Below are 288358 nucleotides of genomic sequence, written 5' to 3' on the forward strand. Positions count from 1 at the left end.
CCACTGGAAAATGGCAGAAGATTTTGCCCAAATTTTAATTACAGCATGTCAGCTGATTTTATGGCAAGTATACATATACTTGTATCAAAGATTTACTCGTAAAATCTCTTTTTATAAGTCTTGTTAATATTAAAATAATTGAAATAAATGATTACTACACTTCGTCTCAAAGAACTTGCAAGAAATTGGTTAAAGTAAATACATTTATGACTATATTTCAATGTTTGTTTTAATGTACCAAGTACCACGATTAATCACGTTTAATCACTGAAAACTGTGCGATTTAATTAGTTACATTTGTTTTAATCAATTCACAGCCCTACTGGGTAATGATTTTTTTAAATCATGTTGTAATACAGATAACACTCATAATATGATGGCATTTAAGTGCCAGATTAAAAAATAAATAAATTGTATAATAAAGTCAACATTATGAAAATAAAGTTGTTGCATTACAAGATTAAAGTCTTCATATTATGAGAGTAAAGTTGTAAAAAAGTAACATCAATGTGGTGAGGTGGAAACAAGCAAAGTGGAGCAGATGTAGATGCAGATGTACAGTAGTAGTGGTTGCCATTTCAAAATGGACAAAAGTTTTGCTACTTTAATCTCGTAATGTTACGACTTTATTCTCGAAACTTTGACTTGAGCAATTTTTAGTTGTGGTGTATAACAATAAACATGTATAGTAGTTATAGAAACTTCAAACTTTCCATTTTTACCACTTTTTAATACTTTATCAATTTCCATTTTTGCAGGTCTGGAAACTGAAAAAATTCCCTGATATTTCCAGGTTTTCCATGATTCTGTGGGAATCATGCATTTAGCTACAGTTTGTGTGTAAGTGCATGTTACCTGGCTGCAGACTCCTGTCTCAAACCCATCCCACAGACTCATGCACTGGGCCTTCATGATGGCAGTGGCTTCATGGTCCATACTGGAATGGTTCCCCAGGAACAAGTCTGAATTTAGAAACAGATTTACGTGTAGAATGTACACAAGCTGAGCACTGTCACCTACTTATTCATGCGATTATCTAATAAGCCAATCATATGGCAGCAGTGCAATCCATAAAATCATAAAAATATGGGTCAGGAGCTTCAGTTAATGTTCACATCAATCATCAGAATGGGGGAAAATTTGATCTCAGTAATTTGGACCGTGGCATGACTGTTGGTGCCAGATGGGCTGGTTTGAGTATTTCTGTAACTGCTGATCTCCTGGCATTTTCACGCACAACAGTCTCTAGAGTTTTCTCAGGATGGTGCCAAAAACAAAACACATCAACTGAGCGGCAGTTCTGCAAATGGAAACACCTTGTTGATGAGAGAGGTCAACAGAGAATGGCCAGACTTGTTCGAGCTGACAGAAAGGCTATGGTAACTAAGATAACCACTCTGTACAATGTAGTGAGTAGCATCTCAGAATGCACAACACGTCGAACCTTGAGGCGGATGGGCTACAACAGCAGAACACCACGTAGGGTACTTTATTAGGACCATAGCATTCCTAAGAATTTTTTCAAATTCTGTGTCTTTCTTTTGTACCTTTGAGCCTATTAAGCAACAGTTTGCAAAATTATAGTAACTATTTTGCAGTCTTTGGTTGTTAATATTTTAACATCTTCAATTTAAATTGTGGTAGAGCTTTTAAAAGTAACATAACTAATTATCATAATAACTTTCACTGCAGTTTTAGCTAGTATACTGATAATTAAATGCCTGAGAGTCTATGTGCATTTCTGGCATTCTTCAGTGTCACAGTGCACTATTATTCAAATTCCATCAGCATTGAAAATACTCTGCTTAGCCAGAGCAATGAAAACATTGCAGTCATTATGCAAATGTACCACATTTTCCCTAACAACCCATGAATATAAAACACCTGCATGTCCATTGTGATTATAGACAAGTTTACCATTGCAGTGGGGGCAACATGTTGTATTCAGCATCTTCAAACAGGTATTGTAATATTTCTCTCATATGTCTCAAATCTGTAAATATCGGTCTCATTTTTTCAGAGCCTATTCAGTAGTTACCAATTTCATCAATGAAAATGATGCAGAGCTGAATTTTGACAGTCAATGAGAATACAGCAGCAGTCAGTTTCTGTGGTTCCCCATACCACTTGTCTGTCAAAGTGGAGGCCTGGAAATTGATAAAGCGTCATCCAGATGCTTTTGCCATTGCCTTGGCGATTAAAGTCTTTCCGCATCCTGATGGTCCATACAATAGAACACCTGTAAATAAATAAATCTACTTTTATAGATAACAATAGTATAACAACCTTTTGTGTGTGTGTGTGTGTGTGTGTGTGTGTGTGTGTAAATAATCCTTGTGTCTAAGAAAATGTCAAAAATTAACTTGCCACAGAATGCAGCGGCCAGTTCTGTGCTTTCTTGTGTCATTGTCTCACCTCTAAAGGGCTGAAAGAGTATAGAGCCATGGAAGAGGTGGCATTTCTGGAAAGGCAAGATGACAGTGTCCTGCAGATCAGTGATGACCTCATCTAAACCAGCAACATCTCTCCAGGTCACCTTTTAACAGCGAAATATTTCAAAAAACCCAACAAAGCCAATGTTATTTCAGCTGAACTGCCCCTAATATCAGTGTCTATACAAAGTCATTCTGAAAAAAAAAAAAAACAACTGCTAGGATGACAAGTAATTGTCCAAGTGCAACAAACAAGTTAATGGTAAATGAAAAGTGAATTGGTAATCTTCATGCCTTACTTTTTCATAGCATTTTCTTCTTTCAAGATCAGAAGGGACAGTATGACTGTGGATAAAATGAAGTCTTTAGCATGACTACAACAGCATTTATTCAGTATATACCTTAATGCTGAGAGGATCTGTTAGGTGAGTGGCAATGTTCATCTCGTACTCGGTCAATCTGACTCCCTCTACACCTAAACCGCTCTGCCTGGAGAGGAGAAAGAAAGCATAATAAATGCTGGACTATTAATGGAAAACAATCAGAGGCCACAAACTATAAAAAAAATAAAAATAAAAAAAAATAATAAAAAAAATAAAAAAAAAACATTTACAAGAAATAATAGTGAAATAATGGTGCAAATGTGTAACCATGAAATAACCACTTTCATTACTAACATTAACAAACATTATTTCACAATGTTTTTTTAATCCTGACATTTAGTTAATGCACACTCAATTTGTTAGAAATGAAATACAAATATGATTCCTACATTTTTATATTTGAATATAAATGACTGCTGATCTGATTATATTATATGCTTATATTAAAAGTGTATTTGAGGTTACAGACAAAGTTATACTTTATTAATTCACACATGGACAAACTGTTAATCTGCCTTTATTTTATTTATTTATTTATTTAGGTAACCTTCAACACTTAAACGCATATTTAATGACCCAGGACCCCATTCCACCCACTGTAAAAACTGTCACAATCCGTCACGAGTGCTTTTGTAAGGTGGTAAATGTAAAATTTTTATGAAACATTTTCTACAGATGGTGTATGCATTTTCAAATTAGCTTTCAACGAAATTAAAAATTACTAATTATTGTAAAGTTTATTGTTTATTTTAATTATTATATCAGCACACGTCCAGTGGCAGAGATATCTTTACCCTTTTCTTGGATTGTGATTTTTGTTTTTGAGTCTAAAGATGGTAAGTCTCACGAGCATCCCCACCACCTCATTTCGGTTGAGTGGACTGAGGAGGGCGTCCCGAGGAATGTGACTAATCATCTTGCTCCGCCCCTGCTGTCAGCCCTTTGGGCTAGAAGAATAAAATGGGCGTGTCACTCTAAAAGAGATCAGGGGAAATTTGTTACAGCACATCCTGGTTAAATGTAACATGCACACTTTGGCTGTGTCTCGTTTGGAAGGCTGCATCCTCCGGAGGTCGCATTTGTCGGCCGCATACTTTATCGAGGCTGTTTCGTTTAATTTTTTTATTGGGAATGCAAAAAAATTAACAATTGTACAAATATAAGTGCATATACATAAAAGGCATTGACAATAGATAAAAAATAAGAAAAAGAAAGACAAGAAAAAATAAAAATAAATAAATAATAATAAAAAAAAGAACATGATACAAGACAGCCTCGATGACGTATGCGGCCGACAAATGCGACCTCCGGAGGACGCAGCCTTCCAAACGAGACACAGCAATTGTACCTGGAGTTCTAATCTTGAACTTCAGATCAGCATCTGCATCAACATTAATTATGAGAGGTGAAATGACAATACATATCAATTCAAAGTTGGGGATTCATACTCATATGTAAAATAATATAATTTCTATAGTAGAAAAAGAAAATAATTTTGTTACGACCTAATACTGTAATACAATTCCACTGGCAAAATACCATCAATATTGACGTATTTAAATATATTTATTTATTTGCAATGAATTTATCATAGAAGTGTCATGTCTTCCAAATAGACTTAAAGGACAGCTGCGATTTGCGGATTTATAATTACATAAACCACAGTCCAGTCCTAAGGGTAAATTCACAAGACATAAGCATCTTGTCAAAGGAATAGTTTATAAAATCTTCTCGCATTTCACAGCATCGTCAGCTATAGACTTGTGTAACCGCAGTACGCGTGCCGGCCGGAAACAATGTATATATACTTTGATTCCTATGTGAGGCCTGTATAACAGCGTTTTGCTGTTATTCAAAGGCTACACATCCCCTGTTGGTTTGGACACAATAAGCTAAATTAATTTTGTTTTGTGGTTTGTCCATGTTAATATCTGTCTGTCTGTCTGACTGACTGACTGACTGACTGAATGACTGTCTGTCTGTCTGACTGTCTGTCAGTTTGTCCATCCATCCAACCATACCTATCTATCCTGTCTCTCTGTCTGTCTATCTGTATGTCTGTCTGTCTATCCTTCTGTCTGTCTGTCTGTCTGTTCGTCTGTCCATCCGTCTGTCTGTCTATCTATCATCTGTCTGTCTGTCTATCTATCTGTCTGACTGTCTGTCAGTTTGTCCATCCGTCCATACCTACTGTATATATCCTTCTGTCTGTCTATACTTCTGTCTGTCTATCTATCCTTCTGTCTGTCTGTCTGTCTGTCTGTCTATCTCTCTATCTATCTATGCATCTGTCTGTCTGTTTGGCTGTCTGTCCATCTGTCTGTCTGTCTGCCTGTCTGTCTATCTATCTACCAACTGTCTGTCTCTCTATATGTCTGTCTGTCTGTCTGTCAGTTTGTCCATCTGTCCATACCTACTGTATCTATCCTTCTGTCTGTCTGTCTGTCTATCTGTCATTCTATCTATCTATCTATCTATCTATCTATCTATCTATCTATCTATCTATCTATCTATCAACTGTCTGTCTATCTATCTGTCTGACTGTCTGTCTGTCTGTAAGTTTGTCCATCCATCCATACCTACTGTATCTAACCTTCTGTCTGTCTGCCTGCCTGCCTGTCTGTCTGTCTGTCTTTTTGTACAGACAAGCAGTAGGTAGCTGATGAAGTAGTTTATAATTGTAAAACTACAGATGTTGTTTTGCAACAAAAAAATGGTTCATTAAAGACACACATCTGGTCATGTAAAATGTGTAGAATACAACTTTGCATTACTGCAGTTCAATTTACTTATCTGACGTCCCAAATGCACACAACATTTAGGATCTATAAGATGTAGGCTAGACACTTCTTGAACAAGGTACGTTCCACCCAATTATAGTGGCTGCTTCTTAAAAAAAAAAAAGCTCATCAGGAGGGTTGTATAATCATTCTGTACCCTCCCATTGTCATTGATGGATAGTAATTAACTTCATATTTTCATCACCAGTTTGCCAGTCCAGTCCTCAGTTCCTTTTTTAGACCACTTGAGGGCAGACATGGTATATTAAAAATGAAGCCAGATGACACAGAAAAAGACAGAACACTTGTGATTGTACAGCCTCCAAAAATTAGCAATGGGCATGGCTGTATTAAATATAGAAGGTTAATTGAACTGAAGAATGGATGTTTGCTTGCATTAAGGGCTCATTATCTCAGAGAATAGGATCTGGTTTTGGCACCAAGCCAGTGGCTAAACTAAGAATTGATGTGTTTGATTAGTTGCCATGGTGCTTGCATCATCTTGTGATGGATGTAAACTGAGAAATGCATTCATCTAATTTCTTCAATCTTTCAATTAGTAGAGGAGACAATGTGAACTTTGATAACGTGACAAATGTTTTTTTATTTAATTCTTTATTTTTATTAAACTGTTTGTCTTTAGAAATGATTGGTTTGAAGTTTCTTTCAGAGTCAAACTGAAACCTGCATTCGCAATGCATTTGACTTGCATAATGTGTGAAATGGTACATTTTTAGAAAACTTTATCTATCTGTCTGTGTCAGTTTATCCATCTGTCCATACCTACTGTATCTATCCTTCTGTCTGTCTGTCTGTCTTTCATTCTGTCTGTCTGTCTGTCTGTCTGTCTGTCTATCTATTCTTTTTGCATACATCTTACTGCACAATTTTAAGTCATTGCATTACTATACACATAAAACAAAAGCATTAAAACGGTTAAAATAAACTAGTATGCATCATAATGTCCAGACTTTTCTTGACGTTTCAAGCCAGTTCAGAAACCTAGCAACCGTCACATCCCATAATAATGTGTCTGGCAGTGTAGAGCACAGTGGACTGTGCAGTACAACTAAAAGTGCAGCAAGAGACCTGTTCAGCAACCTCTATCATCTCAGCTCAACACCCCCCTCTCCTCCGGGACCGAAAGTCTCTCTCTTTCCACGACTCCAAGCCACCATTGTGTTGTACGTGATTTAAAAAGATCAAGCAGTTCCTGGGGGAAATTTTTATGGTGATTGTTCTTGCCACCTCTCTTCCCTCTGTTGATAGTGACACAAAATATGATGCAGTGTACACTTTGGATGAAACTGGATTCCTAGAGCTCACAAAATGTAATATTTTATTATGATGAGAAAAGAGGCCAACTCTGTTCTTTTTTGCCGCTGTAATTAAAAAGCTAATCAAACTGCATGGTGAGAAATGTAGCACAGAGGTCTTCATTTTGATCTGAAGGCAAACAGATTAAAGGCAGGATTCTTCTGTCACAGATTTACATTTATTTCTCATGCAAACTGAAGCCACCTGAGTCAGCTAACATAAATAACTGAAGTAAATATTAAATATTTCTCAGCCAGCTCTGTTTAACCCCATTTAACCTAAAATATTTAGTTCAAACAAGTCTGTAAACATGTTTCAGTCATCCAAAAATAATTATCTTTTAAACATCTCCTTTTGTGTTCCATAAAAGAAAGAAAGTCATACGGGTTTGGAACAACATGGAACATTAGTGTTTTATTATTAGTGAATTACAATCCTTGGTCAGTTATATTTGTTCTGAAGAGTCACATTTCATACAACATTAGGCAGGCAAAATGTTTTGACTAGAAACAATTGTTGGTAAAAACAAAACAAAAAACAAGGATTTAATAAAGGTGGAAACTGCCTATGACAAATGAGGAACCAGCGTATGTTTATTGTTAGTGCAAATTAAGTGCCCGGTTGTCAGTGACAACCCTGTTCACAGAGCCCTTCGCATGATGCAACTTTGAAACTTCTCTTTCTCAGGGTCTGCACAATTTCTTTGACAGTATATCTCAAGGCTTGAGTGTGGGGAGGCCTGGCTAGTTCTGTCTTTGCCCATAGAGAAAAATGAAATCTTCTTGACCATATGCTGCTGACCACAGCATAAAAAGACAGTAGTCTAATTACATTCCCAGTCAAGCTGGAAAAAGCAAATGTATTTGTCATAATGAGGGTAGTATTTAAGTGGAAGAATACGTCACATGGTCTTTCCAACCATGTGGAGAGCCTTCAAGGTAGATCCTGCCCAATGGGGGAGGAGTTACTACAAACATGGAGACTGGGGCAGAGGGGCTCCGCCCAAGGAAGACGCAGTTTGCCAGCAGGGAAATGAACTAGCAGAAGATATATATCGCATGGGGTTAGCCTTACAGGGAACTGCCACATGCGGAGCACCTACCCCAGAACAGGGCTCTTAGTTAGCGCGTGTACTGGGCCGGCAGCGAGTCTCTCCGAAAACTCGACTGTCACAGGGCTCGGAGGAAGTCAACCAGGGAACAAAGTTTGTGAACACTACTGGGAATTAATGGCGCACGTCTTCAGCTCCAAGGGAGGTGGAAGGCGCTATGTACAAGCGATACACCCAGCCGGCTATCCCAGGCTTATCCGCTTGTGTTGCGTGCCACTACCTGGGACGAAGAAGCTTGGAGACAGCGCTTCCATTCCGCTGTGCACCAAAGCAGACAAAGAGCTGCTCAGAGGTTCTAAAGCTCTGCATGCAATCCAAATAGATGCATAAAGGGTGCACCAGACACAGCAACGACAGGGCTGGGTCTGCCTCCTCCTGGGGCAGTGCTTGCAGGTTCACCACCTGGTCCCTAAAAGGGGTGGTGGGAACCTTGGGCACATAGCCCGGTCGGGGTCTCAGGATCACATGAGAGTAACCCGGACCAAACTCCAGGCACGTTTCACTGACAGAGAATGCTTGCAGGTCACCTGCGAACGTGACCTTGAACGTGAGCTCCACGTGAGTGGGTTCCCTCGTCCCTGGGTTGCCCGTCTCAGGGGCGCTTCGAGGACCTCTGTGGGTTCTTCGGCGCCGGCTGTGAGACGGGTGGCGTCGGCTTCCTGCGGTGGGCTCCATGCTGGGGCTGGGCCGAAGGGGCGGGCTGCGGCGGAGCCGGTGCAGTCACCGCAGGGGGACGCCCTTGGTGACGAGCAGATGGGGTGCGGGATCTTGAGCCGCGCCGGGGCAGGATGTGCCGGATTGCCTCTGTCTGCTGCTTCACCGTCGAGAACTGCTGGGCAAAGTCCTCGACGGTGTCGCCGAATAGGCCCGCCTGGGAAATGTGTCTTGTCGGCCTCGCCCATCTCGACCAGGTTGAGCCAAAGGTGGCACTCCTGGACCACTAATGTGGCCATTGACCACCCGAGAGTCGCGAGGTCGGTCACCGAGCGTAGTTCTTGCATCAAATCTGGGGTGGAACTACCCTCGTGCAGTTCTTTCAGCGCCTTGGCTTGGTGGACCTGCATGAGAGCCATGGCGTGCAGGGCAGAGGCGGCTTGTCCAGCAGCACTGTAGGCTTTAGCCGTCAGGGACGACGTGAGCCTACAGGGCTTGGATGGGAGCTTAGGGCGTCCATGCCAGGTGGCGGTGCTCTGCGGGCATAGGTGCACCGCGAGCATCTTATCAACACAACCCAAGATTAACAAATGCTTGAAAAAAGTATTCAGTGTTAATGTAATATGTTATACATAAGTATATGATAACATATACAACCTTACTGTAAAGTGTTTACAATCATAAAATCATAACATCTTGTGACAACTAAACCCAATCTCCCATAAAAGAAAAAACTACTTTGCAAACTACATACAGTATGTATACATTACCTCAACGCTAACTCTTATGTATATAACTCTTAGGTTAACTGTAATGCAAATATAAATGGCATGCATACATACATTTGTATGCACTCTGAAAATAAAAAATAAAAAGAATCAAGGTACAATTTCCACAACACTAATGCTAACTTTTAATATAAAAAATATATTTGTTAGTGCTGTCAGTTGATTAAACAGTTTAGTCGTGATTAATTGCATATTTTATTGTAGTTAATCATGATTAATCACTGATTTTGACAGTGCTTAGATCTGACTAAATATTCTTCTTTTCCTGTCAAAATGCATTTATTTCCTTCTGAGGAAAGAAGACAAAACCATATGTAACAATGCTTTACAAGCATTTTCTAAACAAAGATTTCCACAGTATAAAGATAAAAATGCACTAAAATAGCACCAATTCAAGTGACATTACACATTTCCCAAAGTCTAATTGGAAGTTTGACTAATTGAAAGAACTAGTCTCCCCATAGGTTGCATATTAATTGAAATAGGGCATTAAACCTCTTAAAATCCCATCCTCCACAATATTAATTAGCCAGTAGACTGTGCCTATCCTCTTTGATACAACAATCGTGAAGCAGCGTTCATGATTCGAACTCCACATAAAAATCGCTTGCAGACAAAAACGTCTCATTCTGCATTTTGGTGATAGTTTAGACTCTGTGTGCTTCTGTGGTAATTAAAATGCACCTTACTAGGCTGAAAAATACTTGATTTCTGTCACAAGTTCCATCTAGGCTTGTTTTGAACAACAAATAGCATTAAGAGCTCTTTCCCCATATCACTGACACTGAATCACTGCTGTGTGCTTTTGTGGTGGTTCTGCCCTTCCAACCAGTGTTTATGCTGGTTTATGCTGTATTAACAGTAAATGCGTTTATTGCGATTAAGAAAAATTAACATGATAACAGCTCTAATAAGTATATGTAAAAAAATAACATAAAGATTAGAAATACTCTGAAAGTATTGTTCACTGTTAGTTCATGTTAACTGTTAACTGCACGTGCCTCCTTGTAAAGAGGAGGATATTGCGTCTCCGCCGCAAAAGGTCTAGTTTACTCTGATTTACTGACCCTGCTTACAGTCACACACTTATCTGTTTATCACTTATTCACTATTATGGCGTCATGGTTGTCATGGAATTTGGAGCTGGCTTTTTGTGACATCATAGGTCTTGAAATTTGTGATTGAATGTCTTTCTGCTATATAAATGCTTGTGTTTATCAAGATTTTGTCTTCAGGTGAGGACTTGCTCGAGACCACTCTGGGGTAAAAGTTCTGTGAGGAACTTGGGGCGGAGGGTAGGGTAGGGTGTGGTAGTGTGTTAAATACAATTTTATTTAGATAACAGATTGTCTGGAAAACCTGCTTGATTACAGTCATTATTTTTTACAATTCAATTTGGTGTCACAGGCACAGAAATGACACATTTGATTTCACCTTTAAGGTATGCACAAATAAAGAAATTGACTTTCAAAAATAAACCCACCCGGAGAAATACTGTATTGACTGGAGTAAAATGTCTCGGTTACTGTCGTAACCTCCGTTCCCTTCTGTCACTCACTCGACGTTGTGTCGATGTAGTGACACTAGGGGTCCCTATATGAAATGCCACAACTAGCTGAACCATGTTACGTGGACTGCCGGTGCAGGTGCAAGCAAGCTGATGCGTGCATAGTAGCAGGTGCACCGGTCTGCATGTAGCCTCCCCCAATGCCCCAAAAAACATTGTATAGTTCCCCACATCCCTGGGGGGGGGGAAGAGACGTATCTAGGATGGGAGCAGGCCGCGCCAGCCACGGCCTTTTCTCTCTATGTTTTCTCTCTACAGAGTATTCAGTTATTCGGCTGGGGCCATTTAAACGCTCAATATATGAGCCGGGGAAGGTGTTCTTTTCCTATCCTATTCTTTCAGGGGGAAAAGACCCCGCAGAGACCACATCCTGCCTGGAGGGAAGGTAACATGTGGCAAGCACGTCATGTGGACTCAGAGCCGCACATGGAAGAGGCGTGGTGCTAGGGGAGGAGCTCTACAAACATGACGACCGGGACAGAGAGGACTCTGTTGAAGGGAGACGCAGGTCTGCTGACAGGGAGACCGTTCTGCGGAAAATACTGCCAGCAACTCGAGGCAGTTGATGTGCCAACACAGTCGCGGCCCTGTCCCCAGCCTCGCTTGGAGGCGTCTGTCGTAATGATGACGTGCCTGGACACTTGCTGTAGGGGAACTCCTGCCCTTAGAAATGCAAGGTCTGTCCAAGGGCTGAACAAGTGGTGGCAGATTGGCGTGATGGCCACGCAATGTGTGCCATGGTGCCATGCCTCCTCGGGTCTCAAGTCTGAAGCCAGTGCTGAAGTGGTCTCATATGCATCAACCCTAGTGGCATGACTGGCGCAGAGGATGCCATATGCCCCAGGAGCCTCTGAAAGTGTTTCAGTGGAACCGCTGTTCTCTGCTTGAACGACTTCAGGCAGTTCAGCACCGACCGCGCGCGCTCGCTCATGAGGCGCACTATCATCGAGACTGAGTCTAACTCCATGCCGAGAAAAGAGATGCTCTGAACCGGGGAGAGCTTGCTCTTTTTCCAGTTGACCCGAAGCCCTAGCCGGCTGAGGTGCCTGAGCACGAGGTCCCTGTGTGCGCACAGCAACTCTCGAGAGTGAGCTAGAATCAGCCAGTCGTCGAAGTAGTTGAGTATGCGGACGCCCACTTCCCTTAACGGGGCAAGAGCTGCCTCTGCGACTTTTGTGAAGACGCAAGGGGACAGGGACAGGCCGAAGGGGAGGACCTTGTACTGATACGCCCGGCCGTCGAAAGCAAACCGTAGGAAGAGTCTGTGTCGAGGTAGAACCGAGACGTGAAAGTATGCGTCCTTCAGGTCTACTGCCAGGACCCAATCTTGATGCCGGACATGCCAAAATGTGCTTTGGCATCAGCATCTTGTACAGGTGTCTGTGCAATGCCTGGTTCAGAACTCGCAGGTCCAAGATTGGCTGCAACCCACCGCCTTTCTTCGGTATGATGAAGTAAGGACTGTAAAACCCTTTCTTCATCTCGGCTGGAGGGACAGGCTCTATCGCGCCCTTGCGCAGTAGGGTCGCGATCTCCGCATGCAAGGTGGCGGCGTTCTCGCCCGTCACCGAAGTGAAGCGGATGCCGCTGAACCAGGGGTGGGCGCCTGGCGAACTGAATCACGTAGCCAAATCGGATGGTCCTGGCCAACCACTGTGACGGGTTGGAAAGCGCTAGCCATACGTCCAAGCTCTGGGCGAGGGGCACTAAGGGGACGATCGTGTTTAACGTACTTGTGGGTGGGGCCTCGCGGCGGGAGGGAGCAGGGGATACCACATCGAGGAGCCTCGCTTCGTCTCGAACTTGTGGCTGTGCTGAGGGGACGCTCGAAGCACTTACCTTGCTCCATGTATCCGGTGTCAGGGGGGTCGGCGATGGGGGAAGAAGGACTTTTTGACCGTCCTCATAGTCCGTCACAACCACCTGGCCGTGGGTGTGAGTGTGGTGCGACCGGACGCGCGAAGGCAGGGGGCCCGCGTTCGCGGCGTCTAAGTCGCAGGTGCTCAGTGCCTGGTTGCCGTGATAATGGCGGTCGTAAAAACTGGCTATGTGACCCAGGGAGTGAGGAAACTGCTCTTTTATTGAGAATGTGGGTACTGCAGCCCGTTCGGGGTGCGGCGAACATAAAAGAAAAGGAAACCAAGGATTTACCTCCCGGCCCTCCACCGGGGGATGGAGTGGTCTAGATACCAGCTCCGGGTTTGCAGCAGACATCTCGCTCCCTGGGTCGTCCGACTCAGGGGCGCTTAGGAGCCTTCCGGGTCCTCGTGCCGGCCTGTGAGGCAGGGGGCATCAGCTTCCTGCGGGGGGTTCTACGCTGGGGCCAAGAACTGGGCTCGGGCTGAGGCAGAGCCACCTGGGCTTTCACCGCCAAAGGGGGACACCCTCGGCGAGCAGACAGGACTCATCCCACTCCGGAGCTCCGAAAGGGACACCAAGCTGGCCCTGGGTGAGCTGGTCTCCTCTCGGAACTCGCCAGGGGCAAACGAGCTTGCTAGGGAATGGGAGGTCTGCGGGGATTTACCCGGTGGAGCCGAGCCCATTGAAGCCCCCAAATCGCCTCCAGCGCAAGCCGGGCCGGCCTCATACCCAGAGGTAGAAGGCACGGTGCGGGGGGCAGCTAGAGTGGCTTTCCCCCAGAAGAAGGAAAGCCGCGACCGCAACGTTGCCATGGTCATATTCTCACAATGAGATCATGAACCATCCACGAATGCTGCCTCAGTGTGATTACGACCCAGACACGTGAGGCAGCGCCCGTGGCCATTGGAAGCGGAGAGATAGCGACCGCATCCAGGAATCACACAAAGACTGAAAGGCATCTTGAAAAAGACACATCTTTAAAAAGATGTTCACGTCAATGTGTTTGCTCTAATAGAGAAAATATACTCTTTGCAGGAATATAAACTCTCTTAGCGTTGTCAAAGCACCCAGGGGCGTAATCTGCACAGATCTGTGCAGGAGAGAAAAGCCGCTGGAATGCACCGTATATCCAACAGCAAACGCTTCTTGGGAGGTGAATGGACCGGTAGTGTAAGACAGCTTGCCGACACACAACTGCTCGGCTCCGAAGAAAAAATCTGAATGAGTGGTTGCGAGCCAGCTCATTTTATACCCGTATGTCCGGGGGAGTGGCATGCAAATTCCACTCGCCAATTCTCATTGGCCTTTTCTCAAAGATCTGAGGTGTTTGGGGCTCCCAAGGGCGACCCCTAGTGTCACTACATCGACACAACGTCGAGTGAGTGACAGAAGGGGAACCCAAACTACATCTAAATCACTCCAACCATTTTTGACTGTACAGAGGGTAGTAATAAGCAAGTAGCGAAAAAAAAAAGGAAGACAAAAAATTTTACAATAGTAAAAAATAATAATGTAAAAGCCCAGAATCAAACTTACACATGTTTTCATTTTGGATTTTTGTAAATGTCAATTACTATATATGCAATGTCACAAACTCTTGTTCCAGTTTTCTTGCTGGAATTCTATTTTCTCATGGGTGATGACTCTAGTTGCATTAATTAACCTTGATATTAATACTTGATATGTATAAGCATGCCACCTGCCTCCTTTTTTATTCAGATAACTTATGAAAACTAATTTAAGAATGATAGAGATATATAATTAATATAATATAATCTATTTGTGCAACTGGAAACAAATTTGCAGAATAATGTTCTTGCCAGACAGATGTGCACAAAGCAAATGAGCAAGGGAGCAGCCCAATTTAAGAACATAATGGCATAGCTGAATTGACTCCTCATGCAAGCATCCGGTAATAAACATCTGATTTCCCAGATGAGTTTCTTTAGAGACTTATGGTAATGCTGGGAGAGGGTTATCACTTTTTTTTGTAGGAACATTTGGGTTTCAAGGGACTGAAAGCCCTTTACTGAACAAATACAACTAGCTCTCTCTAGCTCTCATTCTGAATGGATAAATAAAGAGAACACATTTAGTTTGCAGATTATTCCTGGCATATGGAGGCAACTCTGCAGCCAAGGTGACAGAACACTTTTTGTGGACTTTCCTTTGCAATGTATCAACTTTGATTCTTTTGATTTAAGTCATAAAAGGAAAGCAATTGAGGAATAATTAATAATTTAGTGATCATACAGCAAACAATGACATCATTTTCCAATTATTGTCCATATTCTGGTTAAGCCTTTATTCCAAAAAATATTTACATGCTTTATTGGAATATTCCATAAATGTAATTAGCATATTCAAAATAAATAAAAACATGCACATACTCTCTGGTGGAGATAAAATGCTCACTCTTCCCTTTTATTTCAGTTCATTTTTAGTAATTCTGCACAGTATTAATATTAATAAACTTACTAATTTCCATTAATATCCTAGACAAAAACACATAAGAGTGCAATACATTGCAAGCTCTCATGAGATTTTTATGTTTTCAATTTGTATATAGATTTATGTCAATTTCATTACATGTTTGTTATAAAGCATGTGTTTGTTCATTGCTTCAAAAATGTGTTTCTTCGATAGCTTGACATTTCACAATTGCCTGTGTCTCGCAAAACACTCATAATTGCTTTAATTTGAATGTACGCAAATAGAAACTAATATTCTGTTAAAGTGGATATTACGAATAAGGTGTTTCCATGAAACAGAATTCAGAAAAATACAGACCAATTCAGATTTCTAGATACCATAATATTTGTGGCAATCAGGTTGAACCATTTACATGATGTATATATAATTGGAATATGACCAGATTCTTTTATTAATTGGAATTTAGTTTAAGTAATTGGTTTCAGTCTTGACTTTCCCAAAATACCTTTTTACGCTCTACTGGTTTGCTCTTGAGCTCTGACATCTATCTAGTGATGTCATAAAATATAGATATATCGATTGCTGATTGGCACGTTATTTTATCTATATATTTTTGAGGCATCGATATATCACCATTAACCGACATCTAAATTAGAAGCCTAATTTGTGTGCTTTCCAATGGCGTAATAGCTATTAAGCTAAATAGAGGTGGGAAAAAATATCGAAATATCGATATACCTTGATATTTTCCCTTGTGATATTGTATCGATATTTGCAGACCAAGTATCTATATTATTATTTACATTTTTCACATTATGGTGATGTGAATTTTTTTTTTTCTCTTTGCCAAATTGATCTAGGAAATCAACAACAGTCCCTTAGAAGGTGCAGTTATCATGTTTTACACATAATCACCCACCGTTATTAAAATGTATTACAATTTTACATAACAGAGGTTTTTTGACAAAAATGTTAGTATCACATTGCTAATCTTTTAGGTGAAATCTAGTATACTTTGTGTATTGGAACTGTGTTGTCATAAATAATGGTTTTAAAGTGTTTAGAATACTATTGTATTCATAAATACAATAATTAATTTTTAGGAAGACTAGCTACATTGACTTAACCACAGAAATAAGGACCCATTATGGTCTTATATGCTTATGGCTTTGCATTGTACATGGATATTAGGAAATAAACAGGCCTTGTTTCGTAAACTGGCACTTTTATTTTAATTTAACAATGCATTTGGTGATTTGGTAACAGTTCTCTGAAGTCCAATAAAGATGAATGAGAAACATTGAGTGAAATATTACAATATATCTTAGTTCTGAATCGCAATACACCAAAAATAAAGAATTGCAAAAAAACTGCAATAATATCGTGACCTAAATATTGATGTAATATCGTATCGTCAGTTACCTTATGATTCCCACCCCTAATACACAATGTCTACTCGATGGCTAGAGTAAATAATCTTTGTCCATTGATAATAATTTGGGTCAAATTTAATGGAAAACTAAGCTAGTTGTGTTTAGTAGCACTGCAGATTGTGTAGCCTCCGGAGTCGTAGTTCGTCATTTGTCAGTGGCGGCGCGTGTACTGTGATAAAACATAATTGTTTTGAATTTAAAAATGCACCATGTCGTCTGCCAGACACGTCCAGTGTGCTAACCCCTTTAATTTACCCTGACGCTCACTTTACCGAGGTTGTGTTGAAAAATATGTTTGAAAAGACTGTTGTGCAACGAGCAGCCTTATTTATATCTGAAAAAAATCCTGATATAAATCGATAATCATCAGGAAAATCTTCTGATTATCGATGAGTGAAAAAGGCATCGATCCCAAGACTGCATCCATCCATCCTTATTTTATTGATTATCACAAACCCCTTTGCCACCCAGAATTCTGTAACCATGGTAACCCATATAAATATTGTATTTATTACAAATAAGGGTTTGCTCCACATCCTCTTTGTACATACTAATAACAAATGTATTTGCTGATAAGTGGTCTATATTGACTGGTGTTCTTATTTTGATAGCCAAAAGTCTATGTATAGTATATTCTGTATAAGGGTGCATTGCAAAAAAAAAACAAAAAAAAAAAAAACAGATAGTCCCTTTCCAATCTCACGCCATTGGTTGAACCAATGTTGCTGTGTCGAGCTGTTTGGGTCACTTAACACTAAATAAATAAATAAAATAAAATAAAATGTTTTGATCACTTTGACACTTTTAGGCAAAACCAACCTACAAATGGTTTACTTATAGCTGACACACCATATTAAGATGGGATAAGAGAAAATGTTTTAAAACATATTTTTTCTTACAAACTTCACCTTTAATATTAGAACTTGTTCTGTCTTGGGATTTAGATGAGAACAGGTTTGCTAGGCAAAAAGCATCTGTAAAATTGATTCCTCAAAATGTTGACCACTTGATTTGAATTTCACATCATACTACATGCATTTTCATCTCAGATTGCTCTCTCTTTGATCCAGCTCCTGCTGTGAGTTTTTTTCATTATTTCATGGGATCCTTCATCCGAGCAGCATCACTCTAAGGGTGACACTCCCATCATAAATTACACGCTTGGAGCTTCATGTTGACTGCTTTCCTCCCAGAATCCACCAGGTTGCTGAACTAACAGTAATAAGTGTCTCTCTCCAGTGAACAAGCCGCCATATTGATCACTGCTCATGTTTTTTCTGAATCAATCTCCATCACCCAGTGGCTATTTCCCACATCATCATTTTTTTTTATTTTTATTTATTTGTAAGACTTCATTTGAGGCTTTCAGAGGGGGCAGGGTCTCATACAAGGAGATTCCATCAAAGTAAAGGTCCCTCGATCCCCTTCAAGGCACCACTGCTAATGCAACCCAACATATCACTGTCATACCTCCAGGTCTCTCAGGTGCACAAAGACAACAGTATCTGTAATGGATTTAAAAGATGTCAAAGTAACTCATGTACCTTTGGCAAGGGTCACCGATATGTTCTTATTCCTTTGGAAAACTTTCACAGTCTTAGAAACCTTTGTGCATGAACCATGAGAGTTTTTGAAAGTAATATAGTGAAAGTTGTCAACATTCAGTAGTTTCTGTTAGTGGAAAGCTGTGAGCATATGTGTAAATTTTAAGGCAATATTTATTTTAATTCTTGCCCTTCTTGCCCTGAATGGTACGCATTATGTTCTAATGATGGAACATTTTTCCCTTTTAATTTTATGAAATAAAATAGCTCTAATAACCAAAATATGTATTTATTTACTTATTGGTCAAATAAAATATGGAAATGTTTCCATATGGCAACAGAAGGAAAATGGTCAAAAAAAAAAAAAAAAATATTCCTGAAAAATCATCAATTTCTTCTTTAATTAAATTAGTATTTATTTAATTATTTGATATATTTGTATACTTTGAACTCCTACAAACAAAACTGAGTGAATCATTATCAGGCATTCTTCAATATTGTCGATTATTTTCACTGTCACTAAAGCCTAGCTCATCCTCACTGTTGTCATTCAGGAGAGCTAATTGTGCACTCTTCTTGCCCTTTCCATTAAGCATTGCTGTGTCCATTTTTGTCTGAAAAAAAGAAATACAAATCATGAATGCATTATTTATTCATAAATCCAAATAAATGAATAAATGCAATAATATAATAGATACCACTCTCTATAAAAATTCCTAATGAGAAACAGCATATTATTGGCTACTTTGAAGACTGCTCTTATATTTTCAACTCTTATATTTCAGCTTTTTCTGAAATGTGAGACAGTAAAAGAACATAAATTGCTGCCATATGGCTACACCATACCATACAGACTTAAAGGGATATATTTCCCCAAAATGGAAATTCTTTCATCATTTACTCATCCTTGTGCCATCCCAGATACTGTATGTATGACTTTCTTTCTTCTGATAAACACAAACATTTTTAGAAAAATATTTCAGCTCTGTAGGTCCTCATAATGCAAGTGAAATGGTACCAACAGTTTGAAGCTCCAAAAAACACATAAAGGTAGCTTAAAGGTAATCTATAAGACTCCAGTGGTTGAATCTATATCTTCAGAAGCGATATGGTGTGGGTGAGAAACAGATCAATATTTAAGTCTTTTTTTACTTTAAATTCTCCTCCCTGCCCAATAGGTGGTGATATGCATGAAGAATGTGAATCAGCAAAAACAAAAGAAGAAGAATGTGGAAGTGAAAGTGAAAGTGGAGATTTATAGTAAAAAAGGTCCACACCTATCATATCGCTTCTGAAGATATGGATTTAAACACTGGAGTATAAATTACTTTTATGCTGCCATTATATGCATTTGGAGCTTCAAAATGTTGATACCCATTCACTTGCATTGTGAGGACAAACAGAGTTGAAATATTCTTCTAAAAATCTTTGTTTGTTTTCAGAAGAAGAAATAAAGTCATATACATTCTGGGTGGCATGAAGGTGAGTAACAGATGAGAGAATTTTCATTTTGGGGTGAACTATTCTTTTAAGGCAACAAGATTTGGATGTTTTCTGTAGAAAATGTGTGGTGCTTGCCCATGCAAAGCTCACTACCACAATGTTAAGGTGTTGTGGGTTGTTATATGTGTTTTTAGCATATTGCTATACGGTTGCTAGGGTATTCTGAGGGATTGCTTACTGGCATGGCTTGGGCCCCTCCTTCAGTGTATGCTGTGGGATTTGTTTATTTATTTATTTTTTTGCCAGTTTGATTGGCCACCAGGTGAAAATCACATGCCTGATCATTTAAAAAAAAAAATAATATCAGTACCTCTCCCCAGCAAGCCTCATAATTTGAGGCAGCATGATGTCTGTAGCACAAACAAAGTTTAAAACTGACATTACACACAACAGCTATATAGGTGCTTCAGGTCACTTGTTTACTCTTGTAATAATTTTTAAACCTGGATACTTAGTAAGGTTGCTTGTTTGACTCACCATATTGACTACAAACTGTAATATAGGGTTGAGTTTCTATTACTTTCCTGGTCCCCCTCAAGAGCACCTAAATGGGTTTCTGGCCCAGAGAAAATTAATACTGACTTTCAGTTGACACTAGACCATTGCTGCATGTCTTTTGTATTACACTCAAATGCATTGTTCATTGCCCAGCCAGGTTGATTCAAATTTGTGGCCCTGCTCTTCAGAGTGTGCAGTGAACAAAGTGAATTGTGACAATGACGACTGTGCGTTCTGATCCCACACAGATTATTTTTCCTGTTCACTGAATCCACGTTAGAGTGGGTCCATGAATTTGAACTTTGTAGACAATTTTTATTATGTTTTCACACATTATAATTTAAGCTAAGTTAAGCCATAAAAAGGTCACTCGTTTAATGTAAATCACAAAGATTTATTGTGCGCGAACAAATACGTGATATACGACATGAAAAAGTAATTGTTCATTCTTGGCATGACATTAGTGTCAAATAGCTACATGCATCAAGCATGACAACATGTTAAACTATGTCACAATCAAGTCCTGCATTTTGCTGGTGTCATGTTATAAATAACAAACTGACAATGTGTTTGTTTTTTGCAGGCTGTTATTCTGAAAAAAAAAATAAAAAAATAAAAATAAGTAAAAACACTTTGCTTTATGAAGTGGGATTTTATGAACTGCTGTGACAAATGAGAGTTAGCGTCGTGGTTTTAAGTTATGTTGGGCTGGATAACAGGACTTTAAATCATGTAGTGGAATTCTGTGACACAATTCTGCCATAGAATGATCTGCCATATATGTATTGTAATGTCTGAATTCATTACATAGATTTGTTACAGACCTTACAAGAGCAAGACAGATTAAAAACTAAATACTATGACGTCTTAGCTTGTTATCACCATTTACTAGTGTCAAACAAGTTTGCACTGTCACTCATTTACTTTAGACAGTGTTATGCTTTTTTGTTGGCCTTCTGTTTATTGTGTGCATCACAAGTTCACTATTCAGCATATTGTGAATCCAACCCAGTCTCATGAATATGCCTACATATTTTAGGAGTTGGCTATTTCGTATGATTTCGTAAGAGTTCGTTCGTATAAATTTGTACGATTTCATCACATGCAAATGCCCGGATGTCTAATGCAGAAGTAAACATGAGTTTCGCGCACGAGGCATTAAGGACATGCTTATTAATATTATGCCCTTACCCAAACCCCTTATCTAAACCTAACCGATCAGTAGCGTGTGTAAACATGATAGGAAGCTGTTTTATCAACCGACAGCCTGAATGTCAATACAGTACAATACAACCTACTGTATATTTTATATATACTATATATACTATTTTTATTGTATAATGTGTATTCTATATTGTGTGTATTGTATACTGTATATTGTATATTATTATTTGTATATTGTGTTGTGTGTAATTATGTGTATATTAGATATGTAAATTGTGTTGTGTAAATCTGATGTTTATTGTAAATTGGTATATGTCTCATCACTGTCATGACTGCTATGTTGCTCGGAACTGCACCCAAGACTTTCACCCACTATTGCACTTGTGTATATGGTTGTGTGACAATAAAAGTGATTTGATTTGATTTTGATTGTGTGTGACAGAAGCAAGTAATTGTTGCATATTAGATGGAAACGATGTCCAGCAACATCACTGGCTTTAGTGAAAGTCGTACAATATCATATGAATTAGACAAATTTAGAAAAGTTGTATGAATCCTTACAATTTCGCCGTGAGAGTGTGTATTGTGAATCAACTTGACAGTAAAATTGTAGGAGAACTTAAAGGGATAATTCACCCAAAAATGAAAATTCTCTAATCATTTACTCACCCTCATGCCATCCCAGATGTGTATGACTTTCTTTCTTCTGCTGAACACAAACAAAGATTTAGAGAAGAATATCTCAGCTCTGTATGTCCTCACAATGCAAGTAACTGGTGCCCAGAAATTTAACCTGTTGATGTGCATGCCCCCCCCCCCCCCACCCCCCAAAGACTGATGTCACTTTGCTTAAATTAGTTCACATATACTATATAGTCTAGTCAAAAAAGAGTTAATAATGTTGACATATTATTAAGATGTATAATTCGTCAACATTATGAACAATTTTGAACAGCACACTATATGATAAATGTGAACTAATTTAAGCAAAGTAAAGTCAAACCCATGGGTGGGGTCAATGAGCATCAACAGGTTAAAGGTCCAAAAAGCACATAAAGGCAGTATAAAAGTAACTCATATGACTCCTGTGGTTAAATCCATATCTTCAGAAGCAATATGATAGGCATGGTTGAGAAACAAATAAATATGTAAGTCCTTTTTTACGATCAATCCCCACACAACACACTTTTCTTCTTCTTTTGTTTTTAGCAATTTGCGTTCATAGTGCATATCGCCACCTACTGGGCAGGGAAGACAATTTATAGTAAAAAATAACTTATATATTTATCTTTTTCTAACCCACAACTATCATATCTCTTCTGAAGACATGGATTAAACCTCTGGAGTTTTATGGATTACTTCTACACTGCCTTTATGTGCTTTTTGGAGCTTCAATATTTTGGTACCCATTCACTTGATTTTTGGGTGAACTATCCCTTTAAGAAAACAAAATTAAACATAGATGTAGCAATAGCATGGTGTGCATGTTTTAGAATGCACCAAAAAAATAGACACAATAAGATGACTCAAACAGGGGAGATAGTTACATCTTTTCATGTATTTCAATGTATTTTTTAGGTTAGGTTTATTTTTGCAAGTAATTTAATGCATTGGCACATACCTTAAAGACTTGGCTACATAAAAAGTTACATTTCTACTGTTATTGCCTAAGAAAAAGATATAGTTTATTGAACATACCTTTTGTGGCAGGGCATGTTGTCACAGTAAATAGGGTAAGTTGTCACAATGAGATCTACATTAAATATAATATTATTGGCTTTTCAGCCAACTTAAAAAGTCAAACAATTGCATCATACAAAACAATTCATGAAACAGATTTTTTTTTTAACTTGGGTTAAAACTTCCAAAAATATCAAACCATTTTAGCCAACATAAACTGTAATTAATATATGGTATAAAATCGCAACATATAAATCACATGTGACCACTTATACCCTAACATTAATGAAAAATAACAATGTCCTGAGAACACAATTCAACCTTTCTGTTAAAATCTACTTAAATTAATTGTGTTTCCTTGTTTCACCTAAAAGCTACAGTATAACAAAAATTGTGATGGAATTGTACATTTGGTTTTGAGCATAGAATTCACAAATATTAAGACACCAACAAGTTTTGAAACCAACATAGATAACCATTGTTAGAGAAAACTAGCATTTGTGCAATTGAACTTTTATCTCAAAACCTTTTAGTCTCTAAATAGTTACTGAGATGTGACAACTTCCCTGTGTGACAACTAGCCCCAGTCTCTCTTATACAATTTCAAAAGTAATACAGGAGGTCAAATGTGTTCATATGTGTGGTGGTATGCTAATATATTTCTATCAAGCAATTCATGGCACTATCTCCATCTCAATGCACTTTGGGACCTCTAGGCCCATGGCAACTGCTCTGCTCTGATGCAAGAGTTGCACGTACCACAGAAATGATTTCTGCACTGTAGCTCAAAGAGATATTGTGAAGACATTTCCTGATATGAATGAGGGTTGGACTGAACACCAACCCTGCAGTGCTTCTTTTCTTTCCTTGATTTTTCCTCCTATTCATCTCTCTCCCTTGGACATTGCCTCTTCAACACTTCTCCACTCTCTCTCTATCTCTTTCATCAAAAGCCTCATCTCAAATCCTCTTCCTCCCATCTCTGACCCTCTTCCTCCTCTCTCTCAACCTCAGCATCCTTTTTCTTCTCCTCCTGAATACACTTCATTGCCTCCTGTCCCATTTTTCTCTCTCCTATTCTGTACCCAGTAAACAAAATTAACACCCGCCAAGCACCAAATCAGAGTAAAAATTTACTTTGCAGAGAAATATATATAAAAAAAATAATTACCTGCCAGTTTGCCGGTAACATTATTTAGGACTGAAACATTATAATGTTTAAGAATTATATCACTTGCGTAAGCAATGCAAAAAACAAACAAAAAACAAATGGTAAAACATCTGTTGCAACTTGCACATTTACCTCAATGGAAAATTTACCATCAAAAGTTTATATATCATAATGGAATATTATTCGCATTAAGCCACAAAAACAAAATTATTTAGAATAAAATAACAATAGAGCTGTTCAGTTTGTAATCCTAAAAGCCAGAAAGCAAATTAGCACTTTCGAGCCATACATTCCCTCAGGAATTTCCAATAGTTTTCAAATTATCAGTAAATATGGTCTGTAGTTAACATGACTTGCAAAGACTTTCATGTTTTGTTCTACAATATAAATTACATATCATCAAACATCAAAGTAAAATACCGAAGCCACTGTTTTTTGTTTTTTTTGTTTTTTTTTACATATGTTGTGAATGAGGGAACCCACGGTGAATAAGCCTCTTGGGTTGGTCTACAAATTGATGTCACAACATTAGGTGTAGTTTCACCAATGGAGATTGTGGTGCTGCGTGGGATACAATGACCTGCAATGTTTGTCACAAATATGCAGCTAAATAAAACAGCTAAATAATGTAATTGTCATAGGGACAAAATATTATTATTATTATTATTTTTTTTTAAATAATGCAAAATACAGTTTCACCCGCCATTGCCAACCAGTCCCTCTACCCCCATTTTCTTCATCATCATATCCCTGATCTGTTCTTCTCTGCCTCACTTCCTACCTTGACCAAACACATCCTCTGATTTCTCTTTTCTTCTTTTGTCAGGAAAGAATGAGGTTTGTTACCCTTACAACGTTTATTTACACAAGGTTATGCAACCACATACCGGCCTAGCTCAACTCAGTGGTTCAGTGGAAGAATATCAGTAACACTGATGAATAATACATTCCAACTGCTGTCACATTTATGGGCTATGATGTACCACAAACACTGGGTTCATGGTCAGGGAAAGCAAGTTGCTCAGTCCAATAGACATTAATCATCCTGCTTCCTGAGATATCACTGACTATGATGCTACAGAAGCCATTTTGATTGAGAACATCCTTTTGTGAAAAGGCCTTAGAGATGGCAATATGGTCTGGTTTTACGTTATGGAGAAAAAATCAACCAGCCAACCAAATAATCATGACAAACAAGCATGCAAAACATGTAAAGCTGAAGTGTATACATTCAGCCCCACTAGTGTCACCAAACAAAATGGCAAAAATAATGATTGCTTTCAAACAGGTTTACAGAGCACTCCCTATGTCTTACATGGTTGGACAAACCGATAGTAAGGCCCCAAACTCATGCTATTGGTGTCAGTAGAGTAGAGATGTGAGAACTCAAGCTCAGAGTAAAGTAAAATGGCTTTATTTACTACAAAAACAAACAAAAATGAAAAACCACACTGAAGGGGAAAATCCCAGTCCAGGGCGACAAACTCGGTGACTGGCTGGGCTGGAGAGGGGAGCGTCAGATTGCAGGAACCCACTCAGTGCTTCCAGGAGATCAGCATTTCTCAGCTCCTTTGTGTCCAAGGCTGTTAAAATGGAATCCAGCTCCTTCCCCACTGTAACGTGGCCCTGAGCCCCAGTGGAAGAGGTCGCCGTCACTGAACTCATCAATCGATCAAGAAGAACATAAATATCACTACTAAACCTCTTTCCAGACACCTTGGCATTTGTGTATACTATCAGTTTATGATTTTCTAATGTTCTTTAGATAGCATAACCTGTGTATCAAATGTCTTGCAAATAATCTATAAGTTATATGTTTAATTAGGAATAAGGTTTTCACCTTATTAATTAATGGAGAAACAGCAATTTATCTTTCATAAGACAATAGTCATACTTTGCCATTGCTTCATCCAATTCAACTACTTACATCTTTCCATCCTATGCACCATTATTTATTTACATTATTTACTTCATCTTTTCACATATTAGTACCATTTTGTAGTTTTTGTTAGTAATTCTTGTTTATATTTTTGTAAATATAACTCATTTTATTACAACGGTGTGTTCCTTGCGTTGATGATACAGAAGAGCTCTAAAGGTTAGGCCGAATTTTACGAATCCTTCAGATTAATAAAATGACCGACTCCCTCCAATTTACATATTTCTTTTACTGTTAAGGTGAAACTCCTTAGCTGGTGTCCCGAGGATGGAGGGAGGGGCCATCTGATATTAATAATCACACACACACATACACCTTAAGTGAAGTGTGATAAAAATCACCACATACTTTGGTGTCTTGTGTGTGGCACAGTTCATTTCAATTGGTGCCAGGGTGATTCTCATTCCACCAAACACTTAAACACAGGGGAAAGACAGCAACTGGGTGAGTGGAATACAACTACATAGTTGCATTCCTCTTCTCTTGGGGATGACGTAATACCAGGAGTAAAAACCCTGACAGCTGTCACACACGTTTTTGTGCAAACTTTCCTCCTCTCTCTTTTCTGACCCTGTGGCTGGAGAGGGGAGATGCAAACTGAGAGGCACTGGGGGAACTGGTGACAACACTCTCATTAAATTGTTTGTGCATGAACCGTATAACACAAAACTTACGGTCTGATTCACCTTCCGAGTCCTCTTGGCTGGAGGGGCAGAAAACAAACTCGCTTCTTGAGGGAGGAGTGGAACAGAGACTCTGCGAGTACTGTTCACCCACTTCATGTCCCGAACCAGAACACTGGTTAAGTTGCCCGTCTCTTTTTGGCTGTGCTCCTCCATGCACTGACTGCTGGGGCAGTGGGGTAGGCCTGGTCTGGGTTCTTAAACCAGATTGTCCACCTCTAAAATGGTTTGTGAACCTGGAATGTAATGGCTGCGGAGGGCAAGCAGTGGATTTTCAGGACGCTTCCCCATCCTTTTTCCTTAAATCAAACTGCTGCTGCATTGTGGACACCGTAGCCCCAAAAAGGGCTTTTGGATCCACTGGGGCATCGAGGAAATCTGTATTCTCCCTCTCAGACAGGTCAGACAGACCGAGCCATATAGCCCGTTCGGCCACAACGGTGAGTCCCGCAGTTGCCATGACAACGGATGGCTCCTCTTGATGTACGCAGGTTGAGATCCGTAATAACACAGATCTCTTCCCACAATGCTGCATCCGGCACACCGCAGCCACTTGTTGGCCCATCTCCTCCATCAACTCAGTCTGATATGCTGTGAGGAGTGAGGTGGCGTTAGGAGCCCTTACAGCTAAGGCTGAAGATCGGTAGATCTTCTGGTAAATGGAGGCTGACAATCTCTCAGTCCATCCCGGCAATGAAGTGGGAGCAGATGAAAAAAATGCCAGACAATTGGGGGTGAAGGTGATTCGCCACCGATGCCTCGACTGGAGGTGGGCTGGACATCCCCAGATCCTCTATTTGTGAACATCCAGCCAAAAGAAACATTTAACAGGCACTCTGTGTGAAAAAGGCTTGTCCTAAAAACAACGCATCTCTGTGACACATGCTGGATGGCTAGAATACATTGTTTGACTGGGGTAGCAAAAGACAGCAGCCGTTTGCCATTGTACAGATCCCTCTCTGTACCCTGGCCAGTCTGCTGTGATGGCCAGTCGATGGAGAGCTTGGCTGCCGCCCTCCTACACATTTCAATAAGGTCCAGCTCTCCTTGGACAGGAGAGGGGGACGCGTTCATCATGCTACCCCACCGGGAAAGAGGAAGAGCGGGGATAATGGCATCGTCTTCATCCTCCTCGCCATCGTCCTCCAAAAGACGATCATCAGCGTCATCCTCCTCCTCTTCCCTGTCCCCCGCCAAAGGGGCTGATTCAAAGAGGGGAGGAAGACTGGGGAAGACTTCGTCCATGAGAACGCCCCAGCTGCGCTGTGCTTGCAGCTGGGGTGAAGGGTCTTTCTCCGCTGGCGGTGGGGAAAAAAGGGATCATCATTATTCGATGCTGCGACCCACACCCTTCTTTCCTAAACTCTCCATTCGAAACCGGAACAATTGAGTGTGGCCTGTGCATGCCTGACCCCCAGACAGGTGATACATAGCAGGTGGGAATCCTTTGGTGAGATCATAGATCCACAAGTGCATGGACGGGAGGGATTCTTCCCCTTCGCTCCATCGCTTGATGAGCTCACAGTTGCCATGACAGAACCCGAACTCAAAAACACAGAAGCAGTTCACCACAATATGCCACTTGATTCTGTGTCAATCCTCTAAATGTGACAAGACCAGCCGATCTGCCACACCACCACAATGTGCTGTAGAGGTAGAAACTATAACAGCTTGAAACTCCACAGAAAAAATGCAAACCCGCCACCCGGAGAAAACAATATAAATACAGCCGAAAACATATTAACTTTGACAGTGAATATACTCGCAAAAAGAACAGCCGTGTTCTGCGACATACCTAAACGGCTCACCTGATGAACTGTTAAGCGACCACTTCTTAGATGTCCTGCTGAAGATAGCTTTAAAAAATCTTCATGGGGAAGAGAACGAGAATGAAGTTGGCACCTATGACAGTGATTTAAATAGGGAGGTGGGACTCCCTTATCACTGCTGTGATTGGTCTGTCAAGTGACAAACTGGGTGTTATTGGTGCTTCCAGGATCAGCCACGCCCGAGCAGGGGCGGGTATATGATTTCTGAGGTCCCAAGCAACCGACCAACCCGGGGCCCCATTTTGAACATTTTTGCTTAAAAATTACATAAAATTTATTTTAAATCATAATTTTTTAGTTCATCCTATCAGCCACTGTAGCCAAGTACATGTGACAGATGTTTATATTCACAGTGTATATTCCCAATGTAAATGAATGTTTCACTAATAATCCTTCCTGTCAGTTTTTATTTGTTTACTTTATATTAATTTGTCTAAGAAAATGTTATAATTTTGTTTTGAACTTTATTAGTCATTTTTTGGAAAAAGACTTTTATGATTAATTGTATTGGCGTTGTGACGTCATTTCTGTTCATCCCGCGCTGCGTCCTCAGTCTGCTTTGAGCGCGCAGAAGAGAGGTAAGCAGCTAGGAGTGATCTTTCAATATAAAGTGTAAAAGTTTACAGAAGTTGGATTGAGTACATAATATTCAATTATATTTCTGTAAAGAGTGTTAGAAATGTGCTAAGAAGTGTTTTATGCATGCATGGATGGACTGGATTTAATAGTTTTATTGTCGAGAACAGCGGTTTGGGTGTATGTGTGTGCGTCGGTTAAATGCGGTGATTTTGGCCAATTAATTAATTGGCCTTTGATCTGTGCAGGTGATAAAATCACAGAAGCAACATTTCTCATGCTGTACTCTGTTTATTCCATGCAGGTATGGTTCATATTTGTTCTATCTTTCAGTGTATTCATCTTGTATCAATTTGTTGAATCTCTAATTCATGATGGATTCAAACTAGCTGCTAGATGATAAACTATGTTTAGATGAATGTTTGTTACAATTTATTCTGCCTAAATATTGTTTGGAACATGTTTTCATCCATTTTATTTTTGATTCTAATATTACTATCATTATGATGTTTACCAAGTCTGCTTTGAGCTTGCTGAGGAGAGGTGATAAAGTAACAGAAGCAACATTTTTCATGCTGCACTCATGTTTATTCCATGCAGCGCCATCTACATGCTTCCCAAACATCCACCAAAAATAAACTCTCCAAATGAGCAGCAGTTCCAGTTGTTCCGTGTCTTCTCTCAGTTACATAACACAACGCAGATTGTAACAGTGGTCAGAAGCTGGCCGGTTACAAAAAAAATGTTTAATGAAATAAAAATGTTAAAATGATTAGTGCATATCTTCCAGTTTTTCCACAATACAGTGATAAAAAAAAAAAAAAAAAGCAATGTTTACCTACATATCTTTTTACAAAACACTTTTTTTTAATGAACAGTGTGTGCAAAACCTACTACTAAACTCACTAACATTTTGCAATTAGGTTGTTCTTTAATATTATTTTAACCCAACAATTTTTTTATTGTCCAGTTTGTCATTATAATATGATACAGTATTATGTTATTATTTTAAGGATTTGATGTATACAATAGTAATATATTTACTAGTATTTAATAGTATTTAATTTAACAGTATTTAGTCTTATTTACTTTCACCTGGAGCTCATATTGTGACGCTGCAATGTATTGTTCACCATGTTGCAAAAGGCTGTATTTTATGTAGGCATAGTGGCAACATTTTTAACAGTAATAGTAAACATACAAGGCATGGCAGCCCCTCAACACTAGAGCAGAAGAGGGAAAAAAATAATTGCCGTTTATTAAGCGCTGAAACTTAACTTTGTTCAGAACAATCTGGAATAATGTTAAACATTTTAACAATCGCCTCTTTGCAACCTGAACTTGTTCAGAACGTTAAATATGGAGTGGGCGAAACAAGTTTGGAAGGTCTGGATATTTTTTCATAAATTACAAACCAAACTCCTACTTGACCCGAACCCGGTGGACCTCTAACGTGAAGCACTCTGAGAGTGCTGACAACCACATATTCACGTGTGTTCCCAGAACAACATGTGACATGTCACCCCTCAACTATTTTTTTGCGGAGCTTTCCTACCAAGGTGGGGTGCCCCCCGACGTCTGGGGCTCCACGCAATTGCGTGGTTTGCGTGGTGGTTAAAATTGCTACTGTGAGATTCCAAACAAATGTTAGAGAACCAAACAAAGCCATGTGTTCACACAACATGTCACAAAACATGAGTGTCAGAATTTGGCCATAAAATGTATAAACAAAACCAACAGAAGTGGCTGAACCCTGACAAATGGTTGAGCATGCTTTGTCAGGCTGATCAGGATAAAGGAGGTCTAATATACCTGGAAAGCTAGAATGGCCATTTTTTCTTGATCCAAAATAAAGTTAACAATTGCTTCCTTTGAACATATCTGAAACCCAAGATAAAAGTATCTATAGAAAACTTAAAAGTAAAAAAACTAAAAATGCTTTTTTAAAATCATAAATAAAGGTTTCATTTCAATAAGACAATGCATAAAGGCATGAAAAACAGTTTCTCTTTCAATACAAAATGTATCAGGAGCAAGATAGATAGCTAGATCCTTTTTTGCCAATAAATTCAAGAAGAATGCTAGTTGTATTTCTGTCATAAATTGGAGCCAACGCTAATGGTATCACATACTGTATGATTCCTCTTAGAATCTCTAGGAATTCCAGTTTATCCAGTTGGATCTTATTTGATTCTTAAAGGATATTTGTTTGATCCCATTATGATAAGTTCCAAATGAATGCAGAAATTCCATTAAGATTCCTTTAGGATTTTTTATTTTTTTTTACCAGTATATTGAAAAGTGAATCATCAAACAAACAGCTTAGAGTCTCTCCAGACTATCAAGGTCACTTTGAACAGAAGTTGGATCAAGGCATCCCTGATGGGAAGGAGAGTGCAGTTTTGTTTGTTTGGTTTTACTATGAATACATCCGTAAGCTCAGTTCTCATTCTGTGAGAATTTAGGATCTGATATTGTTCTGGAACAACAGGAGGTCTCCTTCCAACAAAAGTCAATGTTCTTAGCTTTAGTTCTTAGGAAAAATAGTAAAACAGTAAAAGAGTTTCCTCTTAAATTTAATCTTTGGGGCTTCTGTTGTGAAATATATTGATGCAGTTGATTTAAAATGCCTATTCATACAGGTTTTTAAATGCAGAATGCAGTAAATGGGTTTAAGAATTGGAATGTTGTGCTGCAAGAAGCTCAAGATTAATGAGCATATGTTGGCATATGACTTAAAAAGTTGTTGTAGTACAAAATCATTTGACAAGAGATAATTAATTACAAGAGTCTGGCATCAGGTACAGAATATTGCTTTTTTCTCTGAATGCAAATTGTCTGATTATGATTAATGGCCTCTGGCCCCAGGAGTTTTGACTTTTGCTTATTCTGCATCTGGGGAAAGCATGAAAATTATGTTGCAATTGGAAACTGAGCAGCTTTAAAAAACAAAACATGGCCCTTGTGTCATTCTACCATCAGTAAGTCTATCACTGCAACACAGAGGGTACAACAAAGGCAATTTAATAAGAAGGCCGTCAGCATGACTGCAATGGTTTAAAAGCTGAATTAAAAAATAAAATCAGTTTTAAAACTATGATGAAAAAGCCACGATGAAAGGCTATTTCAAGAGATTATAGAACTGAGTCGAAAAGGGCTAGAATTTCGAAACAAGCCAATTTTTTTATGCATTATCCATAGTGATAAACACCAGTGATGCACGGATCTCCAGAGCTCTTCAGAACAAAGAGACAGCAAATATCAGACAGAATTTTATTACATTTTATATATTTAGATATAGCACAATACTTTTAATAAAATAGTTGATCAAAAATTGATAATACTGTCAGAATGTATTCACCCTCATGTTCTTTCCAAAGAGACTTTCTTTTTTCTGTGAAACAGAAAAGAAGTTCTGAAGACTTCTTTTTTTATTTATTTTTTTATGCTTCTTTACATGCATTTACAATAAACGTGGATGAAGCCTTCATGTTTCAAAAAGGATGCAAATTTAAGTTGTTATTCACTGAAAAGCTTGACTTCTGTCCAAGTTCTTCTTGGTGAGTTCATGAGTGAAGTAGATGTTGATTCGTGAGTTAATCATTCTTTTGAATGATGAATCGGTTAATCCGTTTCACAAAACTGGTCCTGAAAGATTCGTTCATTCATCAGACTGATCCAGTTCATTGACTCAATGATCCGGTTGCATAGGTTAACAGCTGACTGGAGGGAAAGATTATTAGTGAATTATGACTTCCATTTCAGTCTGGCACGCAAAGCTACAATATGGCTTCAGAAGACTTGGAATTTTGTGCACAAGTTGCACCTTTATGATGCTTTTTTGCATCCTCTTTTGAAGCTTTTGAAAAATTCAGTCCATATTTATTATGATTACATAGACAAGATCATTACAATCTTTAGAATTTTTCCTTTTGTGTTCTACAGAAGAAAGAGAGCCAAAGAGATTTGCCCACTGTTTCTTTAAAAGCTTTGATTAAAAAAACAAACAAACAAAAAAACAGCTTTCAACTCTGCAATGAAAAAGCCATGATTAAAAAATAAAATAAGATAAAAAGTTGAGAAGAACTATAATTTCTAAACGACCCATGTTCCCTATGCATTATCCATAACACCAGTGCTAGTGTATACACACAGAAATCCAGAGCTTGTGTATAGAAAAACAAACAACAAAATTGAGATGGAATTTTATAAACTGACAGAATACATTTTAAACTTTTAGTAGAGGAAAAAACAATAAAAGAAGCAATGACAGAAGACAATTCAGAGCTTTGATGTTCACTCAATGCAAGACAGAGGAAATATGACCTCAATAATGCTGGTGGGAGGAGCACTTTATCCTGTCATCTATCAAACTCAGAAAACAATTTAATGCCTGTCAATAGCTAATGCTGGATGGCGTTCAGCACAGACGCCTAGAAGACATGACTAGCCAACTGATGCTTTCTCCAAATAACCTTTTCAAGAGAGATCACAACTCACAACTGAAATTATTTTCGCTTTCATCCGGATACGTTTAACCCTCGTGTTCTGTTGAGATGGACTTTGATTTCTTAATTTTTTGGTGTCCTAGAGAGCTCGATGCTGTACATGTAAACATAATAATAGTAATTTTGAGATTAACCTCTTATTTCCCCTAATCAAAACACTTAATTATCCAGAATAGTAATGTTGTTTATATTTGGGCTCAGTATTTACAGTGTGTTTATCAATCACAAAATCTTAGCACCTGAAAATGTTTTGCAATTATTTATGTTGCATCTGAGGGTTCTCTGAGAACCCAAACAGAAGTAGCTTAATATTTTTCATAGAGGATGTCTTAAAGGTGCACTCAGTAACTTTTGTCTTTGTGTTAACTTGGACTTACATTGACACCAAGCTGCTTGGATGCAGCATAATTTAAAATCAATAGTTTTCAGTTTCAGATGCCATTGAAGAAATTTAGTATCCACAGTCAGCCATGATTACTTTAATCAATAAGTGAAAGTGTCAAATAACAGGACGGTTACTGAGATTAAGCGAGTAGTATTCGGCTGGTCATGTGATTCTAACAAGGCAGTCCCCATGTGCGGACCCTCTCCATATAGAATAAAACAGCTTTTATAAGGATACTGATATGATTTGAGTCTTCATTTTAATGAGAGTGGTCATGTTTCCTACATATATTGCAAAATTACAATTCTTGTTTTTAGGAGTTAAACTTTTTTAATGAGGAAAAAATTACAGAGTGCACCTTTAACCCTTAAACACATACCTCAGGTCTTTAGTGACCCAGGACCTCATTCCACCCCATGTACCTCATCCAGTTGTGTCCACACCTCTTTAGGATTCTTAAATCTCTCTCTTATAAATATTGTAACATAAAAAATCCAAAATTATAAATAAATAAATAAAATAAAATTATAATGGTTTAAGTGCCAATAGTGTATACATTAGAGACCCTAGGTATGTAAGAGTGTCTGTTTTTTTTTTTTTGTGCACTTCTAGAAATTCTATTTTTATGATTATTTTATATCTATATAAGTTTATTAACACAGGACCCCTAACAGAACATGCAGGTAAACACACACAAAGAGAGAGAGAGAGAGAGAGAGAGAGAGAGAGAGAGAGAGAGAGTTTTCCCAAAGTCTTAGACAACCCATTCTTGTGTTAAAAGAACCCAAAACATTTTCTCATTCATGTTTTCTAAGGACAAAAGTGCTTTGATCTTTAGAGACAATAGGGCTTCTTAGACTAGATTGAAAAGAATGAATTCGATGCCTCACTATTTCACAGGTTCTTTTATTAAAGCAAACTGGCTATTTTGAGAACAGAAGTATTGCACTGCTGTTCTCTCCACTACTGGCCTTGTTAAAGAAAATAGAGAATGAATTTCAGCTTCTTTCTTCCTTCTTTCTTTCTTTCTTTAAGCACCCGCGCTCATCCGTGTTCCAGATGAAAAGCTAATTTAGCGCTTATAAAATGGCAAAAGCATGATGAATTTGAATATCATAAAATTTGCTTCGGCTGCTGAAATTTTGCTTCGGCGGCCGCCCCAACATTTTCAATGCAGGAAAACCCCTATTCTCACAAAAGCAGAGGATTTAACAGTGGATTTAATACTTTAAAATGTACAACAAGAAAACAAACTGGCATGGCAGCCATCTCTCTTCACCGAGAGTCTCTGTCCTCTACAGACTCAACAGTCCAGCTGAAATATATCAATCAATTGCACAATTGGCACTCAATTGGTTTGGAAGCATGCTTGAAAAGTTTATGCTTAATAATAATAATAATAATAATAATATCATTATTATATACCTATATTTTTTTTTATGGACTTATCCTATCCCACCATCTCCCTGCGCCTCCCCTGCAGTGACCTCACACTTTAGGAACCACTGGATTACTTTTTAAACTAGTCCTAGGCCGTTTGCCCGATCGAAACCAAAACAGTGAAGAGAGATTCTCTGGATTCCCAATACCAATATTTATTTATTTTTTTTTATTTGAATTTTCGATTCATCGTTGCAACGGTATGCCAAAATTTTCAAAGTGGGCGTGGCCACATTTACTTAAATGGTCATAACTCTTGAACAGAATGAGATATTATCACCAAAATTTGGACATTTATGAAGGATGCCAATCTGATGACACATGAAAACATTTACACACCTCTGCCTCTTGGTGGCACTATAAAAGTCATGAATGTTAAAAAACGCCATATGTTTTGCTACCTAACGTGATGGTTCTAAAAAATTAAGGCACTTTATCATTGTTTTAGGTGTTAATGGTTGCATGTGTATTTAAAGGACCTTAATTGCTTGAACCCCGTTAATTGCTGCTTGCAGCTATATTTATTCTATAGCTGTATTTTATTCTTCCACCCCAATGGGAGTCTATGGCAGCCCATTGAACTGTACATAGGAAAATGATGAAATTTGGCACACTGATAGTAGTAGTCAAGAATAGCCCAATTTTAACCAAATTTGGAGTCTCTAGGACATACTCTATAGCGCCACAACCATGTCAAAAATTCACTTTTTTTTTTTTTTTTGCATATCTTTTTAACCATTTGTCCTAGAGACACAATTATTTTTCCCTCCATCAGGGAACAGAGGTTACGACAGTAACCGAGACATTCCCCTTCTGTCACTCACTCGACGTTGTGTCAATTTAGTGACACTAGGGGTCCCTATACGAAACGCCACAAATTGCTAAAACGTGTTACGTGGACTGCCGGTGCAGGTTCAAGCAAGCTGCTGCGTGCATAGTAGCAGGTGCACCAGTTTGCACGTAGCCTCCACCAACGCCCCAAAAAACGTATAGTTCCTCACATCCCTGGGAGGGGGAGAGACGTATCTAGTATGGGAGCAGGCCGCGCCAGCCACGCCCTTTTCTCTCTATGTTTTCTCTCCACAGAGTATTCAGTTATTTGGCTGGGGTCATTTTAATGCTCGATATATGCGCCGGGGAAGGTGTTCTTTTCCTATCCTGTTCTTTCAGGGAGAAAAGACCCCGCAGAGACCACATCCTGCCCGGAGGGAAGGTAACGTGGCAAGCACGTCATGTGGGCTCAGAGCCGCACATGGAAGAGGCACAGTGATAGGTCCTGCCTGAAAGGGGAGGAGCTCTACAAACATGGCGACCGGGACGGAGAGGGCTCTGTTGAAGGGAGATGCAGGTCTGCCGACAGGGAGACCATACTGCAGAAAATACATCACGGGGTTACCGGAATAACCGGCACCTGTGGATCACCTACCTCAGTAAGGGCATATTAGCACACGTACTGGTTCAGGCTGTGAATTCCTTCGCTGAATTCGTGAGCCACAGGACTAGGGAGGAAGGACATCCAGGGTTCACGGGTTCGTGAACTCGCATGGGAAAAGAAGTGCACATCTTTGCCACTTTGGAGGGGAAAGGTGCTATATGCAAGCGATATACCTGGCCAGCTGTCCGTATTCCCGAACTTACCTGTTCGTACCTGACAGAACACGGGACAAAACCGGCTCAACCCGGAGATTGTAAAACCTTGCAAAGGTATTGGGTGTCGCCCAGCCCGCTGCCCTGCAGATGTCTGCTAGAGAGGTGCCATGGGCCAGTGCCCACGAGGATGCCAGACTCCTTGTGGAGTGTGCTCGTATTCCCGAAGGGGCGGGCACGGCCTGGGCCTGGTATGCCATAGCGATGGCATCCATGATCCAGTGGGCAAGCCTCTGTTTGGAGACAGCGTTCCCTTTCCGCTGTCCGCCAAAGCAGACAAAGAGCTGCTCAGAGCGTCTAAAGCTCTGCGTGCGATCCAAGTAGATGCGTAAAGCACGCACCGGACACAGCAACGACAGAGCTGGGTCTGCCTCCTCCTGGGGCAGCACTTGCAGGTTCACCACCTGATCCCTGAAGGTGGTTGTGGGAACCTTGGGCACATAGCCCTGCCAGGGTCTCAGGATTACGTGAGAGTCACCCGGACTGAACTCCAGGCAGGTATCGCTGACAGAGAACGCTCGCAGGTCCCCGACCCTCTTGATGGAGGTGAGAGCAATCAGGAGGGCCATCTTCAAGGAGAGGGCTTTCAACTCGACTGACACTAGCGGCACAAAGGGGGCTACGCAAAGGCCCAGGAGGACCACGGAGAGATCCCATGAGGGAAACAGGCATGACCTAGGAGGATTCAGCTTCCGGGCGCCTCTTAGGAATCTGATGATCAGGTCGTGTTTCCCTAAGGACTTACCGTCCACTATATCATGGTGTGCTGCTATGGTGGCCACATACACCTTCAAGGTGGAGGGGGACGGCCTTTCCTCCAGCTTCTCCTGCAGGAAGGAAAGCACTGACCTGACTGCGCATCTCTGAAGGTCTTCAGCACGGGAAGAACACCAATTCATGAACCGACGCCACTTCAGGGTATAAAGCTGCCTCATGGAGGAAGCTTTGGTCTGAGTGATCGTGTCTTCCACTGCCAGTTGTAGGCCACTTAGGTCTTCCACATCCCATCCAAGGGCCAGACATGGAAGTTCCAGAGATCTGGGCGTGGGTGCCAGATGGTGCCCCGTCCCTGAGAAAGAAGGTCCTTCCGCAGGGGAATTCACCAGGGAGGGGCTGTCGCGAGGAGCGTGAGGTCTGAGAACCAAGTCTCGGTGGGCCAATACGAGGCCACGAGGGTGACCTTCTCCTCATCCTCCCTGACCTTGCACAGGGTCTGTGCAAGTAGGCTCACTGGGGGGAACGCATACTTGCTTAGCCCCCGGGGCCAGCTGTGTGCCAGCACGTCTGGGCTGAGGGGGGCCCCGTCGGAGAATACCAGAGCGGGCAGTGGGAGGTTTCTCGGGAGGCAAATAGGTCTACTTTTTTGACTCCAAATCAGCTGGACCACCTGGGGGTGGAGTCTCCACTCTCCCCTGAGCGTCACCTGCCGCGACAGCGCGTCTGCTGTGGCATTGACCTCGGTCGCCGCTGACTCCATAGGAGGAGACGGCGGGTAAGTTGCAACATGTGACGTGAGTGCAAACCGCCTTGGTGATTTATATACACTACTATCGCTGTGTTGTCTGTCTGGACCAACACATGCTTTCCCTGGATCAATGGCAAAAGCCTCCACAGGGCGAGCAATACTGCCAGCATCTCGAGGCAGTTGATGTGCCAACACAGTTGCAGTTCTGTCCGGGAGCAAATGGCTGCGTGCCCATTGCACATGGTGCCCCAGCCTCGCTTGGAGGTGTCTGTCGTAATGACGATGCACCTGCCCATAGAAATGCAAGGTCTGTCCAAGGGCTGAACAAGTGGCAGCAGATCGGTGTGATGGCCACGCGATGTGTGCCACGGCGCCATGCCCATCTAGGGACTCGAGTCTGAAGGCAGTGCTGAAGCGGTCTCATATTCATCAACCCTAGTGGCGTGACCAGCGCCAAGGATGCCATATGCCCCAGGAGCCTCTGAAAGTGTTTCAGTGGAACCGCTGTTCTCTGCTTGAATGACTTCAGTCAGTTCAGCACCGACCATGCGTGCTCGCTCGTGAGGCATGCTATCATCAAGACTGAGTCTAACTCCATGCCAAGAAAAGAGATGCTCTTAACCGGGGAGAGCTTGCTCTTTTCCCAGTTGACCTGAAGCCCTAGCCAGCTGAGGTGCCTGAGCACGAGGTCCCTGTGCACACAGCAACTCTTGAGAGTGAGCTAGAATCAGCCAGTCTTCAAGGTAGTTGAGTATGCGGACGGCCACTTCCCTTAACGGGGTAAGAGCTGCCTCTGCGATTTTCGTGAAGACACAAGGGGACAGGGGCAGGCTGAAGGGGAGGACCTTGTACTGATACGCCCAGCCGTCGAAAGCAAACTGTAGGAAGGGTCTGTGTCGAGGTAGAACCGAGACGTGAAAGTACGCGTCCTTCAGGTCTACCGCCACAAACCAATCTTAATGCCAGACACACGCCAAAATGTGCTTTGGCATCTTGAACGGGAGTCTGTGCTAGGCCCAGTTCAGAACTCGCAGGTCCAAGATTGGCAGCAACCCACGCCTTTCTTCGGTGCGATGAAGTAAGGGCTGTAAAACCCTTTCTTCATTTCGGCTGGAGGGACAGGCTCTATCGCACCCTTGTGTAGAAGGGTTGCGATCTCCGCATGCAAGGTGGTGGCATTCTCGTCCTTCACCGAAGTGAAGCGGACACCGCTGAACCGGGGCGGGCGCCTGGTGAACTGAATCGTGTAGCTGAGTCGGATGGTCCTGGCCAACCACCGCGACAGGTTGGAAAGCGCTAGCCACGCGTCCAAGCTCAGGGCAAGGAAGGGACAATTGCGTTTAATGTACCTGTGGGTGGGAGCAGGGGATGCCACGTCTAGGAGCCTCGCTTCATCTCGAACTCGTGGCTGCTCTGAGGAGACCCTCGAAGCACTTACCATGCTCCATGTACCCGACATCAGGGGGGTCGGCGACAGGGGAGGAGGGACTTTTTGACCATCCTCATAGTCCGTCATAACACCTGGCCATGGGTGTGTGGTGAGACAAGACGTGCGAAGGCGGGGGGCCCGCCTTTGCCGCGTCTAAGTTGCAGGTGCTCAGTGCCTGGTTGTCGTGATAACGGCGGTCGTAAACACTGGCTATGTTACCCAGGGAGTGAGGAAACTGCTCATTTATTGAGAATGTGGGTACCGCAGCCCGTTCGGTGGGCATCAGCTTCCTGCGGGGTGTTCTACGCTGGGGCCGAGAGGGGGGATGCCCTCGGCGAGCAGACAGGATACGGGATCTTGAGCCGCGCCGGGGCAAGATGTGTTGTATAGCCTCCATCTGCTTCCTCACCACCGAGAACTGCTGGGCGAAGTCCTCGATGGTGTCGCCGAATAGGCCGATCTGGGAGATGGGGGCGTTGAGAAAGTGAACCTTGTCTGCGTCCCTCATCTCGACCAGATTCAGCCACAGGTGCCGTTCCTGGACCATGAGGGTGGACATCACCTGTCCGAGTGCTTGCGCCATGACCTTCGTCGCCCAGAGGGCGAGGTCAGTCGCTGAGCGCAGCTCCTGCATCACATCGGGATCAGGACTACACAAGTGCAGTTCCTTTAGTGCCTTGGTCTGGTGTACTTGCAGGAGGGCCATGGCATGCAGGGCAGAGGCGGCCTGACCAGCGGCGCTGTAGGCTTTGGCCGTCAGAGATGACGTCGTCCTACAGGCCTATGAAGGGAGTGCCGGGCGATCCCGCAGGCGGCTACGCTTTGCGGGCACAGGTGCACCGAAACCACCTTATCCACCTGAGGGACCTCCGTATAATTGTGGGCCGCCCCGCCATCGAGGGTAGTGAGAGCGGACGAGCTGGGAGGTTGGTTTCGGGCAGAAAATGGTGCTTTCCATGACCTCATCAGCTCGTCGTGCACTTCCGGAACTTATCATCTAGCCGCGAGGGCTCAGGGGAGAGTGGAAGTTTCCACTCCAACCCAACACACGCGGCAGCCCGGGCAAGCATGGCGGTCATCTCACCGTCAGCCTCAGACTGGGCGGGCCGACCCAAAGGTGGCAGCCCAGTCGAGTCCTCGCCGTCTGACATCGCCAGTACACTCTCCGATGCAGCGATCAAGCACTCATCCCGCTCCAGAGCTCCGAAAGGGACACTAAGCTGGCCCTGGGGCGAGCTGGTCTCCTCTTGGAACTCACCGGGGGCAAACAAGCATGCTGGGGAATGGGAGGTCCATGGGGATTTACCCGGTGGAGCCGCACCCATTGAAGCCCCCAAATCGCCTCCAGTGCCAGCCGGGCTGGCCTCGTTCCCCCGGAAGAAGGAAAGCCATGACCACAACGTTGCCATGGTCATATTCTTACAATGAGAACATGAACCATCTTTGAACGCTGCCTCAGTGTGATTACAACCCAGACACGTGAGGCAGCGCCCGTGGCCGTCGGAAGCGGAGAGATAGCGACCGCATCCAGGAATCACACAAAGACAGAAAGACATCTTGAAAAAGACGTTCACGTCAATGTGTTTGCTCTAATAGAGAAAATATACTCTTTGCAGGAATATAAACTCTCTTAGCGCTGTCGAAGTGCTCAGGGGTGTAATCTGCACAGATCTGTGCAGGAGAGAAAAGCCGCTGGAATGCACCATATATCCAACAGCAAACGTTTCTTGGGAGGTGAATGGACTGGTATTGGAAGACAGCTTGCTGACACACAACCACTCGGCTCCGAAGAAAAAATCTGAATGAGTGGTTGCGAGCCAGCTCCTTTTATACCCGTATGTCCGGGGGAGTGGCATGCAAATTCCACTCGCCAATTCTCATTGGCCTTTTCTCAAAGATCTGAGGTGTTTGGGGCTCCCAAGGGCGACCCCTAGTGTCACTACATCGACAAAACGTTGAGTGAGTGACAGAAGGGGAGCCTTATTTGAGTTTCCACGTGAAAATAAAAAATAAAATAAAAGCCAAAATATAGCCATTGAGTAGCTTATTGGTATGTTTGAAATACCATACTAAGACACGACTCTATTTCTAACTATTTCTGCAAAAAATAGCAGCTGTTCTTAATCCTGGTCCTGACATACACCAGTACTGCATATTTTGGATATCTCCTTTGCTTGACACCCAATTAAGGACTCTTTCTTAATGTGCTTTCTTGTATTCTTACATTCGCATGGACTCGTTCGACGTCATTGTCCACTGCAGAAGTTAAATTCCATTACTCAAGAATGCAAATACAGAGAATACATAAAATTACACGGATGTGTTCTTGATCAGGCCGAATATTGAGGATGCATCAGATGGTGACTTGTGCGCAAGAACGCATTTGGAGTCCCAGAAGTTATAGCGGCACTACAGTTGCAGACGAAGAACATTTATTGTTTTTTCCCTCAAGGGTTTCCTGCTGTAAGCTCATGAGTGTCATCAACATTTTTTTTTTTTTTTTGAGCATCATTTTAATAAAGTATTAAACACATGGAGGAAATGAGTGTCAACAGACTTTATTCTTTCAACATGTCACTAGTCCTGCAAAACCTCACCAATGTGATGATAATATTGCTGTCACTGGTGTATGATAATGCAGGTAGTTCTCTCACTGAGTACAAATGTGCTGGGATGGGCAATTGCGCAACATGAAAATCTCTTCACATTTCAACGCTTGCAATAGATGCGCTCTTTGTTCTCCTGTCTTTCTGAGTTTGTTCTTCCAAGGTAGCTTGGCAAGACTGGTCTTCATAAGAATGCAAGTCTGTTATCTGCATTCCAAAACTGGACCAAAATCGCTAACCACTGATTGCATTTACATGCACGTTCCGACAACTTGAAAGGCCATGTAAACACCTTAAACAGTATTCCTCTATCGGTATAAACTGATTAAGAAGAGGTATATTTCTGTCTCTTTTTTTATTACTTTTTCTTTTTACATTGTCAGATTTAAGCTAATTTTTGGTAGTTATCAGCGTATTTGTGTACATGTAAACATGCTTACTGATTTTATACTGAACAATATATATGGTGTGCATAGGATGCATGGAATACAGATGACCTACTACATTCCAAAATGTGCAGTGTACAACAAAGCACACTGCAGTGTACACATTACTCTATTCCACAATGTAATGCACTCAGCTTGACCTTGAGTTGACACTGATTTTCAGTGTGACAAATGAAATGAAAGTAATTATAGAAACAATTTTGTTTGTTTAAAAAAGAAAATAATTAAACATGCAAAATAATTTCCAAGAAGAAAAGTGGTGTAACATTCTACTGTTTGAAACATTGTGTTGCATAATACTTACTCACTTATCTCACTACAGTAGCAGGCAATATGCAGTGTATACTGTGCAGTATTCGGTAATAGCAAGCATTCCATTCCAAACACAGCCATTTTCACCTTTCCATCATACAACAGAGTCCTTTACGATTGGATGATACAGCCACATCCTGAACCAATGGAAACTCAAAAACTCTACATTCTGTACCTCAGTGTGAGGATCCTTGCGAAGGCGTCCTTGTGACCTGTTTCTCTCCTCTCTACTTTCTCTCATTCCCATTCTGCCTTTCTCTTCAAAGCTCCTTATTACTTTGTCCTGCCATCCATCCTGGGTGTCAGTGGAAAGAATAGGATGGATAATGTGAGTCATGCATCAGTTTCCACTCTCCTGTGTTGTGAGGGAGGGCTGCCCTTGTCAAGGTTTGAACCTGTAACTGTCCTCTTTGGGCAAATTGAATGCTGTCTCTCTCGTTTTGTGTCCTCTAGGTGTTTAACAACTCTGGGAGCAAAAAACATGAAAATTGTACAACTTGTGCTTTCATCCCATCAAGGCCAGACTACACATCACATTTGCTTTTCCTCTGCCTTTTACATGAAAGGGATGCTCTCCTGGAGACACTATGGTGTTTGAAGAGATATACAATCAGAATTTGCAAATATCTTTTATGACAGAGTGTTTATGAAAGCAGAGGCTTGTTTTGCTTTGTTTCAGACACAACAAGACTTAAAATTGCAACTTTTCCAGAGTTTGTTTAATGAATAATGGTTTTTGTCCCTTTTGTGAACTTTTGACCAGAACAGCGTAGTTAAAGGTGAAGTGTGTATTTTTTCTATGTAAAGGCCAAAACATACTTTATACAAGTACTGTACATGAATGCAGACTCTTCTAGCTACCCATGCTTGATTTCGTGCTGTGTTACGTTCCAAAATGTGTCGGACCACAATTTGTAAAACAATATATAACATAACTGTCCACTTCTATGGTGAGTTTTCTCTTTCAAGTCAATTACTGTAATGGCAGAACAACAGTTTGAAGGAAATATTGCTCAGGAAGTAACTTAAAGTTAATATTTTTATAGCAACTTACCTGAATAATAACATCTAGTTTAATGAAATAGGTTTTTGGAGGTAACTCCATCGCCCCCTTGAGTACTGAGGTTTGTTACTGAAATGCATGAATTCACATTAAGCATATTCAGCTGCTTATGCATACTTGTGTAGTATGTTTCTGGCCTTAAAGGTGCTGTAAGCAATTTTAGCGGCAACTCTCAAACCATTCGTAGGTTGATTGCAACCTGGTCTCATAGTGAAAACGTGAATATGCATTTTTGCAAAACTTGTTATGTGTATCTCCAGGTACAATTCCCTGCAATTTCCTGGTGAAATGAACACTAGAGGCGCTACAACAACTGTGTGTTTTATTCACTTTCACTCATATCCTGACTTCAATGGCTGATTATGACTTTATAAACAATTATTTTCTCTCTGTTACTCAGACCCTGCTATGTTATGATATCGAGACACTTTTACTCTAATGCATCTTTTGAAAAATTATAAATTTTAATGCTTGTATTACAGACACAGTTACAGATATACACTTATTCCTATATGACTAGCTTGCATGATAGCACACCTCACAGAGTGTTGGACTTTGGACTCAGAGGACCATGGTTCAAAACCAGACAAGAACTCAAGCTGACATGTGACACGACAGAGACACAGAAACAAATCAAATTGACTTGGTTGCTTCAGAAAATGTGCTTTTCATTTTGCTTCTGCATTTTAAAACACTATCAGTTAAGGTTAGGTGTTGGCTAAGGGTAAAGCCTGATTTATACTTTGGAAGAAGCCAAACTTTTTTCTCCTGGATGAACTAAAGCACTCTAGATGAACGAAGCAGCCGTTTATACTACACGCAATGTCGTTTTTAAAATTAGTTCATTTAGGGTGATGTCACGGTGTTTAACGTTAAAACCCAAGCAGATCTCCACTGCCATGAGGCTTCCCTTTTCTCTTTTGAGATGGTTGTTGTCGTCGAAAGTAACTGTTGTTGAAATTAACCTCAGTCATTTAAATATTGTTGACCACTATTGAGTTTTTGTTGTAAATAATGTAAATAGTAAACTAATACTATTTAAATGTGTAGGGAGGTGGGTGCCATTTTGTTTTAACTTGTCTTTTCTCTTGTTTTTGACCAGTGAAAGAGTTAATGTAAGTCTGTGTTGTTTGTTTTGTTTTTCTTTTCACAGTGTAGTTACATTTTACTCCCCATTAGGCAGAGGGTTTATGTTTGTTATTTTGGCCTTTGCCCTCTCCAGAAGCCTTTTAAACTTCCATTTAAATTGTTTTTTTTATTTTTTTTAATTTAAATAAAAATTTCTTTTGTTGACTCTTACATTTGACTGATCCTTGAGTGCTGGGATGGGAGAAGGGAACCCCAAACCTTTTTTTGTTACTCCTCTCCAACCCTAGACTGGGGAGGATGTAACAATTGGGGGCTCGTCCATCTGCCTAAGCATAACATTTAGAGGCATGACCTTCAGTTTGTCCAATCTTAACAGTTGGGGGCTCGTCTGCCTACTCACTCTCTTCCCTGGTGAGTATTTACATTTCTTGTTTGGCTGTTTATTTTGTGTAGGGAGGAGTAAGTGTAGTGTCGACCATGGAATCTGATATTGAATAATTCCTCAATCCGACCACAGAACAATTTGATAAATTACACAAAAATATTTACCGCAAATTGCTGAAATTTTGAGAATTTCTGTTCAATCTTCATCTGCGAAACAAATAATTAAATTGAAATTGTTTACCAAATTGGTGGAGTTGATAAAGGCGAGGCTTTGGAGGGTGGAACGTCTGAAAAAAGGGTCCAGCTGCCAGCCATCCAATGCCTGAACCTGACCCCATGTTGGCACTGAAATTGAAAGAGCTAGAATTGCAAATCAAACGGCAAGAGCATGATACATGTTTGTGGCATATGTGTGAATTAGAGTTAATTAATAGTGAAAAGGAAAGGGAGCATGTAGCGTGTACCGCAGTTCCGCCTCCCTCCGCGCCTACCCACACAACATGTATCATGCTTTTGCCGTTTGATTTGCAATTCTATCTCTTTCAATTTCAGTGCCAACGTGGGTTCTCTACTTCTGCCCAGTCCGTGCCTGGCCCAGACCATAGACCTGACTGTGTTTCTGTTCCCTTTGACTCTAGCAGGTTTATTAAACTTGTCCCTCCATTCAGAGAGTCTGAAGTCTATGCTTTTGTTGTGTTTGAGCGAATTGTTGTGAAAATTAATTGGCCAAAAGATATGTGGGCGTTAATGTTACAGTGTAGCCTTGTTGGCAAAGCACAGGAGGTGTGTTCTGCCCTTCCTATCCCTTGATTATGACCTTGTTAAAGCTGCTCTTCTCAGAGTTTATGAGCTGGTCCCTGAGGCCTATAGACAAAAATTTCATGGTTACAGTAAAACAGCAAAACAGACATTTGTTGAGTTCGCTCGTGATGAGAGCTTTATTAGAGAAGTAGTGTGCTGCTTCCAAAACCACAACATTCGAACAACTCCTACAACTGGTCCTGTTAGAGGATTTCAAAACATGCTTGCCTGATAATCTAGTGATGCATTTGAATGAACAAAAAGTAGCCTCTCTTTTTGCTGCTGCTGTGTTGGCAGATGAATATGTCCTTATAAGACTGTGTTCTCTCCTGCTGCGCGTCAGAGCGTAGATGTTTTCCCGTGAGGCGAAAAGCCTCGTGTTTAATCGTTCGCCAAAAAGTGAGCACCATCCAACGCAGCGCAAGGATGAGTCTAAACACTCCAAGGATAAACACATTTGTTTTTACTGCCTTGATCCCAGTCACCTTATCTCTGACTGCAAGGCTTGGAAACTAAAAAATGCCACCCCTAAAACTAAAAGCATTGTGAATGCTGTTTTCAGTCCTTTGCCTAGTGTTGAGGATCATGATTTGTCTGATTCCTCTGTGTTTGATCCCTTTCTATTGAAGGGTAGTGTTTCTATTTCCCCTAACTCCGCTGCAAAACCTCTCTCAATTCTAAGAGATACAGGTGCTGCACAATTATTTATTCTTGAGAATACGGTGCCCCTTTCAAGTAAGACATACATGGGAACTGATGTGTTTGTTCGTGGCATTGAGCTGGGCTGTGTTAAGGTTCCAATCCATACAATGTTCTTAAACTCTGACCTGGTCTCTGGGCCAGTGAAAGTGGGTGTAGCTCAAAACTGCCAGAGAAGGGAGTGAGCCTCATCCTTGGAAATGACCTAGCAGGTGGTAAGGATTTTCCCTGTCCATTTGTTGTAAATGAGCCTGACGCCTGTGATCAGTCTGACATTTCCAAACAGCCTTGCTCTGCGTTCCCTGCCTGTGAACTGATGTGTGCACAATTGAAGAAGTTCAAAGATGTGGATCTCTCTGACTCATTCCTGGTTTCTGAGTCAAATTCTGTTGAGAGCAAACTGGCTGTTGAAACTGAAATTGGCTTTGAACCTGTTGAGTTGACTGTAGTGCAAGAGTCCCCCTTTAAACCAAAGTTGAAGTCCGACACCTACTGTATCAAGGTAGTGCCTTATGATACTGACCATCACATTGTCACCCCTAACTTCAAATGAAAGAATAAGGTGTGTCATGTGAATGTGTCGAAAACCTGTGTTTCACTTCTGCAGTTAATCCAGGATGGACTTCAAAGACATTAGTCATTAGTCTTACAGTTCATATAAAATCTTTGTTTAAACACTGGCCCCTAACACTTACTTAGTTTACAAATTTTAAACCATGACTTGCACTGCACACAAATAACTAATACTGGCATTATATTCATGCTTTATAGCCAGAGGGGAACTGGCCCCCACAGTGAACCTGGTTTCTCCCAAGGTTATTTTCTCTATTACCAACATATTATGGAGTTTTGTGTTTCTTGCCACAGTCGCCTTCGGCTTGCTCACTGGGGTTCTAAATACAATTATTATTTAACTAATTAATTATTTAATTTTATACACAATTTACAATTACACAATGATGACTCTATAGATATTACAGTTTCATTTTCTGTTAAAGCATGATTTTCTGTAAAGCTGCTTTGAAACGATGTGTGGTGTGAAAAGCGCTATACAATAAAAATTACTTGACTTGTTTCAGGAGATGGTGACAAATATTTGACCTCTTCTACATGTACTAGCTGTTTCCACTGCTGTCACTCCAATTGCTAATACTCCTAAGGTGGATGAACTGGTTGTAAGGACTCAAAGCTCCTGTAAGTTATGTGGTGATTTATAGTTTTACAAACCCAGGTTTGTAATTTAAGGTTGGGGGTGTTACGTCCCAGGACGCATTTAAGTGTATTCTTTTATTTGTTTATTTTTACTGTTAATTTGTTTAATTACATCTGTGGATGTATGGCCTTGGCCTTATTGCAATTGGAGATTTTTGCTGCTGTTTTTTCTGTTTTGTTGTCTTTCTGTCTCTCTCCTGCTCCTTGCAGGCTGATCAACATCAGTTGTCTGCAGCAATGATCACCAATCACTCCTTTGTCTGGATTGGTTAGTGAGAAGGGAACAGGATAAAACCCAAGCTGCTGGTGGTGGTGGTAGTAGTAGCAGTAGTAGTAGTACAACATTTAAGTATTATTAACCACTCTTGAGTTTTTGTTGTAAATAGTAAACTAATACGGAAGTGTAGGGAGGTGGGTGCCATTTTGTTTAAACTTGTCTTTTCTCTTGTTTTTGACCAGTGATAGAGTAAGTGTAAGTCTACGTTGTTTGTTTTGTTTTTCTTTTCACAGATAAGTTACATTTTACTCCCTATTAGGCAGATTATGTTTATTTTGGCTTTTGCCCTCTCCTGAAGCCTTTTAATCTTCCATTTTTTGTTTTGATTAAATACTTTTTTGTTGACTTTTAAATCTGACCAGTCATCAGCGCTCTTCGACCAGCCAAGTTCTCTTGGGTCAAGAATTTCAGAGATGTGCGTGAACAGGATAAATCTCACCAAACGAACACCTTGGCTGAACAAAAACATCTTTGCATATCGTCGTCCTTTGTAGGCAGACTACGTGAGGCCTGTTCACCCAGTAAGTATAAAATTAGTCTTAAGGATGTCTGTTTTGTTAAACTCTCATTTCTATTTTCAGACATTATTGGTTAAGTTTAGGGTAAAGTTTTAGCTTAGGGAGGTATGTTTTATTAAAACCTCCATCTAAAATTCACCTTAAAAACCTTGTCTGATTACAACCTCTTTTCACTCGGATTTGGCACCCCCTGCTGGATATTTCACTTGAAAAGTGCAGCCAAACATGTTATGAAGCAGTTTGCAAAAACGTTGCAATGCTCACATAAATTTCATGAGACCAGCCTGGTTGATTCATGCATCACCCAACTGCAAACTTTGGATTTGGATTGCAAAATCCTTTACTTTTATTACACTACATCACTTTTGGCTCAGTACTGCAGTACTCAGTAGGCCTACCTTGAAAGAAGCAGATTGCAGAATGATTCATTGGTGCTTGCTCACTGTGCATTTCCTCCTATGACTTCATCACTGAAGCATCATGTGTAAAAAGCATTTAGGCATAAGCAAAAACAGCCATTCTGGCCTGCTAATATTTGTCTCTTATTTGTATCATTGCATCACATGCCAGCTATTTACGAATTTGCAGCGACAGCATTTGTTGGGCCTTCATGTTGTTTTAAATTAGATCTTCCTCTTGTAGTTGAGAGGAGGGAAAGGATGTTTTTTCTTTATAAAATCATTTGAGCTGAAGTCCAACTAGTAAACTAGCTGGAAAGCAAATTAAAAATGCCTTGAGAACACACAGGTGGCCATATTATAAGCGCTTACAGTCAGATGCCTTCTAGCTTTTCTACCTCAGTCAGGCCTTACACTCTCTCTATGGATTACATGAGCCATAAATGTTTAAGAGGGAAAATATGGAGTGGCTTTCAGTGCAGAAAAGAGTGAATAAATCAATGAAATGCAGTAACATTAATTTTTGAAAGATGTGAGCTTTTGAAAGGAGCTGCATGCTGAGTTTTGATAGCTTTTGGAAGCTCTTAGGACTCTGGTGATGTGTGTGTGGTTTGTTACAATTAGAGTGTGCTTTTTTTTTTTTTTTTAGAAGTGTAAATGGGAGCACAACAAAGCTTAATTCTGGTTGTCCTTGTGTCACATGACATCATGCGAGGATCGGACGTGTGAACGCGCACTTTTCTAGTTTTAATTCTTTTCATGATATAAAATGGTGAGATTCGATACAGTCTGTTCCATAACTGTCTAAGAGGACAATATGTCAAAGAATTCAAAATCCTCGGGCTCTGGAGGCATTAAAAGACACTTACGTGAGGGTTCCTGAGTAGCTCAGCGAGTAAAGACACTGATTACCACACCTGGAGTCGTAAGTTCAAATTCTTGTGCGTGGACGCCGCGGAGAATAGCTTGCAGCCTCCACACACGCTACATCTCCACAGTAACGTGCTCAACAAGCCATGTGATAAGATGTGCGGATTGATGGTCTCAGACGCGGAGCCAACTGCGACCCGGACTGAGTCACTACACCACCACGAGGACTTAGAGTTAGAGCTAGGGTTCCTGCTCGGCGATCCGTGGAGGGAGACAGGCCCCGATCAATTCTGGCCAAATTTCTGAGATCATCCGATAAAGTTCTTGTGTTACGCGAGGCGAGGAGTAAAGGAAGTCAATGGAGTAAGTCATCTTGTTGTACCGGCTCACTGAACATTCGCTTGACTGTTTGAGGAATCTGCACACTTTTTTGTGCTGGTTCCGCCTAGTGGCTGGAGTTTATTTTGTAGAGTAACACACCTTCAGGACAGCTTTATAAATGAATCTACACACTCTTACATGCTCTTTGTGTTTATTCTGTCTATTAGCAGGAGTTTGTTTTATAGATTATCTTTTGCTGTGTAATTTTGTCTCACAAAATTTTTATAGAAACACCAGACTTGAGCAATCCAATGGCAAAGATGTCACGGGGGTTCTCGTAGGCGTGTGTGTACTGTTTGAGTTTGGACGGAAGTTGGCGCTGTCGTGCGCGGGGTGAATAATGTGCACGCTATTCTTTTTTCTGTTTTTTTTTTCCTAGGGGATGTTCAAGGTTTTATTGTTGCACTAATGTTCGAATGTGGTCTTTATAATCATGTTTTTGACACAATCTATTTTTTCTTATATGTTAAAATATCAAATGTTAATATGAGTGGATTGTCTCTCTCCACGTGGAATGTGAATGGGTTGGGGCACCCCATAAACGAAGGAAGGTTATTTCTCTTCTTAAGCATAAAAGGAAGCTGAAAAAATTGGGAAGATATGGGAGGGGGGGTCATGTTTTCTATAGTGCTGGCTCGAATAAGAGCAGGGGAGTCATTACACTGATAAGTAAATATCTTTAATCTGTTTGAGACGTTTGAATTGAAGATAAATTAGGAAGAGTCATTATTGTTTTAGCTGAAATTCAGGGGCAAAGTGTTATTTTGGCTAATATTTATGATCAGGGCATTTTTTTATAGATCTTAATGGGATGTTGCAAGCCACTGGCACCCCTCATGGTATAATATTGGGAGGAGACTTTAATCTTTTGATGGACTCAGTCCTTGATCATAGTGAAGCAAAAGTGTGCAAGCCCCCTAGATCAACATTGATGCTTCACAGGATGTGTAAAAATCTTGGTCTTACAGATATTTGGAGACTTTTGAACCCATCTGGGTGGGACTATACATTTTTTTCATCAGTCCATAAGATTTACTCTAGAATAGATTTTTTTGTTTTGTTATCCAAGTCCCTCATTTCATCTGTTGCTGATTGCTCAATTGGAAACATTTAGTCTCGGATCATGCCCTGGTGTGTTTTGAGGTGTTGCCATATATGGAGAAAAGGAAATCATATAGTTGGAGCTTTAATGTATCCCTTTTGAAAAATCCTGAATTCCAAAAAATGATAAAGGCTGAAATCAGTGTCTATATGGAGACCAACTGGTCCTCAGTATCCTCTGTGGGCGTGGATTGGGAGGCACTTAAGGCAGTTCTTAGGGGCCGGATCATACAGTATGCCTCATTCACTCCAAAGCACAAGAACTCGTGGAATCGGAAGGGAATATTAAAAGTGCCAAGGCAGATTTGAAGTGCAGAATGTCGTCTAAAGTCCTCAGGGAATTGACCTGATTGAAATACAGATATAATACTATTTTGTCGCGTGAGGTGGAGTTTTGGTTATTCAGGGCAAGACAGTCATACTTTGAGTTGGGGGACAAAGCAGGAAAACTTCTGGCTAGATATATAAAACAGAGAGAGTCTTTTTCTACCATTCCCTCAGTGAAATCTGCTGGTGGTGAAATATTTACCTCAGCCATTGATATTAATATGCTTTTAAAGAATTGAATTTAGTACTGGAAGATAGAGAATGGGTTAGGAGTTTAAAAAAGTCTATGTCTTGGGATGCAAGGGTACGCCTCATTCAGTTTAAGATTCTGCATCATTTTTATTGGACTCCCTTTAGATTGTATAGGCTTGGCCTTAAAGACACACCTACTTGCTGGTGATGCCAGTTGGAGGATGGGGACATAGCCCATGTTTTTTGGTTCTGTACTAAGATTCAAGAGTTTTGGTTGAGGGTTCAGAATTTTATCTGTGAGGTCTTGAGCACTCAGATTTAATTTTGCCCCAGACTTTGTATTTTGGGTGATGGGGTGGGAATTAACATAATGAACAAACATATAAAAAACTGGGTCCTTACCAGCGTGATGATCGGCAGGCAGGTAATTCTTAGGGGATGGAAGTCGGCTGGTGCGCCCTCATTTCATGAGTGGTGCACCGAGTTGGGCAGAGTGGCGGCTTTTGAAGAGATGCCACAAAGATGGCTGGGCAGTTTGGGTGCTTATGGTAAGAAATGGGGCACTCATTTGGCCTTCCTAGAAGGTTGCCAGGGAGGAGCAGTAGAGAGGGACAATTTTGATTAAATACATGTCAATTAATAAATATGTGGAACCCTTTTTCTTTTTTGTTGGTTAATTTTATATGTTTTTCTATGTCATCAAGTGGGGGCAAATAACTGATTAAAGTTGATTCTGTATTCTTGTGCTGTGTGTTTAAATCTGACTATGGAATCAATAAAAATTGTTAATGACAATAATGAAGAGGAAAAAAAAAATTCTGGTTGTCCTTTCAGTATAAAACAACAAGTTACTCAGGTCTCTAGAAATAGATAAATCTGAGTTTCTACAAGTTGCAAAAATTTAGCTTTTTGATTGACTGTATAATCCACAATGAGAAAGAAAATGAAGCCTATTTTTATGACCATCAAGATTTATTTCTGCATCAAGACATTATTTTCATGATAAACAAGACTTAAACTTAAAAACATTGTATTACAGTAGGGGCCTGGGTAGCTCAGCAAGTACCTGAGTAGCTAGTAACTACCACCCCTGGAGTCACGAGTTCGAATCCAGGGCATGCTGAGTGACTCCAGCCAGGTCTCCTAAGCAACCAAATTGGCCCAGTTGCTAGGGAGGGTAGAGTCACACAGGGTAACCTCCTCGTGGTCGCTATAATGTGTGGTCCTCACTCTCGGTGGGGCATGTGATGAGTTGTGCATGGATGCCACGGAGAATAGTGTGAAGCCTCCACACGCACTATGTCTCTGCGGTAACATGCTCAACAAGCCATGTGATAAGATGCATGGATTGACAGTCTCAGTCGCGGAGGCAACTGAGATTCGTCCTCCACCACCCGGACTGAGGCAAGTCACTACACCACCACGAGGACTTAGAGCGCATTGGGAATTGGGCATTCCAAATTGGGGAGAAAAAACAAAAAACAAAACAAAAAACATTGTATTAATAAGTAATTAGTAATGAGAATAATGATAATTACACAAATAAATAAAAATTTTGAAAGTATAACATCTGGATGCATTACGGTAATAAGAATGTCCTCAACTGTCATGAAAATAATGTCAGAATTGTATTGATTCTATTAAAAAATAGACTTGATTTTCTTTATGTAAAATGGAATTTCTTATTTTTTTCAATTTTGGGATGAAGTATGACTTGGATATGTTTTTGAGATATTTAACCTGGTATTCAAATATACTACATCACACAATATTGTATAAAAGAGAAGAAAAACTTGTGTTTATTATGTTTTGAGTATTTTACAACATGTTTCCATAATAAGAACTATTAACATTACAGTATATTCATATTTCAATTAAGTTAAAATCAAATATTTTGTACATGCTTAGGGATGAACATTCCCTGGTCTGATTGCATTAGGATGGATAAAGGCACATGAGTTCTTGTGTGAACACATGGTTTTGCTGATTATTAGCAATTAAGTCTGTAAATCAAGGAACAATCAAGGAACAAAAATACAGAATGAGCTGGATCTAGCTGTTTCAATTTTAAATCTACACTTTTTTTGTAGCACTTGGGATATACATTTGAAGTTTTAACATGGATATTAAATTATCCAAAGCAATTCTCAGCCTGAAGAAAAAAGTGTTGATATGGCATTTGATAAGAAATAAATCTTTGCTCAGAAGACTTTGAAAGTTTAGATTTCTCTCTCTTTGTTTATACACACATCTTTTGAATATTACTGTCTGCGATTCATTAAGAGAGATTATCAAAATTCTCCTCACTAACACAAGAAAGCTGTGGTATTCCGGGAGTCTATACAGTGGACTTGCTTAGTACTTTCGGTAAACATTTCAGAGAGCAAATATTTCTCCTGTAAAGATGGCCTTCTGTTGTAGCCCCTTGGCTCAGCAGTAAAGCTGTCTAAAGCCAACATTTCACCTCTAGACATCTCTGTTGAAAGTGTTTTACCCTGAAAGAGGCAACTGGAGCTGTTTACATCCCTAATGTGAGATCTTCGGCTCAGTCTCTTTTCTAAACCCCAGACTCAGGGTTTGTGTCTATGGCTGCTCTCCAATGCAGGAAGTTTATTTTTCAGGTCAGATGTTCCTCAGTGTTTAGGATGTTTTATCCAGTTCCGAATCATCCATTTCTGTCCTGAGCACCGCTGGACGACCAGCCGCAGGCCAAAGTTGGCATCTTTGGACATTTCAACCTCCAAACAGCGCCCTGTGTCTCGACTTATGATGGGGCCATTCTAGAAAACAAATACACAAGATCGTAAATATATTGAGCATTTATGTACAGAATATACAGTGGGGGATTCAAAGATCTGAGACTGCACAAAAGGTTGGATTTCCTTGCTTTCGTTGAAGCACACAAGTTGCTCTTTGGAAAATTCTCAAATAATGCCTGGATAACATATTTTTTGTTTTGGAACAAACTTATGGAGTCCATGCCAAATCAAGCACGTTGTCATTAAGGCATACAAAATACAAAGAAATTCTGCAATTCATGTACTTTTTTTCAGTTCAGCCTTTTGTTTTGTAATGAAAAATCTTGTATTAAAAATGTTCACAAGTGGTCTCAGACTTTTAAATGCTACGGTATCTTGAGGGTGCTTTTAAGAAAAAAAAAAAAAGGTAATCGTTTTGAACTAACAAAAGACAGCATGCTCATTCAAGCCATTTACTTATTTAAATGTTTATTTTAAAAGGAGTGTGTTGCTTTGATATCAGCGATCTCCATTAAGGGAAATCAAATCAATTGAGTCTCAAATAGAAAATAAAATATTAATCTGAAGCCTTTAGTAAGCTAATAAATAAAGTGCTTTGTGAGTGGTCAGGTGAGTGCACTCTCTTACCTGAGTAAAATCCCAAAGTCTCTGTGAGGACCTGGAAACAGTGTTACACTTTTTTAAACTTGGTGTTCTTCCCTTCCCATCATCCATCAGGCATTTTGTGTCAGGTAGAAATGTGGTCGACCCCAGGGGTCCTAACTGGAGTAAGCCTTCGGTAGTGTACCTAGCCAGCTGAAAAGAAACATTGAGGAATGTGTAAAAAATATAAAATCGGCAGATGTGAAGTATATGTACAAAATCATCTCATTTATTGTATACCACACTTACACTGGTGGCCAAAATTTGGAATAATGTACAGATTTTGCTGTTTTGGAAGGAAATTGGTACTTTAATTCACCAAAGTGTCATTCAACTGATCACAAAGTATAGTCAGCACATTACTGATGTAAAAACAGCACCATCACTATTTGAAAAAAGTCATTTTTGATCAAATCTAGACAGGCCCCATTTCCAGCAGCCATCACTCCAACACCTTATCCTTGAGTAATCATGCTAAATTGCTAATTTGTTACTAGAAAATCACTTGCCTTTATATCAAACACAGTTGAAAGATATTTGGTTCGTTAAATGAAGCTTACCATTGTCTTTGTGTTTTGCCACAGTACCCAATAGACTGGCATGTCTTAAGGTCAATATTGGGTCAAAAATGGCAAAAAATAAAATAAAAAAATAAACAGCTTTCAGTCAATCATTGTTTTGAGGAATGAAGGCAATACAATGCTTGAAATTGCCAAAAAAACTGAAGATTTCACACAAAGGTGCACACTACAGTCTTCAAAGACAATGGACAACTGGCTCTAACAAGGACAGAATGAGATGTGGAAGACCAGATGTACAACTAAACAAGAGGATATGTACATCAGAGTCTCTAGTTTGACAGCTTCAGTCTTAGCTGACAGCTTCATTGAATTCATGTTCAACAGTAAAGAGAAGACTCAGGGGTGAAGGCCTTATGGGAAGAATTGCAAAGAAAAAGCCACTTTTTAAACAGAAAAATAAAAAGAAAAGGTTAGAGTGGGCAAAGAAACACAGACATTGGACAACAAATAATTGGAAAAGAGTGTTATAGATCTTAACCCCATTGAGCATTTGTAGGATCAGCTAGACTGTAAGGTGTGTGAGAAGTGCCCGACAAGACAACCACATCAATGGCAAGTGCTACAGGAAGCGTGGGGTGAAATGTCACCTGAATATCTGGACAAACTGACAGCTAGAATGCCAAGGATCTGCAAAGCTGTCATTGCTGCACGTGGAGGATTTTTTGAGAGAAGTCTTTTAAGTAGTTTAAGGTTATTTTTTTTTTTTTACAAATTGTAATAGTAAATTTTCACATTATTAATGTCCTTACTATACATTGTGATCAGTTAAATGCCACTTTGGTGAATAAAAGTACCAATTTCTTTCCATAAGAGCAAAATCTGTACATTATTCCAAACTTTTGGCCACCAGTGTATAACTGCAACTTAAAGGGCAATGAACCATCACCAATGCTAAAATATCAGTTGTAAAACTTGATTTAGTTTACCTGAAGGAAATAGCAGTGCTTGCATGGAAGCTTGAAGGAAGCATAGGTTTTACTTTGATTAGACTTTGATTTTGACAGCCGCTTTGAAATTTGCCATTGTAATGACACTCAGCATGTGTCTTTGTAAGTATCATCAACACAGTCTTACCAGACTAAAACTGAGATGGTTCAATAGATGCAAGAAAGGAAAGACTACAATTTGTAATGCAAATGTATGTACGAAAAAACATCAATTAATTATTCAGAAATTCAGTATGCAAATATTATGATGAAGTTGTCACTGATGGTTGCACTTTGAACATTCTATCAAACTTTTTTTTTTTTTTTTCAAACTTTGATATTAGATTTCTTATAAAGTTTAAATAATAATAATAAATAAAAAAATTAAAAAAAACGAAAGCTAAAATTATCTACAAAACAACGTTAGACTGGTATGTTAAGCCCTTTGATACTAAGGGTTAGGTGTTTAGAATTATTATTATTATTAATATTATTTTTTTTTTTTGTGATAAATATTAATACAGTGCTGCCTTATAAGCATTGTAAAACCTACTTCTCTATAGTGCTTCCACTGTTAATAATCTCTTTAAATCTGTTTGAAACTATAGTTCTACAGAAACATAACCATTAGGAGAAAATTGTGTCCCTTGTGCAGTCATTGTTAAAAGAAAGGGCTTTACAAAAAGCCCATCAGATATGGGACAGGCAGTTTACAATTATCACTACCATCACACTGTACAGGTTATATTTTAATTCTAATTCCATAATACTTACTACTCTGGCATCTAGAGAGATGGAAGTGGAGATAGCAGCTATCTATTACAGTAAGTACACAGCAATGAATAACACAGGTCAATAATTCAGCTGAAAGCCAATCTCTCAGATATCAGATCCCAAGGTCAACACATCTTAATGAAGTACAAGCTGACATTGAATGGAAATCAAGCTTGCTCTATTGTGTAAAGTTAATCTATAGCACAGAGGGTAATTGTGTGGTGACCAAGGTGAAAACAGCACTTTGACAATAGAGCGAGCTCATCTTCATGCGGTATGTAACCTGATTCCAACCCTTATAGTAGAGATGCATTCACTTAGATGATATACCACACAGAGGTTTTCACAAAGGACATAGTTGGAAAAATTTTTCATTTAAATGATGACAAATAGGAGATACTGCGCTTTTTTAAAAAGGCTTGATAATCAATGAACGAGAAAAGGTGTTTTACTTTATAAATTATTTTTAGAGATTGAACAGTACACTTAAATGCTCTATATGTTTTAGGTTTTCTAAAGAATATGTTTAGAGGATTTTTGCGATAACTCCTCCCATGATAATCTTTGGAGGCAACTACCTTATGACAGGGGCAGGGCCAGAAGGGTGGCATGAGGTGGCCATCCTAAAAATGAGCTTTGCCACCATACTTGCCACCCCAACCTGGACCCCGCTAGTGTCCTGGAGATGCGCAACAGCTTAACCCGTCCGTGGTCCATAACAACGTTCTGCCCATGTCTGGCAGGACACAGTGTTCCGCCTCAATAGACAACATATTTCCATAAATTAACCAAGATTAATAAAAGCTGGTAAAATATTGTTCAGTTTTTAGTTCATGATACCTAATGCATTTGCAAATGTTAATAAATAGAACATTATAGACCTTTTTCACAGACTGTGATGATGCTTTTCCGCTTTATTTAGCAGCGTAAATCTAGCAAATGTTTTTATATTATTTTTTTTTTAAAATATTGAGTGTAAGTTTATAACATTGTTCTTTGTGTTATATTACCCTGGAATTAGTTTTAAAAATTGAATTACCACAGTTGTGAGGGGGTTTCGATTACAGCTGCTGAGAGAGTGAAAGTAAATTTGGCATCTTCTCCCATCGGACTTGCTTAATCCACCGCTCTCTATTTTTTTTCTTCTTCTGGACAGTCATTCAAATGTAATAGTGGAATTTTTCTTCTGCACTTGGAGCAAATGGGTAAGTAAAAATAATATTTGCTGTGGTCTCCCATTCACTGCTGTCAAAGTTTACCCTGTAATCATTTACTTCCACATTCCAAAACCTGGTATGTGAAAAGGGTCTATTGTACAGTGTTACCATTTTTTTAAATCATATTTTCAATTGACTTACACAATACATAAAATCACAAAGTAAATTCTTCTCTGACACATGTTTCATTTAATTCCCTTTGATGGTGCAATTAACAAAACTTTTCATTTGCGTCTGTTTTTATTCATTTTAATAAATTTTAAAAGGACATACAGTATAACTGAACTTTATGGTTATTCGACAAACCATTTGCTACAACTATAGATTTTAAACTGGTTTCATTATTATGTGTGTTTGTAAAGTATCAACATCCTTTTAATTACATGTTTGGAACAGTAAAAACAAACAAGATGAATTGCCAATTTATCTAACAGGATACCCATAGTTGTTTACCATATACAGTACAAAATGTATGCGTGAACATTTGCGATTACACAATTAAAAACTTTAATAGAAAGCATGATCATGTAAGCTTGTAATATTTAATAAAACATAGCTATGAGCTCCATAGTGCAAGGCAATATAGCACAATTAAGACACTTCAGATTTCTTGATTAAATGATAGAAAAGCAAGGCAACAACCAATATTTGAGACCAGTGTTAAAAGTCATATGCATTTAAATAAATCAATGACTGATTTATGTAGAAAAAAAATATGTGGTTTATTACTATAACTATTAATGGGCTTTAATGGCACAGATGCCATGAATTGTTCCCGTTTTTAAATTGTCTTTGGACAGGGAGATGAAAAACATGGACAAAATGAAGCTTAACTGTATCATGTAAAACCAGCCATTATTGTAATTTGATTATACAATGGGAATACACTTCTATTGCTTTATTTCCCTTAGGCCTGGATTATAGACTATGACTGTCATTCCCTTACAAGATTTAGGAGGGAGGACAGAGGGGGAGCGAGATAGACTGAGAGAGACTGTATTTCAAATTGTTCAATGGATTATGTCTCTATTGTGCATGGATAACAATGAAAAAATCATGGTGCACTATCAAAGGTCGTAGCCTGGTAGGAGAGCTGTTTGATTATTCTATGTCTATTTAATCCAAATTAATAATAAAAACTTTAAATGTCAAAGTCACATGTAAATTGAAGACTTGAAACCACTATTTAGCAAGGGAGCGGACAGGACACAGAACTTAAGATACAATCGACAGGTAATTTATAACTAAGCTGCTATCTATCTCCAGGCAATGGTGCAATGCACCACCAACTGTGAATAATCTGTACCTATGTTAAAAGAACACTATTTCATTACAAATCTTATCTAATTCTTGCAATTCATATCAAGGCATTGGCATTGGTGAAAAAGCACAGATTTTCCTTCTAGAATACTGTTGCATGTGCCAAAGTTGAAATAGTAGTTTAGCATTGCAAGCGTCGTATATTCTTGGCTGTCTGCCATCATTATGTTGTCTGCTGAGAACTTAAAGGGACAGTTCACCAAAAAATGTAAATTCTCTCGTCAATTACTCACTTTTATGCCATCCCAGTTGTGAATGAATTTCTTTGTTCTGCTAAACACAAACAAAGATTTTTAGAACAATATCTCAGGTCTGTAGTTACATACAATTTAAGTGAATGGTGGCCAGACCTTTGAAGATCCAAAAAACCCATAAAGGCAATATAAAAGTAATCCAGATGACTCCAGAGGTTTAATATACAGTATGTCTTCTGAAGCGAAGCAATCACTTTGGGTGAGAAACAGATCAATAGTAAAGTCCTTTTTTTAACTATAAATCTCAACTTTCACTTTCTGAATGTGAAAGTGATGTAGAGATTTATAGTAAAAAAGGACTTAAATATTGATTTCCCATCCACACATTTTATATAACTTCTGAAGACAGATTTAACCACTGGAGTCATATGGATTAATTTGATGCTGCTTTAATGTGATTTTTGGAGCTTGAAAGGTCTGGTCATCATTCACTTGCATTGTATGTACCTACAGAGCTGAAATATTCTTCTAAAAATCTTACACATCTGGGATGGCATGAGGGTGAGTAAATGATGAGAGTATTTTCATTTTTGGGTGAACTATCCCTTTAAATTTAATATAAATGTGATGATGTAACCACATTTCCAGGGGAACCAAAAGTAATATTTTAAGAACTGACCATTGAAAAACCCATATTTTCCTGACTACTAATCTGAGTACCAAATAAATCCAATATCAATCCATCTGACACATTGATGTGTCTTTAGACAAGCCCTTATAATAAATCTTGGACTGATTGACAAATTCAATTGCAAAATGGATTACTGTGAATTTTAGGTCAATGATAGGCTTATGTTTAATAATATGGAAATAAACAATATATTGCATTCTAAAGCCACTTTTTGTATTGTCTTTTTTAATGCTTTACTCGTGTGCCCCAATAATGTAATGCATTTTAATTATCTTATTTATAAATATATTTTATTTTTAATTATTTAAATATACTGTAACTATTTCTAATTATTTAATCATTATATATTGAATTATTGTTATTCAAGGGGCTTTCTCAGCAAATATTTATATATACAATTAATTGTGATTAATTTGATTAATGAATCAGCATACCATGTAATTAATTTGATTACAAATTTTAATCGATTGACAGCCCAAATTTATTTATTTTAATTGAAAAAAAAAAAAAAATTAAACATAGGCTCAATTGATTTGTCTACTAAGTACAAGCCTTTAGATGGTTTTTTAAATTTATAATAAATCGTTCATAAATAAATTCAGTCAAGTGTATCCAAACTTTGACTTATAGTGTACTAAACCAAGCTTACAGTAGCTAAGACTCTTTTGTAAACAGACCAATAACTCTTAATATTAGGTTCTAAACATATGTAAACTTTCTGGTTGCATAACTGCTTAGTTGCATAAGATGGCTGCCATAAATGCCATAATTGGGTGGATTTGGGTGCTGTTCTGAATAACAGGATAAGACAGGACATTGTCAAGTTTTACACAGATTACAGTATAATAGCTTAAACCAAACCCAAAGGTAAAAGCACACTGACCTGTGATGACATGCCATGGCATGGATAGAGTATTGCCCTGTCATCTTCCTCTGACCCCTGGTCAAGACAGTACCCACTGGCTTTACTGCTTCGCACCTGAAAAATATACACACAAAAAGACATAGCTACTGGTACCTAAATCAAGCTAATTGTGTTGGTGAAAACAACATTGCTATGTCAATTTGTAGGAATTGGTTTTTAATTTTTGGTTAGAGCAGCATAGATAGGCCTACACAAACAAACACGTGGTATGAAATGACTTTCATCTACTAATGGTGGGTGTATTGAGTAAATGTAATGGCCATCATATTTCTTGTCAGCTTATATAAAAAATACACTTTTGTCCCTATGTTAATGGGATTATAATTAAGATAATTTAATCTTGGACCCTGCAAACACACACTCAAATGAACGGCCTTTAGCAGCATTAAGTAGCCCAATTCAGCCTGTAGTAATTGTGCTTCTCTGCAGCTTGAAAATAAATGCACACACACAGGCACTGCCAGTGAAAATCTATTTGTGAAATGACAACATCGAACATCCATAAAACCTAATACTGGAGAGAACATGAGATATGTGGAATCTGTGGTCTAGCATGGATATTTTCAGAGACAAGCTGTTTCAATACAGCTATAGATTTTCTGTCCTGGCTGTTGCAGAAATCAAATGCAGGTATAATTTTATTTCTCCCACGAATTGAAAGAGCAGTAAGATTTCTTCTATGGAGATTTAGGCCTGTTTAATTCCAATGCACGCACACACACACACACACACACACACACACACACACACACACACACACACACACACACACTCACACACACACCCACACACACACACTAAAGCTAATAAGGGCCTCATTAAATCTCATTTTGAGGAAATTGAAGCTAATCCCAATGCTTGCTACACTGTTGCCATGGAGACCAATAATCTTTACATTTCTGCTGTATTATTGCAATTTTGTAGCATTCCATACTAAAAATACAAATGTCTGTTCTCACACAATGAAATCATATGGATACCATAAGGAAATGGCTGCATTCGAAGGGATGAAACATTATTCTAAGTCACTCTGGAGAGAAACCATTGCATAAAATAACTATGTAAACACTGATAAAACTTGGCTTTGTACTTGACTTGTTTCTAATGCCTCAATTATAATGGTACTCTATCCTTATTAGTACTTTAAAGATTTTTCTTAGTTCTCATAATACAGGGTGATGTCATTGATATTCATAGGCATTTGTATGTAAAGTGTACAAACGCATTTATATATGTTTGGATAGACACTGGAACATACAATTTCAACATATTGACAGCATCTAAAATGTAAACCCTGTTACATATGTTCATTTTTAGAAACATACACATATTTATTAATCCTCCAAAGACTGGTCAGAACTGATATAAAAATCCCTTCTTTTTTACACTACTTGTTTCCTGAGTCCATCAATTAGCCAGCTCCATCATAAATACATTCAATGGATTAATTTTTTTATGCTGTCAGTACTTTGATATTGTTTGTTTCACTGTCTATCCAAATATATGCATTAAATTCCTATGATTCCTAATGAGCTCATGTTGCATACTTGGTGTCTTTTACAAGCTGCTGAAGCAACACTGTCACTATAAGCAACTTTGGTATGAAAGTGTCTTCTAAAACCTAAATGTGACAGATAAATTTGTCCCATTCCTCAAGGAAGCATACAGACATTAAACTAACAGTGTGTGAAAGCTCAAACTGTTCTATAAAGGTTTTACTGGCTTAAAAAGTTGTATAAAAGGTTGATTTGTCTTTATTACCTCTCCATAGGTGATGGTGTTATTGTAGACTCTCATCTCAGGATAGACATGCTCAAGGTACCAGTGAAAGCTCCTGCAGTTCATTTTCTTCCTCAGCGCTACACGCTCTGACACATCTCCAAAATCAACTCCTGGGTTCTGGCAAAACACAAAGAGACAGTTAGTTGTCATTTAGCAAGCACTGTTTTATGTAAAACTATTTAAATGCACAAAATAAATGAGCAGCCCCTCTGGGATGCTGGTAAAATACAGCAAGCCAGGAGCTTTGTTGTTTGTTGGTTGCCCTCGACGGATTTCCTTCTTCTGTGGATCCCAAAATAAACAATTTTGAAGTGTCTCCAAACTGCTTTTTACATATAATGAAAGCATATTGTGACAAGGGGCAATCAAGCTTAAAAAGCTCCATAAAAGTAGTCCGCACAACGTTTGCGCTATCAAGTCTTCTGAAGCCATATGATAGCTTTGTGTGAGAAACACACTGAAATTAAAATCTTTATTCACTGAAAATCTTGCACTCCGTTGTAGCTCTCGATTCATGCCTTTTTAAACAAAGATGCCAGATTTGACATCAATGGCACCAACTGTCATTGATTCTCACACATCTTGTAATCTAATGTGATGCGCCATGTGTATACATAAATTATATTTGAGAGTTTAGGTGGAGGGCAAGATTTTCAGTAAATAATGACCTGAATATTCCATCGGTATCTGATACAAAGCTATCGTATGCCTTCAGAAGACTTGGACTATAGTACAAGAGTCACAAAAACATTTTTTATGGTTCTTTTATGGTGCTTTTTTGTTCTTTTTGGAGTTTAACAGCCCGTGGTCACTATGTGCTTTCAATGTATGGAAAAGAGAAGATCTGAGATTATTCAAACTATCCTATTTTGTGTTTGGAAGATAAAAAGTCATTTGGGTTCAGAACAATATGAAAATGAGTAAATAGTGACCGAATTTTCATTTCTGAGTGAACCATCACTTTAACCTTTAAAGGTGGAGTAAGCGATTCCTGAGAAAGACTGTTGATATTTGAACTCAACAGCCAAACAAACACATTCCTCCCTTCAGTGCTCCTTCAGAAGCTCCACCCCCCAAATTCATGCACATGCAATAGTGTTGTGTGGATCGGTCCGATCCACTTTTTTTATTTTCTGTTAGGAAAACGCCCAATATCAGCCACCGGATGATGAGTACATTTATCAGCATTTTTTAATTTTTTTTTTATTTTTTATCTATGAATCAACTACCGCAAGAGAAGTGTTGTTGGGACTTCATGCCACACTAATAATCAAGTAATTTTTGTTTATATAACCCTTTTAACAACACACATAGTTTCAAAGCAGCTTTAAAGAAAATTAAAATGTAATAAATGGTGTAAAAATTCTTCCTTGAAAAGTGAATGCTGACTGAGGCTGTCATTCTGCTTAATATCTCATTTGTGGTCATTCATATTTGGAATAACACGAGGGTGAATAAATTATGCCAGTGAGTACTGTCAGAAACCCATTGTGGGCACTATTTTAGTAAACGTGGAATTTAACACCATGGCAATGTGAATATGTATTAATAATGTACACTTTTTATATTTGATTAAATTGTGTTCAAATATTCCGTCAATAAAACCCATTTTTTAACCACTCCACAGATTTCATATTAGCAAACTATAGTTTTGGGAAGTCATTTAGGACATCTACATTACATTTATGCATTTGGCATATGCTTTTATCCAAAGTGACTTACAGTGCACTTATTACAGGGACAATCCCCCTGGAGCAACCTGGAGTTAAGTGCCTTTCTCAAGGACACAATGGTGATGGCTTTGGGCTGTGTGTGATTACCAGTTATGTGCTTTAGCCCACTACGCCACCACCACTCCTATGACACGAGTAATTTTTTACATACACTAAGTTAACTGTGCCTTTAAGCAGCTTGGAAAATTCCAGAAAATGATGTCAAGCTTTTAGGCAATTAGCCAATTAGCTTCTGATAGGCATATTGGCTAATTGGAGTCAATTGGAGGAGTACCTGTGGATGTATTTTTAGGCCTACCTTCAAACTCTGTGCCTCTTTGCTTGACATCATGGAAAAATCAAAAGAAATCAGCCAAGACCTCAGAAAAAAAATTGTGGACCTCCACAAGTTTGGTTCATTCTTGGGAGCAATTTCCAAACACCTGAAGGCACGTTCATCTGTACAAACAATAGTACGCAAGTATAAACACCATGGGTCCACGCAGCCATCATACCGCTCAGGAAGGAGACGCGTTCTGTCTCCTAGAAATGAACGTAGTTTGGTGGGAAAAGTGAAAATCAATTCCAGAACAACAGCAAATTACCTTGTGAAGATGCTGGAGGAAACAGGTAGACAAGTATCTATCTCCACAGTAAAATGAGTCATATATCAGCATAACTTGAACGGCTGCTCAGCAAGAGAGAAGCCAATGCTCCAAAACTGCCATAAAAAGCCAGACTACAGTTTGCAAGTGCACATGGAGACAAAGATCTTACTTTTTGGAGAAATATCCTCTGGTCTGATGAAACAAAAATGTAACTGTTTGGCCATAATGACCATTGTTATTTTTGGAGGAAAAAGGGTGAGGCTTGCAAGCCGAAGAACACCATCCCAACCGTGAAGCAGGGGGGTGACAGCATCATGTTGTGGGGGTGCGTTGTTGCAGGGGGGACTGGTGCACTTCACAAAATAGATGGCATTATGAGGAAGGAAAATTATGTGGATATATTGAAGCAACATCTCAAGACATCAGCCAGGAAGTTAAAGCTTGGTCGCAAATGAGTCTTCCAAATGGACAATAACCCTTAGCATACCTCCAAAGTTGTGGCAAAATGGCTTAAGGACAACAAAGTCAAGGTATTGGAGTGGCCATCACAAAGCCCTGACCTCAATCCAATAGAACATTTGTGGGCAGAACTGAAAAAGCATGCGTGAGCAAGGAGGCCTACAAACCTGACTCAGTTACACCAGTTCTGTCTGGAGGAATGGGCCAAAATTCCAGCAACTTATTGTGAGAAGCTTGTGGAAGACTACCCAAAATGTTTGACCCAAGTTAAACAATTTAAAGGCAATGCTACCAAATACTAACAAAGTGTATGTAGACTTCTGACCCACTGGGAATATGATGAAAAAAATAAAAGCTGAAATAAATCATTCTCTCTACTGTTATTCTGACATTTCTTAAAATAAAGTAGTGATCCTAACTGACCTAGGACGGGGACTGTTTTCTACGATTAAATGTCAGGAACTGTGAAAAACTGAGTTTAAATGTATATGGCTAAGGTGTATGTAAACTTCTGACTTCAACTGTAGCTGTGAAGAGGTGAATTATCTCATTACATTTATAGTCCAAGGCCATTCCTAAAACACTACAATGTAATTAAAACTTTTTATAACGTAAGTGCTGGATCTGGTTTAATTATTCTTTCAATGCACCGCTTTTCCTTTCGGGAAGAAAAAAATGATGTTTACAGATCATGATGGGTCATAAAATTTCATTAATAACTTAAGCGTTATGTTTGATATTGCAAGTTACAAAAATGCTTTTCAAAAAGAACCTATTAAACACACACACACACACACACACACACACACACACACACGTTGGTGCAGCTATCCTTATGAGGACACTCTGTAGACATAATGATTTTTATACTGTACGAACTATAGATTCTATCCCCTAACCCTAACTCTACCCCTAAACCTAAACCTCACAAAAAACTTTCTGCATTTTTACATTTTCAAAAAAAACATTGTTTAGTATGTTTTTAAGTGATTTGAATTCTGAACACTAGAAATGTTCTCATAAACCACATTTATAACATGATACCCTTGTAATTACCAGTTTGTAACCTAAAATATATATATAAAACTTCAATATATATCAAACTCAGCATTGTTTAATGCAAAGACAATGAATCTCATACTGTGTATTGTGCCTTGCGTAGAAGACACACAAGAAAATTAATCAAGACAAAATTAAACACCACAATAATTTTCAATTAATCACTGGCTGTCTAGACTTAACAAATGAGCCTGATTGAGCATGATTGCTAAAACTCTAACTCACATTCATGGGGATATTCCAGGCCATGTAGACATGAGATTTAAACTCATCCATCCAGACCTCTGCTGCCCGCAGTGCGTTTCGCTTGGCGTAGTAGTCGATGTCATTGTTGTATGGTTTCTTTGTACGTTCAATGTGCGCAACTCTAGCACACGGAAGAACCTCCATACTGCCGCCACATTGCCACACCTGCCAGGAAAGAGAGACAGAGAGAATAACAGGAAAATATTAGGGCTCTAAATCAATTAAAAATTAAAAAAAATAAATAAATAAAAAAAAATTAATTACATGATATGCTGATTTTTCAATGTATCAATATTTGTTGAGAAAAGCCCAAATTAACATAATTCAAAGACATTACAATATTGTGGCAGAATAGTAAAGCATTGAAAGGATATTATATAAAATGGCTATAGAACTTTATTATTTGATTTATTGTATATTTTTTGGTGTAGCCATATGGCAACTCTGTAATACAATGACATTTTACTAATGCATTTTCTCACTGGGAATTTTTTATAGATAGTGCCATCTATAACATTATTGCATTTATTAATTTATTTGGAAATATAATTGCAATTATGCATAAATAACACAATCATGATTTGTATTTCTTCTTTTAAGACAAAAACGAACATGGCAATGTTTTATGGAAAGGGAAAGGGGAGTGCACTGTAAGCTCTTACGATTGACAACACTGAGGATGAGCTAAGCTTTAGTGACAGTGAAAATAATCGACAATGTTGAAGAACACCTGATAATGATTCACTCAGTTTTAATTTGTAGAAGTTTCAAGTGTATAAATACATTAAAGGTGCTGTAAGTGATTTTAGCTGTTCTACTTCCACAACACTGAGCCATTGGATTAGCCACACCCCCTCTTTTCAAAACCCCGCACTCCAAAGATACCAAATGAGCTTTATTAAGACTGACATCTTGCAGAAAAGGTTGTTAAAAACAACAGCAGCAAAATAGCACCTTCAACTGACAACCGTTATGAACAACATGGCTTAAAAATAGAGGTCTCAATAATTCGCTGCAACTACAACACTATGAGAACGTGCAAAATGATTGACAGGTCCAAAACATCATTGTCCGTGGTCTGCAGACAATTTTTTTGCTTGCTGTTTTCAGAGTCTAGAGCTGCCACAGAGACAGGCGAGATATATTTATATATCTATATAAATATAATTAATTAATTAATTATTATATTTTCTTTTTTTTCTTTTTTTTTACAATAATGCAGGAAATTAAGTTTGCGTTGCTAGATGCATCTGCGTTCACGTACCTGCATAAAGTATGTTTCTGCCTTTAGAGTTTGTCTACAAAGTACAATGAAATCTTTGAATGCGAGTTTTGGAGTATGCCCTTACACAGAATGAAGCACTGATGCAATAATTCTTCTGAATAAAAGGTGATCTTTATTGAATAGCATTGATCATCTTTAGTGGCTGTACTGAATGGCTCTAAAGTAGTGTACTCTCTCTCTTTACACTAGTTTGCTTTAAGAGCGAGCGGTACTCTGTCTTCCACTAACCGTGACATTAATGGAACTAGCTCTGCATTCACTTACTTTCATTAGCTTTGAAAATACTTTAAACTTCAGCACCACTGATCCATAGTCCAACCCGTGTGTACAAAATCAATCTTGCAGTAGTAGAGTTCTGTTATGGTCTTACTGAGAGTCGAAATGTGCTGTAGGTCTACCTCTTTGTCTCTCTCTCTCTCTCTCTCTCTCTCTCTCTCTCTCTCTCTCTACGGCGAATACTCCACTGCGTGCTTTGTTCAAGCTCAATAAAAGCCTAGTTTCACACAAGAAACAGACAAAAGACAACAAATTAACTTGTTACCCCTCATTGTTTGGATTAGAGTTGAGTAAAGATACTGCCCATTCTCTGAGAAGAATGATAAAGGGACCTGCATTAAACAACATAATGCTGGGGTTACCCAAGGCACCAGGTGAATCAGCGCTTTTGTGAATTCAATGTGTAAGCAAACCTAACATACACTTATTTCACATGATGATAAACAACAGTACTAAGTCAAAGACCCTACTAAATCAAAATAAGGGTTTTGTGCCTTTAATTTGGAATCGCATACTGCCATCCTACTCTTAATATTTCTGACGTATATTAATAATTCTGCAGGAGTGTAGCAGAAATTAAGGGCTTAAAAATGGAACGTCTCATTGCAACTTCCCATTTCAAAAGGAAAGATAACTGCGCTCATCAAACCATTTCATGGGGTCTTTAAACACACTAATGCATAGGCCACAAAGGTTACTCATCTTGTGATTGTTAATTGTTTGTCAAAGGTTAATTTTCAACCTTGCATGGATAAATGTTTAAACCCTGCTTAAAAAAAAAAAAAAAACCTTAAACCAGCCTACGATGGTCTGCTGGTCTTACCTGGGTTAGTTCATCCCAAAATGTAAATGCTCTCATCATTTACTCACCCTCATGCCATCCCAGATGTGTATGACTTTCTCTCTTCTGCTGAACCCAAACAAATATTTTTAGAAGATTATCTTAGCTCTGTAGGTCCATACAATGCAAGTGAATGGTGACCAAAACTCCTAACGCTCCAAAAAAGCAGATAAAGTCAGCATAAACATAATCCACCAGACTCCAGTTGTTTAATCAATGTCTTCTGAAGTCATCCAGTTGGTTTTGGGTGAGAACAGACCAAAAAATGACTCCTTTTTCAATGTACATCTTGACAGCAGTCTCCTTGGCGATCATGATTTCAAGCTCGATTACACTTTCTGTACTGACATCTAGCACTCTGTGCATGCATCAAGCGCTAGGAAGTGTAATTGAGCTTGCAATCATGATTGTTCCTAGAGACTGCATTAGCAATATGTACAGTGAAAAAGGAGTTATACAGTGCATCCGGAAAGTATTCACAGCGCTTCACTTTTTCCACATTTTGTTATGTTACAGCCTTATTCCAAAATGGATAAAATTCATTATTTTCCTCAAAATTTGACAAACAATACCCCATAATGACAACGTGAAAAGTTTGTTTGAAATCTTTGCAAATTTATAAAAAAAATAATAAAAAAAAATAAAAAAAAATCACATGTACATAAGTATTCACAGCCTTTGCTCAATACTTCGTTGAAGCACCTTTGGCACCAATTACAGCCTCAAGTCTTTTTGAGTATGATGCTACAAGCTTGGCACACCTATTTTTGGGCAGTTTCTCCCATTCTTCTTTGCAGGACCTCTCAAGCTCCTTCAGGTGCCTTTTGGCAAACTCTTACTGAGGAGTGGCTTCCGTCTGGCCACGCTACCATACAGGCCTGATTGGTAGAGTGCTGCAGAGATGGTTGTTCTTCTGGAAGGTTCTCCTCTCTCCACAGAGAAATGCTGGAGCGCTGTCAGAGTGACCATCGGGTTCTTGGTCACCGCCCTGACTAAGGCCCTTCTCCTCCGATCACTCTGTTTGGCCGGGCGGCCAGCTCTAGGAAGAGTCCTGGTGGTTCCAAACTTCTTCCATTTATGGATGATGGAGGGCATTGTGCTCATTGGGACCTTCAATGCTGCAGAAATTTTTCTGTACCCTTCCCCAGATCTGTGCCTCGATACAATCCTGTCTCGGAGGTCTACAGACAATTCCTTGGACTTCATGGCTTGGTTTGTGCTCTGACATACACTGTTAACTGTGATACCTTATATAGACAGGTGTGTGCCTTTCCAAATCATGTTCAATCAACTGAATTTACCAGAGGTGGACTCCAATCAAGTTGCAGAAACATCTCAAGGATGGTCAGTGGAAACAGGAGGCTGTGAATGCTTATGTTCATGTGATTTTTTTCGTTTTTTATTTTTAATAAATTTGCAAAGATTTCAAACAAACTTCTTTCACGTTGTCATTATGGGGTATTGTTTGTAGAATTTTGAGGAAAATAATGAATTTAATCCATTTTGGAATAAGGCTGTAACATCACAAAATGTGGACAAAGTGAAGCGCTGTGAATACTTTCCAGACAATTGCATTGTATGGAACTGCAGAGCTGAGATATTCTTCTAAAAATCTTAATTTGTGTTCAGCAGAAGAAAGAAAGTCATACACATCTGGGATGACGTGAGGGTGAATAAATTATCAGAGAATTTTTATGTTGGGGTAAACTACCCTTTAAGCTGATCTAGCTGGTCTCCCAGCCTGGCCAAGCTGGTGTTCAGTGGGTTTTTAATTGTAATTGTAATACAATGTTTGCTTCTGCAAGAATCTACATTTGTTTGGTCGCCAATCATCTCTAAACGACTGAATGACTATGGGTCTCATGGAATAGATCTGCATGCATTGGTGCAAGTTCTTTTTAAGATAACATTCTGAGAGAGCCTACAAGGCCCATAATAACATAAGTAGGATGTCCTCTGTTAAACTAGCTTGGCCAGCACCAAACCAGCATAAACTAGCTGGGAATTCATGCAGATCTAAGCTGGTCTTCTCAGCAGGGAAATAAGAGTGATATTCTATGATTCAAGGGACAGTAGGCCAGTGTCATGCAGGTCATGTTCTGGCATGTCTTCCAGCAAGTCTTCCAGCAGGTCTCCTTCAGAACATTAGCAACACAAATCAGACATAATGTCTCGTTCTCTCTCCCTGGACAGAGGAGCCATGTTGATTAAATGATGATTGCTGAAGAGCACAGGCAGAAACACATTTACCTCATGCCGAGAGGAAGGAATTGTCATTACTGAGTTCCTTTTCGCTCAACCTGTATTTAAGCATTCTGGAGAAGAGTCATCAAGGTCAAAAAATACTTGTGGAACAAGATAATGGCAGTCCAACTGTAAGAACTTAAGAGATGAAGTGTGTCATTTCTGCAAATGGAATTGCAAAAGGAACAACATGATAACCCCGCCCCAAACTCATTGGCTTAACTCAAAGCCATTAGTTAAGCCAATGTCGCTGTGTTTTCGGGGAAATTGATCCACAAGCGATGACTTATAGTTTATTTATTGTAAAAATGACACAGTATGACCACGAACGTGCATTAAGAAAGTAAATTGGGTCAATTTTGATTTCATGTTGATTTTAAGGGAAACAACAGCTTTTGTTACTTAATCATGGCCAATGTTTAAGCCACATTTCATTTGTTTTTAAAAAGTTACATCATCTCCTTCTAGCTCTTAGACAAAATCCTGCTCCTCATCTCTCTCTCCCAGTGCATTATAATCTCTTTCTCTAACTCTTTTTTCTCTCCCAGTCTTTCTATGACAGGGAACAGACAAAGCTCTGCCATCCATTATTATAATCACACTAATTATATCAGACAGTTTTATGCGATGTTCGGTTCCGATCAAGCTCTGGCTAATTTAATCAGACCATCTTGCCAGCCTTTGCTCTGTCAGTCATATTTCAATGATCAGCCTTTATTGATGATCCTTAAAATTATAAAAATAGCAATAAAAGAGTTAGTGCTGTCACACATGTGGATAGATAAAAGTGCCTCTGTAATTCAGACGGAGATTAAAAGGCTACAAGAAACAGATTTTGACATCATGTCTCATTCTTCAAAGAAAGACAAAGGTGTCACGGTTCCGGTGAGTTCGTCTGTTTGTTTTGTCATTTCTCTCCCTCATGTGTCTCAGGCGCTGCCAGCATGCATGATCAGGGTTTCCATGGGAACACTGATTGTTCCCAGGAGAACGCTGATCATGCCACTAATTAGCGTGCTAGCAGCACCTGGTTCTCCACTGATACACTGCCTACTTAATCCCTTCGCTGTGTCAGTATCTTTGCTAGATTGTTGTTTGGTGTGAACTAACTTACCTCGCTCTCTCTGCCTAGTTGGTCCTGTCTCGTGTATCTGTTCCGTTGCCCATCTCTGCCCATGTGTTGGAGTGTGGTTACCTTCCATTTTGCTGTACGCTTATTCTCTGGGCTCACGACTTTTCAACGGAGGATTCCTCGTATCTGCCCAGATGTCGGGAGTGTAGTTACCTTCCAGTCTGATGTGCGCTTGTTCTCTACACCCACAAATCTTCAACTGAGGATTCCTCACAGATCTGCTCCTGACTACCACGACGCATACACTTGCCTCTGAACACACTTTTCACGGAGGATTCCTCACAGATCTGCTCACTGCGTGGCCATGGTGCTCACGCATCAATGAACACCTATCTCCTGCTTACTACAGCCGGTGCCAGGTTCTCCATCTTTGCCAGCCCAGTTGAAGTTACAGTTTATTGTTAATAAATCCTTTGAACTGTTCCTCTGCTCTTGGGTCTTTTTGTCTATCTTCCTGACACAAAGGTGTCCCCATGAGGTTTCTTAACTAGCTTAACCAGCAAGATTTGCTTGGTCAATCAATTGCATCAGAAAAGACCATTTTGGTCAACCAGTCCACTGACTATGGTTTGCTGGTGAAAAGCATCAAATCAACAAAGTAACCATACTTTTCACCAAAATAGCATAATTATTACAATTAAAGTTATTACAATAAAACTGTTGAAATTGTGTATTAGCAACAATTGTTATTAAAAAATAAAAAGATAATGTCAGAAATATTCTGAATGCCTCTTAAACAGTTTGAAGGAGATCCCATATTAATTTATTATGATTTTAGCAGACAATAATTATAGTAACTGGTATTTTGGCAAAACTATGGTTACCATGGTAAATCTTTGTAAAAGTGTGCTGGTTCAGCAATAAAAATTGGTATTACCAAAGACCATGTCTAATAAGTATGGTAATACCAAGGCACACGTCCAAAAAACATGGTGTTACCATGATATAATGCCTAAACAATATTGTAATACCATGACAAATATAAAACAAAGCCATGGTATTTTCATCGAATAAAACCCAAAAAACATGGTATTACCATGATATATATATATATATATATATATATATATATATATATATAAAAACATGGTATTGTCATTGGAACATGTCTAAACAACATGGTAATACCAAGACAGACACCCAAAAAACATGGTTTCACCATGGTATAATGCCCAAAAAACATGATACATATCCAAAAATACAAGGTATTGTCATTGGACCATGTCTAAGAAAACATGGTACTACCAAGGCACATGTCCAAAAGACATGGTTTTATCATGGTATAATGTCCAAAAACATGGAAATACCGTAGTAGATATCCGGAAAAAACAAAGCAGAACAAAAAACATGACATTGTCATTGGAACATGTCTAAACAACAAGGTAATACCAAGACAGACACCCAAAAAACATGGTTTCACCATGGTATAATGCCCAAAAAACATGGTAATACCATGATACATATCCAAAAATCAAGGTATTGTCATTGGACCATGTCTAAGAAAACATGGTAATCCCAAGGCACATGTCCAAAAAACATGGTTTCACCATGATAAAATACCAAAAAACATGGTATTGGACCATGACTAAACAAACATGGTACTACCAAGGCACATGTCCAAAAGATATGTATAATGTATAATGGTATAATGTCCAAAAACATGGTAATACCATAGTAGATATCCAGGGAAAAAAACAAACAAACATGGTATTGTCATGTGACCATATCTAAAAAACATGGTAATACCATGTCCATAAACATGTTTTTTTCCATGGTACAGTATAAAGTCTAAAAAACATGGTAATTCCATAGTACATGTCCAAAAACATAGAATTACAATGTAAGATGTCCAAAAAACCTGGTAATGTTTTTACCATGGTACTATGTCAAAAAACATATGGTAATGGCATGGTACCATTTGTAAGTGGCAGGGTAGCAGTGGAGAATTATGAGAAATGCTCCTGCAGAACCATCAGTACTTTCACAGGGCGGAATGTCAACCATGACAAGACCCAAATAAGACACGAGTTTACACCGGGACAGGAAGGATACATTTGTCTAGACGGGTCTAGTTTTGACTATTGAAGCATGACAGAGCAGCCTTGAGCCTGAAAGCATCTGTCCACTGTGAGCAACTCAGTAAGGATAATCGACTTTTTCATTGTGCCCTTTGGGAACATACTAAAAAAAAAAATCAGTTTAAAATTTCCAATTACATATACATTTTTTCTCCCAGCCCTCAAAATCACGATCAGAGATGCATGGATCGCATTTCTGCCGATGAGCTTTACTAAATGAATTATCATTCCCCCTTCAGCTGTCACTAACCATGTTTGCAGAGAATCTTTAAACTATTTGGATTGAGTTGCACTGTAATAGCTTTTGCAATGACATGAACGGGCTAAAAATTTAATAAGGAGATTGGATTGTACGATGACGTACTTTTTGACTGTGTATGCTAATGTTACATATTAAAGGTGAAGTGTGTAATTTTTGGGCCTCTATTGACACCAAACAGAATTGCAAAACTAAGTTTTAGAACTGTCTTTAAAATTCTGGCTAACATTTTTTATTTATTTTTTTCTCTGAAAAAAGAAAATTACAGGGTTTAGAACATCATGTATTTTAAGATGGGGAAAAAAAAGAAACACCTCACCTATAGGAGAATTTTTTTTTTTTTTTTTTTTGATTATCACAGTCTGGGATATGTCAATGATTAGCAACAACATTGATTTTGATGCATTATCATTTTTTGTGCAGTGTCAGATAAAAAAAAAAAAAAAAAAACACTCAGGACCTCAGAGGACAAAAATGTCCGCATCAAAAAATGTTGGTGCAGCTGTCATTATGAGGACTCTCCATAGACATAATGATTTTTATACTGTATGAACTATAGATTCTATCCCCTAACTCTAACCCTCACAAAAAACTTTCTGCATTTTTACATTTTCAATAAAACATCTTTTAGTATGTTTTTTAAGTGATTTAAATTATGGGGACACTAGACATCCATACCAACACACCCACACAATTTTAGCTGCGTCGTTTATTCAATTGACCTGCAGTACTCTATAATACAGCAAACAGAAAATAAGAAAAAAACATGTATTTGCTCCATAGGCTAAACAGAGGAGAAAATGGTGCCATCTGGTGAAAAATATTTTTTTTTTTTTACATTTTGGAGCCAGGGCTCCGGAATGAAAGCATAATATCATAGAATTCATGATTATATCCTTTAATGGCACTGGGATCAAATATTGCAGTTTTAATGGGTTTCAATGGGGATATTTTTGTCCTGAAGGTCCTGAGTGAAATTATTTTGTGTACACAGTGTATTTTATTTCTATTATAGGAACTGAGGTTGAAATATCAAAATTCCCCCAAAAATACACACCTTTGGCAAAATTGAAAACAAAAACAAAAATGAAAAAGACAAAAATCTCCCAAAGGTCGCACAAGGGTTAGAGTTTAAGCTCATGGAAGTTAGATCTCTTTAATCAAAGTTCGGCTGTAATCTGTCCACCAAACTGCAAAAAAAAAAAAAAAAAAAAAAAAAAAAAAAAAAAAAAGCTTAAGGATGGTCATCATTTACTCACCCTCATGTTGTTCAAAACCCGACTTTCTTTCTTTCGGGGAACAAATTCAATAGCTGGTCTAATATGTGAATACTTGCATTTCAAACAGGCATGAACAACTAGCCTATAAATGAAAAGACCATTTCAAATTCTCCTCTTGGTGCCTTTTCTTTGCTTTACAAGCAACTACTTCAAATTCTGATGTTCTTGACATTTGCTCTTTTCCTTAAATGAGTATTTGATAAGCTGTAGTCTTTACCACCCCTGGCACTAGATTGTATAGTTGCTATAGTCAAGCTGTCCCAGCTGAGAGTGCCAAGCCGAGAGAAAACCATCATGAAAAGAAGAACATCCATCCGTTCCCTCCATTTTAATGAAATGTCAAACATTGGTGCCTCAACAGAAGCACAAAATTACTCGCTCTTGCTACATGTGGACACTGAAGTAAAGAATGTATCCTTGTGTGATACAACACAATAAGAGTTTATACCGACACACACACACACACACACACACACACGCACACACAAATGTTGGTGCGGCTATCCTTATAAGGACTCTCCATAGACATAATGATTTTTATACTGTATGAACAATAGATTCTATCCCCTAACCCTACCCCTAAACCTAAACCTCAAAAACACATTGTTTAGTATGTTTTTAAGCAATTTGAATTATGGGGACACTAGAAATGTCCTCAAACCACATTTGTAGCATTATATCCTTGTAATTACCAGTTTATTACCTAAAAAAAGTCCACGTAAACCACCCAATACACACACACACACACACACACACACACACACACACACACACAATCTCCAGAGAACCAGCCTTCTGATAGCAGGATCTGTGGGATGTATCTAAAACCTCATATTAGCCATAACAGAACCAAGCTCTGGTCCCCCATCGTGCTTGTATCTCTCATCTCCTCTCTCTTCAATAAACACAACACATGGGTGGTGAAATTAGTTTGTTTCAGATTCACAGGGTGAGCAATGCCTAATGGAAATTATAAAGCTCAATTTTGGCTTAGAGGAGAAAAGAATTCAGATTGCACCAGTGGCGAAACAAGACTCTGGGTGTGCCAAGGGAAAACTGGTTGTGCAAGAACTGAAGCACAATAAAGTGAACTTTAACAACCGTTGCATCAATTGCTTTTTAGCTTTAAGAATTGTTTAGCCCTGTGTTACGTTTTAATGACTTAACTAAAAACATTAATGACACTTTTATAAATAGAGTAGGCAGACCTGTTAACCCTTTAAGCTCAGATGGGCAGGCCCACGAGAAAACAAAATCATAATGTTAATAACTACAGTCTTGACCAACACAAAATACTGGGCTCCAGACTAAAAAAATTACTTAGGAGCCATTGGCTCCTAAACTGAAAGATTAAGGAGCCAAATGGCTGTCTATAAGTCTATCTGTCTATCTATCTATCTATCTATACAGTATATATATAATTTCAATTATTTTAAAATATTGCCAATATTTCATTCCATTGAATGAAATCCCAGATGCAGTTTATTGTGCTACTCCAATCCCAATCAATAATTACCAGGAGAAGAAAAAAAAAGTTATTATAATGTGGGACTTTTCATTATAAAGAAGCCCAAAAAAACAGACTCTTATTTAGACTGAACTCACTGACACTGACGGCTGATTCACTGAGAAAGTGACTCTGATTCAAACTGCTAACCTGATCTCAAGAGTTCAAACCCTCAGTCCTTTCCGGGTGATTCACGAAAAAGACCCGGTTCAAAAGAGTCATTTGTTCACGACTCTTGCGCTGGGTTTGTTGATACGTGTGGTTCAGCGAGCTCATCACAACAGAACGGGTGAAAAGCGGCGTGAGACACCCTGGTGCATGCTCTAAAGATGTATTCAATAACTCACAAGATGATATCTGACAAAGCCACATATGAACGCACACAACCCTACTGTCACCAATGACTACTAGATTTTAAATGATTGTCGCAATCAATTATTTTTGGTCGCATTTGCGACCATTTTATTCGCAGTCTGGAGCCATTAATTAGGCAAAATTTTAAAGCTTAGAATCTCTACTTTACAATGCATGTAGGCATTATGACCAAAACTGAACAAGTGCTTTGGAATTTGCAGACAAATCAGAAGTGTTCCATTTTTATAATTTGTTAAAAATGTTGCAATGTATATATTATTGTAATTGCTAAAAACATCAGATTCATCAAATGGCCATGTGTCATATGTTGTTGGAAAGCTCTCAAAGTGCAGAATACAACCAGCCTATTTGTTTTACTCACATACAAAAATGTGGCGAGTAATAGCTAAGTATATATTTTTGACATACATTTTTCATGTGAACAGGTGTTGCTCTTATGCCGCATTTCCGCTTATGACTTCATGAAAAATAAACAGAACATGAACTATCACACACCATTACTTAGAGGAGACAATTATCATTAGAACAAGCCCACACAAAGTAATCCAATGCATAGATCATTAGATAACCCACACGAAGCACAATGTGCACACAGCATTTGGCACACAGCGTCTGGAATCTTGTTATCTGGCTACAACCATGTTAGCTTTTCTGGATCAGATGACTTCATTAGAAATTCTGTAGCATTGTTGAATGCTAAACCAATCGGATTGGGTTCAGATTGCTCTAACCAGTAGTGATGATCCTCCATATTTGGGCAGAGAGTCATGTGATCAAACACTCTAATTACAAATGGCCACCAGGAGATGGTGCCAAGTACATGACACATACTCGATGACTCAAATAGCACAGAATGAAACTCACGCATGATTTCTTTGTTGGATCAACACAACATTTTACTCAGTTACAGGGTACATGATTTGGAACAAAACAAAAGCAGTTTATTGGAGCTATCTTATTTACACCCTGAGATACATAATGTCAAATCATAAAAATTATTATTAAAAAGTTCTTTTTTTTTTTTCAGCAGTTTCTTAGGCTGAGAATCTCAGAATGTATCATAATCTATATCATTAAATGTTTTTTAAAACGATATCAAACACTTGACCCTCCTTGTTTTGTTTTTTTTTTTCCCCCTTTTTTTTAGATCTGAGGTGACTTTTTTTTATTTTTTATTTTTTATTTTTTATTTTTTATTTTTTTTTATAATAAGCATTTAATTTCGGGTATGCCATTGAAACAGGAAATCTTAAAAACACCCTCAGAGCTTAAAGGTTTAAAGTATCAAAATATTAGGCTTAACAATTGGTCATAAAATGTGATTAAATTATTTTGGAATGATTCATAATCATTTTTTAAGACAAAAATATAAATGGTGGGACAATTTGTACTATTCAAGAAAATTGGCTAAAATATACCAGGATTTAGGTTACATTCATTGGTTTAATAACTTAACTGTGGATAAGAAATAAATGAGTAATGCATTGTGTTGAACAGAAGAATCCACAATTGTTGGAAGATTAATCTTTTCTGAACATTCTTTTAATTTATGGAGTACAAGGAGGTTTGGTTCATAATAAATACAGAACAAAGAATTCTAGAGTTAAATGAATTATTAAGCCAATACAATATTAATAAAGGATGATATCATGTCTGACATGATGCAAACTAACTCAAACAGACGTAAGTAAGAAGACGTCTTGATTATGCGTATAATAGATTTTCATTTCATCAAGGGAACAATTACTGAACCAGTAATTGAAATATAAATGAAATATGTCATCTATAAAGGCAGACAAGTCTGAGTTTAAAACAATCAGCTTCACAGAATTAACAACTTAATGGCATATTACATGGACAAATAAGGTAGGGCACAACAGGACTAAAAGCACACCAAAGGTGCACTCAGTGCACTCACACCTAGCAGCTTGGATGCAGCATCATTTAAAATCAATAGTTTTCTGTTTCACATGCCATTGTTGAAATGTAGTATTCACAGTCTGCCAGGATTACTTTAATCAATGAGTGAAAGTGTCAAATAACAGGACAGTTACTGAGATTAAGCGAGTAGTATTTGGCTGGTCGTGTGAATCTAAAATGGCAGCCCCCATGTGCGGAATCTCTATGTAGAATAAAACAGCTTTTATAAGGTTACTGGTATGACTGGAGTGTAAATGTGGATGATCATGAAAAAAGGATGATCATGTGTTAATATAGTCATCTACAGTATCTGGTGACAAAAAAGTTACAGAAGTTCAGAACAAGACATTTTTGAAGCTTAGTTTTAATAAATAGACTTTTTGGAAAATCACTGGAAAGTTACAGCATGTTTTCACAACTCTTTCATTTCAAAACATGAATAAAAAAACAAACAAATTCTCTCTCTAGATTTGACTGTTCGCTATGTTTTTTTATTTATTTTTTCTCCCAATTTGGAATGCCCAATTCCCAATGTGCTTTTTTTAAGTCCTCATGTCATGTAGTGATTCGCCTCAGTCCGGGTGGCGGAGGACGAATCCCAGTTGCCTCCGTGTCTGAGACCGTTAACCCGTGCATCTTATCACGTGGCTTGTTGAGCGCATTGCCACAGAGACATAGTGCGTGTGGAGGCTTCACGCCATCCACTGCGGCAACCATGTACAACTCACCACACACCCTACCTAGAACGAACCACATTATAGCGACCATGAGGAATTTTCCCCATGTGACTCTACCCTCCCTAGCAACCGGGCCAATTTGGTTGCTTAGGAGACCTGGCTGGAGTCACTCAGCACGCCCTGGGATTCGAACTAGCGAGCTAGCAAACTCCAGGGGTGGTAGCCAGCGTATTTTACCACTGAGCTACCCAGGCCCCCTCATGACTGTTCGGTATTAAAATATATTGTACTACCTAAATTTCTGATGCTGATTATAGCACATCTTTGTGCTTGCCTGGTTGTATCACAATGGCTGTGATTTAAACTTGAAATGTCTGCAATTCTTATTAAATTAAACACTCGTAAACACGGTCCCACTTTATATTAGGTGTCTTTAACTACTATGTACTAACATTAAAATACATACAATACAATGTATGTATTGTGTAACTACATATTGTTCTGCAAAATTCTCACAAGATTTAAATTTCTGCTTCTGAGGTTGGTGTACAGGTAGGTTTAGAGTTAGGGTTTATATTAGGGTTAACAGTGTAACTACAGGAGTAATTAATTGCAGGTACTTCACATGTAAGTACAATGCAACAACATGTATGTAGATAATAAGTATATTGCATCAAATGCTTAAGTACAAAGTAGTTAAAGACGTCTTATATAAAGTGGGTCTGCAAATGCTTTAAAGTCTTCTTGTGTAACTAAGATCCATATAGACAGGGGAATCTGTTCCCGAAGAAAGCTTTCTATCGCTTTATAAACATTGCCTCATCCAATTTTCTCCACTGTCTTATAAACATCCTTCGGTTACCCAATTAAAGCAAAATGCTGCACGGATCAATGTGGTTAGTTACTAGTTAGTTAAGCAAATAAATTCCCCGTCTACATAATGCATGCACTGAGACAGATACTCGATAATCCAGCAGCTTCCCAAACCATAGTGAATATCAAATAGAGACTACAGAAATCTATTAAGATGCATTCTATTGACCAAACGACAAAGCAATTGCAAACGTGCAATACAATCTAAAGCAAAGATGCTGCTCAGAAAGAATTTGAACACTTTCCAATTCACCAACATGATCCAAAGGTCACCTTCCTTCTCTCCCTTCACTGGTTTGTTTTGTATTTTCCATTCATGGTGCATATGTGGGTGTGTATAGAAGACTTGGAGAAGACTTGTTCTTTTCATAATGAAAACATTTTGCTCCTTTTTTGAAGGCTTACAGCAAGGACAAAAGTCAATGGAGAGCTGACATGCTGGTTAGCTTTTGTTTAGCTTAGCTTTCGCTTTACATTTCTACATGAAATCCAGCTCATTAAGTCTTTTGAATCATTACAATAGTTTATGTGAACAGACCTCAATATAGCAGCGGAAAACTATGATGTTACCCAATGAAAGATGTGATTAACTTTTTTTTTTTTTTTTTTTTTTAGAATGGCTCTAAGTTAGAAGACTGAAATATGGAAATTTAAAGATAAGCTCTCTTTAGACTGCAAATTAGGCCCTGAAGCCACACAGGAGAGTCCGGGGCTAATAGTTGCAAGGGATAGTTGTCACAAGGGCAGTATAACTATAAGGTAACCATAAGGTTTCAAGTGAAAAATCCAGTTTTACAAAGTTGGATAAATTCCCAAGTGGATACATTTGAAAACGGCATCTTCGCGTTGTACTGTGGACAGGGGAAACAGAGATTTCTGAAACCATGACGTATTTGTTGTCATGTGACGCAGTTATGTGATCCATTCAACCCAGAACAATCAAGATGGCAGCCCAAGTTGTAGCAGCATTATTGTGCCTGCTTTTACTTTTATAGCGTTGTTAAAGATAAATGTTACTTTGTACAACCTCCACATTGCATTACTTCAGAGGCGACGGAAGGTTTACTCAGAATTGCTCTTCGGCAACAGAACACAAGGACAATTGCATTTCAGACCGTACATGGAACAGGGATTTTTCGCATCTGCAGTAAGGGGATTTAAGAGTTTTCATACGCTTCAGTGTGGACAAACAACTTTTTGAAAATGCTTTAAAATGGCAGTGTGGTTGTAGAGCATTTCTAAAATGAAAATGGCATTTTCAAATGTATCCGGATTAATGTGGACCATAGCCTCTCAGTAACTTTTGTGAAACGTTGATTCTTGTGTGCAGCCAACAGAAAACAAGTGTCATGACCACAGCAAAACAGCTCTGCAGCATTTACTGTAATTTACAAAGATCTAAAGCCCAAAACATTTCTGAAGCTAGCAAACTTTGCTAAAACTACTATTCTATTAAACACTATACTATTATTATACTATACTATTCTATTGCTGCCTTGCAACCACTGATATGTCCTTCAGGAAATTTAGATCTAGCTCTACATGTATCAACAGCCCAAAAGTGTTTTTAAAAATGTACAGTCGGAAAAGTATACAAAATTATTTATAATCCTCATGTGACAAAAGACCGCTAGCAAGCTGGGATCAGTTTACTTGCCTTGATGTGAGAGCAAAATGTCACTTCAGAAAAAAATTGTACTGATTTACACTAAAATTAAATTACTTAGGCCAGTACGTGTCAATTCAGCTCTTTTGGAGCCACTTTACAGTAGTTTTAATTTCCAACGTGGGCATTTTGTGCAACTTCACACAAATTAAACTCCCACTGCACTGCTGCAGATTCTCCTAATGTTATTAAGTCTTCATATAACCAAGTTTATCAGAGCCTATATGGACCCTTTTCACAGACTTTGATGACACATGTCTGCCTTAATTTAGCAGCATAAATCTAACAAACTTTTTTATATTTGAAATTTGTTAATTAGGGGTTCAAGCGCTTAGCGCTGAAACCCTGTTGTAATTGTTACGTTTTTTTATTATTATTAGGGGTTCAAGCGCTTAGCGCCATCTTGGATTTTTCATAAAACCTACTTTTGAGAACTAGTCCTAGGTTTTTCGTCCGATCGGGACAAAACCAGTGCCAAACGATTCTATGGAGTCTCAATATCAAAAGTTATCAAAAAAAGTTTGAACTTTCGACTCGAGGTAGCTACGGTATGCAAAAACACCAGAAGTAGGAGTGGGCAATTTTACGTAAATGGCTATAACTCTTGAAGGAAACAAGATATTTTTCACCCAGAAAAGTTGCCACGGTTTTGTCACATGGTGGTGCTATAATAAAAATAAAAAAAACATGAAATTGGCTGTAACTATGGACCCGTTAATCCTATTGACTTCAAAATTTGCGTACATTGTCTGCCATCATTGTCTATATGGACATTCACATATGTTGAAAAACATGGCCGCCATCGGCCAATCAAATTTCAGCAGCTATTACATAAGGTTAACAATGACCGATCGGAACGAAACTTGTTAGACCTATTTGACTCTTGGTCTGAGAGTGTTGTGCAAAGTTTTTTAAAAATCGGCCACTAGGTGGTGCTATCACGATTTTTGTAGGTGTTAATGGCTGTATATAATGCAGTGTTGTGAAAAAACACAAGTAATATATATCACCTGATAGCTCTTCTCATTCTAAACAACTTTGCCTCAAGAAGCATTGGTGTCTGTCAAACCGTTTGGTAAATATTTCAGATGTTAAAAACCTACTTTTGCAAACTAGCCCTAGGTTTTTCACCCGATCGGAACCAAACCAGTGCCAAAATATACTCTGGAGTCTGATTATCAATAATTATCAAAACAAAAAGTTGCAATTTCAACTCATGGTCGCTAAGAGGTGCTAAAACGTTCAAAAAGGGTGGGCCATTTTTACTAAAATGGCTATAACGGCCAAACAAAATGAGATATTTTCACCAAACTCAGTACACATGCGTATGAGCTCAATCTGAGGTCACAGTAAAAAAGAAAAATGTGGAGTTTGGTCACTTGGTGGTGCTATAACAAGATAAAAACAGGAAAACAGCTCTAAATACATAACTACGCTGAGTTGAAAATCAGCATGCAGTGTCTTTGTCCAAGGTGCCATGACTGTCTATGAGGACATTGGCATATCTCAAAAAACATGGCCGCCATCGGCCAATGAAGTTTGAGCACCTATTAGACAAGGTTATCGGAGGCCGATCAATACAAAACTTGGTGGGCCTGTTCGACTCCCGGCCCTAGAGGTCTGTGAGTTTTTTGAAAGTTATATTAAACTGTCTGAAAAAAAAAACAGGGTTCACAAACTGTCTAAATATTTTCACCATGGTCCATTTCTTTTTTTGTGAACAATTGTTTTTATTGAGTGGTCAGTTCAATACAAAAAGATATAATTATTAAAGTGTAACCACCCTCACCCGCCAGGTAGACTTATAATGTGCTGAGGAATTGCAAGACATTGCAGTGGTAAAAGAGAAAAGAAAAACATCTAGATCAACAGATCAGTAGAAAATATACATAAATACAAAATGACTTTCACATCAAAAGGAAGAAATAAAAGATTTAACAATATCAAAAGTAGAACTCCAAGTTTTTAAAGTCTTTGTCCTTGCTCCATGAATGCGAGCTGTTGATAGCTCCAAAGAAATTATATCCAACAAAGATAAGGCCCATACACGCCTGCTCATGTGGAGGGATCCAACGACTGACTAACATTTTCTTTGCAGCAGTGAAAGCAGCTAAAAGTATGTTACTCTGTTGCAAAGACAATGCCAATTCAGAGAATTTATTTAGGAAGAAAAGTTCTGGAGTCAAAACCATATCTTTATCTAACAGAAATGATATGTCATGAGCAAGTTGCAACCAGAAAGGAAAAAGTGTAGGGCATTCCCAGAAAAAATTTAAATAGGTACCAAGTGCTCTCTGCGGACATAAGTTACAATTCGGGAAAGGTGACAAATGCATATAGAAACGTTTTAAAGGGGACAGGTAGAGTCTATGCAGTAGTTTCCAATGGATCATCTGATGGTTCATGTTTTTTGAAGATGATGTGATTGTCTCCCAAATTTGATCAGTAAATAAAGATTGTATATCAGCACTGATATCCTTAGACCAAATAGATGTAATGGAAAGTGGTTTGTATGAGTTTTTGAGGAGAAAAGAGTAAATAGCTGAGGCAGAAATAACCGATTTATCAGTTGGAAGAATTACCTTTCGCAAGGGGTGTAAGGGTAATTGTGCATCCCAGGGAACTCAATATGCGCGAAGTGCAGACCTATTACGAAGATACATAAAAAAGGAAGTTCCTGGTAAATTAAAAATAGTCTTAATATCTTGAAATGATTTTAAGCCTTTGTCATCATAAATGTCACCGAGACAATTTACTTTACATTTAACCCATTGTGCACAATGAAATGGGTTCTTTCCAGATAAAAATTTATTATTATGGAACAAAGGTGAATGACGATGCCAAATCAAATTTGACTCTATCTTCCTGGTCAACGTTCTCAAAGTAGAAATAAAATGTGTTATAATAGGGCCAAAACGAAGTTTACATTGTCTAAGTGAGACACCAGCAAAAACCAAATGCTTTATATCATAAGGAGAAACAAGCGATTCTTCAATAGCCCACCATGAAGTCGACACATTTGGTTTAAACCAGGATGACAGTGCACGAAGAGTAAAGGAGTCAGTGTATAACTTACAATTTGGGAAGGACCAACCCCCATCTGTTCTGCTGCGCTATAAAGTAGATAACTTAATTCAGGGACGTTTACCATTCCAGATATAATGAGAAATTACTGAATTGAGTTTTCCCAATAGCCAGCTGGTGGGGGTAAAGAAATAGAGGAATAGAAATGAACACAAGGAAGGATGTTCATTTTAACCACGGATATTCTTGCATAGAAAGAAGTAGAAAGGTGCGACCACTTTGCGAGATCTGAGGTGACTTTGGCCAAGTTGTGGTTAACATTTTTTTGAAGCAATATCTTGCAGAGAGGGATAGATATCTATCCCTAAGTATTTGAAGGAATGCACCACCGGAATAAAACCAGAAAACGTCACAGATCCAACACAGAAATTGAGAGGGAGCAGATATGACTTTGTCCAATTAATCCTATACCCAGACAGATTACTAAACTGATTGAATAAATTTAAAACATGGGGGACTGATTGAACAGGATTGTCTAAAAAAAGCAATATGTCATCTGCAAATAAAGATATGTGATGTGAGGTGTTCCTAACCGATATAGGAAGTATAAGTTCTGACTGACGTACAGCTTGAGCAAGAGGTTCTAAAGATAGAGCAAACAGTAAAGGTGAAAGAGGACCCTGATGAGTGCCTCTTCTAATCGAAAAAGATTGTGAACATACCTGGCCAGTAAGAATGGTAGCTGAGGGGTTAGCATACAAGATTTTAATCATATTTATAAGGTTAACGCTAAAACCTAGGCGAACTAGCACTGCCCACAAATAGTTTCACTCCAAATGGTCGAATACTTTCATTGCATCTAAAGAGAGTATTGCAGTGAATTATGTTCTGCTGAGTGAATTATGTGAAGCAATCTTTGCAGGTTATCTGAGGCAGAGTGAGATTTGATAAACCCTGTTTGTTCATGATGAACAAGTTTGGCCATAACGCCTTCTAAACGGCATGCTAAAACTTTTGCATAAATTTTAACATCTGTACCAATTAAAGAGAGTGGGCGATAACTAGAACAGGATGTAGAGTCTTTATCTTTTTTTTTTACAGAAGAGACATAATAGCCATGTTCATATTTTGCGGAAAGGATCCTTGATCAATTGAATAATGCATCATATCTAGCATAAGTAGACCAGTTTGGCCCAGAAGGACAAATAGAACTCAACTGGTATGCCATCTAGGCCTGGGGATTTCCCTTTGCTCATACCTGTGACCGATGATTCTAATTCAGTGAGCGATGTAGGTCTAGCTAGGAGTTCAGAATCTGATTCTGACAGATGTGGGAGGTTAAGAGTAGATAAAAAGGAAGTAAAGGAGGTAGGTTCGCATTTAGAGTTGGAGCTGTATAGTTCACAATAGAAGGAACGAAAAGTGTTGTTTATACGCTCCTGGTCAGTCAGAATCTCATTGGTTTGAGATTTCACTGCTGTAATATTAGCAAATTTTTCGCTATTACGTAGTCTTAAAGACAGTAAATGGCTAGGTCTATGTGGCAGCGGGGGCGTGGTCAAGCATCTCTCCGGAGAGAGAGAAAGCGGTAAGGGCGCTTATACCTGAGTTAAATTATGTCTAACACCTGTCTCTAATTTCAGTGAGCACGGGGAGAGCGGCATAAATAGAGCCACACCGCAGGTAGACGAGAGAGAGAGCCTGGGCACCAGAGAGCCAATTGTGAAGCCAAAAATTTATTATTGAGTTAAGAGTTTATTTTTGTGAAATAGTTTGTATATTTTAGAGTGAGTCATTGAACAGTGTAAGAGCCCTGAACAAGTGCATTTGCTGCAGTAAGGAGAATAAAACGCTTACCTGAACCAGGAAATCTGCTTCTCGCCTCCTCCTTCCACTGAGAAGTGTTACACTGGTGCCGAAACCCAGGAATAAAGGTTTGAAGATGGACGGAAGTCACCCGTAGAGTCCTCCCAGTTGGCTGAGATCCTCCAATGCCTCGCTGGCTTGCATCGGAGCCACCAGCAATCCCTGCTTGAGCTCCAGCAAGATCAAGACCGCTGGTTTGTGGAGCTCATGCGTGCTCAAGTAGAGGACCGACAGGCGATCCGGAGCCTCCTCAGCCAGGAGGCATCCCCAGCTGTGACCCCGGACACCCACACGGCGTTACCCCCGCCTGCGTTACAGAAGATGGGGCGGCGGACGACCCAGAGGCGTTCCTGGATCTCTTTGAGTGCACTGCTGAGATCTGGGGCTGGCTGCTCGGCCAGTGGGCAGCCCTACTCATACCGCTGCTGTCCAGGGAAGCCCAGCTCGCAGCTCAACAACTACCAGTGACGAGCCTCCTGGCTTACTTAAAGAAAGCCATCCTGCAACAGGTTGGTCGGAGTCTGGAAGAAAGTCATCAACTCTTCCGGAGCCTGAAGCTGGAGAACTCCGACCGCCCATTTCCCTTCGCCCAATGGCTCCGCGACGCCTGCCGAAGATGGTTGCCAGCGGGGGACCGCGGCATTGACGGGATCATCGACCAGGTGGTACTGTAGCAATTAATACATCAACTGCCAAAAGGGACGGCGGAGTGTGTCCAGTGCCACCGCCCGGCGTCGCTGGAGGAAGCCATCCAGCTTGCGGAGGACCACATGGCGGTGATCCCGAGGGCGGAAGAGCCCTCCCACTCTCTCTCTCTTCCCCCTGTCTCATTCCCCTCCCCTATCTCCTCTTGTTCTGCTCTCTCTCCAGGTTCCGTTCCTGCCTCACGCAGACGAGGAGGACTTCAGCCATTGAGACCAGTTCCCCGGGTGTGGGAGCCGACACCTTCCCCTATCCCGATGCCCTGCCGCTCTCCCCCTCAGGGAGGGGCGCCCACCGACGCAAGTGCGGGTGTAGCGCCTGGGCCAGCCTGCTGGAGGTGCGGGGACCCGGACCACTTCCGGGATCAATGCCCTCTGATGGAGCTGGGGATGGTGGTGCAGGTCTCTGACCTCCCACAGGCTGCCCCCGACCGAGCCAGAGCATACTGGATACCGGTAAGTGTCAAGGGGGGTACTCACCAAGCATTGGTGGACACCGGGTGTAATCAAACCACTATCCACCAACGCTTGGTTCAACCTGAGGCATTGGACACAACTAAAACGGTGAGGGTGAAATGTGTGCACGGGGATATTCACAAAGCATCCGGTGGTGACCTGACGATTAAATTTCGGGGGAAAAAGCATAGAGTGCAGGCCGCGGTTAGTTCCCGCCTCACCTGTCCGCTGATTTTGGGGACTGATTGGCCTGATTTTAGAGTTTTATTAAAGGGAATTTGCGCGGATGTGTCCTGTATGAAGTTAGGGAGATGTGTAATGTGCAATGCTCTGGCAGGGGAGGCAGAGCCGGGGCCGTCCTCAACAGCTCCATGTCATAATGATGAAAGCGGGGGAGAGGCTGCAGCCCCTCCCCTTCTCAGGGAATTCCCTGAGGGGGATTTCCCTTTGGAGCAGTCGCGAGACGAAACCCTCAAACACGCCTTCGACCAAGTGAGAGTCATTGATGGTCAACAACTCCAGCCGGACATCGCCCTTTCATACCCCTATTTTGCGATTATAAATGAGCGGTTGTATAGAGTGACACAGGACACTCCAAGGAGCCGTCGGGAAATGGTATTCAAGGCGGCTCATTATAATCCCATGGTGGGTCACTTGGGAGAAAGGAAAACACTGAACCGTCTAATAGCCCATTTCTATTGGCCGGGCATTGGCGGCGATGTCCGCAGGTGGTGTGCGGCATGCCGCGAATGCCAACTGGTTAACCCACCGGCCACCCCAAAAGCGCCATTGCGCCCTCTCCCTTTGATCGAGGTCCCCTTTGAAAGAATTGGAATGGACCTCGTCGGGCCATCAGAAAGGTCAGCATGCGGACATCGCTTTGTATTGGTCCTAGTGGACTATGCAATGCGATATCCGGAAGCAGTGCCTCTGCGCAACATCTCAGCATATAGTGTTGCGGAGGCACTCTTCAAAATAATATCCCGGGTGGGGATTCCAAAAGAAATCCTCACCGATCAGGGCACAACGTTTATGTCACGGACACTACGTGAACTGTACGAGTTGTTAAATATTACATCGATTCGCACCAGCGTATACCATCCTCAAACGGATGGCCTGGTGAAACGATTTAATAAAACCCTTAAAAACATTATTCGTAAGTTAGTGCACGACGATGCTAGAAATTGGGATAAATGGCTCGAACCCCTGTTATTTGCAGTACGAGAGGTCCCGCAAGCCTCCACTGGCTTCTCCCCATTCGAGCTGCTGTATGGGCGACGCCCACGCGGTGTACTTGATGTATTGTGAAAGGCCTGGGAGGAGGGACCTTCAAACAGTAAAAATGAAATTCAATACATTCTTGATCTTAGAGCAAAACTCCACACTTTGGGGCAGCTAACACAGGAGAATTTGCTCCAAGCTCAAGAGCGACAGCGCCGACTGTATGACAGGGGAACTCAGCTAAGGGAATTTGCACCGGGAGATAAAGTGCTTGTATTGCTTCCCACATCGAGCTCTAAATTACTTGCCAAGTGGCAAGGACCCTTTGAGGTCACACAACGAGTGGGAGATCTCGAATATGAGGTTAAACGAACCGATAGAGGGGGCGCACGTCAAATATACCACCTCAATCTCCTGAAATTGTGGAGGGAGGCAGTTCCCATGACGTTGACTACGGTAGTTCCCGAGAAGGCGGAGCTCGGACCGGAGGTGAGTCCAAAACATAAACGGTTCATCCCGGTCACTTGTGGAGACCACCTCTCACCGAGTCAACTCGCGGAGGTTGCTAGGTTGCAACAGGAGTTTGCGGATGTGTTCTCTCCTCTACCGGGGTGTACAAACCTCATCCATCACCACGTGGTACATAGCCACCCCTATCGATTACCCGAACACAAGAAGAAAATCGCTCGGGAAGAATTGGATGCAATGCTCGATATGGGGGTAATAGAAGAATCCCACAGCGATTGGTCCAGCCCAGTTGTTCTAGTGCCTAAGAGCGACGGGTCTGTATGGTTCTGTGTGGATTATAGGAAAGTCAACGCGGTGTCTAAATTTGACGCGTATCCAATGCCTCACGTTGATGAGTTGCTCGATCGGTTGGGCACTGCTCGATTTTATTCGACATTGGATTTGACGAAGTGTTATTGGCAGATCCCCTTGACACCAATTTCCTGTGAGAAAACCGCCTTCTCCACACCGTTTGGATTACACCAGTTTGCGACACTTCCGTTCGGTTTGTTTGGAGCCCCGGCTACGTTTCAGCGTCTCATGGACCGAATCCTCAGACCGCATTCAGCTTATGCCGCTGCCTATTTAGATGACGACATCATTTATAGCAATGATTGGCAGTGGCACGTGCAACATCTGAGGGCGGTTCTGAGATCTCTGCGCCGTGCGGGACTCACAGTGAACCCAAAGAAGTGCGCGATTGGGCGGGTGGAGGTACGGTATCTGGGGTTCCACTTGGGCCACGGGCAGGTGCGTCCCCAAATTGACAAGACAGCGGTGATTGCGACCTGCCCGAGGCCTAAGACCAAAAAGGGGGTGAGACAGTTCCTGGGGCTGGCTGGCTATTATAGAAGGTTCGTACCTAATTATTTGGACGTCACCAACCCGCTGACTGATCTCACTAAAAAGGGAGCTCCAGACCCGGTCCAGTGGACGGAGCAGTGTCAGCGGGCGTTCACACAAGTTAAAGCCGCACTTTGCAGGGGGCCGCTTTTACATTCACCTGATTTCTCTCTCCCTTTTGTTTTACAGACAGATGCTTCAGACAGAGGGCTGGGGGCCGTATTCTCGCAGGTGGTGGAGGGGGAGGAGCGCCCGGTGCTGTACATTAGCCGTAAGCTCTCGTTGAGGGAAACTAAGTACAGCACCGTGGAAAAGGAGTGTCTCGCCATCAAGTGGGCGGTCCTCACTCTCCGATACTACCTGTTGGGGTGGGCCTTCACCCTCTGTTCCGATCAAGCCCCACTCCAGTGGTTCCACCGCATGAAAGATACTAATGCCCGGATCACCCGTTGGTACCTGGCTCTTCAGCCGTTTAAGTTCAAGGTGGTCCACAGACCGGGAGCGCAGATGGCTGTCGCCGACTTCCTATCCAGGAATGGGGGGGGAGTGGTAGGCAGGCCGGATGCCGCCCCGGCCTCAGTTGGGCGGTGGGGATATGTGGCAGCGGGGGTGTGGTCAAGCATCTCTCCGGAGAGAGAGAAAGCGGTAAGGGCGCTTACACCTGAGTTAAATTATGTCTAACATCTGTCTCTAATTTCAATGAGCACGGGGAGAACGGCATAAATAGAGCCACAACGCAGGTAGACGAGAGAGAGAGCCTGGACACCAGAGAGCCAATTGTGAAGCCAAGAGTTTATTATTGAGTTGAGTTTATTTTTGTGAAATAGTTTGTGTATTTTAGAGTGAGTCATTGAACAGTGTAAGAGCCCTGAACGAGTGCATTTGCTGCAGTAAGGAGAATAAAACCTTTACCTGAACCAGGAAATCTGCTTCTCACCTCCTCCTTCCAGTGAGAAGTGTTACAGTCTACTATCATGAAAATAAGAAATTCAGCTCTGTGTCTACATAATAAATTAAGTTCTTTCCTAACAATTTCAATTTCGGCTGCAGTACTATCAGAAAAAGAATGTTGGTTTGCCTGTTCTAGTGACCGAAGTTTAGATTCCAGGTCAGAGGTTTTCTTACAATGAATTTTCTGGCGAAAATTAGCATATGAAATCGAAAAATTCCTTATAAAGCCCTTTGTCGCCTCCCATAGTATTCGTGGGTCAACTACCGAGCCTCTACTGATGTTAATGAATTCACATAGTTTAGTTTTGAATTGATGACAAAAAACCTAATCTTTTAATAAATTAGTGTTAAAACGCTACCTAGGGGCTCGCGGAGGACGCTTGGTAATTGAAAATTTCAAAAAATTACTACTACGGTCTGACAGAGATAGGAGAGAAATGTCAACTTCAAGTATCATTGAGGTTAAGGAAGAGGAAGCAAAAATGTAATCAATCCGTGAATATGACTTTTGTCTAGCTGAGAAAAATGTATACAATTTTTGGGAAGGGTTAAATAACTGCCATGTATCTACTAATGAAAAAGAAGCTATGCATTGTTTGAGTTGCTCAGTAGAAACATTCTGGGAATAAGAAAATTTGCCACCAGACCTATCGAGGCAATGGGACATTACAGCGTTCATATCTGCTCCCATTACTATCTCAAAGTCCATTAGATCAGTGAGATAAGTAGATAGTTCAGAGAAAAAAGTTGGATTTGGACTACATGGTGCATAAATGGAAAGAAAAGCTAACTTCTTATTCTCAACCACTGTTTTTATATGAGTTATTCTGCCAGCACTATCACCATTTTTGTCTAGTATGGAGATATTTAAATTTCTTCTAACAATTATTAATACACCTTTAGTTTTATCGTCAGTAGCGGTGAAAGAGGCCACCTCGTAAAATGTATTATTGCATCTATGAACTTCGTCTTTCCTCAAATGAGATTCCTGGATTAAAGCAATGTCAACCTTTCTTCGTCACAATAATTCTAAAAAACTAGTACGTTTATTAAACCATTTACATTACAACTTAGTATATTCAATTCAGTCATAGGAGTCAAACAAATAAATGATTTGAACAAATGAGTCAAAGTAATACCACTGCAAATGTATTATTTAAGTCTACCTTTAACCCATCCCTCACCCATCGAACAACCATGAAACATAAAGCAAACCTACCCCATAGAACTATTGCAGGCTGGGGTAAGAACAAACCCCAGGCTGCCACCCTCCCCTGTCATTGTCAGTGACAGCAACATGACAGCCTGTGCAACATTAGTACACTGCCATTAGCCCTATTATAAGAGAATCAAATAACTTTTTGAATTCACACAGTAAAGAAGTGGGGCAAAGAAAAAACAGAAATTATGTTTCCTATAAAGAGGAAGCAAATATAGATAACTACATCATATAAGTACGAAACTGTAAATTAGTGATACCTTGTCTCCTAGCTTACATGAAAAAAATAATAAATAAATAAATAAATAAATAAACTGCCGGTAGACGACCATCATATGTAGTTCTAGATTATCAAGTCAGGAGTTACTCAGTAATAACAATCTCTTCTGCCATGTCCATCCTTGGAGAATGAGGTCGGGGGATCGAGCTTAGGAATTGACGTGCTTCCTCCGGAGAGTACAGTAGTTTAGTCTCGCCGTGTTTCATGACAATCTTCAGCATAGCTGGATACAGAAGAACGTTCTGCAGACCTGCCTCTTTCAATTCTTTCCTTATTACAGTGAAGGAGCTCCGCTTCTTTGCCATCGCAGGAGAGAAGTCAGGGAAAAAGCTCAGCATTGCACCGTTGTTTGTTTTTACAGTACCGTGGCATCTTGCTTCGTTTAGAATCAGATTCCTGTCATTGTAGCATAACAGTTTGAAAAGAAACACTCACGGTTTGGAGTGATCAGTTGAAACTCTGGTGTAAACTCGATGCGCATGTTCGACTTCGATCTCTTTGCCTGATAGTGCTGGAATCCAGATCGGTAGAGACTGTTTCAGGAAGCCAATTGTGTCATCTTTTTCGGTCCCTTTTTGGTAAGCCGAGCAGCCGGAGATTACTGCGTCTGCTGCGGTCTTGTAGATCTGTCACTTATTGCTCGAGGGCATCCAGACGCCTAGTATGTTCGTTGACCACTTTTTTCTGCTCTCTCTGTTCCTCGAATAAAAAGTAAATTTTAGAGCACATATTCTGAATTGTGGTCATGTGAGAGGCGAATTCAGTGCGCATTGCCGCTAATTCAGTTATCAAAATGTCCTCAAATCGCTTTATAGTGGTCGCCATGCTGTCTTCCATGTCCGCTCGGCCTGCAGCGGCTGCTGATTTAGTTTTCTTCTTTATTGGAGAAGATGATGGTGAGAGATAAGCAAAACTCCGACTATGTGACATTTACAAACCGATGGCCAATGAAAAAACTACCCCAGATGTCAAAAAGAAAGTTAAAAACAGTAAAAGGTGGGCTACATATGCGGAGCTTGAATAATGTGCGTCTAGGCCCATGAAAGTGTCACGTGATCAGTCTACTATGGTCCATTTCTGTATATAATAAGGAGTATAAACTATATATAATTACATCTTAGTAAGATATAAGTCAACATTTGAACCACTTTAACCTGTTGATGCTCATTGACCCCACCCATGGGTTTGACTTTACTTTGCTTAAATGAGTTCACATTTACTATATAGTGTGTTGTTCAAAATTGTTCATAATGTTGACAAATTATACATCTTTATAACATCTTTTTTGACTAGACTATATAGTATATGTGATCCATCTGTTGTATCCTTCATTTCACGGGAAATGAAGGACGCATTTGGAGGCCGCATTTGAAGGAGCCTTCGAATTGGGACAGCCTTTGTCGTGCAGTAGTGATGCAATCGGCCTTCGAATGTGACCTTTAAAGGATGCAGCCTCTGAATTGGGACGCAGCTATAATTCATATCATTTGTTTGATCTCCTCATACTGAACAACTTTGCCTCAAGAACCACTGCTGTCAATCAAATTGTTCATTAAATATTCACGATTATGTAAAAAACCTACTTTTGTGAACTAGTCCTAGGTTTTTCACTCAACCTCAACAAAAACAATGCAGTACAATTCTCTGGACTCTCTGGGTCAATAATTATCAAAAAAAATGTTGAACTTTACCCTTTGGGTAGCTATAACAGTGTCATTTAGAAAATGGGCGTGGTCAAGTGTACAAATAAGCCCATAATTCCCCCCCAAAAAACTCAGAACTTCACGAAATTAAGTGAGCACGTGCGATATATGATTCTAAACAAGCATGCAGACTTTTATAGAGATCGGACCATAGGTGGCACTATGAGCTTTAAAAAGCTTTAAAAACCATGTATTTCTTTAGTAAATAGCCTGTATTGGCTGTATTGGATGGTCTATTCCATCTATGATCTAGGTGGTTACATGCTTGCTAAATAAAGCATAATACCTTTTTACGCTTATGCTTAAAGTCCTTAAACCACTTGAACCCCGTTAATTGCTGCTCGCAGCTATATTTATTTAATGTAATTTATAACATAAATTAGCACTGCTACGATGGGTTTAAAAAATACAGCTGCTGAGGGTGCGACAATAAATTTGGCATCTTTTTCTCTTCTGATTGTCGTAATCCACCGCTCTCTAATTATTCCCTTTTTTAAAAAAACCATGGGAACGTAATAGGTTTTTCTTTTGCTGTTGGAGCAAATGGGAACGCAAAAATAGTATTTTCTGTGGTCTCCCATTTACAGCTATAGAAATGTATTCCACAATAGTTTACATCCACGTTGCAACCCGGAAATGTGAAAAGCATCTGTAACCTGTCAGTTTGGACTCCTCAGCTTTGAGGCTCTCCTCAGTATGCACTAAGGCAGGATGTCTATTAGGTGTTGCATAAGGTTATTTATTAAATATGTAGCTGTCAGTCAAAGCTATCCCTCCAGAATGAGCTGCATCAACTTTGGAGGACTAACTGGAGGCTGTGATGCACCACATGTGCCTTCACTGTGTTCAGCATCAATAAACATTTGATTTATTTCAAAGCCGGGAATTTGATGCATTTGCAAGATTGGCAATTCTGCTTTTTGTGCAGCAAGCAATGAAGGAACAAATGGAATCCAGAATGGACACTCCACTAGGCTCAGGCTTGTCAGACATTCTCTTACGCTCTGATCACATGCTTTAAATGCTTTAATATACAGTATGTAATTTAATACCATAAATACTAACAAAACAGAACTTCTAACAACCGAGTATACATAGGTAAGAAGAGCACTATTAGTACACAGACCAATGAGACAATGTTCATCTTATTTTATTGAGATAAAAAAATGATATGTGATTTAGGAGTTTTATAAGTTATCAGCTCAACTCCTGTAACACTGCTTTAACCATTAAACGCATACCTCTGGTCTTTAGTGACCTAGGACCTCATTCCACCCCCTGTACCACATCCATTTTTGGAGTTGTGCCCACACCTCTTTAATATTCCTCAATCTCTCTCTTATAAATAGTGTAACACACACACACACACACACACAAACACACACACACACACACACACAAACTTGTTTTTATATCATTGTCTAATGATAACTTCTATCCCCTAACCCTACCCCTAAATCTAACCCTCACAGGAACCTTTTTGCATTTTTACGTTTTCAAAAAAAACATCGTTTAGTATGTTTAATAAGCCATTTCCCTCATGGGGACCGCTGGCTGGGCCCCACAAGGTAGGTGATCTCAGGTTTTACTATCCTTGTGGGGATACTTGGCCCCCACAATGTAGCATAAACATGCACACACACACACACACACACACACATACATGTTGGTGCGGCTATCCTTATGAGGGACTCTCCATAGACATAATGTTTTTTATACTTTAGGGACTATAGATTCTATCCCCTAACCCTACCCCTAAACCTAACCCTCACAAAAAACTTTCTGCATTTTTACATAAAAAAATAAAATAAAATAAAAAAACATTGTTTATTATGTTTTTTAAGTGATTTGAAATATGGGGACACTAGAAATGTCCTCATAAACCACATTTATAGCATTATACTCTTGTAATTACCAGTTTGTAACCTAAAAAAAATGTCCTCGTAAACCACCCAAACCCGCCAACACACACACACACACTCACACACACACACACACACACACACACACACACACACACACACACACACACACACAAAAGCCAAACCAAAAAAAATATATATATTACTTAACTTTTTTTATTTATTTATTTATTTATTTTTTGCATTTTCAAACATTATATTTTGATTATTTCATATCTATATAAGTTTACTTTCACAGGATATTTATTTCTTTGTATACTACAAAATTAATGAGTACTATATCCATACAAATGAATACTATATCACACTAATTTTCTGTGCAACACTAAATTAACAACATTGGTGATTTATCATATCACTATTCCATATGTGTGTACACATACATATTATACATGTTATTTCTTACTCAAGGTGGCACTGTTGTTTCAGTGATTAACTTGATTTACATTTGTCATTGCTATTTGATGAAGAAACAACATTGAAGTAAACTATAGCAAATGTAACACATGAACAGTATGATATGACTATTGTCATTTAGCTGTACTACTGAAGATATGTACGTTGTGCATCTATTTAGACCCAATAAGTGCCTGAGAAATTCCAGTGTTATAGTAATGAATCCTTTTCTAGGTCTGTCCTGATTTGTTGCATTTTCTCTTTGATATATGAAAAATAAAACATCAAAATATATCAAAATATATTTTATTATATTATTTTCAAATTGTCTTCACACTATCTGGGCATTTTGTAGATCCATTTGTGATAGATAAAAGTGCAGGGACTATAAAGACCCAAATATGTAAGAGTGTTTGGTGAAATTCCCATGCATTTAATGGTTAAATTGATGTGTATTGTGAAAAGCGCTATACAAATAAAAATGACTTGACAAGACATTATGGCTTTAGTTAATTCAATAACACGAAGATTTATAGTTGTTTTTATTTCCTATTTTAATTAAACGTGCATATAAGAGGTCACGTAACAATGCAGTAGACTACTGTTTAAAATGTTTATCAGTGAATAATTTGTACTGTTTCACATACTGTTGTTTAAAGTATGTATTGTTCAGTATGCAGTAGACAGTACACTAGTATCCCATTCTGAACACAGCCTATGCCTCTGAAGATTCAGCTAAATATGTTGCTTTTATGTTATTTTTGGGATAGGCAACTGTACATTACAATGAAGGGAAGTGTAATATTCAAAGAAACTCTAATTTACATGCAATTGAGAAATAATGTACAATGATATTTTTCATCATAGTTTTTATTAGAAGAATGATGGCACATGCTATTCTTACACAATTGAGTCTTTCTCCAATTGGACATGTTAAACAATACTATTGATCCCAATAGTTCAATCTATCATCTGGCTGGTAAGACTTTCTATCAACCAACAGAAACTAGAATGGGATTTTAAAATTAATTAAAGGATTTTATCCAAATTATGCAAATCCTCCAAGGATATTCCCAACCACACAGAAAGAACAGTTTCTGAATTTAAACAAGTTCAATTCTCCACTGGCTCTCAGGGTTGCCACAAAAGGAATCCACTTTCTTTGTACCATACTGCATGTAACGTATTCGAGCTTGTGTAATTTGGCACAGAGTACTCCCATTTCCTCCAAGCAACACATTTAGTCCGTAATGGAGTGATGAATCTGAATGCTTACCCCCCAAAAGTCTCTAGCACGATGCCTTGGGCATGAAAGCATGGAGCAATGTAATTAAATGTCTGTCAAATGCTGAAGGTTTGTAGTTAGAGTTAATTATATTGTCACCTGAGATTATACATGGAGGGTGGCCACAATGTTGAATTGTAATTTCTGAGAGGCTCTAATATGCAGCAATATGAGCAGTTCCATGCTCAATGAATTCCAATTACATGAACACATTGGACTGTGAATGTCTCAGCTGAGCAAAATTAACAAGGCACACACCTCATTGTGTTATCTTTGGAACTGGAAATTGTTTGATGAGCATTTATATCACTTTACATACATTATCCACAGCAAATAATGACATTAGCACACAGATATGGCTTGATCATGATCTTACTTACCCTCATACCAAGTTCAATGTTCTCTCCTCCGTAAACCTCCATGCCCGGATCAAGCAGTCCAATTTCTCCAAAATACTCACGATCGACCACAAAGGAGCAACCAATCATTGCAGGTGTTCTGTGACAGAAATAAACAAAACAAACAAACAAACAAAAAAAATAATAATTTAAAACCTGAACAGTGCATTCATATTCTCTTGTCATCTGAATAATATTTTAATTTGGCTCACGATCTGGATTTATGTTTCATCTATCCATCAGGGCTAGGTGATATACAGCTAAAAAAAACTGATGAAATTATTTATATATTTAATCAAATATTTATATTTTTCCACCTGTTTTTAATAAATAGCTCGATATTTATGTATTTGCTTTGAAATGGCTTAAATGGGTGATTTCAATCAGAGGAACCATCATTTCGGCCAAACAGCCATTGTAGCCAATTTGATTTAAAATAAGAAGTTAAATACAGAAAACATCTAGTTAAAAATAAACAAGGTATGTTCTCATTAAATGATCACAAGAATGATATTTAATTATTTTCATTTATATGCACCAGTATGATTATAAATAGTAATAACCAGCACTATTTACCTATATATACATACTGTGTGTGTGTGTGTGTGTGTGTGTGTGTGTGTATATATATATATATATATATTAAACATAGTATCTATCTTATCATATCTTATCGATTTAACATCCTGGTTACTTGCGTAACCTCCGTTCCCTGATGGAGGGAATAAGATGTTGTGTCGATGTAGTGACACTAGGGGTCACTCTTGGGAGCCCAAGACACCTCTGGTCTTTGGTAAAAAGCCAATGAAAATTGGCGAGTGGTATTTGCATGCCACTCCCCCTGACATATGGGTATAAAAGGAGCTGGCATGCAACCACTCATTCAGGTTTTATGCTGAGGAGCCGAGACAAGGTCCGGCCATTTCAGTGGGTAGTTCAGTGTTGTGGCAGGAGGGACACAACATCTCATTCCCTCCATAAGGGAACGGAGGTTACGCAAGTAGTAAGTAGTACACAGTTCCCTATCTGTCACTCACTCAACGTTGTGTCGATGTGGTGACACTAGGGGTCCCTATACAAAATGCCGCAACTGGCTGAACTGTGTTATGTGAACTGGCGGTGTGTGATGGGCAGACCACTGTGTGCCTTGTAGCCAGCACACCAGGCCAACACGTAACCTCCCCCAACACTGTTATGAGGGTTGAACGGGACAAGTCGACTACCCAAAAGATAGGGACAGGCTAGCCCAGTCGTGGCCTCTGTTCCCCTTCTTTTTTTCCACTCCCTAAAAAAAGGGGGATTATCCGACTGGGCCGAACAGTTCTAGTCAGGGGGTGTTCCTCCCAAGGGGAGGACACCGCGGAGACCACACCTCACCCAGAGAGAGGAGGGGTATTTAAGTGGAAATACGTCACATGGTCTTGCCGAGCTTGCCGAGCTATGTCGGAAGTATGTCATGTGGAGAAGTCTCATGGTAGGTCCTACCCAATGGGGGAGGAGTTACTACAAGCAGGGGGGGCCTCTGCCCAAGGAAGACACAGTTTGCCAACAGGGAAAAGAATTAGCGGAAGATATACATCGCATGGGGTTACCTACGGGGAACCGCCACATGCGGAGCACCTACCCCAGTACAGGGCTTTAGTTAGCACGTGTACTGGGCCGGCAGCGAGTCTCTCTGAAAACTCGACTGCCACAGGGCTCGGAGGAAGTCAACCAGGAAACACAGTTTGTGAACACTACTGGGAGTTAATGGTGCACGTCTTCAGCTCAGGAGAGGTGAAAGGCACTATGTGCAAGCGATACATCCTGGATTTACCTGCTTGTATTGCGTGCCACTACACGGGACGAAAACAGTTCCACCCGGAGGTTGTAGAACCTCGCAAAAGTGTTGGGTGTTGCCCAGCCCACTGCTCTGCAAATGTCTGTTAGAGAGGTGCCCCTGGCCAGGGCCAAGGAGGCCGCTACGCCCCAGGTAGAATGGGCTCGTAGCCCTACCGGGGGCGGCACATCCTGGGCGTGATATACCATAGTTATGGCGTCAATGTGCCAGTGGGCGATACTCTGTTTGGAGACAGCGCTTCCTTTCCGCTGTCTGCCAAAGCGGACAAAGAGCTGCTCAGAGATTCTAAAGCTCTGCATGCAATCCAAATAGATGCGTAAAGTGCACACCGGACACAGCAACGTCAGGGCTGGGTCTGCCTCCTCCTGGGGCAGCGCTCGCAGGTTCACCACCTGGTCCCTAAAAGGGGTCGTGGGAACCTTGGGTACATAGCCCGGTCAGGTTCTCAGGATCACGTGAGAGTAGCCCGGACCGAAATCTGGGCACGTTTCGCTGACAGAGAATGCTTGCAGGTCTCCTACCCTCTTGATGGAAGTGAGCGCAGTCAGGAAGGCAATCTTCAAGGAGAGTGCCTTAAGCTCAGCTGACTGCAAAGGTTCAAAGGGGGCTCTCTGTAGACCCTGAAGAACTACAGAGAGGTCCCATGAGGGAACGAGGCGCGGTCTGGAGGGTATCAGCCTCCTGGCACCTCTCAGGAACCTGATGATCTGGTCGTGCTTCCCTAAGGACTTACTGTCCACTGTGTCATGGTGTGCTGCTATAGCGGCTATGTACACCTTCAAGGTGGAAGGGGACAGCCGCCCTTCCAACCTCTCCTGCAGGAAGGAAAGCACCTATACGACTGCGCATCTCTGGGGGTCTTCCCGTCGGGAAGAGGTCTGGTCGCAGATGCCAGATGGTGCCCCGTCCCTGAGAAAGAAGGTCCTTCATCAGGGGAATTCGCCGGGGGGGGGGAGGGGGTGGCTGTCGCGAGGAGTGTGAGGTCCGAGAACCACATCTGGGTGGGCCAGTAGGGTGCTACCAGGACAACCTGCTTCTCATCTTCCTTGACCTTGCACAGGGTCTGTGCAAGTAGGATCTCTGGGGGAAACACATATTTGCGCAGTCCAGGGGGCCAGCTGTGTGCCAGCGTGTCTATACCGAGAGGTGCCTCGGTCAGGGCGTACCAGAGCAGGCAATGGGAGGATTCTTTGGAGGCAAACAGGTCTACCTGTGCCTGTCCGAATTGACTCCAGATCAGCTGGTGGAGTCTCCACTCTCCCCTGAGGGTAACCTGCTGTGACAGCGCATCCACTGCAGTATTGAGGTTGCCCGGGATGTGAGTGGCTCGCTGCTGCTGACTCCAGAGGAGGAGACAGTGGGCGAGTTGTGACATACAACGGGAGTGCAGACCGCCTTGAAGGTTGACATATGCTACCGCTGCCGTGTTGTCTGTCCGAACTAACAAGTGCTTGCCCTGGATCAATGGCCGGAACCTCTGCAGGGCGAGCAGAATTGCCAGCAACTCGAGGCAGTTGATGTCCCAAGGCAGCCGCGGTCCCATCTACAAGCCGGCGGCTGCGTGCCCACTGCAAACGGTGCCCCAGCCCATCTTGGAGGTGTCTGTCGTGACCACGACACACCTGGAGACCTGCTCTAGGGGAACCCCTGCCCGTAGAAATGCGAGGTCGGTCCAAGGGCTGAAGAGGCGGTGACAGACCTGCGTGATGACCACGCGGTATGTCCCGCAGAGCCATGCCCATCTCGGGACTCGAGTCTGAAGCCAGTGCTGAAGCGGTCTCATATGCATCAACCCGAGCGGAGTGGCCACCGCTGAGGATGCCATATGCCCCTGGAGACTCTGAAAGAGTTTCAGTGGAACCGCTGTTTTCACGCCTTCAAACAGGTCAGTGCCGACTGTTCGCGCTCGTTCATGAGGCGCGCTGTCAACGAGACTGAGTCCAACTCCAAACCAAGAAAAGAGATGCTCTGAACAGGGAGGATCTTGCTCTTTTCCCAGTTGACCCTAAGCCCTAATCGGCTGAGGTGCGAGAACACCAGGTCCCAGTGTGCACACAACATGTCCCGAGAGTGAGCTAGGATTAGCCAGTGAGATCATCGAGATAGTTGAGAATGTGAATGCCCACCTCCCTTAAGTGCAAGAGCTGCCTCTGCAACCTCCGTGAAGACGCGAGGGGACAAGGACAGACAGAAAGGGAGGACCTTGTACTGATACGCCCGACCCTCTAATGCAAACCATAGGAAGGGTCTGTGTCTAGTTAGAATCGAGACGTGAAAGTACGCATCCTTCAGGTCTACCGCCGCGAACTAATCTTGATGCCGGACGCTCACCAGTATGCGTTTTTGCGTCAGCATCTTGAACAGGAGTCTGTGTAAAGCCCGGTTCAGTACTTGCAGGTCCAAGATTGGCCGCAACCCACCGCCTTTTTTCGGTACGATGAAATAGGGGCTGTAAAACCCCTTCTTCATATTGGGTGGCGATCTCCGCGTGCAAGGCAGCAGCGTTTTCGTCCTTCACCAAGGTGAAGTGGATACCGCTGAACCTGGGTGGACATCTGGTGAACTGAATCGCGTAGCCAAGTCGGACGGTCCGGATAAGCCATCCCGACGGATTGGAAAGTGCAAGCCATGCATCCAAGCTCCGCGCTAGGGGGACCAAAGGGACAATCTCGTCTGATGTACTGACAGGTGGGGCTTCGCGGCGGGTCAGAGCTCGAGTTGCCAAACCATGTCGTGGCCGTGCTGAGTCTAGGGACATCGAAGCACTTACCTGGCTCCTTGTGATAACCCCCGGAACAGCCTGGGACAGGGTAGGAAGAGGCCTGTCCTCGCAACCTGTGGAAACTGTCACATTGGGGGCGGATCTGTGACACAGCTGGGCATGCAGGGGTGGGGAGACTGCCACTGGAGCGCCAATCCTGCAAGGATAAAAAGGTGGACGGTGGTCATGATGACAGCCATGCACACCAGTTATGTGACCCAGGGAACGAGGAAACCGCTCTTTTGCTGAACTGTTGGGGACCGCAGCCACTTTGGCATGTGGTGAAATTAAATGAGAAAGCAACAAAAGATTCTCCTCCCGGCCCTCCACCGAGGGATGGAGTGGTCTGCTTACCAGCTCCAAGGTGGGTTTCGTCGTCCCTGGGTCATCCGTCTCAGGGTCGCTTCGAAGCCTTTCGTGGGCTCTTGTCGGTCGGTCGTGAGACAGGTGGCATCTGCTTACTGCGGTGGGCTCCACTCCGGGGCCGGGTCAGAGGGGCGGGATGCGGCGGAGCTGGTGCAGTCACCACAGGGGGACGCCCTTGGCGATGAGCAGTTGGGGTGCAGGATCTTGAGCCGTGCTGGGGCAGGATATGCTGGATAGACCGTCTGCTGCTTCACCGTCGAGAACTGTTGGGCAAAGTCCTCAACGGTGTTGCCAAATAGGCCAACCTGGGAGATAGGGGCAGCAAGGAACCGTGCCTTGTCGGCCTCACCCATCTCGACCAGGTTGAGCCAAATGTGGTGCTCCTGGACCACTATGGTGGACATCGCCCGCACGAGAGACCACGCCGTGACCTTCGTCGCCCAGAGAGTGAGGTCAGTCGCTGAGCGCAGTTCCTGCATCAAATCTGGGGCGGAACTACCCTCGTGCAGTTCTTTTAGCGCCTTGGCTTGGTGGACCTGCAGGAGAGCCATGGCGTACAGGGCAGAGGCGGCTTGTCCAGCAGCACTGTAGGCTTTGGCTGTCAGTGATGATGTGAACCTACAGGCCTTGGATGGGAGCTTTGGGTGTCCGTGCCAGGTGGCGGTACTCTGCGGGCATAGGTGCACCGCAAGCGCCTTATCCACCGGGGGAATCACCGAATAGCCCCTGGCCGCCCCGCCATCGAGGGTATTGAGGGCGGGGGAGCTGAAAGATCGGGACCGGGCAGTAAAAGGTGCCTCCCACGATATTGTCAGCTCCTCATGCACTTCCGGGAAGAAAGGTACTGGAGCGGGGCGTGGCTGCTTTGAGTGGCGCCGCGAGCCCAGGAACCAATCATTGAGCCGCGAGGGTTCAGAGGAGAGTGGAGGGTTCCACTCTAGCCTGACGCTCGTGGCCGCCCGGGAAAGCATGTCTGTCATTTCCGCATCAGACTGTGACTGGGCGACCGTCACCGAGGGGAGGAGCTCAGCTGAGGCTTCTGCATCCGACTGGACGAGCTGGCTCTCCAATGCTGCGCTCGAGAGCTCATCAGCTTCGCGGGCTTGCTTACGAAAAGCAAGCCGCGACTGCAACGTTGCCATGCTCATGTTTTCGCAGAGAGTACATGATCCATCCACGAATGCTGTCTCCACATGGGTCGTGCCCATACACGAAAGACAACGATCGTGACCATCTGAAGTTGAGAGGTAATGACCGCAACCAGGAATAACACACAAACGGAAAGGCATCTTTAAAAAGACGAGTCTTTAAAAAGACTTTCCGTGTGTGCCGCTCTTTTAGAGAAATATACTCTTTTAGAAAAATATACTCTCTTTTTTCTGCCGAAGCACCCAGGGGTGTTCTTTGCAGTGCACCAGTGCAGAGGAGAGAGAAGCCGCTGAAATGCGCCGTCACATGTTTACTAAGTAAACATCGACCGTTCGGCTCCGAAGAGAAAATCTGAATGAGTGGTTGCATGCCAGCTCCTTTTATATCCGTATGTCCGGGGGAGTGGCATGCAAATACCATAAATACAATACATTTTCAATGGCCTTTTATCAAAGACCAGAGGTGTCTCGGGCTCCCAAGAGTGACCCCTAGTGTCACTACATCGACACAACGTCGAGTGAGTGACAGATAGGGAACTAATTATATATAGTATGTTCCTACTACCGGAGCAATTCAAGCTTGATGTACCACCTTGATACAGTAGGGGCAGTCGGCGCTTCAGCATGGTTTTGCGCTCAAAGACAGCTGGACCAAGTTGGGATCTTGAGACTAATTTTTCAAAGTATCAAAAGGTATCTTTGGACTAGAGGCACTGAAAACTAGTGAGACGTTACGCAACCAAAGTGAGACGCTCCAAAAGTGCCCGTCTGATGCATGAGTAGGCTACATAGACCAACAATTAAAAATAGAGCAGTGGGATGAAGGTAAGTAATAGGGGTATGTTTTTGACTTTTAAAAACACTTTTTTGTATTGTCTAAATGTCTGTTGTCACAATAAAATGTATGTTAGGTACGTGATGTATTTGAATTGTCTGAATTATAATATTTACTATATATTATATTTATATTTATAATATATATACATACATGTATATACAGTATATACAGTGCTGGGCAGATTACTTGTGAAGTGTAATCAGGTACTGATTACAAATTACGTGAAAAAAAAATCCAATCAGTAACGTAGGACCCTATTTTAAGAGTGCAAGCGATAAGCGCAACGCAATGCTTAAGTCATAAGCGTAAAGTCAAAAGTCATTTTTGTGCAAGCATGCACTAAGTCTAGGCACAAGTGGGTTTGGCGAAATCATGCGTGCAACACGCAAAAAGCTGAACCAACTGCAATTTAATTTGGAGGTGGATTATTCCAGCATCTTTGTCCTATTATATAATCCATTCCCTCAAGCACCAACGATTTAAACAAAGACAGTACATTAATAAGAAGTTGGTAGTGTAAATAGCCAGTTTTCTGTAATGTAAACCAAAAATATTTCTAAATTTAAATTACTCTTCAAACAAAACAAAAAATATAATACAAATAATGAAGTGGCGAAAAAAAATCATACTAATTCCAAACATTTTACTCTCTCCAACTTCTTCCACTGGCCCATTTTGCAGTGACTTAAAAATCACTCTACAACGACAGGTGGAAAATTACTAGTCAAATTAAATCATAAATACAATTGTAAATATACAATAATAATAATACATATAAACATAACAATAAAAATAATAATAATAAAGATAATTTAAATAATAAACCAAGACCTCTAGAAAGTTTAACACAAATCACATAATTTTTTGTTTCAACAGCGATTGAAGGGACATCATTTGATGTACTTTCAGAATTTGGACATGAACTTTATTACCACCTGCTGGTGAAATCTCCAAGCTGCAAATGCAGGAACTGAATTTGGACTTTATGCTGAGTTAAGACCTGGTATTGAAATGTCTTAGAGCAATTACATATTTCTAAGGAAAATAGCAAACTGCGTTTTGCGCCACTTCATATACATAAAATATACCCTTAGTTTGCACGCATCCACCCCAAGTAGTGCAAACACTCCCACCCACACCCATTTGCACTTTGAGCTGGCACAAAAATTACACTTAGAATTAGCGATCTCATGAAAATTGGATAAGACTTTGTGCACGGTTGTAGTGTGTGCGCTGCACTTTGCGACCTCACGAAAATAGAGCCTATAATTTCATAGATTACATTTTCTGGGTAATCTAATCTGATTACTTTTGGATACTTTCAACAATTCTATTTTATTTTAAGTCACAGGCATTTGAGTAAAAATCATTTTATTATAAAAGTACAAACAAGAAGAAAATGTTTTCCAATCTTTATTACTAACAAGAAGAGACTCACAAAAAGAGGTCCTCATGACATTTTTAAAAAGTACATTAAACATTACATGAATGAAATATATATTAAATTTAACAGCAATGAAAGTGTATGGCAAAAGTTTATAATTCAAAACACTGAGACATCAATTTAATTTTAAGTGCATAAAACAATAGCAGCATTACGTACATTAATGAAGCCTTTGAAGCAAGTTAATGTGTGAGCACACCATTGGTGAGGTAGTATGAAATCTTACTGTTTTAACATAAAAGGTTGAACATTTTTTCAACTTTTGCATTTCAGGGTAAGAATATGATGATATTGATATGAAAATGATCAATATGTTATTAACAATTTACTTCCATTGCCTTGTTAATATGTAATCATGTAATCTATAAAAAAATAACTGTAATCGGGAGACCTGTGTAGCTCAACGAGGATTGACGCTGACTACAACCCCTGGAGTCGCGAGTTCGAATCCAGGGTGTTATGTGACTCCAGTCAGGCTTCCTAAGCAACCAAATTGGCCAGTTGCTATGGAGGGTAGAGTCACATGGGGTAACCTCCTCGTGGTTTCTATAATGTGGTTCTCGCTCTCAGTGGGGCATGTGGTGAGTTGTGCGTGGATGCCGCGGAGAATAGCGTGGGCTTCCACACGTGCTACGTCTCCGCGGTAACGCGCTCAACAAGCCACGTGATAAGATGCATGGACTGACGGTCTCAGACACGGAGGCAACTGAGATTTGTCCTCCGCCATACAGATTGAGGTGAGTCACTACGCCACCACGAGGATCTAGAGCGCATTGGGAATTGGGCATGCCAAATTGGGGAGAAAAGGAGAGAAAAAAATAAAAAAATAAAAATAACTAATCAAATTATGAGTCATTTAATCCAATTACAAATACTTGATTTTTGTAATCTGATTACATAATACATTACTACCCAGCACTCTATCTATCTATCTATCTATCTATCTATCAACCCTGAGAGCCAGGATTCTGTATTAATGTTGTTTGTGCATGGTACCATGGGATTCTTTGAATTACCTTGCAAAAACCATGATACATAAATATAGTATTCATTTCCATGGGTACTGGTGCAGTATTTATTTAAAAATTTTTGTAAGGGGTGCACTGGGTTTATTCAAAACCAACAAAATATCCAAAGGGTATTGAGAGAGTCTGTTGAACCCTTTGTATCACCAAGTTTACTCTTTGTTTGCTTTTGTTCTAAAACTTTTGGGTCAGATCTGAGGTTTGTCATGAAGAAAGCAAGTCTACTCTGAGGCTGCCAAATCTCTGCAGACAAAATATCTACTATGTTTCAGAAACTCAAGATTGTTTTGTCGTTGACTGTCGTTTTTCGTTTGGTTAGTTGAATGTTTTTATTTTTTTTAAGATTTTTATTCATTTGTTTGTCAAAATGGGCCTCCTTAATAACCCAGTACATGCTAGTTGTACATTTCAACAACATTCAGCAACAACATTTTTGTTTGAACCACATTTCTTCTGTGCTTTATTATTTTGAGTACAAAGAAAAACAAATCAGATTTCTAAGAAAGTCTTTGTGTAAAGAGTGCTGTCTTAATGAATTTTTTTTACTTACACCATTATTGATTTTCATTTGTATAGTGATATTGATTTAATTGTGTTTGCAGAGTACATAGCAATGTAAACAAGTTTGAAAAGAAATATTTTCATTGTGGCAAAAAGACTGTTTTTGATAAGTGGTATGTCATTTTAAATTATGTTTTGTTATGTTTTGATGCTTCACTTAGAAAAATGCTGTTACTGTAACAAATCTTGATGACTGGGACAAAACAAGCTACAAAAATACATAAATATTAAATTTCAAGGAATTAAACATTTTCAGAGGTATTCAATTATCTCATAATTTTTATATAAAAATACACACATCTATTCTTTATTATTTTTTTTATTTCATTCTTGCATTACAGAATTCTCACAGTACAGAATCTGGAAATTGTTTTTTTTTTTTTTTTTTTTTTTTTTTGAAGATGTTTGCATGGAAAATTATAAACAGTTACTGTCTTTTGCTTCTGTATGTCACCGTTTGCCTATTTACCGGCATTTCAACTGGACTTTTCCTTCATCTAAGAGTAAACATGAATAATTTCAATACATTTTGCTGCTGTGTGCTATGAGTTCTGGGATCCTCAGTGCTGAATAGTCACAGGCTAGCTGAGCTGCAGTAGATACACAGGGAGCTTGAGAGAAGAGGCACTGGAATGACTTCCAATTGTAATGTTGGTTCAAGGAGTGGAAGAGAGGAGAAGCAACAGCAACTTTCAAGTCTTTAATAAGGAGACACTGGAGTGGAACAAAATATCATACAAGGAGTCAATCAAGGTAACATGCTGGAGTGGAACAACTATCAGACTAGGAATCAATCAAGGAAACATGCTGGAGTGGAACATAATACATAACCAACTAATGGGGCTTTTCCACCGTCTCTACCGTCGAGAGCACGGGTAGAGACTGGGGATCGACCTCCATGGTCATGAGCATGGGCAGAGATTGAGGATCGACCTCCGTGGTTGTGAACATGGGCAGAGGCTGGGGAACAACCTCCGTGGATGTGAGCACTGGCAGCGACTGGAGTGAAGGTGTCCTTTTCCTTCTCCTCCTCTTCCGGCCAGCAGGGAGTGTGATTACGTGGATGGTCGAGGCTACAGGCATTGGCTCTGGGATGGTTGAGGCTACAGGCATTGGCTCTGGCTCGTTAACCGTGGCAGGCATGGGCACTGGCTCGTTAACCGTGGCAGGCATGGGCACTGGCTCATTAACCGTGGCAGGCATGGGCACTGGCTTATTAACTGTGGCAGGCATGGGCACTGACTCATTAACCATGGCAGGTGTGGGCGCTGGTTGTGGCCCGGGGTTCCCACCATAATTCAGTGTATGGGGGAAATGTACGGAGAGTAAGGAGTTACCTTGGAGACAGGGGCCGTGGAAGGCTGGAGGACGTCCACTGTGGGAGGAGATTCAAAGTCCTCATCCTCCACACCAACAGTGAAAGGTGAGCTGCAAAGTTTCAGTGCCACATCCACAAAGTCACACAGCATCCAGTGAGGACCCGCCAGAGGCATCCGCTCCTTTAGTGCACTATTAAGACCAGCCCTGAAGAAAACCACCAGAGAGTGGTCATCATAGTCCACCAAATTCGCTAGATGGAGAAACTCACGCACGTGATCCTCAACTGGACGTTCTCCTTGTTCGAGGAGGAGGATTCTAACTGCGGGTAGATCCATTTTGTTTAGGTCAGTTCTTCTGTAACATTGTGAACTGTTTAGAACTGTAACAATCTCTAAACATAACCATATTTCAACAATATAAAAACATGTAACAAGTAGATTAATGTACAGTAGCAATAATTTTTGTTACAATATATTAATTTATATATATTTTACAGCCGCTAATCCCACACCTACTCCTAAACCTAACCATAACCATTTATTAAGCATATAAAACACATAACAGGTAGATAAAGTCACAATAATTTATTCAGAAAAATGGCAAAAATCAGTACAAAAGTAGTCCAAAGGGCAATGCACTGATCCGATGTGCTCCCTAGGAGCATACAATAGCATTGTGTGAGGTGGAGAGTAGAATTTAAATTATTAATCACTGTAAATCTTCTCCTGTTGCACTCCAGAACGGCGCTGTCATTTCTCATTCAAACATATACATTGCAGAATATGGCAGTCGCAAACGATTATGCCAATGTGTAACACTGGGTTCTTGGAGTGGAAGAGGAAGAAAGGAGACACAGGAGTAAATACTTTAAATCTTTTAATAACAATTGCTGGAGTGGGACCAACGCTGGAGTGGAACAAACAATAAAGCTAAACATCATAACATAACTCAATGTAACACTTCATAAACACAACATAACACTTCAAGGACTGACAATGGATGAACAAAACTAAAGGGTATTTATACACAAGGAACTAAATGAGGGTATGGAATACAGGTGAGGATGATGAGGAGCAAATGGAAGAGATGAAGGAAGTGAACTATCGGAGATGTAGTCCAGGGGAAAACTTCAAAATAAGAGTCCTTGAAGAACATGAGGGAGACGGACTGTGACACAATGAGCAATCGACATCTCTGCCATAAAACCGCTGGTCGTAATGCATGAGGCAGCAGTTTTTGAATTTTAAAAACGAAACCAACACGGGTTGATGGTTACAGCGGGTGACATTGTGTTTGTGTAACATTGTCAAGTCAAGTCAAATCGTTTATGTTTGTTATGTTTTGGATTCACGTTTTGGATTTCACTTATGTAAATAAACTGCACTTGGGTTCCCACTTCATCATCGTCTTCGTCTGCCTTTCATTGTTACTGCCAGCCATCGTTACAGAATACCTCACCTAACCATGAACCCAGCAGTTCAACTCCTACGTCTACGTCAGGGGAATCGTCCCCCGGAGGAATATGTAGAGGACTTCTGCACTCTGGCCTGCAAGGTCGACTTTAATGAGACTGCCCTCAAGGACTGTTTCCGTTTAGGGCTGATTGAGCCAGTCTCCTCCCTGATGTCTGATGGTTGGAGTACCTACAGCCTAACTCAGTATATCGACCTTGCCCTACTGATAAGTGGTTCACCGTTAACTGGCCACGCCAGATTCAGCTCCATGCCAAGTCACAGCTACGCCAGAGTCAGCTCCATGCCATGTCACATCCACGCCAGATTCAGCTCCATGCCAAGTCACAGCCACGCCAGAGTCAGCTCCATGCCATGTCACAGCCATGCTAGAGTCTGCTCCATGCCATGTCACAGCAATGCCTCAGCCTGCTCCATGCCATGTCACAGCAATGCCTCAGCCTGCTCCATGCCATGTCACAGCAACGCCTGAGCCTGTCACAATAACGCCTCAGTCTCCTTCACGCCATGTCACAGCCAAACCTCAGTCTGCTCCATGCCATGTCACAGCCAAGCTTCAGTCAGCTCCATGCCATGTCTCAGCCAAGCCCCAGACTGCTCCATGCCATGTCACAAGCAAGCCTTTGCTCCACGGTCCAGGCCCACCTCTGCTCCACAGTCCAGGCCCGCCTCTGCTCCACGGTCCAGCGCTCATAAGCAAGCCTACTATTTACAGCTGGAGCTCTGCTGTCTGCTCCTTGCAAACTGAATTGCTCCAGAAATTTTGCACTGTAATGAGGCATGATTAATTGCGTAATTTTTTAAAATTAAATCAATCACACTGAATTAATGTGTTAAAACAACAGCCTTAATTATTACACCTGTTCGCTCGGCTGTAAAGCAGCACATACAATACAGTAAATAAAAAATAGTGATGTTGCGCTTTGTCTAAATTAAACCACTACTTATTGAAAAACATTGCTGGTTACTGGAAAAGCTACTATGTTTTGAAAAATGCTGAGCGACTGTCATGCTACTTAAGAAATTAGGCCACATCCACACTAATCTTTTTCACACTAACACATCTTTTTCTCTACGTTTTAGCCTTCCGTCCACACTGAGATACCGTTTTTGACAGAGAAAACGTAGATTTTCGACAACACTCTCCCAGGTGGATAAATTTGAAAATGCCATCTTCATGTTGTAGTATGGACAGGGGAAACGGAGATATCTAAAAACGATGACGTATTTGTTGTCATGTCACGCAGTCATATGATTCATTCAACCCAAAACAATCAAGACAGTGGCCCATGTTGTAGCGATGTTGTTGTGCCTACTGTTCACATTGATAGTGTTGTTGAAGATAAATGTTACTTTGTACAGCCTTCACATTGCATTCCTTCAAATGCGATGGGAAGTTTACTCGGAATTGCTGTCCAGCAATGGGACACGAGGACAAGTGCGTATCAGACCGTACATGATCTTTTCCAGTAACTGACCGTGTTGATATCACTTCCAGTTGCTGCTGGTGCCTAGCTCGAGTCTGTGTTTGTAGCCTGCTAGCTTTTTTAGCATCACTTATCTATCTGTTTTCAGCTTTTAATCTTTAATATCTGCCATTTTTCAGCACACATCAGGCTTTCCCCCGCATTATTCTTTTATCTCGATTTAATTGCATGCATTTTTCCAAGTGCATCCGCTTTCTATTTTTATCATGATTAAACTGTGTATTTTACATTGCGCATGCATTTTACCATGTGCACACGTTTTCTCCTCTGGGTCACATGGATTATTGCATCGATCTCAAAGCACCGCTTATCAAGAACATCTATAACAACAAACAATTGCATGAGGGATTCACATCGATCTCAAACCCTTGCCGCTTAGGAACAATCAACAACAACAAACAATTGCGGTAAGTCAAGAAGTCAAGAAGGTTAATGAGTTAGAGACCCGCATCCAAACGCTAGTGGAGGTCAGTGAGAAAGACAAGCCGGTAGATACTGTTTTGGATGCATGTAGAACAGCGAGCAACACACACACTTTGGTTCAGGCTGAAGAGCCCCCACAGCAGGGCATTTGGGTGATGTCACGGCAGCATACTCGCTCAGCAAAGTGACAACACTCTCCCGTTCCTGTTAGAGTTTCCAATCGATTCTCCCCACTCACCCACTGAGAATCATGTTGAAAGAGCCTTGGTCACAGGTGATTCTATTGTAAGTAACATGGAAATAGAGACTCCAGCCACCATCGTTAAATGCATTTAGGGTGCCAGAGCATCTGACAACAGATCAAATTTATAAATGCTGGCTAATACTAAACGTAGATTTTCTAAAATTGTTATTCATGTTGGCACTAACGATGTCTGGTTTTGCCAGTCGGTGATCACTAGAGATAATGTTAAATAGGTATGTGAACTTGCAAAAACAATGTCAGACATTGTAATATGCTCTGGCCTCCTCCCTGCTCATCGTATTGACAAGGTTTATAGTAGATTAGTGTCACTGAATTGTTGGATGTCTGAGTGGTGTCCGGAGAATAGCATAGGATTTATAGACAATTGGAAGAGTTTTTGGGGTAGACCTGACCTGCTAAAGAGAGATGGACTCTATCCCTCTAGGGAGGTGCCACTCTCCTCTCTAGTAATTTGGCTCATAGTATTAATAATGATAGTATCTGACTAACTGGGGCCCAGGTCAGGAAGCAGACAAACTGGCTAATCCGAACATTTGCTAGCTGCCTTGAGACGTCACATAGGTCACATAAACTACAACACATATAGACTGTCTCACCTAGACATCATATAGAGACTGTGTCTGTTCCCCAAACTACCAAACACAAACCCCTCACTAAATCATTTAGAAAAAATTTGATTAAGGTCAAACTTGAAAAAAAAAAAAAAAATCCAATTTGACGATAAACATCATATAAAGATAAGGCTACTAAACATTAGATCTCTTTCAACCAAAGCACTAATTGTAAATGGAATTATTACAGATCATGATTTGGATGTGCTCTGTTTGACTGAAACCTGGCTTAAACCGGATTAATATATTAGTTTAAATGAATTTACTCCCCCAGGTTATTGTTATAAAAATGAGCCTCGTCTGAAGGGTCGAGGAGGAGGTGTTGCTACAACTTAGAGTGAAATTTTTGGTGTTACTCAGAGGACAAGATATAAGTTTAAGTCTTTTGGACTAATAATGCTTAATGTAACACCATCAGATATAAATAAAAAATCTCTGTCGTCTTTTGCCCTTGCTACAGTATATAGATCACCTGGGCCTTATTCTGATTTCCTTGGTGAATTTGCAAATTTTCTATCAGATCTACTAATTACTGTAGATAGAGCTTTAATTGTTGGTGACTTCAATATTCACATAGATAATGAAAATGACACATTGGGATCAGCATTTATTGATATTCTCAACTAGCTTGGAGTCACACAAAATGTGACAGGACCAACTCTTCACCATAATCATACGCTAAATTTAATTCTGTCATATGGAGTTGATGTTGATTCTAAAGAAATTCTACTGCAGAGCGATGACATCTCAGATCATTACCTCATCTCTTGTATGCTGCAATCAGCTAATGTTACTCAATCTACACCACGCTATCGTTCAGGTAGAACAATTCTTTTGACCACTAAAGATAGCTTCACTAATAATCTTCCAGATCTACAGTTGTGCTCAAAAGTTTGCATACCCTGGCAGAAATTGTGAAATTTTAACTGATCATGCAAAAAAAACCTGTCTTTTATTTAAGGATAGTGATCATATGAAGCCATTTATTATCACATAGTTGTCTGGCTCCTTTTTAAATCATAATGATAACAGAAATCACCCAAATGGTCCTGATCAAAAGTTTACATACCCTTGAATGTTTGGCCTTGTTACAGACACACAAAGTGACACACAGGTTTAAATGGCAATTAAAGGTTAATTTCCCACACCTGTGGCATTTTAAATTACAATTAGTGTCTGTGTATACATAGTCAATGAGTTTGTTAGCTCTCACGTGGATGCATTGAGCAGGCTAGATACTGAGCCATGGGGAGCAGAAAAGAACTGTCAAAAGACCTGCGTAACAAGGTAATGGAAATTTATAAAGATGGAAAAGGATATAAAAAGATTTCCAAAGCCTTGAAAATGCCAGTCAGTACTGTTAAATCACTTATTAAGAAGTGGAAAATTCTGGGATCTCTTGATACCAAGCCAAGGTCAGGTAGACCAAGAAAGATTTCAGCCACAACTGCCACAAGAATTGTTCGGGATACAAAGAAAAACCCACAGGTAACCTCAGGAGAAATACAGGCTGCTCTGGAAAAAGATGGTGTGATTGTTTCAGCCTGGTCAATACTTGCTGAGCTACCCAGGCCCCTTGATTAAAAATAAAGAAAGAAAAAAGCCCCACATCATGGTGCAATGATCACACTCATGCTCTCAAGAGAGCAGCTCGGAAAATGGTGCCCAAATGGAAGAATACAAAATTAGAAGTATTTCGTGGTGCATGGAAGGATAGGGTCTGTAGCTACAGACAGCCACTAAAAACTGCCAGGTCAGCATGTTTTAGCAAATTCATAAAAAATAACCACAACAATCCTATATGTTTATTCAGTACTGTGGCTAAATTGGTTAGGAATAAAGCCTCAACTGAACCAGATATTCCGTCACAGCACAACAGTAATGACTTCATGAATTTCTTTCCTGATAAAACTGAAATAATCAGAAATAAAATTAGAATTATGCAATCATCTGTCACCGTACCTAAGAAAACAGTGTCTCATAATTTTCCACAAGTGAAACTTCAATCCTTCACTGTCATAGGTCATGAAGAGCTAACAAAACATATCGAAACATCCAAAGCCACAACATGAATGTTAGACCAATACCAACTAAGCTCTTAAAAGAGGTATTCCCTGTAATCTCAGAACCTCTTAATATTATTAACTCCTCGCTATCCTTAGGACATATCCCAAGAAACTTTATAATGGCAGTTATAAAACTGCTTATTAAGAAGCCACAACTTGATCCTGGAGAATTGGCCAATTATAGACCAATTTCAAATCTCCCGTTTATGTCGAAAATACTAGAAAAGGTTGTGTCCTCCCAATTATGTTAATTTCTACAGAGAAATAGTATATATGAACAATTTCATTAGGCCACACCACAATACAGAGACTTATCAGAGTTACTAATGGCTTGCTCTTATCATCTGATCACGGCTGCATTTCTCTTCTAGTGCTTTTAGATCGTAGTGCTGCCTTCGACATGATAGATCATGATATTCTCTTGAAAAGGCTAGAGAATTATGTTGGCATTTTGTGGACTTGCATTAGCATGGTTTAGGTCCTATTTAGCAGACTGCTACCACTTTGTCTATGTAAACAAGGAATTGTCAAATCAAACAAAAGTTAAGTATGGAGTGCCACCGGGATCAGTTTTAGGGCCTTTGCTTTTCTCCTTATATGTGCTTCCCCTGGGAGATATTATCAGGAATCATGGAATACGTTTCCACTGTTATGCCGACGATACCCAACTTTATATTTCTTCGAAACCCGATGAAATTTCACATTTCTCCAAATTAGAAGAGTGCATCAATGAAATCAGATATTGGATGGCCAGAAATGTCCTTTTACTCAATTCCGACAAAACAAATGTACTAGTTATTGGATCAAAAACCTCTAAAAAAAAGCTGCTAAAATATAATTTGACTCTCGATGGATGTACTGTTACATCGTCTTCAACAGCGAAGAACATGGGTGTTATATTTTATACCAATATGTAATTTGAAAATCAAATTTCCAGTGTTTGTAGAACAGCATTCATCCACCTAAGAAATATTGCTAAGTTATGACACATGCTCTCTGTTGCTGATGCCAAAAAACTAATTCATGCATTCATGATCTCAAGACTAGATTATTGTAATGCATTACTGGGAGGATGTCCAGCAAGTTCAGTAAATAAACTTCAATTGGTTCAAAATGCAGCAGCCAGAGTGCTGACTAGAACCAAGAAATATGATCATATTAGCCCCATTTTATCATTGTTACATTGGCTACCTGTTAAATTTCGTATTAATTTTAAAATTTTGTTAACTACATACAAAGCTTTGAATGGTCTAGCTCCACAGTATTAAGTGACATTCTACCACACTATATTCCGTCACATTCATTACGATCTCAAAACCCTGGCCTGTTAATAGTGCCTAGAATATCAAAATCCACAAAAGGAGGTAGATCCTTTTCTTATTTGGCTCCTAAACTATGGAATAGTCTCCCTAACACTGTTTGGGACTCACTCAGTTTAAGTCTAGACTAAAGACTCATCTATTTAGCCAGGCATTCACCTAATTTATTCTTCAGCACACAATTAGGCTGCTTTAGTTGGGTCTGCCGGAACCTGAAACACTGATCATGATCTATAACTCAGCAAAAAATTTAAATGGCATCTACGCTAATATTATTCTATTTGTTTCCATGTCTCAACCTTGGGAATCATATCCCAAGGTCACCAGAACTGGCCGAATCCAGCTCCATTTCTGCTTGTTATTGGACTTCACCGCTATGTGTCTCTTAAATGCATCCAGTGCCAGCCAGACATCACTTCAGTCTATTACGATGGACCTCAGTGGATGAAATGACTCCAACTCCAACCATAAGACATGGGATACTTCATATGCCATTGCCTGAACCTTGGATTTAGGATAGACCGGCTGGTTGAACTGCAAAGCACGTCACTGATCTCGGCCAGCATCACCTTGGTCTAATGATGGACTACACTCTTAAAATGGAATACATAGACTATCAATAAATTGCTAACAAAAGCCTTCATCAGCCAACTAACAAAGGACAATGCATCTATATGAACTTCTGCAGTTAATCCAGGATATACTTCAAAGACATTAATCATTAATCTTACAGTTCTTAAAAAATCTTTGTTTAAACACTGGCCCTTAACACTTACTTAGTTTAATCATTTTAAATCATGACTTGCACTGCACATAAATAAGTAATATTTGCATTATATTCATGCTGTTATGCCAGAGGGGAACTGGCCCCCACAGTGAGCCTGGTTTCTTCCAAGGTTATTTTTCTCAATTAACCAACATCTTATGGAGTTTTGTATTCCTTACCACAGTCACCTTTGGCTTGCTCACTGGGTTTCTAAACACAATTACTATTTATTTACTTATTTTTATACACACTTCATAATCGTATTTAATCCAAATACACGATGACTCTAAGACTTTATAGATATTACGGTTTCATTTTCTCTTAATGCATGATTTTCTGCAAAGCTGCTTTGAAACGATGTGTGTTGTGAAAGATGCTATACAAATAAAAATTACTTGACTTGACCTGGAATGGCGATTTTTCGCATGTGCAGTGAAGGGATTTAAAAGTTTTCATCCATTTCAGTGTGGACGATCAACTTTTGGAAAACACTTGAAAATGGCAGTGTGGACGGAGAGCATTTCGAAAATGAAAACACAATTTTCAAATGTATCCCATATTAATGTGTTCGTTACTTTTAGTTAGTTAATCCCTAACACTTTTGTGGTGAGTTATTTATCTGCTTTGCACTCCAAAGCTCATACAGTGTTTAATATTACTGTAATAAAAGAAAGAAAAAAAATCACATCAGTAACTAAAATGAGGCTTTGTGGAGATCAACTCCAGAAAATTGGGCCACTGGCCTAGCTTCTCCTTCCAAATATCTATCAGTCAGGGACATGAATAATGAATGGGATTTCGGCTGTCCTGATACTCTCACACAATAGTGACCTTGACCAGATTTCGTTCGAAATGAAACAGTCCACTCTCCTCTGGCAGGTTATATCCATGACTCTTCAGGGTTTACGGCAGAGCTATAATAAAGCTCATCTCTCGAAGTCGGTTTTAGGCATAAAATGAGTTATTATAGCGTAGAGCGTTATGATATGAGAAGCTTTTTTCTGCACTTTATGAAACAATACCAACAAAACCTTCAGGTACACTGCAAAAATATGTATTTTAAAGGGATAGTTCACATTCACTAAAAATGAACATTCAGTGATCATTTACTCATCCTTGTGTTGTCCAAACCCCCTATGACTTTTTTTCATGGAACAAAGAAAGGAGATGCTAGGCAGAATGATAGGGACTGAAAATCTTAGTCACAATTCACTTTCACTATATGATGATGAGCTTAACTTTCTATCCCTTTAAATAAATCATGTTTGCAAAATAAAAATATCAAAACATCTGTAATACAAGATCATTGTATAATATTGATTTCCACAAAAAATAATTTCAAATTGTCCCTTCTTTAAAAAATGCAAACATCTGGGTTACACTGAGGTACCTTACAATGGAAGTGAATGGGGCCAATCTGTAAATGTTAAAATAAGCAAAGTTTCAGAAGTATAGCCACAAGACAAACAATATGCTTGTTAACATGATTTTAGTGTGATAAAATTGCTTACTCATTTTTTCTGTGTAAAGGTACAGCTAATTTTACAACTTCGTTGCCATGACAATGTAATGTCAACCAACCCTAAAACCCAAAAATGACTGTCAAAATGATGATTTGAACAACTTTACAGGTCAAATAATACATGACTTTTAACAGAAGAATTAATGTATGTGTTTTTATAAAATTATCAGCTTCACATTTCTGCCCTAAAACCCTACAAAAATTGGCTCCATTCACTTTCATTGTAAGTGCCTCAATTTTACTTCAATTTTTTTTTATTAATTATTTTTTTTAAGAAAAGGACAGACGAGTCTAAACTATTTCTTGTGGTAATCAACATTATACCACAAATGCTGTTGATTTATCTTTACTTCTATTGAACCCAGAATATTCCTTTAACTCAAGATATATTCTCTGATAACAATTCTTAATACATTATGCAATGTTGCTTCTTAATATGAAATTTATCTTCTTTTAAGGATGTTCAGATATTTCTATTGGAAAACAAAAAAAAATATATTTTTGCAGTGTAAATGAAAACATTAATACTGAAAATACAGAAGGCTAAAGCCACCTTATCACGTTTTAAATATTAATCTCTTATATCCCTGGTCATTTATATTTCAGAGAATGTCTTCATATATTATGAAGTAGACCATTGGCTGCCCTTACCTGATGGGGGCAGTCTCATCTCCTTTGTCCAACCAATCCTGTGGTGGGATGATGTACATGCACCAGAGGCCCCAGTTGTAGCCGTGAGCTGCATTAGCATATTGCTGCACCTCAAAGGTGTTGTACTTGATATTATCTATCGCAGGAAGGATTATCCTAGTGTGATCTTCTTTCACCCTGGTGAGGATAGGTTCAGCCCTGAATAAGTGATAAAGAGATAAAGAGTTTAGCCATATTGAGCCTTTCTTACTGCCAGTACAAACAGAGTTATGCTAAATGCCAACATGGACAGGTTGCATGACATGTCCTAATCCTTGCAAACCTTTAACAAAACTATGCAAGGTTCTCTAAAATGAGATATAATCCAGACTAAATTAAAAATGGGTTTATTTGAAACAACAAGAACAACAACAGTTTGTGCCAACCACAATGTGTTTGATGCAGTGAATTATTGACTGCCAAGAGCATGAAACCATTCAAAAGACATTTAGAAACCATTCAGAAAATGTAGGCATTTATAAAATTTATTCTGAGCATTTATTCAGCTTAGCCTATGTTTTGTTAATAATTTTCCATATTGTTGGGCCTATGCGGTTTGTGGTAATGTTAATAAATTGTAATGTTTGATTTTAAAACCAGTTTAGAACCAATGATCTAATCTTATTATTTAATTTCAAATCAAATTTCTGTCTTTGCAACAAGCATGTCATAAGGAAACTGAATTAAAACAAATAATTAATGAGATATAATTCTAGATACTTTTTTCTTTTTTTTTCTTCGATGAATAATTAAACATGTTGACAAGGTGCTGTTGCCACATTTTTTCTTAAGTTGTTTTGAATTTGTGAAAAGAAATATAAGGGTGTTGTATATTGCACTCTTCACACAGTTGATTGTAATGCACAAATGCCTCTAATAAACTGACACTGTAAATAACTACTTGCACATTTGATTCATGCATCTTGCATCCATCTTTTGTGTTTACTCTCATACCATGTGACAGTTTCCAAGAATAATCTCAGGAGGAAAATTGAATCTGTCATTTTTGGAAATAAGCTTTTATTCCATAATCAAAATTGTGTTAGTTTAAAAGGACCACAATCAAGTCTGACAGTGCAATCATCACATATTGACATTTTCAGGAGAAATAAACACGAGACTAACAAGGAAACCAATAAAAACTTTTGCCTCCAATGTCCTTTTGTGGCCTAACTTTGCAACCTCAAATACCAATTTTGTCTAATGTCTTCCTACCTTCTTTACTTTCTCTTTTTATTTCCTCTTTTAACATCTTCATAACATCCTTTTCTCTGCTGTCCTTCCTCTTTGTCTCCCCTTCTTTTTTAAGGTCATTTGCAAAAAGTGCAATCACATTAACAAGACGAGTTTTAACGGGGCTGTAAGGGGAAAAAAATAGCATGCTGAGAGGGTTCTTAATGTAAGTGTCCCATTAAAAAGAACAAGGTGTTTTAAAGGAGTTCTATATTGGTATTGTCTGGCATACCAGAGGTCTTTATTGCAGGGGACGGGGATATTTCAATGATTAGAGATTGTAGAGTATCTTAAAGGCAATTGATCTATGTTTCTTATATAAAAAGCAAAATATTTTCCAGAAACCAAAGATATTACAAAATGATTAAAACAACAGACCAAAATAATGACACGATGTACTAAAAACGGAAACATTTTTCCTTTGCATTTTTGAAAAGTTTCACATACAGACGACAACGTTGTCAAAAAGATCCCAAGTTCACAAGGATCCACGAAAACGACTAAAAAGGCTGTATTATGCATGCCAGGCCAGTAGTTGGCGATGTCACTTTGTAAAGAAACACTACGCGTCTGCGCACATAAGCATTCTTCCACAGAGCGGTGAATATAAACAATGCAGATGGAGAAAGCATCGAGCAATTTTGTCTGGACGGACGATGAGTTTGCTTTATTATTACAATTATTTGCTGGAGAAGCGTCAACAAACTCAAAATCTTGAGCAGCACAAACATAGTCCTGTAGTCCGCCATTGTAGTTTTGAATGTCTCGCGCGTTGTTTTGAAGTACTCGCGCACATGCCTATAGACTGAACTCTCAAGATTATTCAATAAACTCATTTTTACCATCTCTTCATCTCCTGCCTTGTTCTGTATTCCCCCCTGCTGACTCTTGGGCTGGTAGGAGAGTAAGTTAACATAACAAGCTGTGATGTTGACTGGTTTCGGATATCAGACAGAACTCTGATATATGGATATCTTCGGACGGAGAGAGAGGTCTTGTGTGCACTGGATCTAACATGCATTTTCACTGCCTCATGTCTTCATATTCTAAGCATATCATTGAATACTGTACATGACATAACATCTCTGTCTATAGGCTATATACATAAGCGGTGGGTGAATGAATTGCAGAGTAAAGGTACATCAAATAAAATTAAGTAAATAAATAACATTTAAAATACAAATACATTTTTCCCATCTGAATCAATACATTAATTTCAAGATTTTCAAATTGCAGGTTCTGCCTACTGTACAATGTTCACACTCCATACAAAACACTCCAAATGAATAAATTGTTGATTATTGTTATTTGCACAGACACCAGTATTCATATTGATAATTATACATCTCAAATTGATGCCTATCAATCCATCATTCTTTATATAGCACGTAATACGCATGCGCATGACGTCATCATTTTCACAAATTCGCGTTTTTGTATGTTTACACAGAGACGATAATGGCGTCGTTTTCAAAAACTTGCACTTTGAAACCTGTTTTCAAAAGTTTGAGTTTTCAAGCTCCAAAATGCCGTTGTCATGTAAACGAACAGCCAAAACACATAAAAAGTTTTCCATTTTTAGTTGAAAACGTTGTCGTGTAAACGGCCCCTAATAGTGAACTGTTATCAATTTGGAAATCTGGCCTGGTGGTATGCCAAACCAGAAGATAGATACACCAGTCAGAGAAGTTGCTGTTACCATTTGGAAACTAAATTCATAGCAAAAGAGTTCAGCAGTTATTGTCTACTCCTATGAAGCATTGGGAATGACATAATTGTGTTCTCCCTACACTTTCAAGGGCTTACATATTTGCATATCTAAATATTTTCAAAAAACTGAAAATACATTGTTTTATACTTAAAATTATTTGTTATAAATCAAGTTTTAAATTGCACGGTTGTGTTTGATTTGATTACATCATTTGCATTTCTTCATGAGTTCAGCACTTCACTTTCTCTTAAAAGAATTTTACAAAGTTCTTTGTCTTATTTCTGATTTTCACATCCTGTTTCGCTTCAAATAAAAACTTTGTAATCCAGTGATTCATCTCAGAGCTGGTTGGTTTGGTTCAACTCAAGGCTGCTTTAAAAGTGAAAATCACTAAATTACTCTATAAAAAGTCAAAAAAATGTCAAAAAACCAATATATGTAAATTATTTGATATTAGAAAATCAATGAGGTCTTTGTAAAGTTCTATCCATACAAATAAATGCCCAATCTTATGTGTAAGCCTCATCCTGAATTGGGGGGGGGGGGATGTGAGGAAGTACTGATATGCTAAACTTGCAAGAGAAACCATCCCTCTGGCGAATCTATCCATTTATCTTCCCCTGTCCTTGGGCTGCTGGCGTCATAGCTTGGACTAGTTACATGTAGATCCCCAAAGAGCCCACTCTGGGCTATATTAAACCAGAGGTGTACAGGATAAGATTCAACATATGCATATATATGCTTTCTATATTATATATATATATATATATATATATATATACACACACACACACACTGTATAGTGAAATAAAGAAGAAATTATTTAGCTATGTAAAAAATGGCTGAAAAACATAACTAAATAAATTATTTGAAACCCTACAAGTAGTTATGCAATAAACATGCTAATGTGGAAATTTATGTGACTACAATACAAATTCACCAAGAGTGATTATTAATATGACTGAACACATAAACAGTATCCATTTTTTTTTAAATAAATACAAAAATGAATACTATGTATTCAGATTTTTTATGAGCTCTTCCTTGATTTTAATATCCAATGTTATTGCTAACTTCACATATTTTATACCCACAGACCCAAATCAAGCATATATACCTGTCAAACTAGGGACGTGAAAGAACATTTTATGGCCAACACTCCAATTACTCCAGCTGATCACAAACAAAGAACAAAATCAAAGAAAAAAAATAAAGAAAAAATAACTCATCAAAATATCTTTAAGGTATCACAGAACCATGATACACTAGAGAGCTACATAAAGCTCAACTCAAAACAGACAGTATAGAGTGCCACGGGAGACTGTGTGGAGGAAGCAGAAAAAAAAGAACAACATACAGAAAATAGACAGTCAAACACAGTCTCTCAATCCACCAGGTTTCAAGCTACATTCCCTCACATGAGCTCGATGTCCAGTTTTTAAAACCTTATACTAGCGCAGTTGCCAGTAATTGGTAGGAGTAATTACAAAGGAACTCTCATTGGTATACAACAACATCGTGTGCAGAAGGGCAACAGCGATCAGTTTCTTCATTACCCACAGGATGCGGCCTCATAGGATTCACCCATATCTCTCCAGCATTTGAACAGTCGAAAATAACAGACATGTAAAAACAAATTATAAATAGGAGAGTTGTTTCTGTATTTATTACAAAGAAAAGAGTCCTTGAAAGAATCTTTCATTTTATCGCTGGAGGTTGCCAAGTGGCTGCATTGTTAGTAATACACTACTTATGTTCCCATTGCTGGATGCCCTAACATTTCTGGTGGCACAACTGAGCATAGCTTTTGAAGATCTGATCACAAATATGTATTGCAGGCAAAAAACTACTGGAGGGAAAAGCATTTGCATTTTAATTGCAACAGTGCTTAATGCATTAAGTTAATCTTTTCTCAACTTAGACAAGTCACTGGATATACCCACATCACATCACCAAGGGTCATTATTGCACATGTTCCCAGAAATCATCAACATTTTTTTTTTAAATGAATGACTTCTGGACACTTTGACACCGTAAATAACTGTTGTTGTGAACGCCACTCGACTGAGGACCATGTCTGCAACTGCATTAGCGACGCATAGAAAATGTTTGGATTGAATAATGTTAAATTAATATTTCTGTCATTACTTCATGACAATTCCATGAATGTTATATCAAGGACCAAAAAATCTGCATGGACATTGCAACATAAATCACTTCAGCTTCATTCACACAACAGCAGAATACGGTGCTAGCCCTGTTTGGTGCTCTTAATACAGTTTTGTTCATTCATACACATTTCAGTTATGAAAAGATTTATACCCACATTCTTTTACCAAAGTGACTCCCTTAAATCTTCAGGACTCGCAACCGAATTTTGAGAGCAAGTTTGGAAGGTACACTGGCGGCCAAAAGTTTGGAATAATGTACAGATTTTGCTCTTATGGGAAAAAATTCGTACTTTTATTTTTTTTTTTTTTTAAAAAGTGGGTACTTTTTACTCTCACTGAAGTAAATTTCTAATTATTTTTTTTTTTTACTTTTACTTCTTTACAATGGGTGGCGTTCCTGTCGTTACATTACTGGGTTTAATTTTAATTAATGTGTAATTTATTGAGAGATTATTGAATGGGACTTTTACGACAGAGGAAGTTCACACAGCTGTGCGTGCTGTCACAGACTGTCACTCACTCACTGCTGCAGCATCAAGCTTTTCAAAGTGAAACACTTTCTTCACTCCACACAGTGAAAAAAAAAAGAATAGTTTCATCATGCAACGCCTTCATTAAACACCAAGACAAGCTGATATTTCAAGATTAAAATCACAGCTTCAATTTAAGACAGCACTCTGAGGTAAGTTTTGGCTCTAATGCTAATACGGGCTTTTCTGTGTAATGTGGTCATTTCCAGGGTGATAATGTAACAGAGCACTTATGACATCAGTTTTTAAATGTATATTTTTAAATCAGTGCAGCAATATTTCAGTGCACTTTGTCCCGTATGTCATGAGCAGTATTTACACATTTACTGGAAACTATTGCAGCTACTTCGGGCTGATTAACTGTATAAATCCATGTAAACATCCACGCTAAGTGTAAATGCCTTTATCTTTGCCATTTGCGTGGTCGACAACTGGAGCGCTAACAGACAGCATTTCTATGCATGCACAGCGAGGGGTGTGGGGCATGCATGTGAGAGATGTGCAGGCACGAAGCGAACGTATAGCAAAGAGAGTGGCTGTGTCCAAAATAGTTCACTCATTCACTAATTCCTATACAGTGAATGGCAGTTAGTGCACTATATCTCAGCAGTGAGTGAACGAAATGAGTGATTCGGATGCTGATGTATACACCGAGTGTCGGAGCTCTGGGGCTATCGCAGAAACAACGTCACATATGAAATTTTAAAATACTTGGGCCTTACTTGTTATTCTTATTAAATAATATATTAATACAATAAATCTTCATTCTGTTTGTCATTTTTAATATATACTGTGTGTTACTATAAAGAGTAAACACATTTTATCAAATAAACAGTACATTTTAAAATGTATCTGAATGTTTTGCCTCTCTATATGTTATTATGTTATTTTAATCAAGTAATGATTTGTCAAAAAGTAATTTAATACATTCAGCATGAAATAAAACATTGCAGGAGTGAATGAAGCAGTAAACTCCCAGATCGTACGTCTTCTCCGTGGTGGATTGTGGGCAACTTTTGGATTGTTAGGGACTGACAGTCTCTGTCACCATTCACTTTCAAAATAAATATAAAAAAAAATAAATAAAAAAAAAACAGGCAAAGACTCACAATATCTTCTTATTGTGTTGCATGGAAGAAAGAAAGTCATACGGGTTTGGAACAACATGATGGTGAATGATGACAGAACTTCCATTAATAATAATAATAATTCTGTAATACATGTTCAATGTGTATTATGTAATGGAATATAGGGGAGTAAACATCTATTATGTCATTTGTGAAAGTATCGAGTTACTCACTACTTGAGAACTCTTTTAATTGGATACTTTCTTATTCTTATTCAAGTAATTATTTATGTTAGTACTTTTACTTCTACTTGAGTAATTATGTTTTTAAAGTAATTGTACTTTTACTTGAGTACAGTTTTTGGCTACTCTACCCACCTCTGCTTTTATTCATCAAAGTGGCATTCAGCTGATCACAATGTATAGTCAGGACATTAATAACGTGAAAAATTACTACAAAGAGTTCTCATCAAAAAATCCTCCATGTGTAGCAATGACAGATTTGCAGATCCTTGGCATTCCAGCTGTCAGTTTGTCCAGATACTTAGGTGACATTTCACCCCACACTTCCTGTAGCATTTGCCATAGATGTGGTTGTCTTGTCGGGCACTTCTCATGCACCTTACAGTCTAGCTAAACCCACAAAAGCTCAATGAGGTTAAGATCCATAACACTCTTTTCCAATTATCTGTTGTCCAATGTCTGTTTCTTTGCCCAGTCTAACCTTTTCTTTTTGTTGTTCTGTTTATTTGCAATTCTTCCCATAAGGCCTACACCCCTGAGTCTTCTTTTTGCTGATGTACATGAAACTAGTGTTGAGCGGGTAGAATTCAATGACGCTGACATCTGAGGACATGTGAGGCGTCTATTTCTCAAACTAGAGACTCTGATGTACTTATCCTCTTGTTTAGTTGTACAACTGGCCTTCCACATCTCTTTCTGTCCTTGTTAGAGCCAGTTGTCCTTTGTCTTTGAAGACTGTAGTGTACACCTTTGTATGAAATATTCCATTTTTTGGAAATTTCAAGCGTTGTATAGCCTTCATTCCCCAAAACAGCCTTTTTTTGCCATTTTTGACACATAGTATTGACCTTAAGACATGCCAGTCTATTACATACTGTGGCAACTCAAAAACAAACACAAAGACAATGTTAAGCTTCATTTAACGAACCAAATAGCTTTCAGCTGTGTCTGATATAATGGCAAGTGATTTCTAGTACCAAATTAGCAATTTAGCATGATTACTCAAGGATAAGGTGTTGGAGTGATGGCTGCTGAAAATGGGGCCTGTCTAGATTTGATCAAAAATGACTTTTTCCAAACAGCGATAGTGCTGTTTTTTACATCAGCAATGTCCTGACTATATTTGTGATCAGGTGAATGTCACTTTGGTGAATTAAAGTACCAATTTCCTTCCAAAACAGCAAAATCTGTACATTATTCCAAACATTTGGCCACCAGTGTATGTGCTGTAAGAACAAACTGAAGTCGACAACTACTTGTCTGTCACATAATTGCTTATTCTTTGCTTTCAATCATTAATGTTAGAGCTGTCAACCTACCTCCAATTATTAAAAATGGCATGAAATAGTCTATTGTGTAGATGGGGAGCAAGGCAAAACTTATATAAAAAAGCTGCATATGTGAGAGGATGAAAACAGCGGGACCTTGCGATATAATTTATAAAAAAAATAAAATACATAAGATGCAATATGAAGTTACAATGGTTACAGGGATTACTCAAAGATATCGTGATATTGAGTTTGTTTACCTGTTTATACAGACATTATTCAATCTGCTCCTCTCTACTCTTATATGGACAGGACAATTAGAGAGTCAAACCTGTTTGAATATATGGTTGACAATCCCAATGACTGTGTGAATATAGCCCTATATATAGTCTTAGTCAAAACAACAGTCGCAGACAATTTGCTGAGTAAACAGATCTCTCACAGTGCTTGACTTGATGTGTCATATTATGGAGGTTAGTTCTGCTATCTTCCCTGTCTTTTCCCCTTTATAGATAGCTCAGACAGGAACACAGTCCTTAGAGATTACCCCTCCATTCTCCACAACTGATGAAACTTCTGTGTGACATATCTAGAATTAGGAAACTTTCTCACATGTCCCCCTGTCAAAAAAGGAATCTTGCCTAATTCCCTATGAAACCCATGAACTGGTGTCTGCTCAGTGTACCCAGAATAGTGCCTGGTTAAAAAGGTTAGCTTTTCTAGGCTAAAGCAAAATGTTCCCTGAAGCTTTTTTTGTGCAGTAGTATGGAGGATTAAATTTTTTACATGCTGTTTTTAAGCACATTATGGATCTGTTGAGCAGCTTAGAAGCTGGGAAAGATTTATCGTCTTTGGACGTTGCAGACTGTCACGGTGAAGCTATGTTAGCCTCATCCTGTTAAATGTTTTACTTTTTTTAAATGTTTACAAAATGTTTGTGAGAGCAAAACCATAACACACACACACACACACACACACACACACTGTCTGGCTGCTCACTTTGCAGTACCACAGTCTAAAAATACATCTGCCCACTTAAGATAGTAAACAGCAATAATATTTCTGTGGAGTGGACTTGCACGTGCAAACTCAGCATTGCTATGCTAAGGTGTCATGTGGAAATGCCAGGGTGTTCTGAGTGGTTTCTAGGGCATTGCTAAGTAGCTGTCATGGGTGGTTGCTACCAGCCCAAGTTAAAAGAGCCCACCCAAAGTCTCTATTATACTCTGGTCTCTAGATATGGCTTAGGTCACTCCAATTTAAGTCTATAGGATTTTTGCACCCAGGATTGCTTAGAAAAGCAATAGCACACCTTTCCTCAAAAAGTCTAATATAATTTGAGGTGTCAACAATGTCCATACCACAAAAGTTTCTGGGTAGTTATACATCCAAGTTTAATATCAACTAGGCTAATGGCCAGCAATAAATCTATTGATGCTTGCCTTTTCATACACCACTAATTACAATTGAAGACTGACACTTTAAATTTTACCCCTATTAAATAATTTACCAACAAACACAATGATAAATCATTTACCAAATATGATTAATTTACGTTTCATTAATTCTTTTCAACAATACAACTAATCAGGCACAATTAAAGGGTTAGTTCACTTAAAAATGAAAATTCTCTCCTCCTTTACTCACCCTCATGCCATCCCAGATGTGTATGACTTACTTTCTTCTGCAGAACACAAATTAAGATTTTTAGAAGAATACCTCAGCTCTGTAGGTCCATACAATGCAAATTAATGTGATCAGGCCTTTGAAGCTCCAAAAAGCAGATAGAGTCAGCATAAACATAATCCACATGACTCCAGAGATTTAATTCTTTGTGTTCAGCAGAAGAAAGATAGTCATACACATCTGGAATGGCATGAGGATGAGTAAATGATGAAATCATTTTCATTTTTGGGTGAACTATCCCTTTAACTTCAGTGCCGAGGTATGTTCTAATTACATCTCACTAGATACAGATTATGTCTGGTTTCTAAATAAATAGTTTAAATGTGGATAAACACAACTGTGTTTTTTGAGTATAATCTAAAACAGCCCACAATCAGGAAAAATAAAATAAAAAATACTAATACTTAAGAGACAAATTAGAGGTGCACTAGACAAAGGGCTAAATTAAGAATGAAGATGATGTGAAGATAAAGTTAGGCTTTCAAATGCAGCAGAATGTCATTTACCTCAGGGTATACTGTATCTGTCTAACTCCTATCTCAAACAGAGACAGAGACAGGGTGGTCAGATCCCAGTGGAAGTCATACCAGGGCAACACTAACACATATTTTAAGTGCACTACTCGAGGCAAAGTGGCAGTGCTAAGCTTTCCAAACCAGGTTTTGAACTGCCAGTGTGCCCATTAATACTGTGGAGTACTTATTCTCTGAGCTGCCAACAACCCTTCAGCTTCAAAATTAACAAATACATTTGGTGAACACAAATATACACTGGCGGCCAAAAGTTTGGAATAATGTACAGATTTTGCTCTTATGGAATAAATTGGTACTTTTATTCACCAAAGTGGCATTCAACTGATCACAATGTATTATCAGGACATTAATAACATGAAAAATTACTATTACATCAAAAAATCCTCCACGTGCAGCAATGGCAACTTTGCAAATCCTTGGCATTCCAGCTGTCAGTTTTTCCAGATACTCAGGTGACATTTCACCCCACGCTTCCTGTAGCACTTGCCATTGATGTGGCTGTCTTGTCGGGCACTTCTCATGCACCTTACAGTCAAGCTGATCCCACAAAAGCTCAATGGGGTTAAGATCCATAACACTTTTTTCCAATTATCTGTTGTCCAATGTCTGTTTCTTTGCCCACTCTAACCTATTCTTTTTGTTTTTCTGTTTCAAAAGTGGCTTTTTCTTTGTACTTCTTCCCATAAGGCCTGTACCCCTGAGTCTTCTCTTTACTGTTGTACATGAAACTGATGTTGTCATCAAAACAATGATTGACTGATAAGTTTCTAGAGAAAGCTGTTTCTTTTTTTGCCGTTTTTGACCTAATATTGACCTAAAGACATGCCAGTCTATTGCATACTGTGGCAACTCAAAAACAAACACAAAGACAATGTTAAGCTTCATTAATAAACCAAATAGCTTTCAACTGTGTTTGATATAATGGCAAGTGATTTTCTAGTACCAAATTAGCAATTTAGCATGATTACTCAAAGATAAGGTGTTGGAGTGATGGCTGCTGGAAATGGGGCCTGTCTAGATTTGATCAAAAATGACTTTTTTCAAATAGTGATGGTGCTGTTTTCACATCAGTAATGTGCTGACTATACTTTGTGATCAGTTGAATGCCGCTTTGGTGAATTAAATTACCAATTTCCTTCCAAAACAGCAAAATCTGTACATTATTCCTTATAACTTTTGGCCGCCAGTGTATATAAAACAGAGAGTTCTGCTTCTAAGAAATTCTGGAATAATCAACATCTGAAGCAGTTGAAAACCAATGTTGAGCCAATGTTGTTGCCGTGTTGGGCTGGTCGGGATGCTTAAACAGTAGGGGTATCACTGGTTCTTTAATGGAGGCCTGGGGAGTGAACTTCACACTGTGAGCTTTTAGCTCATTTTGCAACTACTAAAGGTTGCAGCAACTTCCATTTGACTGAGTTCAGAAAAGCTTATCCCTCATACTTCATTACCTCTAATCACTTCAAATTTTCCAACTGGAGTTCTTCATCATGTTCCAGTAGATTAGTGTTGGTAAAAGGTGAATCAACAATTATGCAAAGCAGTTCAAGGAAGTATTCGATGGTGCATGCAAACAAGACAAAACTGCACAGGTCTCTAGTTCCGTGCTTACTGGCTCTATTGCATTTTAATGACCAAAATCTTTCTAAAAGGGCACAAACATACATTACTGTACTTAATACACTTTTTAACAATATCTCACACTTGCATTTCTTAATTTGTCACATACAGATGATGTAGATGCCAATATAAACTTATATGAAATTTTCTATTTGATCACGTCCCTTTGGTTTCTAAGACAAATTCTATGCAAATATGTTTCACTTACCAGACATTTACAGCTGCAAAGCCATTTTGTAAACAATCGGTTTAATGGTTTTAGCAGAGTTTAGTTAATATATGTTTAAAAAAAATATTTACAAAATCATTTAAAGCCACTTTTGGTGGTGTAGCCTAATAGTTAAAGATTTGGTCTGATAATCATTAGGTTGTAGGTTCAAACCCTGCAAGGCTTGGTCTTTGTGGTATTAACATTGTGCCCTTGATCAATACATTAAACCTCAAGTTGTTCCTTTTGAATAAAAATGCTAGCTAAATGAAACATTTAAAATCTGATTTTCTTGAGATTTATAGTTCAAAGACTGAACCGATTTAAACATTTTCTGTGAAACCATCGATTATGTTCAAGCAATCGAACGGTGATTCAGATGGTGGATGTTATGAAACACAAACTTCCTCCCAATTTTACACTTTGACAGAGGAGAGTAGGTTCTTATCCAAAATCTCCATGTATTTTGCAGCATTCATTATCCCATCAATCTTCACAAGATTGCCAGTCCGTGCTGCTGAAAAGCACCCCATAACATGATAATACCACCAGCTTTTTCACTGTAGGGATGGTATTATGTGGCTGATGTGCAGTGTTTGCTTTGCGCCACACATACCGTTTAGTGTTTTAAGCCAAAAATTTCCACTTTAGTCTCATCAGGATTCTTCCAAGACACTCTCCCGTACAGCCCCTTTTTGTGAAAAATCCAACTATACAGTTTGATCTTTTGGAGAGGGAAGGTATTTATGCTCATGAAGTAATTGAAAGCAGCTGATCCACTAATTTCCAACACTAGTGGAGACTATAGTAACAAATTGGATTATGTTTATAAGACAATATCTTGCACCAGAGCAAGGTTAACCTAATAATTATGAAGGGTATGAATACTTTTTTTACTCTCAAATTTTTTGTTTTGTTATAGGTTTTATTAATTTTTTTTAACTTAAAGATACTTGGACATTTTTTGTATTTGTCATGATATACAATACTGTGTTCAACCTGGGGGGAAAAAAAAATCATAATTTAATATAATCTAAATTTTTAATCAGACAAAAAATTTGAAAACTGCACTGGGGGCTGAGTACTTTTTCAAGGCAATATGTATATATAAAATTGCTAGTGTGTGGTGAGCGTTCTGGCACACAATGGCTGCCGTCGCATCATCCAGGTGGATGCTGCACATTGGTGGTGGTTGAGGACCCCTATACTATGTAAAGCACTTTGAGTGCCTAGAAAAGCACTATATAAATGTAAGGATATATATATATATATACAAACTACTGTTTGTAATGTAGTGCATGTAACATATAATCTAATGGAAATTACTCATGTACATACAGTACGTAGGCCTATCACTAGTAATGCTGGAGGGATGTGGTGTTCAGTTCAAGTAAATATTACACTGATAACTGACAACTTTGTCAATGCACTTTAATGCTGTTAAATCACTCTCTGCAATATCTAGATGTACAATCAAATTGATTAATCTCATAGCATAATGTCACAATACATACTATATACCTACTAGGGATGTGCGCTACGACTTAAACGGAAGTTTTATAACCGACTAGTCGACTATTCTAAAGAGAAACCAACCTTCAGAAAACAGTCAAAAAAAAATAAAATAAAAAATGTCTTAATCTATTCCAAATCCGATGCTAAATTCCACTGAAAAGGGGCATTTATCTGTGACGTGCTCGCCTTGAATTATGATCATTGTACATTAAATATAGAACATGACATGCATTCACTGAATCAACATTAGCGAATATGTAATAGACATATTTATTGAAAACAATTGAATGAATAGTGCAGGATCAATGGAACAACCATTAAAAGCCTGTTCTAAATGGAAATTACCAAGTAAAAGTTACTTAACATATTAAAACAGTCAGGACATTGTTGAAAATAATTAACAGGTAGACTAAGCCAAATCTATGAGAGAGAAAGAAAATGTGCTGAAAAGTTGCGTGTATTTCACGACGTGCAGTCGTGCATTAACCATTGATCTAATATGACAGCTGTTCGGTAAAGAACGTTAACCAAAAACAGTTAAGATGTAAAAAAAAAAAAGTAGCTATAGGATAGAAAAAATATGCCTGTGATGTAGCCTACAATAAACCTAATGTATTCTAAACATGACGTGCACACAGAATGAAAGATAGTTTAACACATTAAGCAGTTGGCACCTCGTTGAAAATAGCCTTCTTAATCAGCAGATTAAAAAAAATGCACACCTAGTCTAAAACAGTTATTTTCTAGACTACTAACTCAAAGGCATAATTTTTTTGATGAGTAAAATTAACACGTCGACATGGTCCGGTGAAAGACGGGACTTAACACACCTAAGGTGGCTGTCCTGCGCTTGAAAAAGCCTGCTCAGCGGCAAATGCATAGATGCACAGATGTAAAGAAGACTCAAATGTGAAAACATCCTTAGGGACTTTCAAACATTTGGAAAGCCGATTCCCGCACCACCGAAGTGATTTCATAACTACTTTGCTGAGTTTGCTTGTCTAGCGAGAGGACATTTGCCTGCGCACACCGCGAGTGAGAGAGGGAAGAAGCACGTGCAGACTGAGGTGAAATTAAACTCTGTATCTGCTCCAGATAACCCTCTTTTTTAAATAATATTTGTATTATTAATTCTATTTAAAATATGTAACATTAATATGACAGTAATTTAAGTGCAGCCTCTGTAAATATATAAAGCCAAACGTAAATGTGTAAAAATTATTATCAGTTTAATGGGGGGAAATATTAACCGACTAGGAATTCCAGTGTCGACTAGCAGCATCCGAACCGTTTAGTCGACTAGTCGACTAGTCTCGCACATCCCTAATACCTACAACTCAAATTGTTCCCAGATTGCATTCTATTTTTAGTGGATTTTTAAAATGTGCATCTGTGTGTACTTTTGAACTAATGTTGGCCATAACACCTTGCTCTATTGACAAAGAGTACTTTGTGATGGTTTGTAGAACTTAATTAGTTGTAGAAAAATAACAACAAATAGGAGGGCAAAGCAAAGCTGCCACATAAGTTAAATGTATGAATCTAAATTAATTAATTAATTAATTACATTTAAGGTTATGATTTTAGAGATGGTATGTGTCAACAATTAGAAATATAAAAATTGGGATTCAGCTACAGCCATTTAAGAAACCAAGTCACAAAAAGAAACCATAAAGCAACTAGATAAACCATCAACTGGCATTTTTATTCTCAGCATACACTGTTTTTCCCAGTGTCAGCCAACTCTGCAACACACAACTTACACAGAGTCAGCTAAATCTCTTAGACATACACATACTACACATACACCCAGACACACACAAAGAGCAGCTCTGTAACACACCCACTCTTCTCTTTAACCAGAGTGTGTGAGTGAACCAAGACCTGCATCTCCCCTCCAACAATGTTAGTGTCTGACCCACATCAGCCATCTCAGTTATCAGTCTCTGCCACCCTGTACAGCCATAATGTGAAGAATGGGATGTTTTGGCACCTTTGCTAATGAATATATTTATGGCTGCAGTTATCACATCCATTTCAGCAAATGTGGAGGCGCACAAGGTGGTCTGTAGTACATATTCTAGAATTCATATCTAATTCAAGAATAATCACTTTGTTGCATGGAGTTGTGGGTGCTTTTATACCAGAGATGGCTGGTATAGTACAGTATACAATGAATATGCCATTATTACAGTTTTTCACAACTGCTATTAACAATTTCTTGAAACCTTCACCCATTTTCTAACAACTTTAAGCACAAAACTAAATCTTCAAACTAGATTCACAAAACCCCAGACTCTTCTGGCAATATCAAACAATCGCCTCAAAACCATTTAATCTGTGCTCAAAATCAAACAATGCTTTCAGATCTTACACACAGCCAGTCAATATATAAACACTACAGAGCATTCATTAGAAACTACATTAAAAAAAATGGAGAACACAGCATCCAGGGCATGTAGTTACAGAAAGAATGTTTATTGTATATAGTAATCACATTTTGCAATAATGTAAAAAAAAGTATAGTAATCACAACTTAGTACAGTGAATATATTGCATTCTGTAAATACTGCAAGTAATACAGTATTGAATGTCTGTTTATTCAGCACCAGCATACTGTAAAAATACAGTAGTTCAACTGCAAAAGACCAAAGAACAAAGAAAACTCTAAATGAAAAGCACATTACAGTACACTCAAAAATTTTGTACAACTGCAAAATCAAAGTAAATGAGAGATTCATTCTGCCTCAGCATCACGTCTTCGTGATTCGTGTATTTTGTTTGATAACCTCATTAGAAACAAGTGTGAACAATTTTGACTCATTGTGTGTTAATGATGACAACTGTATGCCCATGTTTACCGTTTTGCAACACAAGCAGAGTTTTAGTGAGTGAGAATGTGTTTAGAGTTTTGCAAAAAGTGTGGATGAGATCTGCAAATGGTTCAGGTCTAGGTCTAACTACCTGAACTTGTTTAAGGTTTTGCCAAAAGAGTGATTGATTCAACAAATGAGTTTAGGCCACTGAGCATTTGGATCAGAGAATGGGGTTTAGTGTTTCAGCAATTCAGAAAAAACTGTAAATATCCACAATCCACAGAAAAACAAACAAACAATGAAGTGTGTAATTCCTTCACCACTATTGTCGCCAAACGGAATTGCAAAAAATAAAGATAATGATTAACCAGTATTCCCGCTCAAGGGCACAACAACCATTATAACATGTCTACTTTTAGAAATGTCTAAATGCGCTCCACAACCACCCTTTCTGGAAATCATTACAGGGCTCAAAAATAAGGATGCTCCTCAGGCCCTTTATATGGTAAAAATCTTTTTTAACCTATTTTTATTTTTTTTAATTTTTTTTGGTAGAGATAGCATTTAAAAAATATATATAAATAAATTGAATATTAATTATATCAATAATATAATAAATAAATTATGACTGAAACCAAGCAGAAGCCTCTGCCAACCAGTTGCTTTGGCGGTGGACTGCAAAAATGCGTAAGTGGTAAAAGGTTCAGTCCCTCCAGGATTTTGAAATCTTGCGATCACAAGAATTCTTGAAAATTCATCCAATCTCTGCATTATTTGCGGTAGCTTGCAATTTTTGCTGGATGTCTGAGTGGTGTCTGGAGAATCGCATAGGATTTACAGACAATTGGAAGAGTTTTTGGGGTAGACCTGACCTGCTAAATAGAGACAGACTCCATCCCTCCAGGGAAGGTGCCGTTCTCCTGTCTAGTAATTTGGCTCATGGTCTTAATAGTGATAGTATTTGACTAACTGGGGCCCAGGTCAGGAAGCAGACAAACTGGTTAATCCGAACGTCTGCTAGCTGCCTTGAGACATCACACAGGTCACATAAACTACAACACATAGAGACTGTATCACCTAGATATCATATAGAGACTGTGTCTGTTCCCTGAACTAACAAATACAAACCCCTCACAAAATAATTTAGAAAAAATTTGATTAAGGTCAAACTTGAAAAAAAAAAAAAAAAAAAAACATCATATAAAGGTAGACTAAACATTAGATCTCTTTCTACCAAAACACTAATTGTAAATGAAATTATTACAGATCATAGTTTGGATGTGCTATGTTTGACTGAAACCTGGCTTAATCCAGATTAAAATATTAGTTTAAATGAATCTACTCCCTCAGGTTATTTTTATAAACATGAGCCTCTTCTGAAGGGTTGAGGAGGAGGTGTTGCTACAATTTACAGTGAAGTTTGTTACTCAGAGGACAGGATATAAGTTTGTCTTTTGAACTAATAATGCTTAATGTGACACTGTCAGATATAAATAAAAAGTCATCTTTTGCACTTGCTACAGTATAAAGATCACCAGGGTCATACTCAGATTTCCTTGGTGAATTTGCAAATTTTCTATCAGATATGGTAGTTAATGTAGATAGAGCTTTAATTGTTGGTGACTTCAACATTCACACTGATAATGAAAACGAAACATTGGGATTAGCATTTATCAATATTCTCAACTCTCTTGGAGTCAGACAAAATGTGACAGCACCAACTCATCGATATAATCATATGATAGATTTAATTCTGTCATATGGAGTTGATGTTGATACTACAGAAATTCTACCACAGAGTGATTACATCTCAGATCATTACCTCGTCTCCTGTTTGCTGCAATCAGCTAATGTCACTCAATCTACACCACGCTATCGTTCAGGTAGAACTATTTTTCGACCACTAAAGATAGCTTCACTAATACTCTTCCAGAATTGTCTCACATACTCAGTAAGCCAAAAAATCTAGAAGAACTTGATGTAATAACACAAAATATAAATACAGTCTTCTCTAGCACTCTTGATAGCGTCGTCCCCATTCAATTCAAGAAAATGCAAGAAAAACGCCCTGCACCATGGTACAATGATCACATACATGCTCTCAAGAGAGCAGCTTGGAAAATGGAGCACAAGTGGAAGAATACAAAATCTTTCGTATTTCGTGGTGCATGGAAGGATAGTGTCTGTAGCTACAGACAGGCACTAAAATCTGCCAGGTCAGCATATTAAACAAACTCATAGAACATAACCACAACAATCCTAGGTGTTTATTCAGTAATGTGGCTAAAATGGTTAGGAATAAAGCATCGACTGAACCAGATATTCTGTCACAGCACAATAGTAATGACTTTTGAAGAATAGAAATTTCTTTACTGATAAAATTGAAATAATCAGAAATAAAATTGGAACTATGCAATCAACTGTCACAGCACCTCAGAAATCAGTCTCTCTTAATTTTCCATACGAGCAGTTTCATCATGCAACGCCTTCATTAAACACCAAGACAAACGGATATTTCAAGATTAAAATCACAGCTCCAACTTAAGGCAGCACACTGAGGTAAGTTTTGGCTCTAATCTTAATGCGGGCTTTTCTGTGTAATGAGATGGTCATTTTCAGGGTGATAATGTAACTGGGCTCTTATGACATCAGTTTTTAAGTGTACATTTTTAAATCAGTGCACCAATATATCAGTGCGCTTTGTCCTGCATCCTGTCATGAACAGTATTTACGCATTTACCCTGCGCCCTCGCGGGGGTACTGGAAACTATCACAGCTACTTCAGGCGGATTAACTGTATAAATCCATGTAAACATCCAAGTTGAGTGTAAATAAATTCATTTTGCTCTGCCATTTGCGTGATCGACAACTGGAGCGTGAAAAGACAGCATTTCTGCGTGTTCACAGCGAGGTGAGCGGGGCGCACGCATGTGAGATGTGCAGGCGTGCGGCGATCGTATGGTGAAGAGAGACTGGCTGTAACCGAAATCGTTCACTCATTCACTATTTCCTATATAGTGAATGGCAGTTAGTGCACTATATCTCAGCAGTGAGTGAACGAAATGAGTGAGTGATTTGGACGCTGACGTATACACCGAGTGTCGGAGCTCTGGGGCTGTTGCAGAAACGTCATTTTAAAATACTTGGGCCTTACTTGTTATTCTTATTAAATAATATATTAATACAATAAATCTTCATTCTGATTGCCATTTTTAATATATACTGTGTGTTAATATAAAGAGTAAATACATTTTATCAAATAAAGAGTACATTTTAAAATGTATCTGTATGTTTTGCCTCTCTATATGTTATTATGTTATTTTAATCAAGTAATGATTTGTCAAAAAGTAATTTATTACATTCAGCATGAAATAAAACATTGCAGGAGTGAAGGAAGCAGTAAACTCCCACCTGGTACATCTTCCCCATAGTGGATTATGGGAAATTAACTGTTGTCGAGTGTACATCAATTGTACACTTGAAATTAGACTGCATTGTGGGTAATAATGAGTGAACAAAAGTAGGGTACGAGTGGCTCACTCAGAATTCAGACAATCCTACAAAATAGCAGACACACGAAATAGTGCACTATATAGTGGATGGGGGCAGTTTCAGACACAGCGAGTGTTCCAGGACCTGGGTTGGTGCCCTACGCACTAGGCTGCGTACTCTGCATTTAGAGAGCAGCGGTACTGTTGTACAGAACTAATAATCTAAATTCTTTCAACACTGAAAACTGTAACTACTTGCTTTGGTTTATATTTCAGCATTATATAAAATGTCCTTGTGGGACATTTTCACGTTTTTACTGTAATAATTACTAGAAATGCTTCCAAACCAAATTCATCCAGATCTGACAAGAGCCCTTAAAGGGATAGTTCACCCAAAAAATTACAATTCTCATTATTTACTCACCCTCATGCCACCTCAGATGTATATGAAGAATTTCTCAGTTCTGTAGGTCCATACAAGGCAAGTGAATGGGTGGCAACCTTTTAAAGCTAAACAAACAAACAATAAGTCAGCATAAAAGTAATCCATAAGACTCCAGTGGTTAAATCAGTATCTTCAGAAGCGATTTGATAGGTGTGGATGAGAAAGAGAGAAACAGATCACTTTCATATTCTTCTTCTTGTGTTTTTGGTTATTCACATTCTTCTCTGCATATCGCCTTCTGCTGTCTAGCAAAAAATTACAAATATTGATCTGTTTCTCACTCAAACCTATCATATCACTTCTGAAGACATGGATTTAACCACTGGAGTCTTATGGATTACTTTTATACTGCCTTCATGTGCTTTTTGGAGCATCAAAATTTTGGCCTACAGAGCTAAAATATTCTTCTAAAAATCTTAATTTGTGTTCTGCAGAAGAAAGGAAGTCATACACATCTGGGATGGCATGAGGGTGAATAAATGAGAGAATTTTCATTTTTGGGTAAACTATCTCTTTAAAGTGATGGCTCAGCCATAATTTAATATTCTGTGAAAATTTCCCAACCCTCATGTTGTTCCAAACCAGTGTGACGTTTGTATTATGCGGAACACAAAATATGTTAGACAGAATGTTAGGGACTGACAGTCTCGGTCACCATTCACTTTCAAAATATGGAGAAAAAAACATTCTCTGAAAGTAAATAATGACTCATGCAAACATTCTGTCTAATATCTCCTTATTGTGTTGCACGGAAGAAAGAAATTCATATGGGTTTGGGACAACATGATGGTGAATGATGACAGAATTTCCATTAATAATAATAATAATAATAATTCTGTAATACATGTTCAATGTGTATTATGTAATGGAATATAGGGGAGTAAACGTCTATTATGTCATTTGTGAAAGTAACGAGTTACTCACTACTTGAGTACTCTTTTAATTGGATACTTTCTTACTCTTACTCAAGTAATTATTTATGCGGTCTGCGAATTGTTGATTGATCCACCATTGGTAGCATCTGTAATAATCACTCACTCGCATGCGAGCGACAGCGAGAGACAGGAGTATGAATTATCGACATGTTGAAGTCCTTCGCAAATCTTAAAGTGTGACTAAACAGCACTAGTCAGCAGAAGTGCGCAGCTCGGACAAACCCTTCACACCACCACTGCTCATCACGAGCCGCTCAAAGCATGATACACATCAGGTTCAACAGCGCTGCAGTGGAGGGTCACGTGAGTAAACGCATCTGCTTTGCGTTGGTCATGCTGTGCGGTTGAGCAGATGACAGCCTGCTTTCAGAAAGAAAGCAGATGATATAAGGCACTATCAAGATGGTATACATGGTCCTTGACATACCACACACACAAGACGGTGACTCTCAAATCAACATTATTCTTAGCCTTACCAGCTAAGATCAGCATGACCAGACTGACCAGTTAAAAAAAGGGTTCAAAACCCCTTAAAAACCAGCCTGACCAGCTATGACAAGGCTGGGCGATCAGCTAAAATCAGCCAACCAGCTTACGCTGGTTTTAGCTGGTCTTTTCAGCAGGGCAGCATTTAATGATTATTTCAATGGCTTTGCAATGTAAACATCATGAGGTATACATACAATACTATGGTAGCCTACCATCCACTTTTTTTAGGCATAAAATGCAACACTCAATTTTATTCAGTCTCTCTACCCACCAAGGTGTCCTTGGCCTGGAAATGGTTGAAGACCCCTGGTGTAACAGATAGAGATCAAGAGAGAGAGACATAGAGATGAGAGATAACAGAATCAGTGTCAAACAGAATGGTGAACAGTAAGAACAGAACGAATAGAGGACGGGGCAAAAGGTTACAGCGGTGGGAGGCTGGACAGAGATTTCAGATGAATAAACTCAACAGACAAGGCCTCGATGATATCAATTATCAGTCAACTGCCTAATGGCGCAGACACATACACTCGATGCATTTCAGAATTCAGCAGCAGCGTATGAAAGATCCAAGTAATGAATAATCAATAATATTCAAACAGAGGCTTCTCCTGTGTTCATACTGACCACTGTGCCGAGCCATTCTACAAAGGTTAAGTGTGTTTTATAAATAATGAAATTCTATTAGAGGCATAATACTGTGATACAGATGTACAATGCATTTTTAAATATGCACCAATTGTGACTAGCAAAACCCTGCTGAAAAAAGGAACTATAGAATCATTATAATAGATTCTAATGGATTCCACTTGTATTCTGGGCCATATTGCATAAGGATTTAATGGTTTATATTATTTTCCATTACAGATATGTATTGGTCTCTTATGTTATCCACTAGACAAAACATGCCACCAACAGAAGCCAACACATTACCACTAAAGGCCCACAGGGACCATTTTAGTTTCCATTAAAACCAAAACATTTCCCATATTACCATTAAATAATTAGAATTCCTGTATGGGTTTCCATTGTTTGTTTGTTTTTTAGGTGGGAAGTGCATGTTTTCCAGTTTAGACAGCTGAACTATAAGATTCCATGAAATAAAAATCAATGTTTTGTGGCTTTAAGTCAATGTCTGTTACCTTTGTGACCATGTATAGATGCAGGTGTATGACTAAAAGTTCACTAAATAAACTTTTTGCAGATATACACATTTAAAATAAAGTCATTCTCTCCTGAGAAAATGGACCAACATTATTGATGACTCATCTTGTCTGCAATGTTTTCATCCAATTAAATGCTTTCTAGAAAGAGAATGTCACCTACTCTTAATCTCTGCAACCAACTAGCAAACTAGCTGGGTTGTGATGTAAACAAAAGGCTATTGGCTATAAAAAAAAAGAAAGAAAAAAATCCATTTTAAATACTTCCTGTTTCAACAGGAAATATGTCAAAGCAGGAAAGAAAATTGCATTCATCAAACCATTTAAATGGGTTTCCAAAAGTGAGGTCAAGTGTGTGATTTCCACACCACTACCAACAGATTTTCCAAACAATCCTGCCACCCTTTTTGCCTCACCTCTGTCTGCTATTGAACGGATAAACCATGTTCCCAAACCAAAACTTGCACTATTGGTCGAGCCAGAAGTTGACAGTTCGGTTCACTTAAACAAACAGAGCAATGCTCTGAAAACGGCACAAGTAAGTCAACCTACGATTAGCTTACAGTTGTTGAAAAAAATTACACACGCTACCTTTAAATACATTTTTAAATATCATGTAAGGATTCATTAAATTATCTACAGAATTCTCTGTAGAAGCTGTGGTTAATAGTCAGTTAGCTTTTTGGTGAAAGTTGAGATGTTTTTAAAAATGTAGCCTAATGAATTACTTTGAGTCAAGAGCTGGCAAGAGCTAACTCCAAATGACTGTCAAGAGCTAACTCCAAATCATCTTTCCTTATTCTCCTTTACCTGGCTGCTGCTTTTGACACAGTGCACCACCAGATCCTCCTGTCCACCCTCTCCAACCTGGGCATCACAGGAACTGCGCTTGGATGGTTTGAGTCATACCTCAAAGGCACATCCTTCAAGGTCTCTTGGAGAGAAGAATGTAACCACTGGTGTTCCTTGGGGATCAGTGCTTGGACCCCTCCAGTTCTCAATCTACAAAAAATCACTTGGACCTATCATTAAGGCACATACCACTGCTACGCATATGATATGTAGCTGTACCTGTCATTCCAGCCTGATGACCCCAACTTCTCAGTTCGTATCTCTGCCTGCCGTTCGGAGATCTTGGCCAGGATGAAGGAACACCACCTTCAGCTCAACCTTACCAAAACAATTCTCCTTGTGATCCCAGTCAACCCATCTGTTGACCAGAACCTCATTAATGATCTTGTTTTAACTACACTTTGAATTTGGACTTCTCAAACATTATAAAAAGCAATGTAAACAACACCCACACTCTTTTTGCAACTGTAGAGAAACTAACTAACCCCCCAACACAGGTTCCCAGGGAAATGCTGTCTAACAGAAAATGCAATGAATTATTTTTTCATGAAGATCAATGATATTAAAATGGTGATCAGTTCTTCTTCATGTTGCTAAGTCAAACAGAACCCACCACAAAAACTTCGTAAATTAGTCATTATGTCTGATTTTAAGGCAATTGATGGCAAAACCCTGGAAGAAATAGTACAGCATCTTAAAACGTCAACCGGCTATCTTGACACACTCCCCACATAATGTTTCAAAAATGTGTTTAACTGTTTGGAAAAAGATCTGTTAGAAATAGTCAGTGGCTCACTCCTTTCTGGCACGTTTCCGAAGTCCCTAAAAACTGCAGTTGTCAAGCCCCTTCTAAAAAAAGAGCAATCTGTATAACTACCTGTATATATTAAACAAATACAAACCAACCTCAAATCTTCCTTTCATAGGCAAGATCATTGAAAAGGTTGTTTTCAATCATCTGAACAAATTCTTAAAATCAAATGACTTCTTGGACAATTTCCAGTCTAGTTTCCGACCACATCACAGCACAGAGACGGCACTTATAAATATACTTTTTTTTTCTCCCCAATTTTGCAAGGCCCAATTCCCACTACTACTACTTACTAGGTCCTCGTGGTGGCGCAGTTACTCACCTCAATCTGGGTGGCAGAGGACCAGTCTCAGTTGCCTCCGCTTCTGAGACAGTCAATCCATGCATCTTATCACGTGGCTTGCTGTGCATGACACCACAGAGACTCAGCATGTGGAGGCTCATGCTACTCTCCGCGATCCACCCACAACTTACCGCACGCCCCATTGAGAGCGAGAACCACTTAATCATGACCACGAGGAGGTTACCCCATGTGACTCTACCCTCCCTAGCAACCGGGCCAATTTGGTTGCTTAGGAGACCTGGCTGGAGTCACTCAGCTTATAAATATACTTAATGATATTCGGCTAAATACTGATTCAGACAAAATATCAGTGCTGGTATTGCTAGATCTCAGTGCTGCCTCTGACAATGTTGACAACAACATTCTCCTAGACAGTTTGGAATACAGGGTAGGGCTCTCTGGGATGGTCCTCAGCTGGTTCAGGTCATATCTAGATGGGAGGGGTTACTATGTGAACATAGGCAACTATGAATCTGAGTGTACATCCAAGGCGTGTGGAGTCCCACAAGGCTCAATTCTTGCACTGCTCCTGTTTAACCTATATATGCTCCCACTAGGCCAAATTATGAAAAAGAACCAAATTGCTTACCATAGTTTAGCATGCAGGCGACACCCAGATTTACCTAGCCCTATCGCCAAATGACTACAGCCCCATAGACATTTTGTGCAAGTGCATTGATGAAATCAACAGTTGGATGTGCCGAAACTTCCTTCAGTTAAACAACAACAAGACAAAGTTCATTGTATTTGGCAACAAAGGTGAAATTCCCAAGGTGAATACACCTTGACTCGAGAGGTCCGTAGACAAAAAAATCAAGTCAGGAATCTTGGTGTCATTTTGGAGTCAGACCTTAGTTTCAGTAGTCACATCAAAGCAATAACTAAATCAGCCTATTATCATCTAAAAATATATAGCTAGAATTCTATATTTTGTATCCAGTCAAGACTTAGAGAAACCTGTTCATGCATTCATTATCAGTATGGTGGACTACAGCAATGGACTTCTCACCACCCTTCCCAAAAAGACCATTAGACACTTGCAGCTTATTCAGAATGCTGCTGCTAGGATTCACACTAGAACCAAAAAATCAGAGCATATTACTCCAGTCCTCATGTCTTTACACTGGCTTCCAGTTACATTTAGAATTGATTTTAAAGTACTAATACTTGTTTATAAATCACTCAATGGCATAGGACCTAACACTGCATATATGCTTGTTGAATATAAACCTAACAGACCTTTCAGATCATTAGGATCACTTCAGTTATAAATACCAAGGGTTCACTCAAAACAAGGTGAGACAGCGTTTAGCTATTATGCCACCCACAGCTGGATCCAGCTTCCAGAAGAGGTCAGGTGTGCTCCAACAGTAGTCACATTCAAGTATAGATTTCTGTTTAGCTGTGCATTTATTCACTGAGTACTGTGCTGCACTTACTGATTGCACTGCATCATTTTATTTCTGTATTCTTTTTCTTTTTTATTATTTTTCTTTTTTATTCATTTGAATCATTTTAACTTTTTTTATTTATTTTATTACTTTTCTTCATTTTTTTTTTAATTATTTGTTATTAAATGTATTGTTAATGTTTCTTGTATTTTCTTTATAATTTTTATGTAAAGCACTTTGAATTGCCATTGTGTATGAAATGTACTATATAAATAAACTTGCCTTGCCTTGCCTTGACTTACACTAACTCCAACCAGGACAGCCTGGAAACTGGGAGTGGTGGTTGATGACCAGCTTATCTTCACCACCCACAACAACAACAACAGCACAGTCTTGCAGGTTTGCGCTTTACAACATTAGGAAAACCAGACCTTTCTGTCTGAATCTGTTGCGCAGCTCCTGGTAAAAGCTCTAGTTATTTCAAGACTGGACTTCTGCAATGCTCTGTTGGCTGGTCTCCCAGCTAGTGCAATTATGCTGCTGCAAATGGTCCAGACTGGGCAGCGTGTCTGGTCTTTAATTTACCAAAGAAGACTCACGTCATCCCCCTCTTGATTTCACACATTAAATTCAAGGCTTTGACACTGGCCTTCAGGACAGCCCATGGCTTACCACAGCACTCTCTTACTTCAACTCACTCATCCAGCTCTATGTCACTACTCGCTCTCTGCAGTTAACAAACGAGCGACGCCTGATGGTCCCATCTCAATGAGGCACAAAGTCCATTTCACAATCATTCACATTCTCTGTTCCTCTGTGTTGGAATACGCTTCCAACCTCCACCTGATCTGGTGAAACCATCTCAACATTCAAGAACAGCTGAAAACACATCTCTTCTGTGAGCACTTAACGAGTCCACACTAATGAAGAAAAAAAACATTCAGTTTCTGTCTCTTTCTTCTGTGCTAGCTTTTATAGTACTTTAGGTACTCTGAGAACTTGGCAGTTCAATACTGCAGACTAAATGTAAATGTAATGTAAACAATTAAAGATTTTGTCTTTGATCAAGGTATATGTGGTTTGACCCAATACAGTGGCCACTGTATTTTCATGCCACCACACTACACACATTCACACACACTGCATACACATCGTATGTCTTGAACCTGACAGGCTGACAAGCTCAAATTAGGGGGCAATTACTGGCTGAGGTACCTGTCCACAGGTGTCACTCACATTGAAGACTGGAACACCTTTAGAAAATTGTATAATTCACAAGATAGCGCTCTACATTCTAAAAAATAAAATTGCACATGTGCTATTTCATGTGGTGTAGAGTGTTAGGCAGTGAATGGAAAATTTGCCCATTATAAGATCTGTGAATACCAAAACTGTTTTCCCTCTCCATGTAATACAATGCAGAAAATGTTAAAATATAAATAGGCCACAATTTCTGTAGTTACAGAATTTCATATTAGTTAACTGACAAAATGATACCATGGTATTATGTTTTTTTGGACATGGTACCAAGACAATACCATGGTCTTGGAGTACCTTGGAGTAAAAACCATAGTAGATAAATATGGCAATCATACAGTACCATAGTATATGTAAAAATGCTTTGGTGTTACCATCAATCTACCATGGTATTGCAACTGTAATTTTACTACAGTTAGAGGAAAGCCATAATAAATATGGCATCTCCTTCAGACAGTGTAAGAATGTTTCAAAACTTACAACAGTTTCATTATAGTAACAATAACTGCAGTTATGGAAGTTTTCAAAGAAAATACTCACAATGGTGAATATCTGTAAGGGGATCGGCTGGGGAAAAAAAGAAAACGCTAAACATGCATTTGTTTAACAGTGTATAGGGAAATTCTGATGCTAAAATATAAAAATATAAAAAAGAACAGTCTTTACACCAGAGTGAGCACCTGTTTTTTCCATATTATGTGGCCATTGTAGTACCACACACAGCGTAACATCCATAAAAGTTAGGCCTAAAATATTATGATCTCCCTCTGTGCGTAACAGTTGGCAACAGGGATGTGGGTTGAATAGATTTGGTGAACCTGAAGTGATGAGGGAACAAGAGTGAAAGATGACTCGTCAGACCATAATACTTTTTCCAATGCTCAAGGATCCAGTTTATATGCTCCTTACACCAGGTTATGCACCTCTTTGTGCTGGCCTTGAAAACAAGGGTTTTTGAACAGCAGCACTGCCATACATTTCAGCTTGTGAAGCTCATGATTGTTAGACTGGGTCATAAAGGATTCAGTTCTGTGGTCATTTTTGAGGCGACTCTTTTGTGGCAATTAGCAACTGTCCTGTGAATTATCGGTCTGCTGCTCTTTAGAAAGACAAAAACTACCCTTGTAATTGCCTTACTAAAACCCATTTTAGGAGGTATGAGTCAAAATAATTTTTTGTTGAAAATAACATTCTGCCACAGATGCTGTTAACTGAGTTAGAATTGTATTGAACACGGAACACTCCTTTAACATTCAATAGATTTTTTTGTATCAATTTTATCTAGGGCTGTCGATTTAATGCGTTAATATAGTGCGATTAATTATATAAAAGATAACGTAAAAATATACCTGGACCGTAATAAGGACCACCTGTTTTTTCCAGGGGGCAGTAAGTGAAACTGTACAGGCAATGCGCAGCTTATACAGAGAACAAACCAACCCTTCAGCAGACAGCACAACATGAGGACGCGTTCTTGTGTACAAAACACAGCTTGATGGAGCGCAAATCCAAATTTAGGATTTATTAACTTGACACAGCGACCTGATAATTGTATGTTTATGATGTGGCGTAACCAAAGTGAGACACTACAAAAGCATCCGTCTGACGCAGGTGCACATTGACAGGTCCTTAGACAAGCCCTCATAATAAATCTCGGTCTGATTGACAAATTCATTTGCAAAACTGATTGCTGTGAACTGTAGGCCAGTGATTGGCTTATGTTCTGTAATATCCAAAAAACAATACATTGGATTCTAAAGCCACTTTTTGTATTGTATTATCAATGTTTCACTCCTCTGCCACAATAATGTAATGCATTATATTTATCTGAATATAATTGTTTTTATTTTTTATAATATATATATATATATATATATATATATATATATATATATATATATATATATATATATATATAATTAAAACCACCTGCCGAATATTGTTCAGGTCCCCCTCGTGCCGCCAAAACAGCACCAACCCGCATCTCAGAATAGTATTCTGAGATGCTATTCTTCTCACCACAATTGTACAGAGCAGTTACCTGAGTTACTGTAGACTTTGTCATTTCGAACCAGTTTGGACATTCTCTGTTGATCTCTCTTATCAACAAGGAATTTCCGTCCACAGAACTGCCACTCACTGGATGTTTTTTTGTTTTTGGCACCATTCGGAGTAAATTCTAGAGACTGTTATGTGTGAAAATCCCAGGAGATCAGCAGTTACAGAAATACTCAAACCATCCCATCTGTCACCAACAATCATGCCACAGTTCAAATCACTGAGATCACATTTTTTCCCCATTCTGATGGTTGATGTGAACATTAACTGAATCTCTTGACCTGTATCTGCATGATATAGTGTGACAGCATGCCCCACTAATTGTGTCAACATTAATTCATTGAACTTTTTCAATTCCCCTGGGCATTAACGGTGGAAATTTTCAAAATATTTTTTGTAGCCAAAAGTAATCCCATAAAGCAATTTACCTTTATGCATTTGGCAGACACTTTTATCTGAAGCAACTTACAGTGCATTCAGGGTATCCATTTGTGCATTCCCTGGGAACCAAACCCATAATCTTGATATTACTAGCACCATGCGCTACCAGTTGAGCTACAGGAACCTTTAAACATTTCTTACCTACTCTGAGAATTATTCACTGTAAAAAGATCTCCCCTATATATCTATATAGTCCATGTTTCTAAGGACACTGGGAGTCATACAGGTATACGCATTAGTGGTTTTTATTGTTATTTAATTTAATTTAATTTTGTGTAATTGAGGCAGATGCCTGCCACAGACCTGATCTGAGAACTGCTTGTGTAAGCTAACAGTATGTTAAAAAACAAAACCCATGTCATTTCCCAGTTATCTCTCCCCTGACAAATTCTGCTTTCTGAGGTAAACATTGAACTAATGGTCATTTCACACCTAGAAATGTTTGTGCTCACATAGAAGGAATCCACATTTAAATGAAATGCCAATGCAAGTTTTGCATGAGGGAAGGAATAATAAAACTAAATTAATATCTACCCAGGTTTTGGCTTAAAAAAAAAAAAAAAAAGTATGAGTTTTTCCGACCGCAGTTTCACCATCATAGTCCAAACAGAGTGGCTGGTTTTCATGCTCATCTCTCCATTAAATATTTATGTTGTGGAACAAAGAGGAAAAGCTCATTAATGGTTAATCCATAATTCCCAAATGAAGGTCATACTACTCCACTGGGAGGCCTTAACGAGCAATTATAGCTGTTGGGTTAACAAAGGTGACAGACAAAGGATGTTTTAGTTCACGTAAGGATACTGAATGCAGTCGCTGCAACATTTCTCAGCACATCTGAGCTGTTTTTTAAGAAAGCAAACAATGGATTTATACTCTAATTTGGATTTACATCATATTTTGTGTAATGGATGCTGGTCGCCATCATGGGATGCTGATTTGCTGGTGTCCCTAATAGGCTTTTTAACCATCTTATCCAGCAAGACTTACATAATCAACCAGCTTCACTACATTTGCAAAACTGAAAATGTGTAGTTGTTACCTTAACACTGGGTCCTAACCAGATGCCATGCGATAAAGCAACAAGCGCTAAATTCTATCGCTTCCATGGAAATTTTAGTTTTTGTCTTCATCAGTTGGTATCAAAAAAGCAATGAGTGATAGAGAATTTTGTCAGTCGTTTGGTTCGTATTTCTGTGGAGATGCGCTGAGTAGGCCCACTCATAGTGGTTGAAAATCCTGCTCTAAATAAAAAAGCGCAACAGTACCATCGTGGTTCCAGAAGTATTTTTTCGCATTTTTATGTAGGCTTTTCATAGAATATTTCATAAAAGAGTTGAAAACCATGAACCAAATTAACCAGCTCCGAGGTGAATCGCGTTTACAAACTTTAATTTGAAGTCTTTCACAAGGGCACAAACAATGACGTAATCCAATGAAGAATTGCGAATGACGTAATCAAATTAAAAATTATATAAATATATCAAACTATTGATTTTAGGTCATTGATTATAAGTATAGAAACTATATATTGGTAACACTTCACAATAAGGTTCCATTCGTTATGAACAAACAATTAACAATAATTAATGTTAATGTTAAATGTTAATGTTAGTTAATAAAAATAAAATGTTTCATTGTTAGTTCACTTTAGTTCCTAGTGCATTAAGTAATGTTAGCAAACAACTTTTGAATTTAAAAATGTATTAGTATATATTGAAATTAACATTAACTAAGATTAATAAATGCTGTAAAAGTATTGCTTATTGTTAGTTCATGTTAACTAATATTAATAAATGGAGCCTTACTGTAAAGTGTTACAGATATATTTTAAGTTTACTGCAAAATATTCCAATATAGACAGATATATACCGATGAGCCAAAACATTATGACCACCTGCCTAATATGCTGTTGGTCCTCCACGAGCCACCAAAACAGTGCCGACCTGCCGAGACATGGACTCTACAAGACCACTGAAGGTGTCCTTTAGTATCTGACACCAAGACATTAGCAGAAGATCCTTCAAGTCCTGTAAGTTGTGAGGCCATGGCAACACCTTGAACACTTCATTATGTTCCTCAAACCATTCCCAAACAATGTGTGCAATATGGCAGGGCACATTATTCTGGTGAAAGAGGCCACTGCCATCAGGGAATACCATTGCCATGAAGGGGTGTATGTGGTCTGCAATGATGTTAAGGTAGGTGGTATGTATCAAATTGATGTCCACATAAATGGCCTGACCCAGGGATTCCCAGCAGAACATTGCCCAGAGCATCCTCCGCTTGTCGTCTTCCCACAGTGTATCCTGGTGCCATCACTTCACCAGGTAAACGGCACACACGTACATGGCCGTCCACTTGACATGGCCGTCCACATCGGACCAGGTGACCTTCTTCCACTGCTCCAAGGTCTAGTTCTGACACTCGCTTGCCCACTGAAGGCACTTTCGTCGGTTGACAAGGGTCATCATGGGCACTCTGACCGGTCTGCGGCTACGCAGCCCCATACGCAGCAGGATGTGATGCACTGTGTGTTGTGACACATTCCTCCCGTAACCATCACTAAAATTTTCTGTGACTTGTGCCACGGTAAACCTTCTGTCAGTTCAGACCAGACGGAAATTGCCTTGGTTGCCTTAACGCATCGATGAGCCTTGCGTCCCCAACACCTTGTCGCTGGTTTGTATTTTCTCCCTCTTCGGACCACTGTCGGTAGGCACTCACCACCAGTAGCGGTTCTAGCTTGTATGGCACCCCGGGGCGAAACCCGCTTCAACATGCCCCCAAAGGTGTTGGGGGTTCTGTGTGGGTGCCTTGTGCTGCCCTGGGCAACTGCCCAAGTCACCCATGCCTATATCCGCCACTGCTCACCACTGCTGACCGGAAGCACCCCACAAGCCTTGCCGTTTCAGAGATGCTCTGACTCAGTCATCTGGCGATAACAATTTGGCCCTTGTCAAAGTCACTCAGGTCTTTACTTACCCATTTCTCCTGCATTCAACATGCAAGAACTGATTGTTTGCTTACCATCTAATCTACCCAAACCTTGACATGTGGTCTTGTTAGAAGATGATCAACGTTATTCGTTTCACCTGTGAGTGGTCATAATATTTTGGCTCATCGGTGTATATGTAGTTTGAGAGTTTAGGGAGACCAACTCGATTGCATCATTCATTGTGTGTCATGGAAGTAGGCGGTTGCTCCTGGACTTGTTTGGCAGGCTTTGTTGGCTGTGGTTCTCTGATTAGGTAATCTTTCTCTGCTGAACCATGGGTAGTGTAGTTGTTTACCAGGAATTTGGCTATTAAACACAATTTTAAAACAATGAAGTTGAAATCAAGCGGACTGAAGGCTTCAACAAAGGCTAATACCATCGACGAACAACTTCAGAGCCCACTGTAGTTCGGTCTTTAAAGTTTATAAGTTATCGTTGAAAAACTATTTGTCTATGGAAGAATGGAATTGTGCTGATGTAGCCAATCACGCCTCAAGCATCCATTCTACCTTATCTGACCCCTAGAAGTTCTTTTAAATACTTTTATTACCAAAAATCCAGGTACTACCACAGAAACATTAATTCATCCTGGGTGCATCTCAGTTCTTCTGTATCCTATTTCTGAGGTAATTGCCTTATAAATAATAAGAGAGAATCCCACTTACCAGCCTATGTTGAACTCCACATGGGCGTCGAAGAAGCCCACAACAGGAGCAGTGGCAGCGTTCCAGCCGTGAATCCTGGCCCGAATGAGTCCCTCTCGTTTACTGTTCCTCACAATCTTGACCAGGCCAGGATATCGCTTATTCACATAATGATCCAGATTGAACTTCAGCTCCACTGCAACAGAGAGGCAAAAAAAAAAAAAAAAAAAAAAATGTGATCCAAGTAAATCAAAACCTCCTACGACAATAATATGAATTTGTCTAGCAGGATTTAGCAAAATTCAACATTTAAGAATTGGAATTTGAATTGAATTGGCCATGTTCCATAGAATGTTGAATTGGAATGACAGGAAGATACATTTAATTAATTGAAATTCCTTTAGTCTCTTAGAGTTAGCTATCTCTCCTCATTCAATAAGAGCTCTAGGAGGTAAACAAATGGAGTGCACAGAGAACACACACACACACTCAGAGACACAGACACACACATACACACACTGGGGGAAGATAGATGAGTGTTTGGGTTCTTTCCTGCAGAGAGCTCTAGTTTCTATGGGGAGAGGAATAAGGAGGAACAGAGCACTCTTTAAGTCACTGATGCACACAACTCCCTCCCCTCTCATTCATCAGCTCACAAGAATGATTAACATTTCAGTGTTTCAGTGATTCAGGGCAATAAAAATGTTTTACTTTTTCAGTGGACTTGTCCACCCATGAATGTGATTTGAAACTATTATACATAAATGCTGGGATGACATGTTTTACGTCTGCTTGTGAATACTCGGGTAATGGGGCAGAGGGGCAGTGGTGGCTCAGCAGTTAAGGCTCTGGGTTACTGATCAGAAGGTTGGGGGTTCAAGCCCCAGCACTGCCAAGATGCCACTGTTAGGCCCTTGAGCAAGGTCCTTGATCCTATCTGCTCCAGGGGCACCATATCATGGCTGACCCTGCACTCTGACCCCAGCTTAGCTGGGATATGTGAAAAAAATAATTTCACTGTATGTGTGATAAATAAATATAATTATTATTAATTAATTAATTGTAATGGCAGCTCAACTGGTAGGGCATTGTGCAACACTCAAGTTATGGGTTCAATTCCCATGAAAATAACTTATTGATAGTGAGAAGGGTACACTTTAAATGAACTGAGGGTGATTAAATCACCAACTGTACCCCAAAATAAAATGAAAAAATCATAATTTAGTTTTCTTTTTTTATAATATATACAGTATATTTATGTGGTTATCTAATCAGCCAATCATGTGGCAGCAGTGCAATGCATTAAATCACACAGATATGTGTCAGGAGCTTAAGTTAATGTTCACATCATCCATCAGAATAGGGAAAAAAAATTTGATCTCAGTGATTTTTGGTGCCAGATGGGCTGGTTTGAGTATTTCTGTAACTGCTGATCTCCTGGGATTTTCAGGCACAACAGTCTCTAGAGTTTACTCAGAATGTGAAAAAAAATAAAATAAATAAAAAACATCTATTGAGCAGTGTTGAACTGTACAAACACACACACACACATACACAAAATGTTCTTGTGTTGTGAAAAGTTATAGGATTCCCTCCAGTGCATTCTGAACGCAACTGTGATAAAGAATCATGAGGCAGAAATATTTTATTAACGAATAAATAAAGGACAAATATCCATCCATCATGCCATTAATAGAAAAAAAAAGTTCTGGATCATAGTAGATACAAATTTAGGATTATGAAATTATTTAAAATGCATGCTGATCCTGAAAGATGAGCTATGGCAAAGGGATTGCTTAGCTTTATTTAATCAACATAGAGGTTTTATAATTTTATATCTGCATATCTAGAACACAAGTTTGATATACAACCATATCAATCCAATATCAATTAATGCAATTAAAGAATTTTCCTCATGGATGCACACGTATGTGTGACAGTAAAGGTTAAAACTAATCCTATGCACAGTGTTTGGCTATGTCATAAGAATTTAATTGAACCTAACTGAGTGTCATAAAAATCAAATGTGAGATAAAAAAAACAGATGAGATTTTAAGTTTAATCCTCTGTGGAATTTTAAATATTTTTTTTATAATAGTTAAATTTAGTTTAAATGCCCAGTGACAATTACAGGAAGAAAACCTTTAAGAAGAACAAAGTAATCGTAAACAACAGCACCTACTCAATCCTGAATCCCATTATAAAGAAGATACCCACACAAGAGGAGCATGTGGAGAACGGTTGACTGGCATTACCACTATCTTTCCAATTTGCTGTTATCTCTAAGACTTAGCTTCTCTGGATGCAGCCGTTTCCCTATCTGTCACTCACTCGACGTTGTGTCGATGTAGTGACACTAGGGGTCACTCTTGGGAGCCCTAAACACCTCTGCCTTTTGAAAAAAGGCCAATGGAAATTGGTGAGTGGAATTTGTATGCCGCTCCCCCGGACATACCGGTATAAAAGGAGCTGGCATGCAACCACTCATTCAGATTTTCTCTTCGGAGCCGAGCGATTGCATTCAGTGCACTGAATTCAATTCACCTCAAACTGCTGGATTTTATGGCGCATTTCAGCGGCTTCTCCCCCTCTGCACCTGTGGAGTGCAGAGAATGCCCCTGGGTGCCTCGGCAGAACAAAACAAAAGAGTATATTCTAAAAAGAGTATATTTTCAATCCTAAAACAGCGGCACACAGAACGTATTTTTAAAGATGCCTTTCCGTTTGTGTGTTATTCCTGGTTGCGGTCGTTTTCTCTCCGCTTCTGACGGCCACGATTGCTGCTTTACGTGTCAGGGCGCTGCCCACGCCGAGACATCGTTCGTGGATGGGTCTTGTCCTCATTACGAGAACATGATCATGATCTTCCTTCGTAAGAAAGCAAGCCACCCCAGCAGCTCCCCGCCTCGGTCCTTCTACCTATGGGTGTGAGGCCGTGTCAGCTAGCACTGGGGGAGATTTGGGGACTTCAATGGGAGCACCTCCACAGGGTAACCCCCCACGGACCTCCTATTCCTCAGCATGCTCGCTTGCCCCGGTCAGGCTCTCGGATGAGACTGCCGGCTTGTCTCAGGGCGAGTTCGACCTTTTATTCAGGGCCCGGGAAGACGATGAGTTATCGAGTGCAGCATCGGAGAGTGGGCTCATCCATTCTGACGAGGAGGCTTCGTATGGGCTTTCTCCTTCGGGTATGGTCACCCAGTCTCAGGACGACGTGGAAATGATGGACATGCTTTCCCGAGTGGAACCCTCCACTCTCCCCTGAACCCTCGCGGCTCGATGATTGGTTCCTGGGCCCAGAGCGCCGCTCACGGCCGCGCCCCGCCCCGGTCTCTTTCTTCCTGGAAGTTCATGAGGAGCTGACAAGATCGTGGGGCACCTTTTACTACCCGATCCTGATCTTTCAGCTCCCCCGCTCTCACTACCCTCGATGGTGGGGCAGCCAAGGGGTATTCGGTGATTCCCCAGGTAGATAAGGTGCTCACGGTGCACTTGTGCCCGCAGAGCACCGCCACCTGGCGCAGGCGCCCGAAGCTCCTGTCCAGGGCCTGTAGGTTTACGTCGTCTCTGATGGCTAAGGCCTATGGTGCCACTGGAAAAGCCGCCTCCACCCTGCACACCATGGCTCTCCTGCAGGTACACCTGGCACTAAAAGAGCTGCACGAGGGTAAATCTGACCCAGGATTGATGCAGGAACTGCGCTCAGTGACCGACCTCGCTCTCCGGGTGATGAAGGTCATGGCGCGGTCTCTTGGGCAGGCGATGTCCGCCCTGGTGGTCCAGGAGTGCCACCTTTGGCTCAACCTGGTCGAGATGAGAGAGGCTGACAAGGCACAGTTCCTTGACATCCCCATTTCCCAGGTTGGCCTGTTCGGCGACACTGTTGAGGACTTTGCCCAGCAGTTCTCGGCGGTGAAGCAGCAGACGGAGGCTATTCAACACATCTGCCCCAATGTGGCTCAAGACCCCGCACCCCGTCTGCTCATTGCCAAGGGCGTCCTCCTGCAACAACAGCACCGGCTCCGCTGCAGTCCGCCCCCGCACCCCGTCTGCTCATTGCCAAGGGCGTCCTCCTGCTACAACAGCACCGGCTCCGCAGCCTGCCCCCGCGGTCCCGGCGTGGAGCCCACTGCAGGAAGCAGACGCCACCCGTCTCACGGCCGGCCACCAAGAACCCAAGGAAGGCTTCGAAGCGCCCATGAGACGGGCGACCCAGGGATGAGGAGACCCGCTTCTATGGAGCTAGTAGACAGACCACTCCATCCCCCGGTGGAGGGCCGGGAGGAGAATCTTTTGTTTCATTTTTTGCCGCACACCCAAGAGGTTGCGGTACCCAAAACTTCAACAACAGAGAGGTTTTCTTGTTCCCTGGGTCACATGTCAGGTGCGCACAGCCATTGTCATGACCGCCATCCACCATCCAATTTCAGCAGGATTGGCGCTCCAGCGGCGGACCCCCCGCCCCTGCACGCCCAGCTGTGGCACAAACATGCCCATACCGGGTTGGTTCCGATGGACTAGAGGGACGATATTCCTCCTCCCCCCACCTCAACCAATCTTATAGTGGGCATCAGGAGCCAGGTAAGTGCTTCAATGTCTCTGGACTCAGCACGGCCACGGGGTTTGAGCCCTCCTCAACGTGGCACCTCGGGCCCCACCCGCCAGTACGTCCGACATGATTGTCCCCTTGGTCCCCCTCGCCCGGAGTTTGGATGCGTGGCTCGCACTTTCCAACCCGTCACGATGGCTGATCCGGACCGTCCTACTCGGCTACGTGATTCAGTTCGCCAGGCGCCCGCCCAGGTTAAGCGGCATTCGCTTCACCTCGATGAAGGGCAAGAATGCCGCTACCTTGCATGCAGAGATCGCTACCCTTCTAAGGAAAGGTGCGATAGAGCCTGTCCTTCCGGCCGAGATGAAGTATTGGTTTTACAGCCCCTACTTCATCGTACCGAAGAAAGGTGGTGGGTTGCGGCCAATCTTGGATCTGCAAGTACTGAACCGGGCCTTGCACAGACTCCCATTCAAGATGCTGACACAAAAATGCATTTTAGCAAGCGTACGGCATCAAGATTGGTTCGCGGCTGTAGACCTGAAGGACGCGTACTTCCACGTCTCGGTCTTACCTCGACACAGACCCTTCTGTGGTTTGCTTTCGAGGGCTGGGCGTACCAGTACAAGGTCCTCCCCTTCCTTGTCCCCTAGCGTCTTCACGAAGGTCGCGGAGGCAGCCCTTGCCCCGCTAAGGGAAGTGGGCATCCGCATCCTCAATTATCTCGTTGACTGGCTAATCCTAGCTCACTCTCGGGATGTGTTGTGTGCACACAGGGACCTGGTGCTCACGCACCTCAGCCGACTGGGGCTTCGGGTCAACTGGGAAAAGTGCAAGCTCTCCCCAGTTCAGAGCATCTCTTTTCTCGGCTTGGAGTTGGTCTCAGTCTCGATGACAGCGTGCCTCACGAACTGTCTGAAGGTGTTCAGACAGAAAACAGCGGTTTCACTGAAAATTTTTCAGAGGCTCCTGGGGCACATGGCATCCTCAGCGGTGGCCACACCACTCGGGTTGATGCATATGAGACCGCTTTAGCACTAGCCTAAGACTCGAGTCTCGAGATGGGCATGGCACCGTGGGACACATCGCATGGTCGTCACGCCGATCTGTCACTGCCTCTTCAGCCCTTGGACCGTCCTTGCATCTCTACGGGTAGGGGTTCCCCTAGAGCAGGTCTCCAGGTGTGTCGCGGTTACGACGGATGCCTCCAAGATGGGCTGGGGTGCCGTATGCAATGGGCACACAGCTGCTGGCTCCTGGACTGGCCCATGGCTGCGTTGGCACATCAACTGCTTCGAGTTGTTGGCAGTACTGCTCGCCCTGCAGAGGTTCCGGCACATCACGATGCAGTGAATGGTAAGTATTTGGGGAAGCACGACTTGATCATCAGGTTCCTGAGAGGCGCTAGGAGGTTGAATCCCTCCAGGCTGCACCTCATCCCCTCGTGGGACCTCTCTGTATTCCTTCAGGGTCTACGGGGAGCTCCCTTTGAGCCCCTGGAGTCAGCTGAGCTTAAGGCACTCTCTTTGAAGACTGCCCTCCTGACTGCGCTCACTTCCATCTAGAGGGTAGGGGACCTGCAGGTGTTCTCTGTCAGCAAATCGTGCCTGGAGTTCGGTCCAGGTTACTCTCACGTGATCCTGAGACCTCGACCGGGCTATGTGCCCAAGGTTCCCAAGACCCCTTTTAGGGATCAGGTGGTGAACCTGCAAGCACTGCCCCAGGAGGAGGCAGACCCAGATTTGGCATTGCGGTGTCCGGTGCATGCTTTACGCATCTATTTGGATCGCACGCACAGCTTTAGAAGCTCTGAGCAGCACTTTGTCTGCTTTGGTGGACAGCGGAAAGGGAGTGCTGTCTCCAAACAGAGGATCGCCCACTGGGTCATTGACACCATCGTGATGGCATGTCACGCTCAGGACGTGCCGCCCCCTGTGGGGTTACAAGCCCACTCTACTAGGAGTGTAGCGGCCTCCTGGGCCCTGACCAGTGGCACCTCTTTGGCAGACATGTGCAGAGCAGCAGGCTGGGCAACATCCAACACATTTGCGAGGTTCTATAATCTCCGGGTTGAGCCGGTTTCATCCTGTGTGTTGTCAGGTACGAGCAGGTAAGTTCCGCAACAGCTGGCCGAGTGTACCGCTTGCGCATAGTGCCTTTCCCCTCCCATGAGGTGAAGACGTGCGCTTTTGACTCCCAGTCATGTTCACAAGTGGTGATCCCTGGATGACTTTCCTCCTTAGCCCTGTGGCAGACGAGTTTGCGAAGAAACTCGCTGCCAGCCCAGTACACATGCTAACTAAGCCCTGTACTGGGGTAGGTGCTCCACATGCGCTGGTTCCCCATAGGTGACCCCGTGTGATATATCTTCCGCTAAATCGTTTCCCTGTCTGTAAACTGCGTCTTCCTTGGGCAGAGGTTCCTCTGCCCCCGGTCACCATGTTTGTAGAACTCCTCCCCCGTTGGGTAGGACCTACCATGGGACCTCTCCACATGACATATTTCCGACAAGATTCAGTAAGACCATGTGACGTATTTCCACTTGAAATGCCCATTCAATTGTCCACTCACAATTCCCATTGGCCTTTTTTCAAAAAGCAGAGGTGTGTAGGGCTCCCAAGAGTGACCCCTAGTGTCACTAAATCGACACAACTTCTCAGGGAATGGAGGTTACAAAAGTAACCAGGACGTTACCGTTTCTAATTTCATGTGCTATTTTCTTTCTGATGTTTCAGCTTCTCTCAGCTGACATTAAACTGTTAACATGCAAAGGTACTTGACCTTTTCTAAGCGCTGTAGCTTGTCGCCTCTTGTTTAGCACGCACGCTCAAAAAAAATGACAGGTACAGGCACTCTCGCCACTTGAATAATAAATTGACCTTAGCGAGCATGTCTCTGTCTCTTTAAGTCTCGTGTCCATTGTGAAGGCATTTAATAGAGTGCCATACTCGTGTAACACTATTTGCTGGAGCCAATAAGGCTTTTATCCTCATTTTCTGTCCCTCCACCATCACTGTCTGTTCAGATTAATCTCTGCTGAATCCGGTTATGCATGTTAACATTCATTCTCACCTTGTGAATATTATTAAGGGACATTGCGTCTGTATTTCTCATCTCATCAGACATTGAGGAGTATTACGTTCTTGAAATTCAATTCATTTAGGCATTGTTTGTAAACAGATCATAATGGATTTCATTCCAAATTAATAGAAATGCAGGTCCTTTAGACAAAGAGTTTAATTTTTAATGCTTTTCAAGGGTGTTTTTTGTGCAAGGATCCAGCTAGTAAATAACCTCTATCTTTGTTCCCAATGGTAAACTGTTGCTCTGTTTCATGGCAATTTAGGCCACATCCACAATTATACATTTAATTTGAAAATGCATCTTTTTCTCTATGTTTTGGCCTTCTGTCCACACTGAGACAGCAAAACAGCAAAAACAGAGCTTTTTGAAAACGCTCTCCCAAGTGGATAAATTAGAAAATGCTGTCTTCGTGTTGTTGTGTGGACAGGAGAAACGGAGATATCTGAAGTCGAAGATGTATTTTTTGTCAAGTGAGGCATTCATGTGATCCATTCAACCCAAAACAATCAAGATGGTGGCTCACGGTGTCTCACGGAAGAATAAGCAATCTCTTTTTTCTTTTGAAGGCTATTTATAAACATGTTGTATTCAACAGTACCCAAAAACAGTATTTTGCTTGAGCTGTTCGTTGCTCGATGTTTATTTTTCCTCTTTCTGTTAGTCTTTAAGTGCAGTCTGAAACCACATATTCAAAAAAATATTGGAGAAAAAAAAAAATACACCAACTGCAGCTGCATACACAAACAGCTTTAGTAGTGACTTAGACATATTTTGTCTGAGTATGACGAAGTGGACACATATCGTTTTATGTAAAAACATATTTATATATATAAAAAATGTAGTGTCTGGAGCATCAGGATCAATAGAAAGTTACTGGTACACATTGAACAGGCAAGTAAAATCTTAAGCGGAAGCATAATGTTTGTGTTCTCACCACTGTCACTGTTGTCGTCAACCAGTATGATTTCTTTAAGCAGGTGTGCTGGGGTGTGGTTGACCACGCTGTGTACAGACCGCAGGATAACAGAGAGAGCTTCATTCACAAAGATGAAGACCACAGAGATCTGAGGGAGGTCTTCTTGGTAGGTCATCTGCTTGCACCTGGAGAATGAGGAGACAACAATATATTAAGTTTTAAAGTTTTATGGCTGGAATATACAGCATATTTAGAATGAAAGGAACATTAAATTTGATTTTTATAGGAACATGAAATCAAAACTGACCCTTGATTTCACTTTAAAAAATGTGACTGAACTTATTGTAAATGAGTGCTAATTGTGCATTTATACTACACGGTATTTACAAAAAAACGTTTTGTTTTTTTCCAGGGAACATGCATATTGATAAAATGTGTATCTTGAATTCACTGTAAATACTGTTGGATAAAAATACTTGGCTATTTTTTTTTTTTTCTGTGCAAAAAATGTGTACAAAAATTATAATAAAAAAATATGTATTAAAAAAAGAAATACGGTCACATCCACACTAATAATTTTTCATTTGACAAAGCATAATTTTCTGTACATTTTGGACTTCCGTCCACATTATCCTCCTACACGTGACGTCTGCGTGCATTTTCATTTCATTTTTTGATTTGTAACTAGTAGCACCTAATAAACAATAAAAATAATCATGTTAAAATAAAATTTTGAATTATGAAATTCTGAATCTATGTACTTATCATTGTCCCATGTCTGCCAAATATGTTGAGAGGTCCAAACATCATCTGCAGCCTGAAACTGAACTTTTGGTTGGATTTTAGGAGTGAATGCACTTAGCTGCATAGGAAAGCTATGGGATGCACCCTTGCTCCCTATTTAGTGAATGACTTAACCTCCAGTATGCTGTCTGTCTGCACTGGTCTCAGAACAGTTTGAAATGCACCTTATTTTCATCCTAACTGCATATAAAAAGCCTCTGAAAGCAAAACATTTCAGCTTTTGGATGAATAAATGTATTCTCAATGTGAAAATGCAGAGTAAGTTTATAGGAATGCATTTACTTATGTTAATGAATAGCACCTTATTATACAGTGTTAACAAACAAAAACTTAGCAACATTTCGATTAAAATGAAGCGAAATGACCCACAGATTTGTTACTGTGAAAAATTTCTTTTCAGGTGTCTTACCAGAGGCACTTTTGTTGGTGCTGCACACATAGAAGCAGTTCACGGAAATCGACACCATGGTGTTTGGTCACGTGACCTCGTGCGTCAGAATTTTTAACCCTTAAATGGCTCCTTTAGAGTGTCCAGAACAATATGCAATGGGTTTAAATGATTTTAAATTATGCGTCGCGTATAGCGAATCCAAAATAGCAAATCCTCGGGGTCGCACGAGGTTATGGAAGTTAAATACATTGCAAACACTGTTTCATGCTGTTTTTTTTTTTTTATTTATTTTTTTTTTTTTAAAAGATGTTTGTAGTTGTCAATGTATTGTCCATGAGTTGCTCAAAAGTAAAACATGGATTCATCCAAAATCCACTTCAGTCTGTATTAACTGCAGTTATTTGACAGCATTTAGGATTAAAGCCTTAATCTGAAGGAGAAACAGTCTAAGGCACCATCCTTCATTAACCATGTTATCTCTAGTAGCTGCAAGCAGCAATTAATAAAATATTCAACACCAATGTGAGCTGAATTTTGCACCTAAGCTGGAAGAGAAATGGACTCATTCTGTTGCCCCGATCAGGTCAACCTGACAACAATGCCATGGTAACCAGGTTTGTATATTGTTCAGTGTTGCTGTTGCTTTATATATATATATATATATATATATATATATATATATATATATATATATATATATATATTTATGTACAACAGTATTCCTGGAATGCTGGCCTCAATTAAACTACAGCCTTACTTTATTGACCCCAGAGGTAAAATATAAAGTGAATATAACATATAAAGGGAATATAAAGAGAAAGGCTGCATCTTCCTCTAAACTTTAGGGTTTAATCCCCATTGAATTCTGAGGTCAACACCTGAATCGCTCGGTCATCACAGCTTCTGCCATAGCTGTGGGATCAAGGACACATAGCCGAATACATACACTACAAGAATTAAATGACAACGAGTATATTCAAAATAGAATTCAGAATTTCATAAAGATCATATGCTATTTAGCCTTACTTGGAATAGTCATATTTTAAGTGCCTACCTTCAAAACACTAATATATAGGCCTATACTGCATGGTGCTCAAATGTACTTATTTGGAGACTTTCTGAACACCTTGACATAACAGACCCTATTTAAGGTACCTAAATCTAAAATTATATTTCATATCTGGCCACGCACTGTATAGACCTTATTCACAGTAGCACCATCTTTGATTTTTGATGGGAATGAAACCATGAGGGATAGACTTAACGTCTCGAGATAGACTAAACAAGTTTTTTTTCTATTGAAATATCCTGGAAATAACTTTTTTCAATGTTTCATCAGCAGAACAATGCAAAAACAACAGTAAAACCCATTGTCTCTTCCTCACAACCTCGTTTTGTCATTGCCGTAAAAATATCTACAGTATACACTACCAGTCAAAAGTTTTGAAACACTTGACTGAAATGTTTCTCATAATCTTAAAAATCTTTTGATCTGAAGGTGTATGCTTAAATGTTTGAAATTAGTTTTGTAGACAAAAATATAATTGTGCCACCATATTAATTTATTTCATTACAAAACTAAAATGTAATGAATAAAGTCAAAATAAAACAAATAAAAAAAAATTATGACTTGGACCAAATAATGAAGAAAAGCAGCCAATAAGTGCCCAACATAGATGGGAACTCCTTCAATACTGTTTAAAAAGCATCCCAGGGTGAGACCTCAAGAAGTTGGTTGAGAAAATGTCAAGAGTACATTTCTGCAAATTCTAGGCAAAGGGTGACTTTTGACCGGTAGTGTATATCTTGTCCTTTTTTCATTATATTGTTATTTCTAATATTACTCTGAAAAGTTTGTGTGTTGATACTAGTACAAAATTAAGATGCAGACACATTTACCTTTGCACGGCAAAATTCCACGGGCGAAATAGTCATCTTGATGGGAATCCGCGCAATCGTAAATTTCACGAAATGGACTTCTAGTGGCAAAGGATTTCCCCTAGCATATTTCGTGTGGAGTTCAAGTTTGAACTTTGACAGGCAAATTCGCCGCGTTGACCATTAGGAAGTTGCTTGGTTTGGCAGTGACCTCTGTGTGGGCGGTGCTTCGTACACAGCTACACTGAATATTTACAATGGACAAGGATATCATTTCTTTTTAACTTCACTCTTCCAGAGTTTAGAGTGCAGCATTACAACAAAACATGTTGTTGAGTGCTGGTTGAGTTTACAATTACAGAAAAATCATGTTTGCAAAATTACTGCAAATAATTTAAGCAAAAATATTGCAGAATTTTTTTTTTTTTAAATATGAAAATTGTAAAGCAAAATTTAAAATAGCTTTTTTATTATTTACTTATTTATTTTTTGTTTATTTTTTAGTACAAAAGTTATTTATTAGAAGCAGTCTGAGATTGGTACAAACTACATCGAAATGAAAGGTCCTTATACTAGCTTCCAGTTAGATTTAGAATTGATTTCAAAGTAATATTACTAGTTTATAAATCACTCACTGGCCTAGGACCTAAATAGATTGCAGATATGCTTATTGAATATAAACCTTATAGACCACTCAGATCATTAGGATCAAGTCTGTTATAGAAATACCAAGGGTTCACTCAAAACAAGGTGAGACAGCATTTAGCTACTATGCCACTCGCAGCTAGAACCACCTTTCAAAAGAGGTCAGATCTGCTCCCACAGTAGCCCCATTCAAGTCCAGACTGAAAACACATTTGTTTATCTTTGCATTTGTTGACTGAGCACTGTGTGGTTCTTTACTGAATGCACTGTATCATTTTATTTCTATATTCTTTTTCCCTCCTTTTTATTTCTTTTAATACATTTTTTAAATGAAAATTTTATTTATTACATTTTGTTTCTTGTTCTTAAAGGAATAGTTCACCCAAAAATGAAAATTTGCTGATAATTTACTCACCCTCAGGTCATCCAAGATGTATCGGAGTTTCTTTCTTCATCAAAACAGAATTTAAGACTTTTAGGATTTCATTTCAGGCCTCCTCCTCTAAACAATGCAAGTGAATGTCCTCCATTTTTTGATGGTCCAAAATGCATATTTAGGGTGCATCAGAATAATCCACACGACTCCAGTTGACAAATAAAGTTCTTCTGAATGCAAACGATTGATTATTTTTGGAAACAAAACAATACTTACATACTTTTTAACTACAAATGTTCGCTTCCGTACATCTCTGTGATGTACGCTCATGAGAGGGATGATGTAAGCTCATTGGTAAGGTCACGCGTCACGTGGAGGAGTCAGGAAGCGCGTCATTGTTTACGTTGTTTTTTTTGTTTTTTTTTTATTATTTGGAAATTATTTTTATTTTATTTTATATTGTTTTGAAATTGTTTTGGACTGTTTTGGTTTGTGAACGGCACAAGTTTCTCTTGTAAACAATGACGCGCTTCCTGACTTTCTCAATCACCTTTTTGCCTTTGTATTTTTAATCACTTTACACTCTTAATTAATCTACAAACAAATAGAAAAAAAAAAACGAAAAGTTTATCCAGTCAGAATTTATTCCTTGATGCTTGCAAGCAAAGTGTGACAACTGTTTCACAAATCGCATGCCCGAAGCAGCGCGTGAGTCTGAGCTCCACCCTGTCAGGCCTTCAGAATTTCCACAGAATCCTTCAACAGTGCAAATGAATGCACATCTAATGTCAGACTGTCAGATTCATCAGCCAGTCAGACTGATTTATTTGTTCTTGGTGGGTTTGGTCTTTAGGATATGTCCTGGTCGAGGCCTTCTAGCTGGCCTTGATTGACACAATCACACTTTAAGTGATGTACATAATTCTAGAGCGAAGAGTGCAAGATCAAGCTGTCTGGGATGTCATCACTGCTGGTATTGCCGTTGAGAAAGATATCCTTATGGATTTAAAAACACGAGATGTTCTGCATGACCGTGTGATTGCTTAATTTATTAAACAGGAAAGGAGGACAGATTTTCACTTCAAGTAAATTGGTAAGTGCTTTTTGCATTGTTATAACAACATCAGGAGTTTTCTAAGTGTAAATTAGGCTGCTTGAGCATTTAGTGTCGGATCAAGTTTTGAAAAGTAGTGCTACGCTCCATTCAACTCGGAAAGTCGGATTTTCCAACTTTCTACTAGGATAAGTGCAAAGGAATGCATCTTTAAGTCAGAATTACAACTTGTAGGCTCGTGTGGTAATTCTCAACTCCGATTTCACCGAGATGCAGGGGCATATATTTGTTTTTTGTTTTTTTAGTAATTCAGAAATCAGTCTATCTATCTATCCATTCATCCATACTGTACATACCCTACAACCCTCTCACAGCACCACCACCACCACCTGTCAATAATATTTAATAAATTGGCCCATCTTCCATAGAAAATCCCTTTAGCCGATCTGCTGGATTGACAGCTTTCTTTGTTCCTTTTACGAATTCACATGTAGATTCACACATGTGAATGTGTCACACAGTCTTTGTGAGTAAATAATAGTGATGTTCAGTGTTTTGACTTTTGGGAGCAACAGGTGGAGAACAGTACAGCTGAAATGACTCATGACTTACAGAATATGGGATTTAGTTCAGTCTTAATGATATCAGTTAAATAATGTGTTTGTCTGAATGGTAATGTATGAAATCTTTTGATGTTAAAATAATTTATCCTATCCTAGTTTAATGTGCAGTGACATCTAGGGCTGGATTTTAATACAGATTTCCCCTTTCAATTCGATTCTAATTCACAAGCGCTCGATTTGATTTGATTTCGATTAGATTCGGTATCAATTCAAATGGGTATATTTCAGTTATAATGTCCCTTTTGCTTACATATGAAAGTAATCCTCTCCCAGCTAATGCTGTTAATTTTGTACATTTTTGTGGCAGCAGGGGTGTGGTCAAGCATCCGTCCAGAGAGAGAGAAAGCGGTAAGGGCGCTTGCACCTGAGCTAGATTATGTTTATCACCTGTCTCTAATTCTAGTGAGCATGGAGAGAGCAGCATATAAGCAGCCACGCGACCAACAGAGAGAGAGAGTTTGGCACAAGGAAGGCCACGGTGCTCCTGAAACTGAAGCTGTTACGTTTAATCTGTTATGTTTGTAAAGCTAATGCGTTTAAGTAACTATGAACCTGTGAAGCTAATGTGTTTAAGTGACTACATGCCTGTGAAGCTGATGAGTTTGTGAAGTTGTAAAGTATTGAATTGGCCAATTAAAAGTCATCGAATCTAGTGATTGATGGTCAACAACTCCAGCCGAATGTCACACTTTCATATCCCTATTTCGCAATTATAAACGAGCGGTTGTATAGAGTGATGCAGGATGCTCAAACAAAGGAAGATACAACCCAGCTCTTAATACCGCAGAGCCATCAGGAAATGGTGTTCCAGGCGGCTCATTATAATCCCTTGGTGGGTCATCTAGGGGAAAGAAAAACACTGAACCCTCTAAAAGCCCGTTTTTATTGGCCGGGCATTGGCGGCGATGTCCACAGGTGGTGTGCGGCTTTACGTTACGGACACTACGCAAGTTTTACGAATTACTGGGCATTAAGTCAATTCGCACCAGCATTTACCATCCACAAACAGATGGCCTGGTGGAGTGATTTAATAAAACCCTTAAGAACATGATTCGTAAGTTCGTGCACGAGGATGCTAGAAATTGGGACAAATGGCTCGATCCCCTGTTATTCACAGTACGAGAGGTCCCGCAAGCCTCCACTGGGTTTTCCCCATTCAAGCTGCTGTATGGGCGGTGCCCGCGTGGCATGCTTGATGTCATATGCGAAGCTTGGGAGGAGGGACCTTCAGACAGTAAGAATGAAATTCAATACGTTCTTGATCTTAGAGAAAAACTCCATACCTTGGGGCAACTTACACAGGAGAATTTGCTCCAAGCTCAAGATCGACAGAGCCGAATGTATGACAGGGGAACTCGCCTACGGGAATTTGCACCGGGAGATAAGGTACTCGTATTACTCCCCACATCGAGTTCCAAATTACTCGCCAAGTGGCAAGGTCCCTTTGAGGTCACACGACGAGTGGGGGATCTTGATTATGAGGTAAAGCAAACCGATAGAGGGGTCGCACGTCAAATATATCACCTTAACCTCCTGAAATTGTGGATTGAAATTGAGGCGGTCCCTGTGACATTGGCTATGGTAGTTCCGGAGAGGGCGGAGCTCGGGCCAGAGATGAATACAAAACACAATCATTTCACCCCGGTCACTTGCGGAGACCACCTCTTACCGTATCAGCTCGCAGAGGTTGCCAAATTGCAACAGGAGTTTGCAGACGTGTTTTCCCCTCTACCGGGTCGTACGAACCTCATCCAGCACCACATCGAGACCGAGCCAGGGGTATTGGTACGTAGCTGTCCCTACTGATTGCCCGAGCACAAAAAGAAAATTGTCCGGGAAGAATTGGATGCAATGCTCGATATGCTGGTAATAGAGGAATCCCACAGCGATTGGTCCAGCCCAGTTGTTCTAGTTCCTAAGAGCGACGGGTCTGTACAGTTCTGTGCGGATTATAGAAAAGTCAACGCGGTGTCTAAATTTGACGCATACCCAAAGCCTCGCATTGATGAGTTGCTCGATCGGTTGAGCACTGCTCGATTTTATTTGACACTGGATTTGACAATGGGTTATTCGCAGATCCCCTTGACACCAATTTCCCGTGAAAAAACAGCCTTCACCAATTAGTGACACTTCAGTTCGGTTTGTTTGAAGCCCCGGCTACCCAGTGCTATACATTAGCTGCAAGCGCTCGCTGAGGGAGACTAAGTACAGCACCATAGAAAAGGAGTGTCTTGCCATCAAGTTGGCGGTCCTCACTCTCCAGTACTACCTGTTGGGGTGGGCCTTCACCCTCTGCTCGGATCACGCTCCACTCCAATGGCTCCACCGCATGAAAGATACCAACGCGTGGATCACCCGTTGGTATCTGGCTCTTCAGCCATTTAAGTTCAAGGTGGTCCACAGACCAAGAGCACAGATGGCTGTCACCGACTTCCTTTCCAGAAATGGCGGGGGGGAGTGGTAGACAGGCCGGATTTCTTCCCGGCCTGAGTCGGGCAGTTTGACAGAACGGCCGGAAGCACAGCATCTCCCCCCAGAGATGGGGGGGGAGTTAGTCAGACCAGTGGCGCCCCATCCTGAATCGGGTGGAGGAGGAGTGTGATGAGGAGGAGGGCATGGCCAGATCGTGATGGAGCATGGCTGGTGCTGAATCAGCTAATCAGCAGGACAGTGAGATAAGGGGCAGCCGGAGATGCCAGTTCGAGAGAAAGAGAGATGCATGCGGCTGCGCTTCATGTGTGTCTGTTCGTTTATGTTTTATGTTGTTTTAAGTTCATTTATTTAATTAAACCTTTATGTTGACTGTTCAGCCGTTTCCCACCTCCTCCTTGCCCGTCCTTGAACTGTTACATAGTCCAAACTCAAATGGATTAAGTAAACTTCAGCTTTACAAATTGAATTGGATAGAACACAATCAAGTCACGTTGTGACAAAATATTCTAGAATTGTGTTGCTTTAGTTAATTTTAACTAAGTAAACTGAACAACCTGCAAAAATCGTCTACAGAGAAATAATTCCAAGCATGAATTTGTATTATTTCTTGTCTGATAATGTATTATAAAAATAAATAAATAGGATATTTACAGTGCCAGCTGAGCAAATATCATTCACAGCTATGTATAACCTTCCTCCAACACCATGTAGTTTCTGCAGGCATAGTATCATAAAGAAGGTTTGATAAGGCGATTAAAGCATTTCTTTTGCTTCCCTGCAAGTCGCTCTTTTTCCAATGCCTTAATTATTTTCCCTCAATTGTTCATGCAAAGCCCAATGAATACAAAACTCATGCTACCAGCAGTATTATTCCATAAAATGCGCATGAACACATGCATTTTTAAAATAATCTGAGTAAATCATTCTGCATATTATCAAAGCAGAGGAAAGCACCACTGCGTTAAGCTGAAATAGCAATAGTGTCAAAACAACAATGCTGTGTCAGAGTCTACACTTCAGAAAACCATTTTCTGTCATGACCGTGACCGTGATTTCCCTGCCATGCGCTCTTTGGTCTGTCTTGTTTCATGTCCGGAGCATGGTGTCTGGCTCCTGAATTCCTGTCTGGTTACATTTCGGTCTGTGTCGGGATCTGGACACTCATGCTCCATGTTTTGTCTGTCTTTGTTTGAGCACATGGCTTCGGGTTTGTATTTCTCTTCCGTGTGCTCTTTGGTCAGTCCCGTGTCTCATGTCTGGAACATGGTGTCTGGATCCTGACCCTTCAGTCTGGTTCGGTTTCGGTTTTGGTGTCGGGATCCGGACACTCGTGTTCCATGTCTTGTATTGGCGTGAGTGCATTGCGCTTGTCATCTTGGCGGCATGCACTCACGTCAATAATCTATGTCTGTCTCTCACAACCATGGACGCACGTTGCGTTCTCTTTGTGCTGTGCCCCCGGGTCACGTTGTGCTGAGGGTCGGTCACTTCGGTCTGAGGTGTCGGGTGTGTGTGTGGCCAAACTCTCGCACAGATGTCCTGTCTCATTTTGTCACCTATTGCGTGCATCGTGTGGCGCTTACCTCGCAATGTACGCTCAGGCTTTGCTTAGTGTGGGTATGCTTGGCATTGCTATGCATTCTCTCGTCTGTTCTGTTGGCTGGCATGAGCGAATATTGCCTTATTGTCTTGGCGATGTGCGCTCAGGCCATTCTGGTGTTTTTTTGTCTTGTGAGAGCACGTGGCTTTGTTTTGTTCCTGTATCGTCACGTGTCTCTCTGCCTTGCATCATACCCCGCCTCCTTTTTTGCCCGTTATTAGTTTATTAATCACACCTGCCCTGTCTCTCTAACCTGTTGATTTCTCTCCCTATTTTAGTCTTCTCATGTGTGCTGTCCAATCCCAGTTTGTCTTGTATGTTTCCAGTTGGTATTGTTGGTGGGTTCTGTTTATTATCTGTTTCAGTCCGGTTCACAATCCCTTCATTACTCGGTCAGGTCGGTCCTGGTGTACCCTGTTTCCCCTACCCCACCCTGGATTACCTTTCTTCTTCGGGGTAGTTTAGGTTTAAAACTCAATAGAGCTTATACCTTAAAATCCTCATCTGTTTGGGAGGATATTTATTTAGCTTTTAGTGCCACACAGTGGATATTTCACCTCCTAACTGCCACGATATGTGTAATGAATCAAGTGATTTCATTTAGCAAAAATGCCGCCAGTCATGTACATTTTCATGTAATCAGACTGCATTATACCTTTAGTGAATCGGGCAAATAAACAACACAGACTTATTTTTAATTTAAGTGTATTTTGTCTTTTATCTATTCACTTTAAAGCATAAACCTTATGTTCTAACACCCATTTTTTGCAGTGTAGGTTGTTTAATCATAGACTTATGGGACTGAATGAATTTATATGCAAATTTCAAACAACAAAGCTACTTTTCCCATGCAATATGAGCTGAGCTGTGTGGGTCGTTCGCTTAGATTCACAACCATAAATAATTTTACACTTTCATTGCTCTAGTTGCTACATCCAATTTAGGCCATTGCTCAAGTCTGAATTTGTACAGGTGGACAGAAGCAGGTACGCAAGCAGCTGTGGGCTGTAACAGGATGAGAGATGGACTTATCTGTGTGAAATAGAGCTAAAGCTGCCAGTCGAGTTATCATAATTTGACCTGGAAACAAGACATGACAGAAAAAGACACCTAGATTAAGACTTACTCCTACCTCTCTCTCACTCTATCCACTAACTCTCACTGAATCATTTCTCTCTATGAGGTGTCACATTAACCTCTAACCTTTCCACTCTGGAGTGTTTTTATTCAACTTGCTGATTGCGATCGTCCCTCTACTTTAAACATAATCATTTGCGTTGTCACTGCACCATGTTTTCACTGATCACATCTTATTAGCAGGAAAAGCAGTGATGAAGAAGTTGATGCATCTAAACACCTTTTTGATCTCATTGCCACAGATCCATTGGTTCTCAACTGGTTGATCATATCTAGTGGTCGATCGATATTTGGGTACCAATACCAATACAGATTCCGATACGATATCTACAATATAGGGTTGCCAATAGCTGGTATACTGTAAATGATTTAAATATAGGAAATGAGATGTAGCTAAATAAAATAGCTAAAAATGAAATAAGCACTTATTAAACACTTATTTCATATATACAGTATATAAATCGAAATAAAATTTTGGTACAGTGTTTGCTAGTCTTAGCTGATTAAAGCTGGTTTACCTGGTCGGCCAGCAACTTGTGCCAAAACCCCCTATAAAATCAAACAGACAAGCCTGACCAGGTTTGGAGGCCAGTAAAGACCGGTAAACCAGTTTAGGTTGGTTTAAGCTGTTTTTTAGCTGATATTAAATGTAAAAATTGTTTTCTGAAGCAAAACTAGTGGACAATCAAAGGCACAGGAAAAGAGGGAATTCTACCATCTATCTGTTCTTTTATAAATGTACACAGTCACTGCATGTCTGGGATCAGGTAAACACTAGAAGTCTTCATGGTTCCAAAAATCCGTGCCCGAACCCAAAGAGACCTGGAAATGTACTAATGTATGACCCGAACTGGACCCGTCTATTATTTGAAAGCTTGGACCCGTACCCATGCAGTACCGAGAAATGCCAGACCCGGCCCCGAGCCGGACCCGTCTATAATTTGAAAGCTGGGACCCTGACCCGGCTGGGAGACATAGACCCGATCAACACCAATTTCACAGCTGATTGCTATTAACAAATTAATTTACAAGTTGTGAAAACAAAACTTTGTGTCTTACCTAATGTAACATTAGTAGCCTTCACCCCTGTGCCTGGCCATGATGCATATAATCCACCCTCCTTGCCAAGAAAGTTGGTAAAATACATCCAGGTTTTCTGTGATTCCTCTCTTGCTGATTGAAACAGCATAGCTAATCTACTCATTATTTCAGCTTCAAAATCCACTTGCTGTCACGGTGACAGATGACAAACGCGACTTGTTTAGAATCAACTTTGCAGTTTGTTTGTATCTTGCATAAGATAACTTCGACTGTTTGCCCTTTTGAACTATAATAACAATTGCTCGTTAATTGCCATGGCTGCTAACGTTAGCATTGCTAATTTGCTATCGTGTGCCTTAACTCCGCTCTGCCTCTGAAGTCCATCATAATCAGTGCTGTCTTATCACGGCCGGGTCTTCTCGGATCGACTCGGGTATTACACATTATGTTAAACAGACCCAGGATCCGCAGCAATAGAATGGGACCGGACCCGACTGACCATATAAAACGTGGATCCGAACTCGTACATGTCCCGGGTCGGGTCTCAGGTCCTCGGGTTAGGGTCGACCCGTGAAGACCTCTAGTAAACACATAAACAATGTGCCAATCCATTTCATTCATTTTAGAGTGCTCAATCTCCTTGTATATGCCTTCATTGTTCATCCTTTCCCATGTTAATAATAAAATGCCTCTTTGATGTAATTATATTGATCTGTTGTCTTCAGTTAGTGGTAAATTAATTTGCGTCAAGTACTTGAAGTGAGGTCAGCCTGACATTTCTCAAGTGACTACTTTTCTTGTGCTTGCATCAAAATATGCATACTTTGTTTGGGAAAACACATCAATTGGACCTTCGACCAGAGAGACTGAAGAACTAGATATCCCAGTCATCTCAAATTAAACATACATAAAAGAGAAATGGCCATCAATTACACTGCCCCTCAGGACATCAAAGTCCTTTGGAGAGCTACTCCACAATTAGCTAAGAAACTCATCAAAAGTGGTTTGCAGGGAATGGGTGAAATAAACACATAGCACCCTGAGGCTCAATGCTATTGGCTGAATACTATTGATTGTGTCCTTTATGACGAAACACTAAAAAATAATATGTATTTTTGAAACTGTTTCTAGCAGATGTTGCAACAATTATCTAATATGACCAATCTGTGTTTGACTGTGGACTAGAACTAGATTTGATAAACTAAACCACTGTTCAAAAATAGTTACATTTATTAAAAATAATACAAATAAACAATGTTTCTGTAGAGTAATATAGCTCATTACCATGACCGTAGGTTATGCAACTTGGCTCAGAAATTTAGAATTCAACTGATGTTCAACTGTGTATCAGCTTTTTTACAAAGGCTTTTTTCATCCAATAAGAATCCAATCAGTTTTAACAAATCTGTTTTGGAAAAAAGAATGAAAGAAAGAAAAATCTAAAAATTTTATTTGGCCAATCATTGTAAATGTGTTACAGTGGTAAATGTAAAATTGTAAAAGTGCGGTAATATGTTTTCATTTTTAATTTTCATAGTTCTTAGCGAAACAAGGAGCCTGCGATTTTTTTTTTTTAATCACTTTTGACAATGTTTGTAGAAGTTATACCCATGAGTTACAGAAATAATTATGACACTTATGTTTCCACTCTCATAACAAGAACTGTAGGACTTCAAGAGGTGTGTAACAATTGGAACTTCCCCTAATGCAGTGTATTTGCAGTGGGTTGGATTGTGAAAGTCAGATGGAGATATCTTAGGTAACATGTGTTGAGGAGCGTGAATAATTGTGTTTATCAGGGATGCATCCAGCAAGCATTATTGCCAAGACACACACACACACACACACACACACACACACACACACAATGAATTCGGATTTATACACAGCTTAAATAAAAACAAGAAAAGCAGTTTTAGATTCACAACCAGAATTGCAAAGACAACCTCTATCAAAACAGTTTATATAAGACACAGACCTATCAGTATGTTAAAAAACTTCTTGAAATCATTATAGGTTTTCATGGACATAGGTTTTAAAATTTCATGCATTAGCTTTCAAGGGTATATTTTTGTTCAGTTGATTATTCAGTGTTTCAGATTAACTAAATAAAAGTAGCAACGTTACTAACTTAAAGGAGTCATGTCATGAGGAAATAATATTTTGAAATATTTTGACAATTTCAGAACTCAAAACTTAATCCCAAATGCAATAAAAGCATTTATTGAAACCAAACTGCAAAAACACCTCGTTCTCTGCTTCCACGACTTCCCTACGTCACTAAGGGACTCAATTCATGACTGCCTCTACAGCAACATCAATGCCTAATTTTACATCATCGCACCCTTGGCCCCACCCACTGGCACTCTGTTCGTACTAAGAGAGAGAAAGCAGGAAAAACAGACATTGTGTGGCCTACTAACTATTTCTGAACACCAAAGGGGACCCATCTTGACTATTTTGAATTATTTCTGTTTATAAACATGCAATAGACAGACATCTTTGACCGTTGTCATGTATCCCGTGCTGGTTTTAAAGGATGCGCTGTCAAGTTACAACTCTGAAAAGGAGACCCCATTCTGTTTAATTCAGCTGCGCTGCATCTTGCTGTTTTAAGCACAAAAGCATCCTGGACGTGTTCTTGCACCTATCTGCACTATTTTTAATTGTTGGTGTATGAACATGCACTAGATGGACATCTTTGGCCATTTTGATGCGTTTCCGGCATTGGGCGCATCAGTGCAAGATAATACTGAATGTGTGTGCGTCATGTGGATGTGTCTTCAGTGTATTTCGGCGTGGACTGTATGTTTTTTTTTGGCTCATATCAGCGTGGATTGCTTGTGAACCAGTCATAATATGATTCAAGCTTTGCAAAATAACAGTTACTGAAGGATGGGGCAGTTAAAAACACCATTGGACCCAGCTGCAAAACTGTAAGTAACTAGTTTCATTCATGAATATTTTGAATGTCATGAGTGTTTGATAGTTTATGGTGCTGCTGTGCTTGATTGTACAGTTTAATATATTTGGATGCAATGTATTGGATATGTGTTATGTGAAAACCCATAAGTTTCATTTTATAATGATGTGGAGCTGGTTCATTCACTTCCAATTGAGTTTCAAATATGGCTGTATTCGAGGGGCTGCAAGATGTTAGCCAATCATAACAGTGGCCGTTAACATTGAAGTTTCAAGGAGATGCTGGCCCTGTCCCAATACCCCCACTTGCGGTTTTGGTCTTGCCTACTTTGCCTACTCTTGTTGTGTGCCTCATCCAATAGGAGTTGAGAGTTCGATCCTTTAGTGAGCAAGGCTTCATGGGATTTGTAGTCTGTTTAGGACTCCCTTTGTTTGATTTTGGCGCGATTTTTATCAGTAAGATTTACGACTTGGTGTGTGGGGGCTGAGTTAGGTTTTATGACTGTGTAAGGCCTGCCTTTGTCTTCTATCTGAATACATGAGGCCCAACATAGGCAAGTACCAGACTTCTTTATTTTGTTCCACAGGTGGTGCTAACTCTGCATGCCCTGCATCAAAAATTCTTTGCATGAATGCGATGAAATGCTTTTGCATTTGAGGCTTCTTCTTTAGTGTCTGACAAAGTAGCAGGAGACGTTTAAAACTCTGATCTCTATTGTTGGGAAGTCGCTCACGTGGAATTCAGAAAGGAAGAGGTGCGAACCAGCTGTTGGAGCTGTTGATGAATATTTCCTTGTCCATCAGTTTTATGAATGCTCGATCTTCAATGAAAGAGGCTACCTTGTCATCATCTTGCGTCTGATCAAAGATAGCTTTACCCAGAAAGTACTCAGACCAAGTGGCTGGGTAGTAATGACAGCCATGTGAAGAAATGGCATGACCCTTGTTGTCTACCTTCTCTTTCACCTGTATCTGATTAGGACATGGATCACGTAAACTTGGACGTCCATTGAGGAGGATGTTTGTACGAAACACATTAATAGTGCTAGGTTTCTGTGCCGACCCTAAGCAGGCATTTCCAACTATCACCCAGCCAAAGTCAAGTTTTTGGGCGTATGGTGCATTGTTTGGGCAGTTGTGTTGTTTCCTCACTTTGTGAACTTGAATGATGTCTCTCCCCAAGAGCAGCAATATTTGAGCATCTAGATCAATCTCTGGTATTTCATGAGCAATAGACTTCAGATGAGGGAACTGGCATGCAATGGTGGAAGATGGGATCTTAGAATGATCATCAGGCATGTGATTACACTCGATAAGCACTGGGAGTGACACACATTTTTTTCCATCCATAGAGACTGCCTGAAATCCTGTGGCTCTTCTTCCTGAATTTCAGTCACCCCAGCACAGGTTCTACGAGTGTATGGATGCTCTGTGCCTTTTATTTTGAACAGATAAAAAAAAAAAAAAAAAAAAAAAAAAAAAAAAAAAAAACAGACCTAGCTAAAGATCTATTACTTTGCTCATCGAGCACTGCATACATCTTCACCATTTTCTATGGATGACCCTCAGGAAACACTCTTATCAGGCATACCTTTGAGCATGATTTGGGTATTTGACTGTCTCCACAAATCTCTGTAGATTGAGCTGTGATGTCAGCAGGAGGGCTTTTATCATTCTCCCTGCCATGATCTGGTGTGGGGTCCTTTAAATTCCAGGAAGGAGGACCAGGATGAAGTGCGGACACATGCTTATCGCTATCACATTCATTGCAATTGATTGCTGCTTTACATTTCTTTGCAAGGTGAATAGTTGAACCACAGCACCTATGGTGTGTGCTACACCATTCTCTTTAAAAAATGTCTGTCTTTCTTCTAGAGTCTTTGCTCTGAACCCATGACAATGTCTCAAAGGATACGGCTTGTTTTTGTGTATAGAACACTGTTTTTCTATGTCAAAAGACTCATTAATGAAATTTCTTGTAGAAAGAAACACAGGTGTTGATGCCACACCTGTCTTGTGGGTGGATACAGCAAATTTTTCTTTTGTCTTTTTACCATTGGCTCTATCTTGTTGAGTTGTGCTAAGTGTGCCGATACTGAAGCTTGGGTCATTTCAAGCATGTGCTTCCTGACAGACGAAGTCAGTAAGGAAGGAAAATGGAGGGAATGTAACATTACACTTCCTTTTGTACTCAGAACCTTGATAAATAAATTTTTCTTGCAGGTGATAAGGCAACTCCTCCACAATTGGATTGACTCCTCTGGATGTGTCCAGGTAAGAAAGTCCTGCTAGGTTGTCTTCATCTTTGGCTGACTGTATCTCACATAGCAGATCTCCGAGCTCGCTTCATTAGAGTTAGTCAAAAAGTGCTTTCTCAATCACCTCAGAGGAGCCTTACATTTCCTCTAAATGTTCCCAAGCCATCTTAAGCCCAACATCGGGATACCTTATATTCACTGACCTGATGCGTCTCACTTATTCAGATGACTGATTGCCGAGCCACTTTATTAGTAAGTCCAACTGTTCATTGGAAGTTAGTTTAAGCCCACTGGTGGCATTTAGGAAAGAAGACTTCCATGTCCAGTAATTTTCTGTGTGGTCGTTGAATTTTGTGAGCCCAGAGTTAATGAGCTCACGACGGGCAAGAAACCTTGCTAAATCACTCATTTCTACTTCACGATGTAGAGGTGGCTGAGTAGTGTATGACTCAGTAGGTGTATGGTCAGTGTATGCCTGTGCAAAGGGCCAGTAGTTATCTGAGCTTTGCACGTTAGGCTGGGAATTTCCGACTGTATCAGCGTGGAGCTTTAAGACTGAATCACTGACCTGTTTAAGACAGTCAGGAGGCATGCACCTTGGAGAGTTCTCTGTTGACTGCTTGTTTTCACTCTCTAAAAGGTTTTATGAAATCAACTTGTGACGTAGTAGGCTCAGTTAAACTTGTTTCCATTGGAAGGGCAAATATGGAGTGATATGAGTGCTGCTCCACATAATCACTAGTGCGCTGCACCTGATCTGCAGGAGCAGCAATCTGGTCATTTGAGTGATAACTGCCTTCCTCCATGTTCACAACAGTCTCCTCCAATATTCTAGCCTCAGCCATAGCAGCAGCAGCTTCCTTCTCATGTTCAAGTGCTGTAAGACTGCCTTTCTCTCCTTTCATTTCATTTTCTTTCTTGACATAATATGCACATGTACGCTCTGCCTCTAGCTCATGTTTTTGCTGCAGCCATGCTAGCTGATATCCTACTAGACCTTTTGGATGTTGTGGATGAGAATGTGACAACAGATCTAGTTTCAAATGTCTTCTGCTCTGATTTTCTCTCACTCTCCATGTTGTATCATGTATGGGTTCTACTTATGAGTGCCGTAATGATGTAAATGGGTGTGATATGTGGAGAGATTTGAGAACTGGAGAGAGCTGGCTCTGTTGCTTGTTTGGGGAGGATACCACTATTCTACCCCTGCTGCAAGTAAGTTGCACCTCGACAGATAGTTAAACAGGTTGAGGCCTGATGTAAAGTCGGACCCAAAGACTCTCTTTTGGAATTCACTAGATTCTGTTCATCACTTTTGCCACCATTTTTGTGTTTTCCAGTTGCATTAGTTGCATTTTGTGTAAATGTGTCAATTTAATGCTGTCACCCTAACTGCAATCCTAGATAAATACTGCTATGACAGTAAAAACAAACTATTTCATTTGATAATAATTTAAAAAGATTAAATTACCCCCTAAGTTGCTTCATTGTAGTTAGCTTTTTGTTAGTAGCTAGTACAGTTGCTAGCTACACTTTCAAAAGAGCAGCTTGCCTGTAGTTTAATTACTCATTAAATTACGAGCAGCTTGTGGAGTTGCAGTGTCAAAGACGCTTTAACAACACAGCTAATAACCAATAATCAAGTGGTGAGGACCAATGAGGAACCAAACCAGCAATCAAAACAAAAACTTAGAGGATAAGCCATTGACATATCTCGTGTCATCTGTCTGTTCCTTTCCTGTTTCACATTGACAGATATTAATGCCACAGATAGCATATACTATCTCCTTTCAATCAATGGATCTGTACTTTGTCACTGTGTCCTAAATATAGCTTAATATGACCATTAGTATTTCAGGACTGTTTCTAAGGCCTCTTTTCCATATAAAATACCCCTGGACTCTTATTCCATTATTAACATTCCTCGCATAAACACTATCCTGGTGGGCAGGGATAATATTCCTACACTGTTATATTTTTTTATTATTATTATTCTTCACTGCTAGCTATTGACTCTATTAATGTGAATTCTCTCCTGAAGGGTGTTGTAAAGCTAAAATGTGGGGAGTGATTCAGCCACTGGGCTATTTATAAACCCTTTTCCTTTGTATAACATGGTTTGAAAAATCTACTCAGCAGTGTAGTTGGTTTTAAAGGGCCATGGCTTTTGTAATAACACTAGCCAAAGCAGCACATAACAAAGTTGTAATTTGTTGCAGTTGCATGTTTCCAATAGTTTTCCTTTTCCTTCTCCTTTATACCAAATTACAGAGCTTTACTCTGCTGTGGAGAAACTGTTTAAACCAACCTAAGTGGTTTGCTGGTCACTCAGCCTGGTAAAGCCAGTAGGAGCTTGCCAATCAGCTAAACCGCCTAAACACCTGTTTAGCCAGGCTGAGAGAGCAGCTAAACAATCTTAAACCAGTGAAGACTAGCAAACCACCTGGTTTAAGATGTTTTTTCAGTAGGGACAGAACTGTGTGGATTTTTACATTTCATATACTGTACAAGACATCTCAAGTAAATAATGTCTTTAATGGTTGACAATATCTGTAATTTTTGACAATGTAACACATTTGACAGAAATGAATAGCAGCACTTTTAATAGGTATGTGTGTCAGACTAGAACAAATGCCTTTGCGCACACACTGCAGCTTGACTACACGTCTATTTTTTTCTCAACCTCCAAGGGCATATTCTGTGTTTAAAGTCACTGCAGCACACTCACTTTTTCGGCCTGTAGTCTGGAATATTCCTGTCCAGGGAGATGCGATCACTGAGTTGGGCATTGTAGCCATACTCCTCATATCTCCCTTCGCTCTCTCGGCTGTCCTCCCCCAGCGTGACCGGTGCTCCGCCCTGTCCGAGACCTCCAGGACCCTCGACCAGACCCATGGGCTTGGCAAGACCTGCAGGGAATTGTCTTTGGTTTAACTTTAGTTAACATGACAGTAGTCTCAGCATCAGAAGGCACAACTACAGACCGTTCACACTAAACTTAGGCCACATCCACACTATTAATTTGAAAACTCAGTATTCAGTTCCCTAAATGTCATCGTTTTCCAAAGTATATGGTAACAGAGAGCGTTTTCGAAACTCTTTATGGAGGAAAATGCCGTTTTAGTGTGGATTAGAGGTGTAATTGTAGCTAAATTAATACATTTTCAAATAAAAACACATTAGTGTGGATGTAGTAAGCGCTAATCTGACTGGCTGGTTTTACACAACTTCTGTCAGTAAGGGTACACAGGCTTTTTATATCAGTCCATCTATCAGTATTAAAGCCATGTTTACAAGGTACCGGATTGATACAACGAGCTTTTGAGGATGAAATCAACACTGTATATGCCAACGTTTGTCAGGTTATTGACATGAAGACATTGAGAGTTTTGTTTGAGGTACTTAGTAGCAATTAAACTACTTTTCTATAAACGAACCTGTAAATTCTGCTTTGTTTTCTTAATTATGGGAAATAGTCTGAACTTATTTTCTGTACTGTACTGCACTTACTGTAGTCTCTAAACATTCTCCGCCATTTATTTTCATGTGTTTTCTGCACAATTATTTGTATTATGGTGGTATAATACAGTATATCTAGGATAATCCCACCCCTTAATGGTTCATTGACTAATACAAACTGTGAATAAGTATAAAAGATAAAAAAAGATTAAAAAAAAAGATTAAAAAAAAAAAAAAAACTAGGTGTGCAACAAAGTTATCAAAAAAGTATAGCCACTGGTGCTCATTGGAAAAAGGAGTTACACAAATTCTTGAAAAAAGAGAAAAATCCAAGGCACTAAAGTGGTATGAATTAAAAAGCCTTTATTTAACTGGGCTACAACATCTAAAACGGTCAAAGCATTTCGGCTACGAAAGCCTTCATCAGGGTATAATTCCCCAGTACAAAGAGGCACAATATATAGTCTTGGCCATCAGTGAAAACATCAACAGCTGATCAACAAGAGGGAGTGGCTCACAAACTAGCTGTAAATTTCCCAAGTATTCAGATGAAGTAAAAAATTACCAACAGATAGTACACTTAAAACAACAGAAACAACAACAACAATCACACACACATACACAAATACATATATATTTAGTATACACATACACATACATACATACACATATGTTAATTCATAACAGTATTTATAAGAACCAACAAAAAAGGTGTAAAATCTATTTCTTCATTAACATCAGGTAACATAGTGGCATGGAGTGTATATATCCAAAACGTTTCTCGTTGAAGTAGACGTTTAATCTATTACCACCTCTTATTGAACATGGGATAGATTCTATTCTATTGTAAACTGTGAATGATTGATTTACATGTCAGCAGAGGTGGGTAGTAACGTGCTACATTTATTCTGTTACATTTACTTGAGTAACTTTTTGGGGAAAAAAATGTACTTTTAGAGTAGGTTTAAAAGTGGGTACTTTTTACTCTCACTCAAGTAAATTTCTAATGAAATTTTTTTTACTTTTACTTCTTTACAATGGGAGGCGTTCCTGTCGTTACATTACTGGGTTTAATTTTAGTTCATGTGCAATTTATTGAGAGATTACTGAATGGGACTTTTATGAGAATGTAAGTTCACACAGCTGTGCGCGCTGTTGACACAGACTGTCACTCAAGTCATCAATGCTGCAGCATCAAACTCTTCAAAGTGAAACACTTTCTTCGCTCCGTACAGTGAAAAAAATAATATTTTTGTCATGCAATGCCTTCATTTAACACCAAGACAAGCAGATATTTCAAGATTAAAATTTAAAGCAGCATGTCCAGGTAAGTTTTGGCTCTAATGCTAACATGGGCTTTTCTGTGTAATGTGATGGTCATTTTCAGGGTGATAATGTAACAGAGCTCTTATGACATCAGTTTTAAGGGTACATTTTTAAATCAATGAAGCAATATATCAGTGCGTTTTGTCCCATATGTCATCAGCAGTATTTACGCATTTACTGGAAACTATTGCAGTTACTTCGGGCGGATTAACTGTATAAATCCATGTAAACATCCAAGTTAAGTGTAAATGCCTTTTGCTCTGCCGATCGCATGATTGACAACTGGAGTGCGAACAGACAGCATTTCTGTGCATCAATTGTACATTCAAAATAAGAGTGAATTGTGGGTAAGAATGAGTGAACAAAAGTAGGGAACGAGTGGCTCACTTAGAATTCAGACACTCCTACAAAATGGCGGACAGTCGAAATAGTGCACTATATAGTGGATAGGGGCGGTTTCAGACACAGCAAGTGTTCCGTGACCGGGGTGGGTGCCCTACCCTGCGTTTAGGGAGCGGTAGTACTGCTGTACAGAACTAATTATCAAAATTCTTTCAACACTGAAAACTGTAACTACACTGATATAAGAATCCACACAGCACTTTAAAAGCTATGAAATAGCAAAAGCAGGCATTAATAAAGCATGATCTTGCTTTGGATTATATTTCAGCATTATATATAATGTCCGTGTGGGACATTTTCATATTTTCACTGTAATAATTACTAGAAGTGTTTCCAAACCTCTCTTCTTATTGACAAATTCATCCAGATCTGACAAGAGCCCTTAAAGGAATAGTTCACCCAAAAATTACAATTCTCATTATTTACTCACCCTCATGCCACCCCAGATGTGTATGTCTTTCTTTCATCTGCTGAACTCAAATGAAGATTTTTATAATTTATAATTATAATTTTATAATTTTTTATAATTAATTTATAATAATTAATTATAATAATTTATAATTTTGTCCCATATTTTTTTTTTGTTTTTATAATTTTATAAATTATAATTTTGTTATAATTTTGTCCCATTTTAGAAGAATTTCTCAGCTCTTTAGGTCCATACAATGCAAGTGAATGGGTGGCAATATTTTAAAGCTAAACAAAATCACATAAATCAACATAAAAGTAATCCATAAGACTCCAGTGGTTAAATCAGTGTTTTTTCCGAAGCGATGTGATAGGTGTGGATGAGAAACAGAGAAACAGATCACCTTCACATTCTTCTTCTTGTGTTTTTGGTTATTCACATTCTTCTCTGCATATCGCCCCCTGCTGGGCAGGGAGAAGAATGTCTAGCAAAAAATGACAAATATTGATCTGTTTCTCACCCACACCTATCATATCACTTCTGAAGATATGGATTTAACTAATGGAGTCTTATGGATTACTTTTATTTTACCTTTATGTGCTTTTTGGAGCATCAAAATTTTGGCCTACAGAGCTAAAATATTCTTCTAAAAATCTTAGTTTGTGTTCTGCAGAAGAAAGGAAGTCATACATATCTGGGATGGCATAAGGGTGAGTAATTGATAAGAGAATTTTCATTTTTGGGTGAACTATCCCTTTAAAGTGATAGCTCAGCCATAATTTATTATTCTGTCATCATATCTCTACCCTCTTTTAATTGGATACTTTCTTACTCTTACTCAAGTAATTATTTATGTTAGTACTTTTACTTCTACTTGAGTAATTATTTTAAGTAATTGTACTTTAACTTGAGTACAGTTTTTGGCTACTCTACCCACCTCTGCATGTTAGACAGCTCTCCCTATCTAAGTGGGTGGTTCTTGGCCAGAATAACCTACAATATGGACAAGACCTTTTTTGCTGCAAAAGGTCTGGCTATGTGACAGAGGTCAGCATTTCTCATAAGCCCGTAGTCTTCAAAACTGGGTTCATTATTGTGGGAGTTCCCAGAGGTGACACACAAATCAAAATAGGTGAACAAGAACACAGGGCGAAAATTGAATGTTGGACACCAAGACACCACCTTCGTCTTTTGACACCCCTTTCAAGCAGACCTCTCCAGAGAAAGAGGTGAAAACATTTACATTCATGCATTTGGCAGATGCTTCTATCCAAAGCAACTTGCAGTGCACTTATTACAGGGACAATTCCCCTGGAGCAACCTTGAGTTAAGTACATTGCTCAAGGACACAATGGTGGTGGCTGTGGGGATCAAACTAACAACCTTCTAATTACCAGTTATGTGCTTTAGCCCACTACACCAACTGTATTTAAAGGCTTGTCACTATGGGGTATGAATTGTTTCCTTTTAAAACACAAAACAAAAAATATGGACATTTTATTTAAATTGGCATTTTTATTTTTTGATTTGTGTAACTAAGACTCTTGTGAGGAAACATTGTTCTGACTAGGTGGTACTTGAATGTTCAGATATAATCAAAGGTGGTCTAAAAAGTTTGAGAACCTGCAATATAATCCATACTCCTTTACTAATTGGAATTGGATTGGCACATGAGTTGTTGCAGGCACAAGGCACTTTTACAGTTTAGATCGCTGTCAACTTCCTGTCCATAGTTTGACACCCAAAGAATGTTGGAAAGTATGTGAGGGGAAAAAAAAATGATAATTTCACAGAATAAATCCATTCCATCTTAGAGCTTCAATTCAATAGTGACTGCTAGGCAGTTGCTCCTAATCAGAATCATTAGTCTTGTGGGTGAATATTCCTAAACTGCTCAAGTTTTCGGCCTGAATAATTGACAAGTAATTTGAAAGACTGGATTCAAACCTTTGCAATGCTCTTTAACAGGAATAAAACAGGGGTAACAGACCCATTAAAGATGCCGTTTCATTTTGACATATAAAAGAGCAAAATGGTGTTTCGCTGAATTATTAACGAAGACATAAAAAATTCTGTCAGGTTTCGAAATAAGTGTATGATCCAAGCCTTAAATTACAAAAGCATTTATGACATACAAAGGTGTTTTATAATGAAAAGAGAGAAATAACTCTCTTTTTAACTTGCTCTTTTCATAAAATGAGCCACTGAAGTTACAAAATATCCACCTGTATTTAAAAGTTTATTATAGATAGTTCAGACTCTAAAGCCATGTCCACACTAATCCCTTTAAGTTTGAAGCCTCCATTTTCAGTTTCCTAACGTCTCAGTATTCGATGGAGGAAAACGTCATTGCAGTGTGGATGAGAGGCATAAACGTAGCTACATTTGATAAGTATGGATGTGGCCTAAGTTGGGATTGAATGAGCCGTTTTTTCCTATTTTTCTGATTTGACATTGTACCTCAGAATGTAAATAAGGTGGCTCTGAAAAACTACTTTTGTTTTGTTCCCAATGATGTCACCTGTAGATGAGTAAACTTTTGTGTTGATACAACAAAGTAATCAAAAGTTAATCTTTTCGAAAATATAATACAAAATAATGTATCCTAGTGTCCGAAAACATCTCCAAGTGTCCAAAAGCCTCTCCAAACAAATACCACATAAAAACTGTACATAAGAACGAATTACACATGCAAACACAACAATGACTAAAGGTTTGCATAGCATGCAGACACGATTTAAGTAATGAAATTTCACAGAATGAGTTTCATTTTGTGACATTTGAGTCATCGAGTCTGTGTCATGTACTTGGCGCCATCTCCTGGTGGCCATATTTAATAACAGTGATCGATCACATGACTCTCTGCCCAAATATGGAGGACTATCACCACTGATTGGAGCAATCTGAACCCAATCCGATTGGTTTAGGGTTCCATGAGGCTACAGCATTTCTGGTGCAGTCATCTGATCTGATCCAGAAGAGCTAACATGTTTGTAGCCAGATAGCAAGTTGCCTGGGGCCATTTTCATGAAATGTTCTTAAGAAGGAAATTCTTCTTAACTACCTGTGGCAGGGCAGAGGGCGGGGCTGGTTCGTGATTCCGCACACCCGGCCCCTAATTAGGCTGATTAAGCCTGAGAGAGATAAGGCCGATCGGAGACGGCAGTGTGACAGAGAGAGAGTTATGGACAGCTGTCTGACACCTGTAAGTGTCGCACTGCCGTCTCCGGACGGCCTTATCCCTCTCAGGCTTAATTAGCCTAATTAGGGGCCGGGTGTGTGGAATCAAGACCTGGCCTCGCCCTCTGCCCTGCCACACTACCATTTTCTTCTTAATTTCTAACTTAAGAAAAAAGTTAGGAATATTTTGTATTCCTCGAAAAAACTTCTTAAGAAAATTCTTATCTTTTTTCTTAAGATTGTTGTCAAGAAAAAACTTAAGAAGCATTCAAATTCGTAAAAAAATTTTTTCTTAAAAATTGGCGTAAATAACATCTTAAAGTTAGGAAAGATGTTTGATGAATGTCCTGTAGCTCAACTGGCAGAGCATGGTGCTCACATCACCAAGATCATGGGTTCAATTCCCAGAGAACGCACACACTGATAAAATGTGTACCCTAAGTGCACTGCTTTGGATAAAAGCATCTACCAAATGCATAATTTTAAATGAATTTACTGGGTTGTTTCAAATGTGATGTATTCTATCATGTTGAGTCATAATGGGCTGTTTACATAGAAATGTGATTTTAGACCAAAACACTTTTTGACTGTTTGTGTTTTGTTATTTGTTTTATCAGCTTGTAAACCGTGTAAATGTTTTCACCAAATTCAAACAATAAATGTTGTTTCGAAGCTTCTTAATGTGGTGACCAATCATTCTGATTCAAACGGATTCACTGCATAGCATGCTCTCTACGCATTCTTTAGAGTTCTTAGAAACATAATAATTATAACATTAAAAACCTGAAACTTTCTTTTTCACCCCCTTCCATATCCCTAACCGAGTTGGGCACAGTGGAGACAGCCTTTGCTACCCTTTCCCATTTACCTGCCTCTTACTTTCCGACGTGATATAATTATCAAGCTTCCCAAGGAGAACTTTTTCCTTGCAGTAATTTCCTCAACAAGAACCTCTTGTCTACAGAAATATTTGTTTCTTTTCTTTTCTTCCATGTCAAATTAAAAGTTATCAAATGGTTACTAGCAAGTAAATTCTCCTATGACGTGTAGTGTCGTTAAACTAAAACATTTATCTCTTTACTTAAAAAACAAATGATCGCGAGGTGCTTGCTGGGTAAAAAAGTTTAATAGATACATTTATAGTTACGATTTAACAGTGTTGAAGTATTGAATTTGCTGTAGGCTATTAGACAAGGCAAATCCATGAGCAGGCTAGTGTGATCAGACAATGTCAAGTCAAAGTCTTTTTATTCTGAAGAAAAAAAAATGTTCTTAAGAAAATATTTGAGAACTTCTTAAAAATGTTTCAAGGATTGCACTAAGGAACATTCTTAAGAACTTTATATAATTTATCCAAAGAACTTTCTTAATTTTTTCTTAAGAAATTTGTGTGAATCCGGCCCCGGGTAGTCAGATGCTGTGTGCATATTGTGCTTTATGTGGGTTAATTATCTTTGTGTGGGGGCTCGTTTTAAAGATAATTGCCTCCTCTAACTAATGGTATGTGATTTTTTATAGTCTGTTTATTTTTCGTGAAGTTATAAGTGAAAACGCTGCATATGAGCAATGAAATATGTATGTCAAAGACATCTACTTAGCTATTTTGTCTGAAAGTAAAACAAATAGGCTGGTTGTATTCTACTGTTTTAGAGCTTTCCAACAACATATGACACATGGTATTTAATGAGTTTTATGTTTTTACCGATTACAATAATATTGTATGTAAAGTGCAAAATTTTGTCAGAACACTTCTGATTTGTCTGCAAATTTTTTGCACAGTTTTGGTCATAATTCCTACATGCATTGTAAAGAAGAGCTTCTAAGCTTTAAAATTATACCTAATTTGTGTTGGTCAAGACTGTAGTTATTATTATTTTTATCATTATTTTTTTTCTTGCTGGCTTGCCGGCGGTCCCACCCTGCTGGAGTGGCCATCTGAGCTTAAAGGGTAAAACAGTGATGTCTTTTATCAGATTGCTTTTGTCTCTGTTTTACGAAAACAATAAGCTGACACAGTGATTTAACCATAGTAAAGGGAACTCTGCATTTTTAGATAGTAAAGGGCACTCTGCAGTTTTAGGTGTTTACTTTACTCTGCTCAGAAATTATGTTTAAACTAAACCTCATTATCTATCGCTGTCTAATTACTCCAGATGTTCAAAATATTTTTTGAGAGTACACGGAGGAAGCATTGTCCTCTTTTCATGAAATTCCATCAAGCTTTCCAGGCAAAAAGCTTCTGAGATCATAAGCTCATCCTTTCATGAACATCATTAAAATTGATATGATATCCTAATAGAATTATTTAGAGTGTGTTTCAGAAGGTCATTCTAGATGGTTTGGCTCTGGGGGGTGACTGTGCTTGGCAACAGAATGTGGATTTTGCATCTTGGAATCGAAACCGGTCCTTTCCACAAACACCAGTTGGTGCGGCATTAAACCTTAAAACCTATTCCACCCTAAATCCAATAAAGAAGGCACACGTCAGAAATGGCTTCATCCCAGCTGATCTACGTAGATAACGTATTAAAAGGCCTGGCATTCATGGCCTCCTAGCATGTTGACTTGTCTCTGAAGCCCAGTTCTTGGATTATAAGGTGTTCTCACAAAACAGAGCTGAAATGGTAATGTATCTCTCTGTAACTGTCTGTGGATTTGTGTCTCTTTTGCTGTCACTGTTACTGCCATTGTCTCGATGGCTGCTTCTGACGGCTGTTTTGAGAGAATTCTATTACACAGCAGCCCACCATTTTGACGCTAATCCCCGAGAGCCAGCTGTCTATGCCAGACGGAGACTGCATATCATAGTGACTTAATGCAGCGTTCTGCTATTAAAACACAGAATGTCGTGAAGAAACATCTATCATAAGTATAGGGGAGACTGGGGTTAGTTTTCACAAGGGCTACATCTCAGTAACTGTAAGGCTTTGAGTCAGAAGTCCAATTACAAACATGTCCATTTTACGATCAAGCACTCAACATAGGAGTGACAACTGTATTTAGCTGCAGTGTGTACAAGATGTGGCATATAAAAAACCACAACTAACCAGCTTCTTGACTTTCTTACATTATTTTAGTGGCTGCTAATAAATTTAGCAAAGTTGATTGTTATTTTTCATGCAGTTCACTTTAGACGCTAATAAATCTTACACTATGTGTGAATGTGTTTGTATACTCAGATAATAATATGCTTTGAAGGATGTAAAGAGACAGAGCTATAAGACAGCAGTGATTACAGTGAGCTGATAGAAATTACAGTAAATTACAATTACACTGCTTTCTTATCAATTTAAAATCTGAAAAAAGTGTCTGTCTTACCATTACATCATATTCCAAATGAAAAGATCACACTAAAAACTAGTGCTGTGTTCATTTCTAGTTTACAAATCTTCAGTAGTAAGATAAATGTGAAGTCTAGAAACTAATCAGCATCATCTTCAAAGAAAATGTTGATCAGCGGTGAGCTTTGTTCTAAACCATTAAAACTGTTCTGTTTTGTACTGTACACAAAGTGAATTAAATACACTACACACCAATTTGTTAAATACATTTAATTTTTAAAAAATTACACCTTTTTTATGTTATTTTTTATGATACTGTAGATTTGCACCCAACCACAAATCTGATAGTGTGTTCACTTGGGTTTACACATCAACAGATCAACACCGTGACCCCATGAACTAAAAATTGGTTTTTAGTCCATTGTCTGTTAGCTCTAAAGCCATCTACACTCACCCAGCACTTTATTAGGAACACCTGTACACCTACTTATTCATGCGATTATCTAATCAGCCAACCGTGTGGCAACAGTGCAATGCATAACATCATGCAGATACAGGTCAGGAGCTTCAGTTAATTTTCACATCACCCATCAGAATGGGGAAAAAAATGTGATCTCATTGATTTCAACTGTAGCATAATTGTTGGTGCCAGACGAGCTGGTTTGAGTATTTATGTAACTGCTGATCTCCTGGGATTTCCAAGCACAACAGTCCCTAGAGTTTACTCAGAATGGTGCCAAAAGCAAAAAGCATCCAGTGAGTGGCAGTTTTGCAGACAGAAATGCCTTGTTGTTGAGAGAGGTCAGCGGAGAATGGCCAGACTGACAGAAAGGCTACGGTAACTCAGATAACCACTCTGTACAATTGTAGTGAGCAGAATAGCATCTCAGAATGCACAACATGTCGAACCTTGAGGCGGATGGGCTACAACAGCAGAAGACCTTTAGCAGATGACCATAGTGTTCCTAATAAAGTGCTCAGTGAGTGTATATGCTAGTGTACTCCTAAAAGTTGACTAAATCAACTTTTAGCACATATATGCATTTTATTTATTTTTATTTTTTTAATATTGATCACTCATTTTATCCGCAGGCACGTATAGATTACGTTTTTCTGAAATTACAAACAAACACTCACTTCCAGGTTTTTTGGCATCCCAGAAATTAACTGTTTTCGATGGGCGCTTTTTTCAAATTGAGCTGGAAATGCCCAAAAAGTGCTGTTTGGGAAGCTTAAATACCCTGTTTCCAAAAGATCATTGAAGATTTGGGCTTCTTTAAATTTCCATCAGGATCAGTGGATCGGAACAATTCAGGATTTGACATAAATTATGATATTTCACAGATGACCATCATTGTTACCACGTCTGCTCTAATATGACCTAATTGCCCCGGAGTTGCTGTTGGTAGATTTGAACTTTTCACGAAGGAACTGCACAAGCTCTGATCACACACGGCAGTTTTTAAATTTACAAAAAGTAACCGCTATGATAGGTACGGTATGAGAGGAGGACCAATATAATCTAATATTGATCCTGTATGAATAATACAACCATGTAAGATGTAACAGGGTGAATAGGACCCCGTCTGCTCCACCGCAGCGTGCACTGGCTGCTTGTGAAAGGATTTGTGAATAAAAATAATGTACTACTTCTAAAATTTGTCTTAGCATTTCATTTTGAATTAAGTAAATAATTTAAATCTAAATCGACCGCATAGTGAATATGTCAAATGTTATTATGGACTATCCTGTATGTGGACCAATAATTAAGGCAATAAAGATGCATTTTGCATGTCTGATGATTTTCATTTTTATATGGCTAATTTCAAAACGTGGTAGGATGTGCATTCATCAACCTGTTACATGTATGACTACATCATTCAGGCCTATTAAAACAAGTTAAAACTAGTTTTCAAAATATCTAGTTAAAAAAGAACCTACATGCAGGGTACACTGCTTGGCCAAAAAAAAAAAAAAAGAAAAAAAAATCGTCTTTTGGATTTAAATACGCAGATACTTAAGAGCCTATGATTGGATCATTATTGCAGTGATTAATATGTTTCAGCTGGCAACAATTATTTTAACCCTAACTGATGCAGTTTGTAGCTTCTCATTTCTTAAACAACCATGTCGGAAGACGTATCCTGTGGTCGTGGAAAAGATGTTACTGTGTTTCAGAAGGGGCAAATTATTGGCCTGCATCAAGCAAAGAAAACAACTAAGGAGATTGCTGAAATCACTGGAACTTGGTTAAGTCCAACACATTATTAAAACCTGGAAGGATAGTGGTGAACCACCAGCTTCAGAATGGAAGAAATGTGGTCGGAAAAAAATCTTGAATGATCGAGATCACTAAAATTCTTGGTGAAGTCACATCATAAAAAATCAACAGTAGAACTCACAGGTGTGAAAGTAAGAGCATTTCCACAGGCACAATGCAACGAGAATTTACAGGATTGGGACTAAACCGCTGTGTGGCAACAAGAAAGCCACTTGTTAGTGAGGCTAATCGGAAAAAATAACTTCAATTTGCTAGGGAGCATTAAGATTGAACAGTGGAGCAATGGAAAAAGGTCATGTGGTCTGATGAATCCAGATTTACCCTATTCCAAAGCGATGGGCATGTCAGGGTAAGATCGGAAGCACATGAAGTGATGCACCCTTCATGCATAATGCCCACTGTACAAGCCTCTGGAGGCAGTGTTATGAACTGGGGTTGCTTCAGTTGGTCAGGTCTAGGCTCAGCAACGTTATGCAGCAATAAAATTAAGTTAGCTTACTACCTGAATGTACTGAATGACCAGATTATCCCATCAATGGATTTTTTTCTTCCCTGATGGTACGGGCATAGTCCAGGATGACAATACCAAGATTCATCAGGCTCAAATTGTGAAAGAGTGGTTCAGGGAGCATGAAGAATAATTTTCACACATGAATTGACCACCACAGAACCCTGCCCTTAACCCCATTGAAAGTCTTTGGGATGTGCTGGAGAAGACTTTACAGAGTGGTTCGACTTTCCCGTCATCGATACAAGATCTCGGCCAAAAATTAATGCAACTCTGGATGGAAATAAATGTTGTGACATTGCATAATGTTGTCGAAACAATGCCACAACGAATGCGAGCCATAATCAAAATTTAAGGCGGTCCAACAAAATATTACAGTATGCAACTTTTTTTTTTTTTTTTGGCCAGGCAGTGCATTTCATCACTATAAACCATACATATCATTTTATAAAAATTTGTATTAACATAAACTAACATTATTAGATTATATAATGTTTCAAAGATTATAAAAAGCATAGCTCTGCCAATATCCACCATTGAAAGCTGCTGCTCAAAAGAACCCAGAAGCGCAAATGCCTGTGGTGTCACGTCATGGTATCCTCATCAATACATTTTTTTTTTTTTTTTTATAAAATGCTCTCTACAATAACAATGTCCCTTCCCCTTAATGCCATCTGTAACTCATTAGTAATATTAAGTAAAAATGTCATGAATTTGCCCTGATGTGACATAAACTAAAAGCTATTGGCTATTTAAAAAGGACAAACCCTTTGATATGCCAATGTCCTGTTTCAATAGGAAATACATCAGCACAGAAAAAGAAACTGTGTTCGTCAAACTGATTCATTCAGAGCTGTTGATATTAATGAAGTAAAGTAATGGGAAATAATTGTAAACAGGATGATCGTTTAGGCCCAGTGTTTATGGGATTATCTTATTCTTTGAGTATTGGCAAAATACATTGAAATAATATAGGACACCGTATTGAGTTTTTTCCTGTGTGCCTCAAATTCATAATAATTTGACAATAGGAACAGAGTACCTCTCTCTCTCTCTCTCTCTCTCTCTCTCTCTCTGTGGGACATTCTTTCTCTCACTGTGATGGACTGGCCTTTCCAGACTCATAATTTTAACAGGCTTGGCAGCCTGTCTTTGAGGAACGGCTTATGAAAATGTCCTTTTAGCTAGCTTACGAAGAAAGCTTTGAAATTCCTGATAGATAGCTCTAATTCTGTAGTCTTTTAGAAGCATATTTTGTCCATGTGTGCTTACGTTGTTCAGTAACGAGAACATTTCACTTATTATAAGCTGACAGACTTCAGAATTATTGGATACAGATCACAGCTTAGCCCAAAAGGAACATTTTATTGCTTAAAGGTTACTCTTTAAGCTCAGGAGATTTTATCGTTACTATATGTTTCATCTAAGAATCAGCTTTGTCTCAGATGTTTCTCCTAAAATTCCTTGGGAAAATAAAGCATAGCATCAAATGAAACTGTGGTTGACATACATAACATACTGTAGATCAGAACTTTTGGTCCTCCAAGAATTTGTTGAGAATTGTTTGAGTTCATTTTGAAATCTCTGACTTTTGATTGTTGACTTTTTCAGTTTCACAAAATATGGAGAGTTATTTAATTTTTATAAATTCTAGTCAACAAAATAATCATGTCATATTATACCAGGTGCAAGCAAAGTATATGTGTTTTTTGGCATAATATTCAATACAATTTCTGTTTCTGTCTATATAGAATGGTGCAAAAAGTTACTACTTTTGGGAAAGTTTCCTGCAAACGTACAACTGTTATTTGAACACTATCAACAACCAGCATGTAGTTGCTAGCTTGACCTATATGGTTTCATCTGCTCGGTATACCAGTGGTATTTCAGCTATTCCAGGTTATGTCAGCTTTTCTCAATACTGGCTATATTCGTGATTCTACCAGTCAAGTTGATATTTTACTGTCTCGTAAAGTGCTCTTAGAGCATTCCAGCCTGATGCACTTTACTCAGAATTGCTTTAAATTATGTAACAAGATTTGAAAAAGAAAAAAGTGTTCTTATTTAGCCTTTATGGATTGCACACTAAAAGATACTCATTTCTGAAATTATTTAGAAGCTGAATAAATATGCATGTCAAATTTGATGCCAATGCAGCATAAATATGCATGAGGAAGGTGTGGTTTGGGGATGTGAATGGCAAAGTAAGACCTAGAGTCCATTGTGAGTGCGTTAGACACTAAAATGCGATGGTCCATAAAACATTGATAGTGGTGGAATACCTTCATAAAGGCTTGATTTACAACCAGAATTCATACAAGAAAATAAGATATGCCAAGAATCTACGCTGAAACATAAGACCTGTGGCCAGAAACACACAGTGTTTACAATCAACCTTTTGACAATTGCATTATTTCAAAATAACCCAATTGGGCGTGATACCCACGAACCTGGCAACACATAAAGAACAAGCTTCTCTCATACGCAGCAAGGACAATTTAAAAGATTTTTTGTGAAAAAGGACTTCAGTTTTGGTCTGTTTCTTATTCAGCGCTATTGTATTGCATCAGAAGACATGGAATATGCCACTCGAATCGTATGGATTACTTTATGTAAAAAGCCTTTATGTGCTTTTTTGAGCTTAAAAAATGTATCCCCATTGCATTATATTGAAAAAACACCTCATACATTCTTCAATTATCTTCGGTTTTGTGTCACTAAAGAAAGAAAGTCATACAAGTTTGGAACGGCATGAGGGAGAGAAAATTATAATTTTTGAGTTAACTATTTCTATTATGTGCGTTCTTGCATTACTTTGGTGGTAATAAAACGCAGTGCTCAAGGGGGTGATAGAGTTACCATAAAATTTCGTTGTTATTCAGGTAGCTAGTTATAAACATTAACTAACTTTAAGTTTTACTAACTTTCACTAAATTTCTCCACAAAATTCTCTTCAAACTGCCACTCTGTCATGACAGAAGTTGACTTGAAAGAGAAAACTAATTGCAGAAGACAGTTTACGTTAATAATTAATAGTGCCCCCTTGTGGTAATACTGAATTGCACATTTAAGAGCGCAACGATGTGACAATGAGCTTGCATAGCTAGAAGTGTTTAAATCATTGCAATGATGTAATATATTGGGCATCATTCACTAAATATTGCGTAGATTTTGCATACTTATACGCACAAGAAACGTTTTCACTATAAATTTCCACCTGATTCACAACAAGTGCGTACGCATAAGAATTTGTTCTTAGTTTAGTTCTAATTTTAATAAATCCAAATTATTCTAAATGAAGAACAAAGCTAGAACAAAGTCAGTAATTTGCATAAAACACACCCAAACCATCTCCATATGAGGGCTTTCAGCACCACCGCACCTATACAGTTTTGTGGAGAAAGATGCCAGTACAACATTACAATTTAGAATGATTTTATAATATGTACTACTGTAGGTGTTGGATGAACTGAAGGCGTGCTTAGAATGCTGCTTGTGCAGGACCATTTATCTGTGCCTCATCTTTCAATTCAGGCTGTGCATGTGGTCCATAAGGCAGTGCTCAATGTGGAAAGAACTCAGTGGTGGGTCTGCCCCTTTGCCAATTTCTACTAAGAATTCTGCATTAAATTAAATTGAGATTCTTACTTTTCATTTGAATTTAATTCTGATAAATAAACTTAACCCAAGTCAGGGATATAACATTATCTCAGTAGCAGCACACTGTATCTGAAGGATCTGGGGGCGGTTTTACTTTTTTATGGATGTAGTCCTCTGTGTTAATATCACTTTTCTGGTTGAAATCTGTTCTGCCTACCACATCTGTGTTTGCAGAGATAAACTGAGTTACAGCTGTAGAAATTAAGCATACTTTAGTGGTAATGCTTACGGTAGAGCTGCTGCCTAATCAAGGGGCTAATTGCACATTCTCATAGCTCTGCATTTTTAATAGCAGTCAGATAAAGGGTCTTTTCACAATAATCTAGCATTTCCAAACAACTGTGTTGGAGACGGTCTCACTGTCTGTCCCAGAATGGCCCTTTGGGCTCTGCTTATCACTGCTTAATGGATGTTAAGTTCATCCGAACAGTAAATGGCATTGCACTTACTTTCTAATTTAATCTATTGTCCTTTTGGACATGTTGTGTTTACAGCTCTAAATTAAATAAAGGGACTGCTGTGACTCTAGGTAAACAATTCCCATGAATTATTTACCAAATTAATGAGCCATTCAGGTATTATAGTGGTATTTCAGATTCACAGTTATCCCTTAAGATACCAAGGTACCATGTAGTTTTATAAAACAATCCCACATAAGAATCAAATTGCATTACACAATAAATAATGACGATAATCTTATCTACGGTAATGTAAATTATGAGCACAACTGTACATTATCTTGAGTATAGTTGTGACACTACTAACTTATTTAAATTTTTCAGTAGTGTGACGGCAGTTCAGCAATTTTCACAATAATGTAGCTTTTCCAGTAACAAGCAGTGATGGGCATTTCAGTATTTTTTTTAGTCCAGTACTCTAATTCGAATTCAAGTTCAACCTTTAACCTTTGAACCTGTTTTTCTTATGAAAAAAGAGCACTAGACTAGACTAGAGCATCAACAACATCTAGATTCAAAAATTACAAAAAAATAAAATAAAACATTGGCAATTAAACAGTCTTTTGAAGTGATACAATCACTTTAAATAATTACATTTATGGGTTAACTTTTCTTTTAACAATGTCATGTATGGACAATGCATTGAGTCGTTACGGCAAGATTTAGTGAGAGAAGAATTTAAATTGTTGCCCACAGCAGGCAAAGGCACAAAGTAAAATCAAATTACAATATTCAAGTTGTGATTTTACTAGTCAAATATTTAAAGCTGAACGGGTACTCGATTAATCGATTACTTGTGCACATCCCTAGTAACAAGCTACTTTTTCCAGCAAGTAATGGTGTAACATGAGAAAGTGCTACATCACTTTTTGTCACATTGTATAATCAGCAAAACAGCCATGCAAACCAAAGCTGTAACCAAACACGCTCACCTAATCCGTGCTCTCTTTCATGGGAACATCCTGCATTGGATTCGCTTGAATCTATAGTATTTTCTTTAGTGGAGCATAAATAAACAAAATAACTGGGCATACTGTGTCTAAAATGTCCTTTATTGAGTGTCCGGTGTGGTAAATGATGACACCTCTATCCATAACAAAACAGAAACAGTTTCTGTAATTATGTTTTAAATGTTCTATGGCAAATTATTCATCAGAATAATGGTCAGACGAATAACAAATAAATAGTAAATCTAATGGGATGCTTCAAGGGATGAAGGCACCATCAAAAGTCAAACAATTACTGTTTTCTTGTAAAACTCTATGTGTGCTGAGGTGCAATTTTTCAAAAGTCCCAGAAATGCAATTGGACTTTGGCGTAATCCTCTGGGTCTAATTGTCAGGACAATAAACGACTGAAAAATTGACAATTACATCTGGAAACAAATATAGTTACAACAATGTGAAAACCTCAAAGGCAAACCAATTCCAGTTTTAAAATCACATACAATTATTAGAAGCCTTGCACCATTTGCGCATCAGACAAGTTTTATGAGCATCATAAATATGTGTTGAAATAAAATGGATAACGGCCCTTATATCAAGAAGATTTGTGACAGATGGGTGAATTCCACAGAGTGGAAAAGCCTTTGGGGGAAATATGTGGTGGCACTTGTGTAGAACTAAAGCCATTTCAATCAGAAGGGCACATTAGAGGGCTTTTTTTTTTTTTTTTTGTGAGGCAGTGCCTCTTGGCTTTCTTCCAAATGCAAGAAGGATAATTCAAACTGACAGAGTGACCCCCTTCATATACAAATGGTGCTGGTCTTACAGAATAACAATCAGATCAAAGAAGCACTAAGAGAAAAAAAAGGCAGTGAGGACTCTTTTAACAAATGTTGAAATGTAAGACAGCACATAATGTGAACTACCTATATGACCTTTATATGTTCTCCAGGAAAAAGGCTTTAGTTCAAGGAATATGATTGTTGATGAAATATGCTCTTATATTCTAAAGAAAAGAACGTGGAAGGGGAAGCGTATGAGTGGTTATGACAAAGCAAGATTTTAGTAGTAGAGTTTTTTTTTTTACATATCTCTTTTACATAAATGTAAAAGTAGTAATGATTTCCCAACCCAAATATGACTACAGTGCATTCAGAAATTATTCAGACCCCTTCATTTTTTTCACATTTTGTTATGTTGCAGCCTTGCAAAAATGCTTTAAATTATTATTTTTTTTACATCGATCAACATTCCATACCCCATAATGACAAAGCAAAAACCAGATTTTTGATAACAGCAAATTTATTAAAAAGAAAAAAAACTGAAATATCACATTGACATAAGTATTCAGACCCTTAACTCAGTACTTAGTGCACCTTTGGCAGCGATTACAGCCTCAATTCTTTTTAGTTATGATACGATAAGCTTTGCACCTGGATTTGGGGATTTTATGCCATCCTCTCAAGTTCTGTCAGGTTGGATGGGGACCGTCGGTGGACAGACATTTTTAGGTCTCTCCAGAGATGTTCGATTGGGTTTAAGTCCGGTCTTTTGTTGGGCCACTCAAGGACATTCACAGAGTTGTCCCTAAGCCACTCTTGCATTGTCCTGGCTGTGTGCTTAGGGTCATTGTCCTGTTGGAAGTTGAACCTTCGGCCCAGTTTGAGGTCCTGAGCGCTCTGGATCAGGTTTTCATTAAGAATATCTCTGTATTTTGCTGCGTTCAGCTTTCCTTCAACCTTGACCAGTCCCTCAGTCCCTGCCGCTGAAAAACACCCCCACAGCATGATGCTACCACCACCATGCTTCACCGCTGGGATGATATTGCGCAGGTGATGAACAGTGCCTTGTTTTCTTCAGACATGACGCTTGGATTTGAGGCCAAGCAGTTCAGTCTTCCTTTCATCAAACCAGAGAATCTTGTTTCTCACAGTCTGAGAGTCCTTTAGGTGCTTTTTATGTGTCTTGCACTGAGGAGAAGCTTCTGTCTGGCCACTTGGAGTGTTGCAGTGATGGTTGTCCTTTTGCAAGTTTCTCCCATCTCCACACATGATCTCTGGAGCTCAACCAGAGTGACCATCGGGTTCTTGGTCACCTCTCCTGCCAAGGCCCTAGGAAGAGTCCCGGTTGTTTCAAACTTCTTCCATTTAAGAATTATGGAGGCCACTGTGCTCTTGGGAACCTTCAATACAGCTGAAATTTTTTGTAGCCTTCCCTAGATCAGTGCCTCGACACAATCCTGTCTCTGAGTTCTTTTTAATACATTTGCAAAGTTATCAGAAATCAGTTTTTTGCTTTGTCATTATGGGGTATGGAGTGTAAATTGATGTGAAAAAAATGTATTAAAGCATTTTAGCATAAGGCTGCAACATAACAAAATGTGAAAAAAAAAAAATGAAGGGGTCTGAATACTTTCTGAAAGCACTGTATATATAAACATTTTAATAATATTAACCTCCTAAGACCCCTGTGAGACTACTGTGTCCTTTTGCTGTAAAAAGAAAAAGAAAAAAGAAAAAGAAAAAATAATCTTAAAAATGTATGCTAGCCTATATGTAAAATCATCCTCTTTTCCTTGTACATTACATGTTATATTTAAGCAACATTTATGACTGAAGAATTTTTGTATTAGATTAGATATGATTAGACAAGGGTGTACATACTGTAGCTGTTTTGTGTGAAACAGTAGCACATATGTCAAAAGACAGATGACACATTCTGAAGATTTCTAACAAACGTTGATGTCACAGACACCCGCTTCTGCAACCCCTCACAATGCCTTCAGTAAGAGACACAGGTCAAACTTTTCCAGTGTCACACACAGGAATTGCATTCATTGGATACACAAAAAAACAAAAACAAAAAAAAAGTATTTTTGCTGCTTGTTCAAGTTCCTTAAAATAAACTAAAGCAACACAATTCTAGAAAATTGTTCTGTTATATTGGTATTCAAAAAGAGTATTATGCTGGAGTTTTGGGGGTTACCATTGTGGTGAAGAATGGTGCTAGGTTGAGGACTGACATTTTTACTTTCAGGTCATCCTTAATTTGAGTGCTGTTTATCTCTATAAGCAGTTCCTATTAAATTGATAGTGCAATTTGATAGTACACTTGTTCACCTGGCACATATTGTTAATAAAATAAATGAAGATGGACCAACATAAGAGTAAATTGAGTTTGACAAACTTAATTAAGATGAATTAAAACTACTACAATACATTAATTTGACCTAATCCAAATAAATTATGTTGGCTCAATGAAACTGACTTAATCTGAATGAAAGACATTACATATCTTGTAAAAACTTTCTTCAATTGAATTAAGTAAGGGTAATGCATTTTTGAGTGTACTTTCCCTAAAAAAAAAAAACTGTGTTTCCATTCAAGGCTTTATAATGACATTCATTAATTACATTTACAAAGATTAAATCATAAAATGCTTAACAGATCGTTTTGTTCAAATAAGAATGTTATGAAACTTTGATTGCTAAATGTGTATTCTGATATGGTGAATGAGTAGTATTCTGGTACATTGTATAAGATGGTAGCCCTATAACTAATCTCTGATGTGCATATTATGTGCTCCGTTACAAGCAAGTCTATGTTAACAATGCCAAATTCTATCTGGGTTGTCATGTGATAGTCTAATTTGTAAGACAAAAGTGTTGGGGTGACAATCAAAATAAACTGCAGAAGTCGAATTTACCTATATGTTCAAATATCAAGCCCCATTGATCTGTTAAATATTAATATTTGTGAATGCCTTATTAAAAAATAGTCTTACCAAGATTATTAAAAGCCACCTACCATTTAACTGGTTATAAACAACATCTTCCAGTCGCTCGAGCCTTTTGAGAATGGACTGTCTGTCCACGGAGTTTGTAACTTTTGCATTCCTGCCTCGCAGCCTCTGGTCCGACAGCCTCCCGATTTGGATGAGTTCCTCGGATCGGTCCTGGATCCTGCAGTACACCGAGAACAAAATGATCCCGACGAACACCAGAATGTTGACCGTCAGCAGAGTTTTGATCTTGCGTGCCACAGCCATTAAAGCCAGAGAGCGACACTGTCATACCCCTAATATTGATCCATCTAGAGGTGGGATATGACCCCGCTGTGGTGGTGGGAGCTGTCCGTTCAGCACCACACACACATACACACAAACCGTGCTCCGCAGTTTTGGAAGCCTAACAGCTGATCAAGGTGTGCGTGCTATATGATGATATATGTATACATAAAGTATAAGTAACGACAACAGATTTGAGGTTGATAGAATTTGCGATCAAAGCCCAACGCCTCGGGTTCTTTTGTTGACCCCCATTATAAATGTTTATAAATGTGTCTGACCAGCCTACGGAGATGATGCTTAAGCTGCCGTCGCCGGAAGAGAAAAAGCATGCGTTTAATCATGCCGTGCGTTGGCCATCAAAAGAAGAGTCGAAATGCATGAGATGTGCACGGTTCAAATGGTTCATTTTAAACGTCAGAGCCTGTCAAATAACGAATCCTCCGCGTGCAGCATCCCTTACTCGGCTCCGTCTCTCTCTTTGGAAAGATACATCGCGCGCGCGCATCAAATTAAGACACGATTTCGGGGCATATGCCATCAAATGCACAATCCTTATGCAACAAAAGCAGGAGGAAGTAAAAGACGCTGTCAAGCGCTTCTTGTCCTGCTCGCGCTTTGCATGGCAGCGTTCCTCTTCTTCTCTCGCGCACCCCGCATGCTACCTCTTTCACATCCCGCCCTCTATCCACGCTTTTCACGCGCTGCTCAGTGCTCTAGTGACGTCGGCAAACTCGTAAATATTCAACAGACTATTTGAGGGGATGAAAGGCTCGAATGATGAGGATAGCTGTTCGATTAGATTCTAATGTTTTCAGAGATTGGTCAATTGAATTATAACTCTGCAAATTTGAAGAGTAACCTTATTTAATGTCACGTCTAAGTAAACGTTTTTGCGTCAATCCGCGCTGTTTTTCGATTGTTTTCCTATGTAAACATGCCCTAAACTAGACTGGTGGTACCCAACCGTCAGAGGCTATTTGCACTAAGTGTAAACAGCAAAAAAAGAAGGGACAAAAAAGAAAACAAAGTGTGTGCAAATAGTGGCAGATACTATTTGCACCCCTAATTATTAAATACTAACATACAGTATCACTGTAGTGTGTTTATTGTGTTTATTAAGAGCGTTTTTAGCTCGTAGCTCGTTTGATTTGTTCCGAAACAGGGGCTAAAATTGTTACAATGTTACATTTTCCTCTTGGTTCGGTTTACTTTCACAAGGTATCATTTCAAAACATACAAAAAATATGTGGATAGAAGTCACATGTGAGCAAACTGTCCCTTATTGGTCAGAATGTTTGTGCGCTGTTCCGGGATTTGGCGCATCCATCGGTATACCGGTTAAAATTATATACAGTGGCGGCCAAAAGTTTGGAATAATGTACAGATTCTGCTGTTTCGGCAGGAAATTGGTATTTTAATTCACCAAAGTGGCATTCAGCTGATCACAAAGTATAGTCAGGACATTACTGATGTTAAAAAAAAACAGCACCATCACTATTTGAAAAAAGTAATTTTTGATCAACTCTAGACAGGCCCCATTTCCAGCAGCCATCACTCCAACACCTTATCCTTGAGTAATCATGCTAAATTGCTAATTTGGTACTAGAAAATCACTTGCCATTATATCAAACACAGCTGAAAGCTATTTAGTTCATTAAATGAAGCTTAACATTGTTTTTGTGTTTGTTTTTGAGTTGCTACAGTATGCAATAGACTGGCATGTCTTAAGGTCAATATTAGGTCAAAAATGGCAAAAAAGAAACAGCTTCCTCTAGAAACTCGTCAGTCAATCATTGTTTTGAGGAATGAAAGTATATTCAACAATACTTGAAATTGCCAAAAAAAAAAAAGATTTCATACAAAGGCATACACTGCAGTCTTGAAAGACAAAGGACAACTGGCTCTACAAGGTTACATTATTATTGTTACAATTATGGTAAAAAAAAACAAAAACAAAAAAAAAAAACAATAATCCGGCATTCCCAGAATTCCCTGCATGACCCAGTTCATTTTATTATATTTTATGGGAATAGCTAGGTTTTTCTTATTTTTAATATCAGTTATGTACATTGGGGTGTTCTGTGTTATATCTGATGTAGTTTAGTTAATGTTTATTGCATAATTTTAATTTCACATGTGTTACCCTGATAGTGTTTAGTAGGGGTGTAACGGTACACAGAAGTCACGGTCGGTAGGTATCATGGTTTTGGGGTCACGGTTCGATACGAATTCGGTACAACAGGAAAAAGCAACAAATCCCAAATGCTAGGTTTCTTTTCATTTATTTTGAACAGACAGTATTGCAAATCACAGTTTGTTCCACCTAGAGGCATTTAGTCTAGGGTGACCATATTCTGGTTTTCCAAAAAGAGGACACCTTTTTTTATCGCCAGGGTGGAATAATAGGGTTCAAAACAGTGTTACTATGATTGCAAACTTTAATACAATGAAAAAGACACTCTATTAGCATAACATAAATATATATATATATATATATATATATATATATATATATATATATATATATATATATTTATAATATATATACACAAATAAACATTTCCAACATACTTTTGAATGTTCATGTACTAAAATAAAATATTTGATGCCATGAGTGTACCTTCATTTACTATAACTATTATTTTGAATGGCCATGGACAATGAAGCAATGTGATAACAATTTTACCTGGTCGCAAAAAAGTAGTCCGTTAATTTACCTGATGAACTTTCACCTTTTGCTGACCCTTTATGCTTGGCAGAGCTAATGTGTGCTTCTAAATCACTTGCGCCTTTATTAGCAACTGACACATAAGTGCCAGCTTTACATGTCATCCATTCTGCTTCCCACGGATCTCGACCTGGACGAAAGCATGGGAATTTTTTGTGCAAATCTTCTGCAAATTTGCACTTTCGTTTGGGCATTGTTTCCACTCAGCTGTCATTTGCTGGTACTGTCAAGCAACTGTTTGATGCCAAACACAACAGCGCTTCGCGCGTTTGCGGAGAGATTGACAGGTAGGAATTTGGCCAATTGTTGCTGCAAGCCTCTTATAATCGACCAATTGGTGTGCAAGAAGGCGGGACTTAAAAAGAGGGGTTAAAGGAATGCAAATATGCGCGCACACACAATGAAGTATTAGACCAGATGCACATCATAATGCAACAAAAGCCGAATCCCGGACATTTTCGCAAATTTAGAAATCCCGGCCGGATGCTTTTTTAAGGTCCGAAAAAGATGATATTTCCAGGAAAAAGAGGACGTATGGTCACCCTACCTGTGAGTGATGTCACTCCTAATCGACCGGTCGCATCCTGCTCTCTCAGAACGGCCTGTGACTAGAAAGAGTAAGGTATGTTTTTGGAGCTCTCTGTGTCAATGATAAAAAGTGTTTTATATTAATTGAAAATTTGGTTTAATACTGATTACAGAAGTATTCTAAAGATGGATTGAGTCCATGTGCTTTTCTTACAATAGTTTAACGGATATTCCGAGTTTTATTAATGAACAGTATAAACGTTTTCGTTTCCCGCCTGCACGCCAATTTAAAGTGTGGGTTCCCTATCTGTCACTCACTCGAAGTTGTGTCGATGTAGTGACACTAGGGGCACCCTAAGGAGCCCCAAACATCTCTGATCTTTGAGAAAAGGCCAATGGGAACTGGCGAGTGGGATTTGCATGCCACTCCCCCGGACTTACGGGTATAAAAGGAGCTGGCTCACAACCACTCATTCAGATTTTTTCTTCAGAGCCGAGCGGTTGTGTTCAGCGAGCTGAATCCTCTGCCGTTCCATTCACCTCTAAAAAACTGTTGGATTTAATGGCACATTACAGTGGCTTCTCCTCCTCGAGAACCGGTGGAGTGCAGAGAACGCCCCTTGGCGCTTCGACAGTCTAAAAGAATATGTATTCTTGCGATAAAAGAGTATAATTTCCCTACTAAAAGAGTGGCACTGACAGAGAGCGTCTTTTTAAAGATTCCTTTCTGTCTGTATTTATTTCCTTGTTGCGGTCGTTACCTCTCCGTTTCCGATGGCCCTGATCGCTGTCTTATGTGCTTGGGCACTGCCCACACGGAGACAGCGTTCGTGGACGGGTCATGTTCTCACTGCGAGAGCATGACCATGGCAACTTTGCAGTCACAGCTTTCCTTCATTAGAGGGAAAGCCACCCTAGCGGCTCCCCACCTCGGTCCTTCTACCTACGGGTTTGAGCCCGTGTTGATTAGCACTGGGGGCGATTTGGGGACCCCAATGGGAGCCGCTCCACCGGGTAACTCCCCACAGACCTCCCATTCCCCAGTACACTCGTTTGCCCCGATCGAGTTCTGGGATGAGACCGCCGGCTCGTCTCAGGGCGAGTTCGCGATCTCATTCGGTGCTCGCGAAGTGGATGAGCTCTCAATTGCAGCATCAGATAGCGGGCTGGTCCAGTCTGACGCTGAGGACTCGACTCATTTCCTGGGTCACACACCCGGTGTTTATGGCCGTCGTTATTGTGATTGCCGGACACCGCACATTTATGGCAGGCACGACGCTGCGGAGGCGGGCCCTCTGCCCCTGCACGTCCAGCTGCGGCACAACACACCCACCCGGGTGGTTGTGATGGTTTATGAGGATGGTTCCCTCCTCCCCCATCGCTGACCGGTCCTATGGTGGGTACCCAGAGCCAGGTAAGTGCTTCGATGTCCCCAGACTCAGCACGGCCATGAGTTCGGGGTCTGAGTCCCCTCAACGTGGCACCTCCGGCCCCCCCAACCACAAGGCCCCACCCACAAGTATGTCCAACGCGATTGTCTCCTCAGTCCCCCTCACCCAGAGCTTGGGGGCGTGGTTTGCGCTCCCCAACCCGTCGCGATGGCTGACCGGGACTGTCCGACTTGGCTATGTGATTCAGATCACCAGGCACCCAGGCTCCCTCCCTGCGGTAGAGCCTGTCCCTCCAGCCGAGATGAAGAAGGGGTTCTACAGCCCCTACTTCATCGTACCAAGGAAAGGTGATGGGTTGTGGCCAATCCTGGACCTGCGAGTTCTGAACCGGGCCTTGCACAGACTCCCGTTCAAGATGCTGACGCGGAAACGCATTTTAGTGAGCGTCCGGCATCAGGATTGGTTTGTGGCGGTAGACCTGAAGGACGCGTACTTCATTGTCTCAGTTTCTCCTCGGCATAGGCCCTCCCCTTTGGTTGGTCCCTGTCACCTCGCGTCTTCGCAGAAGTCGCTGAGACAGCCCTTGCCCCGCTAAGGGAAGTGGGCGTCCTGGTTACTTTTGTAACCTCCGATTCCTGATGGAGGGAATGAGATGTTGTGTCCCTCCTGCCACAACTCTGAACTACCCGCTGAAATGGCCGGGACCCTGTCTCGGCTCCTCAGCACAAAACCTGAATGAGTGGTTGCGAGCCAGCTCCTTTTATACCCGTATGTCCTGTGGAGTGGCATACAAATTCCACTCGCCAATTCCCATTAGCCTTTTCTCAAAGATCAGAGGTGTTTGGGGCTCCCAAGGGTGACCCCTAGTGTCACTACATCGACACAACTTCGAGTGAGTGACAGATAGGGAATGGAGGTTACGAAAGTAACCAGGACGTTCTCTATGTTAATATGAGTTTTATACATATAAATCTGGTGGACTGAGTTCACAAAAGTGTCATGCAGTGTATTGAGCGTAGCTTTCAGTCTAACTTCAAAATGTATGTTTATAGCCATATTTGTGGCCCAGACAGTTGATGAACTTGCAGTTACTGTATTAATGGGGGGCAGGGCTTAATGTGTGTTCTCTCATACATCCTCCAGCCGAGAGACCACTGATCTGAGAGTGTGTGTGTTTCCTACCCTGTTTCTAATAAACTGCAGGTATCTTAAAAAAAAAAAAAAAAAACACTATACAATCACATAACTGAGACATATTGGCTGGAGTTTATTTTATTTCCCTTAAGTGTAATATTAGTGTAAATGAATGTGTGTTGAATTAATTTTACTTTTATCATTTGTGTTTTATGTGAATAATTGTGTATGTTTGTGAGATATATGTTAAGTGAGGCACAGAAAGAGATTGTTTACTGTAAATCAAGACTTTATTGAAGAAAATAGTCTCTTGGAGAACGGCTAGAAAGAGTCAGTGACCAAGGAGACTAGAGAGAGTCAGCCAAGAGACCACTGATCTGAGGGTGTGTGTGTGTTTCCTGCCCTGTTTCAAATAAACTGCAGACGTGATCCACCAAAGAGCTGGTGTCGGTGGTTCATTTGTGGTTCTGGGTGAAATCCGCTACAGAGAGAAGCCACGAAAAAAAGTTTTTGACGCCGTGCTACCTGTGTTCTGCCGCTATCCGAGAGAAGCGATCGTACTAAAGTTACCTCAGAAATTATAAAACAGCTCCTATTTTAAACATACAAAAGGCTATATACACGTTTTGAGAATGAATTACAGTGAAGTGCTGATCTACAGATGTCTTCTCCAAAGATCAATCAGGTAGTTAATAGTATTTATAGGGATATTGTTTGGTTCATTGGTCCGTTGGATTGGACTGCATTCTTACCACAACCTAACAGTTCTAGGATTCGTTTGCAATCGGTCTGAGACCACCGATTGTTTTAGTGCGGATCTGAGTGTGATTGCCTTGTTCATACATGCCTTAATGAACCGAACTAAGGGAGAAAACGCACCAGGTTCCGAAACAAATGCTCCAAACGAGTCAGGTGTGAAAACGCCCTTAAAGTCCCACAGACACCCTACCCCCTAAACCTAACCCTAACCTTACCTTACAAGCGTTAACCTTGGTTTTACTACAGTAACCATTGTATCACCATGGTATGTTGTAGTAAAATCATAGTAACTACAAAATTAAACATGGTTACTATATTAACACCATATAACTGAAGTAACATCATGGTTAACTGCATTAATACTATTTCGTCCACCAAAAAACATGGTTACTACAATATTACTATAGTAAACTATGGTTAATTTTACCCGGATCAAACCTGGGTCATCCACATAAAAAAAAAAAAAAAAGCACATCCGTTTTTACAAACTACAGCATTGCATTGCATTTGAGTGCAAATATCAGCGCTTTGTGGCAGGTGCTATTTACACCTAGTGCAAATAGTCATTCTTTGAAGTGAGTATATGTATATTATTATATTATATGTATTATAGATACTAGACAGACAGACAGACAGATAGATAGATAGACAGATAGTTACGTGCTTTGTGGCAAAACATATTCCGATAGGAAATCTTGATGGCGTCAGCAACAGTAACTTAGGGCAGCAGGGCTTTTAGGTCTTCTATTTTATTTAATATATATTGAGCACACTCATTCACACATGAGCATACCAGACACATGCACAAAGCAATGGGCAGCTCTTGCAACATACTGAGTTGAATGCCTGCAATGGGAACTGCCTGACCAATGATTCAATCTAAATAATGAATCTGGTAAATTGCAGCTAAACAGATGGAAATTGAAAGAAAAAAGAGAGAAAGAGAAAAACAGTGGGGTAGAGTGTTAGAGAGAGAGATATTGAAAATGAGAAAGACAGAGAGAGGAAACAGAGGAAATGACTATGTTAGGATTAGCGTACTACCATCTGATTTCTGCTGTACACTGTAAAAATTTTTAGTCAAGTAAAGTATAAAGTAGTTTTTATATTTGGAAAAATATACTAATAAACTGGCTTTATTCAATTCAATAAATCTATTTAATATAACTGACTCAACCTGACTACATGAGGTTGGATCAACAACAACAGAAATTCTAAAGATAATAACTGCACATTTTTTACTGTGTATATAATATGTAGCTTATACTAAAAATAATAAATAACTTTATATTTATCACGCATATACAGTGAAATTCTTTTTTTCACATATCCCAGCTAAGCTGGGGTCAGAGTGCAGGGTCAGCCATGATGTGGTGCCCCTGGAGCAGATAGGGTCAAGGGCCTTGCTCAAGAGCCCAACAGTGGCATCTTGGTGGCGCTGGGGCTTGAGCCCCCAACCTTCTGATCAGTATCCCAGAGCCTTAACTGCTGAGCCACCACTACCCCTAACATAGTATGCAAAGTGTCTGCATGCATAGATACCTGGATGACCAACTATATTTGCTACAACGAGCAGTATACAACAGAGTATACAATGCTGAATACTGTATTAAATGTGCTAGAATTGATTTTACATTTCTAGTGTGACGAATAAACCAGAAGTGATATCCAACAGGATTTTTTTAACTCTTTCTTAATTAATTATTTGATCATATTGTGTCACAAAGTTTGATTAAAAATGCAAAATTACATATTTTATTTCCGAGATGAAAACTAGACGGCAATCGCTGAATTAAGCAAACAACAATGTAGCATGATAGGGTTTGAAGCATTTATCATTATATAATGTATTGTGTTTTACACACTATTATAAAAGCAAGCAGTATTCAGCGTGTACTGTGCAGTATGCAGTAAGTAACATACTGTACTAGTATTCTATTCCAAACATAGCCAATGTGTGTGTATGTGATACAGAGAGACACACAGAGAGAGAAACTATATGCCTTCACCAAATAACAATCACAGTAAAATAGGCCACCAAATTCATTTACATTCCCACAGATGTATTACAGCAAAAGAATGTATGCTGTATTCAACTGTATTTGATACAGGCAGAGAGAAGTACCCTCGTAACAGAACATCTGGGTCGGGAACTGTGCCAATGCAAGTTTTACTATCTTACAAGGTTTTCCACTCCTCACACTATCGTGAAGATAGTATCAATAAATATACTGTAGTTTCTGTTGGTAGCACCTGTATTGCTAAGAAAATTAGGTCTTAACTCAAAAGCAGATTAGTAGAATCCTGACTTATAAATCCTACATTTAAAAAAAAAAAAAAAAAGAAACATCCTGCCTTAACACATAGAAGAAAAAGTCGGTACCCTGTTTGTGATAAACTCAGATTTGATCAGCTTGTCTGACTGTGGAGCAAAAGTTTCAAAGGCTCACACAACTGATGTGATGAAGAAACCTCGCCTGGAGGTACAAGATTTTAATCCTCTCAAAGCAACCCAAGCAGCATTACTTACGTAACAACTAGATAAATAAATAATAATAAAAGAAAAAAGATTGGAAAAACACAAGAAAATGCACTCAAAAATGCATATGCTATTATTAAGGGAGCAAAGTTGGGCATGTGTTGACTTCAAAGGCCAGACTGAAACAATGGTTCCCACTCTTCTCAAGAATTTTGTCATTTCACCTGCTGGGTTAAATTCTTTCATTTTTATTTCAGTTTCATCTGCTTCAAAGCTGTCACAGTCCTCTAGCTACAAATATTAAGCTATGTCTTTTATTTACTGTAGTTGAAGACATGTTTGTAACAACAGGAAAGTTTGCCATAACTGCCTGTCTTTGCAGAATTTTATTAGTTTTCATGCCTAATGTGAATTGCATTATAGAAAATGCTGATTGGTTTGTAAAGACATCTGCTAAAACAGATGGGCAATTGGAAATGCTTCCATTTTCTCCAAAACTGTTGATAAAAAGTGATTGCTGCTGATCACGGAAACCAGCTTTGTCGCAGCAGTTTTCAGATCCAGATCAACAAACAATGGCAAGAATTACTTTCACAATACAAATTATCTCTATGGAAATGCAGCCAGCAAATCATATCAACAACAAAGCTAGAAATTCTAAACATACTGTGTAAAATATTCTGGGTGCCATTTACAATTCTCAGTTACTGTTTTTGTTTTTTATCCAGAGCTGTACTCTGGATTTTAAGTAGCCTGACAAAGGACCAAATTACCTTAAAGACTCTATGAAAAACAAAAGAGGAAGTTTTGTGGCTTTTATTCCATGTTATTTAGCTTTGAGGGCATCTACAGTATATGCTTGTGTACGCCTAAAAGTTGAAAAAGTCAATGGAAAACAACAAGCTGGCAACAAATTTGCCCAGTCGGATATTGTATTAATGTTGATGCACAAATTTGAAAAACTTTTCATGTGTGTTTTTTTTTTTTTTTTTTCTGAGCTTCTACATCTCTGACACTGAAATATAAATATACTGTATATGCACTAAGCTGAGCCTTTGACATGCCTTGTTTGTTGTGATTGAACTTTATAAAGACCCTAAGAGCAGATGCCATCTGCTTTTGAGGGCTTTTAGCAGCATTAGCTCAGGGGGAAGCCAGTTTTTCCTTATCACACACTAATCTCACCAAACCAGTGTAAAGAGAGAGGGAGAAAGAGTGCATAAGGGAGAATTTAAGTAATTTTTCTTTACACAACCACTAATCTTTAAAGTAGACTCTGATTCTCTCCAAATCAGAGCCACTTCCAATTAACAGGCTTATCATTAATCAGTAAATTGAGTAACTGTTACTCATCACTTGCTTTGGGTGATTTATCAGCAAGTTAAGCAACACATTTTTTTTTCTTTATCTTCTTTGTCAGAGCCAGAGGACACATTTCAGATGAGGTTAAGTCAAATTAAGTGGCTAAACGATACAAGTTTTAGTCAATCTGCATTTAAATGGATGGATGGAAATGGACAAAAGGATGGATAAATGGATTGAAACAGACAAACAGATGGATATATGGATGTAAACAGACAAAAAGATGGATGGATGGATGGATGGATGATGGATGGATGGATAGATGGAAACAGACAAACAGATTGATGATGGATGGATGAAAAAGACAAATGGATGGATGGATGGATGGAAACAGACAAAAGGATGGATGGATGGATGAAAGACAAAGGGATGGATGTATGTATGGACAGAAACAGACAAATGAATGGATGGATGGATGGATGGATGGAAACAGACAAAAGGATAGATGGAAACAGATAAACATATGGATAGATGGAGGGAAACAGAAAAAAGATGGATGGATGAATGGATGGATTGATTGAAACAGACGGATGGATGGATGGATGGATGGATGGATGGATGGATGGATGGAAACAGACAAACAGATGGATGGATTGATGAAACAGACAAAGGGATGGATGGATGTATGAACAGAAACATACAAATGGATGGATGGACAGAAAGAGACAGATGGATAGATGGATGGATGGATAAAAACACACATATGGATAGATGGATGGATGGATGGAAACAGACAAAGGGATGGATGGATGGATGAATGGATGGACAGACAGAAGCAGACAAATGGACGGATGGGTGGATGGATTGAAATAGACAAATAGATGGATGAATGGATAGAAACTTGAAATTTGAAAAACGTTCATGTGTTTTTTGAGCTTCTACACCTCTGACACTGAAATATATACAGTATATGCACCAAGCTGAGCCTTTGACATGCCTTTTTTTGTGCTTTAACTTTATGAAGACCCTAAGAGCAGATGCCACCTGCCTTTGAGGGCTTTTAGCAGCATTAACTCAGGGGGAAGCCAGTTTTTCCTTGTCACACACTAATCTCACCAAACCTGTGAAAAGAGAGAGGGAGAAAGAGTGCATAAGGGAGAATTTAAGTAATGTTTCTTTACACAACCACTAATCTTTAAAGCAGACTGTGATTCACCTACAGGTAACCTCAGGAGAAACACAGGCTGCTTTGGAAAAATACGGTGTGGTTGTTTCAAGGAGCACAATATGACAATACTTGAACAAAAATGAGCTGCATGGTCGAGTTGCCAGAAAGAAGCCTTTACTGCGCCAATGCCACAAAAAAGCCTGGTTACAATATGCCCGACAACACCTTGACACGCCTCACAGCTTCTGGCACACTGTAATTTGGAGTGACGAGACCAAAATAGAGCTTTATGGTCACAACCATAACGTTTGGAAAGGGGTCAACAAGGCCTATAGTGAAAAGAATACCATCCCCACTGTGAAGCTTGGTGGTGGCTCACTGATGTTTTGGGGGGGGGGGGGGTGAGCTCTAACGGCACGGGGAGTCTTGTGAAAATTGATGGCAAGATGAATGCAGCATGTTATCAGAAAATACTGGCAGACAATTTGCATTCTTCTGCACGAAAGCTGTTCATGGAACGCTCTTGGACTTTCCAGCATGACAGTGACCCTAAGCACAAGGCCAAGTTGACCCTCCAGTGGTTACAGCAGAAAAAGGTGAAGGTTCTGGAGTGGCCATCACAGTCTCCTGACCTTAATATCATCGAGCCACTCTGGGGAGATCTCAAACGTGCAGTTCATGCAAGATGACCAAAGACTTTGCATGACCTGGAGGCATTTTGCCAAGATGAATGCGCAGCTATACCACCTGCAATAATTTGGGGCCTCATAGACAACTATTACAAAAGACTGCACGCTGTCATTGATGCTAAAGGGGGCAATACACAGTATTAAGAACTAAGGGTATGCAGACTTTTGAACAGGGGTCATTTCATTTTTTTCTTTGTTGCCATGTTTTGTTTTATGATTGTGCCATTCTGTTATAACCTACAGTTGAATATGAATCCCATAAGAAATAAAAGAAATGTGTTTTGCCTGCTCATTCATGTTTTCTTTAAAAATGGTACATATATTTCCAATTCTCCAAGGGTATGCAAACTTTTGAGCACAACTGTAAATGCACCAAGCTGAGCCTTTGATATGCCTTGCTTGTTGTGCTTTAACTTTATAAAGCCCCTAAGAGCAGATGCCACCTGCCTTTGAGGGCTTTTAGCAGCATTAGCTCAGGGGGAAGCCAGTCTTTCTTGTCACACACTAATCTCACCAAACCTGTAAAAAGAGAGAGGGAGAAAGACTGCATAAGGGAGAATTGAAGTAATGTTTCTTTACACAACTGCTAATCTTTAAAGCAGACTCTGATTCTCTCCAAACTAGAGCGGCTTCCAGTTAACAGGCTTATCATTAATCAGTAAATTGAGTAACTGTTACTCATCACTTGCTTTAGGTGCTTTATCAGCAAGTTAAGCGACTGTTTTTTTTTTTTTCTTTAACTTCTGTGTCAGAGCCAGAGGACGCATTTAAAATGAGGTTAAGTCAAATTATTGTGGCTAAACGATACAAGTTTTAGTCAATCTGTATTTTAATGGATGGATGTAAACAGACAAAACAATGGATAGATAGATGTAAACAGACAAACAGACAGATATATGGATGTAAACAGACAAAAAGATGGATGGAAACAGACAAACAGATAGATGGATGGATGGATGGATGGATGGACAGAAGCATACAAACAGATGGATGAAAGGATGGATGGAAACAGACAAAAGGATGGATGGATGGATGGAAACAGACAAACAGATGGATGAAACAGACAAAGGGATGGATGGATGTATGGACAGAAACAGACAAATGGATTGATGGATGGAAACGAAGTGAAATGAAGTGGTTAAACGATACAAGTTTTAGTCAATCTGCATTTTAAGATTGATTAATCTTTGCTCATAGCATAGAAACATGACACCTACCATTAGCATTCGATAGATAGATAGATAGATAGATAGATAGATAGATAGATAGATAGATAGAAACAGCCAAACGGATGGATGATAGAAAAGAGACAAACAGATGGATGGATGGATGGATGATAGAAAAGAGACAAACTGATGGATGGATGGATGGATGGATGGATGGATGGACAGAAATGGATGGATGGATCAAAAGAAAAAGACAGATGGATAAATGAATGGATGGATGGACAGAAACAGACAGATGAATGGATGGATGGATGGATGGATGGATGGAAAAAGACAAAGGGATGGATGGATGGAAAAAGACAAAGGGATGGGTGGATGGATGGATGAATAGACAAACAGACAAATAGATGGATGAATGGTTTGAAACAGACAAATTGATGGATGGATACCACTTCAAAATCCCATACACCAAAAAAAGCCTTTAAAAAAAGCCTGTTTGTTACACTAAAAATAAAGCTTCACATTAGTGGCCTGGCATAACCTCTAATCCAGAATCTTACTGTGTAATATATAATGACATTAATCCACTGGAGTGTCTGCAAGTCTGCCAGAGTTTGTACATTATCACTTCCAGCTCGCCTGCAGCTACAAACCCCAGTCCTGCCGGCTTATGTTATTGTGCTCATTAAACTTTCAAGAAGCATTTTCTATTATACAGATACACACAAAAAAAAAGAGTTATTTAAAGTTAATCAGATAATACAGTTGTGATCAATTTGATAGATCCAAATGAAAAACACACCTCCATACACTTACCTAATTAACTTAAAGGTTAATTAATTAGCAGTTTTAAAATATAAAAGCCGTGAGCACCGTGCACAGGGCACAGTATAACTGCAATGCAAATTATATTCAAGCAACTGTCCTTTCTCAGATGGCTTCAATCTGCTGGCTAGAATAGAATAATTAACATTAGCACCTCCAGATTTACAGGCAGCTGTGGTACTGCATTAAATGTTTAAATCCTTGAGTGATGCAAGCGACCATAACAATATTAAATCATGCAGCTTTGATAAAAGTATATTGGCATCTGTTTCATCAAGTATAATGCTAATCTTCTCTTTTGTCCTGCTTATGTTATGATAAAGGTTATGTGTGAATGTAGAAAAAATAAATAAATAAATAAAAAGGGGTAGAACAGACCTTAGTTAGAGAAAGTCATATGTAATTTGACATGAACAAAAACAAGGCTGTGAGGGACGAAAGTATGGCTTGCTGTATGTTGTATCCCTCTCCATTTTGTATCTGGGTGTCAATCATTCAGCCGACAAACAATTGGATATGCAACTTTCTACAAATTTCCAGTGGACAAAAATTCTCAAGGAAAATACATGGATTGAACTTTGACTTAAAAAATAAAATTTTGCACTCACAACATTTGAATACCTAAGTTGGCCCCAAAAAGTTTTGAGCTGAACTTAAATTGAATGTCGGTGCATTAGATAACAAAATATAAAAAATATCAAGTGGCATTAATTTTAAAGAAAGATAACAAAAGCCATCTTTTCAAGCAATTCATTTCACAAAATAAGAAGTTTGTTTTGGTTTTATGTTATAAAACAATAAATACAGTATACTGTTTAAATGTAAGACAATAAGTTTGGTTAGTCTGGTTAAGTTTGATGATGCCACTTGATATCCCACAAAGGGATATCTCACTCAAAAATGAAAATTCTGTCATCATGTTGGTTCAAACCCATATTGATTTCTTTCTTACATGGAACAAAAAAGGAGATGTAAGGCAGAATGTTAGCTTCAGTCACCATTCACTTTCATTGCATCTTTTTTATTTTTATTATTTTTTTTTTTTTATTCAGTGAAAGTGAATGGTGACTAAAATACTGCCTAACATAATTTGTGTTCCACAGAACCAAGAAAGTCACACACAACATAGTGGTGAGTAAATTATGACAGAAATTTTATATTGGGAGAACTGTCCCTTTAATTCAATAACATTCATATATTTCTAAGTGTGGCTTAATAGGCTACCTTTTGGGCAAGACTGCATGCAAGTCGGCTATTGAACACAAGTCCTTTAATGAAAGACAGAGATGATGATTATGATGATGATGATAGTTATGTTTTATTTAGAAGATTAAGATGGCTCCCTACCTGAGAAGGATCAGTAGGAGCTGGCTGTGAGTTTGGCACACAAACACAAGCAGTTCTGCTGCAATTCTTCTGCAAAAGTTTCAAACTACAGGAGCTGCACCTGCCTGCCAGTCACCAGGGAAACAAGTCAATATGTAAGTGTGTGTGTGTGTGTGTGTGTGTGTGTGTTTGGGTGGATGTGCATGCTCTTCGTCCATCTGTGGTCATCTACAGGCCAGCTGCTATTGTCTCAATGGTTGTGAAGTGTTGCATACACATATCATGTTATTACAGAAGCAGAACAGACACTCAACATCCATTCACACAAACATGCACATGTAGTTAAATTGTCTCCATCATTCCTCAAGCAGGCAGTTATGTGTTCACACAAATCCCTCTGCACACCCTCAGCTGAGTGAACAGTTGGGCGTTAGATATCAAACAGCGAGACTGAACCACAGGATATTAGAGAACAAAAACACAGCAAGCCAAGAGCCACACCCACAAATCAGCCATCTCATCTCAACATCACACAATCAACATGATATATGCAACCTGCACCAACATTTTGATTCACTTTGACCTAGAAACATGTTTTCAAAACACGTTTTATGCACTTAAGTAAAAATGAAAGCAATTAAATGATTATCATCCAGAGACCCGAGCATGACTGCTGTGTGCATTTGCCATTCCCCTCTTTGATTTGTAACTTGTAAACTTAGAATCATGAAAAAAAAAAAAAAAAAAAATGTAATTATCAAATTATTATGTTTCCAAGAGTGTTTGTTATTCATGTTTATGAGATGTTATATCAGAAATTAGCATCTGATTCAAAGTAACGGCCAGCATCTTCCAATCACTGCCAACAATTTTAAAATAAAATTTTGTATGAAAAATTCTGAATTTATGTACGGATTACCATTGTCCCATATCTGCCAAACATGTTGAGTGGTCCAAATATAATCTGCTGCCTGAAACTGAACTTTTGGTCGGATTTTAGGAGTGAATGCACTTAGCTGCATAGGAAAGATAGGATGCTCCCTTGCTCCCTAATTAGGGAATGACTTAATCTCCAGTGTGCTGTCTGTCTGCACTGGCCTCAGAACAGTTTGAAATGCACCTTATTTTCATCCTAACTCCATATACAGCCTCTGAAAGCAAAGTTGGATGCATCCATTGATTCTCAATGTGATAATGTGCAGTGAATGTAGGATACTTTAAGGAAAATTAGCCTATAGTCCACGTACATGGTCATTGTGTTTAACAGCGTGCTGTTTCGTGATAAATTGATGACATTTTAAAATGGCATATCGGATGAAACTAAAGACTCTAATCTTTTGACTCAAATAGGTTTCAATGAAAAAATGTAATCAGGTTTCTTATCAGATGTAGTTTTGTTGCCATTTCTCCCAAAGACAAACTCAGCTGAGATCGGCACCATGTTTTTTTGTCACATTACTTGGTGTGTTGAAAGTTTAACCTTTTAATGACAGCCTAGAGTCTCCTGAACTGAGATCAGTTGGTTTAAATTAAATAAAATACAATTATGCATAGCCTATAGCGAAGCCTAAATGTAATGTCCATGCATGTGGAGGTGGGGTCTCAGGAGGTTAAATCAGAAAACATTATAACTCCTCCAGCCAGGTCTCCTAAACAACCAAACTGGCCCGGTATGTTACATTTCTTTACTTTTTTCCCATTTCTGAATGCTTATTTGAATACTTGATACTGCTGTTCAAAATTTAAAACATTGCTTTCTTCATTTGTATCTTTGTTCTATTGTTTTTATTTGTTCTATTGCATGAAATGTATTCCTTTGTTCTTACTTTATAACTGACTGTTTACTTGTCTTGAATAATTACTTGAGAACTTGAAACAATGTTTACTCAAAGTATTTTGTATTTTGTTGTGGTATTAAAATGTTACTGAGAATTGTCAAATTGGTTTTATATGTGAGCAAAATAAAAACTGAAATATACCCAAATTAATCAGAATTGAATCAAATGGAATCTAAATCAGAATGGAATTGGAAAACCTCTCTATACCCAGCCCTAATTACACTGATCACATTGATTGGTACATCACACAACTGCAATGTCACATGGCACATGTCACAAACGTACCTGTAAGTACCACATCACACAAATCACAAATTAAAATCTACTATATCATTAACAACCAGCTTAAGGCTGGGTATCGATACAGATTTCACAAAAGCTCTCGATTGATTAGATTCTGATTCCGATACCACTTGATTAGATTCCGATTCAACTGGTTATTTTTCCATTATGATGTCAGTTTTGCTCACACATAAAATAAATCCTGAGCTAATGCTGTAAATTATATAGGGAACCTTCTAACGTGGTACATTACGAAAATAATAAATAGGGCCCAAACCATGCAATTCAATTGATATTTATAGTAATCAATACAAACAAAAGGTTAACTTTAAAGTAAAAGTAAATGATCGATCTTGGGATTTAAAGAACCGATACTAGGATTGTTCAAATGAAGATCACGATTAATCAGAAAATCTATATTTTGACCCAGCCCTTGCCAGCATCACGAAACCGCAACACTTCAGTGTCACACATTCAACTTACACAATTTCAGCATAACAACAACAAGCAGTCATTTCACAATCAGACAATTACACTCAAAAACACTCAAAATCACACTACTAACCATCCTACAATCACAGCATCACAATTACAGTACATGCCAGTATCACACAATACCAACATTATATTATCTTACATATTATTGTCAAATATTACAAAATTACACTTTCATACAATAACACAATCAAAACATAACACAATCACAAAAGAGCTGTACTCCTATGGCCCAGTTAATAGGGCTTTTAGTGAACTGTATACAATATACAGGAGCACTGCTTTGAGCAGCCATTAATTTGTTCTTCTTTTCTCCAAAAGACGAGGCAGCACAGAAGAAAGAGAAGATCAAAGTAGTATATAGCATCTCTCACCCCCTCTCCTTTACTCTCCCTCCAACTCTGCCTTCATATGTGATCGTAATTAAAGATAGAGGCATCGCATGGTAGTTCTCGAGAAAATAATTAAGTGAAGCGATGCAGGGTGGGATTGGTTTAGAAAGACAGAAGTTGAGAGAGAGTTAAGGTTATTGTGGTCACTTTGAGGGAACGGGGACGAGCTGGGAGAAGAACTGCAGGTTACTAATTGACAGGGAGATGGGGGGTGGGGAGAAAAATAATTGATCAACATACTAAGAATTACCTTAAAACTTAGACAATTCCATTGCATTAGAATTACTCCATTGCTGTGACAGAGGTGTTATGAGTACAAATACAAATAGGCACTGATTAGGTTTATTTTACAATAGACCTACTCAGTTAATTACTCTCAGATAGAGATGTTTTTATGAGTTATCAATGATTCTACACAAATCATATCACTTATTTTTTGAAAATTAGTAAACACCCAATATACACTCACTTAGAATTTTATTAGGAACACCTGTACACCTGCTGTACTTATTAATGTGATTATCTGATTATCTGATGGAAACGCCTTGATTCATATGATTATTAATAGTATTATTATTAGACTTGTCAGTTCAAATTCAAGTAAAAAAAAAAACATGATATTAAAGATTTAGCATACAGTGTATATATAGGTATTTACATTGTATCAGTTGTAATTTCATTGTATTCATTTGTCCTGCAGGTGTCTGCATAAGTCTATGTGCTTACGATGTTCTTAGCCCTGTACGATTAATCCAGAGCACTCGTAAATCTACAAGCATTTTCAAGCACTACTTAAGTTATGATGCTTTTGGGAAATGAGGCCCAGAATAGCATCTCAGAAGGCACAACATGTCAGACCTTGAGGCAGATGGGCCACAATAGCAGAAGACCACGTCAGGGACTTTATTAGGACCATAGTGTTCCTAATAACGTCCTTGGTGAGTTTAGATCATATAACTCTTTTAAATGCAAAATGCAGCCTTGTTAACTAACAATGGAACTCTTCTGAGTATGAATGCTACATGTTCTCACAATTTATTATTTATAATTAGTTTAATCAATTATTATTATTATTTATTTTTTATTTTTTGGAAATGGCAGCTGCCAATTGTTCCATTGTCCTATTTGAAGATGCAGGTCATTGCTAAAGCAGTTTTCAAATAAAGGCAATGAGCATGTTCCTGGTTATATGCTAAATTTGCAGTCAGGCAGAATGTCCATTTTCTCTGTAGGGTGTTTCATAAACAAAATGAGCAGCATTGACTCTACATTGCATTTGTGGCTTTTTAAGACAATTAATCTTATATAAATAGTTTATGATTATTGTTTCAAAAACTAACTCTGACTCCTAGTGAATTTTAAGATTAGTTCTTCTACTGGTGCAATATCAATACAATGCCATTTTTGAAGAGCTAAAAATAAAAACAGCACAGTGAATGCACGCAAAGAGCATTTAACAATAAAAATAGTGCCATCCTGTGCAAATGGCAGAGCATTTTGAGTAATATTGCTCAAGAAATTTTTTTTTAAATCTGAGCTTTAAAAGCAAAAGCCCACGAAAATTCTTTGAAGTTGATATCCCTTTCTTATAAAAGGCTATTGAGAAAAACTATTTTGCATTAAATATGAATTTCTTAGTAATGGGTATTTTTGAAAACCAAATTAATGCTGTTTTTCTAGTTTTTTAAACAATGCATCTCAATGGCATCGAGTGCAGTTGTTAAATCACATATTGACTTTTAATAATGAACATTTTTAATTCTTCTAAGTCAAGCTTCCTCATGTCTTTCAGGTCCTCTTAATTTCGACTTTCCAAAATAAGCTACTTTGCTATTCCTGAAGTGTCCAAAGATGTTAGACTGCACTACTTAAGAACAGCTTACCTTCCTATTTTTAAGATCCAGGCTTGCACTCTGTTTTTAAGGTAGAATAAAGCATTTGAGCCATTATACAGCCCTTTCCAACTCAATGCTGGACATATCATATTTTGTCTTGTGGGCTGCAACCTGGATGATTTTCAGACCTTCTTCATGGTTGTACTTGGTGGCTTTCCGCATCTCAAATTTTAGATGTGTCTGATGGGGTTTATTGAGTGGTCATGTGCACTACCCTTCCATTATCTCAGTGTATAACAATATTTCCGAATACTAATCATTCAACCTTTTTTGGGCTCCTGAATGAGTCTCAGTAGGTCGTTCAACAACTTGACCCATGCTGACCTGACTGGAAACATTAATGTGAGGCAGTGCTCACTGCTGGATCCTTGGCGTCTCTTTTATAGGCCACAAGTTTGCACTTTTTCGTAGCTCCTTTATGAAAGCAATTGGACCTCAGTGGTCATCTCCAGCTGTTCCTGTCCATTCTGGGTAATTAACTGTTCCTGGAGCTTAATTAGTTTAAGGTTAATGGCTTACCTCTCTCTAGGCCAACCAGATGCCCTGGCAGTTTCAAGCTGAGCTTAACCAGAGGCTGTAAATGAGTGAGACAGGTCACTGGTATACTTATGAATGGGAGAAATTCTAACAATGAATAGGGAATGGAAGCCTTACAGTTAAAAAAAACAATAACTTTTTTGTTAGAGACATTGCCTGTCAGTTTTCATCGAAAATGGCAATGCACATTAGCTGGACCAGCCTGAAAAACAGTGGGGGTTTCAGCGTGATCTAAGCAGAAAAAGTACAATTTATGAAATGGTTGTCGTCAGATTTTTTTTGGCTGATTTGAAATGTTTCTAACCATTTTGGAGTTTATGGTATTTTCCCATTGAAGTAGATAAAAGCTGTACTTGTATACATAGAAAATAGAGTCCCGCAAGCTGCACAGTGGCATTATGAACATAAAAAGGTGACCTGATTTCACTTAAAAACACTTTGGCTTAACTCTAAATTTGCTTCTGTAAGGTTATTTTCCCCTCTGGCATATTACATTTTTGCCGAGGGACTTTTTGCTTGTTGCTCCTCTTAGAAGGGGCAGGTCTGGTAATATATTACTGCTGTTTTATCTATCTATCTATCTATCTATCTATATATATATATATATATATATATATATATATATATATATATATATATATATATATATATATATACAGGTGCATCTCAATAAATTAGAATGTCGTGGAAAAGTTAATTTATTTCAGTAATTCAACTCAAATTGTGAAACTCGTGTATTAAATAAATTCAGTGCACACAGACTGAAGTAGTTTAAGTCTTTGGTTCTTTTAATTGTGATGATTTTGGCTCACATTTAACAAAAACCCACCAATTCACTATCTCAAAAAATTAGAATACATCATAAGACCAATAAAAAAAACATTTTTAGTGAATTGTTGGCCTTCTGGAAAGTATGTTCATTTACTGTATATGTACTCAATACTTGGTAGGGGCTCCTTTTGCTTTAATTACTGCCTCAATTCGGCGTGGCATGGAGGTGATCAGTTTGTGGCACTGCTGAGGTGGTATGGAAGCCCAGGTTTCTTTGACAGTGGCCTTTAGCTCATCTGCATTTTTTGGTCTCTTGTTTCTCATTTTCCTCTTGACAATACCCCATAGATTCTCTATGGGGTTCAGGTCTGGTGAGTTTGCTGGCCAGTCAAGCACACCAACACCATGGTCATTTAACCAACTTTTGGTGCTTTTGGCAGTGTGGACAGGTGCCAAATCCTGCTGGAAAATGAAATCAGCATCTTTAAAAAGCTGGTCAGCAGAAGGAAGCATGAAGTGCTCCAAAATTTCTTGGTAAACGGGTGCAGTGACTTTGGTTTTCAAAAAACACAATGGACCAACACCAGCAGATGACATTGCACCCCAGATCATCACAGACTGTGGAAACTTAACACTGGACTTCAAGCAACTTGGGCTATGAGCTTCTCCACCCTTCCTCCAGACTCTAGGACCTTGGTTTCCAAATGAAATACAAAACTTGCTCTCATCTGAAAAGAGGACTTTGGAACACTGGGCAACAGTCCAGTTCTTCTTCTCCTTAGCCCAGGTAAGACACCTCTGACATTGTCTGTGGTTCAGGAGTGGCTTAACAAGAGGAATACGACAACTGTAGCCAAATTCCTTGACATGTCTGTGTGTGGTGGCTCTTGATGCCTTGACCCCAGCCTCAGTCCATTCCTTGTGAAGTTCACCCAAATTCTTGAATCGATTTTGCTTGACAATCATAAGGCTGCGGTTCTCTCGGTTGGTTGTGCATCTTTTTCTTCCACACTTTTTCCTTCCACTCAACTTTCTGTTAACATGCTTGGATATAGCACTCTGTGAACAGCCAGCTTCTTTGGCAATGAATGTTTGTGGCTTACTCTCCTTGTGAAGGGTGTCAATGATTGTCTTCTGGACAACTGTCAGATCAGCAGTCTTCCCCATGATTGTGTAGCCTAGTGAACCAAACTGAGAGACCATTTTGAAGGCTCAGGAAACCTTTGCAGGTGTTTTGAGTTGATTAGCTGATTGGCATTCACCATATTCTAATTTTTTGAGATAGTGAATTGGTGGGTTTTTGTTAAATGTGAGCCAAAATCATCACAATTAAAAGAACCAAAGACTTAAACTACTTCAGTCTGTGTGCATTGAATTTATTTAATACACGAGTTTCACAATTTGAGTTGAATTACTGAAATAAATGAACTTTTCCACGACATTCTAATTTATTGAGATGCACCTGTATATGTGTGTGTGTGTGTATGTATGTATGTGTGTGTGTGTGTGTGTGTGTGTGTGTGTGTGTGTGTGTATATATACAGAGAGAGAGAGAGAGAGAGAGAGATACTGTATATATACGTACATTTAACAGTGTTTCTATACATACTTATGCAACAATTAGTTCCGATTCACTAATCTGATTACACGAGAGCCATTCTAAGAGTGTTGATAGCTCACACCATCAGCACTGGGACACTGTATGTATCACTCCGCTTGTGTTCGTGGCATTTCAAACCTGTAAGAACAGCACAGATGTGTAAGAGCAGAGAGATTTGTGAATTTTCATTCATCCCTGTGACATTAAAGATTTGAGGCAGCAAGATTAGATTTCCCTACTCATTTATTTACTTGTTTACTGAACTGTTGCATAAAAGCAATATCACACTCACAATCATGCTGTATTGTCCATCTATCAGCATGGCTGTGATTATCTGCAGGACTTGGCCAAATTACAGCTGTGCTGATAGCTGCACATACAGCACTCTTGCTTGTGTAATATTACTTTACAGACATAAATGATACCTCAGATTGTGCTTATCGACATATAGAGGAGAGGTGTGTTATTACTTTTTAAAGTGATCAGAATTTACACCTGGTGAGAAAAAAAAATATGATTATTACTATTATCATAATTATTATTATTATTAATATTATTATTATTATTAATTTAATTCAATTAATACCTTATAATACAAGACGTAATCTAGTGTTCATCATAATAATCAACAGTATTGTCATAACACCATCTGATACTTGAAATGTTAATATTACTACAATTACTGGGCAAAGAAGACAACAGTTGGCTGCTCTCTCTTTCTTTCTCTATCTTTTTCTTTTTCTCCATCTGATTGTTTAAAGCTTGTTATCTGCAGCTGTCATTGTGAATCTCTCTCAGTGACTTGGCAGCATGAGTATTAACTGTCCAAAACTATCTCATCTCATAGATTCTCCACACGGTACCAGCACATCTCTTAGCCAGATCAACTCCCTGTCATCAGTCCTGTCCTGTCACACTAGACCAGGTGAGTACCGCCTCTAATCTGATCATTCACAGCATATGATGAATTGTAACAAATAGCAATACAGCACAAAACTGAGAGGTGATCTTCACCTCATCTCACATTGTTTTAATTCACTGTTATGTCACAGCCCTGTCTGCCAAGTCAGTTGGAAGATTAAACATAAATCTATTACAATATGCTACCTTTTCCACCAGGTAGTGCAGCATCAGATGTGTGGTGACACTGAGTCCAAAGCAATTCACAGTCAAGGTGCATTTCACAGCTTGGGCGGTTCCTGGGCTGCACCACCACACAGAACATCTCTCTGGTCTAATAAATTACAGTGTCATGGGAACTGAAAGGACAGTCGAGTGGACTGAAATAGTAATAGGGTACTTTCTAAAAATGACAAAAAATACAGTACAGAGAATTCACATTTTATTTTTCTGTGTAAAACATATATGGTAAGGAGCTTCTATTGAGTCTTCTGATATAGACTTCATAAATATATCACATAATCCAATTTTAATTTCTTGAATGAGAAACAAGCTTGACGATGAGGCTTATTTGAAATATGCTCAGTAAAGCCTAATTTATACAGTGGAAGAAGGCAATTTTTTTTTCTCTCCTGAACAAAATAAAGCACCCTAGTCAAACAAAGCTTGTTTATAAATTAGGCACGGTGTCATATTAAAATTAGTTTGTTGAGGAAAATAAATAAATAAATAATGTCACAACCAAACATAACTTATCAACATAACATAAACAAAAAATAAATATTATATGACATTGAAAATGATATTATATCATATTTAGGAATGTCATAAAATATTGATATATCGATTATTGATCGGCACGTTATTTTAGCGCTACATTTTTGAGGCATCGATATATTAACATCAGCCGACATTTGCATTGCTGCATTTGTGTACTTTCAATTCACTGTCAGTTTGCTTTCCATTCAATGTAGTCTGACATAGTAGCTTTGAGAGACCACAAGGAGGTGACATAACATTTACTGAAGCTGGTCACGGCATGGACAAGGAACAGATATTACACACACATTACGAGCAGATGGCAGTCCAAAGATACGAAGGTTTTTGTACTTCTTCAAATATGAACAAAGTGATGATAATGAGTTTGCACGTTAGTGTATGAAACTGGTGTAACTGTAAACTGAACAATTAGAAATGGTGACATTTAATATGCAATTTCCCTGTATGTAGCATTGAATCGGTCTTTCATATAAGCTGTCAAACCACAGAAAGACATACTTGTAACTGAAAATACAGTACATTGTGTTGGCTCTAAGAAACATACTTATACACAATATATAATCCAGTAATGACTAGAGTAAATAATCTATGTCCTTTGATAATGATTTGGGTCTAATTTAATGGAAAACTATGAGAGTTTAGCTCCGTGGCACTGCAGAATTTTTAACAGCTTTCGGAGACCGCGAGCCTGTACTGTGTATGTACCTTCATAGAAAAATTTTAATCAAATCAAATTTTAGAACATGGCCCACTTTAATTCACTCTGCTGCTCACACTTTACAAAAGTTGTGTTGATAAATATGTTTGAAAAGACCTAGACTACTGTGCAACGAACAGCCCTATTTATATCTGAAAAAATCAATATACTCTGTATCAATAATCATCCAGAAAATCTTCTGATTATCGATACGTAAAAACGGCATCGATCCTAAGCCTAATGATATTATATCATTACATAAGAATTACGTTATATAACAACATACCAAAAATTATGATGAAATGCACTGACATCTTTGCTTTGTTAAGGTGTTCGTTTGGTGATATTTCTCTTTTTGCACATATTCCAGAAATACTTGACCTAGAAATACTTGGCTAGTCGAAGAAAATTGATGATTAGTTCAAACTAATCGTGGGTGTGGTTTTGACATGATGCTCTTTATTTACAGTATTTTCCTCAACAAACAAATATTCCAATTTTAAAATGACTGTGCGCAGTGCAAATGCAGTCTTTATTTGTCAATAGAGTGCTTTTGTTCGTTAAAAAGAAAAAATGTGTGACTCCAGCCAGGTCTCCAAAGCAACCAAATTGGCCCGGTTGCTAGAGAGGGTAGAGTCACATGGGGTAACCTCCTTATGGTCGAGATTAGGGGTTCTCGCTCTTAGTGGGGCGTGTGGTAAATTGTGCGTGGATCGCGGAGAGTAGCATGAGCCTCCACATGCTGTGAGTCTCCGCGGTGTCATGCACAGCAAGCCACCGTGCCACACGTGATAAGATGTGCAGACTGACGGTCTCAGAAGCAGAGGCAACTGACACTTGTCCTCCGCCACCCGGATTGAGTTGAGTAACCACGCCACCACAAGGACCTACTAAGTAGTGGGAACTGGGCATTCCAAATTGGGAGAAAAGGGAATAAAAGAAAAAAAAATTCAGCATCTTTGATTGCATAAATTAGGTTTTATCCTAAAATATCGGAGGTAGATTTGTAGTAGTAAGTGAGTTATGAAGGAAAATGTCAAATATGTTACAATTGTCTCCCTTCTGTGTGACTCAGAATCATAAACATCTATAACAAGAATGCTTTTCTTTCCTTAAAAAGCCCTAAACAAAGAGGGTTGTCATGCCCAGAATTATCAAAAATATGCTTAATCTAAGTGTTTTATGTCTGAAAAGCCATGTAATGATGCAAAATAATAGAGAAAACTGACTGTAAGGGTCCTTTTCTGGTTTCACACTTTTCGAAAATGTTAATTTTCTTTCAAACAGAAGTTCGCAGCCGAGTCGACGTGGGGAGTAAGCATGTGAATTCATCCTAGGGTTGAGCACTTATGGCTCAGATTGTTTGTTTAACCCCTGCAGTGTAACGGTTTTTCTATTATGCTCAGCTGCCAACATAACAAATTCTTTGTCAAAAAATTGCTTTCTAACCGCAGAGATTGGAGTTGCTTTATTGTGTTGATGCAAAGGAACACTTTGCACTTTAACAGCTCACCCTGTGTGTGATGATACAATCCACATTTAATTAGCGTGTAATTTAGACCACTTAAGGAGTGAATCTGTCAGTTAAAATTGAAGAGATTTGGATTGTGATTCATGGGTAATTGTAAATGCCTACACTAGAGAATAAATTAATTTATAGACTCTAAACTAGGCTGCACTCCTGGAAGGATGGATCAATACATCACAAAAGACATTGCGGCATAATTCAGCTGTGCATGTGTGTGCATATGAGAAAAGAGATGGGGGAGTGAATAGATGTAGAGACTGGCTATGTTCTGAATGGAATACTAGCTTACTGCTTACTGAATATTGCACTGATAATGGACAGTATGTGAAAAATAATTACTTATGCATCAACAATAATTGTTTCAAACAGTGTAATGCAATATTACAGTGTGCTCTGTTGTATAATGCCCATTTTGGTAAATTTAGTTGTCATTCTACAAAATTTCCATAATTTGCAGAGTATACAGTACATACTGTGGAAATAGTAGCATGGTAGTATGCTATTCCGAACATTGCCGCTGTTTCCGAAAGTTGAAAAATGTTGCCTCCATAGCAGGGTTGTGCACTTTTCACAACTGAATGGAGTATTATTTTAAATTCCAGTTAAATTCCTGAATTTGAATTTGAATTGAGGTTGCAAATGGGATGCAGAATTGTAATTTGAATTTCTAGGAAGCAGAATTAAAATGGAATGTAATTTGTATAATTTTTTTTGTAGGCAATGAATTATCCATAAACACGATATCATACACATAACATATGGTGTATATCCAGAAACATTAAATTACATTATTAATTCATGTTTAAAATGCCACCTACAGTATAGATTTGTATATTATATTCCATTAAATTTCATAAATTAACTTCATTTTTATTGACCACAGAAGAACAATTAATTTCCCAAAATTAATTTACATGTGTCAAATTTCTTTGAATTGCAATTCAGTAAATTCCTCTTCCTATCATTCCAATTTAAATTCCATTGCAATTCAACATCAACATTCAATTCAAATTCATGAATTGAAGGGTGCCAATTCTTAAATTCTGAATTTTGCCCAACCCTGTTTTGTAGACAGTGTACGGAGTTAGGAAGACAAAAAGGCACATGCAGTGTTTGCATCACATCCTATCTACTAAGATGCATTTTATGACCATCTATGATTTTTGAAGGCAGCATAATCTTGAAAGCCTCTCTGAAAGAAAAAGTTTCCTTAGGATGTGCCCTCATGCACAGCTGCAGAGAGAGAGAGAAAGAGAGAGAGAGAAAGAGAGAGAGAGAGAGAGAGACATGATCTGCATGAGCGCTTAGATTTTCTTCTTTGTTTGCTGTTTTGAGATGAGAGTTATTCTCTCAAAATCTGAGAGAATACACATATAGAACTGAACTTTCTTGGAAAGAACTCAGAAAATGCAGTATTTTTGTTTTTAAAACCAAATATTCAGCGCAGAGGATCAGACACAGCAACAAAGGCCTGCAGGAAAATTGGAGGGAAATTTAAAACAAGACTAGAACCAACAATTCACAGAGGGAGAAGCAGTGAGTACAACTAAAATTGCCTGACTTATACAGCTCGCAGTCATCACAGTGCCACCTGTCAAGTGCCCCAGCACAGCAGCAGCAGCACTCGTCTGACAGCAGCCCGGTGCCAACCAGCACAGAAGGACCTGAAATAGTCCTACTTGTTGATTCAAATGGGAAATTATTTGACATATAGAAACTTTTCCCCCAACAGAGAGCTGTTAAACTCTGGTGTCCCAACACTGACAAAGCCCTGGAGCTATTGACAGAATCCAAGCTGGGCCACCCCACATCATAATCCATAAGGGCACCAATGACCTGCGAACAAGACAGTGTCCGACTCTCACAAAACTGTTGTGGAGAAAGCAAGACTCATTTTCCCCAACTCAAAAACCATCTTCTCCACTCTGCTTCAGAGGAAAGATTTCCATCCTCAAACAGTCAATAAAATAAACGTTAGCATCTCCAGACACTGTGCCCTTCTGCCTAATGTTCACTTGACCCACCACCCAGACCTGTACACTGACTGTCTGTGTGATCACGTCCACTTATAAAATAATCTGGTGCATGTTCTGGCAAAGAGACTCAAAGATATTGCTCTAAACAGGACCAACCAGACATGCCCCTGGTGGAACAGAACCAGCCCCAGCCCAGCCAATCCAATGAGACACACTTTAAGAAACAACGGCCCACCCAGCACCTCATCTAGAACCCCAGTAAGAGCATCTACCAGGGCCTCGCCCAGAGCTTTGGCACCCAGACAGGAGCCACACAGACAGATACTACTCTATAAAAGCCACACTGCTCCTACAGAATACCACACAGCACTGGAACCCCCTCCACAGCAGATCCCGCACCAGCCAGGTAGGCAGAGCAACGCCCAGGCTGTCAGTGGAGGAGCAAACCGAGCCAACGCTGAACTTCAGGACATCCAACACATGCTGAGTATTATCTGGTCTCACTTAATAACTCACAACGGACAGTGGTAAGAACTGGAAAAAAAAAAAAAAAAAACATACCTAAACTCTGTGTATGGACTCAGTGATAAAAAAATAAAATAAAACAAATTTCACTTTTTCTTTGTGAATGTTCAACATTACTCACATTGATTATATTCACTGTTGTTTTTTAACTGTTTATTTGCCTTTTTCCTCAAAATGGCAAACAAACCCTATAGATTATTTTAATAGTTTTGTGATGAAATCCCTTAGTATTTCCATGTGGAACATTCAAGGTCTGAACTCCTCAGCTTTTGGCCTAAACAGTGAAAATTCTGAATTTATGAGAGGAATTGAAGACTTAGATGTCATAATTTTACAGGAAACCTGGTGTAGAGGAGATGAGTCCAATGGTTGCCCTTCAGGAGACAGAGAGTTAATACTACCATCAGTCAAACTCAGTCACACAGGGGAGAGACTCAGGAGGGATGATAATCTGGATTAAATCTGAACTGTCCATAGAGTTAGTCAAAAGAGAACAATGCCACCTGTGGCTGAAAATTAAAAAAGGCATCATATCTACATCTCAACCTGTCTTCCTGTGTGCCATTGGCACTCGTCAAAACTAAGAAAAGAAAATGGACATTGACAAATGGTTTGATTCAGACTGTAAGGCTCTGAGAAAAAAACTCAGAAATATATCCAACCAAAAACACCATCAACCAGACAATCAGGACCTTCACCTTCAATACTGTGAGATACTAAGACCATATAAATCCACACTCCGAGGGAAAAAATAAATGTAAAAATCAATAAATACAAACAAATTCTGGGATAAATGGAAATTATTATACAAATCAAATCAAGAAGATCTGGCAATTCAAGATGGAGAGCTGTGGAAAAAACTTTTCCAAGAACTTTACAGCTCAACTGAAATTCAAAATTCAAATCAAAATGAAATAATTAAAAAAATAGACAGTTTGGAAAGATCAATTAAGGACAATCAAAACCCCTTAGATTTCCCCATCACAATGAAAGAATTGGAAGTAAAATTGTGAATACTCGAGCCCAAAAAAAGCCTGCGGTGTCGACAGCATCCTGAATGAGATGCTGAAACACACAGAGCAAAACTTCAAACTGGCAATCCTAAAACTCTTCAATGATGTTCTGTATGTGGGTTATTTCCCTGAGATCTGGAATCAGGGCCTCATCAGCCCCATTTATAAGAGCGGAGACAAATTAGTCCCTTACAACTACCGAGGCATCTGTGTAAACAGTAACCTGGGGAAGATTTTCTGCAGAATTTTAAACACAAGACTTTTAAACTTCCTTATGAAGCACAATGTCTAATTGGATTGTAAATGTCAAATTGGATTCCTGCCAAAATGTCGCACATCTGACCACATTTTCATCCTACAGACACTGTTAAATATGTACATCAAAATAAAAGACACATTTTTTAATCTTCAAGAAAGCATTCGATTCAATCTGGCATGAAGGATTATATCTAAAACATATTGACAGCGGTGTAGAGGGAAAATCCTATGATTTGATCAAATCAATGTACACAGTCAGTCAATGTGCTGTTAAAATTGGAAACAAAAGAAAATATTTTTTTCTCCCAAGGCATGGAGTGAGACAGGGCTGCAGTTTAAGCCCCACCCTCTTCAACATTTACATCAACCAATTAGCTAATATATTAGAACATTCTCCCATTCAAGGTCTCACTCTACATGACACAGAAATAAAGTGTCTCCTCTATGCAGATGACCTGGTTCTCCTGTCGCCCACTAAAGAGAGGCTGCAGGACAGCCTGGGCCCTGACAGTCAACCACCAAAAAACTAAAGTTATAATTTTCTGGAAATGTTTCAGATCTCAGGGACTAACACACATTCACACTGTCACACAGAACCACTGAAACCACAAAAACATACAGTTACCTCAGCCTGAAAATCACTTCAATGGGTAACTTTACTTTGGCTGTGAATGAATTCAAAAAGAAAGCTCAAAGGGCTTTCTGTGCCATTAAAAGATCAATTAAAATTGACATTCCAATTCAAATCTGGCTCAAACTTTTCAAATCAATAATTGAAACAATTGTATTATATGGCAGTGAAGTGTGGGGTCCACCTATAAAATCTGGCTTTGTAAATTGTGAAAAACATCCGATTGAAACTCTACATTCAGAATTTTGCAAAAGAATACTCAAAGTCCAAAGAAAAACACCAAACAACAGATGCAGGGCAGAATTAGGCCAGTACCCTCTCCTTCTAAACATCCAAAAAAGAGCCATCAAATTCTGGAAACATCAAAAGACAAGTGACCCCACCACATACCATTATAAAGCCCTAAAATACCAAGAGGTGAGTGAGACGAGGAATCCCCTCTTGCTAGTTGGTGCTGAGACTGACTGACCTCACTCCTGCAGAGATCTGACAACCTAAGGACAAATTCTCACTTACAATCATTTGGACCAAGCAAATTCTAAACACAGAAAAAGAAAAATACATCACCAATTGGACAAACACTATTAAAAATCAACACAAATTGTAATGTTATTCTGCACTAAATCGAGGATACACCGTGGCAAACTACCTGAGTATGGTGACTGATGTGAATTTAAGAAAAGTGTTGACGATGTACAGACTCAGCGAGCACAGCCTGGTCATAGAGACGGGGTGGCACAGACAGACATGGGTATCCTGTGAGGAGAGACTCTGCTCCCGCTGCAGTCTGGGAATGATGGAGACAGAGCTGCACTTCCTCACAGAATGCACCTCTCAGAAACCACTATTATCCCAAAATTAACCAAATATTTCCCCAATTTAATAATTGCACCCCAACTGAAAAACTTCCCATTATCCTCTGTGAAAAAGCCAAATGTGCAAATATAGCCGCAAGATTTGTAGCATCCTGTCATCTCCTGAGGGACAACCACAACTAAGAAAGAGAGAGAGAGAGAGAGAGAGAGAGAGAGAGAGAGAGAGAGAGAGAGCCAGAGTTTTTGATTGGTGGGGCTCACTGGAAATTGGAAGCAGTTGGCCTTGGGAGTTTCTGAAAATCCCAGATTATCCATGCAGCATAAATTCATACAACTCAATATGAGAGGACTACAGAGTGCTCATATATGAGCTAGCTATCACAGCTGCTCATTCAGAGGAAAAACACTCAAGGAGTTGAACTGCATTGATTTCACATTCTGAAGGCAAGAGTGAAACATGCAACCTGCTGTATGTTCCCCTGAGGAGTCTGAAAGCTCAAAATGAGATGTCTGGAGATGGATGTAGAAATGGGGAAAGAGTGGCTAGATGAATTGAGATATTTCTTCCATGTGAAAGATGGGGGAATATTGGGAAATCAGTCATAACTGTCAAGATTTTTAGTCTTGTCTGTCATGTTTTGTCTGTTATCCATCACATACAGTGTTCCCAAAAGTATTTTGGCACTTAAGCCACACTTTAAAATGTATGAATGTTTTTTAATTAGATAACACAATATCAAAGTTTATTTTAAAGAAAGATAACACAAGCTCACTATTCAAGGAAACATTTCACAAAAAGGCAGGTTTTCAATTATAAAACAATAAATATAGTGTTCAAAATTAAGACAAAATTATACTTTCTGTATGTCAAACTTAGTGGAACATGTCCACAGGTAATGTGATGAACTACACCTGTGGTTACTCTGCTAGAACACCTGTGTGAACTTGAGGGGAACTGACTTACTAAAAATCACAATACAATAAAAGTAAAGCAATTAGTATGTGATTAATTTTTTCAATGAAGTAATTATTTAAGTAATCTGATTACAATTTTAGAGAAATAATTAGTCATTTTTAGTGGATTACTTATAACTTATAACTTAAAAATACTCTCTTTTCTGAGAAAAGTTCTAGCATCATTTGTTTGAAGAGGCCATTTGTTTTTGTTTTTTATTTTGTTATCTAATGCAATTATACATTTTAAATGTGGCTTAAGTGCCCAAATATTTTAGGGGTCAACATATGACTGGCCTTGCTTTAGGAATTGACATTTCATGTAAATCATGATGACTCAAATTAATAAAGATTTGGTAAATAGTAAGATGCTCCTGGTCTTACAGTGTTTTGAAGTCAATACACGTATCCTAACAATTTATACTTCAGTGTGTTATAGAGGTATTATAGTTCTTTTACAGAAGCTGACACCAATGTTTTAAGTGCATTAGCTTGAGGATTTTTCGAAGCTTTCACAATTTCCCTGCAGTTTATAGCCCATTACAGCAGGCAATAACTGTGGCATTGCAGTTTTAATTCACTAGCAGTAAATTCACCAGTGAAGGCAGTAAATGGTCCACCACCTCCGGCCACCATCAGGTATGTCTGCAGACACAACCAGATCTGAATCCAGTTTAAATACTTAGTACATTAATACCACTCTGAGTCATAACAATGGATGTAATATAAGAGGCTTGTTTCCCATAATTCCACATTGGTTATCATTTTACTGCATGTTTGAACTTTGGAGGCTACAACTAAAATCCAAGGTTATTGTTTGTATGACATTTTCAGAAGTACAGCATGAAATGACTGTGCCACAGAGACTAAGGAGTGGCAATTTATTTCACTTCCTGACATCAGTATAAATTCATAATAGGAGAATTTCCAAAGTATATGGAGCATTACTAGTAACTCTGAGTCCAAAAATATATTCTGCATAAATGCAGATGCAAATACTGCAAATACAAATACATGGCTTATTTTGAATGGCTGTCAAAGCAGAAAGATGTTTTATGCCACCAACAAGTGTGTACAGTTGTTATTAGTTATACACCAAATTTTGGGCTTTTTTTTTTTTTTTTTTTTTTTTTTTTTGGCAGAAAGAGAAAAAAAGGCTGTAAATCTTGACCGTTACTTTAAAATCTGGCAACAGAAAAACTCACATTGAGAAAAAGCATTGTTTATGTTGAAGCAATAAGGCATGAGAGGCTATGCTATATTGTGAATTTAGTCACGGCTGAAGGGCTGTAACGATTGGCTGGCAATTTCAGGCAGACGATGAGGCGATGATGAATTGATGAACCCAAGTGTAGTTTATTGTCAATCGTGAAATCCAAAACCCGTAACTCCAAACGTGAACAAAATACAAAAACATGAACTTGGCGTAACTTGACATGACATGAACAATCCTACAATGTTACATTCACAATTCTCGACAATGGACAATGGCAAACATGAGGGTTAAATACTTGGACAAGGGAGAACACATGACAATGAAAACCAATGAACACTTAGAACTCTAAACAAGATAACAAGACTGCTAACAACCTAATGAAACAATGAAACAACGAGGGCAAGACACAAGAACATGGGAAACACATGATAAGGTCACATGACAAGGAAACAGGAACTAACATGGCATGGAACAAAAACACATACAACCCTGACAAGGGCGTGGTTAGGCACGATACAGAGGGCCTGCAACTCCTTCAGCCATGACTATATTCACAATAAGGCACAGCCTCGAGTGCCTTATTGCTTTTATCCTCGTGCGACCCCGCGTGTAGACGTTGTAGTTTGGCTTTGCTATATGCAACGCATAATTTATATAAATAAAAACAGACTGAATACTGTTCACAAGACTCTAGACTGTCATTTAAAGGGTTAACTCCTGCTACACCGGGTCATGTGACAAAACAGAAGCGCTCCTATGGACGCAGCGCCAACAAAAGTGCCTCTGGTAAGAAATATCTCTATGCTTTTTCATTGAAACCTGTTTGGTATCATCTTTAGTTTCGTTTGATATGCCGCTTTAAAAAAATCTGTTCATTTCTCGTGCGTTAGCATGCTGATAAACATGATATCTACATATGTGGACACTGGCACCACATTTCCTCAAAAGTAGAAAAAAAACATGTTAGTTACTTTGAATAACATTCAACTAGCTTCATTTTAATTAAAATTTTGTTATGTTTAATTTTGTTATCTCTGTGCAATACGATTCTATTCATTAACATTAGTTAAAGCATTCCTATATATTTACTGTGTATTTTAACATAAATGGGTTCATCCAAAAGCTGAAAAATGTTGCTTTCAGAGGCTTTATGCAGAGTTAGGATGAAAATAAGGTGCATTTTGAACTGTTCTGAGACCAGTGCAGACAGACAGCACACTGGAGATTAAGTCATTCACTAAATAGTGAGCAAGGGAGCATCCTATAGCTTTCTATGCAGCTAAGTGCATTCAATCCTAAAATCCAGCCAAAACTTCAGTTTCAGGCTGCAGATGATGTTTGGACCACTCAACATATTTGGCATACATGGGACAATCGGTACATAGATTCAAAATTGTATAATGCTACATTTTATTTTAACATGGTTGGCAGTGATTGGATTATGCTTATAATTATTTATTCAGCTTTACATAAAATCACCTGTCTGTAATGTCTCAAAAACATGAATAACCAACATTCCTGGAAACATAAACAATCTGATGAAAAAAAATCTGACTTTCTATAGCTCAGTTTTATTTAAAATTTGACAATGTAGTCTCACTGTCAACATATGTGGCTATTAATTTTTAGGCAAACTATTTGCTCTAGAATTTTATTTATTTGTTTATTTGTTTATTTTATTTTTTTGCCTGTATATTAAGTGCTACTAGTACGAATCAAAAAGGGAAATGGAAAATGCACACAACAGTCACGCTTGGGTCTCAGCGGGTTAAACAACGGTCACCACATAATAAAATATTAAGGACACAAATGTTCATTAAAATTTTATATTTTGTAAGTAAAATCACTAAATGCCATCAGTTAAATGCATAGTCCCTGGCAATAAACGGTAAACTGAAAGTTGCTAGGCAACAAGAATAACTGTTAGCTATGGGTGCTGTGGAGTGATACAAATAGAAGCTCCATGAAGAGGTCAGAGCTGTGCTTTATCATGAATAAAGCACGGCTGTTGACCAATCAGCATCCAGGACAGGAACTATCCGTTTTATAATGAACATTAAAGTACACATCCCCAGAGGTGAAGTGATTGCTATCTTGGTAGTCTAGCTGTTATTTTCAGCGGTGCAGCTCGCAATTCGTGAGCATTGCACACAAACTCCATCTCAGATGTAGATGCTTAATTGTTCGGTTAGGTTAAAACATGCATTGAGATCAGAACTTGCAATTCTATTATTGTATGATGTAAATATATATTTATATTATAATCATTAACAATACTAAAAATAATATTACAAATTACAATAATATTAAAATTGACTGAGTGATGTGATATCACAACTAAAGTGAACACAAAAAAGATCCACTAAAGACTTCATCCCACATTCCAGGTCCACATCCAATTTGAAAATAAATAAATAAAAAAGTGCCAATAGAGCTAGCTTCATGTTCACTGAAGATTTTCAATTGAATTACTGTTCATTTTGCTGCTGCATTATTCAAATAGAGTAGTTAACAAAAAAGTATTTTTTTTTTTTTTATGTAATTCACTTCTGTCTTCTCTATTTCATAATGAAATGTGTAGTTATAGAAAAAGTGGATTTGGTGCATCCCTAATAATAACATTTCAAATTGAATTATTCCAAACAAAGTCTAATTAAGACTGCTGAGATGTTAAGGCATCTTCCAGCAGGGGCTAACTGAAGCTAACAAGACAAACCGTCTGATGCACACTGAACACAAAGTGGAAAATATTTTCTCAAGTCCTAATCTGACTGACTGGTTTGATTACACTTCTGTGAGTAAAATCACACAGGACTTTTTATCAGTCCCCCCTGTAAACTGAGTAGTGTTCATAAGGTTTTGGTTAATTCAACAAGCGCTTTTGAGGATGAAATATTCATTGGATTTTCTAAAGTTTGCCATGTTAGTGACATCAAATCCAAATATATTCAGTGTTTCGTTAGACACATATAGCTTGTAAAGCTATAAACATTATTATTCTTTGTTTACTTAGTTATGTCTATGAAATAGTCTGTCCTGAGGACTGTACTGTACAAAAAGCCAAAGGTACAAGACAGTGTTTTTACCATCTTTCACCTGGGCATGAACTACAATTCAATGAAGCATTGCGGATGACATAAACACTTTAGAAATTTTGGAAAAACTATAGACCTTATTCACAGTATGAAAAAGAGGCTCTGAGGGATAGACTTCAGTGTCTTCAATGTCATCCATTGTATAAAGCTATATAATACTTTTTTTTTTTCTTTTTTTTTTTTCTTTTTTTTGGCAGCGAAACAAATCAAAACACTTTAAACAACAGTACAGCCTATTCTAGAAAATGTAAGTCTATCTCTACAACCATGTTGTCATTCACATCAAAAATTAAAGATGGTGCTACTGTGAATTGATTTACAGTTGTAGATTATAAGTATAGACACAATATAGTTACATTTTATTGTAAAATATAGATATTTCCAAATATGTTAGTAGTTGGAGAGTGTAGGATGACCGACTCGATTGCTACATTCACAGAACATCATGCAAGTGGGCGGTTGCTGCAGTGCTTGTTTGACATGCTGTGTTGGCCGCAGTTCTCTGATTTGTGGAGTGTTTCTCTTCAGGATCATTGGTTGTGTAGTTGACGATTTAAAAAAAAAAAAATATACGGTTGAAATAACATGGACTGATGGCTTTAAAAGAAGCATATACAGTACCATTGATTAACAACCTAAGAGCTTGTGGTAGGTTCGGTCTTATGAGGTTTATAAGTTATTGATAAAAATGTATTTGCCTATGGAAAAAAATGTATAAGATTTTTTTAATTTTGAACCCATCTTTTGCCGTTTTAGTCAAAGATCTGGCTATGCAAGACTAGCCAAACCCTGACCCTTTGGAAGTAACATACCAGAGTTACCTCCAAATATCTGTGCCATTATTAACATCCCTTAAGACAAAGCTGAGAATGCAACACATTCTGACATATTTCAGAACACAGTGAGCTTGCAAGCGTTTCATGTACTTGCAAAGAATACATTTGAGGCCTTAGGGTTTCTCTTTACCTCTCTTAGACTCTTTCCGTCTTCTTTGTTCTTAACACTCTTTATCATTATTCTCTTACATCTCTTGCTTCACCTCTAACTACTCTGTTACATTCTTTCTCGCAATTTTGTTATTGGATTTCTCTTTCTCTCTGGAGATGTGGAGGATGGGAGGAGAATATATTTTAGTGTCATACAAGCTCCGCTGAGTTCTAGAGTGGACAGATGTTAAACTGAACTAAAACTAAGAAACCAGAACATACTCACACTACCTCACACACACACACACACACACACACACACACACACACAATGAGAGAGAAAAAGAGCAAGATGATAATATTTTACAAAGAGTAACTGACAGCAGAGAAAAGAGAGAGAATCTGATTCACTCAACTACCAAATCTTCCTTTTCATGTGAGGTGAGATCACTTGAGATGTGAGGATTATTTCTTTTATTTTCATTACACTTTTTTAACTTTATCCCACATCCCAACCCCATCCTTGCTGCAACCAACCTCCCCTCAGTATTACTGCCTGACAATAAAATTATGTTTTATGTAATGCATTTGAATGAAGTAATTTAGTTTATGCCCAATCTGGGAAGAAACACTGACAAAGAAATGTTCAGCTCCTACACAAATGAATTTCTCAGCAGACATCTCACCAAACTATAAAGGTGGTGTTTTTGTTAAGAAATTATGATGAAATCAATTAATTTAGTTAAAATATTCTAACTTTCTTCTTATTTGTTTCTTTGGTGCAGTATTTTTCATCCACTAGTCTTTTGCTGAAGACACTTTGCTAACATTTCATATATATATATATATACTGTATATAACTATATATTATATTTAATATACTGTATATATATTAAAAACAAAAAAGGGTGTCTTTCTGTAAAAATAATGAATGTCATATTTTCCCCCCTCAATACCAGATATAATTGCTCCCTCTTTAAAGTAATCTCTATGGACATCATTCGTGACATCCTGTTTATTACCATAACATTTTTTTTTTTTTTTTTTTGGAACTACAAACAAAAATCATGTTTACAGTTCAGCACTTACAATTTAAGTGTATGTGTCAAGGCAGCCCAGATGTTTTAAAAGCAGAAAAGTGCCACTGGCATTTGCAAGAATTCTTTCATACAAAAGTGTGTGGTATTTGAGTCTATAGTGTCTTTTTAGCAGTGGGACTTCTGTTCTATGCAGATCAACTTCTGGTTATGTATAATTCATATAATTCCTGTGGATGGAGTTTGCTAAATACAAACAGTACTTTGTGGATAGTATTTGTGTATCAAATTACCAGGTTTGACAGTTTTGAATGGTCATGAAAAGAGATTGGCACTAACTTTACACAGACACCCTTTTATCACTATAGTCTCTTGGTAACACGGATAATGTTACAGGTCTCATGGCTATACTTCTGAAACGGTGTGAATTTAACATTTATTCTAGGCTGTGCCTTGCCCAGTAGACTTCCATTGTAAATGGATAAGGGCATTTTTGTGGTAATCGCCAACATTCTTGTAATGAATCTTGAACATACTTTTAATTGCATCCTGAAAGCATACAAATTAATTTAATGAAATTACATTTAAAACAAGCATCTCACTGATATTCTTAATGTGCTGTCCAAAGCCTGATGTCACACATATGCAGTGGAGTTTGAAAACGCCACATGGGGACATCTGTGAAGTGAGTTGGCATGGTGCATATGTGTCAGCTTGCTTCCATCCACATGCCAACCACACTGAAATAGTTATCGTAAATCATCTAATTTCTCCACGGGATACTCGTGTCATCGTGGCATGACCAAATCCAAGGTGGCAGATTTGCCTCGATTAGACTGCCAGTGTCAGAGACATATGTGTACTGACAGCTGTGTTCTTAGAATCTTTCATAATTTTCTGTAATATTGTTCAAAACTCATATGACTTTCTTCTGTTGAACACAAAAGGAGAAGTTAAGCAGTTAAGTCACCATTCACTTTCATTGTACGGGAAAAAGATGCATTAAAAGTGAATGGCGACTGAGTCTGTCTGTCTGTCTGTTTGTCTGTCTGTCTCTAACTGTCACACATCTATCTATCTATCTATCTATCTATCTATCTATCTATATATATATATATCTATCTATATATCTGTCTGTCTGTCTCTAACTGTCACACCATCCATCCATCTGTCTGTCCGCCTGTCTGTCTGTTAAAATAAGTTACACCATCACTTTCAATTGAGATGATAATTTGTTATGTGGTATACACCCATGTTTGTGTGCAATGTGAGAGTTAGCTTTAATTTGTCTGTAATCCACAGACAGAAATGGGCCAGGTGTTCAGGGAAAAGCAAAAGGAAAGCCTCAGCACTCTGCAAGTAATGTTCTCTAATGCAACACCCACAAGAATCAACACTCTAACTCTATGTTATTCTAGGACATTCTCCCAGATTCCTCTTTAAAATTACAGTCTCTATGATATTCTGGTCCCTATATATGGCTCGGGTCACTCCTTCAGTGTAGGTTTGTTCTCATTTTATCATCAGCCAGGCGAAAGTCGCAAGTCCGATAGCTTACAAAAGTAATAGCAGACGTTTTCTCAATAAGCTGCATGATTTGAAGTATCATGCATGCCTCTAACACAAATGGTGTGGGACGAGTAATGCATCAAAGTTTCATACTTAGGATTATTGATGCTTGCATTAGAAATCACCACTAATCACTGTTATAATTTCTTGATTGACAAGTATAGAGAAATCAGTGCTGCTTTGAGATTAAGGAAAGCCTTGGACCTCTCATAACCTTTTGCAACCTTGTTCGATCACTCAGAGTGATGCTTAGGACCTTGTCACATCACAGATTGCTGCCTGTTGGTGTGTAATTCCATATATAGGGCAGAAAGGGCAGGTGCTGACACAAGTCATCCTGAAACATTGAGCCTCGGGTAACGAAAATCCCCTTGAGTGCTGAGTAGATGCATGTGTCTTCATCGTGAGGCAACAGAAGATACAGGGCTAAATGCAGTTGCTACCATCATATGTCTTTTATAAAATCGATCCAATGTTATGTATAATGCACCAAACATGTAAGGCACATATTTCACCAGGAAAATATGAAGCAAGCTTTTAATTTTAATTATGTGTCTGCATGGTTTCATTCATTTTATTTTCCCCCTCCCTATATACTTTTTTTTTTTTTTTTTTTTTGACTGTGCAATGATTGAATTCAGTCAAGGTTGGATTTACAATCACAGTCATCATGGTTATGGAATGGCTCTGACCCTCCTCTCTCCTGACAGGCATTGTAATGATATGGTGATGCATTCTGGGTAATAGAAAGAGGGCCCTGTTGAAGAATAAGATAGTGCACCCTTGAGATTGAAAATCAGATTCTTTCCTGAACCCTTAAACAAATCGACTCCTTAACCTGGCTCAATTTAGAGATATGTTGTATTGAATAATAAATGATCAGTGTCACAGTCTGACTGTTAAAATGTTTTACTGCAACAAAACACCAAAGATACAAGGGGGCAAACAGATCCCTCACAAATCACAATAACAATGCCACATACAGAATACTTATTGTTGGTCCAATGGTATGCATGAGTGCTTATATAGCTGTGCTGTAGGTTTTACGGTACACTGTAATCAGTTATCATGTTTAACTAACATGTTTAGTTCACTTTGCTCTGTTTGTTTGAGCATTCCGACACAGCCACCTTGGCTCAACCAATGGTGTGGGGTTGGAGCAGGACTGTTTAGCAGACTGATCGCACTGAGAATTTGGCAACAGTAGGTTGAAAGTTCTGCTGCTGAAATAGGTCTGTGCTTATCGAAAATCAAACCACAGTTGTCTTTTTTTTTTACCAACATGTTTAGTAAAAGGTGCACTCAGTAATTTTTTCCTCATTAAAAAAGTTTTACGGCTAAAGAAATAATAGTAACTTTGAAACATATTATGTATAAAACAATGACCATTCACATGAGATGAAGACTCCAGTCATATCAGTAACCTTTAACATTTTATTCTATATGGAGAGGGTCCCATCATGGGGGCTGCCATGTTAGGATCACATGACCAGCCGAACACTGCTCGCTTCATCTAAGTAAACGCCCTGTTATTGGACACTTTAACAAATGGATTAAATAAATTATGTCTAACTGAGTGTAGCGCATTTCTATAATGGCAACTGTAACCAGGGTTGGGGAGTAACGGAATACATGTAACGGGATTACGTATTTAAAATACAAAATATAAGTAACTGTATTCCACTACAGTTACAATTTAAATCACTGGTAATTAGAATACAGTTACATTCAAAATGTATTTTGATTACTGTAGAGATTACTTTGCATTTTTATGTCATTTGTTTCATTTAATATTTAGTCCATTCAGATGGAAAACATTTATACATATAAATGATGCAATACAAACAGCATTTGAACAGCAGTGAAACACTTTCTTATGATGTGTTACATTCATACGAGCAGACAGATAAGTAAGTTTGAAGTAAATTTGGAGCAGAAGAAATAGAAATAAACCTTGTGTAAATTGTCAGCTTTACCCTAAGCTAAAATGCGATTTTTTTATCAAGAAAATTCCCTTTGGAATTTTTTAAAAGTAAGACCTTTGATATTAGGGCAAAAATCGTATTCTTGATAATTATTTTTGTATTGTTTTCCTGTAAAAATATCTAAAAATCCTCAAAACGAACAATTTGATTTATCTTGTTTTAGAAACAACACTGCATAAGATATTTAGGTTTTTCAGAGAATGTATTTTTAACATGTGTATTTTGTCTTACTGTACTGGCAGAGTTTTTATAGTCAAAACAAGTGAAAAAATCTACCAGTGCTGAAGAAGTAATCCAAAGTATTTAGAACACGTTACTGACCTTCAGTAATCTAACGGAATACATTACAAATTACATTTTACAGCATGTATTCTGTAATCTGTAGTGAAATACATTTCAAAAGTAACCCTCCCAACCCTGACTGTAACTGTAAACTATTGATTTTGAATGATGCTTCCTCTAGGTGTCAGTGTAAGTCCAAAATTACATTCACAAAAACATTACTGCATGAACATTTAACATTGCTCTGTTTGTATGAGCATAACAAACAGTTGTGCATTTCCCGTACAATGATGTAACACTGCTTAACCACCATAGTACGATGCATCATTGGAGAGATTAACTAGCTAGCCACGACTGTTTCTGAAAACCGTAGTAACTATGATGCACATCCATTGGTCGAACCACATTGGTGCAGCAATATAGAGCTGTCATTAATGACATTAAACAGGGGGTGGAGTAATAACTTCTGCTGAAGACAGGAAAGCTGCATGCACTATCTGTGTAGATACATACGCTGCAATAGATCAGACTTCGGGATTACCCTGACACACTTGAGCACATACGCACATGCGCACTCTTCAAAAAACATATTAACGCCACTTATGCTTTAGCATAAACACATAAAAGCCATGTTCTCTGACAGAAACTGTGTGTAATAAAGAGCTTTCTCTTAAAAGCCTTTAATCCCTTAAACAAGTTTTGGTGACGTTTCAGAGCACCGGAATAAATTGTTTTCTTAAATGCATGTAAATGTGGTCAATGTGTTGACAAAGTGTTTATTAGGAATACCTGTACACCTACTTACTTGTGTGATTATCTAATCAGCCAATCATGTGGCAGCAGTGCAATGCATAAAATCGTGCAGATACAGGTCAGGCGCTTCGGTTAATTTTCACATCAACAAATTTGATCTCAGTTATTTCAACCGTGGCATGATTGTTGGTGGCAGACGGGATGGTTTGAGTATTTCTGTAACTCTGCTGATCTCCTGGAATTTTCACACACAATAGTCTCTATGGCTTACTCAGAATGGTGCCAAAAACAAAAAAACATCCAGTGAGCGACAGTTCTGTGGATGGAAATGCCTTGTTGATAAGAGAGGTCAACCGAGAATGGCTAGACTGGTTAGTGGTGACAGAAAGGCTACGGTAACTCAGATAACCACTCTGAAATTGTAGTGAGCAGAATAGCATCTCAGTATGCACAACACATTGAAACTTGAGGTGGATGGGCTACAACAGCAGAAGACCACATCGGGCATTTTATTAGGACCATAGTGTTCCTAATAAAGTGCTCAGTGAGTGCATATGGAATAAAAGATATAGAAGCCTCAACGATGTGAAATGATGTTCACACAGCAAACTAACAAGACACTATGCTTCTAACCACAGGTGGAGAGCTGTAGTTCTAACCACACAACTTTACGATGCTGTTTGTGAATGTTCGTTGGAACTATGGATTTGGGAACCACCAAATCGTTGAACTACGTTGCTAACGATAGAACTTGTGACCACAGTTGGCTAACAATGCTTTCGGAAACACACCGCAGCCCGACACAGCCACTTTGGATCAACCTATGGCATGAGTTTGGGGTAGGACTGTTTAGGCAGACTGCCCCCTGTGACCAAAGCGGGAAGTGTTGTTGAACATGTGGGCACGTGTGAGCTCCAGTTTTCAGGTGAAATGTCCAGAGAGTGGCACAAAAAGTGAGTTGCATTTAGTTGTAAATGATGCAATATAGTCTACAAAGACGCATATTTTATTAAACATACAACCTAACGAAACCCCAACCCTGTACCTAACTATCATTGGAGTGAAAATGCAACCTCTAGATCGTGCTTACCATTGTTAATATGAACACAATTACTTCCTGGTTTCCATGGGACCAGAACCCATGTCTCAGAGGCTGCTCACACATCGGTGGTGCTCAGAAACACCTGAGGAAAAGGTAAACACATTTGAATAGATGAAAACATTTTCAATGGGGGATTGCTTTTCGGTAGAATGGGGTCGATTTCAGGGTACATTAATATTCAAAATCAACATGGCATTTTCCTGTGTGATCGTGCTGGTTTTGGAAATCTGTTTGAAAACAGGCTTCCTGAACGCTTATCGTCATAATAACAAATCATTATTTTCTCAGTTATGATTGTTGAGGCTAGTGCTGCAGAAATTACACAATTCAAATGTCCTTCTTCTTCAATCTTATATTATTATTACTTAAAGGCAGCACTTTTTGGAGATTAAACAGTTTTAGACCTGATTTGTTTGCTTTAGAGAGAAGGTGAATACTCTCGCACACACATTCCGTGAAGGTTTTTGGTGCCTGAATACATTTGTTTTGTCATTATTTAAATATAGTAGACTATATGAGCTCAAATGATACTACCCCCACAGGTAGTATCATTTAAAGGTATGTTATGTTAAATGAACACTTAATATACCACATAATACTTAAACCATACCACATAATACACCACATAATACTTATACCAGTGTTTCCCAACCACTGTGCTGCGGCACACTAGTGTGCCGTGAAAGATTGTTAGGTGTGCCATGGAAAATGATCAAATTCCACAAAATAAATAAATGCATGGAAAAAATATATATATAATTTCAGGGATCCGAACTCCTCACCTTTCGGAGAAATTTGCCATTTTGAAAGCATAATCGGTCACTTTTGTGATTGTGAAGAGCAATGATTAAAGTGCAAAAGTGACTGATATTTATATGCATTATGGGTCTTTCACATGACTCGCATCAGTGCTGCAGAATACATTGAAGTCTATGAAGTGACGCCACTTTACACCAAGTGTTTTTCACACACATATTTTTGCTTCACCAATAATGTCGTTGAGAGTACTAAGCAACAAGAAATATTTAAAAACTGTCCAAATTTGTGAAGATACATTGAATGTCTCATAATTTCTTTTAACTAAATATTACCTTATCGTTTACGAATATCAGACCCCAGTTATTGAACTAATTTAAATTCACCAAGAAAACGCTTAGACCTAAACATAAACGAGTCCTTTTATTACTTTCTGCTATCAAAGCAACTGCAAGCTTTTTTTCTCTCTTCCAAAACTATGTTTTCAATGTTTATTGAGCACACCTCCCGCTTTTTTACGTGGCAAACTCGTAAAATCGCCCCTCTGTGATGCTTTATGCATATGGAGGGCAATGCGGCACTTGATGCTGGCATTGAATGGAGCATTGACGCCATGACTCAACTCATGTGAAATGCGCTTTACAATGATGAAAGAACATTGTTGAAACTCAAAATTATTATTATTTGTCTATTATTGTGGTCTTTTCTGATAAAAGTCATGCTCAGCAGTTTAAATAGGCTACTGTAGGAAAATGATACTGTGGATCTGCTTTGTGTTTATAAATCTTTTACTTAAGTCAGTAGATTTGTAGCTATGCAAGTTTTAATAAAGGAAAAGGACGTTATTGAAACTCACTATTATTAGACTATTATTGTTGTCCTTTTGGATGAAAAATAATGCTCATACTGAAGGAAGACTATAGATCTGCTTTGTTCTTTTAATGCTTAAACTAATGCTATAAAGTGTCTTGGTAGATTTCGGTCATGAACGACTCAAAATGATTCACTGACTCACTCATAGCACATAAGACGCTCATTTGTCGCCACCTAGTGACATTTCCAAAAAGGGTCACTGAACTAATCAATTAATAAAATTGAACAAATTTGTGAAAAAGAGGCAAGCCTCACCAAAATACTCTTTATTTTGCAGCTAATTCTGCACAATTAAAAACTTGAATCACTAAAATAGCTGGAATTGGTGCTTTTAGATTATTCTTTTAAAAAAAATATCCCCAGAAAAACATTTTGTGGACTAGTGATTGTCTTACCTTTTTCGCCCCTCATGAGTTTGCATCCTTGTAATTTGTTGTGGCATTGCAAGAACAAATCTACAAATTAGAAAAGAAGCAAATTTGTTGTTTTTTTCATTACCCATTTAGCGCTCTTGCCACCTGTGACCTCACACAGCGTAGCCTACCTATGTGACTTTTTTATTTTTTTATTTTTGCATAGCTGAATTTCAAACATTACAAGTAAACACGCTACTAAGATGGACAAAAAACATGGACAAGTTCTTGAAAAGGAAAAATATTGACGATGGTTAGCCTATGTGGGATAGTGGTGTACCGTAGAATTTCTTTGTTGTAAAAAGTGTGCCGTGGCAGAAAAAAGGTTGGGAAACACTGACTTATACTACAGACTCCAACTTATAGACACTTTGAAACTTCACCATTACCTCTAACCTCAAAGAATTTTAGCTGAATTATTAATGGCACATATGTTGTAGATATAGACATTTCAATTCACTTCTACCCCATGACCCACCCAATTATAACCTCACAATTATTGGACGGTATAATTTATTGATGAACTCGGACTGCTTTGCATGGTGTTGGTATGGGGCATGTGTGTTCTGGCTGTTGTTGCATGAACGGTGGGCTATGGACTGTCTCTGGTTGGGATTTTGGGGCCCTTGCTCTGCGTCGTGGGCCTCTGCGGCGAATTACTCCCGAGCGGTTGGGGTGGTGGAACCCTGCTTTAAATCTCATATCTATTTTCACTTAATGACCTAATTCTGCCATAAGTAAATGGCCTGCACATTGATCTATATACACTGGCGGCCAAAAGTTTGGAATAACGTAAAGATTTTGTTGTTTCGGAAGGAAATTGGTACTTTAATTCACCAAAGTGGCATTCAACTGATCACAAAGTATAGTCAAGACATTACTGATGTAAAAAACAGCACCATCACTATTTGAAAAAAGTCATTTTTGATCAAATCTAGACAGGCCCCATTTCCAGCAGCCATCACTCCAACACCTTTTCCTTGAGTAATCATGCAAAATTGCTAATTTGGTACTAGAAAATCACTTGCCATTATATCAAACACAGCTGAAAGCTATTTGGTTCATTAAATTAAGTTTAGCATTGTCTTTGTGTTTGTTTTTGAGACATTGACATTGGACAACAGGTAATTGGTAAAGAGTGTTATAGATCTTAACCCCATTGAGCTTTTGTGGGATCTGCTAGACTGTAAGGTGCGTGAGAAGTGCCCGACAAGACAGCCACATCTATGGCAAGTGCTACAGGAAGCGTGTTCCCATCCTGTGAACACAAGTGTTGCAACACCTGGGCCATATAAATGGAAAATACTTGAGCTAAATATTTCAGAGCTCAAAGAGATAACTTTCCACCAGGTAGCGATGGTGGGGCATGTGCCCTGGATCACTGCCGCATGCCTGGAGCTAGTAGCAAATATAGAATTGTCCAAAATATATTCATAGTTTATTCCTTATTATTACATCTCTCTATATATTATTGTTAGTATACATATATCAAAATACATACAAAAGTTAATTTGCTAAATTTGTACCATATACCTACATTTTATTTGTTCAACCGGTTTCTTAAAGTAATATATATATATATATATATATATATATATATATATATATATATATATATTGATCTTTATTCACTGTTACTCTTGTCCCCCCCTTCCCCCTTATTTTTGAAACTATATATATATATATTTGCTACACATATATTTGCTGTTCTTTATTTGTACTTATCATTTTGTATTTATCAGTCACTTGTGTTTACCTTCCTTTTTGTTCTCTATTTATTTACTTATTTATATATGATTTCTCTTTTTTTTTTTTCTCAATATGTTTGTTATTTCCTTCACTGTAATACACTTCTTGTTTGTCTCTCTGTATGTATAAATGCAATAAAAAATAAATCAATAAAAAACTTGGACTTAACTTGGATAATATAAACATATTAAATGGATCTTCTAGCCTCTTAATATTCCTCTTTAAATCCATTCCCATTTCCTGGACTGAATAAATCAAATCGCCTGTCGGCATGATACGACTGGAGTACCAGTGGGGAGGTACGGAGCACTTCCAATTCATACCTTGTGGGAATTCTTAATTAACTTCAGTAGTTTGCAAGTTAATGTAATCCTGCTTAGAGGATAGTGTAAACGTTTGTGGCTCGCTGTCCTGGGCGAAGGGCTCGAGGATTGACCTGAGCACGAATACCCCCTGAACATAGGTTAGTTATTAATTAATGGATAGGAGGAGAAAGAGCAGGTGGAGGGATGCTGGAAAACACGACGCCATGTAGAGGTAAGCAGCTATTTATATATGCTTACAGCGATGTGATTGGTCGGATTAAATGACCTTGCTCCTGCTGATTTATAAAACTCCATGTTGTTCTACCATTAATATCTTGAAGATCAATTAATGTCACTCATGGCATTAATGTAGTATTAATCCATTCATAGAGACTAACAAGATTTCAGTGCGTTCTTCATTAAAATCTCCCCTTCAAATAGGCTATTCCATATGCACTTGAGAAACACACACACACTTATACAGGCATGAAAATACACATAGCTCCATTATACAGTCAATATCAATTGTTAACCATTGCACATAAACTGTTATGCATCACGGCAAAACATCAACACACACAAAATAAATGGACACATACATACTATAAACGTAACATATGGCAAGTACAACCTTGACACATTAATACATGCCACATGGAGTCACACAAATCCACAAAGTAGATGGCAACTGAAGCTTTGACAGCCTGACACATACACACACACACACACACACATACATAAAGATAGAGAGAGAGAGAGAGAGAGAGAGAGAGAGAGAGATTCCTGCAAGGATTCTGACAGCAAACACCATCAGTGTCTTTCTCCTGATAGGAACTGAGCTGACTCATTCAGTCAATCCCAGTGGGGTCTTGTCTAGCCTGTCTGAGACACAGCTCAAGTGAATGCCACTCTTTCCTATTGGTAAGGTAAGAAAGAAAGTGATACAGAGGTGAAAAACATCTACATCCTATTCTTTATGGAAAAATCTGTTTTCTCGCCTTACAGGTAAACCACATGAATTTAAGATGTGAAATTCACATTTCCACAAAAAAACATGTGATCTTTATGTGGTTTTAGAGCTTTTCACAAATAATCAAACCCATGACCTTGGCGTAGCTAAAGGAACTTGTAGGAAATTTCAAGCTTCAAATGTTATTTTTTAATGAGATCATGAATGATTAAACAAAACACATGAATTTAACATGCTCCCACATGTGCACACATATAATAGCATGTGTTCACATGTAAAATTAATGTGTTTTTTTTTTTTTTCATCCAATAAGGGTGACCCTGAACTGAAGTCGGAAGATATATTACTCTATTATATTATGTTATATTATATTATATTACTGTAAATTATACATCATATGTTACCAGTATATTTAGTGTTTTAAGGTCATTGTGCTATGGATGACAAACTGTGTTTACTGGGTAAGAATGTTTGCTATGTTATGGTAGAATTAGCTGATTTTGAGACATGTACAGTATGAAGTATTTTGGTGGTGTTTGTGAATTTTGGAAGAGAAATTCACTGATGTGTCAAGATGCATGTTGCAAAAGACAATTGTGTGAAGTGTCTGCAAAAAGGTTACCCAGTATTGAGAATAGCATGTAACCAATTGTATAAACTGTATATTATATTATATTATATTATATTATATTATATTATATTATATATTCACAAAGGTGCCCCACAAGATAACAAGGTATCTGTTTTTTCTGTAAGATGGAAGATCACTGAACCCCAGGTTGGGGATTTTATCAGTTTTCACTCTCAGAAAAGAATGAAAGAAATCTAGGTTAAAAGATGCAAAAAACAATGTTGTACTAAGAGAACATTGTCTCTTAAGATTGCAAAAACTCTTATTTAGTGTTGGGTGTAATCTGATTACAAAGTAATTAATTACTGTATTCTAATTACTTTCGGTACAAAAAGTAGTGTAACATTACATTTTACATTCTTGTTCTTTTTTACAATTAAGAACTTTCAAATAAGTTACTTTTAAGTGCATTACTTAGGTTATACATTTCTAAAATAATATTATTAATGTATTATATTTTTAAAACATAAATCATGCTAATATATATGTCTGTTTGCGTTTCTGTGACAGCTGAATATAGGCATTATTTTGAATTTGTTGAGTGAAAAAAAAAAGTGAAACAATCAGTAAAGTCAGTAATCTGACAAAAGTTTTAGGTAAGTACTTAATATGTAGTGAATTACTTTTTTGAGTAACTTTCCCAACACTGCTTTAATTGAATACGAATAATGCTATACATATGTTCTTTTAACATTATTTTAACAATGTTTGTTCCTAACCTTTACATAATTTTAGTTGAAGTTGTTGGAACGTTCCCTGTAAGATTGAATGCAGTGTATGAAGTCAGTGAATCTCATAGCATTGAGGCAGAGGAGATGAGTCAAGATGCTACAGGAAGACGTTAATCCTACAGTACCAACAAACAAATCACTTGTCTTCAAGCATATTTCACAGCTTGGTATACAAGAGTGGGGGTCTCTGCTTTGATGAGATTTTCTTGAATGTGAGGTCATCTCATCAGATGAAATTTAAAAAGATGCTCATTCAAGAGCAGCATAAAGAATAAAGCTATGCTTACTGACTCATTAGATGAATCACTCTAAAAATGGCATAGTAATTAAAACCTATAAAATGGCTTGTAGGCAGCAAAAAGGTGTTTTATCCTGATTTGCAAATTGAAGACTGCTAGGGAGCGTATGAGATGGTAGAGTAAGCATTTGCTGCCCTCTGTTGTTCAGCTGTGTACTACTAGACAATAAACTTTTCACCCAAATTGTTAATAGTATAATTTGTATGAAATAAATAGTATTAAATTAAAACAGGAATGCAAAATAAAAGCATTTTCATTAGAGGTTTTAGTCTTTTGGATTTCTTTGTATATGTACACCTCAAATATATGAGTATAAAATGTACTTGCATGGGAATTAACAGCCATGTTCAATTGCAAAATTAAGATATACAGTAGGACTATGCAAAGTGCATTTAAAGATAATGACCTTCTTGCTATAAATCTACTTTCTGTGAGCTACTTGTTTTATCTGTCATTCATTATACTGACCCCTAGTTTTATCTAACCCTTTTTACCCTAGATAAGATTACAATAACAAAACCACATTAAATATATATTTTAAGATGTTATACATTTAAATAGAATGCATTATGAATTTGCATAAAAATGTTAAGAAACCCCTTTTATGCACCTATGATTGCCATAGTTCCTTTAGTCATTAATAGGTTTATTTGAGCTGTTTGTGCATAAATGTACAATACATTGAACTCAATATTTAGCATTTAACAAATATATATTTTGACCATAACATCAAAATAATTATCCTATTGAAGTCTGTGGAAATGCATTATGCCTTGCTTGCATAAAATTTGCATGTCATGTTCAGTATTGAAAGTTGGAGACATTTTGTGAATCAGACAGATCATTATTCATCTGACACTGGCAACAGGCTGAATACCAGAGGTGTATAGTAACAAAGTACAAATACTTTGTTACTATACTTAAGTACAGTTTCTCAATTTTTGTACTTTACTTGAGTATAAATATTTCTTTGGACTTTTACTTTTACTTCACTACATTTTGAAGAGAAAATTGATACTTTTACTCTGACAAATTTCTTCAGACACTTTCATTGCTTTTGCGACTGAAGACTGCAAAAAATAACAGCTGTATGTGCAAAAATGCAGGCAGATCGTGGATAGTGATGTCTGATTCGTGAAAGAATCATTCGAGTCGAATCTTTTACATTTGATTCCTTTGAACCGATCAAAAAGATTCAAAAAGCGTTCTGAATTATTCTTTTTGCGAATCACGAATCTGAATCAAAATCACAAGCTATTCACGCGCCAGATGACGTGTGTTGCGTCGCCTGTCTCCACTTGGGAAGACAAGAAACTGCTCATGTAAGTTTAAAATTGTTTTTTGACGAATTAATTTGATAAGTTTAGGCTTAAACATTATGAAAACTGTGAAATAATGATGAACTTATCATGAACAGGTTCTCCCGCCTTTCCAGGAAACCTGTTCATATAAAAGCCAATCAAATGCCTTTACATTTAACCAAGGTGCGATATGTTTGAATAATTATCAGCGCTCATAAAAATGTCTAACAATATTTATTTTATAAACTAGGGTGTTCTGGGTGGTTGCTAAAGTGTTCTCTTTGTGTTTTAGCACATTGATGCTACAGTATGTGGTTACTAGGGTGTTGGATGGTTGTAGGAGTGTGTTATGCAGTTGTCAAGGTGATCTGATGTGTGTTTTAGTGCATTGCTGCAGTATGTGGTTGTCAAGTTGTTATTATGTTGTTGCTAAGTTGTTTTCTGTGTTTGTAGCACATTGCTATGCTAGTGTTTCTATGTGGTAGTCGTCAGGTTGTTGATATGCTGTTGTTCATTTGTTTCAGCTTGTGTTTTTAGCACATTGCTATGCAGTTGCCAGGGTGTTCTGTGTGGTTACTGGGTGGTTGCTTATTGGCCCAAATGAAAAGAGCCCAGTCTCCATTCTGGTCACTAAATATGACTCAGCTCCCTCCTTCAATGTTACAATTTGTTATTGACTGTTTAAAAAAAAAAAAAAAAAAAAAAAAAAAAATATATATATATATATATATATATATATATATATATATATATATATATATAATTTTTTATTTTATTTTTTTTTATTTAATCATATGTCTAATCCACATATGTTTAACATATAAACTATCTAAATGAGTTTTATTTTCTGGCAAGATTTATTCTTCATCAGTAGGACAAAATATACATCCAGTCTAAACTGCACAGTCACCAATTTGCTTGATTCTTGCCATGCTTCTTAAATTGACATGCCCCCATCTCAGAAAATCAGCACTCCAAGACAATCTCATTGGATTTACAACTTTGTGGTGGTGTTCATTTACACTAATCTCATTTGACATTTGAACCTCCGAAAAGCAAATTAAGGGTGCATTTAAGTAATCCATAAGACTCCAGTGGTTTAATCCATGTCTTCTGAATAGATCAGGTTGGTTTTGGGTGAGAACAGAGCAAAATGTAACTCCTTTTTCACTGTACATGTTGTCATTGCAGTCTTAAGGCATGATCATGATTTCAAGCTTGATTACACTTCCTAGTGCTTGATGCATTTGCATAGCACTAGATGGCGCTAAAGGAAGTGTAATTGAGCTTGAAATCATGATCTCCAAGGAGACTGCTGTCAAGATGTACAGTGAAAAAGAAGTTATATTGGTCTGTTCTCACTCAAAACCAACTGGATCTCTTCAGCAGACATGGATTAAACCACTGGAGTCTTATGGATTACTTTATCTCCATTTTTAGAGCTCCAAAGATCTGGTCACCATTCACTTGCATTGTATGGACCTACAGAGCTGAAATATTCTTCTAAAAAATCTTTGTTTGTATTCAGCATAAGAAAGAACATCACACTGATTAACTGAGCACCAGCAATCAAATAAGTTGCCATGGGTTTAATTAGATGTTCCATAATTTATGCGATTTACTTTTACTTTTCATACTTAAGTAGATTTAAAATCAGTTACTTTAATACTTTTACTTAAGTATTTTTTCTCATGAGCTACTTTTACTTCAGTCAATTTTCATGAAGGTATCTTTACTTTTACTTAAGTATGACAAATGGATACTTTATACAACACTGCTGAATACATAGTCTTTAAATTAGTATGCAAGGCGTTACATTCCCAAGTGTTGAACTTCAATCAATGTTTGTTTAACTTGCAGGAAAATATGCTGTTTCACTTTTGATTTAACCTGTCGTAAATTGAATGCATAATTCATTACATGTATTGAAGCACATTAAAGATAGATTGCATATTTGATCAGACTTTTTGATCAGATTATTTTATTTTTAGGGAAACAGCTCATGTCAGCATTAAGTCAACAATGATAATCATTTGCTTCTTGTTTTGCCATCAATCTCTGGCTTTCACTCTCAGCATCCATAACAGTGATTCTCAGCACAACTGAAAAATCTAAACAGAACACACATAGAGATCAACAACAGCATAAATATTTAGCCCTCAAATGAAGGCTTACAACTGTGTCAAACTGCCCGAGGCTTCTAGCTCTACAATGGAGATCTACAACTGTGTAAAACAGTTCTGACAACTGGATCTCAAATGGAATCCTACAACTGTGTAAAACTGAATGTGACATTTAGACCTTGGCATTGCAGCGTACAGCTTTACCAGCAACAATCTACTACACCAACTAAAAATGACCCCCCAAACAAGCATTTTAAAGGAGGTTGCATACTGAACGTCACTTTGATCATTCTTAAAGAAGTGCAAAAACCTTTGTATGTAACTTTGGTAACACTTTACAGTAAGGTTTAACATTAGTTAACATGAACTAACAATGAACAATTCTTTCACAGAATTTATTAATCTTGGTTAATGTTAATTTCAACATATAGTAATACATGTTTAAAATCAAAAGTTGTATTTTAACATTAGTTATTGCACAGTGAACTAACAATTGTATTTTTATTAACTACCATTAACAAAGATTAATAAATGCTGTTAAAAAATATATTGTTTATAGTTAGTGCATGATACCTAATGCATTAATCAATGTTAAAGGTGCAGTATGTAAGATTCAGAAACCCTTGTTATTAATGACACCTGTGGCTGTTAAGTGAACTGCAGCCTGTTGCTCGTGATCACGCTCGTGCACACTCTCCATAGGGACACGAGCGAGTATGACTCCATAGGGAAGCGAGACTGAACATGATTCACTGGCTTCATGATGAAAGATGAGGTAGCATAATTAAAATTATACAGTTATGATTGTTTTACCACAAACTTTGAGACTGTATATTATATTTGACTCTCCAGTGCTGGAACAGGGCTAAAACAAAGTGTGGATATAGTTCTGACTATGCAAGACTGTAGTTTGAAGTAATCACTTTTCTTTGCATGATACATAGGCTAGCGTATAAATGCAGTCAATGTCGGCGTTAGCTAGCTAGCCAGCTTTATCAGTAGCTCTTAGCTAAATTTGGTGGGTGACAGTAGCTGTTTATAAAATAGATTATACATTATTAATATGTTAACACAATTCAGTATTGATGTGATTCCATCACAACTGTCGTTTTGATATACCAATGCGCTATTGTTTTATAATAATAGAATGTATATATTTTCTGTATAACCAAGTTACACTAATGACTGGGTCTTTTTGCATTATCTTGAACATTGTCTAGCATTCATTTCATGTGTTATTGTAGTTTGCCTTGCTGAATAATTACAGATTAGCATTATGTCAGTTACTCTGAATCACCATACCTGACTTTTAGTATAAAGAGAAGATCGTTGAAATTATTTGAAAGTTACACAGCAAGGTAGCTTGCAGTTCGTCAGCATTAGGAGGCAAGATCAAGTTAGCTAAAATTACACAGATCAATCCTTATGGCACTATATTTCACATGCTTTGCAGTTAGGTAAGCTTGCCTGTCCAATAAGAAGAACACCAATTCAGGGTCGGTTTTGATCCCCAAAACCAAACGAAGTTCCCTCCAATAATCAAATGTCCTGCCGATGTTCATTCTAGTTTTCGCTCGACAACGATCATGTTCCCGCTTAGCCAGACGGGATTCAGTAAAATTATTTTTTTTATTTTTATTTTTTTGGCTTACTCAGAGTTTGTGTAGAAGTCGGTGTTGTGCTGGGAGCCGGACGTTTGCTGGATTCCATCTCTAAGATAAAGTTACCTACCTACAGACTGTCTGTTGTCACTGTTGAATAGCAGAAGAGAAGCTACTGTCTTAGGCAAGGCTCTCGGGAGCGCGCATAAACGTCACATCCTTTGGATTTTCCTGGCAAAAGCGACCCGCTCCCTTCGCATGCAAATCAGTCCACAGGCTTTAATGGGCAACCTAGGAAGTCCGGGAAGGGCTCATTTGTTAAGTTGCATTACAAGCTGTTCACACATTGGCAAAAAAAAAAAAAAAGACGAATATTACATGAAAGATTTTACATATTGCACCTTTAACTAATGGAACCTTGTTGTAAAGTGTTACCGTAACGTTTGTCTTTACAGTGATTATATTCACTGTTTGGAATGCCACCTTTATGCACCTCACTGATGTGTCCTTGTGTGATATCCTGGGCCAGCCCTAGCATTTTGGGGCCCTAAAGAGATTTTCAAAATGGGGCCTCTCTACCTACAGGTACACCTAACCAAACACATCCAACATCAATAACTAAACAAGCTTATCATGGACATATAAACAAGTCAATTTATTCAACAGTATAAAGTTAAAAAATGCAAAACTATCAGCTGTAGTTTATTAGCACATGCATAAGTGCTTCAGAATTACAAAAATGAAAGAATATACTTTTTTAAACTAGCCAAACATACTAATCACATGCACAAATTAATAAATATTTTTAATGAAAGTCCAAATGTACAAATGAATAAGAAAGAAGCCAATTACCAAATTAAGTTAAGGCAGATGCTAATACACTTATTGAAAATTGTGGCAGATACAATTTGCACAGCAGTTTATTAAAGTGTATTCTATAGTAGGCTTTATAATATAACAACATATTCAGTGTAATGTGTGTAGTATAAATATTGAGACTGAACTTAAATACATCACTGGCAGCGGGGACGAAACACAACTGATTTAATAATCTGACTACTGATGTGCATATAGCTGGGCTGTGTGGCCACTGCTATTTACACTAGTGCACTGCAAATAATTATTTGCCTACACTAAATCCATGGTGGGGGCCCCTCTGGTGGTTGCGAGGCCTTTTACAGCTACTTATGTTGCTTATTAGGTAGGGCCAGCACTGGCGATATCTATACCCATGCAACACAGCATGCTGCTTCTCATCCTGTGCGTGACCAGCTCAAGGCTGTCTTCAAACCCTTTGCTTTCAATTCAAAATAATCTTTTTTTTTTTATTATTGTTTTTTGTTTTGTGTGTGTTTTTTGGAGCTTGACTGTCCCTGTAACCATTCACATTCATAGCATGGAAAAGAGCAGCTTGAACATTCTGCCTTCGATCTCCTTTTGAATTCACAAAAGAAAAAAAATCATACAGGTTTAAAAAAAATTGAAGATGAGTAAATGATGACAAAATATAAATTTTGGGGGGAACTATCCCTTTAAAAAAATATTGTCAAAAATAACAGACAATTGTGGCACACCAGCACAACATTTAGAATTGCTAAAGAGCATTGGGATAGGGGGCCTGGGAAGCTCAGTGAGTAAAGACACTGACTACCACACCTGGAGTCACGAGTTCGAATCCAGGGCGTGCTGAGTGACTCCAGCCAGGTCTCCTAATCAACCAAATTGGCCCGGTTGCTAGGGAGGGTAGAGTCACATGGGGTAACCTCCTCATGGTTGCAGTAATGTGGTTCGCTCTCGGTAGGGTGTGTGGTGAGTTGTGCGTGGATGCCTCGGAGAATAGCGTGAAGCCTCCACATGCGCTATGTCCCCGTGGTAACCTGCTCAACATGCCACGTGATAAGATGCACTGGTTGACGGTCTCAGATGCGGAGGCAACTGAGATTTGTCCTCCACCACCCGGACTGAGGCAAGTCACTATGCCACCACGAGGATTTAGAGCAAATAGGGGATTGGGCATTCCAAATTGGGGAGATAAAGGGGAGGGAAATAAAAGAACATTGGGATATGTGCTTCAGTCAACCCAGTCTCAAGACAAGTATTAATAATAATACAAGATGGTGATAACTTAAGACATTGTATGAGTTTCGTACAAAAATGTACAACTTTTACCCTCATGGAGAAAAATACATGAACCAACGAATGATGCAATCAGTATTTTCCTAAGTTTAACCCCTATCCCGATCTTAAACTAAACCATACATTCTAACTCCTTACCCAAACCCTAAACCTAACCATGTTTTTAATAGGAAAATCACTGTTGTGTACCATGGAAAAAATAAAAACAGCAGGGTTTTGAACGAGAAGAAGGAAGCATATTACAGGATATTGACATTCATCAGTAATTTGTATTGCATAAATAAATATGGAATGAGTAACCAAATCTGTTCACTGCTGTTTCCTTTCTTAAAGTAAAAGTGTTAGATAATACATTTAGCAAACATTTGATGCATGTATTGTATCGATTTGAAATTCTGTTTGTTTATTGGTTGGTCTCAATGGGAAAAAAGTTGTACCATTTCGTACAAGCCAAGTTGTACGATATCTCACTATTTGGCCATCTCGTACATGTTTTCATGACTCGAGACTATGTTGACTTCAGTGTCAACTGAATTTTGCACATGCTTGTTCATTTTCTTTTAATGCATAACCCAGTTACCACTAATTGCTGTTGCACTCCCCCTGAAACAAACTGGGGTTAAGTGCAGGGTTAAGTGCCCAAGGGCAAAACAGTGATGGGGCATCACAGCAGCTCTCCAGTTCATGGGTCATCTCTACCCAGGATCAAACCTGTGACCTTTGTGCTACCAGCAAAGATCTACAGTATAACCACTAGGCCGCTTCCTCCACCAAAACATATATTTTTAATAACCATAAGCCTGAGGTTCAAAGGTCTACACTCCTTTCGCTCTGGTAGGGTGGATCTTCAAACAACCATCTGGAGCTCAGCCTACAAGGGGGAACGATAATTCTCGATATGGGCAATTAGAGATGTTGTTAGTTATGCAGTGCTGTTAGAGCAGATCTCAGATGTAACAGGAAAGACTCCAGTGGTGAAAGCTCAGAGGAAGGGTGCGAAACCGCATCATCATATTTTTTCACCTTTGTATGTTATGATGTTGTGCTTTATGTGTTGAACATCTGTGCAGTCAGAGGTTGCATCTTCTGGGAAGACATTAAAACAGAGGTCTGTGTTTCTTGCACTGTCTAGTTGGAGGCCTACCAGTAGGCAATTAAAACTGAAAACAAATTTCTTCTAGAGTAAATATTGCTCTAGAATGTGAAGTTACAGTACTTGAAACCTTACTGAAAAAACAAACAAACAAAAAAAGCTTAAACCAGTCTAAGCTTGTTGTCTGGTCTTAGCTGGTCGATAGCCTGGACACAATGGTGCATTGGCAAGTTTTAGAAGGGTTTTGGGCAATCATGTGACTTTCTTTCTTCTGTGGAACACAAACAAATATATTTTAAAGAATGTATGAGGTGTTTTTGTCTATACAATGTAAGTCAATGGGGTCCACAACTTTCAAGCTCCAAAAAGGACATAAAAGCAGCATAAAAGTAATCCATCCAATTCAAGTGGTGTATTCCACGTCTTCTGAAGTGAAACAATAGCTTTGGGTGAGAAACAGACCACAATTTAAGTGCTTATTCACTATAAATCTTGATATCCAGTCCAATTGGAACACAGTGCAGGTTTTAGCAGGGAAATGCTTTGAAGCTGTATGTGATTGCCAAGTACTAAATCCCGGTTTAATTGTACATCATTGAGATGTTACATTTTCATTTCCTAGTGTTTACCATCAACCTTTTGGCAACACCAGTACATTTTTAAAGTATCCCATAAAAACTCAACCTGTGAATATAATTTTAATTCACGTCTGCATTTTCAAAATAGCCCAACTGGGCGTGAAAACTGGGAACCTGCCAACACTGTGTCTGGTTTGTGTACAGCGCTCTGCGCATGCATCAAATGTAAGGAAGGGTGTAAATGAGCTTCTCTTATAAACGCACCAAGGAGACTGCGGATGTCAAGTTATATAATGAATAAGGACTTAAATTTTGGTCTGTATCTCACCCAAGCTAAGACATTAAACCACTAGAGTCAGTTATGGATTACTTTTATGCTGCCTTTACAGTAGGTCTTTTTTGGAGCTTGAAAGTTTTCGACCCCATTGACCTACGTTGTATATACAAAAACACCTCAAAATATCTTTGTTTGTGGTCCGCAGAAGAAAGAAAGTTTGGGATGGCACGAGGGTGATTACATTTTTGAGTTAACTATTCCTTTAGTTTGTTCATTAATTCACAATAAAAACATAGACAGTGATTTTAGCACTTGAGGCCACAAGGTTGCTGTATTGCTGGTCAGCAGTGGCCATTTCTGCTCCTAGATGCCTTTACATTTTTGACTGGCTGTACAACTGGCCATAGTTTTTGAAACTCTGATCACAAATTAGATGTATTGGTGGTAAAAATATAATAAGATATTATTCTTTATTCTATTATTCAGATTTCTGGCAGCTACATTTTAACGTTCTGCAGGGCAATGTGTTAATATATAATTGCATAATAAATCATATCATTAATACAATGAATGATTTTCCATGCATGAATGGAACTCATTTAGAATGCTGACAATTTTTTACTCATTTTCTCTTTTAAACCCTTGTATGTGGGTAGAGACAAATCATATTGAACAGTGAAATCACTCACTATACTGTCGTCAAATCAAATCAAGTCATTACGCTTTTCATTCATGATTACAAAGCAGCTTTACAGAAAATCATATTGTAATGTCTATGTGTCATACATAATCAGAGGTCACGAAATGCCCATTGGTACTTGCCACATCATGCCCTCTTCATTTATATAAAGTTTGAATAACGTAAACTTTGTCAAGTCTCTAGACACATCCACATAACATCACCAATGATCATTCCTGTCGGCAGAAATCAACAAATCTCATTGAAAATGAATGACTTCCGGTTGCTTTGTCACTGCATAACACGGTCAATGTGAACATCCATTCGGTGTGCTATTTTAGGATTTTATAAACTTTAAACGTTTAAAGAAATTTTAAATTGAAGCTGAAAAATATCAGATTTACTTACGCTGTTAGAATGTTTCATTCTAAATCATAGCAATGATAGCATTCAAAATCTAACCACCATGTTTGCATTGTGTATTACCACTGGTCTTTTTTTTCTTGCATTCATTTGCATATACATTTTTTGTTTGGTCTTTTCTTTCTGACATCTAAATAGAAGCATGCTGATTGTCATGACAATGGCAAATTGGCTTTGATGCAGTATTTCATTTCTACAGAACCTAAGCCTAAAATCTTACCTAAAACTTTACAGTGTTGCAAACAGTGATATTTTCTTTGTGAAAAGGAAATCTAGTTGTAGATGTTGTGGGAAATAGGCAACAGTATCCATAAAAGGATACAGCATATCATATCCAGAGATACGCACATAGCAAACCAAACTTGGTTCATCTCAGTTGACGTACTAGCATCTGTAGATTTTTCATCAGGAAAAAAAAAAAATATCCCCTGAAGAAGCAACAAAACCATTGTGGTAATCTCGCTATTGTAATTGAGGGAGGAAGTGGCATAGACATGTCTGTGGGATGCTATATGAACAGTTAAAGAGGATGTTGAAAGAGAAACCTGTTATTCATAAACTAGCAAAAACATTCACTGCAGTTGTTGATTTGCTCTCATCGCTGAAGCTTTACATGTTTACCACAAGTGAGAATAAAAGTTGCTATCAGATTTGAGAGATTTCATTTGAATGTTTTGGTGTTCTCAGTTCCTAAAATGGAGGAATAAAAAGCACAAAAAAAGGCAGAAAAGGAACATTTCACGTTGTGATGCAGTACAATCACTCTAAAGAATACATTTAAGAAAACAAGGTCAAGGAGTAGGGTTGGGTACCGAGAACTGGTTTTTTTTTTTTTAAATACAGAAACTGTATGATTTTCATGACTTTCGGTTCCGTTAACAGTTCTTGTATGTGTAATTTTCCCATCCCTATCAAGGAGATTTACCCCCTTTTGTTTCGAACCATCACAATGTCAGAAAAGATTCTTGTTAAGCAGACACATTTGCTACAGTAGGCATTTTTCTAAGCGAGAAACAGCCTTTGAAGGAAAGTGCTTTTACCCATTTCGAAGCCAGCTTTGCTCCTCAGAGCTTGACAACTCAAAGTCAGTTTCACCTTGTGGCAGCAGAAAAGGTCTCCTTGCTAAACAGTGAACCACACAAAGCACAGCTGATGGGTCGCGATGGATACACATTCCTCTACCTTTCAAGTGAATATCTCCAGCAAATAGGATTAAAACGAATGGCGTTTGACACCTCTGGCCTTGCTCGTCAAGAACCACATAGCTTCGACATGTTGACATTTCCAAAGGTTGCTCTGTCAGGCTGCTATGTGAGGCTGAGGTGGTAAAAAAACTGACGTATCGGAGGCAGCTGGTAGCCATGGTAACAGAGCCCCAAGCGATGCACCTTTTATAGACCATATAGAAAACATTAGCTCCACCACAGTGGACCACAAATCAAATGGCCTCAAAGCTCAGATGCTGGCTAATGTAAGGATGGCTGCAGGTGAGTGGAGATAATATGTTCCAGCGGAGTTCAGTGATCTGGATGGACTGATGGAAAAAAGCCACATACTGCTAAATCTGGAAAAATCTAAACAGTTCAGTTTACTATAATAGCTCTTGGGCAATGATTTCTGAAACTCAATTCAGTCACCTTTGTTCACACTATATGCTATATGAAACAAAATGGGGTGGTGCAGTGTTGTAAAACTGAGCGGATACCATCCTTTTCCAGTAGTAAGTAGGGGATTATGTACAGTTTGCAATAAAATTGCAAAATAAACCTTGATAGGGTGATCATGACATTGAAGCAAAGAGGCGTTTCACCCTGAAGAGGTTTTATTATTATTATTATTATTATTATTATTATGTTTTTTGCAATAGTGACCCACTGACTGTATATTTCTCCCTAATAGAGCACAACAGTGCCAGTGAACTTTTTGAGCTGTCTTGCATCTGGAAGTTTTTTTCCCATTTATTTTTTTCCACAGGGATTTAATAAAATTCATCATAAAAGCATTCTAAGCCATGAAACAAACCAACCAGCTCTGAGGGGAATCACAAGATTACAAGCTTTGATGTGACAGACTGATCTCACAGTGAAATCAGAAAAGGTAGGTTGATTTTTCTTTAGCTGAAAATCGTCTGTGCTTACTGAAGTTTAAAAACACTGCCCCCATTGGCCAAAGCGGTAAGTGTTGGCCAAAAATGTTGGTGACATTCATTCTTATGTAAACAAACACACATGTAAACACAATGGGCAATATCGAGGTCAGCAAAAATTATCGAGGTCATGTCCATACATTGTACAACAAGTCGATAACGTAATTATCATGACAGGCCAAGTAATTGAATTAAAAATTATATATAAATATTTATATATATGCCTATATAATATACTGTATAAAACTATTTTTAGTTGTTGCTTACAAGTTAAGAAACAATATATTTTTATTTTATTGCAAAATAAGCAGTTTGAGAGTCCAGAGAATTGAGAAACCAACTTGTTACGTCATTCACACATGGGAGTGGGTGCTCTCTGCACAGCTCATTTACAGCAACTCTATGATTGGTGTATTTACCCCTCAGGATCATGTGTAGTGTAGTTCTTTACCATTAATTCCACAAACATTTATTTATTTATTTATTTAAGAATAAGATTGAAAAAGCACAGACTGATGGCTTCAGCAGATGCATTTACAGTTGAAGTCAGAAGCTTACATACACTTAGGTTGAAGTCATTAAAACTAATTTTTTAACCACTCCACAGATTTCATATTAGCAAACTATAGTTTTGGCAAGTCGTTTAGGACATCTACTTTGTGTATGACATGAGTCATTTTTCCAACAATTGTTTACAAACAGATTGTTTCACTTTTAATTGACTATATCACAATTACAGTGGGTCAGAAATGTACATACACTAAGTTAACTGTTTCTTTAAGCTGCTTGGAAAATTCCAGAAAATTATGTCAAGCCTTTAGGCAACTAGCCAATAAGCTTCTGATAGTGTACCTGTGGATGTATTTTAAGGCCTACCTTCAAACTCAGTGCCTCTTTGCTTGACACATGGAGAAATCAAAAGAAATCATTAAAAAAAACTGTGGACCTCTACAAGTCTGGTTCATTCTTGGGAGCAATTTCCAAATGCCTGAAGGTACCACGTTCATCTGTACAAACAATAGTATGCAAGTATAAACACCATGGGACCATGCAGCCATCATACCGCTCAGGAAGGAGACGCATTCTGTCTCCTAGAGATGAACGTAGTTTGGTGCAAAAAGTGCAAATCAATCTCAGAGCAACAGCAAAGGATCTTGTGAAGATGCTCGAGGAAACAGGTAGACAAGTATCTATATCCACAGTAAAACAAGTCCTATATTGACATAACCTGAAAGGCTGCTCAATAAGGAAGAAGCCACTGCTCCAACACTGCCATAAAAAAGCCAGACTACAGTTTGCAAGTGCACATGGGGACAAAGATCTTACTTTTTGGAGAAATGTCCTCTGGTCTAATGAAACAAAAATCGAGCTGTTTGGCCATAATGACCTTTGTTATGTTTGGAGGAAAAATGGTGAGGCTTGCAAGCCGAAGAACACCATCCCAACTGTGAAGCATGGGGGTGGCAGCATCATGTTGTGGGATTGCATGGGGATGGCATCAAGAGGAAGGAAAATTATGTGGATATATTGAAGCAACATCTCAAGACATCAGCCAGGAAGTTAAAGCTCGGTCGCAAATGGGTCTTCCAAATGGACAATGACCCCAAGCATACCTCCAGAGTTGTGGCAAAATGGCTTAAGGACAACAAAGTCAAGGTATTGGAGTGGCCATCACAAAGCCCTGACCTCAATCCGATAGAAAATTTGTGGGCAGAACTGAAAAAGTGTGCACGAGCAAGAAGACCTGACTCAGTTACAACAGTTCTGTCTTCCAGCAACTTACTGTAAGAAGCTTGTGGAAGTCTACCCAAAACATTTGACCCAATTAAAACAATTGAAAGGCAATGCTACCAAATACTAACAAAGTGTATGTAAAATTCTGCCCCACTGGGAATGTGATGAAAGAAATAAAAGCTGAAATAATTGTCTCTACTATTATTCTGACATTTCACATTCTTAAAATAAAGTAGCAATCCTAACTGACCTAAGACAGGGGATGTTTTCTATGATTAAATGTCAGGAATTGTGAAAAATAGAGCTTAAATGTATTTGGCTAAGGTGTATGTAAACTTCTGACTTCAACTGTACCATCAGTAAACAGTGTCAGACCTGACAGTAGGTCTGTCTTTAAAGTTTTTTAAGTTAACGCTAATAATATATTTTATATGTAAAAAAGTTATGGGATTTTAACTTCAGGAACTTGACATTTGTGCTCCATTTTGACATTGAGTACTTACCAAATAAATGGACATAAAATACTGATTTGAGATTTTTTATTATATGAGAAGAGTGTGGTGGAATGATGCAAGTTTAGTGCTCATTATACAAAAATATTTGACTGCAGAATGCTGTTATTGGCCAATCAGAATAAAGTATTCCAGAGAGCTGGTGTAATAATGTGATTAATAATATGCAAATAGGTTTGCATGTGTTTCTTAAGTTATTTGGTTTGGACTAGTATCTGTGACCCATCATAAAGAAGCCTTGATTCTGGGACTATTTCTGTGAAATCTGAAGTCTAATAGTCTCCCTACATCAAACCTCCATTTATTTGCATTATCACACGTTTATTAAAAAAACAGGTAGAACCAAAATTATATGGTCAACTGAGTCTTTGTTTTGTGCAAAGGTAGCAAGATTACTCATCTACCATCTTTTTTAATAATCTTGCATGTAGGCAGAGCAAAAATCAGGCACCGAGATGGGTGTAATTAAATCTACATATGGTCCAACTCGCCACATTCCGTTTGGCATTCAAATTAAACTGTAAATGTAGAATCATATCTGGCCTGTGTACAGAATAATGTTTCCCCCTGAGATAACAAAAAGAGGTGGGAAGTAGAGGGAGCGAGTACATTAGCATCTCAAATGAGATCATAAACTCTGTTTGCAAGGTAATTGTGAAATCGCAAGCTGTGGTAAAACACTGTTGCCTGATGAGTTTTTGTTAAAATTGACCTTGAGCAGCTTGATTTGGGGGATTGAGTGCTATTTGTGGAAATTAATTAGTTATGCTACATTTTCTCATAAGAGGCACACAGGAAGGAAGCCTAGTAGTAGAAATATAGGAAGGCGAGCAGGAAAGTGCAATATATAATATGCAATATGTACATTAATAGAGTCGACAAGAACACCAGCTGAGAAATTTGGACATGCATTTTCTTATTTGGCAACAGAGAAAAGGGGAAGTATACTATGTTGTAATAACTTGGGAACATTTCTTTAAAAACCCCATTAAATGGTTTGACAAATGCAAATTTCTTTCCAATGTTGGTGTAGGCTATTTCCTGTTGAAACTGGAAGTTGGGGCGTGACATAAAAGGCTTTTTCCTTTTTTCAAATTGTCAATGGAGCACAACAGTCTGGTTCTGGAAAAAAAATCATAAAAACTTTCCTCTTAGACAAATAGTTTATAATGAAAACTTATTACACTGCGGCCTGGAATACTTTATTCTGATTGGTCAATGGTGCCATCTAGCGGACTTATTGCTCTGTAACCACCGCAGCTCCATGTATCAGACCACTCATCCGGGTCCTTGCGAGCCATCTCTCTTGCTTCTTTGATCACAGTGCGATCTCTTCAAGCAATCAATGTTTCCATTTATTTGTTTATTTGGCAATAGTCTTGTAATAGCCTGGATAATGAGGAGGCAGACACCATTTTCACAAAATAAACACCAACAGAAAACTGGCACAAACAGGAGGTTGATTTCAGCTGTTCAGCAATGTATTGCTTCTCACATGTTTACACAGTTTCAATGCAAATCAAAATGTCATGTCCATTTATTTGGCAAGTAGTCTTGTAATAGGCTGAATAATGAGGAGTCAGACAGTCATTTTCACAAAAAGTAACCCCTAACAGAACTCTGACGTAAACTGAAGGTTGATTTCAGCTTTTCAGCGATTTCTTTCTTCTCAAAATACATAATTTCAACACAAATCAATATTATATGTCCATGTATTTATTTGGTTAGTAGCTGTGTAATAAGTGGAATAATGTACAATCATCCGGATGTTATCACAAAATAAACCCCTTCAGGGTGATACAAGACCCCTCCACTTCACGTCGGGGTCCTGATTACCCTGTTGGGGTTATTTGTGCGATAGCAACCAGCTGACTGTACATTATCCCTTACTTATAAACCTTCAAAAAGATTGAGCACTGAGGTTGATATCTGACAGTATATGCTTCTGTTGAAGCCATCAGTCCAAGTTATTTCATAACAACTTTATTTAATAATTAAAAATAAACATTATACAAGAATTCCTGGTGAAGAACTGCACTATTAATCCTAAAGAGAAAGATTCACCAATCAGACAATTGTGGCAAAAAAAATAAAATAAAAAATACACGGCAAACTACTTATAATTTTGTAAATACCTGAATGTTTTGCAATACAATTAAAATATATTGTTTCTATACTTATAATCAAAAACTTAAATCAAAAACTTCTTTCCCTCATCATACAAGGGAAATATAGTCCATTTCAGGCTTAATAGAGCCCTCCAAAATCAGACACTGCTAAAGCATATCTAAAAATATAATGGAATATTTGTGGTTTATATGTTGCTTGCAAAAACTGCCAAAGCTAACCAGCCAAACGTTGACCCCACTGGCAAAACCATGATTTACAGGTGGTATTATGGGTAGGAGACAAAGTCATTTTAGAGAGCATTTTATTGGACATAAATTTGTATACACCCCTGCGAACAAGATAAGTCATCAGTATTTTTTATTCATTTTTCCGCAAGAGCAAGACTGTACATTTTAAATGAGGAAATAAGCTAAAAGTTTATTTTGTCCATTTTTAGGAGGAAACTACCATCTAAATATGGCCATAAATGCTACTAGACAGATGGAAGCCAAAATTTACCAATTTATTTCATGGGGTCTCAATAGTGAGGGTCAGTGGGGTCTGGTGCGTAGATTGTAAAAGAAGAGATCAAATGCAGACTTCAGAATGTTTTAGAATGGCAGTCCACTTTGTGATAAGTGCCTCTTGGTTTCCAGAAAAATGTCATTACCGCTCCACCATTAGCTTTGAATAGCTGAGAGCCTCTCCCGAGACTCTTCAATTAACATCAAACACAGATTTTATGGAAATGCAGATTGGTCTTTGCAGGACTTGTTGCTCCCATATGGATATGAATCACAGACTTCAAAAGAGCACTAATCTTTCATTAATGAGAGAGGGGGTGTAACCTTCAGTGCTGACACTTACAGTGTCAAAATGTTGTTGTTGTTTTGTTTTGTTTTTTTGCTTATATGCAATACTCTCTAGAGACAGTATTATCATGTCCTTTTCTGCATAAACAAATATTTAGAGACATTTGCAAACACATAGTACAACTAATATTTTAAGAAGGCTGTTTTGCATACACTTTACAACCTCAGACAAACATTGCATTTAAAAAAAAAAAAAAAAAAAGCTATTTATGAGCATTCTATTTAATAACCAAACCACCAAACAGAACATATCCCTGAAATACTATGGAAACCAAACATCATGCAGTAGTGTTATGCAATAGTTGATTGTTAACTAGCCAAACACCAGGTGGCAGTAGATGTCTATGGTTAGTAGCCTCTTGGCTTCCTTCCATGATACGGAATATTACACCTAATAACATTTTGCAGTGCTTTACCTACAAAGGAAGTGTGATCTTTCCTGCTGTTATTAAAACTTTTTTCTATATCCTGTAGTTAAGATTGTCATATTGAAATCAATTTGACTGTGCTGTGATAATGCTGGGAGGGTAGTCTATCTACTAATCTGGTTCAGTGTTGCCACAGAGGAAAAAAATTCCTAGAGCTTGCTCTTTCATTGCTCATAAGTAATGGAGTTCTCAGTTATGTATCCTCTTTGCCTTAGAAGATGGTTCTGCAAAAATTTCTAAGGGTGCCTCGGTGGATACAGCTAAATATAGTCGGGTGGGGGGCTCCAAAAACATTACCATGTTCAGGCCCCTGGGAAGTTTTGTTGAAGCACTTAAACTTAGCTACAATAAACTAAGAAATTAAATGTGCTTTTCAAAATGCCCAAAGGCATTTAAGCTTATGTAATTACAGCAAAAACTGGTGACATTATGAATGTACTTCTCTGTAAAATGTGTTAGGCTGCATTCCATAGTATGGAATATGAGACTGTGTGTGTGTGTGTGTGTGTGTGTGTGTGTGTGTGTGTGTGCGTGTGCGTGTGCGTGTGCGTGTGCGTGTGCGTGTGTGTGTGTGTATGAGTGTATCTGTGTTGATGGGCACTGGTGTGTGTGTGTGTGTGACCATGTGCAATCATGAATGAGCATGTGTTGACAGCACCACAATAAGAGACTGTCATTGCTACCCAGTGAAGGTTAACTCTGGGTTCTACTGAACTCTGCATTAAAGCCATTGAGATGCTTAAAAAACATTTAACATTTAATTGTAGAACCAACTTGTGAAATACAAATTTATCATGTGGTTGCAGACCTAACTTTATTTTTTTAAATCGTCAAGTCAGCAGATATTACAGCAATATATAAGGTTTGTCAAAAGATCATAGATCTAGATCATATTTCACTCCAAAATCAAAAGAAGGAAATAAAATATTATATTGCACTTCAAGACTGTTTAGACATTTTCATTACTGTTTTGCATAATAATAATAATAATTATTATCACTGTAATGTGAAAAAAACAACAACTTCATAGTAGCATTTGTTGCACTGCTTTAAATATATGCTGATTTAAATAATAAAAAAATAATGTAAAAAAGATCAGTTCTGTATTTTATAATATAGTAAAACTTGGCTATAATTGAACAATTGTCAGTCTGGTTCCGACCACATCATAGCATAGATACGGTGCTCTTGAAGATACAGTGCTGTGGAAAAGTATTTACCCCCATCCTGATTTCATACTAAATTGTTTCAAAAATTCAAACAAAATCTAACATAAAATAAAGGCAATCTGAGTAAACACAAAATACAGTTTTTGAATGATAATGTTATTTATTGAAGCAAAAAATGTATCCAATACCAGCTGGGCCTGTGTGAAAAAGTGTTTGCCCCCTTAGTTACTAAATCCCCAAATCTATGAAACTGCATTCATAATGGGGGTCAGCTGGACTAGACACACCCAGGCCTGATTACTGCCAGCCCTGTTCAATCAAATCAGCATCTAAATATAACTTTTTCAGCATCATGAATTTGGCTAAAAGGTCTCACCCAGTAGCACACTATGCCAATGTAGAAAAAAATTCCAGAAATGATGAGGAAAAAGGTGACTGAAATGCATCAGTCTGGGAAGGGTTACAAGGCTATTTAAAAGGCTCTGGGACCCCAAAGAACCACAGTGAGAGCAATTATCTCCAAATGGAGAAAACTTGGCACAGTAGTGAACCTTTCCAGAAATGGGCGACCTTCCAAAATTCCTCCAAGAGCACAGCAACGACTCATCCAGGAAGTCACAAACATTAACACCTTGATGATCCTCAAAGCTTTTGGGAGAATGTTCTGTGGACTGATGAGTCGAAAGTGGAACTGTTTGGAAGAAATGAGGAAACATGAACATGAAAATCCTAAAGGAGAACGTCCGGTCATCAGTCTGTGAATTGAAGCTTAAGCACTACTGGATTATGCTGCAAGACAATGATTCAAAGCATAGGAGTAAGTCCACCTCTGAATGGTTCAAAAGAAGAAAAATTAAAGTTTTGGAGTGGCCTAGTCAAAGTCCTGACTTGAACCTGATTGAGATGCTGTGGCAGGACCTTAAACAGGCAGTTCATGCTCGAAAACTCTCCAATGTGGCTGAACTAAAGCAGTTCTGCAAAGAAGAGTGGGCCAAAATTCCACCACAGCATTGTGAAAGACTGATCTCCAGTTATTGGAAGCATTTGATTGCAGTTGTTGCTGCTAAAGGTGGCACAACCAGCTATTAAGGGTGTGTTCACACTTGGCAGGTTTGGTTCGATTAAAAGAACTCTGGTGCGATTGCTCTGTTAGTGCGGTTCATTTGAACAAGTGTGAACGCTGTCACCCGAACCTTGGTGCACACCAAACAAGCGGACCGAGACCACCTGAATAGTGGGTCTCGGTCCGCTTCCAAACGAACACTGGTGCGGTTCGATTGATATATGAATGCAACCTGGACCAAAGATGTCTAAACGGACCAAAAACAGGAAGTAATTTGCCTAATATTGACCTCAAGCATACCTGGTTCTTCTCATCATAGGAGCTATGCTGCCCATTACAGTTCGGTACAGGCATTGGAATCACCATCAGCTGTCCTCGCAGCATATCTTCATTTGTGTGTGCAACGGAGGAATTCCTGGTGCTGTTTTGACTCTTTTACACATTTTATTAGCTCTTCATTTGTTCTCAGCTGGTAAAAATACCACCATATATACATATATAAATCTAACGAGCGCATTTCGCCCAGCAGCCAGCATTGTTTTGGATGATCGTTAAGTTCCGTCAAAAAATATACATCATAATTGCTGTCCAATCAGGTTGTGAATTTTTCCTGATGCCTTTGGTTTTGTATCGTTAGGTTCGGTGTTAAAAATGCCAGTGTGAACGCTAAGCGAACCAGGACTAAATGTATCAATTTCTTTTTTGGTTTGGAACAAGCAGACCAAAAGAACCGAACTACAAATTTGAACACACCCTAAGTTTAAGAGGGCAGTTAGTTTTTCACATTGGTGATATAGGTGTTGAAAAAATATATATATATTTGAAAACTCTATTTTGTGTTTACTCAAGTTGCCTTTGTTTTATGTTATTTCTCATTTGAAGATCTAATATAATTTGGTATGAAAAATACACAAAAACAGGATAAATCAGGATGGGGGCAAATACTTTTCCACAGCACTGTACTTAATGATATTTGGCTTAATACTGATTCAGGTAAAATATCAGTGCTGGTATTACTGGATCTCAGTGTTCCGTTGATGCAACATACTCCTGGACAGACTGGAAAACTGGGTAGGTCTCTCTGGGATGGTCCTAAGCTGGCTCAGGTCATATCTAGAAGGGAGGGGTTACCATGTGAACATAGGCAGTTATGAATCTGAGAGGACATCCATGACATGTGGAGTCCCACAAGGCTCAATTGTTGCACCACTCCAGTTCAATCTGTATATGCTCCCACTAGACCATATTATGAAAAATGAACCAAATTGTATACCAAAGCTATGTAGACTCTCTTTGCCTGTGCACTGATGAAATTAACATCTGGACATGCCGAAACTTCCTTCAGTTAAACAATGACAAGACAGAGGTCGTTGTATTTAAATACAAATACACTAGTCATATCAAAGGTCTGATTACAAAATGACACCATGATTCCTTACTTGCTTTTTTGTCTTTAGACCCCTGCAGTCAAGTTATTGACTTCACATTGGGAATTTTGCCTTTGCTGCCAAATACAATGACCTCTGTCTTGTCATCTAAACAATTCTAGTGAGAATTAGATGTTTTGTATCCAGTCAAGACTTAGAGAAACTTGTTCATGCATTCATCACCAGTAGAGTGTACTACTGCAAAGGACTCCTCACCGGCCTTCCTAAAAAGACCATTTGACAGCCGCAGCTCATTCAAAATGCTGCTGCCAGGATTTTGACCCGAACCAAAAAATATTAGCAAATTATTCCAGTCCTCATGTCTTTACACTGGCTTTCAGTTACATTTAGAATTGATTTTAAAGTACTATTACTCCTTTATAAATCACTCAGTGGCCTATATAGGACATAAATACATTGCAGATATGGTTGTTGAATATAAACCTAACAGACCTCTCAGATCATTAGGATCAAGTCAGTTAGAAATACCAAGGGTTCACTCAAAACAAGGTAAGACAGCATTTAGCTATTATGCCACTCGCAGCTGGAAACAGCTTTCAGAAAAGGTCAGATCTGCTCCCACAGTAGCCACATTCAAATCTAGACTGAAAACACATCTGTATAGCTGTGCATTTATTCACTGACACTGCACTTACTGATTGCACTTTTTTATTTCTGTATTTTTTCCTTTTTTATTCATTTTAATTATTTTTACTTATTTTTATTTATTTAATTTGAATTCTTATTTCTGTTCTTAATTAGTTAAATTATGTATCTAGTATTTATTTTATTATTTTATGTAAAGCACTTTGAATTGCCATTGAGTATTAAATGTGCTATATAAAAAACTTGCCTTGCCTTGCCAAAAAAAGTATTGGTTCTAGTAAATAAATAGATAATAAAGAAAGAAAAATATCCCCTACAAAAGGACAGTTCGGACTGCTGAGAGGATTATTGGTGACTGATCTGACAGCATAAACAGCCCACCCTCCCTACCTGCTGCTATAACACCAGGCAGCCACCTGTGTGTTATTAAACAGTGCCTCAGACCTGTCCTGTTTCCACCCGTTACTTCCGTCAGTGAATAATTCCTGACAGACATGGCGTCAGTGATTTGCTGTGGTAATTTTGTTCCCTTTCATCCAGACATCTCAGCAGGCCGTACCTCCCTCTCCCCCACATTTATCAAACTGCCAGTTCAGCTGATATTCTTATTCCTCGCAGATAGCTTTCTCTATCTTCCATTTTTCAGGTGAAATGTCCAAAAGCGAGTTGTAAAGCAAGCTGTTTTCAGTTGTACAGCATGTAATACAGTGAAGAGAAATGCATATTTTAAGAACTGTACCCCCAACCACACCCCAAACCAAAATCGAACCATTAGTGGAGATAAAATGTAATGTTAGGGGGTAAAATTCAACATCAGAATCAAGCTCGTCACTGATTATGCTAACGTGACTACTTCCTGGTTTCAACGTAAGATACGAACCCGTGTGTCCCACACTGCTAACGCAACTTCCAGTCAAAACACTAAGGAAGGTAAACACAGTCGAGCTGATGCAAATCTGTGATGGGTGATGACACTTGTCAGTGAGTCAGCGTAATGTCGCCGATCCTAGGGTGGCGGAACTTTTGGAAACAACTTAACGTGTGATCATGTTGATAGATTACAGATTGCAGAGCATGCATTAAACTAGAAGCATGCAGCACATGCAGACTATATATTTATAGAATTAAATCGCAGCCTTTTGTGGTTTAATAAGCACACTTAAGACATATAGCGAACTGCTTACGCGGAAGTGTGAAGCTGTCGTCAAAAACACCCAAGCTAAAATTGGTTAATTCCGTTTTCCACCAAAATAAAAGCACAATTGAATTAGACGCGTAAAATTTGAAGAAATTGCAACAGAAATACAGTATACTACTACTTTTTTAATATACTACTAGTAGTTTTCATCAGTGTTTCATTAAAACTGTGATGCTCCATTATGCAGCACTGTTTTTGACAATAAATAAATCCAATATTGTGTTTTGGAATGTGCTGTGAGGATCTGAGAAGCACTTCATTTAATAAAATTATTTGTAATAGTGTTGAAAAATAATTTTGTTTTTCATTTGATTCAAATTCTATTAATTAATTTTAATTAGGCAGTTTTTTGATGATAACATTTAATTAACTTCAAAACACAGAATAAAAAAATAAAATAATAAAAAATAAAAAACTTGGAATTTGGGAAAAAATAAGGCCCGACTTAAACTGAACAAAGCTGAGGCAAGTTGAAACTTTGGAACAACATTAGGGTAAATACAAATAAAATAATTATTATATTTGGTGTACTATTACTTGAAAAATGTGGCTTGAAATAGTATTTACCTCTCTTTAAACACTAACTACTCACTTCAAACGTTTTAATTTGTTTGTTTAGCCTCATTTGTAAATCAATGTACAGTATCTAATGGATTGGAGCAAAATTTAAAATAGCTTTGATATATAGCCTAGGCGTTAAAACTCCACTGAAGAACATTTCAAACGCAGCAGGAGAATATGAAACAAGGAAGATAATTGGTTTGTTTCAAATATCCCTCTGGATTTAGAACAAGGCCAGACAATAGCTGTGGGTGAGATTTAATAATGCTTGTCCCATTTCCTCTCTCTTAATCCTAACTAATTAGGCTTATGGAAAGTTTCTACCATTCAAATTCACAAACTAATTCTCAATAAGTGCTCTCCTCCACTCCAGAACTAACAGAGAGGAACATCCTTTGTTCACAACATGTCTTCAGAAGCTATTTAATGGATAATGCTTTAAAAAAAAAAAAAAAAAAAAAAAAAAAAAGCATAGTACACTTACTCTTCTGATCCCTGAGGTGAAATTCTGTTATTTTTTTGTAAATTCTGTACAATTATTTTGTGTCTTGTCTCTTTTACATTAGTACCAACCTTGTGAGGATTGCTTAAAGCAGGTCATTAGGGTATTTAAAAGAAAGAGAGAGATTAAATTAAATATTTTGTGGAGATTTTGATTTTGTTTGATGAGCAGACTCGTCATAGAATTACTTATTTAAAAATAAATAAATAAATAAATAAATAAATAAAAATAAAGACCTTGTAAAACACTGTGTATGTTTAATATACAGTAATAGTAAAATAATTAATGACCTAAAAATTATATACATTTTGGGCTTTGTAACACAGCAAGAAATAATAAAGCCTTAAAGTCAAATGCAAACTTTCTATGTGACAGTAATGATATTTTAATCATTTATCTATCGAAGCATCAGGTCAGATAAAACACTCAAATGAATATATGCTGAACTACTCCTATTTTAAAATGCTGCATTGCTATTTTGTTGAGCACACACACATAACTGCTGTCTAGACAGGGAGATGCACACTGCGTTTTTTTATCAGCATTAGCGTGTTATATAATAAAAGTAAAATCATTTTTAGGGCATTTCAAGTGCAGGTCACGTTTACATCTTTATATAACCCTACGGAGGGAACCATGCTCTGATTAAGTCAACAGAATTCTGCACTATAAAATTTATTTTGTAGTGTTATAATATCACATTGTGGCAGTGAATTTCGCACCACTCATATTTTCTTAAGAAAATGTAAAAATCAAGTTTTTATAAGTTGTAAAGTTCTGTTAACAAGCATTGTTTCTGCAGCAAAACACACTTTTAACTTTCTTTTGAGCTTGACAGAGTTCTTTACAACAACAGCTATTCGTTTACATGACTATGACAACTTTTGCATTATGTGTGCACATAATTTAAGGTCTCTCCTCTTTTTAAAAGGTGAAAATCATTGGTCTTGAGCTGAGAAACCAGAGATCCCCCTTAGCAAATATAACATTTTATCTAAGAAACTCAAAAACCTTAAAATCCTGTTCAGATTTTTATCCTAAATACTTTAACTCAAGTGCTCACATCATGGCTAAGGGATTCTACAAACATAGATTGTGTAAGTGCGCCAGAAATCTTTCTGCTCCATTAGAGGACCCACCCTTCACCCAACCCTTCACACTCTTTTTCTTTCTGCTGCTGACTCTCAACATGTGCATTCACAATCACCCAAACCTGCAGTAGGGGTGTCTGCATGACTTCATTTCACTGGCATGTGGCTGTGGAAAGTGGAAAAGATGAGGCGATTCAGCTGGGGTCAATAACATTTCTGAGTCTAATATCTAAATAGATGCCGGATCAGTAGCTGCATACTGGTATATGGGGCCCCAAATCTATGTTGGGGCACCCTCACAACATTATAAGCCTAATTTTATAGAGTGCCTTATTTCATATTTTAACAGAACAGATTCTTGCAAAAGGTCTGTTTATACAGACTTCGCAATTAAATCTACACTGTGTAACTATGTCCTCTAGCAGTTGAAACATAAAAGTGCAAGTTACTTGCAGAGGATCACTTTACGTCAGTTGTGATTAGGCACTGCTCTTCTGGCAGATGAACCTTATGGTTTGAGGACTTGGAGATGACCTGTAGAGCAGTCATGACGAGCTATTTTCATGTTGATATTATGGTATTCGCTTAAAAATGTATCAGCCTTATATTACTTTGAAAAAGATAAACAACACTCTTAATTATATTTTAATATGATTATTAAAGCATTTTATTCACTAAATACAAATTAATGTGTGTATTGTATTATACATATCATATTAAGAGGTGAAACTCGTTAATTAGCTGTAATGAGTCCAATTGAAGAGACACTTTATTTTTATATTACAATCTACAGCCTCAGTGGAGAATGCAAGTGAACTGTAATACTACAATAGTAGGTCTATGTGCTGCAAACAATAAAAGACTGTAATATAAAAACTCAAAACGAAGATTAAATAATGATGAAACACTTTATTGAACATGAAAATAACATGCAGAAATATGAAATATAACAATTACAGTAATACATTTTTAATAGTTTATTTGGAAGTAAAGTTACAACAGAGAAATGGTTACATGCTAAACAAATTAATAAACATTAATGTGCAATGAAATCAGTACATTATAGACAACCTGAGATGAGAATAAATTCATGGGGAACCACCTTGTATAGTGGCTTTTTAGATCTGTTTAAAAATCTGCTAACAGGATAAAATGGCAAGTGTCTGTATACTTATTTATTGCTCCAAAAATAATTTATTGGCTTACACTTGCTTGCAATTGTCATTTTTCTGCTATAAGGACAGTAAAGTGACAACAACTTGTGCATTTCTGTGACTGAGGTAAAAAAAGAAAGAAAAAAAATAGCCTCAGAAAACAGCGGCACAAACATTTAGAGTCACACACTTTAGGAATCTCGAAACTGCAGCAATGTTATAAAATACTTAGAAGTCATGAATATTGGTAAGATTGTAACAGTAACTTCACTGAAGAAAAAAAACAAAAACACACTGCAATCGGTACACATGAGTAATGTTCGATTCATTAAAGCATGACAAACAATATAGGCTTTAACGACCCTACAAAAAAAAAATATCCAACCTATTAATGGGTACTATATTCATTGCCTGAGTAGAAATCCTTTAAAATTGTTTTTGGATGTATGTCGATATAACTTTGTAAATATGACATTTAATGACTTTTAAACCATAAGTTACATATAATAGTATATAACTGAAGTTATGGATTGTAAAATCAAAGATGTGTCATTTGTGTTTTTCAGCTAGCCTAGACTTCAATGAAATGCTATCACGACTGTAGTGAATCAAGTACTAAGACGAGGACATGATTTTGAAAATTGATTTTTTTTATGTACTTCGTAATTAACTTTTGTTAATTGTAACCAAAAAAATCTTACATAGTGCATCTTTAAGATATTTTATTAATTTATTATGTATTTTTTATAAAATACCACTTATTACAACAAAACGAATCATGTATATCTTTAACAACACATTGTAACTTTAACAATCATCCATTAATTACTCTGAAGTCTCGCAAGCCTGTAGTACGTCTCGGGTTACTTGACTGTAACCCTTGTTCCCTGAAAAAGCGGAACGAGATGCTGCACTTGATTAAGCGCTTATGGGAACGTCGTTAGAAGTGACCAGCTGTGAATATGTGTGCAACACATCAATGAAATTGACTAGAACCTTTATAGCCTCTGTTAGTGACATCATCAGAATGCACCAGTACCAGGGACTATAAATAGATGTGCCCCAGGTGCATCATCAGGTATATTTGTCTGAAGAGCAGTCCTGGGACATCCTCAGTGTGGCAATGAAGCGCAGCATCTCGTTCCGCTTTTTCAGGGAACAAGGGTTACAGTCAAGTAAACCAAGATGTTCCCTGTCAAAAGCTACACTTAATGCTGCACTTGATTAAGTGCTTATGGGAACGAGAATACACACGCCGCCGCACTGTGGGTGTCTGGACCCCTTACGGTTGTGTAGTGTGTGCTCACAAGAACGCGAAAGGTCTCAGACATGAGCTTGTGACGTTGACTCAAGGACGTGAGAGCCCGGAGTTGCATGAACATCCAAACTATAAAATCTTATGAATGTGTGTGGAGAGGACCAGCCTGCCGCATTACAAACATGCTGCAGAGGGGCACCCCCTGCCAAAGCTTTAGAAGAAGCGACTCCCCTGGTAGAATGAGCCCTGATGCCTACTGGCGAAGCTTGACCGTGCACCTCATAGGCAAGGGCAATAGCATCCCTCACCCAATGGTACATTGTCTGTTTTGTGGCGGCCGCCCCCCTGTTACGGCCCCCATGACAAACGAATAGTTGCCCTGACTTATGCCACCAGCTAGTACGGTGGACGTAGGCCTGAAGAGCACGGACTGGACACAGTCTGTGAAGTCTCTCCTGGTCTGGCGTTGTGAACGGCAGAGGACAATAGGCCTCAAGAGTGACCGGATGTACGGTTGAGAAAGGAACCTTAGGCAGGTAGTCAGGATGAGGATGCAATATCGCTTTCGCCATTCCTGGGGCAAAGTCTAAGCAGGATGGCAAGACAGACAGAGCCTGCAAATCCCCAATTCTTTTTAAAGAAGTGATAGCCATAAGAAAAACCATCTTTAGAGTCAGGAGGCTGTCAGACACCGACGCTAGCGGTTCAAAGGGGGTCTCAACCAGATCCTCAAGGA

At 38.8% G+C, this 288358-nt stretch overlaps 1 protein-coding gene and 1 pseudogene across 2 annotated transcripts; both read right to left on the reverse strand.

Annotated features, from left to right (window-relative positions):
* Positions 1-3731, reverse strand: part of LOC127431270 (outer mitochondrial transmembrane helix translocase-like) — a 7609-nt pseudogene extending 3878 nt beyond the window's left edge.
* A 50964-nt stretch (positions 3732-54695) lies between these two features.
* On the reverse strand, positions 54696-208170 carry LOC127425361 (polypeptide N-acetylgalactosaminyltransferase 9). 2 transcript variants are annotated; one of them, XM_051671287.1, is made up of 11 exons: positions 207246-208170; positions 186260-186440; positions 166388-166554; positions 157839-158013; positions 123861-124058; positions 101958-102075; positions 68770-68955; positions 64686-64823; positions 62883-62978; positions 56282-56449; positions 54696-55675 (listed from the first exon to the last, which is right to left on the reverse strand). In XM_051671287.1, exons 1-11 carry the CDS (start codon positions 207484-207486, stop codon positions 55529-55531), a joined length of 1815 nt encoding a protein of 604 aa, XP_051527247.1. In that variant the 5' UTR covers positions 207487-208170; the 3' UTR covers positions 54696-55528. The 2 variants fall into 2 exon arrangements, with proteins under 2 accessions (XP_051527247.1, XP_051527254.1); XM_051671294.1 differs by lacking the exons at positions 186260-186440; positions 207246-208170 and adding an exon at positions 167583-167612.
* Positions 208171-288358: the final 80188 nt, after the last annotated feature.

The sequence above is a fragment of the Myxocyprinus asiaticus genome, chromosome 3 (genome assembly GCF_019703515.2).
Source record: "Myxocyprinus asiaticus isolate MX2 ecotype Aquarium Trade chromosome 3, UBuf_Myxa_2, whole genome shotgun sequence".
In the NCBI taxonomy this organism is placed as follows: domain Eukaryota; kingdom Metazoa; phylum Chordata; class Actinopteri; order Cypriniformes; family Catostomidae; genus Myxocyprinus; species Myxocyprinus asiaticus.

Coding starts and splice junctions, on each gene's coding strand:
- LOC127425361 (XM_051671287.1), bottom strand. CDS start 207,486: ATGGCTGTGGCACGCAAGATCAAAACTCTGCTGACGGTCAACATTCTG. Junction 158,014..166,387: donor TGACGACAACAGTGACAGTG/GTGAGAACACAA, acceptor TCTCTGTTGCAG/TGGAGCTGAAGTTCAATCTG. Junction 102,076..123,860: donor GATGAGACTGCCCCCATCAG/GTAAGGGCAGCC, acceptor TTTCTGTCACAG/AACACCTGCAATGATTGGTT.